The 272,231-nt window shown below is 42.9% G+C and overlaps 17 protein-coding genes, 7 long non-coding RNA genes and 6 other non-coding genes across 37 annotated transcripts; 16 read left to right on the top strand and 14 right to left on the bottom strand.

The window, feature by feature from the left end:
* Positions 1-4,704: 4,704 nt before the first annotated feature.
* Positions 4,705-6,473, bottom strand: LOC6501689 (geranylgeranyl transferase type-2 subunit alpha). Its single transcript, XM_001955732.4, has one exon. It carries the CDS (start codon positions 6,371-6,373, stop codon positions 4,847-4,849), a length of 1,527 nt encoding a protein of 508 aa, XP_001955768.1. The 5' UTR covers positions 6,374-6,473; the 3' UTR covers positions 4,705-4,846.
* A 17,062-nt stretch (positions 6,474-23,535) lies between these two features.
* Positions 23,536-24,168, top strand: LOC26514850. The gene is made up of 2 exons (XM_014911860.3): positions 23,536-23,653; positions 23,703-24,168. The coding sequence occupies exons 1-2, from the start codon at positions 23,630-23,632 to the stop codon at positions 24,024-24,026; spliced, it is 348 nt and encodes a 115-aa protein (XP_014767346.1). The 5' UTR covers positions 23,536-23,629; the 3' UTR covers positions 24,027-24,168.
* Positions 24,169-43,452: 19,284 nt separating this feature from the next.
* LOC6498872 (centrosomal and chromosomal factor) lies at positions 43,453-47,386 on the top strand. Its single transcript, XM_001955730.4, has one exon. The coding sequence runs from the start codon at positions 44,719-44,721 to the stop codon at positions 46,477-46,479; it is 1,761 nt and encodes a 586-aa protein (XP_001955766.1). The 5' UTR covers positions 43,453-44,718; the 3' UTR covers positions 46,480-47,386.
* A 16,302-nt stretch (positions 47,387-63,688) lies between these two features.
* Positions 63,689-65,099, bottom strand: LOC123258398. The gene is made up of 2 exons (XR_006506857.1): positions 64,651-65,099; positions 63,689-64,097 (listed from the first exon to the last, which is right to left on the bottom strand). It is a non-coding gene; the product is annotated as an uncharacterized LOC123258398 (long non-coding RNA).
* Positions 65,100-94,484: 29,385 nt separating this feature from the next.
* Positions 94,485-95,248, bottom strand: LOC116654540. The gene is made up of 4 exons (XR_006508056.1): positions 95,140-95,248; positions 94,908-95,072; positions 94,654-94,851; positions 94,485-94,601 (listed from the first exon to the last, which is right to left on the bottom strand). It is a non-coding gene; the product is annotated as an uncharacterized LOC116654540 (long non-coding RNA).
* A 60-nt stretch (positions 95,249-95,308) lies between these two features.
* Positions 95,309-95,888, top strand: LOC116654542. The gene is made up of 2 exons (XR_004309775.2): positions 95,309-95,444; positions 95,526-95,888. It is a non-coding gene; the product is annotated as an uncharacterized LOC116654542 (long non-coding RNA).
* On the bottom strand, positions 95,559-96,961 carry LOC123258397. The gene is made up of 2 exons (XR_006508057.1): positions 95,923-96,961; positions 95,559-95,823 (listed from the first exon to the last, which is right to left on the bottom strand). It is a non-coding gene; the product is annotated as an uncharacterized LOC123258397 (long non-coding RNA).
* An 8,662-nt stretch (positions 96,962-105,623) lies between these two features.
* LOC116654560 lies at positions 105,624-107,041 on the top strand. The gene is made up of 2 exons (XR_004309791.2): positions 105,624-106,631; positions 106,694-107,041. It is a non-coding gene; the product is annotated as an uncharacterized LOC116654560 (long non-coding RNA).
* Positions 107,042-109,923: 2,882 nt separating this feature from the next.
* LOC6498873 (mpv17-like protein) lies at positions 109,924-128,218 on the top strand. Of its 3 annotated transcripts, none has more exons than XM_044718383.1 (4): positions 109,924-109,978; positions 125,877-126,068; positions 126,145-126,352; positions 127,824-128,218. In XM_044718383.1, exons 2-4 carry the CDS (start codon positions 125,902-125,904, stop codon positions 128,043-128,045), a joined length of 597 nt encoding a protein of 198 aa, XP_044574318.1. In that variant the 5' UTR covers positions 109,924-109,978; positions 125,877-125,901; the 3' UTR covers positions 128,046-128,218. The 3 variants fall into 3 exon arrangements, with proteins under 3 accessions (XP_044574318.1, XP_032312221.1, XP_001955765.2); XM_032456330.2 differs by lacking the exon at positions 109,924-109,978 and adding an exon at positions 110,774-110,859 and having other exon boundaries at positions 125,889-126,068; positions 127,824-128,133; XM_001955729.4 differs by lacking the exon at positions 109,924-109,978 and adding an exon at positions 110,774-110,859 and having other exon boundaries at positions 127,824-128,133.
* Positions 117,705-118,488, bottom strand: LOC123258396. The gene is made up of 3 exons (XR_006508055.1): positions 118,387-118,488; positions 118,097-118,298; positions 117,705-118,036 (listed from the first exon to the last, which is right to left on the bottom strand). It is a non-coding gene; the product is annotated as an uncharacterized LOC123258396 (long non-coding RNA).
* A 127-nt stretch (positions 128,219-128,345) lies between the features above and the next one.
* On the top strand, positions 128,346-132,601 carry LOC6498874. The gene is made up of 2 exons (XM_032456329.2): positions 128,346-132,076; positions 132,140-132,601. Exons 1-2 carry the CDS (start codon positions 130,425-130,427, stop codon positions 132,354-132,356), a joined length of 1,869 nt encoding a protein of 622 aa, XP_032312220.1. The 5' UTR covers positions 128,346-130,424; the 3' UTR covers positions 132,357-132,601.
* Positions 132,602-140,909: 8,308 nt separating this feature from the next.
* Positions 140,910-141,664, top strand: LOC123258395. Its single transcript, XR_006508054.1, has 2 exons — positions 140,910-141,293; positions 141,364-141,664. It is a non-coding gene; the product is annotated as an uncharacterized LOC123258395 (long non-coding RNA).
* On the bottom strand, positions 141,488-144,442 carry LOC6501687. 2 transcript variants are annotated; one of them, XM_001955727.4, is made up of 6 exons: positions 144,346-144,442; positions 143,009-143,160; positions 142,843-142,932; positions 142,130-142,480; positions 141,813-142,060; positions 141,488-141,751 (listed from the first exon to the last, which is right to left on the bottom strand). In XM_001955727.4, the coding sequence occupies exons 2-6, from the start codon at positions 143,132-143,134 to the stop codon at positions 141,544-141,546; spliced, it is 1,023 nt and encodes a 340-aa protein (XP_001955763.3). In that variant the 5' UTR covers positions 143,135-143,160; positions 144,346-144,442; the 3' UTR covers positions 141,488-141,543. The 2 variants fall into 2 exon arrangements, with proteins under 2 accessions (XP_001955763.3, XP_032305351.1); XM_032449460.2 differs by having other exon boundaries at positions 141,488-141,748.
* On the top strand, positions 143,277-144,538 carry LOC26513765. Of its 3 annotated transcripts, XR_006508053.1 has the most exons (4): positions 143,431-143,448; positions 143,528-144,223; positions 144,284-144,349; positions 144,407-144,538. XR_006508053.1 is itself a non-coding variant. In XM_032449462.2 (3 exons), the coding sequence occupies exons 1-3, from the start codon at positions 143,323-143,325 to the stop codon at positions 144,410-144,412; spliced, it is 858 nt and encodes a 285-aa protein (XP_032305353.1). In that variant the 5' UTR covers positions 143,277-143,322. The 3 variants fall into 3 exon arrangements, 2 of the variants coding, with proteins under 2 accessions (XP_032305353.1, XP_032305354.1); XM_032449462.2 differs by lacking the exon at positions 143,431-143,448 and adding an exon at positions 143,277-143,355 and having other exon boundaries at positions 144,284-144,412; XM_032449463.2 differs by lacking the exon at positions 143,431-143,448.
* Positions 144,539-145,125: 587 nt separating this feature from the next.
* On the bottom strand, positions 145,126-148,185 carry LOC6501686. The gene is made up of 4 exons (XM_001955726.4): positions 147,870-148,185; positions 146,855-146,964; positions 145,436-145,850; positions 145,126-145,376 (listed from the first exon to the last, which is right to left on the bottom strand). The coding sequence occupies exons 1-4, from the start codon at positions 147,931-147,933 to the stop codon at positions 145,225-145,227; spliced, it is 741 nt and encodes a 246-aa protein (XP_001955762.1). The 5' UTR covers positions 147,934-148,185; the 3' UTR covers positions 145,126-145,224.
* A 2,944-nt stretch (positions 148,186-151,129) lies between these two features.
* On the top strand, positions 151,130-155,304 carry LOC6498875 (protein takeout). Its single transcript, XM_001955725.4, has 7 exons — positions 151,130-151,225; positions 151,621-151,699; positions 152,624-152,742; positions 152,808-152,929; positions 154,669-154,802; positions 154,863-155,015; positions 155,076-155,304. Exons 2-7 carry the CDS (start codon positions 151,633-151,635, stop codon positions 155,228-155,230), a joined length of 750 nt encoding a protein of 249 aa, XP_001955761.1. The 5' UTR covers positions 151,130-151,225; positions 151,621-151,632; the 3' UTR covers positions 155,231-155,304.
* A 1,430-nt stretch (positions 155,305-156,734) lies between these two features.
* LOC6498876 (protein takeout) lies at positions 156,735-158,491 on the top strand. Its single transcript, XM_001955724.3, has 3 exons — positions 156,735-156,894; positions 157,469-157,555; positions 157,618-158,491. Exons 2-3 carry the CDS (start codon positions 157,486-157,488, stop codon positions 158,286-158,288), a joined length of 741 nt encoding a protein of 246 aa, XP_001955760.1. The 5' UTR covers positions 156,735-156,894; positions 157,469-157,485; the 3' UTR covers positions 158,289-158,491.
* Positions 158,492-158,898: 407 nt separating this feature from the next.
* On the top strand, positions 158,899-162,727 carry LOC6498877 (ubiquitin-conjugating enzyme E2-17 kDa). The gene is made up of 3 exons (XM_001955723.4): positions 158,899-159,128; positions 160,724-161,009; positions 161,070-162,727. The coding sequence occupies exons 1-3, from the start codon at positions 159,085-159,087 to the stop codon at positions 161,193-161,195; spliced, it is 456 nt and encodes a 151-aa protein (XP_001955759.1). The 5' UTR covers positions 158,899-159,084; the 3' UTR covers positions 161,196-162,727.
* Positions 162,728-163,174: 447 nt separating this feature from the next.
* LOC6498878 (larval serum protein 1 beta chain) lies at positions 163,175-165,819 on the top strand. Its single transcript, XM_001955722.4, has 2 exons — positions 163,175-163,466; positions 163,539-165,819. The coding sequence occupies exons 1-2, from the start codon at positions 163,257-163,259 to the stop codon at positions 165,702-165,704; spliced, it is 2,376 nt and encodes a 791-aa protein (XP_001955758.2). The 5' UTR covers positions 163,175-163,256; the 3' UTR covers positions 165,705-165,819.
* A 131-nt stretch (positions 165,820-165,950) lies between these two features.
* On the top strand, positions 165,951-166,115 carry LOC6508061. Its single transcript, XR_045977.2, has one exon. It is a non-coding gene; the product is annotated as a U1 spliceosomal RNA (small nuclear RNA).
* Positions 166,116-167,350: 1,235 nt separating this feature from the next.
* On the top strand, positions 167,351-167,546 carry LOC6508068. Its single transcript, XR_045976.2, has one exon. It is a non-coding gene; the product is annotated as a U2 spliceosomal RNA (small nuclear RNA).
* Positions 167,547-169,326: 1,780 nt separating this feature from the next.
* Positions 169,327-169,522, bottom strand: LOC6508067. Its single transcript, XR_045975.2, has one exon. It is a non-coding gene; the product is annotated as a U2 spliceosomal RNA (small nuclear RNA).
* A 1,226-nt stretch (positions 169,523-170,748) lies between these two features.
* Positions 170,749-170,913, bottom strand: LOC6508060. Its single transcript, XR_045974.2, has one exon. It is a non-coding gene; the product is annotated as a U1 spliceosomal RNA (small nuclear RNA).
* A 131-nt stretch (positions 170,914-171,044) lies between these two features.
* On the bottom strand, positions 171,045-173,687 carry LOC6501685 (larval serum protein 1 beta chain). Its single transcript, XM_001955721.4, has 2 exons — positions 173,393-173,687; positions 171,045-173,325 (listed from the first exon to the last, which is right to left on the bottom strand). The coding sequence occupies exons 1-2, from the start codon at positions 173,600-173,602 to the stop codon at positions 171,160-171,162; spliced, it is 2,376 nt and encodes a 791-aa protein (XP_001955757.1). The 5' UTR covers positions 173,603-173,687; the 3' UTR covers positions 171,045-171,159.
* Positions 173,688-175,018: 1,331 nt separating this feature from the next.
* On the top strand, positions 175,019-175,214 carry LOC6508066. Its single transcript, XR_045973.2, has one exon. It is a non-coding gene; the product is annotated as a U2 spliceosomal RNA (small nuclear RNA).
* A 1,322-nt stretch (positions 175,215-176,536) lies between these two features.
* On the bottom strand, positions 176,537-176,701 carry LOC6508059. Its single transcript, XR_045972.2, has one exon. It is a non-coding gene; the product is annotated as a U1 spliceosomal RNA (small nuclear RNA).
* A 185-nt stretch (positions 176,702-176,886) lies between these two features.
* LOC6501683 (FERM, ARHGEF and pleckstrin domain-containing protein 1) lies at positions 176,887-202,721 on the bottom strand. 2 transcript variants are annotated; one of them, XM_032456328.2, is made up of 12 exons: positions 202,443-202,721; positions 196,954-197,186; positions 196,676-196,897; positions 196,367-196,610; positions 196,148-196,308; positions 196,016-196,090; positions 194,126-194,232; positions 193,761-193,876; positions 193,444-193,696; positions 178,161-179,435; positions 177,487-177,961; positions 176,887-177,422 (listed from the first exon to the last, which is right to left on the bottom strand). In XM_032456328.2, exons 1-12 carry the CDS (start codon positions 202,692-202,694, stop codon positions 177,344-177,346), a joined length of 3,492 nt encoding a protein of 1,163 aa, XP_032312219.1. In that variant the 5' UTR covers positions 202,695-202,721; the 3' UTR covers positions 176,887-177,343. The 2 variants fall into 2 exon arrangements, with proteins under 2 accessions (XP_032312219.1, XP_014767161.1); XM_014911675.3 differs by lacking the exons at positions 176,887-177,422; positions 177,487-177,961; positions 178,161-179,435 and adding exons at positions 179,667-187,070; positions 187,130-192,951.
* A 138-nt stretch (positions 202,722-202,859) lies between these two features.
* On the bottom strand, positions 202,860-216,797 carry LOC6501682 (replication factor C subunit 1). The gene is made up of 5 exons (XM_001955718.4): positions 216,661-216,797; positions 215,235-216,595; positions 214,335-215,177; positions 212,840-214,279; positions 202,860-203,168 (listed from the first exon to the last, which is right to left on the bottom strand). Exons 1-4 carry the CDS (start codon positions 216,667-216,669, stop codon positions 213,496-213,498), a joined length of 2,997 nt encoding a protein of 998 aa, XP_001955754.2. The 5' UTR covers positions 216,670-216,797; the 3' UTR covers positions 202,860-203,168; positions 212,840-213,495.
* Positions 216,798-236,108: 19,311 nt separating this feature from the next.
* On the top strand, positions 236,109-239,043 carry LOC6498879. Of its 2 annotated transcripts, none has more exons than XM_001955717.3 (2): positions 236,109-236,273; positions 236,322-239,043. In XM_001955717.3, exons 1-2 carry the CDS (start codon positions 236,124-236,126, stop codon positions 238,956-238,958), a joined length of 2,787 nt encoding a protein of 928 aa, XP_001955753.3. In that variant the 5' UTR covers positions 236,109-236,123; the 3' UTR covers positions 238,959-239,043. The 2 variants fall into 2 exon arrangements, with proteins under 2 accessions (XP_001955753.3, XP_032312217.1); XM_032456326.2 differs by having other exon boundaries at positions 236,230-236,273; positions 236,338-239,043.
* A 5,755-nt stretch (positions 239,044-244,798) lies between these two features.
* LOC6501680 (pair-rule protein odd-paired) lies at positions 244,799-261,873 on the bottom strand. The gene is made up of 3 exons (XM_001955715.4): positions 260,508-261,873; positions 246,549-246,718; positions 244,799-246,429 (listed from the first exon to the last, which is right to left on the bottom strand). Exons 1-3 carry the CDS (start codon positions 261,502-261,504, stop codon positions 245,695-245,697), a joined length of 1,902 nt encoding a protein of 633 aa, XP_001955751.1. The 5' UTR covers positions 261,505-261,873; the 3' UTR covers positions 244,799-245,694.
* Positions 261,874-272,231: the final 10,358 nt, after the last annotated feature.

Genomic DNA, 272,231 nt, shown 5'->3' with positions numbered 1-272,231 from the left:
AATTGAATTTCGCGACGGCGCCAGGTAAATGCAACCAGGTAGCATGTAACATGTATCCTCGCCCCCGCTACCATTACCGCGGCACCAGCCCTCTGGCCCAGCACTTCTGTGTTACGCGGTCAGAGCCATGTTGCGAAACGGGACATTTTAAACTTGATTTCTTATTTGGTTCATTCGTTTCCGCCAGGACAGCAAATGCCATCTATGGAGAGGGGGCAGAGGTTTGGGCTTTTGAATTTGGTTCTATTGGGGTTTGTTCTCAATGCGGTAGGATGGGATTTAATGGATAGGAATGAGAAGCTAAACGTAAATGTATACGTGAACTGTAACGCGAATATTTTTACAGGGGTTAGGATATCCTATGAGTTCAAGTACCTCGCCACAAATATTTCTACATGTTTTAATATATTCACATAGAACTCGATACGTTAATGTATTATTAAGTGGAATAATAGAAATAGAAATCTAAACATGCTTTTTTAATTTGATATTTCGTTTAAATAATATTTTAAGAATTTTGCCCATGCGAATGAATGGGTGTTTATTTCAATGACTTATTATTATATATTTCACTCATAATTCATATCAAATTTAATATCCAGCAAAGCATCCTCTCCGGGGTTAATCCAAGAAAAGCATTTTTAGTTACACTGGGTACCAGGTTAACCCACTCACATCCCCCAATGACCCACCCGCCTCATTTCTGCATGCAAAGTAAGTTCCAACATGGCGCCAACCGGAAGCTGCCGTCCGTCCAGCAATGGCCGACACGTAACCCGTTTCTATGGCACTTCCGCTTTACTGCACATTAATTGCAATTAAATTTGGCATTACTTCCCTCTCCACAGCCACCCGCATACGTTCCTCTCCATGTCCACATCTCTCCGCCGGTTCACGCAAATTTAATGATGGCTGGCTGCAATTTTTGCTGGTTGCATTTTCCTATTCTTTGCATAATTTAAAGTTGTTAGTGTTGGCTGCTTTGGCTGGTGCTTCTGCTTCTGTATTCTGGAAAAAAGGACCGCGTCGGGGATGGAGATGAGGATGGGGAGCCGGGTTAGGTGGGCAGGAGGGGACGTGACAAAAGGGCTTTCGCTGCAATGCCTCGGATATTGTTGTTTTCAATTAACTGCGCTTCTTGCTAAATGGCAAGCAAATTAATGTTTATAGTGTATAAATATGCAATTTATATGCGATACCACCCCCACGCCCTTCCCCATTGGGTTTCAGACTATGATGGCGCCATGTTTTGGTTGAATTGAGCGAAAATTGTAACAACTCATTTGAGTTAGAGCACAAACCACTGTGTTTAAGATCGCTCCTTGCCAAGTTAATAGGATTCCGTGTCGAATCGCGGATGCTAAATTTTGGCCTAAACATTTATGGCCCGCACCAGGACCGGGACCGGCAACAACTGGCGGAACAAAAGTCAAATGTCTTTGCCGCAGAGAAGTATCCTGCCAGGACATGGTGTCACCATCTTGCGGAGGGCATGCCCCATCTACCATGCACACTAAAATAAATCTACAGCTTTCTCATATATCTTATGTGTGTGATTATTTAAATTTAATTAGTTTCTTGAGAAAAATAAAAAGGTTTCGAAAATTAAAAGACATTTTTCACGCTCCGTTTAGAGCATTAATTTTAAATATAAATCTTAAGAGTTGAACTTTATCTTGCTGTGTTTTTCTTTTGTTGGTGTTGCTTTGGTGCCAAAACTTTAATTGCCTTTCGGGCCGAAAAACTTTGCAGATTCTGTGCTGCTATGCATTTTGTTAACATTTCCGGTGACTTCTCGCTGGTGACGTCCTGCCCCTCGGCTGGCAACTCCACCACCGGCACCCGAGTGGGATGTGCACATCCCAGGCGTTGTTGTCCCCGGTTTGTATGCCCTTTTAATTGCCCATTGAAAGTTGTTCACTTGTTAAAGTGAACTTTTGGCCTGCCAAGTTGCCGGAGTGAAGTGAAGCGTAAGCAAGAAGCGTGAAACTATGTGTTATGCAATTAAAAGTGCACGAGAGGAGGTGCGGGCTCCTCGCCAGTAAACCAATCGATGCGGATATTCAATTGCTCGACAGCAGGGCAATTTGGCGCAACTTACTTAAGGATCAGATGGTGTATTGAAAAACTTTACCAGAGGACACTGGAGTTAGTGGTCAGGACAACAAATGAACCTTCTATGTTCCCTATGTAATGAGCTTTCCATGCACAAGGGACACAATGCGAGACGAAGCCTTCAAGTTAACATTATGTGACAGCCGCAGACAGAAATCATTCCACGTCCTGTCAGACAGAGTGAAAATTATGTTGCATATGGCAATGGATGCAGTACACCAGGGGGATCTCCAACCGGGGCTCCTTTGTTTTCCCTCTGCTGGTGACTAGCAGGACAGAAAGTAGATATTTTTCTGATTTTCCACTTGCATTATCACGTCTAAAAACTGTCTACCATTGAAACATGTGTATTGTGTTCATTGTCTGGACTAACGGGCACTCTCCGGCCCGGACCCGGACCCGGTCCCAAACTTGTCTAGGCCAGGGGTGGCTGGATATTCAGGCAATATATAAACATAATTTAAGGCCAAAACAGGCGACAAGGACCCCACTATAGTTGCCATGGAGGAGCATATAAATAACAGCCATTGGGGCAGAAGCGAGAGACTCACATGACTTATTCCGAGATATGTGGCCGAAATCGGCATAGCTGGTTAGCCAAAGCAAACACCGAAATGGGCTAAGCAAATACAATTTTCAAGTCAATTTCAGGTGGGCAAAGGTGTGTTATTAGAGTGCAGCGAAGCCTGACAGCCTCTGGAAAGAAATGCACAAATTCCTGGTATTGATTCAGCACTCAACCACTGGTGCGTATAAAATTGCAATTTTGTCTTAAAACAAATGCTGGCCGAACAAAGGATTCCTTATTCTGGTCCTCATCAAGTTGCTATTTATTTTATGCCAAAAAGGCAAGCACATTGATCGGTATCACGTCTTCAGTTTGTGGTTAAATTGAAGGTGTAATAATTTCCGGATGAGCATAAAACAGGATGTGTGTTTACACAACTGTTGTACGAACAAAAGGAATTTCTTGGGGCAACTAACAAAAATTAGGTTGCATAAAATATCTTTTGTTGTTTTCTGAAAAATAAATGAAAATTTGAGAGCGGTAAAGGTACACAGAGCTATAATTAAGAGTTCTTAGTTGTCTGAATTTTGTGTTACATTTTGAAATGTAATATATGTCCTGAAACGACTTTTACATGTGAGTATATAGGAAACCACATTTCCATGACATCCGGCCGAGTCATCTGTCTATTAACCCCAAATTCACGTCAGCTTGCTTCCGTCCGCGTCCCCCGTTGACTTCTCTCGTTAATTAAGTTTGCGGCTCTGCGCGCCGAGATAAGATGCTGTGTTGCAAGCCCTTTCCCGCCTCTTTGGAATCCCGCCCATTTGTGCAATTGACTTAATAATTGGCCCAAACATTTTAATGAGCGGCAGCTTGTCAGCGTCACGTTTTCCGGAACGGCGCCACGGAACGAAATGCATCTGCCCATCCAGCCCGAGATCCAGAGAGTAAACTCAAAATATTTGCAAGAAATGGCATTGGCATAATTAAGATTATGTGGGGATAGGCGGAAGGGGTGGCCGGAAGGAGCCTGGCATCGGATGCAGTGTGACGCAGCTGAGTGAGGCGGAAATTTGAATGCCAAGGCGTTTGCTAATGTTAATATGATATGCAGAAGGATATATGGCTCCACCCAAGCTCCATTAAATTCCCATGCACAAACATTGCGCATACGACATGTGTGTCGGTGTGGCATGCCAGGTGACAGTTGCACCCCGACATCCACACCTCCTTCTGGGCGTCCTCCTCCTTTGTGGGTGTGTGTTTGTGCGTGTATTAACACCTCGTTGGGAATGGCATCTCCTAGGAGCTCCTCTCCAGGCACGTCTGGCGGCCTTTCACACGCCTGTCAAACGCTGCTCCACCTTGGCGATCCATTCGCCTCATCCTTCTCAACTCACCTCCCAAGGCACTGGACAAAACGGGACTAGCCGATAGATTTTTCTTCGTATTGTGGCAATGCCCCAATTATTGGCGTCATTAGAATATATCTTCCTGCCTAATTTATGGTTTTTATTGTTCTATAATTTCCTACATCAAAGTTCTTTTTTTCTGAGAGTGTAGCACACTTCGTGTGGCTTCGGCACGTAATGACATGCGGCTGACAATGTTGTGGACGCGGCATTGAGCGCCTGGCATCGCCATCGCCATCGCTGAGCATCTCCAGGGCCGTGCATAATTTATACAACCGCTGGAGCCGCCAAAAAACCGCAAATCTCGCAGCGCCTCGTTGCACACTCACACAGAAGGCGACAGCGGTGGCAACAGCATCACCACCAGCAACACCACGATTGCAACACAACGACAGCAGACGGAGGACGAAGGAGCAGGATAAGCTGCGACATCGGTGGATGCCTCAGAAATGTGGCAGCTTGAGGGACCGCTTAAAGTAGCTATTGGTTGCATATTGGTGGCGTGGCAACGACACATTGACGGTCTGCCCATTTGTAACGAGAAGCATTCGATAATGGATGGGCTGCGGGTTGTCATTGGTTTGGTCCCTTTTACTTTGCTTTGGGCCCTCTGCATTTGGATAAGAATTCAATTCAAATATTTGTGGATCATCGTCACATTTAAAGTTTCAGTTTCTCATTCAGCGTATGAATTTATTTGTAAGCGTAGTACAAGATGTACAAAATATATATACAAAACATATAAATAGGATTAGTGGCTAAATTGAATGATTGTTTCAGCTTCTTAAAGCATAAACCCTTTGCCCTCCTACAGTTCAAGGTCTCCGAAACTCTTGGGCAGCCTTTCTCCCAGCTCCTCCCTTAGTTTTGGCGACACTTTCAGTTCATCGGCAATGATCAGATACTGTCCCAACGGCAGCGATGCTAGTGACTTCTCCTCCGCCAGTTCGAACTTTGTGGGGAAGTCTGCAGCCTGCGGCCACTTGGCTAGCTCGGATTCCAGCACCCAGCGGGCAGCCAGGTCCTTGTAGTATCCCTCCCGCAGAGCATCAACCTTCTCCAGTTTGGTCAAGTGCGTGAGGCTCTGGTCGTGATTGGCGGAGACGTCGATGGCGCGCATTAGCAGAGCACTGGTCAGCAAAGTCCACTTGCTGTCGGGTTCGTATTCAAGAAGATCTAGACAGGATTGCAGTTGGGTCTGAAGCTCTGCCAGCAGTTCTTTGCTGCAACTAGCGACAGCGTGAGGTGGCACAAAGTAATAGAAACCATCGGAGTTTGGAATGGGGGAAAGATTCACTTCCTGATCAGCTAGCTTCAGGGTCAAGGATTTGGTTTTTGGGCAATCGAATGCTTGCTGTAACTTCCAGGCCGTCTTTCCACTGTCTACTGACTGCCAGTTTTGCAGTTGCCACTTTTCATCCCCGCTGACCAACTCAATTGGAAGCTTATTTAGTTCGGGATTGGGCTTGTCCAAGGCCAACACTGCGCCTTTGGCACCCAGGCGGAAGGCAGCAACCTTCGGAACCCTGTCCAGCTCAGCGCCACTGCCCAGCAACCAGCGCTGATAAAACCAGGCGCTGCTGTCATTGGGATCCGTGAAGGCAGCCGTCAGAACCATGTCCAGCTCCTGTTGCAGCTTCTCTTCGCTCATGGGTCTGTCCCGCCGCTCGTTGGGATAGAGTTCCGGCAGCAAGAGACTGCGATGGTGCCAGCTGGAATAGTTCGAGAAGTTCACCTTGATCTTTTCGGTGCAAAAGTCCAGTTCCTGGGCAGCGGGAACGGCAGCCTTTTCAGTCACATAGCGCCTGTAATCCCAGGTATGGAAGTTACGCTCGTCGAACTTGAGGTACTTATTGCACAGGAGGAGCTCCCGCTGCCAGTCGGCGCGGGGATTCTGCTCCAGTGTCCAGCAGCGATGGTGCCAGGCGTTGTACGACTTGGGGTTCACCATCAGGCACTGCTCGGTGAGATCCAGCTCGGTAGTGAACACTGCCTGGGATTTGTCCTCCGGCTGGGAGTCATTCTTTTCGGCAGCTCCCTCGGTGTTCTCCTCTTCTTTCGGGGTTTCCGCCTCCTTTTCCGCGGCCTCTGCCTTCAGTTTGGCCAGCTTGTCCAGGACGCACTCTCGACGAATGTTCCACAGAGTGCTCACGTCCGGATTACGCTGCAGGATCTGAACCGTGAGGGTCAGCATTTCGGAGTCCAGCTCGCCGGCCTCCCTTTTCTTTTGGATCCTGCCCATGGCGGCGCGATAGGCCCGGACTTTTAGAGCCTGCTCCTTCTTCTTCCGCTCCCGCTCCTCCTCGGTGGTGCGTACTTTTACTCGGCCGTGCATTGGATTTACTTGCAAACAATTAACTTGGAAGATAATCTCGAAAAAAGGAAATTAGTCAGCCAGAAACAGCTGATTAGAAATATATTTTCGTTGACCAACACTGAAGTTTCAGTTTGACTTTTAACATTGTAATTTTAAACATCCTGACTTGCGAACTCTCGTTAGGAAACTATTTTTAGAATTTCATTAAAGCTTGACACGTTTTTCGTCCCGGAACATAATTTAATTTGCAATTTGTATTTCTGCTCATTGTTTTCTTAGCAATTTAATTTAGTAACATGACTCAAAGAGGGCGCCACTTTGGCTATAAAAAGCAAGGGCAGCCCTCGTGTCAAATTTAGCCTAAACACAAACCATTCTTAGAAAACACAGATTTTCAAAAATATATTAAGATTAAGATTATTAAGATTTAAAAATTTAAAACTAAACAAACAATAACATTTTGTATTAAATTAATGTATATAAAAGGTCTAATGAAGCTTTTATCATTAGTGTAACATTAGAAATTTCCCAAATTTTTAAAGATTAATAATTTTATTTTCAGTTCAAGAATATAAGGTCTTTAAATTGATATTTATGTCCTGATTTATGTTCGTTGTCATTAAATGGATGGGATGTCCGTCACTTGGCATTAAAAATTCTGAATTGTGTCTCCTAAGTCGGGGAACTAATCCAATTTGGAAATGTCCAGCACAAATGAAAAAAGCCTGATTTCTAATATTTAATATGTACTTAAAAATTCCGAATGAAACGGGCGCTTTTGTTTGCTGGCCTGGTTTCCTATGACCCCTGCCCGGGATGCCTCAAAAATGGCTCAAACCAATCAACCCCGCCTGCCGAGAACCCCGACCCCGACCTTCACTTTAAATCGCCGCTTTTGTCTGGTGTTTGTCATAAAAATAGAAATCCCGCATCGCTGCTTCATTGCCAGGCCTTTGTTGTTCTCGCTGCTGCTACTTCAATTTACAGAAGTGAGTCGTGTGAGTGATGTGAGCATTTTCCACCTAAGCACCAGACAACCGCCCCTCCCCCACACCTCTGGGTGCTGGCTGTTGGCTGACCTGTTGGCCAGATTAGGCCCGACCCGCAACCACGAGGTTGCGAGGGTGAATCCGAGCCGGAGAACCCAAAGTAACCCAGAGGAACCCACATAACAGCCGCATTTGAGACGCGCAAAATCAGTCATAATATTTCAAATTTCATAAATTGATGCGTATCGCATTAGGAGCGACAGCAGGAGCCGCCGCAGACTAACGGCAAACGACGCCAGGACCTGTCCTGTCCACCCCGCGCCCTCCCAGGATGTTAAGCCACCCCCGGGGAATTGACTTTGATAAACGCGTTTCGGTCGGGGGGAGTGGCGGCACGCCCAGATTTCAACGCCCTGTGAAAATTTGGTGTTAAATAAAAAATGCGCTGAATTGAGAAAAATAAAAAGTTGTATTTCTTGTGTTTAGTTACATGGGGAGAAATAATCTTTTTTAGATTATTTTATTCATTTTGTTATAGTCCTTAATAAGCTACAAATGATTTATTTTATTTATGATTTTTGGCATCGCATTTTGTAGCAAGTATAAAAGAGATTTTTAATATTTTCAGGTAATATTTGAATTTGAATAAAGTTTTTTTATTTTTATAAATTTTTTATCAAATTAATCTCAATCCTTAATAATACCTACAATTTCTCTCAGTACTTCTTTGTAATAGTGGGTGGGCATATATATTTTCTTTGATTTTTCTGCCCGATTGATTTTCCCGCTCCAGGACATCGCCCTGCCGCCCTGCCTCCTCGCCGGTCGAGTCCTTTTCATTCGCACCTGCTGCTGTTCCTGCCGCCGCTCAAATTGTTCCCCGACGAGTTGGCCTGGCTCTTGTCTATCCCTTGAAGTCGAGAGTTTTGGCCATTTATGCCATATCCCTCCTTGGGCCCAGTCGTCGCTCCTTTCATTTTATTTCCTTTTTGCAGAGCCATAAAACAATAAAGGCGATTCTTGTATTTGTATTCCAGCTTCGAGTCACTCTCGCTGGTGAAATGCTTTTCTAATTAAATTTTATGACTTGCCTGATGGAGTTTTTGGTCCGCTCTTCGTGATTGCGATTGAACTATTGATTGGTCACGAACTGCTGATTGTCCCGCGGCGGCGGCAGGATAAGGACGGGAATAAATTCCGGGGGATGATCCTGCAAAGAAACTAACGGCTGCCCTTTAAATTACACATTATCAATGGATATTGAAATCTGAGATATAAGTTTAAATTTATGTGCATATCCAATCGACTGAGACTCGAATTAAATCCATAGATTTAGAGTAGAGTTTTTAATTTTATTTTTTGTGGAATATGGATTAGAGAATGTACAAAAAAATAATTTAATGGCCGATTGAATGGAAAGACTTTATATAAGAACTCTGAGATACATTCCTTAGATACTAACATTGGCCATTAATTGTTAATTTGGATACTGGATCTCATCCTTATTGAAACAACATCCCTAATATCCTCGCAATTACGCATTTAATAACAAACACAGATACCCGAGAAATCGAAACCTCATATTTAGGGGTGAATGGAAAGTCGTTCTTGAATTTCCCCCGAATTAATTTGTGTTTCTTGGAATGCCATTAACTTTGGCACTTTCATTTCCACGTGATGGCAAATTGCAAGTGTTGCCGTCGAGTTGGTAATCCAAGTAGATCGCAGTGAAATCTAGTGGTTTTCCTCATCCAGCTTCTCGTCTTGATTTTCCCCTTTAACTCACACTTGAAATAATAAGTTTTAGGTATACATTTTCATAAAAAATGTAAGGTTTTTTGTTTCTCTAAGGTCTTAAAATACCTTATTAAATTGGAGTAACCTTTTTCAAACTATTAGAAAAGAAATTCCATTTATTTTTTTGAAGTGCCTGTCATTGGACTTGGCATTCAGGCAAATTTCAGCGATTTCCTGAGCATTTCGCTGGCGCGCTGAAAATTGACACCTAATGCCCACGCAGGAGGAAAAACTCCCGCATTCAGTGGCCCATCCTCTTGAATGGAGTTTTCCCATCCCACCACCCAGCTCGTGCTCCTCGATAGCTGGCTGGCTGGATGTTGGCTAAGCGAATGCGCAAGCAATTGACGTAAATAAGAGGCAGCCTGGGCAACGTCAGCGCCACGATGACTACGCCTGTAACCGGAGATGGTGGAAGGATGAGTGCCGGCGGATGGGGTATAAGGGCATTTACATATATATATATATTATATATACATAACGTGCATATGCCTTGGCCACAGCTTGAGCTTTGAAATTGGAAAAAGTTATGCAAATCTGCTGACGACAGGACAGGAAACGAGCGCAATGCGAAGCACAAGAAGTGAATTAGTTTTTATTTTCTTGCTCCCTTTTCTTCAGCTCCGTTCTGCGAGCAATTTATGTGTGACCGTGAGCATGTCAGGGAGTGTGTGTGTGTGTGTGGGTGGGCAGGACCTGGGCAGGATCCTGTCTAACTGTCGATGCCAGTGTGTGCGCAATTATAATAATTGCAATAATAACAACAGCAGCAGCATCTAGCCAACTCTGGTGGCATGCAACGTGACAGTCGCCGCCGGGGGGCAGTGTCAGAAAATGGACCATGAGGATCTACACAGAGAAAAATCTATCAATTGTATTACAATTTACAACAGCTAAGTCTCTACATTTTTATAAGTGTTTTATAAATATATTTTTTTAAAATCATTTTTCATAGAGAGTTATTTTTAAAAAGGATCAAATTTTACTCGCAGTGCTACAGGAAGGATGTGCTCCGGCCAGCATCTGTGTGCGTAAATCGCTCCGTTGTTTACCGAGGGCATTAAAGGCTTTGCTGCCACACGGATCACAGCTCACAGCTAACGGCTCACACAACGTGCCTAAATAAATACCCAGGACGAGGAAGGACCGCCCGAAAGAATATCCAGCCCGCCTGATTCAGCCTGATTCAGTCTCTCCGGGCCCGAGACCCGGCCTGGCTTTAAATTCATCGTTCGGCGTTGTCCTAATTACAATTGCCATCGCCTGGATGGCTCTGACAGCACTTACCACCCCACAGGACGGCTCTTCTTAGCGTCCTTAATGCCAATTAAGCGTTTGCCAAACACCCTGCCGCTCCCCTCGCCCAGCTTCGCCCCTTGCCGCCTTCGCCGCCCTTTGTCAGGCGTGTCACCCTTCGGTATTTACATTCCGCTTTTGATATTTCGCATTTCATTGATTTTATTTTTAATATTTTTGATTCCCGCCGGATTACTGTTTGCCGAACTTCCACTTCTCCGGTTCGTGTGCGGATGTCCTTTAATCTGCAATCTGTGTCTATCCTCCCAGGGCTTCCCATTTCCGTTTCCAGCACAAATAGTTATTCTTAATTAGATTTTCCCAGCTTGTTTGGGTCAGTGGCGTTCTGTTGGCGTTGCCTTGGCGATCCCATTGTGGGATGACAGATGCGAGTCCTTATTTTGTAGGAAAGGATGCATGTAATTAGGATGGAGATTGGGTAACAGGGCAGAATGTTGCCGCAGCACGTGAATAGTCTTAACTCTAATTAAAATAGAGATTAAGACCTATATGAGAAGGTATTATTGTCAAGGGAAATGGGGGCTATCGGTGACAGTATAGTGGATTCTATTCAAAAAGTTTTTTTTGTGGGAAAAATTTGCACATAAAAACTTTTTTTAAATCAAAAAACACCGCATAAGTGGCAGGTAGCATCTGTTGCCTTTCAGCTTGAAATGTAGGATCGTTAGTTACCTCAACGTCCTGCTAATTGATACGGGCATCGAATTAATCGCAGTCTGGAGCTCCTGCTACTTAATTCCCGTACTTTATCTCGCTTCCTCCCTAACTTTCAGCTGCATCCATTGACTGATTAAACTCCTCGACAATGCCCTCCTGCCATCTGCAGCGCGATGGCAGCTCAACCCGGGGCGGCATATGCTGGAAACCCGAGACAAAAGCCCAGCCAAGTCAGCAGGCTCATGAAAAATATCGAAAATAAAACAAAAAAACAACGACACAACAAAAAATTGCACAAAAATGGAATGGAGAGAGGGAAAAAAGAAGAGATGCCATGCCGCCAGCCAAAGATCAAATGGCGCAAATCTCGTAGATACAAAGATACTTTTCGACTGCGGTTTTGTGGATTGCTGCGCTGGGCTTCAGCTGGATGGGATGCCTGATGCTCGAGTGCCTCGCTTGGTCTCTGATGAGGTGCAGGGTCGAGGGATCGGGGTTGGTGGCGCGGGGTCTGGGTAACTAACCGCAGCAAGGGGTCGGGCCAGCGGCAGCCAAGTTCAAATTTTTAACCGCACTGCGAACGGTATACGGCACATAATTTGAACTTAAAAGCTGCCCAACAACTGACTCGAGGGCTGGACGGGTAGAGGCAAGGGGTTGGCCTTTTGTATCTGCAATTTCTTTAACGCAAAGACGTAAAGAATAATAATAGTATGAAATTATAAATGGTTCGCTCTGGGTCGGGGTTTCTGATCCCCAGTCTTTTGGCCACATTCTGGAAACTGTCCCTGATGGCCCGCTCTCTCTGTGCCTGGTTTATTTCTTTTTGTTTGCTTTATGATATGGCTTTTCTGGCAACACGTTTTGGGTTTTCACTAAGTTTGCACTGAGATACATTTTTTGGAGCTTATTTGTTGTACCAATTAAACGAAATACAGGTTGGGCCAGCCATCTCATAAAGAAGTTGGGGATGAGGGTCTCCGAACATAACTCTGAATAGATGCTAAGGGGTTTGGGTGTTTTGAAAGCAAATAAAGGTGTCTGCTTTGAGGGGTTCTTTTTTGAAGTGTAATATCCATGCGGTTGTATTCTTCCCCCCTTCCCATACTTGGGAATGTCGATGATTATTATGTATGCTTAAATTCTATGCACGTACCGGCACTGAAGCTTATCTGTATCGAATATGATTAAGTGCGCTGCGCTGCCTCTCGACTCAAACCTTCAGCAGGAGAGTATGTAAGTTTTATGTTTTAAGTTAGAATGTTTTTGTTTTGAAATGGAAATAAAGGGAATTGGTGTGTGGGTGTGGTAAAAGAATGGAAATGAAAGAAAGAGAGGAAGAATGAATGTAAGTTAGGATTATGGGTTTTATAATTTGGTGAGGTTATTGAGAGGTTGGTTTATATTAGGAGATTATTATTGGATTATGGGGATTATGTGGATGAAGATGAGGATAATGATGGATTATGAATTATGAATGGTAGATAGAAGTTTGATTTGAGGTTGATAAGGATGGATGAATATGAAGGGAGTTGGAAGGGATGATGAAGAGGGAATGGGGATGGGGATGGGGAGGGTGTTGTATGGTTGGATTGAAGAGAGGGGGGAGGAAGGGGGGGGAAGAGGGGAGGGGTTGTTTGGGTTGTTATATATTTGGATTTGGGGGATGGGAGGGAGTTGATTTGGTTTATTAGGAAGTGTTGGGGTTTATGGGAGGTGTTGGGAAAAAATGGAAGGGATGGATGGATGGGATGGGTTTGAGTAGTATAAGGGGGGGGGAGGTTGGGTTTTGGGTTTGTGATTTGGGTTGGGTGGGTGGGGATGGGGGGTATGAAGAGGAGTGATGGGTTTTTGGTGTTGGGGTGGTGGGAGGGGTGTTTGGTGGTTGTGGTTTTGGGTTGGGTTTGTTTTATGTGGAGGGTTGGTGGTTGTGTTGGGGTGGGTGGTTAATAGGGGGAAATTGGTAATTGTAGTAATGAGGAATGGTGGATGTGGGGAGGTTGAATTTTGGTTTGAGGTGGAGGTGGTATTGGTTGTATAATGGTAGGGGGGATTGGGGATGGGGTTGGATGGTATGTTAGATGATGAGATATGAAGGAGATTGAGGTTGGTATGGGGTTGTGGAAATGGTTATGGGGATATATTGGTGGTTGAGATATTGGTGTGATGTGAGGATGGAGGATTTAATGTTTGAGTGGAAAAGTACGGATTGTTTGTGTAATTCATTGGTGGGGGTTGAAAAACATGGGGTTGGGCAGATTTGATTGTGTTGTGTGTATGGGTTCTCTAAATTTATGCGATCCGTTGTGGGCTGCATTCGATTTGAAATGCTTTCTGATTCGGGTGGGGTAAGCGGGAAAAGGGGCTCAAAAGCTGATATCGACCTGGTCGGGGGGAGTTCTCGGCGATCTTGGCCCTCGACAAGTCGAGAAGTCTCAAAGTCTCGAAGTCATTCCCAGCATGTGCAAATACGTTTCACTCTTATGGCGAAGCTTCCCATGATTTATTTGATTTATAGCAATTGCTTTTTATATTGCTTGTTGTTCAGCTTTTTTTTTTCCAGCAATTCAGATGCCGATTCCGATTCCAATTCCTTTGGCACTTGAGCTTCTTTTTTTCCAGATTTTTTGTGCGCCGCTCTTGAGAAGGCCGCATTAAAATTCAACTCGTACTCAAGTCGTGAAATGCTTAATACTTGAGATACTTTTGAGTTTCTTGTATTTGCATTTACATTTTGGGGACGCTCGAGCAATTTCCTAAAGGGTTCCCGTCATTCCATTAGGGGTTGTTCCTCTAGATCGGGAGTGCATATATTAAATTGCTTTCGGAGGGCGCATTAATGACGCCAGGGGATGGCCGTCGTGTTTGTCTGTCTGTCAGTTGGTCCGTCAACCTGTCATTAAGCAACCAGATACGGCTACAGATACAGATACAAATACACCGATGCACAAGGCACAAAGATACATCCACGACAGCCATCCGTCCATTCGTTTATCCTAACTGTGAAAAGGTGCAAACATCCTGCAGCGGCTGGGGATGAATGCAAAAAATTGCAAATAAACGGGAACTCTCGGGACCTCTTGGGATCCTAAGAAATTTCACACGATGCCGGGAGTCCTTGCGGACAAACAATGGCAGGAACGGTAAATGTGTGCCGAGCCAGATAAAAACCAGAGCCCTCGGATTCTCTGGCTGCTGTGCAAACAATTAAAGTTGAAGGCTGGGACTGAGGGGCGGACATTATTGCAAGGTGCAGGCCGTATCGTACCGTCTCGACGCCCAGGCACTTCCGCTGGAAACCCAACAGATACAGATACGCATATACCTACAGCTATAGCTACATCTACAGCTACAGGTTCTTGGGAAGAACTAAAAGATACAGAGGCGGGCGCTCAAGTGCCGAAAATAAAACGCAGCCCGAGATTCCTCCTTTGATGTGCGCACTGGAATATTATTATGATTGATGGGCGAGAAAGGAAAATGAAACCAGAACAGCAGGCGCACAAAAAACACAAAAACCAGAGCCAAGCCAAGGAAAACGAACAGATAGAACAACTTGGGCATCACATGTTATAAATTACGTTAACTCGAAATGAGGCTTCAAAATTAGTGGGGATGGATTTCAACTGTCGCCCGATGTGCATCCATATACACTCCTTTTCCTCAATATTCCTCCACTTTTTTGTGTTCTGTCCGACCCGTCATGCGTATAGAATTTCGTTTGATTGAGCGCTTAATCAAGCAAACATTAATGTGCACTTATTAATAATAAGTGTTCGGGCACCATTTTTCGTTCGTTTATCTGCTCAGTCGTGGCTGAATGAAGCCCGTGAATAAAGCCGATGGCTCGGTCATGGCCATAATGACTGGACGATGAAGGTCCCAGGATCGATCGACATGGGAAAAAATGCAGAGAATATAGCCGAAAGTTTAGCGATTAGAAGGGTAGAAGCATACAATATTATAATGATTGTATAAAGACTGAAAAATAATCAATCACAGAGCTATATTAAATAATAAACCCATATTTTTAATACTCTCCTACTTTAAGCGACCACCCATTGACATCACCCTGTAATCCCCATCATACAAGCAGCCTTGGATCATCGCTATGAAAGCCGAGTTATGTCATGCCCAACAGGAATCAACAATGGATTCTATATATACATAAATCTATAGATATGTATACTTGCCCCCCCAACCCTTTGGCAGTCAGAAAAAAAGTGATTCTCTGGTTTTTTTCTAAAAACTCCCATTGTGTGGCCCAAAGCTGATTGTTTCTTTCGCATTGTTGTTACTGCACTGGCAGCTTTTTTATTACTCGCATTATTATTTTGCGTATTATTAAAGCGCATGCATTCATTATCAATACAGAAGAATGTATCTGAATGATTTTGTTGTTTGGGCCTAAAAAACAGCCCGGCGGATGTCGAACACAGGGTCGGAATAAGGGGGGTACTTTTAAGCTTCTTTCTGTCTGAGCGAATCGAGCGACCTTTTTGCATTGCTGAACTGTATCTTTTTTTTTTTTTGCGTATCTTTCTGCAGGCCTACAAAAGACACAGAGTCCATTCTCAGACACTGCGCTCATAGAATTTGTATGAAATTTAAATACCTATTCAGCATTCAAAATGCGAAGCGACAGCGCAAAGACCTAAATACTTAAGTAGTTTCCGAGGGACTGACAAAGAGACTCGCTCAGATTCAGATACTTGTGCATGGGAGCGCTTATGGATACAAAGATGCACAGATACTTAGATGGCCGGGAGCACAAGGCGGCGCTTTCATATGCAGACACACGATTTCGTTAGTAACAGCAACAAAGTGGAGGAGGCCCCAGATACAGATACAGCTGCAGATACGGCCAGACAGATACGATACGAGTGCGCCACAGAGTGCGTGTGTGAGTGCGCCTCACGTAAGATTTAATCTTTATTGATTTATTTTGTTAGATTTTAATTTATGACACCGAAGTAGGCAATCATTTTTCTCTTGGCTATCCCTCTATAGGAAAAAAACACTTTGGCAGGGGATGTAGAGGGGATCGGACTGCCGGATTGGAGGACCCAGCAGTGGCCCAGCTGTGCCAGATTTTCCGAGATAGCATGTCTGTGTAATTTGCATTGTGGGTGGATTAATTAATCAAGACATTGTTGCCAGTGCCATGCAGCAGCTAATCAATTATGGATTTGTGTGATGGCATTAGAAATCGAGAGGATACCGACCAGGTAATCTATTTTCTACAAGACTGCTATTGTGGCTATAAGGGGGAGCAGGTTTCTTTCTATTTGATGGCTAACGTATTAGGCTCTTTTTATATTTTTTCTCATTACTATCTTCAAGATGGATTATGGGATTGCCATAAGTCTGAAAAGTATTTTTGGTTTTATTTAGAATTCTAATAAAGCACATGTTTCAATTTCCTGCCTAATGAGAACCCATCCACTTAGTCGGTCTGGAAAGTTTCCTCGCCGACTTCCTGCAGTTCATTCTACTCGTCGTACCTTTAACTTTGCCAAGTTGTCGGCTCATCCCCCGTCGTCATGGCTGACAACCCTTCTGGGTAACCTTTCATTATCCACAAAATCCCAGCAGAGAACTATTAATTCCTCCGTCCCGGCCCTCCCAGCCGGTTCGTGTTTGGTTCCTTCGGCCGAAGTTTAGACGGGCCAAAAAAAGGAAAATGAAACGCACACAGAAACGTTCGTGTAATTTACTTTCCAGTTAAGTTAAAAGTTTTCGCCGGAGCAGAAACCGTTAATCAAAATTAATTACACATAACCTCGCGCCAGTCTACACCGCCCTCCGCTAACCCCCCCCTCTGGAAAAACTGATGCCACGCCCACATGCGACATGCAAACGAAGACAAGAAAGGCCGAAACAGCAATTGTAATTTACTTTAATGAGCAGCATTTAGTCAGCCTACAAGTCCAGATGGCCAGGGTTGGAATCAATGGAGAGGCAGTAGGTCGGCGGGAGGGACAGGAATATATAGTACCATGATTGGATAGGATTGGAGTAAGAGGACCACGGACAGTGGACATATTGTAGATGGTCACTGCGCAGTTGTGTAATTAAAGTTCGCATGACCGGCAATTGCATTTTGAATTCGAAACGGGCCGATGGACGCGCAACGCACTATACCGCCCCCTGCCACATGCCACTTGCCACATTGCCCCATGCCGCATAGTCTCCTTCACCCCTATCCACATGAAGACATCAAGCAATCGCCCTTTCCCGGCGTGGCTTAAAATCTGCAGGCATATTGTTCGCCGTCTAAGTTCCCGTCCCAGTTGTTTGGTGTCTGTGTCGTCTGTTCTTGGCAAATTAATGACTGCCCCACGGAAAAATTGCAAGACCAGTATTGATTTTGTCTTTCCTATTGTTGGATCTTATTAGATTTTGTCGTTTTCCTTGGGGGACTCACTGAAAAGTTGGGGATGTTATTTTATTTCAGCAAGAATATCTATTCTTAATATCTATTCCTTAATCTTAAGGTTTTCTGACGGCAGCACTTTTTAACGGAAGCTCAGTAAGAGTTACTGGGTAATCTTTGAAGAACTAATTCATGATCTATACTAATTGTGATAACCCTTTTCAGATTTTCCTCAGTGCAGTCTTAATTTCTTTGTGGACCTCAGTGGTTGATTCAATCCTATTGATGTTTGGCTTCCGTCTAACAAAATGAGTCCGATTCCCCACGTCTGGCGGCTTTAAGTTTGTGTCTCGTCCGACTGCCATTTTCGTATGCATTGCGGGTATTTAAGTAGGCTGCTGGTAAGTGGACATTAGGGGCATTCTGCGGATGCTATGTAGGCATATGTGTTACCTTATATAGAGCAGCGACTTGATAGCCACTTGCCATTCTCCTCAAGTGGCAATCGAAGAGAAATCACCGAGAATTCTGCGGGCATGCTGAAAATAGCTATTGACGGATATCTGTTTGGGATCGGTCTTCACATAAAACTGTTCAACTTGTCTTGTTTATGGATAAAAAAAAAATAAATAGGCAGAAGATGTAGAACGTTCCGGTCTATCCAAAGATGATTTACGTGACGGCACCGATAGCATTTGCATGAGTTCGATTGAGATTTATAATGAGAAACCCTCGTTTTTACGCAGTAGGCTGTGCTTTCAATAAAAAATGAACTCTCGAATTAGTAGGCTTTGCCTTTGGTGGAGCCAAGCATTTTTAACCATATTCCACATTCCCATTCGGGGTCTTCATAAGGTTGGACTTGCTGGGGATCTAATAATAATACATTATTATTTAATTTGTTTTTCTGGGCTTTCATTCTTTGATTTAATTTAAATTTTACCTTGGTTTTCATTTGAAAATTTATTAACAAGGCAACACTCATTTAATTTTTTATTTTAACAAAGATCCGTGTTGGGTCTTATTTTCTCATATATTTAATTTTTATCTTTACCATTGTCGACACTTTACCTCATGGGACGTTGTGGAGGGACATAGACGTAGATTGGGTTCGAATTTATTAATTTTTTTATTTTTATAGAGTTTATTTTTCAATATATTTTTATTTTGGAAGTGAATGGTCTTTTGCTCATGCAATTGAGGCTGCTGCTGGTTAGGTTTTGTATATCTTTAAGATTTTTTAATCATTTTTTTTTTCATTTAAACATATGAACATTAGGCATGGATACTGCCACAGCTGATAATATAGCTGGTATTATAGTCTCTGGTTCTCATTTAATTTTAAAAATTTATAAATAAATAAATAAAAATAAATAAATAATAAATAAATTTATAAATAAATTTATAAATAAATATTTTATGATAGTGAAAACTTATTTATTTAAAAATATTTTTGTTGTTGATTAGATATTTATGGAGCTGATTAGATGTATTTATGGAAATACTTTTAATATTTTTATGGCGCATGAGATGAAATTGAGAATCTGCTCGTAGTTTCCTCAAATTGGGCGCGCTCAATTCATTTTTATTTTTTCCAGATATATATATTTCGTATCAATTTATTAAGGAAACTATTATGGAGATATTTTTTTGGAGAGTTATTTTATCATAAAGAATTTTTGTCTGTGTATGAGGCTTTATGAAAGCTAAAGAGATGGCAGCTAACAGCCAACATTGGATAAACAATGCCAGTTTCTGGTGCTGCTTATGCTTTTTTGGTTTGGATTTTGCTGCTGGCTGCGATGGTGATGGTGATGGCGATGGCGACTACATACATTCATAAGTGGTAATAATAATTCCGCTCAAGAGGCGTCGCCCGGCGTTTCATTTCAATGACACACAGGCCAACAACTGGTGCTTCTGCTGAAGATGATGACGGTGTGCCAGGAAGGGGGTAGGGCAATGGTTAAGGGGGTTGGAGCCGGGGCACAGACGTACAATGTAGACGATGACGCTGAGACTGCCGCCTGACGATGCCGCTGACGTGAATGGGAAAATGCTAAATGTGAGGTGCAGCCGCAGCCTCATCCAACCAGCAGAGCTAAATCCGTGTTTTTGTCATCGGACGACCCGCATCGTCAAAGCCGCACATTGTATGTGTGATCCGATATGAGCTGCTTGCCGAGGAGATAGCAGCACAATAGAAATGTAATCTAAATCCAACAGGGAACTCGGGTCTCTTTTGCATATTAACATAGGTGCTTAATCAGAACAAAAATGGTTCCATAATGGGAAATAATAAAATGGAAAAAATATTACGTATACGGTGAAAAACTAGTTACCAGTTATACTAGTTATAATAGGAGCCTGAAAACAGTATGACTTAAAAGCTAAATATAAAATATAATTTTTAATTACCTAAGAACTCATTATGATAAGTTAATGTGAACCTCTGCTCAGTGTATCCTGCACAAGGACAAAAAACAGGATACAACCCACCTCTTCCCCATATCGCTGCGATGGCTTAATATTGCGTACGCTCTGCTCGTCATTCATTCATTCATTGCCCCAACCGACTGTCTATCGGGGAACCCCTTGGCCCCCGCCCATGTGGCCCCCCTTAAAATCGCAGTGTCTGCTGGTGGCTCCTTTGATTGCATTGTCTCGTCATGGTCTCGAGTTCGAGTGGTTCCTGGCATCGTGTGTTTTTTTTATGCCCCACCCTTTTCTTTGGCTTTTTATAGTTCTCACTCACTCCATTGTGCCGGCATCCTCCTCGTGCATCACCCCACCTCAGCGTTTTTCTCGCTGCCGCTCACTTGACATACAATTATGTTGATGACATTGTTGTTTATATGCCGCTGATGCTTCTTCTCGTCGTTGCTGTTTATTTCCTTCAACTGCAGCATCAGCTATAGCCCCAGCACCACCAGCCCCGGCAGCCGCAACAACTACAATGCCGACAATTTTTATGGCCATTCTGAGGCTGCGGCATTCGAATAGGCCCATATATCTGCCGCTCTCTCTGGCGTATCTGGCATATCTCTATGGCCATAGCTGCATTATTGATGCGCCCAGTAAGGGGCAACAACCAAGCCTATATTCTAGGGTTCTAAATTCTAGCTCAGTAGTCACGAAATGACTCTCTTTAAAGGTTGTGAAGACCCATAGACGGACAATATGGACCCCACGATGGCTATATCTTTGCCAATTTCCATCCGATTCTTGAGCAGAATACCTTAAACGAGTCGTAAGTCGATTCTCTACCAATTTTTATCAAAATCTTGGGACAACATATTTTTTACATTTTTCATTAAATTTTCTGGGGAATCCCTTTCAAATATGGATATTGCATAGGATGGTCAATATGGCCCCCAGCGAAGGCTGTAACTTTGCCAATATTTATCCGATTCTTATGCGGAATATCTTAAACGATTTGTAGTTCGAATCTCTACCAGTTTTCATCAAAGAACAAAACATCTAAGAACAAAATATTTTTTATCAAATTTTCTACGGCATAACCTTCTATGGGAGGCACATTGCCTCCTTCCAAATGCCATAGTTCTGCCAATTAATATCCGATCAACGAAAGTGTACCATTTTGTGAACAGCGCCAAATCTTCATCAAAACATTTCTTTCATATCGTTAATCGTTCGTTTTTTTCTGGGGAAGCTGGGGGAAACTATTCTGTTCTATATGGCTTTACTGTCGGTCTAAAAAGTCTTCTAATGTTGTTTAAGCTGTTCAGTCATTATAAGGATTCCATTCCGGCCAGCGGATCGAATAGATTGGAAAAAAAATGTCAGTGGAAGATAGAAAGAGATCCCCGCCAATTAACAGGCTTCTCTGCTCACCGCAGATGACCCGCAGCAGCCACAGATTAGGCTTAATGAAGAAAAATGAATTGCATCGATGAGTCGACAGATTCAAGTTTCAGCTGGGGAAAGTTTCCTTGCCGGCAAAAGCTTTATCTAATAAATTTCCACCCAGCACGTAACACAAAATATGCGTGTAAATTTTATATATTGATTTATGGTGAGGCACGTTCACATGTGTATAGTATGTGGCATGAGGTGGGTGTGGGAGGAGGGTTTGTAAGTGTGCATGTGGAGGGAAAGCATTTGTATAAATACGCAAAATAATGGCATCTCCAATGTGCGAACTTCCTCTGACCATAAATCAAGATGAGCCCGGCCAAACAAAACGATTTTCGTGCCTCGTTCTGCCCTTCGCGAATATACGTAAAAGTATGTAATACGTTCGTATATATTTCAGCTAGCCCACCACCCTTTTGGCGAGAAAAGTTCTATTTGATTTCGTATTAGACGCAAAACTGCTGAGCTCACATAAATTCCGCTTTTAAACGAAAATTAGTGTGGGCGGAGACGGGTGGAACGAAATCAGCCCGAGAGATTAAAGTTGGCAACGTGCCGAAGTACGTGGCTGGGAAATCATTTTCCGGCGAACATTTTCTGCCATCTCAGCTCCGTTCTGGAGCTCTGGAGCTCAGGATCTCTAGAACAGTAGCAGGAACGTGAAAAGTTTTTTGAACCGAAAATTACTTGGGCAAATATTGCTTTGTTCAATCGCCGGCCGCAGCTTGGAAATTATGAAGGAAAACTTCCAGGCGGAGCAATTAGAAAAGTTTCCTTGGACAACTGTCTCAGATGGCTCAGGAAAAACTTCCTTGGCCGCACACACAAAATACAATACGAGCCAGTCTTGAGCAAGTCCTAGTAAAATGAGTATTTGGGGAAATTTTTTGAAATCTATTGTTCAATTGACTGGGTTACAATTTTAATGAATAGTTTCAAAGTTATATTTTTCAGGTACTGCTCTGTTGAACAGAATCGATTAAGAGTCTGGGCCTTTTCCATTAGTTTCCTTATCTAATTTCATACTAAGCTCGAGAAATTTCAACTCCCTTGAGTGTAAAATCAAAGATATGTGTCGGAATTGAAAAATCAATAGCGCACTCAAAGACAAAGAGCCAGCTTTATATCCAGCGAATCAAAACTAAATTTCCCTGGAAGACAACCCTTCCTTAAGGGCCTTCTGGGGCCCTGGGCTCTGAGAGCTATTCTGTTGACTTAACTGCTTAATGAGATTCCCTGTCAAGGTTGAGCGCATGCCCAACGCCCTTCCCGAAATCGTTTAATTGCACACGCGGCCCGTGAAGGCAAAACTGTCTACGGGTCCTATTTTCCAAGCAGGGAGTACCATACCTGCCTGCCAGCCCATTCCTTATCCCAAACATATGGCGTTTGAACTCTTCGAATTCATGGCAGCCCGGCGAGTGGCTCGTAAAAAATTATCTCTTGCATTGTTCCATGGCATGGCCGGGGGGTGCCCATAAAATCCCAGACCCGAACACCGAACACCGTTCACCCAATACCAAACACCAAACAACGAACGCCGAACCCAGCCCAAGTAACAACCAAAAAAAAAAAAAACAACCCAAGCGAACCGGCGACGTCGGCATAAATCACTAGGAACTTGTTAATTGTGAGCCTATTTATTAGATGCATTTGGTTTTTCGGGAAAATTGAGGTGGTAAGTGATAGGCAGACACATGCCGGCCGCTAAAAGGGGGAACACAGACATCGAACAGGTGACTTTGTGTGTGCCAGACTTCGGTTCGATAAGATATGTATACGGGACGGGACTCCGGGAAATCAAAGATGCCGTTTCAGAGAATTCATTTTCATTTGGACCCGTCCCCAATGAATACGAAAGCTTGCCCCACTCCCACTCAACACTTTCAGGCTGTCAAAATAATTAATTTAATTTCTGTCGGTTCCTTATTGGAAAATGCAATTCATTCTGATCATAAATACACAACAATTTAGTATTCAATTTAGTCACGTTCTTTTTGTGGGGAGTGCATTTTTTTATAGAATAAAGTCTATCAATAGAGCTAAGTATTTTTTGTACCATCATGGACTTTTGAATAAAAAAAGGTAATTAGAGATTCGACTCAGTGCAAACAACTTCAATGTGGTTCTGCGACTTGTGATCTCACTTAATCACTGATTTGCAACCGAAACTTGTTTAGCTCAGGTTCATTCTAACGAAATAATCAAAATATTTTGACGCTTGTCGGGTAGTTGCAATTGGAAGGCGTTACCCACAACATCATGTCTGCCAAGTTAATCGCATTGGTGAGTCCTAATGTCGTTACTGGATTTTTGGTAACTTGCCAATTCCCAGTGGATTTTGGTTCTTTGGATTAACTCCTTTGGGACGAAAACTGCTGCTGGAGAAGGATACCAGCTGGAAATCACTCATCCAGATGGATTGGCCTCGCGAAGGGAATCGACGACTGAGGATGGTGAGGGAAATCCACAGGTCGAAGGTGAAATCCAACAAAGGTTTCAGAGCCCGCATGCAGGCACGTTGGTTGTAATCTACAAATCTGGATCAAATGGGTATCGAACTCGGTATACCTATGAGGGAGATAGTCAAGGACCTAAAAACGGGACGTTCTCAATAAAACGAATCGGAGCAAACGCTCTGAAATCATCGGTTGGATGAGTGTAAGTCAATAAATTATGAAAATAATTAGCCCAACCTTGAAGATTGTTTTTGTGGGGCGTTGATGTTTTTGGTCGAAAACCGGATCTACTAAATTATTTTGAGACTTTGGTGAATAAGAATAAATGATGACTAAATCTTGCTTTCTAGTTGCCCTTATTAAAGCTTAGAATGATTTCATTATCTTCGTGACTGAATGTATACTCCCCAAAAAAAAAAATACCAATTTCCACAAAACACGATAGCACCGTTCCCTCCCATCTATTCATAGAACAATCTATCAGACAACAATCCAAACCATTTGAATCAACATAAGCGGTAACAAATATTTATGGGCAATGGAGCGAATGTTTCCATTTCGAAGCGCTTATTTATTTGTGAAACAACTTTTCCAGGCAAATACAGACCCCACATATCAAATAGTAAATGTATGTGCTTGCAAATACACAAAATTTCTGTTTCTGTTCAGTTCAGTTTTGTGTATTTCACATGAATGTGTTTTTCTGCCATGCCAGCTAGCATTTAATGTTTTTATTTGGTTTCATTAATGACAATTCTCTCTCGACGCCAATATTGACATGTTTTCTATCTGTCTCGTTTTTGGTGGCAAGTTGGGGGATGACAGACGATGGATTTTGGGGGAAAACTATGGCAATGCCATACAAGTCTTATGGTATACTATGCCTTCTTCTGTCATTCCGAAGGTTTCATGTTTCCAAGAAGGTTTTTAAATATCCTTGAATATCAGTTTTGAAAACAAGTACTTTTTTAAAAAGATAGTACCTTTTTTTTAACATATTTTAGTGAATAGTTTTCAAAATCGATTTTTCAAAACTATTGTCATTATGAAGAGAGTATGGCAATCTTCGATGTGTTCGACTGCCTCTGTTTCTGTTTCTGGTTCTTGTTATGTTTGCTTAGTTGGTTGACGATGATGATTGCCAACTGTCGACAAGGGCCGCTGTTGTTGTCTATTTATAAGAATTATATTTGCACTCTGCGGGCCCTGCTGTGCTCATTTGTGATGTGTTTTCAGCACACACAGATACGTAGATACGCACGCACGAGGCCCCAGACTTTCAGACCTCCAGACCTCCAGACCTCCAGCCCCCAGACACATATGCTGGGGGGCTTCAATTACTTTCATAAATTATCGATAATTGCCTAATGGGGTTATCACAAAACAAAGGCGCGGAACTATCTCCCAAGACAGACACACACTCAAACCGTAATGGAAGTGGGGATACCTTTTAGCTCAGGTGCATTGAGTGGGCAAACATCCATTTGAAATTCATAAGCTCATTAAATTTTCAGCAGCCAGCTCAGCATCGAGTAAGACGGCAATCAGCCAGCAGTCAGCAGTCAGCATTTTCCCAGACTGGGCAAATACAATTAAAATGCCATAAAGCAAATTAGCCAAGACAAACTTTTCATATTCCGCCGCGAGCTGTGCAAATTAGATGCGACAAGATGGGTGGATGGCCGAAAGCGGGGGGTTGGCTCAAATGAGCGGGAGAAGGCGGATTTGGGGGGCTGGGCCAACACTAAAACACATCCTGCGCCTTTCGTAATTGCCAGGCGGCGCACTCGTGCTGGCAACTTCAGCAAATTGTTGGCAATTATGTGGCACAAAGTAAAGTAAAACACAGCGACGGCAACAGAATGCGAAGAGCAGAAATCCGGGCAAAAATACATAAGCATTCGAAAGGGGGGGCCAGAGGGAATCTCTTTGATGGCCAGATTATCGCAGATTCTTGGGAGTCGACGGTGGGAATACTCGGTATAGAAATGTTTAATCATATCTGATCACTCCTCCGAAACTGAGGACTTTGAAGTTGCTTCATTAAGTTGAAGAAATTCAAAAGGGAAGAAAGGTTTTCAGATTAATTTAAAAAAAATTAATTAAACTTCAAGAAGTATCTAGTTTAAGGGTTGATAGATGTATATTTATATTAGTACACCCAATGAAATTTAAGCCTTAATATACTACTTTAATCAAACATCTTATCACTTCGTTTACATTTAAGCCAACTGCCTCTATTTTTTCATTGCTATCCGTAGAAATCTTCCTACAACTAAGGGGTATTGCCACAAAAAATCATACACAAAAATCTAAACTATGGGGTGACGTCCGTTTCACCAACTCAGTATACCCACCCCGGGCAGCGCAGTCCCCTCTCCTGGTTCGACAACCTGCTGGCAAGTGTATTAAATTATAATTATTTGTGCATGACAAAGGGTCATGAAACATGCCTAATGACACATTTGCCACAGACTCGAACAAAACGCGGGGCCGCCGACATTATGGTAACAACCACGCAGGACGGCTGTCGGGGCGGCAGGGTGGGGTCGTGACTTGATGGCCCAGGGGGCAGCCTATATGTGTCCCCCGGTTGCGAGGATAGCGACATGGCTCGTATGTACAATGTCTACGGTTACAATTAACCACGCTCGTTATGTTCGAGGCGTGCGGCAGCCGAAAAGAAATTAAACAAAATTGCTGCAAAACTGAAAATTTCCACTTGTAATGCAACACCACAAACAAATCAACGGTGGCATGAGGAACACACAATTTTTGTGGTGTCGAGTCCTGAAATACTCTGGAAATGGCAAAAGGAAACACATTTTTCAAACTGCTGTTGCAGACTTTTGTTATATACACTTTCTTTTAGATTTATGCCAAGGTTATGAATAGATTCTTAAGTAAGAGTATCTGGAAAGGTACAAGAATAGCCAAATCGAGACCAAGGATAAAGGCCGACCATGCAATACCATTCCACTCGCCATTCAACCCAGATCCCTGATCCGGAGACCCGCCATGTCAGCAGGTTTCGGACTAATGTCTATTAGGCATTTGCCTTCGCTAAAAGTTGGCTGTTTCCATGGGCCACCACCGGCTCTCCTGCCCCGCTCCTTTGACGGGGAAACTTTTTGGTTGCGGCACAGTGGAATGACCAAAGTTGAGGAGCCAAGGAGCGCGATAAGAGCTCTCGGGAATGTTTCATGTTTTTGCTAAGGGCCTGCAGATAAGATCCTTAATGGTGCTTGCCACATTTAGTTGGCTGCGCTGCTGGTGGAAACTGTTTGGCCTTAGTTTACTGACCATTTAAGAAGTGTTTAAGGAATGTTTCTGTCTGAAAATGCGCATATTTCAGTTTAAAGATTGCCATAATAATGGGTTTTCAGAGGAAATTATTTAAAAAGCTGTATTGTTTTAGTTCCCAGATATTGTGGCATTATTATTTGGTTTTTATTTTCTTGTTTAAGTTTAAACAAGTGATTTTCTGGAACATATGTATTTGATTTTGGATTTTTGGGGTTTTTCGGACTCGACAATTGCCAAAAAATGTGTTTTGGTAGTTATCTAATTGAATAGGGTGTTGACATTCCACTTCCATAGTTGTCATGGGGATATTTAATCACTTTCATTATATCCTTATATTTCAAATTATTCTTTGATGATACCCTGATTGGAAACCCAATTTAGGAACCTGTTTATCCGCCCGCAGCTGTCGTCCCGGCGTCTCACTTTCCCTTTTAGGCCTTCTCCTGCAATCAAACACCCAGGCAGTGGCAATATATCTTTTTCCCGCCAGGGGGATTACTATATCGTGTTCGATATTCCGTTCCGTTTCAAGCTCATCGCTGGGCATCTTCCACCACCGTGATTGTCTAAGGAAATTTGAGTCGTGGTCGTGTCGCATTTGGGTTTTCAACCGGCTCGAGCCCAGCTTGACTTCATCCTCTGCCACTCTGCCACTTCTGGGCCCTTCTCCTTTGAGCTCAACGTGTTGCAGGCAAACAAAACTTGGAAAAATAAAGAACGAACCAAAAAAAAAAAATAACAAAAACACGGCACATAAACTAGACAAACATCGATAAGAGCAAACGAAGGTCCATTCAAGTGGATAAGATGGGGGTTGGGGTGTACGACGTGCCTAGGAAAACAAAATTTACTAAACAAATACGTGCGTATGGAAATGTATTGGATGAGCACACGGGTAGGTCTATCTACGGTCTATGGACTTCGGACTTCAGGCTTGGGTGTCTGGCCCGGTGACCCTTCCCGCATCTATTTTGATTCCAGAGCAAAATTCGTAATTAAACGGAAACGCTTCAAAATTAGGCAAAAGGAGGAAGTGGTACAATGTAAATGAGCGTGAGAGAGAAGCCAGGGGGCAGCGAGCAGGAAGCGAATGATTCCCCGGAGATTATTCATTATTTTTACCAATAACACATATGTCGGCGTACCGTTGGCAATAACTGTGCCACACAGTGAACTCGCAATGGAAAAAAAAACTTCAAGGGACAGGAGTTTTAATGGCCAGAACGAGGTCCTATTGCATTCATGCTGATTTCCTTACAATATCCCATTCACACACCCTTAATTTAGAGACTCCAAGCATGGCTTCACTGTCCTGAATTATAGGCATAATATGACTTGGAGGATGATGGCCCATCCATATGCGTCAGGTTGTCGCTCTGGCGGCAATTGCTGCCAGCTGTGTTCATAATTTGATATGCGCCAAATTTGATTCGAGTTTTGCTCTCGACTCGCCCAGACGTCGCTTTAATTAGCTACAGTTGCTGACTTTTTAATGGACAGGCCGAGGAAGAGGGATGGCCCAAACAGGAAAGCAGCCTCAGGGAGTAGAAGGGGGTACCTGGGATGGCAATGGGAATGGCAATGGGCTCTTAGCTACGTTTTATGGCCTGCGTCTCCGATTCAGGTTCGGCCACGGACTTGGACTCTCGGACTCGGGCTGCTTATCAATTGCGCTTAAATCGCGCACATCAATTACGCGTCTGGCACGTTGCCCCGGCAGGCCTATCAATAAAATGTGCCGCGTTTCAGGTTACGTTTCTCTGTTTTCGAAGCGATTTAATTGAAATACAAGCCATCGGCGGACCGGCCAGCGAACATGGACAAGCCGCACTGGCGGCGGTGCAGCAGAAAATGGAAGGGACAGGTCCGACGTATTCGAATTAAGCCTAAGCCGTAGGAGTAGAGATCGCCGGCATGGAAATTAATACGACGACCATAATGCCCTTTCGCAAGAGATTAAAGTCACAACGAATTCGATTCCCGATCCCCTTGTGTCAGTGGAATTGGAGCTGAACTTGTGGAGATTATGTTTTGGGGCTAGACAAAGGCTTACCCTGGTTTCCTTTTCAGTCTCTTCGAAAAGTTAAAAGTGGGTTTCAGGCAATACATTTTAAGGGCTTACGGCTCTTACATAGTTACTCATTCAAGAGTAAAATCAATACTACTTTTTTTATATTCCAGTTTATATTCCACTCGAAATAGTGCCTCGTTCTGGAAAGCTATTTCAATACGTTTCTGTTGGATTAAGAATGTTTGAGTTATTTGAAATTTTGTCCTTGGAATTCCTGGGATAAGTCCATGCCTGAAAAATAATCTATTAATGCTCGCATTCACCCAGAAACTAAGTACTGAATATTGATGTTTCTTGCACGTACATACTTCCCTACCCTCCCATTTTCCATTTTCCGGCTCTTAGCCCCTCCCACCTTTGCCGCCCTCCGAATATTTCATTTTCCCCCTCAATTTTAGAGAGCTCTCACTCATTATTCGTTTTGTTATCGACTGCAGGAACGACGTGAAAGATTTACGCTTCAATTGGTTTTATTTAAGCGCAAAATGCAGGCCGCCCGACTGAACCAGTGAAAGAGACGGGACCAGGGGCTAACGAAAGAGACGGGTGAGAGCTTATGGAAATGAATTTTGGAAGCGATGCGCGCCAGTTGCATTGATTTACATGACAATTGCGAGGGTGAGGACCTGAGAAAATGCACAAGAGACTGTTGAAAATCTTGGGCATGGGGGATTCCTTATCGCCGTCACTTCCACTGCCACTTCCACTTCCACTGGCAACCAACCCCTTTGAATGATTTATAAAGCAGTGCTATGCGGAGACCAGGGCCCAGGAAACGGGCCCGATATCTTTATCTTGAACGTTGCTAAAAGCAAATCATAAGCGACTACATACGGAAGTCAAAGTTGTTTCACTTCACCAACCCCCCGGCACTTTTTACCCCTCACACGTGGAAAGTTGGCCCAAAAAGTTGGCAGCAACCCTTCGGACGGGCAACGGACGGAACTTCTGCCAAGCTGGCGGAATTTCCGCCTCCACTGAAGTAAATAATTTTCAGACTCCCCCTCGCGGTAAGGGAATCAAAAACGGCAAAAAAAAAATATATATATAAAAGTAAAGTAAGTTGTAATAATTTGCATTTGGCTGCCAAATGAATTTAGCCACTCAGCCGTGCTGGAGGGTGGTGCTTTGGCAGACAGATAACTTTTAGCTTCTCCTCAATTTCGGATAACTTTGGCCCGAGGGGAGAGCTCTCCAGTCAGCCAGTGAGCCCAACCAGTAAGGCAGTCAGTTTGTTAGTCTGTCAGCCACCTGCTGTTAACTCAAGTCGATTTTCCCATTTATTTCCAAGCCACTTCAGGCAAGGGGTGGCTTTAGCTTCGATTTTTATTCCGGAACAGTCTTTTCGAGGGCTTCCAGACACCGAAACTTGTCAGGTTTGCAATTTTTGCCAAAAATTACAACTTGCCAGACTAAACTCACTTAATTAGAGACCATGAGGGGTTAGCTAAGAAGTGTTACACATGCATGAAAGATCTAAAGACTTAAGGAGGCTGAAACATAAACTTTCAGGCAATTCAAATAGCAATTAGAGCCTTTCAAGGGGAAATATTTTAGAGCCAAGTATCAAGTATCATTATAAATTTCAAAGTGTTCGATAACAAAAACTTTTAATTTAAAGACTTAAATAGTTTCATCGACCTAGCAGGAGCCTGTGAAAAGGTTGCAATCCATTCACTTGTTAACGAAAGGCGCCCAAATAAGCCTCCGCTCGTGCATTTTGCAGTTTATGTGCCGACTGTTTTCGGCAACTGTTGCCTGACACCCTCAAACGTGGCCAACTAGGAGCGGAGCCTTTCAGCCAGAGGCATGGCTGGCATAAGAAGGTAAGAGGCAAAAGGTAAAAGGCTGCTGCCACACGTAAATATTCTATAAATTTTTATGCGCTGGCTGCCTGACTGGCCTGCTGTTCCCATAGTTGTAGCTGCGTGTTTTCCACCTGCCCCCTTGATGCCTTCCCGCCAGTCTGTCCGTCCCGTCCGCTTCCCTGTCCGTGAGTGTCCGTCGGTGTCCGTCGTATGTTGTATGGGCCATGTTCAATTGTCTACCGTCTGTTCAAATATTTTAAACGCCTGCCAATGGACGGGTTCGTGCCTCAGGAGGCCGGGGGTGCTGGGACTTTAGCCAACTTTCGTTCACGTAATTGCCATTCTCATTCGGTTTCAGTTGGGAGAGTAGTTTTTGCGGTAAACAAAAAATACTACAGAATGGGGATAGGGATGGGGATGGGATGAGGCATTCGTGTGGTGTAAACACCTTGTCTGGGCTCTGCCTTGGGGCAAACATTTCGTAATTTGGCTCTTCTGGGCTCCCGTTGCCGTGCCCGAAAAGTATAGATCCCGATGCTCAGGGTGCGCCCACAATGCCATGGCAATTAGGCACAAGAGCACGGCAATTTTGATAGCGTTTCTGCACTAACAAAAAGATTATAATAGAATTTAGGTTACATTTTGTAGTTTAGGTTTATTAGAACGGAGCATCTCGTACGACTTCTGGTTTTTTTTTCTTGAAATAGTATGGCGAGTCCTCGAAATACCCTTGTTTTCTTTCTGTGCATCATATCTCGATAGCACATGGGCATGGCCAAGTCGCTGGCGCTGCTGTTCTTACCAAACTGCCAGGAGATGAAAGGCAACATGACTCGGGGCCGGGTTCGGGTTAAAATTTCTTAGGTGCGTCTAATGAAAGATTCAAACAAATCGCAATGAACAACGATAGGCTGGAGATAGAGTGGAGTGGTGGAAGGTCGAGGAGAGAGGACGACGCGGGTGCAGCCCCAGATCAAAGACCTATCGATTGAAATTCTTGTAGGGAATTTTTGAAAATCAAATGTTTTTCAATTTCCTGTCCGCGTCGGCAAAGAGGCGATGCCCAAGCCTAATTCACTTTGATTAGGGAAGGCACGGTCGTGGAGTTTCGTTGGTTTCCGATGGTGATTCTTAATTAAAACGCAGAACCTTGAGGTAAATTGGCAAAAGATAATAATGAATGTGTTTTGTTATTCTTTAGTAATATTTTTCAATTTATTTGATGGCCACGAACAGTTTTCTTTATGGAAATATTTTGAGCTAAGCATCAAAGCTGAGAATTAATTGAAATAACCTAATGTAGGCTGGAAGCCAACTTTTTGGCAAACTTTTAGCTACTAATTATAAATGCCCGTTGCCAAAAAACAGCTTTGAACTTAGAGCCATTATTGCTACCCCGCCACCGCCATCGCCTCCCTAGAGTTTCGGCTTCCGCTTTATGTAAGTCTCGAAATTGCAGCAGTGGAAATGCATATTGCCATTGGCAACAGAAAGGCAAAGCCAGAAATTTAATTACTTTTTATTGCCAAGGGGCGGAGGCAGGCCAAAGCCAACCGACTTAACCAGAAAATGGGGATGAAGACAGTCTGTCAGGCCATTCAGGTTTCAGCCTCGGCCTCCGCCCCCAGCTCGTGGCCTCCCCCTCCAAGCCCAGCCGCCTTTCACTAAAAACTTTTGATTTGGTTTCGTGCATATTTAATAAGACGTCAGGACGTCCATGTCAAAGTTTCGTTTGCCCCTGCTGCCGTGTAATATAATAATACACACTCCAAATTAATATTAATTTTTGGGAGGACGGGAGTGCTTTGCCGGCGCTCCGATGGGGGTGGGTCTCTGCCCACAAAACTAAGACAGCAATTTATCGTAAGATAACGCCAAAGCCAGCCTGGATACAGGATACAGTTCTGGGCATGCTCCATTTACACCCGAATTTATGGCACGTGCCAGGACCGCCCACAAACGCCTGAAGGGGCGTCGGCCGAGGCTTTAATGAACAACTAGCGACGGGCGTGGAATTAGGCCTGAAGGCAATGATTTTTCGAGCCTTGTCTCCATCAGACACGCTCGTTTTTCGAGTCCATAGATCCCATTATAAAAATTAGCCATACCAGCCAGCGTGGATAAGGAAAACATTAAATTCGAGAATGATATAAACCTCTGAATATGAGTGCTCTGTTGAAGGTTCTTGCAAGGGAATTGCAACTTTTCACTTTTATTTGTGCATCCCTTGACAGTGTCCCCCTCCCATATGTACCTTCAGCCTGCATTTGTTTGAAATTCCACGACGCCCTGCACTTCTTTGGCATGGCTTTGTGGTTTTTGTCTAGAAAACGGCGACGTTTGTTTGTGACATGTTTGCCATTTCTTAGGCTTCCGCCGCTGCGGGTTCTTTATTCTTTATATGTTACGACTGCCCCTTTTAGTAGTTGCCCCTGGCACATTCTGTCCACTCCGGCCCAGTCACACAGATACTTGCAGCAAAGAGGCCAAGGAAGTGGGGCAGGGATACAGGGACACAGCGAGAAATAGGAGCATCTATACCCCCTCACATTATAGACAGACAATACAGACTTTTTTGCATTCTGCAATTTTTTCTCGGTGTTCTGAAAGAGAGGGAAGCTCACATGTGACCCAGGCGTACAATAGAACTTAAGTAGTGCCGGGATCGAATAGATATGGTAATACAATACACGAACGCAATAACAATAACGGCCAAAGCATCAGAAACGACACAAACAACGAGCCAACGCAGCTCGCCGAAATGGTGGGAAAAGACAACAATGGTGGTGCGGGACAACGAGGTGATAAACGCTCATAATGGGACAGATAGTTGTTGTGCGGATGGCATGGGGAACTTCTCACATATTTTTATGGCATCGTGACAATATCAACTGGCTTTCACACAAAAAACCTTCAAGCGACAGGCGTCGAAAACACAGCTCACATCCAAGAGTGTGTTCATCCAAGGATTAAAAGAGCGAATACTAAAATTATCCTACTGTTTGGCATCTAAGAGTGTAACCTTGTTTTCAAAAGTCCAAATGTCAATATTCGTTAGAAGTGCACTTTAAAAGTTTCATAACATACATCAGGGGGTTGGTTGTTCGATTGAGTAACCCCCACCCCACATTTGTGTGACAGGCCAGGCTCTGAACCATCCATCTGTGAACTAAGGAGTACCCATCGCCGAATTCTGTGTTAGCCCTCTGGGCACATTTTTTGGCACTTTCCGTTAGCAAGTTTTGCGTGTTATCAAACGATTTACAACCCACAAGTGCGACTGCATAAATTATCAATAAAAAAAAAAAAAAGAAGAAACGAAGGAAAAAACATGCATATAATAAAAGCCAGCAACCGCCAGCAAAAAATGCTAATGAGTCTTGCAACTCCCCTCGCTGCCCGGGGCAACTGCTCGAGCACTCCTCGCCCTGTTCCTGCCCCTGCCACTGCCACTGCCGCTGCCGGCTTGCGGTCTACAGCCCGGAGATCTGAAAGTGGCAGGAAGAGATGTAGGATGGAGGGGGGACAGTCGGCCCTGGCCAAGTCATTTCGTTTCGCTTGATTTTCAACAACTTCCTGGCAACAATATTTAACCTCCTCCGCTCCCTCAGCCCACACTGCCCGCCCTCTAACCCCGCCGACATCAGTCCTCAGACCGGCAATTAGCGACAGTTGCAGCAGCCACATTTGGAAGCACAGTTGCGACCAAAATAATAGCATTTGGATTCCAATTGATAGAAAGGGATATACATTTTTTAGTTCTTCAGTTTCCTTGTTTTCAATTCGCCAGATATTGCAGCCTGATATACAAAAAAAAAAAAAAACTTCCTAATTATTATTTCAATAGCAGGTGTAACTTGTGTATCTGTATCTACTCCTTGGCTGGCTGATTGTATCTTTGCGGTTGTTTTTCGCTTGAATGCGTTGGCCTCGTCCATCTCCAGCTTGTTCTCCTTCCATTTCTTTTTATGACAATTTGTGTTTGATAGTTTGTCGATTTCCCAGCCCCCCTTTCCCACTTCCCCCTTCCGTTTGTCATTGCATCGGTTAATTTGAAAACTGTCGATTTTCATTTATTCGCTTCCGGTCTGTCCTTGGCCCGGCAATTTTCGCTTTTTTCCCTTTTTCCAGTGGAGCGTGTCAGCTGGTCGAGGCCGCTCCGGTCCGGTCCGGTTCCGGAGAATAGTTGAGCTAGTTTCGGGGTACCGCCCAGAAATTATCCATGGAGTGCGCATAATCAAGCGGTAAACCAGCTCAAATGGATCGGTGTCTGGTGTCCTGAATGTCCTGGCGTACACATCCTTTGGGAAACCAGCGCAATAATAAAAATGAAAATAATTCACAACCCACCCCGGGCTCATCCGCATCCGCATCCGTTCGATTCGATTTCTGCTTTTTATGCTGAAAAAGCGTAATTAATGCGTTTTTCCCTCTCAACAATTCCCGTTCGGCTTTGTTTTTTGCCGTAGCCTTTTGTTGTTCATTCCTGTTTTGCGCTGAGCGTGCAAAAACGCAGAAACCAGCGCCTAAGGGGCAATAGAATCCAAGGGCGGCTAAGGGAGCGGGGCGTGGCAATGCCCAACAATGCCAAGAACACACTCAAGCACACAAAAAAAAAAAAAGAAAAATGGACCAGGGGGGTGCTGGATCACCGATGGTGGCGGGAAGGAAACTTTATCATTAAACATCCAAGAGTTACTTTTATGTTTTATTTCCGCTCGCAAAATGAAAAGCTTAAGGCTTCCCTGCTTTCGCACTTGAGCCGCAATATCGCACTCAAGGGCTTAATACGTAAATACACGCCGAGAAAAAGCATAGGGGAAGTGGTCGATGGAAAGGGCGAGGGCGGGGAGCGAAAGGATTGGGCGGTTAACCGGCCCGGACCTGGGAAAGGGTAGAAAGATAAATAGATGCAGGACAGCGGCAGCAGATGCGTGTGGAAATTATCGCTGCCATCGATTTGTTATTGGATCAGAGCAGGAAGTTAAAGGAGAGGGCACAGCATACACTTCTCAAAATTTTCTCACAAAAAGAGTTCAAATAATCACATCCTTTTGAAGGCTATTTTGTGGATAAAATGTCAATTTTTTTCAGTGTAAAATGGCACTCCAGCTGACGCCGACAGCGCTTCTCAGCCGTCAAAGGCGATTCAAGGCGTCTCAAGTGGCCGTGCAATGAGTTTTATTCCCATTTTCATTCGATTTCCATTCGTTTCGTTTCCACTCGATGCGATTGGATTCGATTTGGTTCACTTGGGATTGGGGTCTCGGTAACCGGAGGCCTCGGCCTCCTCACTCCTCCCCCTCCTGAAATCTCACCCTCCTTGTGACCGCTTCAATGTGCACCGGGAATGCGAGTCAGCGCCGAATTATATCCAATACATTGCTTGCCCCAAAAAAAAAACATAACGAAAGCTACCATTGATAACTCTGCCTATTATCAGTTACAGCTGTAAAAAGGCCTTTATCTCAAGGCATCCATTGTCAAATATCTTGGCCTAAAACCAAATAATATGTATTTCCAACTACTCCTACCAGTTTGTCATTAAAAAACCCTTAATCACCGCCAGTAACTTCCCTCACATCAGGCGGTTAGGATCTAATCGAATATAAAATTCCCATTTGAAGCCCGACGAACTGGAAGAAGCAAAGCCTTTTGGCCTAACCCGTCATTAGACCAGAAATCCCTAAAAGTAAAGCTTGGCCATCAGCGAGCAACTAGAAAAGTAAACGCTATTGGGCGCATGATTAATGGCAGCAAATTCATTTCCGCAGGAGGGACGGTGCGGACGGTGTGCTCCTTAGATACATGGATTCGGCATCTCGGATTCAGATACGGATGCGGGACGAGCGACTGGTGGCCGTATCTTTCGTGTATCTGCGGAGCGCACACTTCCTGGAAAACGCCTGCCAAACAAAATGTATCTGCAGGTACCAGTACCAGGCGGAACATTCCCATGTGTGTCTGTGTGTGATTTTGCAATTCTCCAGGCGCGCCATAAGCTGGAAATTACTGTAAATCAGCAAATCAGGTCATTAGATACATTAATCTCGACAGCATGGACAATTTATGCTAAATTATAGCGTGCCAGACGAAAACCAGGACCGGGACCGGGCGCTGCCACCAGACACATTTCATGCACGGCCTTAATCCCTTGGATACTTTGGCGAAACGAACACACCATCTGCGGGGTGTGGAACTTTGGGTCGGGTGTTCACTGAGCTTCTCCCCCGGGGGCAGGTGCGACCCTTATAACGAGCGTAGCAACAAGCTACTACAAAATAAGAACGAAAACAATTTGTTTAAATATATTTCGCCCGCATTAGCGGCAACTAAATATGGATGTGTAACACGAGGGCGACTGAAACAACCCCCATATGTCACCTGGAGTGACAGTCTTACCTCTGATCCGCTACACCTCCACTTCAGCCACTCCATCACCGTCGAGCCCTGTCACTATTAAATGCAATTTGAAACTGCAATCAAAATTAAGTGCAACGCAGCCGGGAAACTTTGGGCCGAACCCGGAGTATTAAATGTCTCCGAAATATGTCGCCAGGTGAAAGAAGTAAGGAAGCACAATCTGGCACAAGAAACGAGAAGGTGGAATTGCAAATACTCTGAAGAAATATGATATCTTAAATGCATGTGTGTCATTTCGTGCACTCTTTTCACAATAATTGGTATTGTGGGATTTAAGTCTAAGAGCTATATGTACATAGGTTTAAATTGGTTTTGCATAAAGGATTATGTTCATTTTTAATCCTTGGTGAGGCCTTGTTAAATGTTGAAATATAAGAGACAACCCTTTGCTTTTTTCTACCGGTTTTTATAAATTTTAGAATTTTTAATGCATTGAGCTAAGCCATCTGTCCCATATATAATCCCAAAAACCAGATTAATCCCATAAAGAAGGGGTTTTCAAATCCTCTTTCGGACAAGTCCACAAAAACTATTTATTCAAAGTTAGAATTATTTTATTTAAACTCAACCAACATTTTTTAGAAAAGAACTTACATTTTATTAATAATAGTCTTGAACCACTATCCAATATTAAAGCTAGACACATCCGCACGTACAATGTCCATTCTTCAAGCTTATCCAGATCAAACCACCCTCATTCTTTTATATCAGAACTAAAATACAAGCCCGTACGCCTTACCCTCACCTCAGACCAAGAGCATATAAATTGTTTACTAATTGGATCCGTGGAGTGCCTTTATAAGGCAATGCCTGATGTATACTTTGTGCTTTTTTCGCAATTTGCCGCCGCCAGCATATCCAAGTCGCTTCTTGGCTCCTCCCCTCCACCTTTATTTTTTCGTTTTTTTTTATCGCCTCGCCGTATAGAATATCGTAATTGTTGTAAACTGCTGGCAAGATTATATGAAACTCGCTTTCTGGGGAGTCAGGCTCGAGGATCTGTTATTATTTGGAAATTATTTTAAATATATGCGATGTGAGTGGCCCTAACTCACGGGGAAGCGGCGCTTGGGGCGCTCCGGTGTGAATTGTGGATTTTGTAGGTGTGGCTAGGAGCTGCAGGACCCGCACTCTTTTCACGACCAGCACAAACAATTGGGGCTCCATTTAACATTTAAATATAAAGGATATGGTATCTAGAGAGTATAGAAAAAATAGTATATCTTTAAGAACATAAATGTAGTCCAAAAACTTGGATATATCATTATGCCACCAATATCAAAAAACACAACCGTTATGAGTCACTAAAATATGCGAATATAATCTACAATTATTTCCCAGCCGACAAATTCGGGATCATTTTTTTTAATAACAAAATAACAGAAACCGAATGGATCAAATGTATGATACTTAAGTATGGAATTTCAGAAATTTCAAAGACATGGCCATAATTGCTTGCCAAAGTGGATGTGTTGCTATTGGTTTCTTATTGCGAAGCTTTTCGTTTTTGTGAACAACATTCCGTGATCCCAGTTCTCTGAAAGTATTTTTAGCGGAATTCGTTTAATAGGATTTCCAATAAAAAAAAAGAAAACATAAAAAAATTAACGGGAGACGTAGACAACCCTTCAAAACAATAAATAAAAACAGGAATGAAATATTCCACTGTCGTATAACTGCAATTTCTCAACCCCTGTTCCCAAACCCTTTTTTGGCCGTCCCTTCCGGCGACTTGGCCGGCAAATGAAGGTCAGCTTAATTATGCATTTGCCAGCTGACAGACAAGCCGAGATGAGGAAGGAGATGCGTCTCGTTTTGGGAGCCAAATGCCCGGCATTCCTGGCAATTAGTTGCATAATTTTGTACGTCAAAAAAAGGAGACGAGAAAAATAATTGAAATTGTTTATAACTCGATGGGCAATCGAAATTGAACGAGAGCGAAACAATGGAAATGAATAATTCCCAAAGGGCTATTAAAAACATGCCAAAGGAGCGAGAGCTACTACCAAAAGTGGCAACCAGCCGCTCGATGAATCAGTATGAGGAGGCCAGTTTCAGGGAAAATCAAAATGTATACAATACATTATGAAGCAACTATGGATCGCTTCTGCGAAAGCCAGCCAGCGCTCCAACGCTCCAGCGATACAAAGATACATTTTAAAATGTTAAATTGAAGAATCGAGCGGCCAAGGCGACGGGAGAAGCGGTACAGTGGAGACTGGCAGTAACCATAAAAAGGTATTTAGCAATTTAGATTCACTCGACGTGCACGCCGTCCATGTCCGACCATGGGCAACGTGCCCGCGATTCAAGACACTGTGTTCAGCTCCCGATCCCTCCCGGTCCCTCGCCCGCTTTGGCTCCTGCTCCTGCTCCTGCTGACACGGCTGTTGTTGTTGCGGATGGGGCTGTTGTACATATCTGCTCCCAGATGTTGTTGTAGTCGGCAGAGTATCGCACGCTCCGATCAAGCCGCTGATTGCAGCCGAAGGGGATGGGATCAGTGATGCCCACTGTGATCTAGGAAACATTCTATAAATCAGGGAATCAGAATAAATGTATTTTGAGATGACTATTATAGTGTTGGCAGAATTCATTTTAGGAACTATAATTATAGGACCTCGTCTAGTAACTAAGGACATGCCTTTTAAACCCCTTACTCTTTAAAAAACCTCTAAGCCCTTTAGATTTTGTGCAACCCTTATGGTTAAATTAAAACAAGATTCAGCTGAATAATGGCCAAGATACCTGCACTAAGCCAAAACAAAATGTAGAGGGGGCAACAAGGACTGCTTTGCTGGAAAAAAATGAATTGCTTAGCGCTTGCCCAAAATGGTCCATGGCATAAATTCCGAATGGGAAACGCATCAATCAACGGGCCAGGCACTCGCACTGGGAAGCCAGGCACTCTGGGCTGCAGAGCCCGGCAATGTTCGTGATGATATTGCCGGGGAGATTAGACGACGACAGCAGCAACAGCAACAGAAAAAGCAACAGAAACTCTGGCAATGGCAGCCAAAAATTAAATAAGAAAAGATAACAACTAGGCATGGCCCGAGAATACGTGGAACCGCAAACAGAATGGAAAGCGGAGCCATGCAGAGCGAAGCGGAGCGGAGCGGAGAAGCATGAGATTCGAGCCAAGAACAAATAGTCATCGTTGTCATGGGCAAGCGGATTAGCTTACCTTGCCTCTCCTTATGGCCTGCCCCGTACCCGTACCCGTACCCGTACCGTGCCACGTCTTACCTGCGCGAATGGACGACAACTGGACGTGGCAGCCGCTCCCCTGAGCCGGGCTAAAAATTTACGATTTTAGCACAGATTGTAAAGTAAATTTTCCTGTTTTTATTTCGAATTAACAAGCGGCCCAGACAAACAGACAAGCCAACTGCAACAGCAACAGCCCAAGAGGAGGCAAAAGAGCCAAGATTATTTCTACCTCGATGTCTGTGTACTCTGTATTAAATTTGGGATTGGTACAATAAATAAATCTATTTATAGAAATATTTTATACTAATTCTATTGGGATTTAGCTGAAGGAAATAAATTGCTCCAATATTATACTATGATATTCTAGGCTTAACTATGGAAGTACTTACTAAGTACTTACCAAAGAAAAAAGGTCCCGGAAGAATTTTTCAAAATCAACCATCCAACCAAGCTCAAAATGAATATACCCTTTAAGCTTGAACAAGTTCCTGGCATTAAAAACGAAAGTTTCGTGCGGACATCGAGGAATAGAAGGCAGCATAAAAAATCTTCTTAAGTAGAGGAAGCAGCAGAAGCCATGCAACTCGACCGGTTCCCCCTCTCACTCGCACACACACACACACACACAAACACACACCTCTCATCCCAGGCACATCGGTTACTTAATAATGCAAACAGGTTTCCTTTCCTCACGGCTTCACTGTACCAAACAGAACCAGTGAGGACTGTGACTTTAACAGGAGAAAGGCAGTTGAGTTATGAATTCGATATGCCAGGGCGAAGAAAGGAGCTGAGAAGGAGAAAAAAGCGAAGAAACGATGACAGAGATTAGAGGAACAGGAAATGTGGGCTGGATCGATTTAATGAGTGAATGCCAGAAATGCCGAAAACTGCAGATCAAAGGAATGGCCTGAGGGATCAAAAAAAGAATAAAGGCGACTGTTATCAGGAAACTACGTTTAAATGGAAATTGTACAAAATTATAGATTTCTTCTCTTCCGAAATTTGATATTCAAATCCGTTCTAAGCTGGGGTGTTTTAGGCGGGCTACTTGTCTAAAAAATAAAATTCTCGTTTTTCAAATTTTTTCTAGTCCTTAGGATATATTTTACCTCTCGTGTTAGTTGAATATTTCGTTAAAAGTAACAGGAAATGCGTTTCCCTCACTAAGCTGCCATGTTTGAAGAAATTTGCCCCGTAAAGTAGGCAATGATAATTTTTCATTGCTAATTAGCAACCACCCTTGTATCCTTGTTTCTAAAGACCTGAATTTTTTTGTTTTAGGGGAACTATTTAATACATTTTAAGGAAAACTATTACTAATACATATACTAATACTTAAATATAAACTTTTTACCATATAATACATGTTTAGTTTCTAATTAAAAGGAAATATACAAAATATTCGACTATTTTTTTTATTTTGTGAAATATTTTATTTAGAATTCTTAATTTGCCAATTTGGTAGACAATTACTGCTAGAGAACCCAAAGTGGATGAAGCCACTCTTGGAAAATTTTCCATAGCCTCTTTTTGTGTTTTTTTTTTTTGTTGCCTGATTATTCGAGCCATGGGTAAGGCGGCTGTTTTTCTAATTCGAGCAGTTTGGTAATTTCCAAATTGGAGGCCCGTAATCAAACTGTAATGCGGCCGACTCGTCATTAAGCACGCAAGCACCAGCAGCAACAACTACAACAGCAGTTGCAAACAAACATATGCTTGGCAGCTAAAAAAAAAAAAAAAAAAAATTGGAAAAGCTTCGGAAGAGAGGCAGCCAGACAGACGGCTCTCAGGAACGCACACAACCGAATATTGCAAGACACACGGACACGCTCCCCAAACAGCCCCAAAAACAGCTGATTCGTTATCAGCACTCCGCTGAATAGAGCCCCAAAGAGAGCGAGAGAGCACGACCAACAGCAGGCCCCACCAACAGCAACAATAATGAGGTGAGAGAAAAGACGCGGCGGCTGCTGCTATGGCAACGACCTTCCTTGTTTATTACAATGTGTGTAATTCTGTCTGCCTCGCGCTCTCTCGCTCGCACGCCCCCAGGTGGTGTGTGTGGAAGCGAGGCGGCTGCGAGTGCCCTTTCCCGACTTAAATTGCCAACTTTTTAGTGCAGAAATGTCTGCAATGCCTTTCCGTTTAATGTTGCTGTCTGTTTGCCTTTGTGTTTATTATGCTTTTTTTGGCTGCAGACGAGGCTCTCATTGCGCAGTTTTCTATTCAAAACTGGGGATGTTCAGGGCGTTGTATTTAAATAGTCCCGTAAAGGCATTTAATTTACTTTTCTCACCTTTCGCCGAACCATCTTCAGATTCGATGTTCCCTCCCGCCAATGGCCGTTGTCTAGAGAAACGGTTTGATAGATTTAGTACCTTTTGATTTTAGTGCAACTCAATTAGTTCCCAACTCGCTGTTAACCCCTTTAGGCCCCATCTGCCTTTACGAGCTGCCCATAAAGCTGCTCCATAAAAAATTAAAGCAGGGCAGCATACAATAAAATCGTATTACAAAATAATGCTCCCTCGCCTACTCGCTAGCTCGCTCTCTCGCTGCCTCTCTCTCTTGCTCTGCCGCTGTGGTTGTAAAGATGGCCGCCGCTGAATGTGTAAGCACGCACACCGACACACATTTTCATGGCGGAGAGAGCAAGTAAGAGAGCGGCCATATGCTGCCATTGAATGCAATTGGCTCTGCGGCAGCACGGCAACAATAACAAAGCGGGTCTGGCCTGTGTGTGTGTGAGTGTGTGTGCGTGAGGACCCATCAGCTGTGCGGAACAGCGGCAGCAGAGAACTGAGCCATTGAGTCGAAACCAGCCGACATTCACTTCTCAGAGCTCGACTTGAGTAGACGGAGCCTGGAGATATCGCGAAAAAATTAACAAATCACCAAGAACCAAGAACAAGAAGTGAAACAGACAGAAGTGCGTTTTGCCTCATAAAGTCGCATAAGCTGTTTGAAATTTTTTTGTGATAAAAACTGTGTGAAAAAAAAAAAAATAACAAAAATATATATTGAGCCGAAAAAGCCAAAGAACGCGACCGACAGAAACAAAAATAAAACGCGTCTAGCCGAACAGCTGTTCCGCATCTCCACGTCGCTCTCAAACGCCCACTCGGACTCGCGCGCGCACTCTCCACATTCAGCGGAGAAACGGAAACGGAGACGGCGACTCTCTCGACACTCTCCACCAGCGACCGAGGAATTCAGCCCCAGCCGAGCATTAACAGTTTCAAAATTTGAAATTTTGTTATCGCGCAAAACTGAAATCGCTGGTCACCGCGGACGGACGTGTGCGGACGGAACTCTCTGCTCTTGTCGTGCGAAGAACGGAATAGAAGGAATCGAACCTCATACCGATCGAAACTGAAAGGCAGAACCAGGCAGGAGTCGATGAAAGTTAGCTGTTGGCCAGCCAGCGAAAGCAAATGCGAATTAAACGGATCGCGGCTTAAAGACTGAAAAACACACACGTGGATTGTTCTCGTTCACACACCCTCTCACACCCAAAAAACACTCAGCCACTCTCACACAAAATAAAAAAAAAGAAACGGAAACGGCAGCTATAACTAAACTGTTCGCTGCATTTATAAAAACAAAGACTGATTAAAACGCTAAATATTTACAATAAACGAAACAAAGTTAAACACGCGAACAGCAAGCTAAAATATAATACGGGTTTAAAGCGAATTCCAAAGCAAAAACATATGGATTAAGGTTCCTCCTCTCAAGCAGTAAAGCTAAATCGAAAAAAAAGTTATAAAACTCACACACTCACGGATTACCTGCAGCAGCAATTTACCGTTAGCCGCTCTTTTTGGATTACCAGTGCCAAAAAAAAATAAATAAAAAATAAAAAGTAACAAAAATATAAAAATAAATTATAGAAACAAAACAGAAGAAAGAAAGAGAAAAAGTGAATTTGAAAATTTGTATTTTTTCGAAAGTGAGAAGCAAAACCCAACAAAAATGCAAAAATTCTAAACGAAGCGACAAAGCAACCAAAAGCGATTTCTGTGTTACATCGACAAGAAGCTTAAAAGCAGCTACTAGCACTCAGCAATGACGATGGCCGCTTGCTACGCCAACTACGACATGTCGTCCCTATCGCACGGCATGTCCGCCCTCACGGCTCTGCAGCAGCAGCAGCAGCAACAACAACAGCAGCAGCAGCAGCAGCAGCACAGCCAGGCGCAGCAGCAACAGCAACAGCAGCAGCAACAACACCATCACCAGCAGCAACAGCAGCAGCACATGTACCACGCTGCAGTGGCTGCCCACCAGCAGCAGTTGTTGCAACAGCAGCAGCAGCAGCAGCAACACCACCGCCAGCAGCAACATCACCAGCAGCAACAACAGCCCGCCTCCAACACTCGCCACAGCCATGCGGCGGCGGCCCAAACGCAGGTCGCCGCCGCGGTTGCCAGCAGCAGACAACAACAACAACAACAGCAGCAACAGCAACAGAGCGCCAATAGCAGCAGCAACAGCGGCAACACGGCGCCCGCCGCCTCACCACAGAAGGACTACAGCATCCCGTTGCACGTCGACTGCAGCGTGGAGTACGAGCTGCCCAACCAGCCAAAGCCGCCGGCGGGACAGCGCGTGGAGCCGCTGCTCATGATCCATCCGTGCTACTTCCGCAAGATGGAGTCGCAGCGGCGCAGTCCGTTTGTTAACAACATGCAGGCGACGGCCAGGGCGGTCAGCAGCAGCGCCCTGAGCAGCGGCGCCGCCCTGGGAGGAGGTGGCAGTGGAGCGGCGGTGGCCTCCGCCCCCAGCAGCAGCGCGGCAAGACGCGGCGCCCGCCAGACAGTCGCACAGCAGCAGCAGCAACACAGCCAGGCGCAACAGCGGCAGGTGTACCAGCAGCAACAGCAACAGCAGCAGCAAATGCGTCAGCAACACCAGCAAATGTCGCAGATGTCGCAGCAGGCACACTATCCTGTGCAACAGCAGCAGCAGCAGCAGTCAAGTCTGGAGCACGTGCGCCGCCAGCACAGCCACAGCCAGGCGCAGCAGCAGCATCAGCAGCAGCGCGCCAGCAGCAACCAAAGTCGCCAAAGCCAAAGCCAAAGTCAGAGCCATGCAGCCACCTCAGCGGCAGCAGCGGCCGCGGTCCAAGCCCAAGCCCAGGCCTCGATAGCCGCCGCGGCCGCCGGCCAATGGGACCAGCTAGCCGCGGCGCTGGCCGCCCGCACCGCCCTCACACCGCACCACATGTTGGCCGCCCACCCGCACCATCCTCCGGCCCAGTCGCTGTACGCCGCCAAGGGCAGCGGGGGCAACAGCAGCAGCAGTGCCGCCGCCTCCGGCAAGCGGGACGCCATGATCTCCGGCAGCAACTACGGACAGACGGCGGCCTCCGGCGGCAAGTTGCAAGCACAGCAGCAGCAACAGCAACAACAGCAGCAGCACTGCCTGCCGCCACCCTGGGAGGCGACGTCCATGCTGATGGATAGGTCGCCAATGGCCACAGTTCCTAGTAATTATCAGGCCGGCCCTGACACCAATCCCATGCGCCTGTACTCTGCCACGCCCGCGACAGGGGCGGCAGCGGGAGCGGCGGGTTCGTCGGCGGGCGGCGGTGGCGGAAGCGGCGGCGGAGCGACATCGGCAACGGACAAGCTGAGCGGCAAGTACAGGCAGTACTTGCGGTCGCAGCGGATGCATCCATATGCTTCGCTTAATCTGGCAGCCGCCGCCGCTGCCGCCGGCAACTTGGGGCAAACATCGTTTGTGCCCTTCAGCTCGGCGGCCACGGCGGTGGCGGCCACGCCCACATTCCAGCATCTGCCGCAGATCTCCTGCTACAATGTGTGATCATCCGCAGGACAAAGGCAACAGCAACATAAGCAGCAGCCGAAGCAGAAGCAGCCGCAACATCATCATCCGCAGCAGCAGCAACAGCAGCAACATGCAACATGCAACTGAGACAGGCGCCTACAAAGTACGCGTCGATGAAATAGCCGCCTCAAGGAATAACCAATAGATCCTCCCCCGTAAACAGTAATCCCCCAAATATATACGCCCCCTCAAAGCTTTTAGAATCAAAAAGAATAAGATGAAGAAGAAAAGTAAAAAGCAAGAATAATTAACATTAAAAATATTAAGAACGAATTAAAAATTGAATTCTGTTTAGCTGCTACGAGTAATTGTTGTCACGATGAGAGATGAACGAGAGAAGAGAAATGGAGCGATCTTTTTTTCTTTTTAGTAATGGTAGTAATTGATAAACGAAACAAAAACAAACAACAAAAAAATGCAAACTATTGTAGTGATATTTGTTATAAAATAATTTTAGTAATTAATTTAATTTAAATTAAACAACAAAAAACCAGAAAAAACAAACAAACAAACAAGAAAATGCAGAAGCTCTGTCTGTGTTACCAACCAACAAACAGAAGAAACAAGCAAACAAACAACATCAACATCAGTAATATAACATCCAACAAACAACAACCAACCAACCAACAACAACAACAACTGCTAAAAATTACACTTACGCATATTCTGAACAAAAAAAAAAAAGTAATTGAAAATCAACAAAATGTTATAACAAGCAAGCCATTATTGAAAGAATACAACAAATATGAAAAGTAAAAATTATTACCGATCGAATGAGAGAGAAAATAGAAATCAACATAAAACCAACACAAAAAAAACAAATATGAATAAAATTATTCAAAATTATGCAACGTAATTTGAAGCGAGATATGCAAAAAATTAAGTAAATTGTGTTTTCAATTCAAACTTTTAGAGAGAAAGAGAGATAGTCGGCCAGGGAGCGATAGGTACCAAGTCACTAGTTGAAGTGATTTGGTTGCCGTCGGCTTTTGTAAATTACTTTTCACACTTCCTTTCCTCTGCCTCTGCCTTTGGCTGTCTTCTTGTCCGCCGTAATTTGATTTTCAGCTTTGCTCTCTGCCCCCATCCTCCTGCCCAGCCCCTCCGCCTTCTACCTTCTGGCATTTCTTCCGTCTGCGGTGAGCTGTGATTGATTATTGTCATTGATGGAAGACCCGGACGGGGATGAAGAAGTGTCCGCACTCTATAGTGGTCCCTCGCTAATTTGAAACCATGGCTCGATTTTTGGGTAAAAATCAATTTACAGATAATTTCCAAGGAAAAGGGGTTGATTCTCCTGTTACCCAACCCTCTAATATAACATATTACGTATACGCACTGGTGGTTGAAATACTTATCACAGGCATTTCTTTTCAAAGCGATTTAGTTTATTATAGACCCGCTGTTTTTCAGCTTTTCCACATTAGAAGCATTTCTCAAACAAACAGAAACTGTAATACATTCATGACGAGTCGAATCCCCTTCAGGCGAATAGCTTGGGATTCTCTTTCTCCAGCTAACACTATAGGTAGACATACAACAGGCCCATTCTTTCCAACGGTATAATTCATTTGTTTTATCCATATGGCTCTAGTTGGTTGATTCCCCTGTTTACGGCTTCACATAATGCTTTGTTTGGAGGCCAGCTCACAGAAACGTCTAATGGTTCGGAGCTGAAGCCAGAGCTGGGCAGGAAACGCGAGATCTTATCGCTAGAAATTGTTTAGCCCGGCCGGCCTCAAGGTCCCTTGGGGAAATGTGTGTTTTCCATTATTGATTACAGACCGAGGCGGTTGGTTTCATGGGAACTGAGATTCCGGGAAGTAAATAAGCGATTAATTTATGCATAGACGAGAGATCCCCGCTGAGGATTCATCCCGGCAGCCCGCCAATTAATTAAACCAAAAAACAGGCAAAACTTTCGGAATTGAAATTAGCGACATCCGTTTGACACAGACCACAGAAACTGAGTCATCCCGAAACGAAGAGCCCCGCATGGGTCTGTCCTAAATCGAAACTAGTCCGCGTCCACAACCGCGATAAGTCCATAAAACGAGGAGTGACGAAAAGAGCACACATTGACAGGAACTGGTCCAGACCAGAGCTGACATTTGGCGATAAAGCTGAAAAACATTTCTGAAAAAATGCGGGAAGCTAAATATAGAATCGGAATGGAAAGCTTTATTGGACAATTATTAATTAAAATTTCAGTGATTGATGAGGATAGGTTTTAAGAATAGACTGCTCATAATTCACTTTAAAATAAGTGTAGCCCTGACAGATTTTGTGGTATTTTTAACAAGTTTTTAACTGGCATGCTCTAGATTTTGATTTAGAAAATGTCCCGACCTGTTGGAAAAATAGCCAATCGATCATCGCTTTCTGTAGAAAGCAGTCGAATCTCGTTCGGGCTCTAAACAAGGCAGCGGCAACAAATCCGCTCCGCTCGTTTCCTGAATGGTGCCCCTAATTCCGCCGCCGTCTGAATCACAGACTCCCTCCCGGTTCCGTACACGTTCCGTTTTAAGATACGATTGCCATCTATTCATTTATTCAATTCATATTAAATTGGCCGTAGATTACGGATGGAAAAATATTTCAATTGCCGCCGGCGGCGTTCACACAAGTGTAATTAAAATATACTACAGATCGCTTCTACAGCTGACAGCAGCGGTTGTTTGTTTTCATTTCGTTTGAGCAATCAACTATCAGCTGCTGGGCCCATTTGCATGCTAGTGAGTGATTGAGTGAGAGCTACGTCTGCCCCCCATTTCTGCCGCAGCCGGCATGCCCCGAACCGGCACTACGACGAGGTCATCGCCATTGTCGTCACTCATACGCCCCGTTTCCCCCCATGGGCAGGTGGCGGCGTGGTGCCCGTCTGGCATTACTAAGCTCAATTGAGGCTGCACTTTGGATTCACATTCGCATTTGATTTGATTACTGTTCCATGTGTGGGCATCTGAGATAATGTCCCTCAAGTGGCGTACTTGAATGCTTTCGCTTATTCGACATTTTTCGCCCCGTCTCGAATGAGCTCAGTGATGTTCGAGTGCTTAGTTTGAGGGCTGTGGGTCGTGATTATATTGTTTTTTTTCCTGGGAGTTTATCACAATAGCAGGATGAATGAAAATTATAATGAAGGCCCTATCGCAAATGAGTAATTGGTAGCTTGCCTTTCGAGTAAACATTTTACTTAAATTCTGGAATGGAGATGTATAAGTTTCAATTATCTATCCTGATTGAAAAATCCATTTGAATGCCAGTTTCAATAGCCCTATCCGATTAATAGCTCTGCCTCTTCATTTGGGCTGACTTCAGTGGAAGCCATATAGAGCGGGAGAGGTCAACTAAAAGGTTTTCGTCTCTAATTGACTTTATTTAGACGTGTTTTTCTGTCGTTTTGTGCCTTTGAGCGGAGAACAGCTGCCATTTAAAAGTCATCAACAGATAAATAAACCCAATAATGGCCAGTAAAGGCAAACAGAAAGCCAAGTGAAACAAAAACTGAACCAGCAACGGAAAAACATGCAAATAAAAGGCTTGAAAAAAAAACAGAAACACTCAAATGAAAGAGTGGGCACCGGGCACCGGGCAACGGGCAACCGACCCGGCATTCCGGCCCCAGTCCACAGTCCCCCAGCACCCAGGGGCGCTGAGTGGAACAGTTAGTTATTTTTACATTCAAGTCGGGAATGCACACACAAAAATAACGAAAATTGTTCAAAATGAAATGACGCAAAGCGCATTAAACAAAGTCCGCACTGGAGATAAAAAAGAGTAATACAAAGCCAAGTGGAAACGGCGACGGCAGTTGTCAAGCGCCAACGAAAAAAAATACAATTCAGGGCAAAAAAAAAACACAACAACACACACAACGTCGGAAGCTGTCTAACCAAACATTGTCTGTGTGGGCGGCTAGTGGGCGTGGCAGGAGCAGGGGCCCATGCCGAGGCCGAGGCTAACTTACCCAGTGCGGGCGGTGCCATGATGGGTAGGGGTGGGAGCGAGGACTTTCGCGTTGAGGTTGGTCATAAAGTTGATATTTACGAGTCGGAGGGGACTCCACTCCCAGCTCCCAGCTCCCAGACATCGGAGACACAAGCTCCGATTCAGACCGAGACTTTGGGCCTAGGCAACCGGTTTTGTTGTTGTCCGCGTCGTCATCATTTTTTGCCTCTTCGTTTTATTTTATTTTTTTTTTTTGGGTCAACTTCAATCTGCTGCCAAGCGCGCTACATCATTTCTGACATAATTAAAACATTTTTAGCATGCAAAAAAAAAAAAATAAAGATATAATCTAAAAAAAGAAACAAGGAGAAAAAAAATACGGAAAAAAAAAATTAATTTAAATATTTTCTAGGCTTTCGGCAATTATTATGCCATTTTGTAGACCCTCTTCGGCGCTCGGCCGATGATTGTTAAGAGCCATAAATTAAGTGCGTCTAAAAGTAAATAATTATTTATGCCAAATGATAAGTCAGAGCGAGAAGGCAGAGTCAGCGACAGATTTAATAAGCTTTAATTAAAAAATATAACAGATCAGATAAAACGAATGCAAATATATGTATTAAATTGTCGGGCAGTAGCTGTAACTAATTAGCATAATTTATATGCATGAATGCACTGGTTGGCTGGTGTTAGAGGGAGATGGCTGGCCAGCGGCTTTAAATAAATTACAAAATAAATTATTAATTAAAAAGGCAAATTGACGGCGCTTAATTGACCCTCTCACATTCCCATACCGCGTGCGGAAGATCAACCCAAATTATAAATATAACCTATTATTGTGTTCAACGATATGCAAAAGCCAAGCCCAAAAACAGCTTGCCAACTATAAATAATTAAGCTCGAATATAAATGGGGATTTCGTTTTTAGACCGGGCTTAGTGAGTAGATATTTGGCCGAATTGAGCTGAGTCAGCCACAGCGATACAGATGATGTCAAGAGCTATTTGTCATTGATTTCTAATTTCTCACTTAGACTTGGTGTTTGGGTGGGAACTAAATTCGAATTTCGAATGGCGAACGGCGAACGGGGAATGGCACTTTAATTGTAAAACTACTTTAGCCACTCTTTTGCGTAATTGTGAAAACTTTTGGCTGGCCCAAAAGTAGTTAACAAAGTCATTGCACAGCCAAAGTCAAATCACTTAAACCGCCTTTCAATTGGGCAAGACTGCTTGGGCCGAGAGACAGCTAGCTGGCGAGAGGGAAGGTCAAAATGCTTTCAAAAGGCCTATGAAAACGATAAAAACTCAACTTGAACTACAAACTTTAGACTTGGCCAAGCAACAAACATGACAACGTGTAAAACTAGTTAGCAAGCGCAAAAATATGTACACAAGCTAAAATATACTCACACGATGAAAAAAAAAAAAAACAATTAAAAGCCTTATCGCTTACAGCTGCCTAAGTGCATAGGGGGGTACAGTGCGGTTCGAGGCTATAACTCTAGGAGTCTAGACTATGCCATGCAAGTATAATAGTTTTAAAAAAGACATTCTTAACCGAGCTTAATGTTGCCACACACTTAACTTAAGTTGCCCATTTTACTCAACAACTAATTTTATTTTCTATTAACTTGGTATAATGGTTTTGAAAAGCACTGTATTGACATTAATTATGCCTCGGATACATAAGCATAAAAACATAAGGAAAATCATTAGGTAGAAACCACTAAAAAATAAAACAAAGAAACAAGTTGAATTTCGTGTCAGATGTTTTGAGGGGGAAATGATATAGTTACCGATATGGTGTACATAGAAAGAAGGGACGGTGAAGTTCAGATGAGGCAGATGAGGTTTGGACGAGAGTGTGAGCCTGTCTAGGCTAAGCAATTAAACTCCACTCGAAACTGGGCCGCGACTTGGCCGCAGACACGAACACGCCAAGATAGATGATAAACGTGTATTTCTATCATATGAATACAGATATATAGAGTTACAGTCTAGTACATAAACTTGCATTAGCCAACCGTATTGTGACTTACTACCAACAAACAAGCAGCCAGCTAAACAAATTAATATAGACTACGCCTGTGCCGCAACATAATCACTTTTTAGGCCATCAGCAAATTATATACCTACATATGTGTACCAAATATATATATATTCAAATCATCTGGTAGAGGGGAGGCTAGCTGCATACGACAAACAACAAAATAAAATCCAATTACTTATGAATGCGAAACGGAAAAATTTCCAGCAATTTAAACGCTAATTTAACAAAACTTATCGAGCGTGAAAAATGCTATGCAGATATGAATCTCCATATGAGCGTTACCATAAAATCGTATCAATTCTGCTGTGAACAAAATAAAATAACTAAATATTTCTCAATTATAAATTCCATTTTGCATTATTCCCAGCAAAATATCCGTTGCTCTGCTCTGGAAAGCCATTAAATGGGGTGAGGATAAGCCTAAAAATCAACTGCCAAGGCAAATGAAATTGTTTTGATTTCTGAACAGCCTCAAAAAGTCAGGTAAAATCAGAGAATTTGTTAAATTAGAGAACAATGTTGTGGCATTATGACCGGAATAATATATTTTCGATTTTCGCTTTGCGTGTGTAGATATTTAATGAGGAATTATATTATCATTTCCCCAATGTGTGCTGGTGTCCACCAAAACGCCCACACAAAAACTTAAACAATACATATATGTATTTCAATGTGATAGTAGTTTTATTCATAATTATTGTGCACCGACTTTAAATTATGTATGAATGCGAAACTACATAAACAACTAAACTACTTTTTTTGTACTATTTTAGCTGAAAACTTGCATTAATTATAACATTTTTTATATGCAACCACTACCATACAAAGTCCCTAATGGATATTGATATTTCTGTTCCGATTGAAGCCAAACAATTATCCTGTAAATTATTTATATCCCCTAAAAAATAACCCAAAAAAAAGAGTAATACAAAAAAAATTAATTTAATATTTATGACAATGTAAAGTGGTAGAAATGGAATAAATTTGTAGCATATTATGGATATAAAGGAATTACAAATACTATTGGGCTGCATGCGTAAGAAAAAAAACCCTAAGAAACACTGAACCGAACACAATAAAAATGCAAATTAATTGAATATTAATTTGAACAACTTGAATAAAGTCAAATTAGTTTTGCTTTCCAAGGGGGTTATAATTGTAATCAGGAGGTTGTGTCCAGGTATTCCCCTCAGCGAGTTTCATTTGCAGGCATTGTCTCCAGCAACCCACTGCATGAAATATCAGCTCACGTATTTGTCATTGTTCCCTTACAGCCCTCAAGCCCTCAAGCCCTTGCCGCCTGCCGCCTATCTCCTACCCCTTTCCGGGGGTATTTCTGCCAGACTATCAGCACTCACGGGGCTCATGTTTCATATGTGGATTTCCAGAGCTCATAATTCAAGCGAAGCAAAACTGAACTCAACGGTAGAGTGAAGTGCTTTTCGCAATCGACCAGAAAGGGGGCCCTGCGATGTTGCAACCAATGATCCTCCACAATGTCTCCCCAGATAATCTACAAGTTCCACCCCCACAACAGACGTCAATTGGTCTCTGGCAAGGCAATTAAAAACGCTTAAAAAAAAAAATAAATAACCTGCTACGCCCAAAAAATCAAATCGAAAACAGCCAAATATACATATGTATCTACGAGTGGAAAATAATTAAAATATTTCAAATAGTTGTGCGTGGCACGTCTTTTAATGAGCCCGAGAAATGAAAATGATTTTCCTTGAATTTTTCATTGAATTTCCGACGAATGAAATGAGTCCGACCGAAACCAAAGCAAACAGAAATAATAAACAAATGAATCCCAATCTGAATTGGAAACTGGCATTGAAAATTAAATGAAACAAAGTGCAAAAGTTAAATAAATTATAATTTATGTTTATTGAGCGATGTGTCAGTCGATTTTTGTTTCTTTTTATGGCCGAACGGCGGTGGCACCAACAACAAAAGTATCTGTATCCGTATCTGTAGCTGTGCCTATTCCGACCGATGTTGCTTTTGCTGTAAATGTGTCCATGAGGCTGAGGCATTTATGACTTGTCATATACATATTTGCCTTTTTTTGGGGCCACGCTGTGTCTGTGTAGGAAGCCATAAATTGTGGCATATACTTAGAGATACTTTCTCACATGTGTTTAGTTTAGTTTGCATCTGTATCTGTCCCTGTATCCGTATCTGCTGGATGCGCAGCTAGCGGGGGGCAGCTATGTAGCTGCAGTGCATTCGCTGGCAGCGTTGTTTGCTCATTGTTTTGCAATTGACAATAGCCGAATGCGAAGGAAGCCCTAGAGCCACAGATGAGTAATGATTGCAGGCTAGGCATTCCACTTAATAGCCGGCTCCTCTGCACCTTTTCCTGCTGCCTGCGGGCAGCTTAGAGATTCGAGACGATCCGATCCGATCCGATCCGAGCCTCACCAATCCTCCCATTCCCAAAACGCAGTCCCATCCCCAGCTAAGCCGCCTGTTGTGCGGGGCGAGGCATTAATATCCGAAAACGAAAACGAAAACCATATACCATATAGCTTATACAAAAAGTGCACCCAGTGCTCAGGCAATCTGTTGTATCTACGAGATACATTCACCGTGCGTTGGCCAGGCCCGGCTCGCTCACACCAAATTATACACATCGAAAGATTTATTACATCGCGACTGAATGGGCGACCCGTCAAATGAGTTTTTCAGCGTAATTACCGCGCGTCACAAAAATGTTTATATGGCCAAATTCGAATAGTAAAAAAAAATGGGAAAACGAAATAAAATTAAGCGCACTCGCACTACTCACACAGTGCCGACGGGCCATGTGGGCCCAAGCATTATTATTATTATTATTATTATTTGGCTTTTATGGCTGCATGAAGTTACAGGTATGGTGTTGTTGCTTTTGATTATCATGCGATAAGGCTGAGGGAGCGAAGGGAAATGGTAAAAGTATCTGTGGGGTCTGGGCCCAGACATTCTTCCTTTCGGCCGGCTATGCCCTTGTTTGCAATGTTAATTGCACTTTGGCAACGTTAATCATTTATGAATGGTTTTCCCGGCCAAGAAAACAGAGGGAAAAAAGAAATATAATAACGACTGCAGACGGAGACCGAAGAAATTAAGCCACCTTAATGACTACAAAAGGTGAGGAGAGACAGCCAGAAGTTAGATGGATTGCCAGGGACACCAACAAACCAACAAACAGAACATAATGAGATCGCGTAAATTGTTTATGCGTTAATTAAGATTTCTTTCAGCTCACCGGACAGACAGATGCGTAACGCTTCAGAGCCCCACAGCGCCGGATTTTGGTAATTAAGGCGCGGGGGTGGAGCACCGAATCGATTGCTGATTGACCGGACAAAGACCCCCATATGGCGTCGAGCTATAATGCGTCTATTGCCGGAGTGAGTCAGTGTACCAGATCCCCAGGTTCATCTTAGATATTGGGCAACTTTGCTTCTCGTGCTCCCTTTCGGTCTTTTCTTTCCAGAAACTTTCCCATCCTAAGCTGATAATCCGCTTTTAATGAATTTAATTTATTGCAGACAGCTATTATAAGATGATTTATATGTATAGCCGATGCTCGGGCATAAATTCACATCTAAGAAATTTCACGTCAACAATTTTTATGGCAATTCTCAGTCATTGACTGCCGCTTTTTATTATAGTTGCCATCGGGTTCGGGTTCGAATTGCTGGATTCTGCGCTAAAACTCTCCTCTCTCATAGGTAAAATTCCAGATTTTATGTCTTCATAAGCATTCGAGGTAAATCCCATTAAATTTAAGTAGAAAACTTAATATTTCACTTAAATAAACTTTTCATCTAGAACCCGTCTAATTGGTTAAATACATAGAAAAAATTTTAAGAGGCTCTCCTTAATTCCCCAGTTGATTGAATGGGTACACAAGTCTGTACTATACATACTTGTATAATTCCAAATAATCATCACCTATCTATTGGCGCTATTCTATAACTTGATATTCCGGTCAATAGATCTCGGAGCCAACTCGGATTTCCAGCATCCGACGACGATGGAAAAAATAAGAAGAAACGTTAATCAAATCAAGTTCGTTCGGCGTCAACAATTACAACACGATCCGGACAGCGATTCCGATCGCTATCGGATTAGCATCATCTTGTCACGATTCCCGGACCGGGGATCGCTTCGCTCGAATGCAAAACTCACACTTTCGAGTCGAATTCGAATTCCAAAATCGAGTCCAAAGCCAATTTCGTGTCAAACTCCGGGCCATGTGTCATTATTCGTGTGTGCTTGTGCTGGCTTTAATGGAACGTGTTTTTCTTGTAATCGTTAATCTGGCATTTGCACTTAATTAAAAACATTTTAGCTATTATTAACGGGGTTTGTTTTTATTATTTCTCGGCATAGCACAGAGTCTCGTCCGTCACATCGCTTGAATTTGTATTTGCTTATAGTTATGGCTATGGTCTTGCGTGACTTTGTACCCCCCAGGCTCTGTTTACGATATCCCGTCTCGTGTTTTTCCAGTTTCGATACGGCGACTGCAATTCGTTTGGATTTTTTATTTCAGTTGTTATTTCGAGAACTCGTTAATATCAATTTGCCTGAAATTGTTAATTGATTTTGCAATGAACAAATATTACGCCATTCCCCACTCCACACGGCCCATTGATGGGATCTCGATGTGTTCGCGTATCGCCTAAGTTCAATTTTTACTGCGCGATCTTTGATGGAAATTCTGTATAAATATGCAAATATTGCCCGTTTCGATTTGGGCCAATTAATTCGGCTTACTTAATTATTTACAGTCTTGCAAACACGGCCCAGTAAAAATTTTATCGCCTCCGTTGACTTTCACGAAATCAACGAAATTGCGCACGTCTCTGGATCACTTTGAATCGCTTAAGTGCGTTAATAAAATCGCGTGACGTTCGATCAGCACTCCCCGAGATATTGGAGCTTTGTCTAATGAATTTTACCAATACCTGGTAACCAAAAGAGCAGAAAAAAAAACAACTAATAAATAACTTGGCATTAGCACACACGTCACACGTCTACCCCCAAAACACACACAGAAAATGTGCCGAGTGAATGAATTTATAAATAAATATTTACCTGGCCCACAAGAGACCTCTTCAAAAGCTGGGGTTAGCTTATCTGGACGATAGCCGGAGGGCACGTGAAATATTATCGAGTGGGGCCTTGACGTGACTTGATGGGTTCACAAATGCCGAGCAGAGATGGTGTTCGAAAGAATTCGCAAATCGCGATAGGGGAACCTTGTGACATGATTGCAGAACGATTTGTTCTCTGTTCCCTGGAATACCAGATACAGATACACGAACTACCGAACTCTGTCCCCCCCAGTCACGTACGATCGATGGGGGAGGGGATGGTTTTGAATAAAATGCGAAGGATGGGCCTTAGAATGGTTTAGTTAAGACTTTTAATTTCTTTTCTAAGAACCCTAAGATGCATCTTTCCAGCTCGAGACTTGGTTTTGGCACCTTAACAAGCCCATTGTTAGCAAAGATATAATAAAAGATTGCCGACTCTTTAGAAAGAGGGCTCCGCATTGTTTCTTCCACTTTGTATAGTTTCGATATTTTTTATACACCAGCCAGCCATATACACCACTCCAAACTTATTACATCAAATTAAGACTGCGATTTTCTAAAGAATTAGCCCCTTTGTATCAGCGGTCTCTATGCCGGTGTGTGGGGTCTATATAATTAAATTATGAATGCTTTATGTGGCAAGTTTATTGTTTGGCTTTATCGCAGTGCCCCGCATAAAAAAGAGGCTTTTGTTTTGTTGTGTTCTTGAACGGACTGGCCCCCCCGCTACCCACTACCTTGGCCATTACTCGGCTGAAACTCGTTCGGCAAAAGCGAAAATACACAAATTTTAGACTTAATTTCGAAATGAATGAATCCAATCTATACCCGTACGCAAACACAACAATAAACCTCTAATGAATTCCAATGAACCAAAAATGAAAATATTTTTAGGAATTGCATTATCTCTCTCTAAAAAAACACAACAATATAATAAAATCGTAAAAATAATACGTTGAACTGAGGCCAAGCAAGCAAATGAATCGAATAGGTACATAAATAATTTATTAAATTACAAAAACGTTTTCAGAATTACTCGTTTCGGTCCAGACCCAGTCGGATTTCGGCCATAATGCCTTAAATTATGGCTTCATTGTTTGGTCCGCCGACTGCCCACAGTTGTACAAACCCCCACTGACTGTTGTTGTGTATAGGTTTGATCATAAAAGTATATACTTATTTATACAATTACAAGTTGTATGTTTTGGCTGGCAGGCGATAATCGGACGGCGAGGCAAAGTTTCCGTCGCATTTCGTTTGGTAATCTAATTTATGGCATTTTTCTAACGACTAATTGCGATTTCCGCCCAGCCTCAGATCCAGTCGAAGCTCCCAGAACTTCGTGCAATCAAATTACGCATGCCGAGCGTAAAGAAATCTATATATAATGCAAATTCCCAAGAACCAAAACGGCGTAAAATCATCAAGAGTCCAAGCAACCTTTTCCTGACTGACTCCGACTCCGGCTCTGACTGAGTGGATGACTTGACTGACTTGGCTGACTGGGGTCTTTTGTTATGCTAATTTGGCAGGCGAGCGTTTGTTTTAATTAAGTTTTCCAGTTGTCGCCGGCGTGCCCAGGCATACAAAGCGCTCCACTCAGACTCTGAGTCGCATTTGAAGTTGAAGTCAAAGCCTGAGACGGAGTCGCATCGATTTGAATTTCAAAAATGAATTTTCGTCATTTATTTGGGTATTGTTGCTTGTTTTTGTTTTTCGCCAGCCAGCCAGCCAGCCAGTGAGCCAGCCATCTCGCCAGTGGCTTTACTACCTTTTGGCCTAATCATTATGCGCGCGCCAGTTTCACATTGTGGGCCAATGGTTACATTTCGGGCCCAAAAAGCGGCCCAAAGTCAGTGAGTTTAATGTATGCATAATCATAATCATTAATAAAAACCATTTAATGTGGTCTGCCGCGGAGCCGGGACTTTTTTTTTGGCAGGGGCTAATTTTTGCGTTGGCCATAATAACTGCGTAATGGCTTTTGGGTTGTGGGCTTGGGACTCGAAAAAAGATGTTAAAGGATTGTCGCAACTTTAATTAACTGCAAAGATTTGATACTGATTTTTTCGTAATTTAAAAATTTAAATTGTATAACATGGCCCTATAATAAGACTTTAAGGCCAAAAACTTTAAGCTTCAAGAAGGGTCGTGGCCCAAAAAAAAACTGACCAGAGACCACCTTAAAGGGTATTCCATGTTTATGTTTTATAATACTCCAGTTTATTATCACATGTTTTTCCTGTGTTTTGCATTTAAAATAAGTGCCCATGGTGTTAAATGGGGTTTGGGCAGTTGGGGAGCCACCTGACCAAGCCCCCGACGGGAACCAGGCACTTGAGATATTCCTGGAACAAGGTTTCGCCGCCAACCAGCATGGTCATACCTACGTTGCGTTGTTATTGCGATCTGTTGTTGTGGTTCTTTAATTGATTTGCCACCCAATGAGCGGCTCGCAATTAACCCATGGCGGCCCCAACGGCCACTTCAAAGGTCTACCATCGTCCGCTGGGTGATTAAGCACAAAGGCCGGTCGATTTGGGAATTGAGCATTATGGATGGAGACAATGACAGCGAGGGGGGAATGGGTCGAGGGGACGAGGACTTTGACTTCGGGCGGTACTGGCACTGGCACTGATATCGATAGCAAAAGCCTCGATTGCAGCCACGATCAGACGACGATGGCTGGAGGCTACTTTGTTGCAGTTGCAGTTGCGGACCGGGGCTGGACTGGACAGATTGAGATCTCGTTTTATAAGCGATTATATATATTCCTGACTAATTAAAAGCAATGGAGGAATATTGAGATCATAAATTAAGCGACGCATTCATGGGTGCCTCAGTACCCAGTACCCAGCACCCAGCTCCGCTCCGATTAGATAGACCCTGCCCACACGGGGAATTTACAATTTGATCATGAGCTGGCCGCTCATTCAGCGCCACAGTTAGGCCCATAAATCTAGGCATTACCAGGCGAGCCAGTCAGCCCAGTCGGCCCAGTCTGCCAGTCCACCAGTCCGCCAGCGAAAAGTTAGGCAGTAAAATCCCAAATCCGTCTGACGTGGGACAAGCAAATACAATTAAGTCGGCCCCGTCAGCTCGTAAATCTGATACACCCCCAAACGACCACACCCCTCCGACACAGCCGTCCCGCTCAGCCTCCCGCCTGTCGAAATTATCAAATGAAAAGTATCTTAATTAATTACTGATTACTTGGGGAAAATATAAATAAAAAATAACAAGAATCAAGATTGAAAAGTCAGCTGCGAGTGGGTGTCGTGACAGTTAAAATACCCTTGAAGGGGAATATTTTTTCATTAGGTATAAAATGTATGATACTTTAGTAATTGCAATATATAAGTTATATGCTATAATTATAATCTAAATAAATCCTAATTTATGAGAGAGACTACCTTTGTTATTAATTTATGAAGTGAATAAAATGTGACTGTTTCTACGAACTTAATCTAAAAATAATGATTAAAGGGAATTTTATTTTAATTTATAATTGCTTAAAGTGTATGTAGTAATATAATTCTGAAACAGAGCTGGTTTTACAACTTTAGTGAGGTACTATAATGACAGAACAAAATAGCCCACCGGAGGTATCAAAGTTTCCACTATCTCGGCATGCTGACGCAGTCGTCTAAGTGAATGGCGACTTAGTCGAGTGGTTCGTAATATCGGTCAAAAGCCGCAATTGCGCTTAAGTGTGATTAAGCAGAGGAACTTGGCCCCGTCTCGGTGTCCCGCCCCCTTTACTCATTTATTATGCCTAGTAAAAGCGAGTATTTCCAGTCGCTTATCGGCTTCGTTTTTTGGGCTTTTTAACTCATTTATTTTACTTAGGAACGACAGCATTTCGGTTTCAATTTGGTGGCGTTCTGTTTGGGGCATTTCAATTTCAAGTGGATTGTTTAGGGATTTATGACGCTGATAACTGGTCAAGTGTTGCCGCCCCATCTACTCCCTCTCTTGCCCCATGCCGGGGAGTGGTAACTGGGACTTAAGCTTTTCAACTTTTTAACTGGGACTGTGGCACGTCACGGCTTGGATTGATTTGAAGGCGTGGGCTTGGAAAAATGAGCTTGGGCTGGGTGAGCCGTGGTCCAATACCACTCATTGTTTCTCCTGAGGAGACAAAACAATAGAAAGGAAATTCCCACACACATTTCCAAATGAACCTAATAAGGGCTTTCAGAAAGTTCTTCCATAAATTCTGACTTTACAAGAGAAATCGAATGCTCCTCCTCACAAATATTCCTTATTTGGAAGTCAACCTATAAGAAGATTACATTATTTATGCATTTCTTATTTTAGATTTTAAAAGTAGTGCCAAACAATGGCACTGAATCATTGTGATGGGCACTTCCCAAAATGGATTTTATAATTTTCGGGCTGCAATCAAAGGCTAAGAATTGCCAGCTAGAGTGTGTAGGTTTCGTGTGGGGAGAACTCTTCAGCTAAAGTACTACTTGAATTGGAGTGCTCCACTTTTAGCACTTCTCCGGGAACTGCCCAACAACCGTCCGTTCGGAACTCGAAAGAGTTCGTATACCTACAGGTTCTGGATCATAGGGGAACAAGTGTTCGGCCCCAATAAAATGATTCGGGAGAAGTTTGACACTCAGCAGTCTCATGGCCATAATCGTAATGTTTACAGCCCCACCTGGCAAGATGCCAGTTGGACCTGATTATGTTCGAGCTGCCATAAATTGTGGCAAGAGTAAAAGGAATACCCGCATATGGATTCGAAAGAACCGACTGGAACGGAGTCGAACCCTAGTCCCGACGATTACGCATCGAATTTGGAAAAAGGAAATCTATAAATGTTGTTTTTTGTATCGTCTGTCATATTTTGCGCCATGACTGATGATTTTACCAGACACTTGAGCGGCTATAATTGTTGGTGTTTTTTTCTACCACTTGAACACTTTTGTCAATATCATTTAGTGGGCATCGTAAAGATTGCAAAAGCCCACTTCAGACTGTGGAGAGCTATTGTGCCCTCATCTTGAGGTTTTTTTCGACGCTTTTGTTTTTTTCTTGTTTTTGGCCTTTTTTAAGGCCTTAATTTTTGTTTGTGGTTGTTGGTGCTTTAGCTCATTTCTGTGTTGCTGCCAGTCAAGTAGTCAATTTGTTTTGTGTTGAGTGTTTTATTAATTAAAGTGCTTAACTTACTATAGCCGTATCTTTGGGCTGTGGTTGTATCGTCGGTTGGTGCCTTTCATAAATCATGATTCCCGTCGCTGCTGCTAATTAAAAAATAAAACAATCAAGTAACTTTGGCGCGACATTTAAGCCCTTTTAATGAAAATTAATGCGGCTTAGTTTCAGGCCCCTGCACTCGGTCTTATGGGCGCCCCTTTCCTTCCGCTCTCTCCGGCTCCGGCTCCTTAGTCTTTTCAGCTGAAGGTCGCTCTCCATAAATAAAAGTTTCTGGGCCGTCGGCGACTTTGGCGAGCTTGGGGTCACGTCACGACGAACCGTAGACGAGCTGGCCTAATGATTTATGCAGGAACATAGCTCCCAGCAGGCTCAAATGCCACGCCCCCACCCCCCTACTCAACGTAACACCCCCTTCACCAGCCATTGACCACTCGAGCTATTTGCATTAAAATTTCATTCGAACTGCGCCTTGCTGCTGGCGCTTATCAGGCAGCGCCAGTTTTATATTCCACTTTTATGACACACTTTCCCAAGAGGCTGATAAGGGGTTTTTAGTTACTTCCCCTCTCCAGGGGGCAGGATATTTGGCAATGTTTATTTAAAGTCATAAACCGAAAGCCCGACTGAAAGCCTTAAATATTTTAATTACTTTTAATTTATGGCAGAATGTTTCCCCTGCCGGTTGAGTGACTCAATGGGCACACCTCTTACCTTCTCCTCTCACCTTGGCCCTTGCCATCTTGCCACCTTGTCCTCTTCCCCATTTCGGATACGAAATCGAGGCTACTCTATACTTTTCCTTTGTTTCCTGGCGGCACCGAAAACCATTAAGCCACTCGGCTGGAAATTGGCAACGAATCTCTTGGAAGTTGGACTTATTTTTTTTGTAGCTGGCGGCGCAAGTAGAGGCACTCTTTTAATTTTATTTTTTTTTTAATCAATAGTTTGCCGGTTCGAGGCGAACATGAATATTTATTAGGCTTCCTCGCTTATTTTTTCGGGGCGTTGTTCATTTTTATAAATCAAACGAATTGGAATTTATGAGATGCGCTAGAAATCACCGGGGAATAGCCCAGGTCCGAGGTTCGAGGTACGAGTCCCTCCTTTGGCCGTATCTCTCCTTTTCAATCCAGTTTAGTTCAGTTCGCCTCGGTTGTGGCCAGGAAATGCTTGTTAGCAGGTAAAATTGAATGTCAAATGGAATTACACAGCCAGGCAGTTGAAAGCAGAGAGAAGGAATTGCTAGGGAGTCCAATTTTCAATCTGGCCGAGGGTTTTAGGCCGTTCCGTTCGCTTCGCTATCGCTTCGAATAATGTATTTCTGGGCAGCTGCAAAAAATTGATTGGATTATCTTGAAATTCGGAAAGGTGCTCTGATAATTAAAGAAGATTTTAGATATTTCACACGATATAAAAAGGTTATTTTTTGGGTTTATAGTTGGCCTAAATTTAATTTGTTCTGATAGGGTTCGAGGGGTTTCTGGGTTCGAGGAAGTCATTGAGTAACTATCAATACCCAAAAAAAAACTTGACAAAAAATACTAGAGCTCTTAATATTTTTATGAAAGTTGTTGGTGGAAAACAGATTATTTTTCGCAGTGCAATTGGAGATGTCTGTGAAGTATGGACTGTTGCTCATTAGAGAGATGAGATGGGGCAAACTTTGCGTCAAGGGTTGCTTGAAGTCTTAGTCTCGGTCTCAGTGGGTTTAAGGTTTCGTTAAATGCAAAATAGTGTGACACATGCGGGCTGGCAAACTTTTCAGTTCCCAGAGGCGGTGGGGGGGTGGTGCTGGTGGCGGTCGGGTGGTGGGGTGATGGGGTGATGGCAAACAATGTGACCGCATTTTAGTCACAGTCACACTTGGGCAGGCAGACGTTACATTTAATTCAGAGATTTCCGAGCCGCGTGCTTCCACGTGAAGTGCAAACTGAAACCGAAAAGAAGGGGCGCCCAGAGGAGGCAGAAAAGACTCCTCCATAGTTGGATGCTGAATGTCGGTTGTTGGTTGTTGGCTGTGTGCACTGCACCGGGCATAATTGAGTTTGTTTCAAATGCTTTTTACGAAGCACGACCATCCAGAAGAAGCAACAACAAAAGCAAACAAACTTATAGCTTTTGCTGTTGGTGTTGCTGTTGCTGTTGCTGCTGGCATCTCTGGTCTTGTGGGTCGTTCGGTTGCCGCTTGTTGGCTCTGCTCTTGGCACTTTTCGACATCAGCAACGTTGTCGTTGTTGCCAGTCGCTGGTTGGCATCGGCAACGGAATCTTAATGAATTTTACGAATTTAACATGCTGTGCACTTCAAAAGGAACAAACACACACACTCACACACACTGATGTGAACATCCGTCCGCTCGAGAGGGGCTGGCAAGGGAGGAAGTTGGCAGCCGGGGCAGGGAAGCGGTGGGAGACACGCATGTCGCCGATAAGTGTGTTTGTCGTGCCATATATAAAATTATTACTTTCGACATGCAACTGCAACAACAGAAACCACCACGTCTTGGGCCTCGATTTTTCCCAACTCACGTCTCGCAAACTCACAACTCGCATCTCACATTTCTAGGCAGGAAGCCCAGAGCGGCTTTGCATCGAATGGATGCTGCCTGGTTGAGTGACAAATCCACAGATCATTTACAGGAGATCCCACAGATATGGGATAGTACACACTATTGAATGGATGCACTGGGAAAATATTTATGATGGGACATAAACTGCAAAGAACGGGTATAATAAATGGGCTTAAAGGCACTAAAGGTTAATCGACCTTTATGTCAATTTTCTTGGCATTCATAAAGCCTCTATGATTGCTGGTGTAACCTAATATTATTGAAATCATTTGCATTTCTAACAAACAATCACTGCCAAAGCTACTTTGATCAGTGCTGTGTTTGATGTCTCAGATCAACGCCCCAAGGCAACAGTCGTTTGCGATTCCCTGACCGAGCTCACCCCTCCAAACGCTGAAGGATGAAAATAGAAATAGAAAGGTCTAGCTAGCTAGCAATCACCTAAAATGTGGCTCAATATGCATTTGACAGTTGATTGATTCTAATTGAAGGCGGCAATTGAAGCCAGGCGAAGGTTGCTACCCGAGCAGCTCTTGTTGTCATTCTGTGATATCGGAAAGGCCTTTTGTGGCATTCAAAGTCCAAGAAATGGAAAGTAGTTCACTTTGATTTCGTTATGTTTTTGTTTTTTTGTGGAGTGATGACTTCAGTGCTGTTGACACCATTCGTTTATTTTGGCTTCGGTGAGTAAGGCCAACTCTCTACTTGAAATTCTGGACACTTGGGCCTAAAGTGCTTGAACAGTCAACATGGTTTCGGCCAGTCGGGCTTATCAATCATGCGATAGACACTGGGGGCATAACAATCGCATTAGTCGGTGGCATCTGGACACCGGCGGACAGTGGCAGCGGCAGCGGCAGCGGCAGCGGGAAACCGACCTTAGGCCGCAGGAAATACAATGCCGCATTACTAATAAAATAAACAGCAAATAAAGTTAATAGCATTAAAGAAAACCCGCTAATGAGCAAAGCCAATTAACGCTTGAATACAAATTTCAAAATCAACACACAAACACAAATACTGCTGCTGAAAAAAAAAACTTTTGCCAGAAATACTCGTAAATATATCGGAGAAGTCCACTTCCAACGGACCCATCCATTTTCAACTCAGAGTCCGAGTTTTCTTTATTCATATCCGACCGCAAATATTTGTGCCGCTAAACGTTAAATGGTATTATGATTGCCATTACTCTATAAGAAAGAGCTGTGATTTTTCCCAGAAGACCCAACTGTTGCACTATCATACAAAACTATCATTAGTCTCGTATTATTCAGCCAGGGTATTATAAACTTCGGCATCTTTGGCTACTCGTTTTTGAAATTTTTTTGTGTTTCTGTATTTTTGTAAATTGTTTGAGCATGACGAAGGTAATTGCTGAGGAAAACTAATGAAACGAACTCGCCTGAACTGGAATCATTATTATATATTTTTTTGCCCGCTGTGTTTCATTAATTTTCAGGCGTGTGCGACATTCCGCCGAGGAGGAAAGAAGGTCGGAGGGGAACTGGCATCTCTCCACTGATCGGCCATAATTTGTTGGACATGCATTTGTGACGGGGCTTTTATTATTTCATTTATATTTATTTTTAATGCACGCTAAATGAAATTAACAACTGCACTGCACTCTGTTGATAATTTTTATTAGCTACGCAGCACAAAGACCTTCCTAATTATAACCTGAAAATGTTTTATAATTGAGCTTCTGATTCAGAAAATAAAATAAAAAAAAAAAAACGATAAAATGTATAAAAAAAACAAGGTGCAAAATAAAAAAAAAAATAAACGCTGAAAAGGCAAAATTATTTAATTTTATGCTGAGCATAAATTTTCTGCAACGTCGCTTAATATGCCTTTTTGTTTTTATATTTTCTGCTAATTGCTTGGCGTTTTTGTTTTTCCCTTAGTTTCTTTTCTTGATAATCATAAAATATTTAATTATAAATCATTTGCGTTCGATTTTTTTGCCTTGCCGCCGTTTTGGAAGGTCTCGCACGCATGCCGAAGGTGAAACCCAATTCCGAACCCCAATCGGAATCCAATCCCCCCATTTCAGCCCCAAACTCGAACCCGTATCCGAATCTGAATCCGAATCGAAAGCTTACATTTCATTAAAAGCTGGCTTAAGCGCATTTAAATGTAAAATTATACAATTTTTTGTTTTACGATATGTATGCATATATGCAAATATTTTGAAAGTATTTTATTATTATCATTTTATTATTTTTTTTGTAAATCCACATGACTAAAGCTTAATTCAACTGATTGCTTTGGCTTTTCAGCACGAATTGAAATGTCCGGACATCGGACATTGCTGCATATTATATGCGTTTTATTTAATTTCCATGGACACACATTTTAAGCAATTTTTATTGATCACAAATTGGATTGTTGATTCCAGAGGAATGGCAACCGATGGAATATATTCAATTACGCATCATTTAACTAAATAGTCTGGAATAACTTTTTCTGACAGGCAATTATTTCAGTTATAGAATGTAAATTGAAATATTTCCTGTTTTTTTTTTTTTTTCAGAACAAAACTATTTGGTTCTTTCATAGTTCGCAATAACTTTCGGGGGGCATAACCTCAGATATTATTTTTCAGACACAACATTTGCCAGCCATTCTAATGCTCGCTGGGGGGTTTTGGCCCGGCTTTCTGGTATCCGCTGGCCGTGCTTTGTTTTTGTCTCTTGGCACTTGAAAATTATTTGTGGCGGCGGCGAATGGTGGTGCCTGTCCGAAATGTTGCGACTGCCGCCGTAGTCCTCTGTCCGTAGCCGCGGGCCAAACCGACGGACAAAGAAAGCGGGCTGCGTGTGGGCGGTAGTCGTGCATAGGACGACTATAGTGGTATATCTGTATCTGTATCCCCAATCGGTATCTGTATCTGCAGCTACATATACATGCTGCCGTGGCTATGGCCAAGCTGCGGATGGCAGCAGCCCACACGGACAGATCTCGTTTGTAGTTTAGCACAATTTCATTTCATCTTCGCTGCTGATAACTAAGCAGCCAAGTATTCGACGAGACAGGAACGTGGGCCGTGGTTTCTGTCTCTCTGTCTGTCGGATGTCGGATGTCGAATGCCGGAGCCCCTCCCTCGGCATCTGTGACAAATGCGTGCGAAAATAAATTCTCTTAAAGAATTGCCTTGTATTCGAACCGGACACACCCAGACATAGTCGCAGATGCAGATAAACACTGAGGAAAAGCAAATTATTTAAACTCGGGAATGATATAATTGATATATGGGCGGATTGTTCCTGTAATTTACGACCTAATACAGTGTCTAAGGTCAGAATAGATTCCCAGTTAATCAAGTATCATCTTTACTGAAATTTCAGAGCATTTTTTCACTGTGCAGATACAGATACAGATGAAAACCACTTTGCAGCAGGGTTAGTGGTTACTTTCTTGGACTCCGGCTATTTTAATTGCACTGCGCTTAATTTGTCATTAGCCTTTGACTTTGGTCTTGGACTCCGTGGAGGCAAAAAACAAAAAAGATGTCGAGTAAGGCAGCATAGCTGGAGTCATTCATCTTTCGCCGTTTATGTGTCCGAGGGTCGGCGGTCTCTTCTATTGTATCTGGCAGGCACTTTATCCAGCGGCGTTTTTGCACCAGTTCCTTTTCCAGTCCAGTATCTTGGCATTGTTCGATTTTAGCAGAGCAATTAGTCACGCCAAGTAAATGATTTCGCCGAGAAAAGTTATCCATTTCGGGTCGGCAGTTTCTGGCAGTTTCTGTTCAGCTAAGAGTAAAAAGCCCCCCTGCCAGACTGTATTGCAACTTTCACAAAACACTCAGTTCCCGGGCATCGTGGGGCTGCTTAGTTCTGCATGTGTATCTGGCAGATTCTTACTTGTAATGCGGATGTATTTATCACACGTCTGCTTGCTCGGCGGCGGCAGCGTACGAGAGTGGCAGAGTATCTGCAAGATACTTTAATCGCTAGCCGCCGCTCGCCGGCTCGCCATGAAAAACAATTTCAAACATTTTCGACAGTTGTTTTATTCCTTCTGCTTTCCGTGGCCGTGTGTATTTTGGTCAAAAGTTTTTCATGAGTAATTTTCAAAAGCCATAAAAATGCCGCAGACAAAGTCATTCCAAGATACGACGGGGAAGCGGAACCGACCAACAAAAAAACAACGCCAGTAGCTGCGGCAGATTTACCACAAAAGGCAGCAGGGACGGAAAGGAAAGAAATAAAATGCCATGCATCATTCCCGGCATCGCTTCGGTCCCAGTTCCCAGTTTCAGTTCGAGTTCCAGCATCAGCCTCAGTTTCAGTTTCAGTTTGAGTTTCTGTTTCAGCTGCGGCTACCTGGCAGAGACACAGGTGATTGATAATGCATCGTGGTTGTGAATCCGATGCAGCCTAAGCTCGAGACAAAGCCACTATCGCATCTGCGTATCTTTGTATCTGCGACACACTCTCTTTCATTGTTTTTGTTGTTATTGTTGTTGGCCTGCCTACCTGGGCATTTTCTCTGGCTGCGGAAAAATGGTTCGTGTGAAAACTACCTGATTTTCCGGCTCACTTGAGCATAGAGCCAGCCAGCACAGCACAGCACAGCACCCATTAGCCAGCATTCGGCATTCAATCAGCCGTGACCTATCTGCAGACTTCCTCAACAATTGCGGCCATTGTGCAAGAGTCCTTGTCCGCAATTGCTTGCCGGCTGTCGCAGTTATTCAAAGTTGCGGCCCTTTGTGCTGCCATCATATTTAAATTACTTTATTTCCACTTGGCATGCCCGAGTGCCCGGAGACCCGGAGCCCACAGACTCAGACCCATGCCTCTGCCCATGCCCATAACCAAACCTTCCACTCCACTTCAGACGGTTCCATGTTTTCCACTTCAGGCCCCTCAGTCTTCTTTCGGTTGAGTTCAGTTCATAAGCTCCGGGGCTCAAAATCAGGCCCAGCAGCACATTCGTTATGCACACACAATGAAGATATTTAAAACATAAAGCAGCTGATATATACGATCTTCGGCGGGGTCTGTGGATGCCAGTATGGCCCATTTTAGTTACACGCATAATTTTGTTAAATTCACATTTATTATAATAGCCGCATATCCGACCAAAGTCGTGCCATATATGTATGTTGGGGAGCAACAGTCGACTTCAGTAGAATAAATTCCGAAAGAATTCAAGGATTATAAAAATAACTCTCCCGACTAACCGGGGACCCTACCGACTAAGAGGCTTACTTATGGTCTAGCAAATTCCTTTTAGTGGCGGGAAATAAAAACTATAATCAATTATTGAAAGTGCTGCGATTTGTGCCACATTTCCACTAGTTATTAAGACAATAAAAAGGGAAAATTTGTATATAATTCATTATGTTACTATTCATTCGCTTGGCACTGTCCATACTTTATACACGTATATCCCACAAAACGCCCCAGTTGGTGTGATGAGCTTTTCGCATGAACCATTAAATTCTGTGTTTTGCGCTCTTCCTTTGGTTTCGCAATTTCCCCCCCTTATTTTGTTTATTTTTATTTTTATTTTTTTTTTTCAGATTTTCATTTGCCTGCGGAGAGCTGATGAATGACAAGCCATTGAGCGGCTGCCCCGCCACCCCTGGGCCCGATATTATGGCATATTTAATGTGCGAAATTAAGTGTTGTTATATCTATACGAATTATTTCATCAAAATTAAGTAGCACATAAATTATTTGTGCATGGCGTTGCTTAAGCGCTCTTCATTCTGGCCGTATCACGGAGTGTTTGTGTGTTCCATAGACGGGCATGGTGGTGTATGGTGTGTGGGCGGTCAAGGTCACTGTGTGGCAACAATCGACCAGCGTGGCGGCGGAAAATCTGGTCGAGATTAAGGGGCGGAGGTCACATCTCTCAGCTTCCCTCTAACGAACGAAAATTAAACCGCTAAGCCAGAGGAAACCGAGTCACGTGTTCGTGCTGCCCCGCACCACGATAATTGATAGCCTTAAGATGGCCCAGAGCTTAGCGTCACTCCAATGAGAAATGGCCCGGAGCGGCCACAAAACGTTCAGAAAATATACACCTTGGCTCCAAAGACAGAACCGAGAACTGAAAAATTTGCGAGATACTTGCAACAAGCAACATGCAGATGGAAAAGTATTTTCACGTAGAGGCCATGGGGATGGAGATTATGTTCAGGTCGGCTGGAGTGGCAAGCAATTTCATGAATTAAATAGATAGTCATTGTGTTCTTTGCCGAACGTGTCTCCAAAGCAGTATTTAATAATAGATGCCAAGATGGGTCTGAGGCTTAAAAAAAAGTATTCCTATTCCCACTTTAATTACATCACAAATGCTTCCAAGAACTCTTTTGAGAGATAACGTTTGTGGACTCTGTCCCTTTGAAATGGAAATTAGACGCTGCTGAATGAAACAAGAGATGAAGTCTCTAAGATCCAAGCGATTATAATCTCCTGCCCAAGGGTCAAAGAGTTGTACAATGGAAGAGATCCGAAAATATAAGCGGACCCCGAGCCGGTCACTGGGCAGCCTTGTTCCTCGGATTCATGGGTTAATAATAACATAGCCGACAGATTGCATGTTCGGAACCCATAATCCTCTTCACGGGGAAATATATGACGTGAGCGATAAGAACGAAATAATTTCGAGTGTTTTGTTGCTAAATCTATCAGAGAACGCCTAGGGCCGCGGCCATAAACTATAAATAAATAAAACACAGCCGCTGCCCAGGGGGAAGGGGTTGAGCCGAGAATGGTGCTGGGGCCGGACCGGACCGGCGAGCCCATTTTCTTTATCTACAACGACACAGAAACGTACTGGAATTATCAATTAAATGTGGCAAGCAAAGCCCAGCGCAGAGTGCAATGTCAATAAGCGTAATCGCTCGGAAATGAAAATAAATAAAAACACAAGAAAAAGGAAAAGCCATTGAAGATTAAGGAAATTCTTGGGTGCAGACTAATTGCCGTACAAAACACTTAATTGACCTTTGGCACCGGGGCCGGAATTTTAGCCGGAGCTGGCTGTAAAGTAAAATAAATTAATTATGCAGCCGGAGATGCAGCGACTGCAGTCTGCTTTAATGGATTTCACTTGGTCATTGCGTGCTTTTAATACTCTCTTTTTATGATGATTATTTTTTTAGGGCTTACTGGCGCTATACATCTATAGTACGGTCGGTATATGGTGTGGCAATATGGTGGGGGGAGTGGAGTATGTCATAAAGAAATTGCAAACGCTGACTACGGCAACTGGAGCAATGTCGTGACAGATAAGAAACCGCAAGCCGCAACCAAAGTGTCGTCTTTGGCTGTCTGCTCAGCCCCCTTTGGTCCGCCTTCCCCCGCCCGTAAATCGTCCGGACTATCCATCTGGATAACGTGACCAACATGTGCGTGCCAAAGAAGCGGAGAAGCAGCTCCAGTCGCCGACTGGCTCCAAATAAAGTGACTGCATTTGTGTCTATCGGAGTGCATGTATATGGCAGACTGTGGTTATGCCAACACTGAAAGAAAATCTCGACATAAATTTACCAAAGATGAAAGAAGTTAGACCTAATGTTGGAAGAAGCCGATGCTCATATACCCTTTTCCCATTCAATATTTTCAAAAATCGGTATAAGAATTTTAATTCCAGTTTTAATTATAGAAAATAGTAATCGAAAAACCAAAGAAGGCTAAAAAATATACCATTTCCATGGTGGACAAGCTTTAGCTACAATTATGTATAATTTCCAGAAATTTTTTTATTGCGTATACTTAATGCATAAATATTACGTATACGCCCCTTAATCGACAATAGGCTCACTAATGTGCTAATTCTTACTATCATAGCTCGGACAATTTTTGTCAGGCCAATGAATGATGTACTTTTCCGTTCTTGGCTCCTTAAATTCTATGAATCTGATTTAAGTCTAAGCTACCGAAAATTTTAACAATTTTTAAAAAATTTTTTAAATTATTATGAGTTTTTGAAAAACAAATTAATTTACCCTTATCTAAAGGGGTCTGAAACCCTGATTCATAAATGGTACTCCGTTTTTTAATTTGACGAATTATGACCAACAAAAATTAGCTGTGTAGAAAGAGTGTTTTAAGTTCGGATTTTGCTGGAAAACAATCAAGTGTGTCTCTACCATATGGGTCCAACTGAATAGCCAGAGTATGGAATATGGCATTCGTGCCTGTTTCGCACCGAAACTCAAATTCAAACTGAAAACCAGACTCACACCCAGACTCTGACTGTGAATTTGACTCGGAGAGTCCCCTCCTGGCTGAATTGACGGCTGCTGCACGCTCTTGTATAACCTTTTAATCCGTTTTGTAAGCAGAACGTAACGCACGTTCGCATAAAATGCAACAGCAACAAAGGCAGACAACAACCATTTGGGGGGCAGGCAGCGGAAACAAGCTGCACACAATGCATTCACAACCAAACCCAAACCCATTCCCATGTACATGGCTATCCCCATGCAACAGTGATGTCATATAGGACACTAGCTTTTGATTTAAAAACCAAGAATATTTTTTAAAAAATTTAAAATTCAGGCAAATATTTAAGATTCTTTCAGTTTTTTTTTTTTATATCCTGAAAATATATTTAGAAACTTAAACCGTTGGGCATCCCCTCCTTTTAGCCATTTGGACTAACAAATAAGCCGAAACAGTCAACTCTTTCAACTGCATTCACGACCAAAGTAGCATTCAGTGGCGATTTTCGAACCAATCCCAGATCAGACTCTGACCATTGTTATTCCCGGCCGCTTCATTTTTGCAAACGGTTTGCGGATAAATGGGCGGAATTGGTATAAATGATGGAATTACATTGTTTGAGGTCGCCACACCAGACTAAAAAGAAATGAGAATAGCGCTGACCATCCCAGCATGCAGTTGAATTTTCACCCAAAAATTGGTTTCACTGCCGGGGCTCTTGGCTAATTAATGTAACCCAGTTGAGTCGCTAAGCCAGCTCCAGTCCCCAGCCCAGCTCATAACTGCTCTATCAGCAGCGCAATCTGCCGACGTTTTTCCCCGATTCTTTCCAGTTATTTGCTCCACTTCTTTGCGGTGTGAGCCACAGGAAAAAGAGCCATAAAAACTGGAGCAAAACGACCGAGAATCGGAGACAATCGGAGAATCGGCATCGGAATCGGAGCTGCCGTTCAGTTCCCCTCCATCCGTTATGACCAAGTGTAATCTCGTGGAAATGTGGGCCCTCTCAAGGGCAGCGGAAAATACTTAAAATGAGGCAAACAATGGATCGATTTAGGGGCAATCGGCTGTAGATTGAGTTTGATTTAAGATGCGGCAGAAGTGGAAATACAAATGGTCTTGGCCAACAAAAGATCGCTGATGAGGTCTTTCTCAAAAGTGATTCCCATTCCCAAAGCGATAAGTGGATAGGAATGGTAGATGGTACTGTTTTTTTATTTAATTCTTTATGTAGACTGTGATATTGGTAAAATCCAAATCATTATTTCATTAATTTTCAATCAATGCAATGCTATCATCCCATATGAGTTTTAGTCCCGTCGGACAGCATCAATATTTAATTTATGCCGCCAATATTAATCAATTAGTGTGTGGACAGCAAACAGCACTTATGGTCGTCTGATTGGCAGTCCTTTACGAGGGCAGGGGTGCAGAAATATTTGTGGGGGAATCCACCCCCAGATTGTCAGGCTTCGACGCCCACTAAAGACCAAAGGGTCTGGCCCAATGAGTCCTGACCAAATGTCGCCCTCCATCTCGTTGACGTCGTTGTCGAGGCACAAAAGGCAACAAGCAAATCCAATAATACAATTTATTATCAATGCCAGGCCACGGAACCACCCCTGAAACAGGGTATGGGAGGAGACGGGCGCCGGGTGGCCGTGGGGGTGGCAGTGGCGTCATAAATAACGCCACAAAGCGGCAGCACCGAAGGATGAAAACGGCTGGAAAGGATCGTTCTTATACAACACACAGCAATCTCGTGCCGAAAGAAGGTCGGGGCGGGGGATGACTAGGCGGAATGTGCTTGGCACATGCAACATGGATGCCAAAACACAATACAATTAAAAGCTAATTAGGTTTTAATTAAGGCTTATTAATTAAATTATAACGCCAGGCGTAAATAATATGCAATTCGTTTTAATTAAAACGCTAGCTGGGGATGGTTGGCGGGGTCTGGGGGAGAAATGAAAATACGAAAAGCAAGATACCAAATACGAAAGCACCCAACGAATTGTATTTCTTGGATTAGTCGCAGTCAGCTGCATCTGACGGATGCAGATACGAATCGCGAGGCGGATTGTGCAAGCCGCCAAAAAAGTGGCACAAATGTCACGCAGCCAGGCCAGATACGGATACGCAGCCGCGGATACAAGTTCAGATAGTGCCACGGATATACTCAGAGGCGGTAGAGGCAAATGCAAATGCAAATACAAATACAGATACAAATAACGCAACGCAACTTATGGGCTGCCTTCTGGGACGTATCTGTATCTAGAGAAGATTACGTTAGCACAGTTGCCAGCCAGCCCAGTCAGCCCAGCCATCCCAGCCAGTTGCGGTTTTGGCGCAGTGCAAACAGAAATAAAATCCGACACAAGAAGGAAAAGCAAATAAAAAATAAATAACTTGTGCTAAAAAACAAACAGCGGCCACTCGCAGCTACACAGATACGGTTACCGTGATCCACAGGCCCCCTGCTCTTCGGATTTCATGGCGACGGGATGCCGTGTCCCGTGTCCGTGTCCGTGTATCTGTATCTCAGTATCTGTATATCTGTGTATCTGAAAGATACGCATAAGGCCGGCCGGCCGGCTGACTCGCTGACTGTCGTCGACCAGAGGCGCAGCAGAGACGACGGCTATTAAGGGGCGTTTCATTTTATGTTTCATTTGCGCCGACGTCGCTGATGACGACAAAATGATAATGACTACACCAACAGCAACAACAAAAGCCGCGATGACGGAGACGTAGCTTTATAAAAAAAATACCTACAAACATACGAATATATATGTGTATTCACTGCTACCTGTATGAATGAGTTGCACGAATGTGGGGCCGAGAGACGTCCGGGACGGGTTTTTGCTGCAATGAATGGCTGGTCTTCTGACTCCCCTTCTGGCCAACATACATATGTCGGTGTGAGCCAAGTTAGGCGCATGACTAACAGCGTTGGCTCGCTACAAAAGCACCAGCAACAACGGGGCCAGCAATAGCAACAACTATGACATCGTCAGCGCAGCTTGTCGTGTCATCGTTGTCGTTGTCGTGCAACTGTAAGCTAAAAAAAAATTATACAAAGCAAAAAAGGTTAAAAATAGTCATTCAGTATATTGACTTTGAGACACACTTATAAGATGACTCTAAAAACTACTATTTATTTTTAATATGTTTAAAAATTCTATGAAAGTATGTCACAAAAAAGCAATGTTGCTGAGAGTATGATTGTATTAAGTTGCAATATATGCCATATTTCATACAAAGTTATTCCATTTTCTCTCTTTTTAAGATCATATAAAACTAATATTGAATAGTTTTTAAAAAATATTAGACAATATCTCACTAAAATTCAAGTATTCCAGACTCTCAAGTACATTGCCAGCTGCCTTTTCTTCTCCGAAAAAAAAGAGTATCTAAAAACATTAGATCCCCTATATGTATAAATAATCTGATAAGACAAACGAGTTTGACGCTTCAAATAAATGTTTGCCAGCTCTTCAGTGCCTTCCGCTGCCATCCCCTCCACACCCCTCTTGTCAACCGTTTTGGCCTTTGTGCTCATGTTCGGATCCATCTCCATTTATGGTGGCACGCTCAATGCCCCGGCTTCCCATGTTGAACGGGCAGCTTTATCTAGTCGGTGGCATCTTGCGGATACGCTGCGGCGGTCGAAAGAGTATCTGTAGTTGCCAAATGGGAGCATGACTAAGGGAGGTGCCCTCGCATTTATTTGCAATTAATTTTATCTGAACGTCGGCAAAAAAGCAACCATCCCCGGACGACTGGAACGAGAACGCCTCCACATTGACACGTGCTATGGATGCCAATAGTCGACCAATAGTCGCAACTGCTGCCGATGATGATGATGACGATGGAAAAATGCCTAATGCTAGAGATAGTTTTCTGATTCTGATTCTGATTCTGGCAGGCCCATTAAACCAATAAAGCCAAGGCAGCCTCAAACTACATGGATAAGCCGATGGTTGGTGGATGTAGCTAATTTCATTTGACAATCGCTCAGTTTAGCTCGGCATGGGAAAATATACTTGTATGTAAGTGCAAAAACATGTTTCCCAGAACTTCAATAGGGTCGGGGGGAGGTGGCAGCTCCGAGTGGCATGGTGGCGATGATGTCGTTTTGTGGCTCTGATTATACGAGCCTGATAATCTAACGAATGCATTCAATGGACTCTGTCGGAGGTCGTTCTACCCCAAAAGTGGTTTCCTCCATCCACTCTCCCTGTCTCGAACATTAATGGACAGCAGGCGGGTAAACGCCCAACGGGGACTGAAAACTGGGGGCTGACATGAAGGGGGCATGGGTCGGAGATGGAGATGTAGATGGAGATGGGCGTACTCAGCAGTGGGGAATTTCAAATTAATAAAACTCAGGCCAGAGATACAAATGGGGTGGGAAAACGGTCTCATCCCAAAAGATTATTGAAGCAATGCAGATACAGCATGGTTTCCATAGATTTAATTTAAGGTCTCTACGCCAAAGGAGTGCCTAAACATTTAAACTATTAGACTGATATGTACATAAATTGCCATGTACATTTTATACATCAATAAAATCCCAAGAGCATAATATGAAATACTCCGACAATCAACATTAAAAATGATTGTAAATAATCGAATGAGCAGTTCAAAGCCAAGAGCTATAGTTCAAACAAGAAATATTTTATATGTGTTTGTGCTTCTCGGTATTTGCTGTGGCATTTAAAATGCGGAAAATCTTGAAATTACAAGCTGAGCAATTAACAAACACAGCGTATACGTGTTTCCTTAATTTCAGAAAACAGAATCCGAAAACAGAAAAATAAAGCCTTCGACTAAAAAGCCAGCAATAAACAAACAAAATTATGTTTTGTGTGGCGGAGCAGATACAACAAATGGCAAGCCAGAACTAAATGAGGCTCGACTGGGCCGTAGACAACAAAAGCAGTGAATGACTTGATATTTGGGGCCGAAAGCAAAATAACAACATAAAGTGAAACAATGACAGAGTAGCGGAGGAGTGGGGCCAAGAAGTTGGCATAATAATGGCATAAATAAGGCTCAGAGCTAATGATTGTTATAAAGCGATAAGGCCAGAAACGTGGAAAAGCCAAGGAGCCAAAACCAGGCCGGCAGAGGAAAAAAACCCAAAAATCAGTGAGCAAACAAAAATCGCACGGAAAAACTTGCCAATGATTGCCAGTGGGTGGGCGAAATGTCATGCCTGGCGATGGCCTGCCCTCCACCCGCCTGCGAATCAATAGAAATGGCCAACAATTCGGGGGCCCAATCATTTGCCATGGCCTGGCTCCTGGCGGCAGTTCGGCCGTGCCGCAGTTTTGATTAATGAACTTCAATTAAATGCCAAAAAATTCGTTGATGAGGCTCTGCCACTCACGGCGACCCTCCAGTCAGTACTCGTGGTGCTGGATTTGGGGAGTGGGCGGCTGGGGGCTCGAGTGGGTTCGTCAGTTAGATAGACGAGTGGAGCCGCTCTGTAAATGTTTGTTTAATTATGCCCATAAATAATCACGCCTGAGTATGTGCACGGGCATTAATTGGAACTGACTCCGACTCCGGCTGTGAATCTATATCCGTCTTTGTCCGCCCCCTGTCTGATGTTTGCCAGTGTACTCATAATAATCCGATTTTTGTTCGTTGTCTGCAGAGTGCAAGTCATTAAAATTGGTTGGAAATCGTTCGATTCATTCCCCCATGGGTACGATTGTGGTCCGGAAATGAATGGAACATAATTTTTCAGGGGTATACGATTATTTTGTAACAGGAATAATGCCAATAAGCATTCTTAATTTAAGAATAAATATGGGTTAGCTAATTAATACAAGGCCTTGGCTTCCAGACTGCAATTAATTATGTTGCATTAGCCAGGAAAATCATAAGCAAACATTGCTCATCTTACTTGATAATTTATGCAATCAAGTATTTCTACGTTTCAAAACTTTTCCCCTACTTTACTGGCTTACAGGTTTTGACTTTAATCCAGATATCATATAAAAAAACCTCTTGACGAGGTAAAGTACCGGTGACGAACCTGCATGCGAAACCCAAAATATCTGATATCAATTTTAGTGACGAAAATATGCTATATAGGTGTACAAAATTGCATATAAAAAATATTCTTGTTCGGCACGTGACTGATTTGTTTTTGTTTTTCTTGCACGTGCCGAACAAGAATATTTTTTATATGCAATTTTGTACACCTATATAGCATATTTTCGTCACTAAAATTGATATCAGATATTTTGGGTTTCGCATGCAGGTTCGTCACCGGTACTTTACCTCGTCAAGAGGTTTTTTTATATGATATCAGTTGTTTTTTTGTATATATTGATCTTCAATTATTTAAAACAGAACGCATAATATATAGAATATATGTATATGGAAGTAACCTCTGGACAGGCGATTCACATAGTTAGCAATACTTTAATTGTAAGGATAAACATCAAAACTCTTTTTTTCTTAACTCTATAGATTTTGACATTCAAGAAGGTGGAATAATTAAAAACCTTTCCAAAGACGTAAAGAATTTTTCGATAGCTTCAGTGGCTCTGAAGTTATACGTATTTTTAATTTACAAAGGTTTTGGAATTTGGTTAGTTTAAAAATTTTAATTAAAAATTTGCTCAAAAATGTATTTAAAATCCAAAATTGTTTCATAGTTGTGGGAAACCAAATTGTTTTAACAAATTAACAGATGAGAGGCCTATCCTTATGAGATTTCCACTATATAATAAATTATAAAAAAAAACTAGAAAGGAAAGCTAACTTCAAGCGGAGCCGAATTTGATATACCCTTGCAGTTAAGCAGAAGCTTATATTATTATTATATATATCGGATCCTATAGAGTTGTCCGATCCTTATGAGAATTTCACCATCAACAAAATTTCTAATAAAAATATTGTAAACAGTCCCAAGCATCTTTAAAAATAGAATGGTTGTGCCATTTCCGATCTTTCAGTTATATGGCAGGTATAGGATATAGTTGGCCGATTCTTATGAAACATAGGATTAGATTGCCCAAAACGGAAACCATAGATAGTCCCATCATTCTAGCTTCAAAAACAACAAAGTTAAGCCAATTATCCTAATAAAATTTTGCAAATCGGATAAGATTGTCCAAAATGCAATCTGTACTAAGTTCCATCCTTCTAACTTATAAAAAAAAAACCAAGTTATTGCATATCCGATCAATCATATAATAAACATGTCTTATATCTAAAATAAATGCGCAAAGATAAAAAATTAAAAAAAAACTGGAAATTTCGTTTTTCCAGTTTTTTTAGTTAAACCAATTGTTGAATGTAACAATTTATTTTGGGTGTGCGATATAAAATAATAAATATTAGAAAAGTATTGGCGGAGTTGGTTTGCCTGGTTTTTTTTTTAGCTTTTAATCCATGATTTGACCGAAACACGTAATTTAAGTAAATTTATATGCATTATATGCTCAGTGGGGGCATATGCATATAAAGCTTTCTACTCATAAAATTTTGCATTCTTCTTATTAACACATCAAAATTTGCCATCAAGCAACGAAGTTCGAGATTAGCCGAGTGGAGAGCGTTGTTGTTTCTAACACGGTAGGGCCTGAGCTCTAATCCTAGTTGAGGCAAAATGCTTATGTTGGTCATGCTTATGTTGTAAATGCTATGTCGGCCGTCTATATCCTATAGCTGTCATATAACTGATTGATCGGAAATGCCATAACTTCGTTGTTTTTTAAGACAGAGGGTTGGGACTTTCCACACATGTTATGTTTGACCAACATATCTAATGTGCAAAATTTCATAAGGATCGGCCGACTATATCCTTTAGCTGTCATACAACGATCGGAATTGGCAAACTTTGGTGTTTTTTAAGTAAGAAAGATGGGACTTGGTACAGATTACTCTTTGGGCAAAATAATTCAATATGTTCAATGTTGGTCAAATATAACATGTGTGGAAAGTGCCAACCCTCTATCTTAAAAAACCCCAAAGTTATGGCATTTCCGATCAATCAGCTATATGGCAGCTATAGGATATAGTCGACCGATCCCGGCCGTTCCGACATATATACTGCCTGCAAAGGAAAGAAGGATGTGTGCAAAGTTTCAACTCGATAGCTTTAAAACTGAGAGACTAGTTTGCGTAGAAACAGACAGACAGACAGACAGACAGACAGACAGACAGACAGACAGACAGACAGACAGACAGACGGACAGACGGACATGCTCATATCGACTCAGGAGGTGATCCTGATCAAGAATATATATACTTTATAGGGTCGGAGATGTCTCCTTCACTGCGTTGCACACTTTTGACCAAAATTATAATACCCTCTGCAAGGGTATAACAAGAAAGGAAAGCTAACTTCGGGCGGAGCCGAAGTTTATATACCCTTGCAGTTCAGTCGCAGTCCGATAGGTGGCGCCACGCATCTATATTATTAGATATACAGCGGATCGTATATAGTCGGCCGATCCTTATGAAATTTGGCATATCGAATTATTTTGACCAAAGAAGCATACATTGAAAATCCCATCCTTCTAACTTGAAAAACAACGAAGTTATGCCATTTCCGATCAATCAGTTATATGGCAGCTATAGGATATAGTCGACCGATCTTTATGAAATTTGGCAGATCGTATAAGTTGGACCAAATAAGAATCCATAGAAAGTCCCAACCTTCTAACTTGAAAAACAACGAAGTTATGCCATTTCCGATCAATCAGTTATATGGCAGCTATAGGATATAGTCGACCGATCCCGGCCGTTCCGACTTATGTACTACCTGCAAAGGAAAGAAGGGTGTGTGCAAAGTTTCAACTCGATAGCTTTAAAACTGAGAGACTAGTTTGCGTAGAAACAGACAGACAGACGGACAGACAGACAGACGGACAGACAGACAGACAGACGGACAGACGGACAGACGGACATGCTTATATCGACTCAGGAGGTGATCCTGATCAAGAATATATATACTTTATAGGGTCGGAGATGTCTCCTTCACTGCGTTGCACACTTTTGACCAAAATTATAATACCCTCTGCAAGGGTATAAAAATATAGACAAACAGACCCACTGGCTTCATTTTGAAAAAACTGTAAAAATCGAATTTCTTGAATAACTTCTGAAAGAAATGTCGGACCGGGTCGGTTGAAGTACCAATCTTCTGAGTCTTCTCATTAAGACATGAGACACTGAAACACAAAGCGGAATTACAACAAAAGTTGCCATCAAGCAACACAGTTCTAGGTTAGTCGAGTGGAGAGCGTCGTGGTTCCTAACACAGAGGGCCTGGGTTCGAGTCCAAGTTGAGTCAATGTTTACGTTTTGCTTTTCAAGCCCTTTTTTATTTGGATTTTATTTTTTAATAAATAAACTAAAATCTGAAAAGATATACATACTCCATATTTTTTAGGGTATTGACCAAATATAAGCAGACTCCAAAAAGCAAAGTTGCCAATCAAATACACACACATGTATAAGTAAATGCAAGCTTCACAAGAGGCTGGACAAAATGGGTAGCTGCACTTACAGGACTATATCTTGAGTTAACGGATTTTGCCAGATATAAGCGATATATCGAAAGTTGCGTCATCTCAAAAGCTATCTACACGTGCAATAAAAAAAAAGGATCAGTCGAGTCAATTTTGAAAAATAATTTTTTTTTAAAAAAAAAAAGTTTATTTTCAGTGTATTTTTGTTTTTTTACTATATAGACGTTTGGTCTCAAAGAAAGTGAAATTGATATTTAAAAAACCATTTCAACGGTGTAAAGCTTTTTTTAATATCTTTCTTAATTATAAAGTTATGAATTTTTTCATTAACAAAGTTTTTTTAATTTTTTGACGTAAGCTAAAGGTATTTCAAAAAGTTGTAGAACAATAGTTGCTCATATGATAGTAACAAACATTTTCCAATTTTTTTCAGGATTTTTAAGATAAAAATAGTGCAAACAGACAAACCGACAAACCGACGCAAACTGGCTTCATTTTGAAGAAGAAGAAAAAATCGAATTTTTTGAATAACTTCTGAATGAAATGTCGGATCGGGTCGATTGAGGTACCAATCGACGCGTATTTAGCTCTAGAATGCGAATATATAAAAATATTCTATCTGGGGACTAAAATGTGTCCACCAGCCCCACTTTAGTGATAAAATTTTTTTTTACTTTCACCCTAATTTCTCCCAAACCAAATAACTTTTGGAATATGTTTCGACAAAAATTATCTAATTGAAACAATACCTTTCGATTGGTATATCATTCATTTAGATCGGTTGCCTACAGAAAATTTTTAATTCTTCGGCTATATATAGAGTTTCCTCGCGCACGCCTAGGCATGCAGGTCGTCACCTCGTGGACTTCCGTCCACAGTGATAGAGCAGCTTTTTAGTCATTACTCGGAGCATTACTAATGCAATTCGCGGCAACATATGACGCCTCTAATTATACGATTTTGGCGCCTTATCTGAAAGCAAACACGACAAATGGGCGGCAGTGTGACGCGGTTGTACCATGAACAACATACCATATAGACGGGCCAACCAGACAATTTTCACCTCCACTTCACGACCAAATCGGGAGACAATTATCCGAAAGACGTTTTTGGCATGGCCCAGACCGAAGCGTCAGTTTCCATACGCCACCACTTGCAATGGCCAAAAATAATGCGAAACAGTTGAGACTATAAGACCCATATAAAAGGAAATAAAACTGCTGCCAACGAGCAATTAAGAGAGCCTGTCTCAGAGCCAAATATGAGGTTTGCTTAGCCGGCTTTTCGGCGGGGGCGGATCATTATAAAGCTGCAATTTGCGCCTGTGACTATAGTCGTCAGATAAGGCTGATGAGGGCAGCCAAGCAAATAAAGAAGTACACCTTAGAAAACGCTATTTCCTGGTCCAATCTAGGAGGTGAAGATATCTGAATTTTCAAAAATTTGTATGATATTTTTAAACTGTTATTAAACTAGCTAATACAGACTTCTTCTGCTCAAGATTATCTCGAAACTGGGATACAAATTTCTTTCTCTGTAGGCGCCATCGAGGGAGAGAGAAGAAGTATAGCAGAGCAGAGACAGAGACAGCTGTTGGTTTTTAGTGCCTTGGGCTTGGCTATGCTTACCTACTGCCAGGGGGCATTAAAGCCGTATAATATTTAATCCGTGTAATTAAGTCCAAGGAGAAAAAAGTATCAAGAGAGAACGGAGCAAATGCGAATGGGTGGTGTCTTCGTGTGCGTGTCCCGCCCCGGCTTTAGTCTTGGAACATAAAAATAAAAATACAGGTTGACTGGGCCTGCTGTTAATGCTGTTGTTGTTTTTAATTACCCTCACAAGCTGGCATACACAGGTACTGACACTTGCATACATGCACACATGTTGTATTGCCATTACTTTATGTTGTTTGCTGTCCATCTGTCCGTCAGTCCGCCAGTCCGCCAGTCCGCCAGTCCGCTTGTCCGCCCCATCCAACGCTGTCCATCCGTGTGGGTTTTCTGGGTCTTGTGAGTGACAAACACTTTGAGGTCACAGTGTGGCATTGCATTGGAAATGGTAAGAGGAAATGGGAAATGTCCAACCCAAACCGGGGTAAACAAACAGAACGAAAGCCGCTCGTTATAGTCCAGGTAACAGCGGTGCTTTGAAGGTCCTTTCCGCCAGATGGAATCTGGTAGATTGCGCAGCGAAGAATTCGAGACTAGGTCTGTGCCTAATGAGCTGATTAGGGTTTGATCTTATTGTCCTTGCGAGCGGACTGCGAATGGCGAGAGATCCTGCCGATAACTTGAGAACCTATCTGATAAATCCCTCTCGAAAACAATGGCACGGAAAGCTGAAGAGTGATGGATCTGCATAGAGTCTTTTCCTGAGAACTGTGAATTATAGGTGTCTTTTGTAACCTAGGATAACAACTGCTAGTTTCTGGTTTCCTTGTGTCATATTATATAAGGTTTCTTTGTGTGATATTGCAGCATCATGTTTAAATCCGAAGATTAAATATGATTCATTCTTCAACATTGGACATTCTTTACTGGCTTACTTTATAAAACCATTCTTTATTTTGAATATTTTATGGTGTTGCAAGTGTCTGCTTGAGCTGCACTCACCTGAACATGGTAATCATATTGCAACCACCGTGCATGAAACCGAAGCCCCATGTTAAAAGACATCTCAGCATCATCGGGCTGCGAGGCTGGAAATGGAGCTGTTGCCGGGCCTGGCACATTTAGCCAAGTGTATATGACTTTGCTATTTGGTGCGTGTAAGATTACACCACTCCCCTTGTACCCTGGCCCGACGGCACCACTCTGCCCGCCCCATCGACCGCACCCGACCCCCGCTCCCCAAACGCCCCTGGCAAAAACAGAGACGTGTCACTAAGCCGCACTTGTACGTCTGTACGTCGCTACATTTGTCGTCTAGTTGTGGTTGCGAGCGTTGTCAGCTTTCTACTCCGTGTTTGCAGCTTAATACCCATTACACCTTAATATTTCGTGCAAATGTCATAAAAAATTCACTTTAACTCTGAGCGCTTCGTGCTACCGAGCGCGTAATCCAATCCTCCAGTTTCAGAGTGCACTTGGGGAAAAACTAGCCCTCACTCTTGAACACTGTTGAATATTTCAGTTGCAGACGCTTCAAGTTTTTGACCCTCAAATTATACCTGAATAAGTCTTTTGAATTAATCATTTTTCCCACTGTATACTCCTAACCACAAAGTCCCCAAAAGCAAACGCTAAAGTGCTCAGGTGATACATAAACCAAAAAAAGAGGAAGGCCAAAAGCTGACAACGGCCTACCTGAACTGGGTCCACTTTTCTGTGGTGTGGTTCGATTATTATCAGTTTCTTAAAATATTAAATTGCTTAATGACCTCGTTTGGGTATTTGTGCCCCTGGCCAAATGGACACGTAAGCGCTAATCCAACCCCAACCCCAACCCCAAAAACCAAAAACAAGAATGAAAACGAACCCCCAGAGCCTGGGAATCGGGACGGCTGGCAATCCTCGTCGGTCGGTATCACCCTCGATAGGTCGATTGGATGACTGGATGACTGGCTGATTGACGTGTCCTGGACAGAATGACGCTTAATTACAAGGGGCAAGCTCCTGGCGGTCCTTGTAATTTTCATGCGCCGTTAAAATAGAAACTCATTTAACTTGTATACACGGACGACCACGGGCATCGACGAAGTTTCCCCCAAATGATTGTGCAAATTATAACAAATATAAAAGTCAGGCGGGCCGATCTGATAAATAATGCAAAAATAGCCAAATGGGGGGCGGTGGGCCAATAGGGCCGTCTGGGGCTCTGGCTTGGTGGGTTTATAATTGAAAGGCATTGCGGCTTTGTTGGGTTTCGGTGTAATTATATACATGACAGGGCTTGGATAATAAATGGCCTGATTACCTGTGACTAAGCCGCAGAACATTCTACCTTGTAGTTATTATTTGTTTTTTTAGTTATGGGGGCCTTTGATAGAGATGACTACTATGGTGGCTTTGTTTTAATGGGGATTCGAAAGCGCCAATTATGGGGGAGGCCACTGAGGTCAGAATCTGCTATTACGGGCCAATCATATATTTTTTATTACAAACTGTTATAAAGGAATATGTTAATAATGAATAAAGTGACCCAGAACTCGTGAGCTAAAAGTGTATGAGGTGTTTGAAGCAGAAGTGGGAATACAACCCTCCTCTTTGTATATTAATCATTTCAGTATTCACTAACAAGCTTGATTGACTTTTTATTAATCAGGGGTTTTTATTTGGCCAAAAGGAGTCAGTCAGCTATGGCCTAATGCCCCCCCTTATGCGCGATTTTCTTTGCCATCAAACAAAATATAAAACTCCCTACGGTCGCCCGGGTCATTATGCTTATCGCATACAATCTGCTTTTCTTTCGCTTCGATTCACAATCAACCCCGACCAAATGTCCCGGGAGGCATTCATAAGTAATCCATCAACTTCATGCATAAAATTGAATAGCAAAAATCGAACAAAACGCCCGCATATGTGACTCTGCGCCTGTGAGTCTGCGTCGCTCTGTGTTTGCATACAATTAGATACAAATCAGAATCAGCTGCCTCTGTCTGGCCACGCCCACCTTCCGTCGCCACCCACTCTCCTGTCCGGAACCCAAAAACAAATCGAACTCCGGGCCGGGCTGGGACGCTTATCGTTTGTCAAACGCTCCACTGACAAAAGACAAGAAAAGGGCTGAGCTGAAATCTTGTTCGCTTCCCTGCCCCATGGCTTACCCTTGTCTCCTCATCCTTCTTCTATATTGTTTGCCGTGATATCGTGAGCAAATAAAATTCCATTCTGCCATAACGGTAAAGTTAAAGTTCCTGTTTGCCAAAACCGCAAAAAAAAAGTTTTAAATTTCGAATTTTTGTTTGCATTTGGCAAACAGTTTGAACCCGATGCAGACCCCAATCTGAATGGGAAACCGTATCCGAATCTGAAAACCGCCAACTTCATTGCGTTTTTGTATCTTTATCTGGTGCTGCCCTCGCTGGCTGTGCATCGCATCCGCTTTTCGGCACAAGTCCTCCAACCACCCATCCACCACTCCACCACTCCACACCACCCACCGCCCAGTGGCATTGGCGCTTTAAAAAGTAAACAGAGGGTGGGGCTATTCCCTATATTTTTTTTTTTTTGTTGGATTGTGTGTGGGGCAACTGGCGAATTGTTTGTTCTGCACAGTGCCGTCGTTTTGTTTAAATAATGAGAAAGAAAAAAAAAAAGAATGGGAAAATATGCGAATGTTTTGCGCCGCCTTTAATGTAAAATTCAAATGTTTACTCAACGCGCGGGCTTCCTCAATGGAATGGGCTCGTGGGGCAGGGAACCACTAGGGGAGTGGGAGGACCAAACTTATACAAGCGAGCGGCATTTGCATGGCTTTCCTTGTTGCTGCTTGCCATAAGAAAGAAATTTAAATAAACCAAAAACATTGTTTGAGTAACGTGTTGAAAATAAACGAAGCCATTCATGGGCACCACCGAGAATTGCAAACAGAAGCGCAAACACACACAGTGCGACTCGTACAGTCCGACGTCCCTAATGCGGTCCGCCCCAAGTCATTCATTTTGGCAAAAATAAATTGATTTTCACATCTTCTAAACTATTTCAAAGTCTAGAGCTTTAAGCCAATTATTCTAGAATTTCCAGGGAGCGTAAAATAGAGTGACAAAATGACAGACCCTGGAGGCTCCACAAAATTCCATTTCTTCCATAAACATTATTGTTGTGGGTTCCAGCTAGAGAGGTATACCTGCATATGCAGATGTAGCTCATGCATGGCTCTAGATATGTGCATATAGGTACGTGTGTGCCCCGTCAGTTGGGCAATTCGCAGACTAAAAGCGAAACCCCTCAATCATGCTCAATCATCCATTGTGGCGCCTCTTTCGGGCCAAGTTGAAGTTGAAGTTGCGTTTCCTGTCGCGCAGAACTCACACTGCACTCCACACTCCACGCCGTGCTCCACGGCTCCATGGAGTACTCCACTATGTTCAACACAGTTCAAACGATATGAAATGAAACGAAATGAATGGCGACAAACTCGTAAGTGGCATGCATTCATTTCTGGGCACGAAACACGACCAGCAAACCAACCATCCAACAGCAACCAACAGAAGCAAAATCCCCATTCCCGTTCGATTCGCACCGAAATGGCGGTTTCTGGGGAAATCATTTTTGCCAAAAGTCTGGGGCCGCGGCACGTTTACTTTTTATTTCTTTGTACTTATGCGAATATTTGCTCGGGACCAACGAAAATATTTATTGAGCACGATTTTGAAATATGAACGTTTTTTACTCGCGAACCCGAGACACAGACCCCGACCAGCAAACACCGAAAAGCGCCTCAGGTTACGCAAGCAATTAGAAGGGACTTATTTGGGTCCGGGGAATCGGTCGGAAGGGGTTGTGTCACTCACTCATGGAAATAAAAATGAAAAGGGCAACCGCAGTTCTCCAAAAATCGGGGCTGTGTGCACCGGAGAGGAAGTAAGCCGGACTACTTTTAAAGGCGGGCTCAGGGGGTAGGGGCACGGGAACGGGAGCAGTGGCAGGAATACTCGATGCTATCAATGCAATCAACTGAACAAAGGACAAGGCCTCCGGCGACAGGATCAAGAGCCTGTAAGGGGGCTAACGACCCCTCTGGGGTAACATGACCCGGTTCAAAAGATGCCAGAAATTAATCTCAAAGCGACTCAATTCCTACTTTGCTAATGATGGGGGGTGGGAATCCTATCTTGAGTCTTAAAAAACTTAGAAGTTTGTGAATTTTTTATAGATATTGATAATCCCTGACTTGCTACCCAAATTAAATTCAACCCATTGGTCTGGAAACCTTTCTTGCAATTTTCCAATTACCTGACGGATGGTAATTGCTTTCGTCCAAATGCCAAGACCTTTTAATAACTCTGGCACTGGAAGTCCTGAGGTAGATTTTTTTTATGGCTATATCTTCTTCGGAACAAGCTAGGGCCCCACCCTTCCCTGGGTCCAACCCTCGCCATGGGGCCTTTACATGCAAACTGCACATAAAGCTCCGCCCCAGTCCGGGCCTGTCTATCTCGCAAGAACACGAGTCTATATAGAGTTGCGTGCATGTCTCGGGCCATCATGAAAGATATAGTCAGGCCCGACTTTGTTGCATATGAGTGGAGTATGTACATGTGTACCTGCGGCAAGAGGTATTCAACAACTCGTATGGGGCGCGGCCGCTGCCTCTCCAAATTCATTAAAAAAAGACTGATAATCAACAAATTTATAGGCGTATGCCAACACATCAGTGTCTCGGGCAAGGCGGGGTGGTAGGGAGATTGAGGTAAGGGGCACCCCGTCCCCTGGCTCCGGGCCCCGGGCCACGGGGCAGGTCTCTCGTGTAATTTGCGCACGCTTATCAAATTGTAAAATCAACTTTCAATTCGAGACAAGAGACTTGCCGCAACCCAAGACGTGAGCAATAACAAGCCAAGTGATATTTTATGTTCACCATAATAATTCTGATTATGGGAAATCGATAAAAATCAATTTGCAATTTGTAGACAGCGCCCTGACGATGGTCACACCCAGCCTCCTAGTCTCTGCTCCCAGTCCCCAAGCTGCATTCATTTTTCTCAGTGCCAATTAATCGAATCGATCAATGAAAAAGTCGTTTATTATTGAAGAAACTTTTAATTACACGCGCCTCGAATTAAATGCAATTATTTTGTAAATGAAAAATGTCCGATGATTAAGCCAATTTAACTAGTACCTCCGAACTAGTACCCCCCAAGAATCCCGCTCACCCACCTGGCGGAAAAACTAATTAGGTGGCGTGTGAACGGATACACCTGAGCTGATGTGGCTTTTGTCGATGGAGCCAGCGGCGAAAAAATCAATTTAAAAATGTCAAAGACGAACGCGCTCGGGACAGCACCACATCCACGTTCATGTCCGCAACCACCATCCCTGTGGGGCACCACCCTCTCGTCCTGTGCAGCAGACCGTGTGAAGTGACAAGGGCGACAAGAGGCAACGCCCCACAACACCCTCGGCACACAGCTCCCACCGATTTCCACTCACCTAAAGCAATTTGTATATTTTAATAGATGAAAGCCAGTTCGCCTTTGAGGGCGGTACACCGCCAAAGAGGCGATTCGATTCCCTGGCATTCTGGCAGGCGACCAACGAAAATCATTTTGGGTTCTGGGTTTTCGGTTCCCTTTAGTTCGGTTCTGGGCGAAAAGCTCTTAAAATGCTTTGAATTTAATTGAATTACCCGGTCGGCTCCTTGGTCTGCTCTGTTCTTCTGCCCGATTCGGCTTCAATTCAGCACAGAAATTTAGTTGGGGCCCCGTAAATGTTTCAATGCTGCATTTGTTTATTTGGCTTTTAGTTCGGAAATGTACGAACCGAGCCGGAGATACAACTTCTTGACATTCGATCGCACCGCGCATATGGGGCGCCTCGTTCTGGGGCGCTGCTCCTTCTGCCAGGCCACACAAAGTTGTCTGCCAGCCAGCTAGCTCGCACTGTTTGCATTTAATTTTGTGAAAACAAACAAACGAACACAATAAACTGCGGCTCTAAAGTTATGATGAGGGTCGTGAAAGGAAAATGTCTGTGTCCAAGGGGACGTCGAGTGATATAAGCGGGTAAATGGTAAATGGAATGAAATCACCATAAGATACAGGCGGCACTCAAATATAGCATTCACGAGCGGAATCGAAAGATGAGCCATTGTGCCTCCATTTAAAATCTATAATCTCTCTGGGTCACTTATGAGTGGTGTTGAATGTCTTGACAGTCAATGTGGGATGAACTGAAAACATCTTTTCAAATCTGTCTAATAAGGCCAGATTTCTGGGAAAAAGGAAGTCGTTTGAATAAACGGAAAACACCAACTATATTTAGTCACATGACTATTACATTTTTGAACGTAACACTCAGTGATTCAGTAGAACGTTCACGACTTTTGACATTACTCACAATCTAAATTACCTCCCAAAAATATGTTTATAGCCAGCATGAGTAACATAAGCCATAAAAAGCAATTAAAACTTTTACAAGCCCCGTAGATCTTTAGACTCTACAGTAAGGCCTAGGCTGATTCATAGAAGCAATTTTTTACGCCAGTTATCTTCTCCAGTCGATGTGGAACCCAATCCAGATCCAGACAATGAGCCTCCATAGAAACTGGCTCCGTTCTTAAACTAAAAGTTTATGGAATTATTTTGAAAAGTCATACGCATTGTTTGGGCAACAATTTATCACCGCCATAGACTCGTATCGAAGCCGGGCTTTTGTGCGGCAGCTCCTGAGCTGCGTTAAGGCAAACTCACCGAATATGGCATAAAAACCAAAGCCAGCAGCCGCTGCCACATCAATCACCGGCTGACAAGCCACCTAAATACAATATAAATATATTGTGCCGGCAGGGAGGCCATACCAGCCTCTGTCCGGACTCCGGAGTCGTTATAATCTCGGATAGGCTAACCCCGGCGACTTATCGCATATGTGCATTACATTAAGCTTAATTAGTATTTCAGAGAGCTGTCTGGCGGAGGAAGCCGCGACTAGTAGCTGCTACACATAAAAAAGTTTAAATAAGAAAGGGTTTTATCTTTCAACTTATCAGCAATCTCTAAAAATGGACCTAAATAAACCTAAATCATCTCCTTCATTAAAGCTTCTTAGTTTCTATCTATATTGCCAAGATAATCCTCAAGAAAATCAAAAGCCCTGTCATCTAAACTTCTGATATTCACTTAATAGATTTCTCTCAGTGTGAGTCGTAGAGAATTGGAGACTGTGGGAACCCTCGGACTCTGATTAATGAAGCGTTGTGTTCAACATTTTATGCATAAATTGCGGCACGTACAATAAATTACGCCAAATAATAAATTGTAAATTATGCAAAGCGAAATGAAACGTTTTCGAATATGTATGTACCATAAAGCGGATAAGGTCATCGGGGGGGTAGTATATATGAGGCTATGCTGCCATTTCATGCGAAAGAGATTTGCAAACCTGATTCACTTGAAGCCAAAGCAATATTGCACACAAGTTGATTCCCATTTGGAATTCCTTCGGCTTCGTTACAGCCAGCCAGAGACCCCAGATTCGAAATTCAAAATTCTAATGAAATCGTAATTTGCTCTTCTGAATTCTCGGATTGACCCAGCCAAGTGCGACCATCGACTCTGAAGACTTTTAAGAATTTCCATTGAATTATGGCAGCGACCTTTTTAGTTTCCTTTCATTTTCGTTCTCCCTTTGTTTTTCCCATTTTCACAGTGCTGGTGCCCTCTGTTTTTTCTTTTCCCTCGTGCAATTTATCGTAATGAGTTTTATTTTTATTGCATCAACGTGTCGAGTGTCTCCAAGTGCCAGATGAAAAGAGATCCGCAGATCCGGGGATCCAGTGGTCCGGGGGTGCAGCGGAATGAGTCACAGTCAGCAATTAATTTCCGAAGTGCCAGTCCAGTCCCAGTCGCTTTGATGAGGTTGAAAGTTGTTGATAATGAAGAAGATGCCGTCGCCCCTGCTGGATGTGCATTTTAATTAGAAATCATCCGAGAAGAGCCAGAAGAGGTCTCCCAGGTAAATGACATTAAAAATGCATGCAGCACAATTAGCAGATACTTACGAAACATTTCAAACTCACACTTCAATCTCACGGATTTGCAGCTGCGGGCATGATTCCGGGATACGATTTCAGGGGGCAATGGATGAGTAGAAGTGACTGCCACTACGAAAATGCCCGAAGGGAAAAATCATAGAAATTTAAATAAACATAGAGAAAAACCCCTATGGATTGGAGCACTTCTGGTATCCCACACCCACTCACTTCACTCATCACCTCGGAGGGAATGAGGAACTTTGCACTTTGTAAATTATCGAACGTGATGGGAGTTACGAGCTCCAAACACAACCCTAGCAATGAATAGCCGTTCGCAATGAGTTCACACCAGCCACCTCCATCCGGCACCCCCACACCCACCGTCCCAGTGGTTGTTTGTGAGTGTTGCAGATGCATGAAGCAATTTCGCAATGCAACATCGGTCGAGAATGAGTACGCGGGGCAGCATTTAAAGCGCTTTAATGCCGGCACTTAAGCACTGCCAGCCACCCCACATACGCAGTAGTCCCACCGCCGGGTCTCTCCCCAGGCCAGCCCTTTTTTTCAACAATGGCTCATTTGCAGACGCGTCGGCAACTAAAAACAATTTAACAGACACGCTAATATATGTACATCTTATGTGCGATGTTTTATCGCGTGTGGGGGTCTGTTTCAATGTGGGGCAATACATTGCTTCTCCGTCCGCTTGTCTGCCAGTCCGACGGTCCGCCTGTCCGCCTGTCCGTGTGCCCATTGGCCCGTTTGTCCGGATATCTGTGGGCAAGTGTGATTTACAATTTGCCCAATATACAATGGCAGAGAGCAGTCAAAGGCGGCGACGTCCGCGCGAGATCGTAAAAACCCCAAATATGTCGGGGGCATTATCTGCGGGCCTCTCCTTCGGCTGGCGGCCAGAACCACTTTCGTTAGCTCGTAAAACTGTCTATAAAACGCAATGATAATAAAAACCCAGCACGGACGACTCATTTACGTACTGTATGTGTTGCCGTTTTCATCCCAGTTTCTGAGTTTCAGAGTTTCAGTTTGAGTTTTGATGCTGATGCTGATGAGGGCTGAGACCTGATGCTCGTCGTCCTCCTCCTCGACGTCGTCCTTTAGTGGCACTTAGAGCTGGAGACTCGAGGTTGGAGGCTCCAGACTCGAGTTTGCTTGGAGACGGGCCAGCGTATCGCCTTTCACGATGCCTTTTGTAAATTGCTTTTTGAATTTCGTAAAAGCGCATACTCACACTGTGGAAAAAAAGTATGAAGACGGATGGAGGGGCATCTGGTATTGGGGAAGGGAATCTCATAAAAAGAGAAAAATCTTTTTAGGGTTTCTCTTGGCTGGACTCGTTTTTATTGTTGGCCCGTTTTGTTGTCACCAACTGTTCGGCATTTCTTGCCTTCAGATCCTTTGACATTTGAATAGTTCATTAATTTCGCAAAAGAAAGAAAAATGTGTATATAAAACACACTCACCTTGTCGCGTTGGAAACTTTGAAAGTCGCTTTTCTATGCTCGGTTTTCTTTTGTCCCCGGGGCGGCCTTTGTTGCTGTTCATCAATTTGAAAGGTAAGCCGGCAGCCTTGTTCTTCCAGTTTGGGAAAACCCAAACTCAAACCCAGTTCCAATCCCAATCCCCAGAAACAGTTTCAATTGAATTGTGCGTCGCGCCATAGACTGGAGTACTCATTCAGTCACTCAGTCGGTCATTCAGACGGAGGGACGTTGTGTCTTTTACACAGAAAAAAATATATAATTGGAATGGGAAATAAATTATGAAGGTATAAGCGAGATCCTTGTCAAACAGTAGATTTAATTTGGCATTTACCTTTACACTTTTTAAATAGATAATTTTTTTTTAGAGTGCATCCACTTTGGTAACTATTCACTCAACAATGGACTGGCCAACAGTTTTCGATCCGACCCGTTTGTTCGCCGCTCATTAGCATTTCTTTTTTGGACTGGCGAGCTGCTTTTCTTGCCAATTTCGGGCGACAGGAACTGGCCTTTCCGCCTCATCCCGAGCTTTAGCTAAATGAATCGGATTGGATATATGGCCATGATTGTTCAGACCCAATCTGCATTTGAATCTGTATCAATGTAGCTGTCCGACTAATTGTGAGGCTCAGACAGAGGACCGGAAATGATTTGCACACTCGTCTGAAAGATTGTATGTATAATGGCTCATTAGCAAAGATGGAATAAAGAAAGAGATCCACAGTGGATATCACGTGGCTATTTTTGGGGAGGGTGGGATACCTGATTGTATAAACCTTGTTATTAACTCTATTGTTGTCCGCAGATGGCTGAGCTATCTGACAATTTGCAAATTCCAAAGCATTCTGGGATCCTTCCACCTCGGATTCCAGCTTCTGGCGTAACTAATGCTCAGATTAATGCATTTCATACGAAAATATTTATCAGGCTTGTGCACATGTACAATGAGTGCTCTGTAGTTTATATTTCGCAGAAGCGGCAAACAAATTTTTTCTGTAGTAAGCCAGAAACAACTACAGCATGAACAAATTATACTCATTCGAGTAATCGGCCTTTCTGCACAACTAAGCAACCAGTTCGGAACAAAAACAAAACCGGAGAAGAGCAACACTGGGAGGTAAAAACAAAAAACACATTTTCGGGGCAGTCAGCTCGAATTCACTAACTAGGTTGGATTTCCTAGAACCCGATCCGAACGACAATAGACCACAGGCTTGTCCATGGCACGATAGGAGCTCTGCTCTCATATCTGTTACGACTTTACTGCTTTATTTTTTTTTTGAATGGGCAAGAACACACACAGGCATGGTCATCTACAACACCAAACACCGAACTCTTCTGTCCGTGGGGACCTTTGAGGCCCTCCGTTCCAATCTTCCATCTCATGTTGCCGGGGCCCAACAAAAATGATTATGTATTAATAAGTGTACGATATTCCGGCATAAGGAACAAAGCCCTGCCAAGACAAAGACAATGGATCGGGACCGGGAGGGTGAGCAGCGCCATAAAGAGCCAAAATGTAGTTAAAATAACATTTTTTGGGACGGAGGGGGCGTGGCTGTGCGTGAGTTTTGCCCATTGAAAGCCTACAATCCCCAATCCCCAGAGCCGTTGGTACTCCTCGGCCCATTTCGGGGGAATCTTCTGTGGTCTCGAACGATTCTGTTTGAACACCAAAACTGGGGAATGAATGAGTTTCGGTTCGGCCTCTGGTTCGGGGTCGGGGTCCGCTTCTGTTTCTTTTCTGGGTGCTGTCCTGGTTTTGGATTTGTTTCTGTAGCCGCATATCGCTTTGTTTCGCATTTTTAGTTTTAGTTGTTTTTAGTTATTTCTTTTTTAGCAGCTTTTTTTGTTTTGTCATGACCGAAAAACACACAAAAACCGCACTGATCTGGACAAAGTTTGCGAGGATTTGGAATGCCCTTTTCGGGGAACTTGGTGACTTACCTTGAATGTCTGATGATTGCTTAAAAATGTATGAAGGCTCTGGCCTAAACACAAGCCGTAGTTCCAATGTTTCTTCTCAGAAGTAATTCTGATTAGTAATCAAAATTCGTTTCATGTTCCAGTATTCTCAAGTAATTACAAACGAATTCAAAAATTAAAATAAATGACCTGAGATGTCCTCGTGCATTATTTCACTTCAATCAGAGAACATGATTTCCTGTCATTCGAAGCAAAACTTCATTTGAGGAAATCCCTGAAGATTCCCCGGAATAAACACTGTAAAGGGCATATCCAATTCGATGCCATGCCGGGGCCGGGCTATTCATCTTGTTTTCGACTTTATTGTTCTCAATGTTGACAAGAACGTACCGAGGATGAGAATGAGGATGAGGACAGGACGTGCTCGGGCTGCCGTTGGTGTTGTTATTGTTCGGGGGAAAAATGTTCCAAGTTTTCTTTGAACAATCCACTTTGAAGGCATAAATTATGCCTTCAGTTTTCACTGTGCATGAGTTGTTGGCTGTCAGCTGTCGCCTCGTCCTGGTCCCCCCGTCTCGTACCCTGTTCTCGTCCTCATCCGCATCATCGTCCTTCAGCCCGAGACCCTCCCTCCCAGATGTCCCTCCCCCTGTGCAGTCACAAAAGCTTAACTCGCCTTTTGTGCACAAAAACTTTCCGGGCCCTGCAGCCCTCGGCGCAAGAAAACAATCTTCAAGGGTTGTCTGACAGACTGGCAGACAGACAGACTGGTCGGGTCGGTTCCCGTCCCTCCTTCTCCACCTCTTTATTTATTTTTTTTGGGGCCTCGTTCTGTAATTAATTTGATATGCAACCAAGCGTTTTTGAAGTTTATATTGTTTGTCTTAGTCGAGGGCACTGCAAAAAATGTCGGACATACTGCATGCTCTGTGATTCATAAGTCAAAGGATAGATTTTCTCTCGGTGCACATCCCAGTGTGTGTTCGGGTCGCTCCAAAAGACCTCGACCCGGAGAACGGGTTGAAGTGGTGGCCGCCACTCGAATATTCTTCTATGGATGCGCTCGAGCACTTTCCTGGAGACAAAGGCAGCTGATATTCAACGCGTCTTCTGTCGTACAAAATTCATAAGTTTTGATTTATACATGCTTAACTATTTTCGTGACCCAGCCCCCCGGATCTCAGACAATAGTTTTTCCCTCCATTTCGTTCAGGCTTTTTTTTTTGTCAGGCAAGTTCGGATCGGATCGACTCAGTTGGGTTTCTGTTAGCTTGGGGTCCACCGGAACACTTGTGCTCTTTGTTGGGGCCCCCAGACTTTGATGAGGTTCGGTGTATTGAAACTGGAACTCGACATTGTTATGCATATTGTACAATTGTTATGTGAAATTTATATTATCCACACACAATACCTTCGATTGTCTGAGCTACTTCTTAGAATCGTAGTTTATGAGTATTTTTCATGACAGCAATTTTCAATTAAGGCCCTCCAACTGGATGGTCAAAAGGGGGGAATTCTATGGCTTCGTTTTTGGTATGAATGAGGTGGGTCTTGGGATCGAGAGGTGTGGCCGCCGCAGCCATTCAGTTGATTGAGTTGAAAACTATGCTGAGTGGAGGGGCGTTTGATTGATGCGAATTTTGATAGATTGAGTGGGAAAGTAGTTGGAACTTTTATTTTCCAAGAGCTTCAAGAAAATCAATGTAAGAGTCGGCGTTTTGCATAAAAAATTAAAAAAACTTGTGTACACATAACAGATGTCTTTTGTTATTTCATTCATTTCGCTCTTAAGCCAAAGCCACCCCATTAATATGCTTCAATGTCAAAAATGGCACCATGTTTCCTGCTAATGGAATTCCTGCTTAGTTTCATCATCATTTTTCTGAAATATTCATACGCCCCAAGTCTCCGTCACTTTGGTCGTGTCAAGAAAGACTTTGCCAAGTTTCCTGAGTTATGTACACACATGTGGCGGTGGCAGAACCCCAGGAACCCCAAGCCCAGAACCCGGGTCTTTGGTTCGTGCATCAGCAGCATTGTTGTCGCAAGTGTTTCATTTTTCTCATTTTAATACTTTTATTTTGAAGTTGTGCAAGCACAATCATCCGTGCCACATATGCAGCATATGTTATAACAATAATAGCGGCAACAGCAGCAACAACAAAAAGCAAATGTCTCTGGCACTTTTGTTAACTTGAACTAACACAAGCACTTGTACGCCGAACTAGAACGCCCACAGCTGTGGCGAAAATAGTAGAGGAAAGGTTGCCACTAAAATACAGAAAATTATGTATACGCCTAGGTGTCCAATTGTTCGACAAAGTGTGTTATGAGGAGGAGACAAGTAAGCCAATCTATTTAGCAAGCTATCTAATATCCTAGGGAACTGACCACAGCTGTAAGTGAAAATTCTATGCAGGGACCGACATTTGAGCATTAATATGTATGTAGTGCCTCATTTGTTTGAACGGGTGCCGGCAAATGACCTCGAGTTATACATATACATATAGAGCACTTGTTCGCGATTACACACGGACTTTGCTACATATTCCCAGTGCGGCAACTTTTCCAGACCGAGGCTCAGAGCTCTCGTCTGTGGATAGCAGCCAGTGTCTCGGCATTCGCCCATTGACACCCACATTTAGCACCACCCAACTTTAGTGGCGCCCAGTCGTCACCGTCACCCCTCACCCACTAGCGTCGAGCACCACCCAGCACCCGGCACACGGCCACCCACCGATGTCGTCGGGATGGCTCGGCTTAAGTTAATTACATGCCGGTCGACGCCTCGTTGCATAAATGTGTGACCCTCTTCTTCGAGCATCGGTCGCTCTCTTTCGTCCGACCAGCTGCTGTCTTGCTCTCGCCAGCCTTATCCGTGTCCAGCTGTGCGGCTTGGGCCATTTTACAACTGTTGGCAAACGACCTTCCCAAAATGCGGCTCATTGTTGCTGTTGCTGTTGCCGCTGCAGCCGTTTTCCTTTGTTTTCCCGCTGCTCCTGTGACACGCCTTTCGAATGCGCAGGTTCCTCGCATTCAGCGGAGAGTGTAGGAGAAAGCCGGAGAGAAAGCAGAGAAGTGCGCAGAATCTATCCCTCTCTCTCTGTTGCTCCGGCTTACCGACTTTACGCATTTCCCTCTGGTTGCCCACGGGAATCCCCGCTTCCAGTGAACCTGAAACAGACGGTCGCCTGTCTGCACTGGAAGCGAAAATGAGGAAAACTCCTGCAAGGCGTGGCGGTGGACGATGAGTGGTAGGGTGGTAGGATGATGGGGTGCCGGGGTGTGGAAAAGTGGGCAAGTGGTTGGGGCGGATGGGCGAATGGGGGGTGTCGGGTCTGGTCTGGCTCATGAAGTTACTCAGACATGCATAAAAATGCCGGTTTTATTATGTCGTTAGGTTCAATCGAGTGTCGGCGTGTGTGTGTCTGAACTCGCATCTGTATCTGTGCGGACTGGCTCGTATCTGTATCTGGGGAATACAGTGGCGGATGGTTCGTCTGGGTGTGCGAAAACTCCTTTAAAGGCTCAGTCAAACAAAAAGAGGATATTTATATATAAGAAAACAAACTGGGGAATAAGAAAAGCTTCTTTTTATTTCCTCTCCCGTTTTGGGAGGTAATTTGACTGAGTTTTCGGGGGAGTTGCGGGATGAGTGGATAGATAGTTGCTGGCGAACAGACGGGCTATCGTAAAATTCGTCCGGACCCAACCCTTTTTCGGCCATAAACGGGTTTTATGTAACATTCGCCCACGGCATACATAAAATGAAATATAAAAGTGTCTCTCGCCCTCCCAGTGCTCAGCTTTCTATGGTTTATTTGCTGGCCTGCATCCTTGGCCCCACAACCGAGATGACAGAGATGGAGATAAGTCCGACGAAAGAGAGGACCTGAGGTAGAACCATTTACAATATAGAGATCGTGGATGCGGCGGCTGTACACTTATGTACAATTTTGAAATATGCTTGTGACTAATTTAATTTATTTGCCATTGTTGTTCGTGAATTGTGGGATTTCCTTTTGCTTTTCTAGGTTTTCATTATTGCTCGAGGCCAGGGGCCAGGGGCTCGGAGCTCGGAACACGGAACTCGGAATTCCTCGCAGCACTTTGTTGTCGCTGCTGGTTCGGGAATTGCCCTGCCATTGATTTCATTTTTCTTTCCGTCTTTTTTATTGCCCTAACGAGCTACCAAAGAGCTCTCGGCCCACATGGATGATGGTGGGTGGGTGGATGTCGGGTGGCGTTTAGTGGAATGGCGCTGGATCTTCGCCCCGTAATATATTGGTATAATTTTGTCATAAAAATGAAAACTTTTACAATTAGGATTTTTGGCATTTTATTTATGAGCTCAAGCTTCACAGCTTACAGCTCGTGGGTTGTTTGTTCGCTTGGCAATTTGTTCAATTGCCGCACACACCCACCAAATGGGGTCTGACTCTCCAAGATATATATTCCATATATAATGCTTAAGTGGACCTTCGAGTGAATGCGATGCGCTCTGCTGAGCTGACTTGAAAATCTGCTGACTTTATGACGCAACGGAAATCTTGATAAATTGTCAAGCTGCATCGATGGCACTTTAGAGATATTTCAGAAAGGGGAAGTAATAATAATAAAAGAGACCTAACCCTTACTTTAATTAAGCCTTTAACATTGATATATAAACTCTAACCAAAGACTATTAAATTGAAATTTATTTTAAAACTATTATGTATATTATATTCATACCATCAAGATGAAAAAAACCAAAAATTGAAATTAAATTCAGAAATGGAATAACAAAAACCGCAATGGACATAAAAACATTCTGGCTAAATCATCCAGCTTCATCTACAAATGAAATTCCAACCAGGACCAGAAACTATTTTGCAAGCATTTCCCATTTATATAATTCAATTTGGTTTTATTGTTCATTGGATATTACAAAACATTTCCAAATGGCATTTATCAAATTTTGCAATCTCTGGCTTGTGGATTTGCGAGAGTGTTTGTGTCCCATTGATTTTGGCATTTTCCCCCACCAGTCACCATCCATTGCCTGCAGCCTCGGGATATCAACCCACTGTAACACCCACTCGACCTTCACAGCTTGTGCGGCCATAAGCGCCAAAATATATGGCCAATAATTTTGTGTGCATGCCAATGCCAAATATGCAAGCTGCACTACCAATACCAATAGCAATAGCATTGGCCAAAAAACAAGTTGCACTCTCCGACAAAGTCAAATCCAAAATCGTGGGCAACGGCCAGGCCAACATAATAAATTCAATTGAATTGGAGAGGGAGAAAATGGAGGGTGAAAAAAAGGATGTGAAACGGACATCGGGGAAATAAGAGATAAAATAAGTGAAATATAAAAATAAGAAAAACAGGAATGGAATACAATTTTTAATTCCGCTTCTCTGTGTCTGTTGACACAAACTAATTTATGGCATTTACAAGACAACAACAGCAACAGAAACAGCAACATTTTTGCACATCAACAATTTCCATTGCCTGCTGTGGCAAATTAGCCAGCAACAGCAAGTAATGCTATATTTTTTTTGTTGCCTTTTTTTCTTAAAAATATACTTTTTTTTCTACTGCGGCAGCCGCGTGTATAAATTTTGCAACAGCAGCAAGCTGCAGCAAAAAGGAAAGAAAAACGGCAAAAGATTTGCCTGCTGCTGCGACTCTTGCTGCGACTGCTGCTGCTGCTGCAGCATGTATCTGTCGCTTGTTTTCTGCTTAAATTATAGACATTTGACTTGGCTGTGACTACACAAACAACATTTGGCATGCAATTTTTCTTGCTAATTTGCATGACAGTCAGTGCTGGCTCTGGACTGGCGCATATTTTTCTCTCACAGCGCCTGGGAAGTTCTCGGCGACAACTTCCTTGCAAAGTCGGAAAGTCGGAGAGTCTGCAATATTTGTAATTAAGCAATTTATTTGCCGCCGCATGCTGTGGATGCTGCTGTTGCTGTTGCTCTGCTACAGTAGCAACATTTCCGCTCTGACTAAGCCAAATTAAAAAAAAACAAGAAAGGAAAGCTAACTTCGGGCGGAGCCGAAGTTTATATACCCTTGCAGTTCAGTCGCAGTCCGATAGGTGGCGCCACGCATCTATATTATTAGATATACAGCGGATCGTATATAGTCGGCCGATCCTTATGAAATTTGGCATATCGAATTATTTTGACCAAAGAAGCATACATTGAAAATCCCATCCTTCTAACTTGAAAAACAACGAAGTTATGCCATTTCCGATCAATCAGTTATATGGCAGCTATAGGATATAGTCGACCGATCTTTATGAAATTTGGCAGATCGTATAAGTTGGACCAAATAAGAATCCATAGAAAGTCCCAACCTTCTAACTTGAAAAACAACGAAGTTATGCCATTTCCGATCAATCAGTTATATGGCAGCTATAGGATATAGTCGACCGATCCCGGCCGTTCCGACTTATGTACTACCTGCAAAGGAAAGAAGGGTGTGTGCAAAGTTTCAACTCGATAGCTTTAAAACTGAGAGACTAGTTTGCGTAGAAACAGACAGACAGACGGACAGACAGACAGACGGACAGACAGACAGACGGACAGACGGACAGACGGACAGACGGACATGCTTATATCGACTCAGGAGGTGATCCTGATCAAGAATATATATACTTTATAGGGTCGGAGATGTCTCCTTCACTGCGTTGCACACTTTTGACCAAAATTATAATACCCTCTGCAAGGGTATAAAAACCTAAAAACTATTTTCAATTGATTGAAGTACATGGTACGAAAGGGATTTGAAAAGCGGATGTGACCATTTGGCTTGCTAACATGACAGCAATTAGTTACGAAATCTTCCCAGGAAAAGCCCTTCAGTTCGAACTTCTGCTAACAGGGCGTATGTGCAATGTTGTGAAAATGTATAAAAAATTGCTGAAATGAATGAAAAAATTGTTTCTTAAGATGGATTATCGGTTTTGAAACTATTCTACAGATATATATCTTAATATAGAATACTTCTTCTCCAAATAGCTTATTTTGAAATAACAATGGGTTATTGCTAATAATTTCTTGATTAAATAAATACATTTCAAACATATAAAAGCTTATAAATTCCATACATGTACATAGGGACATATACATGCATGTATTACATATATCTACCTATCTACATAAATATATAATATAATATATTAAGTCTTTCCATCCATTCGAAATTTGCATGCAAAAATGGGAAACATTTGATTGCCTACTTCTAGGGGCCGCAAGTGCTCATCTTGGACCAAGCCGTCTGGCTATTAAATATTTGAACTAGAAAAGTTTTCCTCTATGAGATGCTGCTCGTTGCAGTTGCACTTTCAACCCGCACAAACCCACACAGCTGCACAAAGGAAAAACGTATGAATACGAACGTGTGTGCATTTGTGGCAACTTCTTATGGACATTCCCATCATAATGTAGATGGGTTCTGGGTTCTGGGTTCTGGGCTCGGAATGGCGATGGCAATGGAGATGGGTTTGTTTGCCAAGACTTGGCAGTAACTTTGTCGTGGATGCAAGTTCCTTGGAGGCAAGCAGCCATGCAGCCATGTCCTTATTGAGCTGTTCGCCTGTGTGAGTGACAGAAATTCAGATTCCTCCGGCTCCAGTCAACATTCATGTCAATATTGATTTTTCATTGCTCTTGGTGGCGACAGGAGTAGTAGTAACAACAATAATAATAATAAAAAGCGTAGAGCAATATAATTGGAATTTGAAATTGGAAATTGGATATTTTCGCAACAAAAAGGAGAGCAGAAATGGTGAAGAAGTCGCACAGCAGCATATTTTATTCGATTATTTATTCAATGAGCGTCGCTCTGTTTGGATTTTATTGTGTCGACGGTTGGGGAATGGGAACATGTATGGCATACACGAGAGCACGAGTGTCCGCACAAAGGCCAATTCAATTTAAAGCACGGACAGAATGACGAACAGACTCGATGGTCTGATGGATAGATTGCCAGGCACTCAGAGAAATGATGTATCCTTTGGGTTCTAAGGATTCTTACAAAAATGATCTACTTAAGGCTTAGGTGGTTTTGAAGTAAGTAATTAAATGAGAAATCTTTAACCTTTTATGCGGAAAGTTGGATTTGATTCATTAGAACAGTAAATAATTTAGTGTTGCTCTAAATTGAAATAAAAAGTATTTCTTCCGGTGTCGAGATAGAGACACTGGCAAGAACTTTGACCAGACAAAACGCAAATAACTCAATTTAATTGCACGAAAAACTAAGCTGAAACTGAAACTAGCAGAGCAGCCAAGTCCCTGGCCAAGTTAGCGCTGCTCGTCGGCCAAGTAAAGCATGAAAATAAATTGGAAAAACATTTACCATCGCCTGATCGATGGCCACTGACGAGTGCCTGTCTCCGCTAGCCCAGTATTCCCCTATTCCCCCGGGCTGCCGCCACCCCTTTCCGGCCCCTTTATGCTGGAAATGGTCGAGTGACCAACTGGTTTGGTCTTTGAATGATTGCGAGTTGGACAAACATCAATAAGTGGCAGCAAAGCAACAAAAGCAGCAAAAGCAACGGCTGAAGCAGAAGCAGTGGAGTGTTTATATGGAAAATATAAATCAAATAATGGCGCAGACATTAACAAACAACGCATGTAGTGTGGCAGACATCGAGATGATTATCAGGTTTACAAAGGTTTCAATGTGTATTTAATTGCATTCACGTTAATTTCCCCTCAAAGGGCGGACGGTTCGAAGCGGGCTGCTAGGCCCATAAAATACAATTATTTATAAACAGGGAAACTATGTTAAAAGCGATTTAAAGACACTCGTAACTTTTATTGGAAAAGTGTCTCTAGGAAAACCATTAAGAACAATGTATATAATTATGGTTCTTAAGCCAGTCATGGGATTCAAGAGGACACTTAGGCCGATCAAATAATTGAATATACATTTTCTCCATAAAAAACCACTCAGGCCAGTTACAAAATGTTGTTGAAATTTACATTGATTTTGGGCGCAACTGTTTGGAGTGCACCTGGGATGTCCAGGAAAGGCTGCGCGTTGCATTGCGGCATAAAATGGCCAATAATTGGCCAATTGAATTGAGACACCGCAGACGAGGCATTGCATTGTGGCATGTGTAAGTAGGCTGCTTGGTACAACGTCTGCCCACACGGCAATAAGTAGTGACTATTGAGGGTATATAACTATATAGGTATGGAGCTATAGAGAGTGCATGTTCGATCGCTGGATCGGCGGATAGTCGGATAGTCGGAAAGGCGGAGCCTTAACGAGGTCGGAGCCATAGCAGCACGTAGCCATTACCCATTGCCCATATAGTTCGGTGGGGCATTCAGCATTACAGTCCAGCATTACAGCGAAACCTCGAAAACGAGACCGTAGCTAAATATCAAGTATACGGGCCGCTTATCGGCCTGTTGTTGCGGTAATTATAATGCGCCATAGTCACGCCAGACACGCTGCATAAATATTTAAATTAAATAATAACAAATGCTAGAAATAAATAAGCCGGGCAACTGTAAAAACAATACGTAATGGTGAGCAACAATGGCAAGCACGCCGTGCGGCGAAAATATTATATATTTACAATATTAACCAGTCTCGAATGCCAATTGACTAATGTTGCTGCGGGGAATTTGGAAACGAGTTGCTGTGCCGTGTCTGAATGGCTCCTTTGTTCTTTCCATCCTCCCGTGTTCGGGTAGATATGTTTGTAGCTTCGGGTGGGCCACACCCCACTTCGCATTTTATTTTAATTTCTGTCGAGGGCCCAGCTCGGGTTTCAAAAACCAATAATGCGGCTGCCATCAGCGACATCAACAACAGTAAAAGCGGCTGAAAACGGCAACAGCAACAGCAACATCAGCAGCAGCAACAGCAGCAACAAAGACGACGACGACAGCAACATGGCGCACAACAAGCAATAAAAATGGCATAAAATTCAAAATGAAAGCTAAACGCTGCTCGGCCCAACTTCTCCGCCATATATAACACATCCCCCGGTCCCCCCTTTTTCCACATTACAGCACTCCCCGCCCCGATATGCTGTGAGCTGCATAAAAATAAGTAATATCGTAAAAATTACAGGAAATAAAAATCGCAACGTAAATACGTGTAAGTGCGAGAGTCGGCCAACTTTCCCAGTTGCTGAAATTGGCAGTAAAATTATGACAAAAGAAGTAAAACCAGAAGGAAAAGGAGGGGGAAGGCTATCAGAAAGAGAGAAAAAATGTAACAGCCTTTTCGGGGAAGTTGGAGGAAAAACCCATTAAAGTTCAAGTTGGACATTACATGGCCATATTCTGGGCAAATGTTTTGGAAAATAAATAATTCCCAGTTGCCATAAATGTGCGTGTTTTGTTGGTTCGGGGTTGTTGTTTTCGGCATTTCCTCAACAACTTTCCGATAAAAACAAATGAGATAACTTTTAGGAGCAACTCAAGCAGAATACACAAGTCCAGCGAAGCGGGAAACGAGCGATATGAAAGTATTCTACAATCTTTCTTCGAGCATAATCCTGCAATTAGGTAACCTGTCTCTGCTCAATTGTATTAATCGGACTTAAACGAATTTTAGAGGCCCTCGTTTGCCTCGTATTATGAGATACTTTAATTGGCCAGCGACCAGGCAATGAAAATAGCCTCCAAATGGTCTTACAATCGTTCCGAAATCTTAGAAAATTTCAAAGCGAAAGGGACTGGGCCGGTGTGGTCTGCTTTAATAATGAAATGTACGTACGAGTGTAGCGCCAGTCTGGGCATTAACGAGCCTGGGCAGCAACAATTGCAGTTGCAACAACAACCAGCAATTGCTACAACTCTGCATGTTGTTCATGGATATTTCCTCTGCAACAACAATAGCAATATCAGCAGAAACAGCAACAGCAACATCAGCAATTGCAATTACTTATTGTGTGTAAGGCACCATAATCATTTCAAACGGCGAATTATGACAGCGAGGAGGGGCCCGCAACAACAGTTGCAATTGCATCTGCAACATAAGCGTACAGCAGGCAAATGAAATGAGCTTTTAATCAATTTCCGGTATTAAAGCCTAGCCAAACCATCAACGATCCAACCAACCAACCAACCAACCAGCCAGCCAGCCAACCCAACAAACCATCCAACCGTCCCACAGTTGTCTGCAATGTTGTTGTTCAATCGGGCCATTGTTGTTGCATTTAATTAACAAACAATTTATATTCATAAACCTCAATCGGTCACATGCAAATGCACATGCGACTGCCGCCGCTGCAAGCTGAAATGGTGCGGAGAGAGCTGGACAAAAATATTAAGTGGGGGGGATTTATGTATATCATAAAGTGGAGCTATGGGGCAACATATACTCTACCAGGGGACTCTTGAATATCATAGGACCTTTTTTACCATAGAAGGGGGATATTATATTCATCCGATTACATTTTAGACTTGGTGCTTTCAAAGGGGATAGTATACGATTTTTTTGAATAGGTCATCTGCCATTTGAACCATTTGAATTAGATACACATAGCCTTTAATGGGAAATAGTTCCATACTCCTAAGATTTAAATAATAATTATATTCAAAATTTAATAAAAAAAATAAGTCATTTAAAAATTCCCTTGAAATCGAATGTTATATTCCCAATCGTATCATCATTATATGAAATAATTGGGATGATTTTAAATTAAATTTTAATGGGAATAATGTTTTTGTGATTACAACACTGTGGTAGTCTCTTCAAATTATATGTTTTACAATTTCGAATGCCATAGGTCGAAAAATAAATATACATGTAGATGATTATAATATACACACGTCCACTTACGTAGGTGGCTGCTCTCCTTGGGCATGAGTGTAACTTGGCCTTTTGTGCAACGAAACGTGGCAGCGGAAAAGCGGAAAAGAGCATTCGCCACAACAAAAGCGCCCTGAATGCAGCAACAATATCAAGCTGATTGGGGGCGCCTCGTTTCCAGATTTCGGATTTGTGGCTGCCACGTGTTGCCAGCACAGCCACATGCTCGAATTGCAAGGGCAGGGCATTGTTGCCACAACGAATACCACATGGGATGAGTCGGTAGCTGCGGGTGGGCGGGTGTCTCTCTACGTCCCGACACCCAATTAACCCCTGGTCTGGACAAAGCGAAATGCTGTTCTAGCAGCTTAGCAAATCATTAATTAAATCTGGCCGAAAACAGAAACCAGACAAAGGCAGCAGAAATTATTATAATAAACAACGCATGGGAAATGAACGCAAAAAGCATTGCGGGTAGTCACACACTTCCCCATTTCGCCCCATTTGCCCCTGCACCATTCCCCCCGATCTAATTAGCATGCTGAAATGTGTTTGCTGGCAGACACCAACCGCTCAGAGGTCGCACCGAGGTCCGCGTCACATTGCCACATTTGGCGTGGAGAAATGAGCCATGGGGCAAGGGGAAAGCACATAAGTTGCAGCCAACAAGGGCAAGATACATTAAGGCGGAAGGTCGAATGGAATTGGGGGGAAAATAGTAAATGTATCTGCACAGAGAAGGAAAGAAAACGAGCTGGCGAATATAGATTTCCTTGAAACGTCAATACTTTAAGACTTACAAGAACTTGACTAAGTTTAGTAAATAGAGTTTATACATGAAAACATCGCTTTCTATAAAAGCTATTGATAACCTATCATTTTCTCATCTCTTTTTATTAATTAGAAAAATATATACAATTTGAGTTAACTCAACTATGAATGCAAATATGCTCGCAGCTGGCTTTTAACACAAAAGCGGGTAAACCCAACTGGCTGTGCGAGTGGAAATATAAATGATGATTATGTACGTCCGGTAATGTAAAGTACTCACCGCACGGAAAGCAGGCAACATTGTACGCCTGAAAATTGCACGAGAATAAATATAAATGTGAGTACTTATACATCATATTCTGCGGCAGATTCAGTCTAACCACAAACTCATTACGGGCCATTCTCCTCTTACTGCCGGCATTTTCGCCCATATTGTTGAGGCAGCGTTTTAATGGCAGACGAATATTTTGTATAATATAGACATTTTCTATGGCCCCGACTTGGCCGAAAGAGTGTAGAAGCGGTGGAGGAGTAGGAGGAGCAGCTGGAGACAAAGCCAGCGAGCTGAAAAGCTAAAAAGCGACCTGGCAGAAACCACAAAAACTTGCCTTTGGTTATTTTGTGTCTGGCATTGTCATTGCGGCTGATGCCGTTGATGTTGCTGTTGCTTTTGGTGTTGCTGTTGCTTCTGTCACGGCTGTTGTGCTGGCCAAAACGTGCAATTAAATGCTGTATAGAAGCCGCTGCCATAAGCCGTGCCTTCAGCCTTGCCATAGTGGAAGCCAACTTATTGGCAGTTGCTTGCCAAATGCAATGAATGAAAATTGCACAAAAAAAAAACACGAAAAAAGAGCGGTGGAGAGGCGGAGAGGCCAGAACACAATTACGGCCAGGCAAATTATTGATCGGCATCCGCAGAGATGCATTCACCGAGAGATATAAAGATACAGATGCACTGCCGAGTCGTCTCTTGCTGATGATGATTATGCTGGCTAGCTCCTAGCTGCTAGCCAGTGGGCACTGTGTACTGGGTACTGGCTTTTGGCCATCGGCTCTCTGAGCGTTTTCGGCTGCCATTGACATTGAAATCCGCAATCCGGCAAAATCGCAATCATTGCAATTAGTTTTTATTTCTGACCGGACCCATTCGCCTCGCGCTTCGTCGCGACCACTCTCGTACAAATTATTGCTAAGGATTCCGCAGGCCGAAATCATCGGGTAATGACAAATGCCACAAAGCTTATATAACGAATGCAGTTTTTCAAAAATTCCAATTACTGAGGGCCCAAGTGCGCGAATTGCAGTCGCTAATCGCGAATTGCTAATTGCCAGTCGAACAGTCGATTATTTATAACCGTACATTTGCAAAGTTCAAATGTGCGTTTTGTCGGAAGTAATTTGCTCACTTAACGCGTCTATAAATAGCCATTTTGCTATTCAAGCGACGACAATCGCCGAGTCGTCGGATCGCCGGCGTCAGAGTCAGCATCGAGTCGGCGGGGGCAAGGTGGCGTATACGTAATGGCCTGATATGAGCCCCCGGCGAGGACAGTCAGCGGCTCTGTGAATTTGGGTGGCTTGTGTGTGCATGACGCAGTGCTGTGCTGGCTGATGGTTTGTCATTCGCCAATCGCATCCCAAGTGGGTCACCACCGCCGCCGGAGAGGAACCTTGCCCCACATCGCCCCGTTGAACGTTCTCACTTCCGCTAATCTCGTGCAAACTGTGGCAAGCTGCAAATATGCAAGGCGGCCGCAATGTGCATGAATGTGGCATGAATAGCTGTGGGTCTTCTTGTGCTTAAAAGCTAATACACATGTCGGCACTTGGAGCACATTTCATGCAATTTCATTAAACCAAACATGGGGCACTTTTTCCTTCAAAAGCGAGAGTAACTCTTTCGCATGCCGTCTTTACGATTTTCCAGCCAAACTTTACGCAAAAGCCAACAACATTTGATAAAGAACAGGTTTACGCTGATTGCTTGTCTTTGGTTTTTGCCTCGTTTTTAGCGGCGGCTGCTTTTCAAAACTCTTTGGCGTGTTTGGAGTATGCGTAGGCAAACGAGCAGCAACCACCACGAGTCCCCGGAGCCGGCCAAGTTCCATTCCCAATCCCTGTCACATTAATCACGGCAACATTTGCCATGCAATTAAGCAAATGAAGCCTGCATTTAAGTGCTGACAATGATGATGATGGTGGGGACTTTGACTTCGACTTGGACTCGAATTGGGACTGGGAATATGAATGGGACATGGGACTGGGACTAGGTATGGAACTGGAACTGGAACTGGGACTGGGGAAACTCGGCGAAATCATTAGGCTAATGTGGTTAGTTCAACATCGATAAGTGAGTGTGCCCCGTGGGCAAGCGGCTGGCGATGTGACTATGCTTAATGCGCATTTAATACCCCTTTGAGTCATTAGAAATTCAATCAATTCGCTCAAAGTAATTGACCCCCTTTGCCGCTCAGAACAGCACAACGTAACGTAGCGCATTTTGTTTTGATTCGACACAGTCGTTTCTGACAATTCATCAAACCCGTATCACAATCGAAATGCAATTTACCGATTTTTGTGATGGCAAATTAAAAAAGGCAATCGCCAAATTACAATCACAATCGAATACACCACAATTCAATCAGTCAACGTCGGCCTGGCCCGGTCTGGCTTGGCCTTTTTCGTCAAATACCAAAATACTCAAGCGAGTGACAAAACCTGCCAACAGCCAGCCGTGAACAGCCGGTGTACGACGAGAAGTCAAAAATGTCAAAGCATTCCGGCGTAATTAAATTATAAAATAAATATTACATCCAGTTGTTGCTTTCTTTGCGCAACAACAACGATGCACTTTGGCTTTTTGAGTGAAAATCATTGAAAACTGCCAATCAGGCATGAGCAACGAAAAATTACTCATACGCCATGGTGTACAAACAAATCAAATTGACATTAAGCATTTAAATTTTAAATGCACATATATGATTTTAATAATAGTGTTTCTTTTAAAAATGTATTATAATTTTTTTAGTTTGCCTTTTAAAAAGCCCTGAGAATTAATTAATTACATTTTTTTAGCCTTGGCAAAAAAAAATATTACATACCATCTTTCAAAAAATTAAATTACTCAGTTTGTGTTTTTGTGTTCATAAAAGTCTAAAATACTTGCAAACTTATATTTGAAATAACCAAAGTAATATGTATTTTTATTTTTGTAATAAAACCCAGACTATGAGTGCCTAGGTAATTTTTTAAAATATTTTTAACGACGTATTTTGCCACAACCACGTAACTCAAAATCCATAATAATTCGAGAAGGGCGCTTCGAACAAAAAGCACACCCTCGTACATTTTCCGAATCACCTTCGATGGAAGTAATTCCTATTTTTCACTTTTCCGCCAACCCCTCCGGCACTGCCGCCCGTGGCCATGGTGATACCCTCCCATGCCAACGCCACTGTTCTCGGGTCGCCAATCACGTGTCGCAAACATGATTTATTTCGTCAATTTATGCCAAAAGTGTAAAACGATTTTCTACCGTGTGCCAAATGAAATATTATGACGTTCACTATCATTTACATGTGTTTCGCAGCCTCCCGGCGCGAGTGAGTGTGCGTGAGAGGGCGTGGCACTGCGTTTAGGAATGCGACAGTTGAATGACTGAGCCTGCCCGGTTCGGCTCCCCCTCCGGCTCTGTTTGCATGTGTTGGCATTTGCAATTTAGCAAAAAGGGAAATTACATTTAAATTGAATTGTAAACCGAATAAATTTCTGAGGGGTCAAAGGGGAAGGGCCGGATGGCGGGATGGCGGGATAGGTGGTGGGCTGGCCATTTTCTGTACATTTGAATTTTCCAGAAGTGTACAATATTACGATTGAATGGTGCGGCAATTCGAATGGCATTTCAGGAAGGCTTTCTCTATAATTTCATTTTGGTTGAGAAGCTATCAATCGCCGCCCAATCATGTCGGAATGTTAAATTCTATACATTTTGCACAAAACGAAAACGACTTCTGTCAATTAGTTAGTTGGCTTTCCCCAACACAATCATCAATTTCCGGTTATGTGAATATTCTACGATAAAAGTCAATCGGTATTAAATTATTTTGTTGATAGAAGATTGCATACTGCATTTATTTTTATAATGACAGAATCGAGCTAAAATCTAGGGAATAGGAGGAAATTTTAAATATATTTAGCATATGGAATTTACCTGACAACGCCGCCCGAAAGCAATAATACAATTATAGTGGGAGTGTCTGCGACGATTGAATTATAACCTTTCTATTTAATCCCATTGTTATTGAACTGTCGGGACTTTTTATTTGTTTCATTTAATTCCATGAATGCAACAATGTGAGTACAAATACGCAACGGATTGCACAACCGCAGAACGGAGACTAATTAAATTAATAGGAAACAAATGCATAATGAGCACAGGAGACCGCACAGCCCCATACCCACAGATACCCAGATCCCGACCCAGACCCAATCAGTCTGCGTCCATGTCAGCGAATGTTTCGCTATCTGCAGAGTCAATTAACGTTGTCCGAGCTGATGGTGATTTAAGTGCAATTAAAGTGCAAATTCTCAAATATTTTAGCAAGCAACTGCGCTCCAATGCGATATGCAAATTAAGCAAATGCCAACTAAGCGCAACGCTGGCTCACTATCTATGGCCAAGTACAGATACCCGTATCCGAAAGACACCAGATACCATACACCAGATACCAGCTACCAGATACCAGATACCACAAACCAGACATCAGCAATAGCAATAGCAGCAAGTTTTATCGCATGCGCATTTTCTTAGCCCACGACGCCGGCGACGGCGACGATAAATGCAAATCTTGACAGTTTTCTTTAAGACATTTTTATTTATTTTCGGTTGCAGTTTTTTTTCTGCCTGTGCACTCTTTTACGAACAAAGTTTCGTTCGCAGCTTTGGTTTTCATTGTCCGCCGGTCGTCGTCTGGTCTTGGCCATTGGAAGAGCACGTTTTGTACTACACATCCGCTGCCGAACGGATGGCTCCCAATTGCAGTTTCAGCCAGAAAGTGAACGAGTATCTGCCCACACCCCCTTCACCATTATGGCCATAGACTCTGGCAACTTTGTTGCAACTTCCACGGCGACTTGGTCCCAAATACTTTGGAAACAGCTAGCAGCTTAGGCAGAAAGTTAATTCCTAAAACAATGTTTCTTTATGCATTTCGAAAACCCAGATTAAAGAGTTTAATAATTACACAAAATGTCACGCTGAATAATATTTCAATAAATCACATACTAAGTCTTACCCTAAATACCAAGAAAACAAACAAATAAATTAAAAAATCCAGTATCTTATGAAAGATACGTAAACTACTAGCCAGATCTCGCTTTTAATCCATTGACTGAATTATCTGTGAGTAAGTCGGCCTCATGGGAGGTTCCCCACAAAGCTCATCTGCATTTTAAATTAAGGCTGAAATAATTCTCGGAATTAATTATGGCGGAATGTTTATTAATCCGTCAGATCCATTTCTCGGCAGATTGCAGTTTCCGGTTTCGGTTCATGTAGGACAGGGCCATTGGGTTTATCTCTCTCTCTCTGACTAGCCAATATTGTGCAATATCCAATCGCAATCTCAATATCGATTGCTACTTACCTTCTCATACATAATTCATTGTGCTAGAGCTATTCGTTTAATATGAAAACCAATTAATTAAACTCTCAACGGCAAGCGTCACGACTAAAAGCTTAGAAATTACTTAATAAATTACTTTCATTAAAGCCACAAAGGAAAAGCCGGCGGGAGGGGCGCCCATTTCCACCCATGACCAGCGCCCATCCGCCGACCCCTCTGAACTTCCATCGGACGACACCGTCAGGCGTTGATTTATATTAATCGACCCGCTTGCACTGCTCCAAGCATTATTTATTTGAGGCAAACAGCAAAAACAAAGCACCAGCAAAAAATATGCCAAGTAATAAATTGAATGAATCTACACATCACATGGGTCTGGGTAAACCTACGCGTATACTATATACATATATATATTCCACCGACAACAGACTTTGTGTTGTATTTGGTTGGGCACTTGAAAAGGAAAACGCAAAATATGCGCTAATTTTTTATTTAAATTGCGTATGCCAAACCAACGAATCGGAACTGGGTTCTTAGGATTGGGGAGTGTGGACTGGGACTGGGGACTGGGGGCCGAGAAAAAGAAAAGAGAAGAACCAATGTGCCACATGATTTATTGGCCAAAGAAAGCCCCAAGAAAATATTAGTATTTCTGCAGCTTAAGTGGGTAGAAGCTTCTCTAGTGGGTCACCGGAAAAACACTTGAAATCAGCTGTCCCAAAACAGTTCGGAAGGGAGGCAGATTGAGTTGGCCAAAAAAAACGAGCCAAGAAAATGCTGACTGCAAATTGCAGTTGCCAGCCGGACCCAGAAGAAATTGCCTCATGATTACGTCGACTGTCCGTCTGTCCGCCTGTCCCTCAGACCGTCCGTCTGTCGGACTGTTTGCCCGATTGTCGGTCTTGGTCCGTCACGTCCATGTCGTCTAGCTGTCTCTTCGGGTCTCTGAGGAAACACAAAAGTTTCCAAATTTCTGCGCTATAAGCACGTGCCCGACGCTTTGCCAAAATTTTCCCTCGGCCCGCCCATTTCTAGTCCCCCCCCCATTCGACATTCGCCTCATGTTAATTTTCTTCTCTTTGATTTTGCGTTTGCATTTCGGCTTGCCACTCGGGGTTTAATGTAATTCTTTAGCATTTGCCTTCGAAATGAGGTTAAGCTGGCACAGCGCTGAATGGCAAATCGCAAATGCTAACTGGCGGCATCCACAGTCACCGAAATGGGTCACCTCAAGCGAATTTTTCGAGGTGGTAGGTGGAATAGGTAGCAGACATTAAGATGTGCTCTGGGGCTTGCGAGGTAAAGTGGAAAACAAAGTGATTCTGGGAAAATGGAATATTAAGTTGACGGAGAAGAGCAATGCTCTTTAAAAGAAATCAAATTACAAGGACCTGTGGGGTAGAGCACTTCTTCTGTATGGAAACCCTTGAGTAGCCACCCCATCTCATTAAGGGGACCTCCTCAAAGCTCTTAAGATTAAGCTGGCTGATTGATGGGCAGTTAATAATATTGAATGACCCTAAATGCGCCACAAAGCGCCGAAGAAATACAATAATTGGGAGCGGAAACAGGCCAGGGGATCGGGTAACAAAACTGCGCCCATAAATGCACCGACTGCCCATACTTATAATTTAGCCGACCCAGCAAGCAGACAAAGTCCGAAAGCTGCGCGCCATCAATGTAATTACGAACACGGCACGCAGTCGGTCAGCCACTATGCAGGCATGCCCTTCCCCGTTCCGAGTTTCTCGGGTAATGGCTACACCTCAAATTGCACAGAGGAATAAAAAATATATGAAATCGAGCCCGGCCAGCGCCTAAGGTTTCCAGGCGAGAGATCAAAACGAAACAAGGAAACGATGACGTACCGAAAAAAAGACACGAACCTGAAAAACACAATAACCCCAAATGGTTAAAACGAAAAAAAAAGAAAATCAGACAAACAACCGAATTAACAGAACGCAGCAAAAAATTTTAGGGAGGGAGGAACATAATGCGAGTTTAAGTGCATGAAATTACAAACTGGCTGGAGAGTCTGCTCATGGATTGGATGGATGGTTGGTTATGAGCAGTGGCTCGCCAAGTGGGCAATAAGATTGCGTCACGAAAAGCTCAAGGTCCATAGGACCCCTTTTGGGAAACCACTCACTAAGCCACTGGTTAGGATGTTGTCTGGGGTTCGGGGTGTTAGGGGTTCCGAGGCTCGAGTCCCGAGGTCGGTGTTCAAAAAAGTGGCTGCACCCTTTCCTTTTCCTTTGTCCAAAATAATTTCGTGCGCCGGTTTAGTTTTGGTGACGAACTCAAATGAGGCGGGCATAGAAACGGTGCACTTAATGGGACATTGTAAATAATTGCGGAAGTTCAGCGTTCAGCGTTCAGCGGGCCTTCGCTTTGGACCGCCTGACATTTGAAACGCAGATGGTACGAAACTGAAAAACTTCGAACAGTATTGATACTTTATTGGGCTCGCCGTTGGTCGTTTGCTTATCTTGTAATTGTTGATTTAGTGTGTGCTCAATTTTTATTTCTGTGCGGTTCAGGTTCGATGGCAGCCCTGTAGTGCAGTGGGAAAGGTGCCAGGGGGCGGGGCAGATGGGTAGATGGATTGAAGGATAGAGGGGTGGCAAGGTGGCGGCTAAAAGCGAGGTTGGGGGGAGGTTTGTTTGCCCGCCTGGTTCATTGTTCGCTCATTGATATCGTGGTCGTTGTCGTTCCCGGCGCGTGACAAATGACTTTGACGTTGCATTCCGTATTTTCGTATATACAATACACTGTCACAAAAATTGGATGTTAAGGGAAAGGATACCAAACTAAAGTGATACAAAAATTACTCTAAACTCTACCCCTGCATAATAATGAGGTCTTCTTGTGGCAAGCACCCCTTCAATTTGTAACCAGACCAGCAGCGTATTATTTTCTCCTGTTGCAATCAGATTTCGGGATCTGGCTTGGGATTTTTGCTCAGTGGTCGGACGTAGTTTGTGAGCCGCATGTGGCTCTTGTTGTGTGTCAATGGGCGTCCGTGTCCGCGTCCTACGTTGCCATCAATCCAGGCAGGCCGTCGAGCGGGCGGTGAATCAACAAATTGAGCTGCTGCTGTTTATATAAAATATCTACATACTCGCATCTATCTATTGTTGTCGTTGCTGTGGCTGTGAATGTGGATTTCGAAGTGGATGTATGGCCTCAGCCCGAGTCACTCCCAGCGAACACTACGGCCATAATTGACAGTTGTGCCGGCATTTATTTATTTTTATTTTTATACCCTTGCAGAGGGTATTATAATTTTGGTCAAAAGTGTGCAACACAGTGAAGGAGACATCTCCGACCCTATAAAGTATATATATTCTTGATCAGGATCACCTCCTGAGTCGATATAAGCATGTCCGTCTGTCCGTCTGTCTGTCTGTCCGTCTGTCTGTCTGTCCGTCTGTCCGTCTGTCTGTCTGTCTGTCGGTTTCTACGCAAACTAGTCTCTCAGTTTTGGAGCTATCGAGTTGAAACTTTGCACACATCCGTTTTTTCTTTGCAGGTAGTATATAAGTCGGAACGGCCGGGATCGGCCGACTATATCCTATAGCTGCCATATAACTGATAGATCGGAAATGGTATAACTTTGGTGTTTTTTAAGTTAAAGGGTTGAGACTTTCCACACATGTTATATTTGACCAAAATATCTTGTGTACAAAATTTTATAAGGATCGGCCGACTATATCCTATAGCTGTCATAGAACGATCGGAATTGACATAACTTTGGTGTTTTTTAAGTTAGAAAGATGGGATTTGGTACAGATTATTCTTTTGGCAAAATAATTCGATATGCCAAATTTCATAAGGATCGGCCGACTATATACGATCCGCTATATATCTAATAATATAAAATGGGTGGCGCCACCTAGCGGACTGCGACTTAACTGCAAGGGTATTTAAACTTCGGCTCCGCCCGAAGTTAGCTTTCCTTTCTTGTTTTTTTATTTTTTATAGACAAAACACACTCGAACACACATGCAAACATTGGACAGTTGGGAGTGCACTGAACCGGGCGCTAAATTTGGGCACAGCTTTTTACTGTTTCTCAGGGTTCAATGTAACCCCACGGGGTTTCCACCTAAAGTAGGCGCTGCCACTCCATCCGGCTGAAGGACGGATAAGTGTGTGCCCTAACCTTCATGGCACTGAATGCGGAATGCGGAATTCAGGCTAATGTGGTTCGTGAAACCTCCATGAGTGTCTGACAGAACCCTCGCAGTCAGGGTCTCAAAGGAATTCGAGAAAGTAAAAAAAGAAAACCCCTTAACCCTTTGCTGCATTTGTTCAATTTTAAAGTTTACTTAAAATCACAAAACGAACTCCAATTCTATCTCTCCAAACTTGCATTTTCCCCAGTGGCCAAATGTCAATTTGGCGAAACTGTCAGGCCAAACTGTCTAGAAAAAAGAAGGGGAGGGAGATCGACAGAGTCGGCGAGTTACTAACTAAAGTGTCGTGCACGTTTGATGGCCAACTAATAACTGAGAGCTGCCGCCAATGTCGTGTCAGCTGCAATTGACACTTGTGCGTTGCCGGGACCATGGCCGGGGCCGATACAAGTATTTATGAACCCGCTGAACTCCAGCTTCCTAATTCGCTTCCTAATTTCAATGGTGGTTCTGGGCTCTGGCAATCTGTCGCCCATGCTGTCTGTCTTTCATTTTGCCAGCCTGCCAATGGCTGGATGTCTGGGTGACCCCGTGGAAGCAGTGATGCTCACTTTGGGATAAAGGAATTACTAGCTAGAAAAATAAGATAAGAGCCATACTTTAAAATAAGTGCTAAGCTTTTCAATCCAACCACTCATTATTTTTAAGTTTGGGAAGAAGACCCGTTTCTTTACAAAATAATTTTAGAAATTACATTTTCAAAATGCTATCATTTGTATCCCTGAATACCAAGGCTTAAGTCTTTATAAGTTGTTAAATACTTTTCCTAAATGTCTTTTTCTAAACTTCTTAAAAATACATTTGACATAGAACCTCTTTTATATCAAAAATTTAATTATATTTTAGTAAATACTAATTAGAATAATGTTTTGTCCCTCAGAGCTATATTTAGCTATAAAATAACCAAGTAGGCAATATCCTGGCTAAAATTCTTCCCACTCGTCCTGTTTCTTTTATGGGCTTCCTCGTTATTTCAGTTGACAATCAAATTCTAACGAAATTGGATTCCCTTGTTCTTCAGCACGGTCTGTTGGCTTCAAAACTCACCCTACACGACCGACCGCCTGCTTCGAGAAAAATAATAAAAAATTGGGAAATGAGAAAATCAAGCAAATTGCCTGCAATTGCAATTGTTTTTGCTCTTTGGCCAGCATGTGTGCTGCCCGTCCGCTATTGAGTTTTATGTTTTTTATTTATTATTTGCCATGGCCCCGCATTTTTAATGCGAAAATGATTTCATAAATTGTACGCTGTCGATGTTTATTTTTTGAAACTCTAGTTACCGTTGTGCCCAGAGGGAAACGAGTGTCTGCGTACTGATAAAAAATAAAAGAATGTGAAATAAAGAAAGAGATACGCACCCAGTTCCATTCTATTATTTCAGCTGGCAGACATTTCGACACTTGAAATTGAGCGCGTGTGATGTTTTCATTCTGTCAATAGGGAAGGGGTCGTAGGTGGGTTAAAAAACAGAGCTGCCTCAAAATATGAGAGGCCATAAAAAAGGAGCCGGGTAGCAAGGGATTGAGAAAGGGGACCGGGTAAAATTCGCACAACAGGAAGCTGTAATTGGCCCAGAAGCGCTTGTGCAAACAGCAAACAAAACAGAAAACCGGCAAACAGAAAACAGCGCCAATGTTGAAGGGGAGAGTCGAGTTGAGTTGCTGCTGTTGCTGCTTTATTGGAACGGCAGCTGTTGCCCGATAAGGTCGCACCCATATCCCTTTTTGCCCAGATCCAAAGACCCGTCACAATGCCAACTGATTGCCGTCTTGCGTGCTCGCCTTGTGTTCCCCCATCTAATTCCCACTCTCCACCCCGAGAGCCTTATTAATTATGACGGGACATGAATTGATAATGGCGGGAGTCCAGCCCCTTAGAGCCGCCGATGAGCAGCCATAGATAAGCCATCGCGGGTGCCCGGTGCCGGGTGCCGGGTGCCGGACTCCAGGGGGAGGTCTTGACTTCCTCGATGATTGCCCTTGATTGGGATCTGGATTGGGCTTGGAATCGGGAAAGGAATCGGCCGACTAATGGCGCCCATCCCAAATGAAGTGTAATTATGGGAGTTTACGAAACGCTTGTAAAACGCGCCAGGAGAGGAAGTTACCCGGGGTCCAGAAGCTCCAACTGAATTACAAAGAGCTGTCCAAGGGGCTTCTGAAGACGGTCTGGGTCATAAAGAGCGGATGGAGCTCTTCAAGATTGCCCACAATTACTTCAGTAAACAGCAGAAGTCTGGGGAATTATAAATTGTTATTATAAGAAGTAGTAAACGTAATTATAAGTTTTCCAAAGCGATGAAAAAACGTTGTAAAAATGTATACAATATAATAGTTTGCGAAAACATACAAGAAAAGTTGGTTTGGAATAAAATAATAATAATAAACCTCCCATACAGACAATAAAACAATAAAAGAATAAATTTGAAATGAGCTTGGTAAATAAAAGATTTAATTTGTGATCTATTCATACCTTTTTAAGATATGCTGGAGTTTTTTAAATTTTCAAAAGTGTTTTCACTAGAATTTTTAATTTCTTTCAAATATTAACTCGCCAAGCTTTCCCAAACATTTCCCATTAATATAATTAAAATTCGTGCCTGAAAAGTTTTTTAAATGAGCATGTTTAAAAATGCCGAAAACTTTTAATTGGCTTCGTTAAAATGGCTTTCCGTTTCGAATTCTGAATTTCCGCTTTGAAAAATCTTTCCTGCTGTCAAAAAATTAACAACTAACCCTCAGACACGAAACAAACTCACTAACGACTCAAAAAACGAGTGGGTAAAAAACGATCGTTGAACTCAATATTTATTTACTGTTATGGCATAGATTGCATGTGTTCTGCTGCCACGCCCCCCGGCACATCGCCCCTTTGTAGCACCAGTTTCAGATGCAGACACGTAAATATCATAAAGTTGTGTACAAATAAATCAAATCATGGTGCAGAGCACAGCGCTGAGAACAAACAGCCCGCACCGGGCGGGAAAAAAATACACATGTTTCAATATGTTCAAAAAACTATAACTCCCCCACCACTGACATCCCCCGGCCCCTTACTGAAATAGCCCGGCTATCAGTCAGCCAAAAGTTCAATAAACAAAATAGAGATAGAAGGGGCAGGGAGCCACCTAACAAATAACTTGAAATCAAATAAAATGCTCTCGTTGCCGAGTGCAATCAGAGCTCGCACCTTCAGATACAGATACATTTACGGGCGCGGATACAAATATACAGATACAATTAGCGTCGTCTCTTAGGCAATGCCCTTTGATGTGGGGTATTGTGACTTAACAACAACCACGGAGAAAACTAAGTGTGAAATAATAAATTTCATGTTTGATGTGAAGTGAGAAAGCTTCCCCTGCCTCTGAATTCAATTTAAAATCAGAGCTATACCGGAAAGTCAATCACATTTCCGATATCTTTCGTAAAGAGCACATAGTAAGCGACCTGGGGATCTGCTTCGGCGAAATGAAATGATTGCGATTCCCTAGGTGAGAACCGCAAACAGCTGCTCCGTTTTCTGTCTCCGGTCGGATGTTGCCAGTGGCAGTGGGCCCTGACATCGGGCCAATTCACTTGGCCCTCCTTCCAACGTGGCCGACATCAAAAGCCCCATCGAGTGGCGGCTGCCACTCTTAAAGAGTGCGAAATTAAAACAAAATGTTGCAAGATGCTGCGGGCTCTGGCTCTCTGCTCGCTGCTCGCTGCTCTCCACCTGCCCCGGTCTGCGCCTTCTTGCAACTTCCCAACTTGCAACTCCTCCGACTTCATCTCGGGCCGTTTGATTTCGTGCGGCTGATAAGCCGTGTTGGCCGGAGCTCTTCACATCATGCGTAAAACGGCGTCAAAATGCAAATGTTGCGCAGGAAACTGCGGGGCAAGTTTCCCTACTCGCTTCACCCTCCAACAGGCCGCAGCGTAAATAAACATTTTGCGCTTTAATTTATGTTGCAACGTTTGTTGCTGTGTACAGCATGGGGAGCACATTTTATTGCACATTTGCTTGGGGCCGCATTGCAAAATTTATCATCAACTGCGAACTAAATGGGCTAAATGGGGGCAGCATCACCGGCAACGCCATCAGCAACGGCCAAATAAGTTTTCTGCACACAAACTTTGTAAAATATTTCATCAAGAGGGCATACCGGAAACTAAATATTCTTATAACTTCCATGGGAAGAAATGTTAAGGGCAAACTTCATATTAAAGTTCAGCAAAGTCTAAAGGGCTTTAATTAAGTAATGAGGCGATTTACCTTCGATGCTATAATCGTTTCTAATGACTTTCTAATTTAATCGCCTTAAATATCATCAAACTCAAAGTCTTCCTCTTTGGAATCAAAATTCTACCAAGTTTCTAAACACAATTCCGATAAAATTAGTGATGATCCACATTTAAGGGGAATTAGAGCAATTGACAGGAATTAGCCGATGCCTGCCATTGAAGGCCAATAGAGTTGAAATTTTCCGAGTCACGTAACCAAAGGTTGTTAAACAATTTGCTAGTCCACCTGGTCTCTTTACCCTGCCGGCTGTCTACTGCAGACTGCACACTGCAAACTGCAACTTCAGCAAGCTGCACTCATTTCAAATTTAAATGAGAAAATAATGCAAATTAATGTGGAGGCAGCACTTTGTTACGGCAACGTACTGATAAACAACAACAGCAGAGCCCAGCACAGCCTGTTTGGACAGTTGCTGTTGGCACGACCCAACTACGGACAACCCTACAATGAATATATATATATATATTTGTACAAGTATATGGTGTGTATATTGTGAGATCCCTGGCATCCGAAACCTGCGAAAGCGGTACGTGGCTGTGGACAAGGACAACGTCGTGTACATGTTAATTACTTGTGAAAATATGCAACAGACGGCAGGCAGCTACAAGGGCCAGTTGCCATGAGGTAGAGTTTTCACACCAATCTAAATTGCCGGGTCGCCAGTCGCCTGTTTTTGGAACCAGGCACCGGGCACCCGGCTCCAGGATCGTATCGTTCCTTCTTTATGTGGCTGGTGACGAGTGCCCTTCAAAGTGAACCTGCCAACTGTTCGGTTTGCTTCCAGGTCCAAAGGGGCGGACTCTCCTGGGCCGCTTCCGTTTCTATTCCATTTCGAGGGGCATGCCACCGCTGGCGTGTGTGTGTGCAGGCATACTAATTACACAGGCAACACCTACACTTGGAAAAATGAACCACAACTGTAGGCTTTTATATAGAGATTGTAGCTATTTAAGGATAGGAAGATACATATTCTACATTTTATTTGTGTAAAAGATCTTTCACATAAGTTCTCATTCACATTTTTGAATAGATTTTTTTCCGGTGCATCACAAGCAGCAACACAAGTAGCAACTACACATACAACCCCGACGTGCCACATTGGACGTGGATCTTTAATCGCTCCCCTCGAAGCGACTTTTTTTGTGCGGCACACTCATTAAGCGAAACTGAAAACCAGAAACAACTTCAAATCACACATCATTTCTTTCTTCTTTCTCTTCCGCCCCTTTGGTGTATTTTGTTATTTTTTATTACATTTCGGGACTGCCGGGCTTGTATCTTTCGTTCGGGCCTAATTGCTTTTTATGACAGTCGAGTGAATATGATAAATCTTTTGCCGTGGCCCGACATTATTTCGACATTTGTTTGGCTAGAAACATTCTTGGCAATTAAATTTATGTTTGTATTTCGTTTGTACTTCGCTCCCTTCGGACTGCTTGACATGTGTTTGCCCGATATTGGACCCCCCGTAGCACCCTCATATCTTTATGCGTGTAACTCCTCCAGGGCCAACCAGCCCACCTCTTAACCAACCAACCCACTCCACCAGCTCATCCTTCCATTAACCAGAGAAGAGGCCGAAAAGTGTCAGCTGTGCAAGTGCCTTCCGTGCTTGACATTTATTTGCAATCGGTTTGCGGTTTTATTTTGCGTATAAAGAGGAAATTCCGTTCAAGTGGCTCACGAAGCGGGCTTTAGTGGGTTAATCTTTGCCGGGGACAGCTAGTGCCGTTGCACTTTCCCAACTGGGCCAAGTGCCAAGTTCATCAATGATTTTAAAGTGCCTTTGCCAAGTGTTGTTAATGATATGGCAAGATTGTGATCAAAATCTCACAAGTTCTTTTTCATACGTATATTAATATTAAACATTTCTCTTAGTATGAGATCATAACCTTCTCAGCTTCTTAGTCACTAGGATTAGTATAAGAAACCAGTAACTGGGTCAGATAGGCTGTCATATATGGCAAAGGTCTCTCTTTGGCTTGGCAAAAGTGAAATTATGAGCTAAAAATTTAGTAGTATGACGGCACAAGTCACGGGAAGACTTAAGCCATACCTGTACATTGTACATATATAGGCCTTTTGTATTGATCCGAAAATAAAACAACAATTTCTCTTCCAGCGCTTTTAACAGCGATTAGCATACGATGATGGCTGCCAATATGTTTCGTAATTTTGTGAATTTTACAAACAAACACAGAGTCATCCGGGGCATGATATCATATGGCACCCTCTGGCCCTGCGGCTCCCTCATCGAGCAGACCCTGATCGAGAGGCGGACATTCCAAACGTACGACTGGATGAAGTGTCTCAGGTGATATCGCATGCATCTCGACCGGCTCTTCGATTGCTAATTGGCCTTGGTGGCACTCTTTGATCTGGTGTTGCAGGTTCGGCATATTCGGCTTCTTTTTCATGGGGCCAACCATATACGCGTGGATCAGATTGGCGGGGATTATGTGGCCCCGGACGGACATTAAGTCTTCGATCTGCAAGGCTGTCACCGAGCAGGCCGCATACGATCCGATGGCCATTAGTTCGTTCCTCTTCTTCATGACCCTGATGGAGGGCAATAGCTACAAAGATGCCAGGCGAGAGGTAAAGTTGCCATTGAATATTATTTTCAAAAAAGAATTAGATTTTTTCCTCAGCAAGCATTCAATAAAAAACTTTTTATGAAACGCATAAAACTGTTTTCATGTTCATTACGCCATTGCCCCGTCAAGTATGCTATAAAAATTGTTCCCAAACTCGAAGGTATTTTGGAGTTTTTTTTATTTGGTTAGATAATCCATATATATGTATTATATTTTGGTTAGGCTTACATTGGATATACACTTCATGTGATGTTAAGGTACTTATTTGATGTACAGATTCTTCACTTAATAAATATAAAACAAAAAAAAATTTGGTTAGATTGTCAGTTTCTTTGTTTAAAACTTGGTTATGCAGTTTTAGTTTCCAAAAGGCTTCTTGCCACGATTTCGGTGTGTAGGGTAGTTGTTTGGAAATCCATTTTCTCACGACACATTCAGACAGCCGCGTCGCCGTCGCAGTATCTGTATCTTTGTATCTGTATCTCTGCTGCCGCGCATTTGTATCTGCGGCTGTAATGTAAGCATGCATAAATATCACCTGCCAGCCACCGACCACCTCCCCACCTCTACGTCTCCACATCTGCGACTGGCTCTCCTTTCCGAGTTGTCAACATTGATTTGTTGGCTCTCCGGCCATAGTTTGAGATACTTTGCTCCGTTCCCGAGTTCGGTTCGATGCCAGCCTGCTCCGGCCTTTGGCTGACTTCTATATCATTAGAAACCATTTATCTTGATAAATGTAAATGTTTTACCATATATTTGTGTCAAGCGTGCGTCGTCTCATTTGCTTTGCATACATTCCCCGGGAAGATCTATGACCGGACTTTGCCCGCCATAGTGATTGGCTAAGGTTTCGGCCATAAAAGAGTTATGTGTGATACTGATGAAGACCCTCGTCTGTTAATCTTTTGATCCTGGGCTAAATAGTCTCCAAACAAGTTCGCAGACAACAATTTCCTTCATTAGTGGAGTATTGGACCTTCAAGTCTAGATAAGTTCAGATTAACAAAAATTTCTACTCTAAATTGGGTTAAAATAAACAGTGAAGTCTTCGATTAGAAAAAGAATGTCAACTTTAGCACAAAAACTAGTCTTTTAATTATTAATTAACAGCGTCAGGGCCCATTTTTCACACCACCCATGCCCATAGATATCATTTACACATTTACACACGCCGAATTCGGGGAAAATGTTGGTAAAAGTGAAAATTTTCCTTGGCAGGCGATGCCTTTTAATTAACATTAACCGAAATGCCACGCCCAGTTCTAGCGCCCGCAGTGAAAAGTAGGGGATTTCGGCAGTAAATAAAATTTTAAAAGTCTCATTCTCGAACCACTGGCCGCCTGGCACTTAATTACAATTTTCCGCGCTGGCATTTTCCAACATTTTCCGACCCCCAGCCCCTCCAGCTATTATGTCACATTGCTCTCAACCGCCGCACCCCCTGCGATCTCTCTCCCTCTCGTTCCCAGGTCGCAGATAAATTCCTGGAGGCGTACAAGGTGGGTGTTATTTATTGGCCCTGCGTGCAGACGGTGAACTTTGCCTTCGTGCCGGCGCGCAACCAGGTCGTCTTCACCTCGTTCTTCAGCATGTGCTGGACCACGTTCCTGGCCTACATCAAGTTCCTGCAGATGCATCCCCACGTGGATGTGGACCACCACGAGATCGACATCCACTTCCTGGAGCCCTAGGTGCCTCCAGCTTTTGTGATTGCCCCCCAAAGACACGCCCTTCTTGTCAAGGTTATTAAAAGTCCTTTTTATTTTTATAAATATAAATAATTTATTTAAGTAAAACATGTTGTTTTTTGCTTGATGGATAGCTTTTTTCTGGGTTTGTTTAATGAAAGTGGACAAATTACAACTGCATATAATTAATCAAAATATGACTCTTATTTAAATGAAAAACAATACATTTTTAATAAATAAATAATACAAAAAACTCTAGACACCAACCTGGACACCAAATCCTAGTCTCGTGGCTAAGATCTATTACAAGATTATAATTAAAAAAAAAATAAATACTTAAATATATATTATATAACTTGTTATATGCAAATGAAAACAATAATAATATTTCTATAAATAAATTAGAAAAGAAAGAACTTCGCTCGTACATGGCAATGAACGTGATTTCAAAAACGATTTAAAGTTTATAAAAAATAAAATAAGTTACAAAAAAAGATTGATAAAATGAGGAAATATAAAAAATGTTGTTCGTATAGTAAATTGAATACCAGACGAATGAATCTACCTGGGAATTCTCAGACAGTCCTCAGAAGTTCAATAAATTCACAGACTACTTCTAAATACAAAATTTAGAAAGTGGAAAACTAAAGTGTATTAATAAGATGCCCGTCGTGCAATATGTTGCAAAATGTTGCTTAAATTTGACTTCAGTTGACCCGCATCAGCATTTATCAAAATTAATATTTATTATTTGCACGCCACTCTTTGGCTGGGGGAATTGGGTTCCATTAAAATGCATACGCAACATCTATGCATATTATATACACAAATGGTAATACATATATATTTGTATCTGATGTGGTCCGTTGAAGTGGAACTGGTTGGGAGCGGGTGTCGGAATGGGGGATAGGAGGGGCTAAGTGGTCGTGCTGAATGCGAGAGCTGAATGCATAAATAATGCCGATTTAGATTATTCTGAAACAGAAACATCATCGGCGTGCTGCGGTCTGCATTCGGATATTCTCATTCGGATTTGGACAAAAGTGCCACAGAACGCTGAACTGTGCGGAGCTCAGACAACGATGACGAGGCCATAATCAGGCGAATTAATATGGAAATTTATGCAGAGCGAAAAACGAAACCGCAAAAGTAAACGCAGAACACCGCTCGCCGACCAAAACCCAGACCGAAACTCAAACGCATGTGGGTTCTGTTATCAGTCCGGGAAAACGTGGCTCACTTCCTGGCCAAAAGTACTGGGTGGTATGCCGGGGGTGTTCCAGTTGTAATGCACATGAAAAAATAATGCGATCCATTGGATTCTTCCAAGTATTACTAACCAAAAAACACCTATCCTATGTCACAGGAAATCCCTACTTTTTTCTCAGTGTCCTCCTGTCTGAGCCGCAAAAAAAGAAACAATTGAAACACCAATCTCATTTAATTCTGCGTCGGCTGGCAGGCCAATTTCCTATCCCACCCCATGCTACCCCATTCCGCCCAGCACCCATTTCTCAGTGTCTTCCCTTGGTCTTTGCGTTGCTGTTGTTGCTGTTTTATAGCGCATTAATTTCGAAAGTAGCGCTACGTGTGCCAAAAATCATTAGCAACGGAATTACGCTCAATGAAATGCAGTCGGCGTCGACGGCAAACAAAAGCCAATGCCAGCCGAAGGGGGAGATAATAAAGCGTGGCCAGGCCAGGCCAGGCCGGTCGGTCCTCTGTCGATTTCGATGTCGATGTCGATGCCGGAAGAAGGGAACACCCGAGGGGGTAAGACCCATATAGCCATGGCAATGGCAAAATGTTACAGAACACAGGAGGGGATAGGGTAGTACCTGGTTGGTAAACTTCGGGAAAACTGCTTATAAATTTACCCTAACGACAAGTTAAATGCTGAATACGAAATGTTACAGGGAAGGGTTCCCATTCCAAGACCCTCGCAGACATGCGGCTACAACCCGAAGAATTTGCCGCCAAGATGAAGCCCAAATGGTCTCTAAGTGGAAGTTTGAAAAAGTATGTAAATTGTTCTGGAAAAAAACTGTCTACTATGAAATCTTGCATATAAATTAAAATTTGTGCCATTTCGTTTTATAAATATTACAGTATTTTGATGGGGATTTTTATCAAAAACGCGTTTGATTTAATCAGTTGCTAATTAGATTCTGTTTTTTCGGGATACTTCCACGAAACAGAAAATGGGGAAAGCTGTTCATTTAAATATGGTCAGAGTTAGTAGCTGGCAATCTTATCGGTGGGGAATAAACCATTATCAGATAAATGGCGGAACTAATTCGGTAAATGAAATTATGCAAATGCGTAGGCCATCAGTTCGATTGGAGCGTGACAGGTGCGAGTACGGAGTCAAAATAAATTAGCATGTTTAAGTCCAAGTCCTTCGATTTGGTAAACGAGGAGAAAACGAAAAAGCCAGAGCGGCTGTATCAGCCGCGTCGGATGCGCTGGCTAAAGTATATCATACTGCCAGCTATTTTCGCCTTCGCCGTCCTTCTCGTCCTGTGCAATGTCGACTTTTCCAACTGTGCCGAAGATATCGGCTCCAATGAAACATCAAAACAAAAGTGGATTACCTCGAATATTGATGGGCCGCCAGTTTACATCCAGGAAAAGGATCAGGATGGAGAACGGACCTCACTCTATGTTTCAAACTACAAGTTTGAAAACGAAACGCTGGATAGAAGCTTCCTTTCCGGCAGCTTCCGACTGAAGCAGTTGACCCTCGAGGAGTGCCGGCTGAGTCGCATACAAAATGGAGTATTTCAACAAAATAGTACCCACAATTTGCTGGTCCTGAAACTTTTAAATGTGCAATTGGAGAGCCTATCGCATTTATCCCTAAAAGGACTCCAAAGTCTTGAGGACTTTACCCTTACCAACGAGTATGACTCATTCCGAGCCCGTCGATTTCTCTCACCTGTTTCAAGCACTCTCGTCAATGCCAGTATCCACCAACAGTTCGGTGAAACAACCTACTCAGTAAGTGACTTTTTGGGAAACAAAATATACACTTCCCTTAAGTTATTGGATCTGAGTGGAACCAATTTGGGCGGAGAAATAAACGACGATTCGTTCGAGAACCTGGTTGCTCTGGAGCGTCTGATTCTTAAGAATTGTGGTCTGACCCAGGTGGATGCATTTCCCAGCCGTTTTCATTCCGTTCAATATTTAGACTTGAGTGGAAATATGTTCAAGGATCCGGGTGTGCGGATTGAAAGAATGATTTTAGAGATTGACGAAGAAGAAGAATTGGAAGGACGAATCATTACTATTCAAAATGCAACTGAAAGAAAGAACACCTTGAAAAGAGTTTTAAGGAATTACGCTCCAACTGTGGCGGGAATTCCAAGCACTACTTCAACACCCAATACCACACTCGAACCAACAACAGAACCTTTTTTTTCAACAGAACCTACCACAGATTTTGAATTATCGAGATGCAAACAGGAGCTTTGTCAAGAAATTATGTACAACAATGCAGATGGTGAGGCCAAAATACTACCCATAAATTATGACGCGATCATCAACTTTACGGACTATGCTGTCAATGCGGTAAAAGTGGATATCTCACAGGTGGCATGTTCGAAGTGGTCACTCATCTACTTCGACTCCAATTTGACGATTGTATACATAGCACAAACAGAATTTAGTTATCTGAGGGGTACCTACACTATAAAACTCACAGATGTGAGTTGCCAAATCCCCTATACTTACTGCCTTTTGCCGGATGATACGGAAACCTCTCCCTTAAACTGTCGGTCGCACAAGATCTCAATGGGATGTGAGCATAAAAATGTGTCCTGGATTAATAATCACATTGGACTGATGATCGGATTGGGTCTGGTGGCTGTTATAGTCGGGTGTCTCCTTGGAATGCTGATCATGTATGCAACACTTCACCAGAAACCCTCATTGCTGCGAGGCAGCAAGCACCTAATTCACGCTAACCAAGACTCCAAATCCATGTATCTCATACCGACAAAAGGAAAGGACGATCCATACAGCCACGTGGGGTAAGTAGCTCGACAAGAAGGTTTACAAAATCTTACATTTGTAACTTTTGTACATGCCTCTAGGAGTCGCCTCTCGATTGTAGACAACCACGAGTATATTGCCGCCTATCACCGATATCTGGAGCAAGCAAATATCCGGCAAACAGAATCCAATAGATACACCCGTCCGCCTCGGGAAAGGGCTCCATCCGTACCGCTCTGCGCTGAAACTCCTCCCGCCCTTCCGGCTAGGATCACCTACGAATACGAGAGCTTGGAGCTGTACGAGGAACTCCACTAAAGCGATTAGTTAAGTACTAAACGAGTACATTCTGTACTCCACCAAATGAGTACAAAACCCACTTATTATCTTGACTGTTATCCAGTTTGTTATCTAAAAGGCCCATTAAATAGCCATTTTGTAACCAAAATTTTGCACAGTTCTTGCTCTAACTTTGTTTCATATTTATTATTCTATTAAAGAAGCACTTCGATCCAAAGATGATGCGTTCGTTTAAATTTTAAAGTATTCCGGTATAGAAGCAGATGATATGATCACTTTAGTTTAGAGTTGCTTAGTAGAGAAACGACTATTCTAACATTAGTAATTATCAGGCACCAGGTGCCGGAAGCTATCTTTTATATTCTTTCAAATCTTCCATATAGTTTTTTCTTTTTTTTTTGTTCTGAAAAAAAGTAATCGAGGGGATGACTGTGTCATCAGGTTCTTACTTGTTTATTCCACTTTGCAACCACTGATGGCAAAGTCTCATCTCTTTGCAGTACGCAGGAGAAGTTTGCACAGTTCAATGCTTTTATTTAGCTTTAATGAGCCCCAGTTTTGCGACGACGGCGAAAGACACTTCATCTGAATGCGCCCCATTGTGGACACAGTTTTCAGAAAGGCATTTGCCCTTCCAAGGGATCCGGACTGTATCCGGAGATACAGTGCACAGTTTGTTGACTTGCCACATGCACAATAAAATATTTTTTGTAAGCACTTTTTATGGCTGACATATCTTTTAATATACGCATACACAAACGCCCCGGACACACCGACAGAGATATATTTTTTGCGAGCGTTTTTGCCAATTTATTTGTGCGCCCCTCTTTCCAGTTTGGCTTGTTTGGTGCCCTGCAGGCTGTCGCTGCCATAATTTCCCAGGCACATCCAAGCTGAAACAGTGAACGAGACGGAGCACCGTGGAGGGGAGGCGAGTGGATCGGGCAGAGGGTAGAGGGGACAGGACGCAGTCAAAGTCCGGCCAAGACTCGGCCATATGTTGCACACATTATGCTTACTTAACAATTAGAGACGCTCTTGTAATTCCACAAAATTGCTTTGTTCGCCTGGATTTTTTCGCTCCGAGGGAGGCTGCCGGCGTATAGAGGGAGGTGTCATGCGGGGTTGGGGGTTGCTCAGTGTGGGAGTGACGGGGCGGAAGGGTTGGGACGGAAGTGCCGCCGAGTGGCTTTTGTGTAGCTTCTGTGCCAGAGCGCTTTGGTCACTGAGCTGTGAATGGTTATGAGTCTTAAATCCAAGGAAAATGCTTTGATAGCCAGGCCGAGTGTGGGCGTGTGTGGGAATTAAAATGAGTTTAGGGTTGTTATTGAGGGGAAGGTAATTCCAAAGTGTATTCTATAGAATCCTGCTTGGAATGTTTTTCATATCTAGTCCTTTTAAGATAAATACATTCCTTTCATAAAGACCCCAACTAAAAGATGCATAGTTTAGCTGTTCTGGTGACTCGTAAGACGAGCAAGACTTCACAGAATATTAAATTCCTCTCCCAAAACTAATTAGGGCTATGTCAGATTGCTGATGAAGTAACCGAAAACTATTCCATCATGCGATGAGATCTCGAGAGCATTGCGCGATGTTCCCAGAAGATGGGAAACCCTACACAACATCTGTACAGTGTACACTTCACTGGTGACAGAAATAAGAGAGCGAGTTTTATTATTATCTCAAGTGCAAGTATGATAGGAGGGAAACCCTAGACGAGTGTCACGGCTGAGTGCATCTGGACAAACCCACATGGGGACCGATACCGGATCGATACTTGTCCGCGCGCACTCGTACTCGTATCTGTCGCGATTGATATTAATGATTTGCAGCAAATGCCATTAAGTTGTTTTGTACCTTTCCATCAGACTGAGAATGATGGCTCGGCGTGAAGGAACTGAAAGCTGAAAGACTGAAAGGCTGAAAGACTGAAAGCGAGAAACTGTCCGATTCCGATTCTGACTCTGAGATTGCATGGCCCGGAGCGGAGGCGTTGCTATCTACCCTCGAAAGCAGAGACCCAGAGAAACCCCATTGTTCTGGCTACGAAATCAAAGACCCTTTTGCCCGCTTCCCGGCTGATAACGGACACGAAGGAACGGCCTCGAAACGTGGCATTTGTTTAATGGATTAAAAATAATAGGTATGTGTTTCCAGCAAAAGGGAGAGGCGGGAAAAGCGGGTTCAGATAAAAATCGTAGCACGTTTTGTGTGCGCATCGAAAATGGAAAATGTAGAATGGAAAATGGAAAATGTGCCGCGGTGTGTCATAAATTAATTTTTATAAATTCTGCAGCTTGTCTGATTTTGTTACGGATTGATATCGGCTTAATGCTGGCACTGAAGAACTGACGATGAGACGGGGACGCAGATTAATAATAATAATGCCACACGGCTCTGATGGACAGACAAAGGATTTTCCCAGAACAAAGTGAGTGGACAGGATGCGAGAGCACTTTCATTTCGGTCCTTTAGGGGTTGGAAGCCTTTCATCTGTGTGGTCGCCTGCCAAAGAAGCTTTTAAAAAATTATGCAAAAATCATGATTAGGCAATTTCCCCGATGCTAGATGCTGAATTCAGGATGCCGGATGCTAGATGTTGGCTGCTGGATTGTGGATGCTGGCTGCCTGATGCTGAAATGGTCTGCGGTCCTGGTTTTGTCTCCCGGCTGCTAATTAGCCATTCATGGAGTGTAGTTAGCTTGCCTGGGGAATATTTAAACAGTTGGCTGGTTCCCAGTAAAACGGCAAAGCGGCAAAAGTTTAATTAGCCCGGGCGAATGGATGAGCCTTATGAATATGAAATCCGCACACAAATCTATTCAGCTGCGATCAGACATACTCGTATCCTTGAGACTTCAGTCGCATTTATGTTAAGTTGAGATGATTTGAGTTGCGTTCGCGTTTCGTCGAGCTGGGACTAATGAGCCCTACCAGAACTGCTGTCGAGCGAAACAAAAAAACAAAAACGGCATACAAATACACAAAATGTAGCAATTATGGGGCGGACCGGAGAAAAATTCACATTAATGACAAAAGCCAGCCAAGTACTCGGCGCATGAGGAGAGTCTGCTTAAGACCCGCAACAAACGAGGGGCACTTAAAAGATGAAACATAAAACGGAGCCCCAGAAGCCCATAAAAAACACATTGTGCTGGGGCCGCACTTGAAAGGCAACTGCTTACCCCACCGCCGACATTCTTTTTTTCTTACCTCCCTGGCACTGCAAAAAAATTAGATTTCGCCAGGGTTGTGGTTACATTTGTAATCCAAGAAGGACAGATTGGTAATAAGGTGGTTTCTATAGAGGAAAATACATAGAATAAGGCATAATTGATTTACAAGAAGTGGATGTTGAAATTGAGTTTTGAGCTTATAATCATAGATCATAAAATGCAAGTATATATCCATAAAAAGCTAAACCTAATCATCAAAGGCATTGTAAGAGAAGAGCCTCAGTTTCCTCAGTGTAGCCTCGTCATATGGGACAAAGAAACATTTGCTTTGTGCAACGTAAAGGGCTGCCATAAAATTGCAGCATAAAAATAAAAATTAAACCACTAAACGCAGACCAAACGCGACCGCCCGTCTTAAGTCCAGGCATCGTCCCTGACTTTTAAGTTCCCTTGGCATCGCCATCGTCTCCGCCTGCGACTTTTCATCCGCCTTCCCCGATTGATTTGACTTCATGAAACGACCCCAAGGGCAGGACCTCACGTTTAACGGAGATAAGGGTGTGCACCCTAATGATATTCAATAATAATACATGCGCATAAAAACCACTTGCGACCCACAGCCACCGCCACCGCTACCGCCCAAAGTCGTCAACATTTCAGACATGCTCCGGCTGTGCCTTCAGAATTTAATGTGCTTATAATACCGCCCGCTGGCTCCTTGCCATAAACAGATGCAGTCCTCACTCCCAGCTAAATCCCCACACCCATCCTCATCCTCATTCCATTCCCGATACCGATTCCAATTCGAATCGGATACGCCACACACGCAGGCAGCAGGCACACACACACACACCCCACGACATATTTTTAACAGCAAATGATGTCAATTTTCATGCCCGCCAAGGACAGGAGGACTGGACCTCCTATGTCCTCGGGAAAACTCTCCCCAGAAGGCTTCGGAAATGGCTTCGGATATGGCAGAGTAGCGCTTTGTTGTTCTATCGAAAATTGAACTTAATTGGTGCGTGAAGTGTGCACTGAGTGGATTTGATGGCAGCCAGGCAACTATTATAGTCGAGCTGCAAATTTGTCAGCACCCACTCCTCCGTTGCCTCTCCGATTCCAGCCTAAGCCCATTCCCAAGCCCATTCAACCTGGCCTCATTATAATTTGCCAGTCGACGAGCAGAGGCGGCTATGAAATTGGACAAGAGCCGCCGAATCCGAGGGCGGAATTTGAAGAAAAGTCCCGGAAGGAACCCTTTTTGTTGTGGGAATGAATTTAATATCTAACCTTGTTATGCTTCAAAAGGATCAATTTAAATTGAAAAAAGTATGCCCTTTTTTGACAGAGGGCCTGCATTTTAATTAACGTATGTTGAGTCACTTGATATAAAATACTTAGCATACCCCAAAGTATATTAAAAGAGGGTGCAATTCTTTTATCTTCAAGAGAATAATAAAGTAACCAGAAAAATGATTGGCAATAAAGTGGAAACAGAGACATAAAATATAACTTCTTAGAAGTCCTTTCTATCAGCAAAGTTATATAAGGTATAGCAGACAAAATAGAGAAAATTAATTGCCAGTAGAAGCCCCAATTAAAATTTAAAATCAAAGAAATGGTTGCTGGGATAGAAACATTGTAACCTAGAAGTGTCCAAGTCCCCCCCGGTGCTGATGCTGCAACAGAAGTTTTGGCAAGTAAGTATACATTTGATGCCACCAGAGCGTGGCTAATTGTTGTAATTGTTCCCCACATGTCTGATGTTTTATCGTCCGCCGCAATAGGGGAACTAAAATTTGTTGCCGGAGAAAGCATTCACAATCCTTTCGTCTGTAGGTGAGCACTGCTATCTGTGTAATCCCATCATGCCTGGCAATCAAATTAATTTGCCATGCCCCAGTTTGCCACGAAACGGCCGAACAACCCTCGTGGCAGGACGACTTTTAGACAGACAACTCGAGTTCTGGGACAGGAGGTAGGGGACAGGAGCCAGAGGCAGGAGACAGGAGGCAGGAGGCATGGCATCCAAGCTGATTAGCATAAATTCGTCTATGTCGTTGCTGGCAACGTTGTCGTCTTTTGTCAACGTGTCTGGCATGCCAAGTTGAAAAAGTTTGCCAGTTTCCCAGTAAGAAAATGGCTGAGGGCGGGTCTCCAAGAACCGGGAGCCGGAAAGGAAAAGGAGCAGGAGCAGTCACGGACTTCGGGCCACGGCCCTTGCCTGGGAAACATGTGTCACTGGGGCCTGTCTGCTTATTGCACGACTAATGTCACTTGCAGGCAGTCAACAAAAGGTAGCCAAGGCAAACTTCCAGGCACAAAAGCTATTTAGACTGCGAATGCAAGTGCTGGAATTTCCTCGGCTCAATGGGGATGCGAAATTATTTCCATGCCACCGACACGGCCGGGTGAAGGACGACAAGCCCACAGAAATAGACGAAGGACGACGGAGATCCTTGGCTATGTGAGCTTTGCTATGGAAAAAACAATTGAAAATTCTGGATTAAAAGCCTGTAACTTATAGTATAGTTCTAAAAAGCTTACATTGCTTGGAAAACACAGAAAGTAGTTGAGACTTTTAATTGAGAAATATTTTAGTTGAAAGTGATTTCTTTCAATGGAGAAGGTTACCCTTCTGAAATTCATTTCGCTTATTTATTTCCTGGCCCAGACAGCTGGCGATCCGTAACTGGATTACCGATGCGATTGTGGCGGATAACAGCGGGCTGCATAATCTCACGGCTTGCATCAATTTCTCATCTTCAAGGGCCTATTGTTGAGGTCTTTTTAGGGCTTTCGCCGTTCTAATTACCGCAACTTGTCTCCTGCCACAGCCCCAAGGAATTCCTCAAGTGCTGCTAAGCCGTCGACTTGTTTGTGTTGGCATTAACGTTGCGGGGCCTAAGTTCAGCGGCATTCCCGGCATCTGAGGAAGGAATACCCGGACTGTTGGGTACTAATCATATTTTAGTGCGGTCCAACTAAATGCGGACGGGTCTTTAAACGCCCGTTTTCCCGGCTATTGACACACACAACCCACACACACCCTACCAGCATAGACACACCGAAACTCACATGAACACACACTTAAGAGAAGAATTGTGGTAAGGACGCAGGTAGGACAGGGGTAGAGCAATTTACACCTCAGCTTTGTAAATTCACAAAGTATTGTAAAGGCAAACTGAGATGCTGGCAAGGGTCGACAAATGGATACCGTGCTACTCCAGATACTATACACTCGTTAATCCAGAAATAATATGATATCATTAACATTTTTTTTGAAAGTGTATAAGCCACCCCAGCACTTGATTAGTTCCGGAGCTATTGAAACCCCTTTTTACGAAATCCATCCCCTCCTAAAGCGCTTCAAATAAACAAAAACAGGGTATGCTTGAGGGGCCAAGAAGAGCAGCATGGCTCTAAAGACGTGTTAATGAAGCAGACATGCGGCCCAGAACCCGAAGAGCTGAATCGTGGTCCTCGTCATCGTCTTGGTTTTTTGGGCCGGCTATGTCGTCGGCGCTGAATGAATTTGTATAACTTGCAAATCATGTTGACTGACGAGGAACATCGTGATGTGCAGAGTGCGGAGACCTGTCCCAAGCTTGGGCATGGGCATGGGCTTGGGACCCCTCCGACGTTTACTTTGGCCGGGCAAAATTTGAAAAAGTGTTGAGCGTAGAGTACAAACACCCAATCATATTGTGCCATGCATATTATGAAAATACGTCGGGGGACGATCGAGGGCCAGAGAACGGTCGGGGGTTGTCTGTTCTACTAAATCAACATCATTAAGTTTTCTGTTTATAAAGAAAACACTCGAGCATCGTTTGCGAGCTCTTCTTTCCCCCAGAGTTCAATCTTCACCGAAGACTTCTTCGGTCTTCAGCTTATTGCTCTGCCATCGCCGAGTATTTACACAAAGCGAAGATGCGTGCCGTGTTATTTTAGGCTGGTTCCATCACGGCCAGCGAGAAGACTTCAAAAAGCGATACAGCCAAGTGCCAAACATAAATTAGTAATAGCCAGGTCGAGCAGAAAAGTCTCAGGAAAGTGAAGTGAAGTTTCCTGCATATTTGCCCAGCCATTTTACCAAAGTCCGCGATGCATTCGAAAAGGTCGGGGTTTCTAGAGTCAATCGCAGTTCCCGATCTCTCATATAATGTTTACTGCACTTAGAAAAGGTAATGAAACGAATTTAAAATTAAAAAAAAAATAGTCCCTACTATTAAAATTTCAAGGATCCTTTATAATGCTTAGAAAATAAAATGTTTGACATTATAGATATTCTACGTAGAGATCAATGGGTTCAATTTCTTGATCAGTAAATTAATCCATCATATCACTGAAAGTTGGAGTGATAATTAGAAATTAAATAAAACCATGCTATATGATCTGATTCCATTTTCGTCGGTGTATCTTTCGGCTGCCCCAGACATCCATTATGTGTGTCGAACGAGCGGTGCAACAAAATGCGAGGGAAAAATAAACAACAAAGTCACGAAATTGTTTATACAATAAATAAAATGCGAGAGTGTGTGGAGCGGTGGGTCTGCGCCCCGAACAGCAAAAGTATCTTAAAGATACAAACAAGATGCGAGCATTGGCGCACGCATGCCGAACATGCCATCTCCCAGGACGTTTCTGCATCGCTCAGATACTTAGCAATCGCTTGGTTAGATGCGCGTATCTCCACTTGTATGCGGCTCAAATTACAAGCGGGCAAATGTTTAAATACTTGAGTGCCGAACACATGAGCATATTAACTTTTACTCTGCTCCTCGGTCTGCACTGTTCGGAATTGTCAACACGACAATTCACTTAGATGTGCAGTTCCAACTGCTGCCACTTTCTGACACATTTCCCCGACTCCCCATTCCTCCGGCATGCTCAGGAGCAGATGCAGCCATGTCATTAGAATTCATCCGCTCCTTCTCGTCGCCCGATTTCTTGGCGCCCGGAGGAAAACAGACAAACTTACACAGCGAATTGTTACCGAATGCGGGAACGCCCAAAAGTTGGCAAACACCCGCTCGGTTCAGCCGTTATCTGCACTTGTGTGGCCAAAACTTGCACACTTTTATCTTCCGAGAGAAACTTCATATGAGAAACTATCCTTTGAATTGTCTCCCTTAACAGAGAAGTACCAAGATAGTATGTACATATCTGATGCAATAATAATGTCACACGTTTGAATTAGTTTCTGTGCTTTTCTATCTTTAATCCATCTTCCATCCCATTTATTCTATCGGTCTATTTTTATTAGCCTTTTTATTTGTCTATAAAATTATTTAACATCATACAATGAAAAACTTTTTTATGTTCAATAAATAATTTAATTTAAATAACTTGGTTACATTTATATTTAGTGAATATCTTTAGGCGTGTGGTAAAAAATATTTTCAGAAAGTTTTAAAGCCTTAAAATAGGCAATTTCTTTGGAAATATTTTGGAGTATCCGAAATGGAGGTATTCCGTAAACGGCATGCCTACTGATGGATGGCGACTGGAGCTTGTACTTTAATTCCTCTTCTTGATGACCAGCATTGCCAGGAACTTTCCTTAGCAATCCGGGAACATTTCGCGCTTGTAGTGGGTCATTGACTCCTTCTTGTAGAACGAGTTACTAGCTGCCAGAGTTCCGTTTAGCTTCACACCAAACAATAAAAAGGACAAAACCGACAACATGAAGACATCTTCCGTAACAGTAAACGAAACACGCGCCAGGAGCATCCAACATCCAACTCGGCGTATTACCCAGGACGAAAAAGTAATAAGTGTGTCTATTTGTTTGCAAATATTTCATTTCCCGTACCGTTTACTTTCTATCTCCCCTTTAGTTTCCTCTTACGGGGGCGGTCTACACCATATTTAGATGAAAAAAAAAACAAAATTCGAAAGGGGACGGTTGCGAAAAAAATAGACATCTAGTAGTCTACTAGATGTTTTGAAAACATCTAGTACTTCAAGTTGGAGTTTTGAGAATTTTATTAATCTACCTATTTTAGGGAATGATTATTTCAGATCCTGTTGGTACGCAAGTAATCCTCCTCCTCGTCGTCGTCGGCATCCTCTACCACACTGTACGAGCTCTTACCACCGCCTTCCTTGGCCAAATGCGTTTCAAAGAACTCCTCCACCGTGTCCGTGTTCCATTTGGGTCTTTTGGATGGTCTGGGGGCTTCTTCTTCATCCATCATCTGGTTGAATTCTTGTATCCATTTTCTACTGAAAGTACAATGTTAAATTTAAATAATAGTTTATTAATGAATATTAAAATAATACTTACTTTTTCTTTAATTCAAGGTTTATTAAATGGACCTTTACAGTGGTAAGAGATGCAATAAACTTAATTGCAATCTGTGGTTTTTTGAGGTCATTAATTTTGAAAAATCCTTCCTCCGCATCCGAGTGCAATTCATTGCACAGCTTCGCTCCCAATAGCTCAAAGCGGTTCGAGTTCAAGAAGAAAAGCTGCATATTCCATTGGGGGAATGCATTGAACAGTCGTTTGAGCATGCATTCTACGCTGAGAATCTGAAATTATAAATTTTTTTAATATATAATATGATATTTTTGCAATATATTATTATTTTTACTATTTACCTCATCAAAATATCTGTGCTGCAATTCTTCTGGCACAATTTTCTCCACAAGATCTTTTGTTTTCCCCAATAATTCCAAGAAGTTCGATTTGTTGAAATTTGGGACCATGAAGAGGTTATTGAATACTTCTTCAAAGTTATTATTCCTCTTCATGGTATTTGTAAAATGGTTTAGGTCGTAATTACCCATACTCTGGAGATAGCTAATAGCCGTCATATTCGCTGCACATTTATCAGCTATTGCACAAACCAATTTATGGTGCAACGATGGTTTTTTTAACAGAGTGTTGTGGACTATTTCCACACCTTCTTTTATTGATGCAGAGCCAAGTCGATTTACTCCTGTTGTCATCTGGAAATTACATTATTAATATTATTAAAAAAGGGTATAAAACAATGTATATAAACTATAAAACTTCGGCCGGAGCCGAAGCTTATGTTATTAGATATATATATTGGATCTTATATAGTCGGCCAACTGATCCTTACGAAATCGCAGATCGGCAGATCGAATTGTTTCGCCTTAAGAAGAATCCATAGAAAGTCCCATCCTTCTAGCTAAAAAAACAACAAAGTTATCCCATTTCCGATGAATCAGTTATATGGCAGCTATATAGTTGACCGATCCCGGCCGTTCCTCACTTTTGACCAAAATTATAATACCCTCTGCAAGGGTATAAAAGTATAGAACATAAAATAGATTTATTTACTTACAGCTTTTAGATATACAATTTGCAAGTCCCCTTTTAACGTGGAGAACGCAATCGAAAATATTTTCCATTTATACAACTCCTTTGGGGCATTCTGTAAAAAAATAATAATCAAGAAATATGTACATATGTAGGAAGAAGAAAGGAAACATTTTTCAAAAAGTACTTACTTGCATATCTTTAAGATGGAATTCGTCGAATGCAAAAAAAAAGGGCTCCGCCAAGTCTGCAAATAACTTGAAATTACTGGTGAACAGGCAATATCCCTGTTCCAGAATGTCTTCTTTATTTTTCATCCAGGCATCAAATGCATGGGTGAATCCTATTTGAAAATTATTCAATTCGCGTAAATAATTCATGTTGTTAGTGGTGAGAAATGTTGCAAATGATATTGCCACATAATTTTCGGTATCGCGTGTGGTAAGTTTCACCCACATGGTAAGTTTCGCAACAAGCAGCAGCGTCGTTTGAAGCAACAAATTTTATGATGTTTTCTCCGAAATCCGTGACAATTGGTGTAAGTTTATAATTTTAATTTACATTTCCGATATATATATATATCCGATCCGATATATATATGTATATAATAATATAAGCTGCCACTGCAAGGGTATGTACATATATCAACTTCGGCTCCCGAAGTTAGCTTTCCTCATTAGTATGATACATTTTTAAATTACATTTTTCAGAATTTCTACTTTATTTCTTCCAACGAGGAAATGTTAAAAACGATTCGTGAGGAAATCATTAAGAATGGGTCATCAAAAAACGTGCCCCGCCCCCCGGATTCCGCGGATGCATCGGCTCCAGAAGTGGCCAAAAAGAGGCAAGAAGTGGCCAAAAAGAGGCAAGAAGTGGCCAAAAATAGGCCAGAAGTTTCGCCGGAGAGGATCGCGGTAACTCCTCGGAGGTCGCCCAGTCCCCTTGGAGAATTAAGTAATGTAATGAGTCCTTTGCCGAATCTTCCGAGCCCCCCCCGTGCAGTGGAGGATAATTTAATTAATTTATCGGCCACGCCTCCTCGCAAAAGAAGGAGGTTCCACCCCACAATTTTTTGGAAGCCGGAATCGCACAAGGACGGCAGTGGTCGAGAGTGGACCACATTAAAATATCAATGCGAAATTTGTTTTAAAATTTGCCAAAAACCGAAGGCATATGAGAACCACATAATGTTGTGCAAAAATGATTGCAAAACAGTGGCTTGCAAGTGGTGCCCCTATGTCCAAAAGTCCTCCAATTTGGGAAATCACTGGAAGAGGTGCATGGGGGGGAAAAAATTGTATATCCCCATTGGGGAACAATTGAAGCAGCGGAAAATGTGGTCCGAAATGAAGGACACGTCGGGATCGAAATCGCAAGTGGAAAGTTCGTCTTCAATTCCATTGGTAAGTAATTTTTCGACATTCATATATGTATACATTTTAATTTATTTCTTTTATCAACAGATGAAGACTTTTGAAAAAATATTGCCCACGGAGAAGTTACTTCCTTTCGTGTTTTATTTTACCTCTGTAAGTTTAAAGCTGAATTATAATATTCGAAATGCTAATATAATTGATTTCTTCCAGCGCTGAAAACCCGATCCAGCTTTCACATAATCCTGCCCAGCTTCGACATTAATCTTGTCCAGCTTCGACATAATCTTGTCCAGCTTACAACAACTATTTTACAGAATTTCCCTGGTTATTATTATCTGCATATACATACATATATTATCTGTACATATATATATATATATATATATATTTTGATTTTCGTTTTAGTGTTGAAAATTTCTCAAATTAAGCTGTTGAAAGTGTTGAAAATTTCTCAAATTAAGCTGCTGGAAAAATAAATTTTTTTTTCATCCTACTTTTTCAATTGCAACGATTTTAATCTTTTGAAAAGAGTAGACACCCTGTGCCGTTGAAAACAAAACCACCACGTGATGGCGCCTCTACACTATTCCGGTGGCGCTTTGCCAAAGGCGGCCACTAGATGAAGCTGCAATTGGCGGTAAATTTAAAAACGAATATTTCTTATTACAAGTGTCCTCCTAATTTATATTTATATAAATTTTCCTATTAGTAGTATTGATCCCCCCTAAAATTACTTCTATAAAAACATGATTATTCCAGAGACTCAACAGAGACTTTATACAGAAATAAAAAAACAGTCACTTTTCTTAAAGGGAAAGTAAATATTTCATTTCTAGAAGTTTCCCTCTAGCAATTTCTTTTTTTCCTGTATCATCATCCATAGTGGTGTTATGACATTGAAATGTTCTCGAAATCAAAACGCAAAACGATAAATTTTTATCCACATAGCACTTTAATACTTGTATTAACGAAAACAATTAAATAGACCTTAAATTAGGCTTATTCACTAGCAACTGAGGAGTCTAAGCCTAATCGACGTAGAATTGCTCGATAGGAACGTTCTTGAGGAGCTGGTTGGCGAGTTTGCCGAACTCACTGGCCAACTTCTTCTGCAACTGGGCCTGCATGGCCTCCAGAACGATTTGTGAGTTTTCGCGCAGGAACAGATTCGTGGCCTCGACTGCAAAAAAAAATAAAGATTTATTATTTGTTCACAAATATTCAAAACAAGGAACTTACGCAGAATGCGATTGTTATTGAAGGCTCCTGAAATGCTCATTTTGACATCCTTCACATCCAGGACCAAACTGAGGCCATCGATGTGCAGGTAGTTTCCACCCTTGGCCGCGTGCACGGATGTCTTTCCGGTGAGGTCAGCGCTCACTCCTTCGAACACGGCATGGAAGTCTCCGCCCCCGGAAGCCGGCAGGATCAGAAGGACACCCGAACTGGTATACTTGGCCTCAATCTTCAGCTTGGGCATCACAATCTTGGCCTTGAAGGGCTCGCTACCTTCGCTCAGTTTCAAGGACTTGACCTGGAAGTTGCTGGCTCCAAAGGCCTCCATATTTTTAAGGGTAATCTTATAGCCCTGGGGTCCTTCGGTCAATTGCAGAGCCAGGGTGTCCATCTTGAAGGGTTCCACAGAGGGAAGCTGAAACAGAATAAAAGGATATATTTAGGTTTAAGTTTAAGGGGGCAGGATGGTTTGAGACTTCAAAAAAATTTTTTTTTCAGAAATTTTTTATATAATTACATTATCTTAGGAATATCCTGTGAAAGTTTCATGTCGATCGAACTAAAACTTGCTGAGATACCGATTTTCTAGTTTCTTTCTCTCCATATACTTTCCATTGCTTTTAAAACTTTAGACGCGTTATTCTCAAAACAACTTTTTCAAGGCGGTGCGTAACGTAACTCAAAAAGTAATGCTCGGATCTAAATAAAATTTTGCACACATCTTTAATACAATAAATACTTGCGGATGAACGAATGCTTTTTTTTTTTTAAATTTTATTTCACCATTTTTACGGGCAATAATGGGCGGGTTTTTATGTAAAAATGGTTCCTCCGACTTTACATCCGCGCCAAAAATTCAAAATCGCATATTTTTCAAAATGGTTTCGTTCATCCGCACAAGAAACTGATATTTTAAGTAAATCAATTCAATTTATGTATTTCCGATAACACTGTAAGGCCAGACTTTACGCACAGCAAGAGACCAATTTTTGGAAGCGACTCCGGCCGACTGCCCGTTACGGGATAAATTATAATTATTTCTTAAAAATAAAAATTCCTAGATACTCTCCAAATATAGCCATTAATTGTGTAAAAAAATTGAATTGATATATTTACTCAGACATAACAAAAAAAAATCGCAAAAAACTGCTATTTTTCAGCCTCTGAAAAATCCTGCCCCCTTAAAACAATATTTATTTTCCACCATCTAATTTCCCAAACTCTTGTACCACTGTTGGGATATTCGACTATTTCCGTAGCTTTCGCGCTGAAAACCACCATTATGCAAGTACGAAAGTCCCAGTGACTTCCATTTGATTTGCATCTTATGCAACTGCAACCCGTTTCCAACGAAAACGGGACAAGAAAGTCGAAAGGAAAGGTGCGAAAACTAATGGACCATATGGGAAGGTCACTCACCTGGATTGCAGGAATGCCTTCGGCCAGATAGGGCTTCAGGTGTTCAATGGCCCCAATAAAGCAGTCCACCAGCTTTGGGTCATCTCGACGGCACTGTTTGATATAGGCGGCTGCAAATAAATAAAAAATATTTATTATTTGTTAATCATCACTCATAAGTGCAAAAAAAATTGAAGATCAACAGAAACCGCAACTCTACCAGTTTTAATTCCTGTAAAGTTCATCGACTCTGCAGACGAGCTCGAAAATAAAAAAAAATAATAAGCTTGGACTTGGAATGGCCTCCAACCAGCCAGATCAAGATCGTGTTAATTAAATATGGATTTGGTTCAGAGTCTGCATTTTGATGGGCTTACATTCGGGCACTTGGCATGCGATGCGATGCGATGCGATGCGGAAGCGAATCTCTGTTGACATTCGTCGGAGCTTCAAGCCGGGGTTGTCCCCCTTTTGTGTTTTGCTTCAGTCATTTGTCAAACAAAACCGTGTCGCCGATCGCAATTAGCACTATGTTTCATATTTTTTTCGGCTTGATAAGTGGTCAGACTTAAGTATGTGGCGATAAACTTGACATTTGACATATTCCCCAAGATGTGAATGCATTCCTTCTACACAAAAAGTGTGAAAAGCTAATGAAAGTGCTAATTAGGTATTCACCGAACACCGCACCTTGGATGCTTTGAAAATTCTCATTTAGTTTGGCTCATTAAGTTACAATCGATCTTTCTAGTATAGAGTAGTTTTAAGGGTGAGATAAGCTGCCAAAACTTTTAGCTTGTTTACGTTAGAGATCAACAGTTCATCGCAGGTGATAAAATTTGTGAAAATATCAACAAATTAGATAACAAGTAACTCCAAAGGCGTGAAAATAATGCATATTGTATAATTACTTTCAGAAAACCCCTAGGAAACACCAAATTGATGTTGACAGTCAGTCATTTCTCAAAATTTTAAATATTTTATTTGGTAAAAGTTAAAAATAAGGCCCTAATCAAAATACTTTATAAACACTTACGAGTCTCAGCCTGAACCAACCAAAGGGTCTGCAGCACAAGAATAAGGCACACGGATCTCAGCATTGCGGCTATTTAATATCACAACTGAGCAGCTTAGTTAAAGGTTTTAAGCTTATAAGATTGTACCACACAACGAGGATGGGTATATATTTTTGTGGATTTTATTTGTGCACTTTGGAGTCTTGGTAGTTGGTCCAACGTCCGTTAACGCGAAGCTGAGAACGCAAACTGCGAGCCAGCCGCCGGTCGATCAGCGATTTTAAAGCCCCGTGGGGAAAATAAAACGAGATGCAAACCGGAGCTTAAGTCCCGACGCCAAAGTCGGCAGAGAACTTCAACTTAGCCGATCTGAGGGTATAGCTGATGGGTCGGAGTGGCTTAGTGACTGACTGACCGAATGCTCAGCTGACTTCTTGGCGTCTTCGGCTTCTTTGGTTTCTGTGGCTTCTGTGCAATATTTTGGCTTGTTTGCCCATTTTTCGAGTGCCATAAAAAGTAATAATTAAGCAATTCTATTTTCGCAATCACCTGCCTGCTGACTGCTGAGATGCAGTTTACTGCCTGCAACCTGCAACTGCAAGAATTGTCGGTCAGTGCATCTTCACACGTGGCCAACCTTCTATAAACTGACCACAGAAGAGCCCTGGCTACAAGTCGTAGTTGTGGTCAAAGGAGGATAATCATTAACCACCGAAAAAAACAATCTTTAATCTCGACTTATAATTATAAGTGACATCTTAGCAAGCTTAAGAGATGTCTTTAAAAGCAGCAATAAACAGTATAATTCGTACAGCTTCCTTTTATTCTGGGCATGATCGTCAACAACCTTGATACACTGAACAGAATCTGTATCTTCTTGGAAACGGCACAAGGTAAGCCGGCCAAGTAAACTCGTTACCTGTGGTAGCGGCAATATTGCCACCTCCATTGCGGCTCTAATTAAAAGTGTGTGAGTGTATGCGGCTCTTAATTGCCCATTAGAGTAAGATATAATACAATGTTTGCTTTTGAAGCAGGCTTAAATAGACAACATCTGAATAGAACTTCTGAATACTCTAGAGTAGATATTACATTCTTGTAATGGGTGCAAAAAATACAAACGAGTTAGATAATTTATGTAATGGTTGGCTTGGCATTTTAAAGGTGATTGCCGACAATCATGTGGCTACTGACTCATATTCACAATTACTAATTAAACGATTTAAATATTTGTTTATTATCACTCAATTACAACTGCATACTTGCCTTAGAGACACACTAACTTTTTCTCTGGAATCTCTGCAATCACTTCCTCACGCAGTGTGGCGAATGAATTATTCATGTATCGAACAGGTTGGGAGCAGAGATCTATAGTTATGGGAAGATTCCTGCTAGACCAGTATCTATAAAATTATATAATTGGCAGACGGTGAGTAAGCGAAAGTCAAGAAGACCTGACAACCGAATTAATAAATCTAATTAAAGGTCTAGGTGAGAACTTTCAGATTCTTTTTCGTAGAATATTGTGGGAAAACTAAAGTACTTACTCTTTGCCCTGTGAACGGAACGAACTGAACTCTTAAACTGTTTACAATGGCCCTGAACACGAACAAATAGAGTTTGGGGAAGTATCTGCGGCGAGCACTTATTTGTCATACAAAAGCCAAAGCCTCTTCGCCGATTCTAAAGGCTGTTGAAAGGCTGTCTGCCGCACAATGCGGGTAAATACGGTTTTAAATACATCTCATTTTCTATATGTATCTGCACAAAAGATCTACTGATAATAAAGGCAAATGCGTTGCGGAAAACATATTTCAAATCTTATTGTTTCATATCTGCAATCATTGTTTGTCTAATTCTAAGGAAAATGTGCAAGAGTTTACAGGTTGTTACCTAAGTTTAATGCCAAATAATAAATTACTCAAATGAATTTGAAAATATGCAAGTTTTGGCTATTAAATCAAATGGAATCTTTCTACGTATTTTCGGATAATTAAATTTACAAACACTGTGTCATGCTTAACGGGCAAAAATACGTACTTTTCCTAGAAAAATAAATCTTTTTGGCAAAACAAGTTCTACCAACCACCAACTCATAAAGTCGGATTAAGAACCACTTTCAATCTTAACTCAGACCTCATAATTTAATTTGCACTTAATCAAGCCATCCACTTCCCTGTGACCCAGTAATTTGTTGTTCCATCCGGATACTCAAACAATGTTGAAAGGGATTCACAACTGCATCCACCTTGACCTTGAGCCGAGTCAATGGCCAGATACACAGCCTCACAGATACACACTCACACCGATGCGCTTATTTTACATTCGAAAACCTCTTTAGACTCAAGATGCAGGCTAATTTCTCGTGGCATACTTTCAGGCATTCGACTAACAGTGATGGTGCAAAAAATTGATAATGGCATAGGGACTAATATTCAAAAGACTTCAATTGTAAAATGTATATTCATTATTAAGCTTTCAATGAAAAATAAATAATTTAAAATTTAATTGAGAAGAACTTATGAAATAGAAATTTTTATTTCATTCTTGATCATATGAATCGCCTCCCACAACACTTCCTCTTAAAAATGTACAATTTAAATGCAAAACGCACAATAGCCAATAAATGAAAATATTCTCGACAGCGGCGCATAAAGTTTCATGAAAAGTATCCAAGACAATTGCATATCATTTTGAGGGCTTGTCTTCAATTCATGAATGAGTTGTGAGTAACTCGTGAAATAAACATTTCTGATTTATTAGGGTTAACACTCTGGATGGTATGAAGTCCCTGTCTGTTTGCTTGTTTGGATGTGTGGCTGGATAATGACTGCCCATTATACCACTGCGTTCTAATGACAGGGCTTGACCTTTTGGCCAGAAGTGGATCCGAGCTAGAAAGGAATCTGCAACACAAAAAGGTGAGAACATAAGCAGAGCGACTAATCCCAGCTTGTAGGCTCTCGCTAATGATGCTTGGATGATTTAAGACTGTCTTATTACCAGGCTACAGTCTTGGCAGTGGGAGGCTGGTCCACAAGTCACAGACCCTTTAAACTTAACCTTCAGTGGACCCATCCCAATGCGTACTTATGATTGCACAGGAAGAAATACAATTATTTTATGATATTTATACTGTTATATGGATGGGTAATTGCAAAAATTTGCTCTCGGTGCAGCGACGACGACCTGTCTACTAAGTACACCCCGATTTCTGGGGTGTGGCAGAGGGGTCTTTTGTTCGTCTTTCTTTCTCTGGCTCTTTCGCTGCATTTTCGTTGGCGCTTTCGAGCCGACTTCTTGCTGGTTAAAATGGCTTGGACCAGGGCATGGCAAGCTCATTCCTCAGCCAAGTCGCGAGAAAGTTGGACGCAAAGTAAGCGCACCCGAAGAAAGCAGCAGAAGAAGACGGTGTACTCATAAGACCGACCGGGGACCGAAGACAATCCGATACTTTATTCAAGAACAAACAGTGAACTGGTTGGAGGTCTGGGCTGTAGTGACCCACTTCCATACTCCAAAACGAAAGAATTTCCGCTCCAAAGTGAAACCGGGCGCTGTATTTCGATTCCGAGTTCAAAATTCTTTCCCAACTGTTTTCGCTTTCGCTCGTAAAGACGGACCTGCTACGTCATCTAACTGAAATTAGCATATATCAATACGAACTGACCAACGGACGGAAGAGAGTCGGCCAAAACGTGCTAATCAATTACGAAACTAGCCAAAAGTGAAACACTAATCAATAATTTTGTTACTTGTACTTTCATGCAGACGAACCATAAAATGTCTCGAAAAATCGGATTCATTGTGCTGGTCGCCATGCTGGGACTCTCCATTGCCCAGGAGCAACGTAAGTAGTGATCAAACTATATAATCGCCAGACCGATTTGGCCATGGCTTTCTCGGCCACGGGTTACATCAAACGAAACCCGCACTTTCCAGCCAGTCCTTAGACACGTTCGCCGGCAAAACTGCCAAACGGCTAACCCATCAGACCAAGAGGGATAAGTGGCCCTCTAAATTGGCAGTAATTAATTGCCACCCCAAAGACGTGCCTCGGCAACAAGAAAGTCGGCTATTGTCACAACTGGCACTGAAATAGTTTCCAGAAAAGCCATATCGTAGGTTAATAGTTCAAGTTCTGCGGTTCTTTACTCGGTTTTTGCAATCAAAACTAAAGATTAATCAGAAAGCCGGGTATTAAACTTTTATTTTCCAAAAAAATTCCACTATGGGTACTAGAAAATCATCAATTCTGGCAAAGGCACGTTTTCAAGATATCTGTGCTTTGAACCCTTTTGAATTTATAGAAAAATTTGAATATTTTGGTTTAGAGGCATACACTTTCTTTGAAAAGGTTTTCAGAGTAATAAAAGTCTGCCAAAATGCAATGCTCAATCAAAAGTCTATCGCCTCATCCTCGCTTTTGTCAGATTTGTTAATTAACCCGGCAATAAACCTGTCACCGGTAGCAGGTATACGACTCATATGGCAGGCCGAACATGTTCACAGTGATTATCCGTTGAGAGATCTGCCAGGTAATTGTGAACTTGAACCTCACATCAACTCACGCATTCACCTGGGAATCGCAATCGCAATTAACCGGCGAGCGAATCTTCAACTTTATTGTGAGCCTTTGATTAATTCAGCAATGCACTTGCTACTGCACTGACAGACAATGCCTCCATGAATAGGCAAAACTCAACAATTAGGGAGCATTGCATGCAGTATTTGTCCCACACATTGTCTGACAAACTAAGGTGATCTCTTCCAGCCTACTACCTGCAACAGTGCCCCCGGGACGAGGCTCAGATCAACGAATGTTTGAAGGAAAGTGGCAACAAATTGGTCCATTACTTGCAAAAGGGAGTGCCTGAGTTGGATATTTATGAGGTGAGAGCAAAAGTTTATCTATTTTGAATACAAATATTTCATATATCCATGAATCTCATTTACAGATCGAACCCGTTCAGATCGACGAAATCGGCATTGTTCTGGGAAGTGGTCCCGATGGATATCGTGCCCTCTTCCGGAACATCCAGGCCTACGGTGTGAGCAACATCACTGTCACAAATGTCCGGTAAGTTAGAACTAATTGCGAGTTTAACGCTTTGCCTTTCCTTTGAGATTGTTTGAGTCGTTGAGTGTTTAGGTCACGTTGGCTTTGAACCGCATCTCACACTTAAAGTGTCCATACATCATGATTGGATGTGGGCTAGGAGTGGTGGACTACCTTGGGGCTGAAACGAGTTGTCCGAACAATTGGCGTATCATTGCAGTATTACTTTTTCATTGATCCTTCAATTTTCAGGGTCCATTAAAAAGGGAATCTTCATGTTTTGAATGCAGGTTTTTATCATATGCCTGGATTTCTTGAACAATCGATCTGTTCTGTAAAGATTTTGATGGCTAAACTCATAGTTCTTGGTATAAGGTTTATCATTCAAGTTTAATTTAATCAATTAATTAATTTTTTATTGATTTAAATGCCATTTAGAGCAATACATGTTCCCTATTTATCTGCACTTCTATGACCTTTACCATTGTTTTATTGACTGCTTAGTGAGTCAGTGAGTCAATCGGTGTGTCAACATTGTGGAAGATCGTTTAAGTGAGCTCAGTTTCCGATCGGTTGTAAAGGGGTTTGCCGTAGCCTCGGCTTTGGCCCAAAGCTCACTGTTTTGATTTACGACCGAAACGTTTTGCACACGCTCCGATCGATTGAGCAATAACCGATTTGCATTTCAATGGTTCGCCCATTCTAACCTGAACGTTTTACGAGTATGTTTGCCGAGTTTTATTTGCAATCTTGCGGGATTTTTATTGAATAATAATATAAGCGCGTAATGCCCCCAACTAGGTGTTTGCCCATTTCGTTGAAGAACTAATAATGGGGCTAGTCATAGACTTTTCAAGAAATTTATAAATAAAATACTGTGGTTTTCAGGAAATTTTTAATAGAATTTATTAAACTGTTTTACGAGAAATTTAGTCAAGTAGATATTCTTCGAATCACATCATCATATTCAGTTCCCTTTAATTCGATATTAAATATTAATTTCAAGAACAATTAATTTGAATGATCGCCTAAGCTTCTGTTTTTTATTGACACCTTATTTTCATGCCCCAGAAGCGATTGGTGTTGATGGCCACAGATCGGCTTTAACTGCACGATTATGCAACATCCAAAGCCAAGAACACTTTAAGTAAAGCTTTCCGGTATTTGGAACAACAGAAACGTCCAATGGCAACCGACTATAGACACTTGGCACTCAATTGGCGAAAAATAAAAGAAGCCAAGACAAGTGGCAACGACGGGCCCACAGATCGTTGACCAAGAAACGAGCCAGAAAAGTGTGCCACCTTTAGATTCTAGAAGTGGAGAGCAGTCTTTGGACCGGTTTTATCCATCGGTTTCGGTTTCACTTGTGCATTTACATTGCCAGAATGTGTCTAAAGGAAGTAATTCCATATAATTTAATTCAATAAAGTCTTAATTTTATGTTCGAAAGTATAGACAAGATACAAGAAACTTTAAGAACTTTTCATTGACATATCCTTTTTCAGTGTCCTTGATAATTGTGGGATAATTCCAAATGTCCAATGAAGGTCAACTAGTTCCAACTATACTCAAACTGTTCTCTTATTTTTATCAATTCTTTGATTTAAGAGACTTTCAATGTTAAACACATGGTATAATAAAGCGACTGCTCATCTTCAACTGAAATGAATGAAATGGCAGTTTCAGGCAAAACTCATTATCACTGTCATTGCCATTAGATGTGCGCATTAATATCTTTATCTCTGTGTCACCTGCAGCTCCGACTTGGACTCGCTTCAGTTCCAGCTGACGTGCGAGATTCCGCGAATTCGCGTCAAGGCTCAGTACAGGTCTACAGGTGTGCTGATCTTGGTGAAGGCCTCCGGTGCCGGCGACTACTGGGGAGAGTATGGTGGGTATTGTGGTGTAGTATCTCCTATACTGGCTAGACTAATAATCCTTGGTATTGCAGAGGGCGTCAAGGCCAAGATCTACTTCAAGGCACTGGCCAATGAGGGAGCTGATGGTCGCACCTACCTGACCACCGATTCCGTCAAAATGGACTTCAACGTTAAGGAAATCCAGATGGGAGTGGACAACATCGCCAATGGCAATTCTGTCATACGTAAGTACCATCAATAATTTTAATATACTTTATATTTCATACACTTTTCCCATCTCGCAGAGGCTGCCCTGAACCTCTTCATCAACTCAAACTCCCAGGAGTTGCTCAAGGAAATGAAGCCGGCGCTGAGAACCAAGCTCACCCTTGTTATTCGCAACTTCATGGATCGCATTTTCGCCAAAATCCCATTGGATGAATGGATCAACCTGAACTAGATTGTAGATGCCCTAATATAAGCCCTAATTTATTACAAAGAGTTCAAGCTAAATAAACTATTTAAATAATATCATTTATGGGTCTTACTTAATCCGGGAGCTTCGTAACTCCAGCAATACAGTTGAATATAATCCGATTTGAGCATTAGGCAACTGGAATCAGAGTTATCATTAGATGCACGTCAGGTCGGCATGCAAATTTAAGGTCTTAGACATCAGAATGAATGAAAAATGTGGGAAAGAATTCATAAATAACCGGACATAGGAAAACCTGCCAAGATATTTTATATTTTAATGCCTTTTTGGAAGCGAAACAGAAGCTTTATTGTGCTTGCTGTCGTAATTTCTATAATGGCATCATTTGAAATAATTTAACTTGTTTTAAAAAGATTTACATATCGTATACAACTATTCAATGAATCCCTAATGTGAGATTCACATTTTGATTAAGTTTATCAAGGGAGTCTTCCCTCCTAGAAGAAAAAGCACACACTTGGAAATTCCACAGATAAATAGAAGATTCTAAATAGGCTAGTCATCTTCTTACCACACTAGATTGGGTAACTAAACTGTGAATGGGTCATATTTAAGCGTACGACTCTCTGGGACAAGGTCTGGAAAACAATCTTTACTTTGTATCCGAATTGCGTGCACTCTGGCAATTTTCCGAAATCCATAATCAGCCGTCGCAACGAACCATAGCCAGTAAATGCCTTGATCCCGGGTCGTTTCAAGGCGGGGAAAGCTTTTCGCCATCGGACGGATCATATCATATTATACAACTCCCAGAGTTAGCAGATTGTCAACACACGACCCCCACCAAAGATGTTGGAGTGGCGTGATTGCGACAGGCACGACAGCGAATAGAACGATCTGCCCGGCCCCCATTCCATAATTTCCAGTAGCCTCTGCCCCCTACGCCACTGTTTTTGCTGCTCAAATGACAAACAATCTGACCCTTGACTTTTAACACAAGGAAGAACTTGTCAGATCTTTAGATAAAAATTAAATTTAATGTTGCTCAAAGTATGAGTTAAATGATCATAAAATAGCTTGCATATTTCTTCTAATTTTTGGTTTAAACATCAATATTTAAATAATGGGAAATTATCGGGGACTGGAACAATTTTACCATGGGGTTAGCTTCCGGCATGACCTGAAGTCTGCATTTTCCCCCAGCTAACTTGTAATTTTCCCCAACTATCTTCATGTGGGCTTTGGTGTCACTGAGATACATCTGTGTGGACGCAATCGCCACAGACTTCATTATTATTATTATTATTTAACAGCGACTGCTTAGTGTCGTTGGAGCCCTCTCTTTCTCGCTTTCAGGGGGCATCTGAGTCTAGTTGTCTAAGCGCTGCCAACATGCTTACCTGGTGATTTTCGTGGGTTAGGGGGTGTTCTACGAGTTCTAGCTCGTGTGCTTGACTCCGGCAGTTGACTGGCCCAAGCTCTCATGTAAATCGTAGCGTCATTTTTGCTATAAAACGCGCCGTTCTCAACAATTTTGCATTCAGTAAGATCCGTTGACGGTTACTAAAGCATCACCCCGGCTCAAACAGCAGCGAGAACGTTGAGCAGCCTTCGACACAAAAATATAATAAACCAGTGCCAAAACAAATAATTGCAATTTAAATTAAAGTTCTACAGTTCTAAATTGTGTAAGTTTATACGGTGAAAAAAGATCTGAGATGTATCCTTGAGAAAAAAGTAAAAACATTAAATATACTGTGAAAGTTCAAAAAAAAACCCAAGTCCTTCATCCTTATTTTAATAAGGAATAGTGATACCAGGACCTTCTACTGACTAACTTTGTACCCATAAAGTTAAATTTATGTTTTTATTTTAATAGCACGTTCCAACAGTGTTTGTTGACTTTATGGTCATTCATAAAAACGAAAAGTTTTACAATTATAATTGTACAGAGCTCCCGATCGAAATCAATTACATGCCTGCTAATAAAACGGGCTACAGATGACCGTAATCAGCCGGTTCGAAGACTCCTCCCACTTATTAGACTGCGTCGCAGCGAAATAATGACTATAATCAAAGCCCATTTGAGATGTTGTTGAAATTAGAGGGTGGTTCATTTTAGGGAGGTTTTCTAGACTTAGTGGTAGAGGTTAATGGACATATATTGCCATGACGCCAGTAGATATTATGGAACTAGGCTTTAACTGTTTTGGATTATAGTAATGAATTGTGTAATTTAATAAGCTAAATATATCTTTACAGAACTGACCGAAATCAATATGCAGTCCGCATACATAATAGCCGCTTTAACTATCTGCTTCCTGGGCTTCAGCTCGGCAGGCAATATGCGTAAGTTAAATATCATAAATGAGATATAGATATTTATTACTAAATATGTATTATCCAATTAGCTGACTACATTAAGGTGTGCCACCGAAATGAACCCGAGCTTGCTAAATGCCTAAAGACTAGTGTCCACAACTTGCGCCCTTATCTGGCTAAAGGCATCGCCGAACTGAATCTTCCTCCACTAGAGCCCCTTTATATTGGAGATCTTAATATCCTCGATGGATCCAACGGCCTCACGGTGCAGGCTAAGAAGCTGAATATTCTCGGTGCCTCCAACTTCGAAATCACCAGGCTGCGAGCTTCTATGGAAAAGCAGCGCTTCGATTTCGAACTTATCCTGCCCCATCTTCAAGGTGACGGTCAATACGAGCTCAACGGAAATATCCTGGCGCTGCCCCTTAAGGGTAGTGGTCCTTTCACAGGAAACTTTACCAACTTTGTCGCCTACGTGAGGATCCAGTACGATATCAAGAACGTGAACAACTTGGAATACCTGCACCTGAAGGAGTTCGCCTTGAAAATCCGCACTGGCAAGGGAAGCCTGAAATTGGAGAATCTTTTCAATGGAGATAAGGTTCTTGGGGATGTCATCAACGAGACCATCAACCAAAACTTTGAGGTCTTCACAAATGAGGTGATCGCCCCCATTGCCCGCGCTTTGGAGGAAAAATTCCGCGTCATAACGACAAAGATTCTGGAGAACTTCACCTACAGCGAGTTGTTCCCCCTCTAAGCCGGATTTTAACTTCAGCTTTAAATCAGCATGTGATACACTCCAATTGTTATAAATAGTCATAAAGTAATTCATAAACTTAAATTAAAAATTTTTGAAATTCTTAATCAACATAAGCTAATATTATAGATGATCTGAAAAACATAGTACCCTTAATAAAGTCGTGAAGAAGAAATATGTTATTGCATTAACCAATTACCTAATATTATACATTTTTTTTATTTACAAATTAATCAGATGCTTAACACATATTTCAAGCGAAATTCAAACTGTGCAAAAATTAGTTTTAAAAATAAACCAGTATACGAGTACCGCCAAACCCCAATTCAAAATTAGAAGTGTTGCAAAAAACCCAAATTTCGAAGTATAAAAACTGCGCCAGTTCTAGTGGCGCCCTTTACATCGATAGCACTATCGATTGAAAACAATCATTCGACTTGTGGAATAAAATGATACGATTTCATTAAGATATTTTTTATGCAAAACAAAAAAGTATGTTCTGTCGCGAAAATATACGCGAAACACATGAAATAAATTTTTACGTTTATGCATTTGCAACTAGATTCCGATAGATGGCGTAAATAATAGAGATGGGTTAACCACGCTTTTGAAGCGATAACGATAAATGTCTTACCCTGCGAATCATCCCTGGCGAAACATTTTCTTACGCTGCTGCCGAGTTTGCCCTCAATTATAAATAAAATTACAAAATTTCACTGTTTCCGTTGGTAAAATCTGCGCATCGCTCGGCCGTTCAAATTTACACTCGACACAAGTGGTAGTAACGTTGTAAAACATGTCAACACCCGCACGCAGACGTCTTATGAGAGATTTTAAAAGGTGAGAAATCGAGTCAAAACGGGGCGAAATAGAGGCCAAAAGCCAGGCGAAACTCGAAGTACACACATCGGGGGACTTCGCCTCGTCCTCCGCCCCCTATCAAGGGGACTCGAAACGTTGGAGAAACCTGGGGGCCGCCTCTGCCCAATACATATGAGCAAATATACAGGCAGCCCCCCATACGGACCACGTCTATATGTAGTGGAAAAGTTTGCGCAGCCAAAATGTGCCAGTGTGTATGGTGTATGGTGTATGTGTTTGTGTATGAGTGGTTGATTTTCGCTGCTTTTTACTTTTTTTTGATATACAACAAAAAAAAAAAAACAACAACAATGGTGCTGGTTGTCTTTGACACTTGACTTTGATGTGGTTTGGTTAGTGGACGAGGAAAGCAAGAAAAACAAAAGAGAAGAGAAAAAAGGAAAATTCGAAAATTCAATCTGCGCAAACAAAACAAATTCCGTCCGTCTTCCGTTGTGGCGAATTGCGTCGCAGACATCGAAGCATTAACAACAATAACAATAAACGGCTGACCGAGAGCGAAATTTTTGTTGTTTTTGGTTGAGTCAGAATAGCAGCCAACAGCCAGCAGCTGCAGAATCGCTCGCATCCTGGTCAAATGCCCCCATCTCGCTCCCACCCTCGCCCCCACTTAACCTTGTTGACTCACGCGAGAGAGACAGAGCTCCCCATTTGGAATTTCGTTGGATTTCGGAATTTTCATCATTTTGCGATTTTCGATCGCTAGCTAGCACGAGATTGCAAGCTGCACGGCAATTGTGTTTTCAAGTTGGCGGTGTGCAAGTGGGAGGCGAAATGTCAAGGCTGCGCCAAGGCTATGTACGTGGGCGGGATGAATACTTCCTACCCCAATGCAATAACTGCACCCTTGCACCACCATAGCTCGTTATCACGACCCTCTATCCCGCCCCATTCTGCAAAGTTGTTTAATCGATGATGATTTCACTTGGATTTGGCCCACACGTATCGATTGAAGCGGGCTGAAGGGCGCGGTTAAACGGGTTAGAACGCTCCCGCCTGCTTGTTGCGCTGACCTACATTTCCAGCATAATCCCGTTCGGATACCGTGCCAATTGGCAGTTCCAGAGAACTTTCCATTTTAATGCCAGCTAGATGTAAACAAAACTTGTTAGGCTTTCTAAATAGTTTATGAAGTCAATAATAATAAGACTTTCTGCGTTTCTAATTATGAATATTACTATTATATAACGTACGATTTTAATTTATTTTTCCTTAAAACATTTTGTTTTGAAATTTCGACACTTGCCGGTTGCCCCCCTTATCGCTTTTAACGGAAGCTTTGATTAGAAATTATATAAAAAAAGAGTTATCATTATTTTAAAAAATACATACTTAAACCTTATATGTAATTCGAAATACTCTTTGTCAATGAGCTCCGTGACTAATAAGTGTTATTCAGACGAATATGAAATAATATTTTGTTTGAGTCATTAATAAAATTACCTAAAATGGTTATTCCTAGTAACATATCAAAACTGGAATTAAGTTTAGAGTTATGGATTAAAAGAAAATTCTACTATTTTTATGCTTTTTTTTTTTTTGTGTATTTTTAGACTTCAGGAGGATCCACCAACGGGTGTCTCGGGTGCCCCAACAGATAATAATATTATGATATGGAATGCTGTGATTTTTGGTCCACACGATACACCATTTGAGGACGGAACCTTTAAGTTAACCATAGAATTTACGGAAGAGTATCCCAACAAACCGCCAACAGTTCGATTCGTATCGAAAGTATTTCATCCCAATGTGTATGCAGATGGTGGCATATGCTTGGACATATTGCAGAATCGCTGGAGTCCCACATATGATGTGTCAGCCATACTTACATCTATACAGGTATGCTATAGTCCATATTGATGATAGAAATATTGTAATCTTTTGGTTTTCTATCCAAAGTCACTGCTGAGCGATCCCAATCCCAACTCACCGGCTAACTCCACCGCCGCCCAGCTATATAAAGAGAATCGCCGTGAATACGAGAAGCGTGTGAAAGCCTGCGTGGAGCAGAGTTTCATCGATTAGCCATGCGCCCACTCTAGGAACAGCAACAGCAACAGCACCAGCAAAAGCGGGAGCCACAATAGTAGCAGAAGCTGCGTGGGCAGATGCAGCTTAAAACATCAGCAAACTACAGCAACAAAAATATGCAATACCATAAAGAAGTTTAAATTAAATAATAACAGAAATATTTATGATAATTGTAATGCTATAAAATTGTAACAGCGCCAATGGCACGGCACATCAGCATATATAGACCCTCACCCGCTCGCAAAAAACCAGCGCACACCCACTTACACAGGGCAATTTTTAGTTATATTTGTTTGGCCTATAGTTCCGTCTTGTCCTTGAACCCATATCCCCGATATAGAGACGAAAGTTATGCAAGAATCGCGGTAATCCACTGTAGAAGTAGCCCCTAGGTTAGGCGGCAGTCAGAAGTCTCTCATAAGCTAACAACTCAAATGTTATAATTCGTAAAGGAGCGGCAAAAAAAAAATTTATTAATATTAATAATAAAAAAAAAAAAATTATAAAATCAACGTCAAACAATTGCAAAACCCAAAATAGTTTCATTTTAGATGTGCGCAAAGCAACTATCCTTAAAACTATACCAAAAACATACAAAAAACAAAACGAATATTTGTAGTAATTTTATCGTAGCAGAAATGCACAGTTGATTGGCAATGTTTGATCCGCCCGAAATCCCAGTGTCAAAGATAACTACCCAACCTCCCCCGCAAACACATAACATACACATGCTACCTAGATCGATTCATAAGTTTATTGGCCACAAATTGTGAACTACTAGAAATTGAGAATTAAATGTTAGTTGTTAGCAATATAAACCAATCTAAACATGGTATGTGAGAAGAATTCTCCACGTTGGGAATACTAAATGTATAGCTCCGTAGCGTCCAGTGACGCTCTCTTTCTCTTTTTGCTAGCCTGCCCAAAGCGGCCTTAGTCTCAGTTTTTCTCAAGCTCCATGATTTGGTCCCTTCTGGTTTTGGTCTGAAACCCACGCAATCGAAGAAAGTACGGGACTTTCTTAAGTGTATAGTTGGCTGGAACACCTCATAAACTGCCATTTGCCACGCTTTGTACATGTACTCTCTAGGTTCCACTGTGTCTTGGCTGCGGCAATTGATTTAGTTAGTTATTAAGCGTTTACAATCGAGTCTTGATCATGTTTTCTGTTGAATGCGAATTGCTGTTCCTTTTGCTATGAACCCTCCACTTTTTGGCACTTTGTGTTGGAAGCGACGAATGAAGATGCGATCGATGGTGATGCTCTGAGCATCATGTTAATCTTATATACGAATAATCTATCATATAGCAGCCTATTGTTTATTTAATTATGAACCAATTCAAGCAGAAGATGGAAGTAATCCCAAAAAACACCCTCAGCAAAAAAGATAAAAACTGGAAGAGCAAGTGACGATTAAGCAACAATTACAATTATGTGGAATTTCAAATTACCTTACTGTAATTAACATTATTATAATTAATAAAGTATAAGATTTCAAATATCAATAAATGAAAATACCACAATATTTCTTTGCTTTTTACTTTAAAAATTTTTCCTTTAATGAAATCCCACGAAATAGATTTCAATCAAAGATATATGTTCAAATATTTATTATATTTTATCGATGGTATTGCTAGGCTAAGTTAGGTTAGGCTAAACCAAAAATCACCGAATTTTACTAGTTTTATGGACCCGGATTTTTTTGTATTACTTTTTTATGATTGCAACTGCAGATCCCACTTGACAACAAGCGTGTCTTAATTCGGGACTCGATAAGTACGGACCAAGACAGATAAGCGGAGCTCTGACGACAGATGCGCAGCAAAAACATTGGCAGATGGTGCGACTAGCACCTGAGATACACCCGTGACCCTCAACCTGCGCCCCAACTGCACCATGGTATCACCACTGGATCCGAGCTCCAAGTTATTCCTCGGAGGGTATAAAGCCGCTCCGTCGGACGTGGAAAAGCAACAGTCTTTAGGCATTGGATCCACTGGGTGCATCTGATCCGGAGCAGTTGGAAGTCTAGAGTCCTAGAAGAAGTAGTCACCATGAAAGTTGCCATCGTATTGCTGGCCTGTTTGGGCCTGGTCGCCGCGACCAGTGTCTACAAGAAGCACGAGGTTAAGATCGCTGACAAGACCTTCCTTGAGAAGCAGAAGTTTCTTTTCGAGATTGTCTACCGTCTTGAGGATCCTCTGATGTTCGAAGACTACATTAAGATGGGAAGCTCTCTTTTCATTGAAAAGTCCTACTACACGGTGAGGGGAATTGGAATCTTACATAAAAATTGTTCTTCAAAAGTTCCAAAAATAATATAATTTCGATTGCAGACCTTCGACAAGTACATGGAGATCTTCTACGACGCCTACAAGGTTGGCGCCCTTCTCCCCAAGGGTGAATTCTTTGGCGCTTTGGTGAAGACCCACGCCAAGCAGGCACGTGGCCTGTTCAACTTCTTCTACTATGCCAAGGACTGGGAGACCTTCATGCACAACGTGGCCTGGGCCCGTATGCACGTCAACGAGGGCATGTTCGTCTACGCCTTGACCCTGGCCGTGATCCACCGCGAGGACTTCCACGGATTGATGCTGCCATCGATCTACGAGATCTTCCCTCAGTTCTTCTTCAACAGCAAGTTCGTGTACGAGGCCGAGAAGTTCGACTACGAGATGTGGATGAAGATGACCATGTACGAGAAGGAGTACATGGACGTCTACTACAAGAACCATGCCCACGGCTATGGCTACGGAAACATGTACCAGAGCGGCGACTACATGTACATGAAGGACTTCAAGATGTGGCAGTGGTGGAAACTGATGGGTCTGGGAGAGCACTGGTACAGCGAGGACAAGTACATCCTGCGCGAAAACATCTACGAATTCAACCAGGACAGCAAGTGGCTCTCGATGATGAAGGACGTCAAGGTCTGGTGGGTGCCCGTCGACTACACCCGCGACCTCAACATGTACAATGAGGAATCGAAGCTCTCCTACTTCACTGAGGACCTTGGCTGGAATTCCTATTGGTACTACCTCAACATGGACTACTCCTTCTTCCTGGACGGAACCACTTTCGACCTGAAGAACGACCGTCGCGGGGAGTGGTGGCTGTACAACGTGCACCAGCTGCTGAGCCGTTACTACATGGAGCGTCTGTCCCACGGATTCGGCGCCATCCCCGAATTCTCCTGGTACCACCAAATCGAAATGGGCTACGATCCTCAGATGATCTACTACAACGGCATCGGCTACAGCTACCGCAAGAACTACTACGAGATGGAGACCTACGGAAACTTCGAGATGCTCGACAAAATCACCAGCTTCATGAAGCGCATCCAGACAATCGTCGACATGGGCTACTACAAGACCATGGACGGCCACATGATTGACCTGCGCAAACCCGAGTCGATCGAGTACATCGGAAACATGATGCAGGGCAACGTGGATGCCATGGACAAGATGTTCTTCCAGTTCTGGTACATGCTCGCCCATATGTACTTCGCCGATGTCGACTTCCACCAGATGGAGGTCTACCCCAACGTCATGCTCAACTTCGAGACCATGATGCGCGACCCCATGTACTACATGTTCTACAAGTCGATCGTCCAGGTCTACTTCCAGTTCATGCACTACCTGCCCAAGTACACCAAGGAGCAGCTCTTGATGCCTGGAGTGTCCATGAAGCACGTGGAAGTGAGCGAGCTGACCACCTACTTCGATCTGGTGGACTTTGACGTGACCAACATGCTCAACGACAAGATGGTCTTCCACGATGGCAAGTTCGTGTGGGACAAGTCTCTGTATGCCCGTCAGATGCGTCTGAACCACAAGCCCTTCACCTACACTTACACCATCGAGTCCGACAAGGTCGAGAAGGTGGTTGTGCGTGCCTTCTTGGGACCCAAATTTGATGAGTTCGGCAAGATGATCTCCTTGGCAGAGAACCGCATGAACTTCATGGAAATCGACGAATTCTTCTATGAGCTGAAGGCTGGCACCAACTTGATCAAGCGCAACTCCAACGAATTCTACTGGACCGTCAAGGACCGCACCACCTACACCGAACTGTACTACTATCTGATGATGGCCTTCGACGGCAAGTACGACTTCCCTCTGGACATCAGTGAGCCCCACTGCGGCTTCCCCGACCGCCTCGTTCTGCCCATGGGCTGGAAGAAGGGAATGCCCATGCAGATGTTCTTCATGGTGATGCCGTACTCCGCCCCCACCCACGAACAGTTCTCGACCTTCGACTACACCTACTCCTGTGGCATCGGATCGGGAGCCCGCTTCGTCGATAACATGCCTTTCGGCTATCCCTTCGACCGCGAGATCGACGAATACGAGTTCTTCGTTCCCAACATGTACTTCAAGGATGTGAAGATCTACCACGCCGACACCATGGAGCCTTACTACAAGTACAAGGGCTACTCCAACTACGGACACTTCGACTACACCTTCTTCAGCGATTACTACACCAAGTACTTCAAGTACTAGGTCTCCTTGATGCCCGAAAAAAAGACTGTCACGGTACGAACCCCTTGGAGTGGAAGCATTTATGAATTTTAGTTTTAAGCTGAGCAAAAAGTAAAATAAACTTTCTAAAATCCAAGGAATTGTATCTCATGAATTTTTGAAGGATTCGGCAATTGGAAAAAACATTTCAAACAAGCATACGATAAAAATTCCAAACTGGTTCTGTCTACAGATACAGGAAGACCCTTGTCGAGAGCCAGAGAAAGCATACTTACCTGGCGTAGAGGTTAACCGTGATCACGAAGGCGGTTCCTCCGGAGTGAGACCTGGCCATTGCACCTCGGTTGGGTTGACCTCTGCGATTATTCCTAATGTGAATAACTCGTGCGTGTAATTTTTGGTAGCCGGGAATGGCGTTCGCGCCGTCCCGACATAAGAAATACATTTAAAATCTACAACTTACATATATATAAACATTTTCAAATTTAATTCCAAGGCAAAAACCATACTGAGTGAACTTGGTTCAAAATACAATCTGTATTGATATTGATTGATGCGAGAATATCGTACTTTGTTTCTATAGAATGGGTTTTTTATCCTCGAGGCTTATTTAAATTTGAGGTATACGAAAAATAAGGAAGTTCGACAGGAAATTAAATATATATATGCCATTTGCAAACATGTATAGCTATGAAATTATAATTATAACACAGATATTTGTATTCATTTCAATCGAAATCTTTCCTAAACAAGAAAGGAAAACTAACTTCGGGCGGAACCGAAGTTGATATACCCTTGCAGTTGTGCCATTTCGGATCGTTCAGTTATATGGCGGCTATTGGATATAGTTGGCCGATCCCTATGAAATTTGTCAAATAAGATTATTTTGCCCAAAATAGAATCCGTACCAAGTCCCATCTTTCTAACTTAAAAAACATCAAAGTTATGCCAATTCCGATCGATCTATGACAGCTATAGGATATAGTCGGCTGATCCTTATGAAATTTGGTAGACAAGATATTTTGGCCAAATATAAAATGTGTGGAAAGTCTCACCCTCCAACTTAAAAAACACCAATGTTATGGCATTTCCGATCAATCAGTTATATGGCAGCTATAGGATATAGTCGACCGATCCCGGCTTATCCGTTCCGACTTATATACTACCTGCAAGGAAAAAAAGGATGTGTGCAAAGTTTCAACTCGATAGCTCCAAAACTGAGAGACTAGTTTGCGTAGAAACAGACAGACAGACAGACAGACGGACAGACGGACATGCTCATATCGACTCAGGAGGTGATCCTGATAAAGAATATATATACTTTATAGGGTCGGAGATTTCTCCTTCACTGTGTTGCACACTTTTGACCAAAATTATAATACCCTCTGCAAGGGTATAAAAAGGTGTGTCCTTTAATAGTTAAATATTCAAATTTCAATATTTGGGTGCAGCAACCGCTAAATAAACCTATTTTCACTTTACGAAGGATGTAAACCCAAAATCCACTGGTATAAAATATATACAGGAAAGGTCTAGTGTAGGGTAGGTAGGACCTTTGAATAAACCCCTAAGACACTTACCCCTAAATAGACTCATTTGTACCTTGTAATTCCCAATCGGTTCAAGAAGTAAGAGTATTGAGTGGTTACTTTCTGCCAGTCTCAGGTATCGCTTCTCGGCCTTATGGCTAAGATCAAAGTGTAGTATCTGTTCTTATCAGCTTAACATCTGATAGTTCCTCCATTGGAGGACAACAAATGTTAAACTGATTTTTGGAATCTGACGGAGTGCTAGGAGCTTGCTCCACCTCTGTCGCGGGTTGGCCCGGTATTGCAGTACCGCCGGGATTTCGGCCCACCTAATACATAAATTGTCACTAAACTAAAATACTCTAAAACAATATGTTTTTCAATATAAAAATATTTTCATGTTTAGATGGATAACTAAAACTTCATGTAATATTTATGTAACGCTATAAAATATAAATACAATCATCAATAAATGACTCTCAGACGTAGACTTAGGCGGGAGATATAGGATATGGTCTACCGATTACGATTCCAACTTAAAGGCGTGCTAAGAACAATAGGATAAGTCGAGCTCGATGTAAGGGAGCTATTCATTGCGCTGCACACAGTTTTTGACCAAAATATAAATTGGTTGATGTAGAACCGATCTTTAAATCGTTTAAGGTATTCCGCTACATATCGGATCCAAATTGGCCTAGATACAGCCTTCGATGGGGGCCATATTGTTCTGCCATGCATTTTTCACAACTTGAAGGGGATCCCAATTTTACAAAAAACCCAAAAAAAATTCGTGCTTAGATTTTGATGCAGAATGCTGAGTTGATAGCTTTAAAACGTAAAGAATAGATTGCGTACATATGTATATACATATGTATATATCCAGGAGATCATCCTAATCAATAATATTCTCCCTTTATAGGGTTGAAGATGTCTCCATTACTATTGCACTGTTTTTGCCAAAATCGAACACCCTCTGCCAGGGTATAATAATAGTAAATAAAGAAGGGAACAAATTACCTGAAATGATATATCTGAAAATATGATTCTAAAATAAATATATGTTAATATCTAACGATGCCATTTTTAAGGTTGAAAAATCTGGCTAAAACCTCCTTAAATTATTGCACTTATTGTATAAATTGTATACGGATTGTATACGGAATAACCGCGTAAAAATATGACCCGTAGAAAGTGCGAATCCACTTTTTATAATTCCAAACACGAAGTTTGTGGGACGAAGTTTGAACATAAAGAAAGGATGTGTGAAAACGTGCAAAAACTTTAAAACTAATCAAAACTTTGCATAGGAAACGACAAGAGATAGTCGCGAAATAGGTGATTTAGATCGAGAATCTATACATTTTATAGGGGCGAAGAAAGTCTCCATGACTACTGTACTGTTGTTGCACCCTTTTGAGCAAATAAGCTCTGAAAGTATAAAAATCTTAGCAATCTGGATTAGAGGTAAAACTCAATTTGTATAACAATTTCTTCCGCGACGAGTCTCCTCTAAAACCGGATGCTAATTCTTTAAACTCTCTTTTTGTTGTGGTCATTGGTAAATTCTTTCCTTGCAAAATTAAACAAAAATAGGAAAAATAGTGCCTTTCGTCCATCACAGGCTTTTTTCTGGTTTTCGATGACCAGGCACCAGGAACATGATAAACAACAATTATAAAATATATTTTGTCAGTACATTATAATGGAAGAAAATAGATCTGTCTCCAAATCGTTAAATATGAAAAATATATATTGTATATTCCTCATGCGTATGATACTTTTTTTCCAACGATAAATATGGCATTAGCTGGAGGTGGCCTCCCTCTCATGTTGCTGTCGAAAGACAACATTAGTAAAATTTCTTAAAAGGACAAATAAGTTAACGTGGCTGGCCAAAAGTTGCCACACAAGTTAAAAATGTTACAGGATATTTTCAAACGTTGGTTAAGTTGCAAGGCCTCTTCCATTTTTCTGGCAAACATTCAATAAAATTGTTAGTTTATGAAAAACACTCGAACAAGTTCTATGACATAAGAATAACACATCGTACAAGAAGTGTGAGGCCGTGAGTGTCCCCTCTTGATAGGAGAATTTAATCTAGTGACAATTTATTAATCAGTTGGGCCGAAATCCCGGCGGTACTGCAATACCGGGCCAACCCGCGACAGAGGTGGAGCAAGCTCCTAGCACTCCGTCAGATTCCAAAAATCAGTTTAACATTTGTTGTCCTCCAATGGAGGAACTATCAGATGTTAAGCTGATAAGAACAGATACTACACTTTGATCTTAGCCATAAGGCCGAGAAGCGATACCTGAGACTGGCAGAAAGTAACCACTCAATACTCTTACTTCTTGAATCGATTGGGAATTACAAGGTACAAATGAGTCTATTTAGGGGTAAGTGTCTTAGGGGTTTATTCAAAGGTCCTACCTACCCTACACTAGACCTTTCCTGTATATATTTTATACCAGTGGATTTTGGGTTTACATCCTTCGTAAAGTGAAAATAGGTTTATTTAGCGGTTGCTGCACCCAAATATTGAAATTTGAATATTTAACTATTAAAGGACACACCTTTTTATACCCTTGCAGAGGGTATTATAATTTTGGTCAAAAGTGTGCAACACAGTGAAGGAGAAATCTCCGACCCTATAAAGTATATATATTCTTTATCAGGATCACCTCCTGAGTCGATATGAGCATGTCCGTCTGTCCGTCGTCTGTCTGTTTCTACGCAAACTAGTCTCTCAGTTTTGGAGCTATCGAGTTGAAACTTTGCACACATCCTTTTTTTCCTTGCAGGTAGTATATAAGTCGGAACGGATAAGCCGGGATCGGTCGACTATATCCTATAGCTGCCATATAACTGATTGATCGGAAATGCCATAACATTGGTGTTTTTTAAGTTGGAGGGTGAGACTTTCCACACATTTTATATTTGGCCAAAATATCTTGTCTACCAAATTTCATAAGGATCAGCCGACTATATCCTATAGCTGTCATAGATCGATCGGAATTGGCATAACTTTGATGTTTTTTAAGTTAGAAAGATGGGACTTGGTACGGATTCTATTTTGGGCAAAATAATCTTATTTGACAAATTTCATAGGGATCGGCCAACTATATCCAATAGCCGCCATATAACTGAACGATCCGAAATGGCACAACTGCAAGGGTATATCAACTTCGGTTCCGCCCGAAGTTAGTTTTCCTTTCTTGTTTAGGAAAGATTTCGATTGAAATGAATACAAATATCTGTGTTATAATTATAATTTCATAGCTATACATGTTTGCAAATGGCATATATATATTTAATTTCCTGTCGAACTTCCTTATTTTTCGTATACCTCAAATTTAAATAAGCCTCGAGGATAAAAAACCCATTCTATAGAAACAAAGTACGATATTCTCGCATCAATCAATATCAATACAGATTGTATTTTGAACCAAGTTCACTCAGTATGGTTTTTGCCTTGGAATTAAATTTGAAAATGTTTATATATATGTAAGTTGTAGATTTTAAATGTATTTCTTATGTCGGGACGGCGCGAACGCCATTCCCGGCTACCAAAAATTACACGCACGAGTTATTCACATTAGGAATAATCGCAGAGGTCAACCCAACCGAGGTGCAATGGCCAGGTCTCACTCCGGAGGAACCGCCTTCGTGATCACGGTTAACCTCTACGCCAGGTAAGTATGCTTTCTCTGGCTCTCGACAAGGGTCTTCCTGTATCTGTAGACAGAACCAGTTTGGAATTTTTATCGTATGCTTGTTTGAAATGTTTTTTCCAATTGCCGAATCCTTCAAAAATTCATGAGATACAATTCCTTGGATTTTAGAAAGTTTATTTTACTTTTTGCTCAGCTTAAAACTAAAATTCATAAATGCTTCCACTCCAAGGGGTTCGTACCGTGACAGTCTTTTTTTCGGGCATCAAGGAGACCTAGTACTTGAAGTACTTGGTGTAGTAATCGCTGAAGAAGGTGTAGTCGAAGTGTCCGTAGTTGGAGTAGCCCTTGTACTTGTAGTAAGGCTCCATGGTGTCGGCGTGGTAGATCTTCACATCCTTGAAGTACATGTTGGGAACGAAGAACTCGTATTCGTCGATCTCGCGGTCGAAGGGATAGCCGAAAGGCATGTTATCGACGAAGCGGGCTCCCGATCCGATGCCACAGGAGTAGGTGTAGTCGAAGGTCGAGAACTGTTCGTGGGTGGGGGCGGAGTACGGCATCACCATGAAGAACATCTGCATGGGCATTCCCTTCTTCCAGCCCATGGGCAGAACGAGGCGGTCGGGGAAGCCGCAGTGGGGCTCACTGATGTCCAGAGGGAAGTCGTACTTGCCGTCGAAGGCCATCATCAGATAGTAGTACAGTTCGGTGTAGGTGGTGCGGTCCTTGACGGTCCAGTAGAATTCGTTGGAGTTGCGCTTGATCATGTTGGTGCCAGCCTTCAGCTCGTAGAAGAATTCGTCGATTTCCATGAAGTTCATGCGGTTCTCTGTCAGGGAGATCATCTTGCCGAACTCATCAAATTTGGGTCCCAAGAAGGCACGCACAACCACCTTCTCGACCTTGTCGGACTCGATGGTGTAAGTGTAGGTGAAGGGCTTGTGGTTCAGACGCATCTGACGGGCATACAGAGACTTGTCCCACACGAACTTGCCATCGTGGAAGACCATCTTGTCGTTGAGCATGTTGGTCACGTCAAAGTCCACCAGATCGAAGTAGGTGGTCAGCTCGCTCACTTCCACGTGCTTCATGGACACTCCAGGCATCAAGAGCTGCTCCTTGGTGTACTTGGGCAGGTAGTGCATGAACTGGAAGTAGACCTGGACGATCGACTTGTAGAACATGTAGTACATGGGGTCGCGCATCATGGTCTCGAAGTTGAGCATGACGTTGGGGTAGACCTCCATCTGGTGGAAGTCGACATCGGCGAAGTACATATGGGCGAGCATGTACCAGAACTGGAAGAACATCTTGTCCATGGCATCCACGTTGCCCTGCATCATGTTTCCGATGTACTCGATCGACTCGGGTTTGCGCAGGTCAATCATGTGGCCGTCCATGGTCTTGTAGTAGCCCATGTCGACGATTGTCTGGATGCGCTTCATGAAGCTGGTGATTTTGTCGAGCATCTCGAAGTTTCCGTAGGTCTCCATCTCGTAGTAGTTCTTGCGGTAGCTGTAGCCGATGCCGTTGTAGTAGATCATCTGAGGATCGTAGCCCATTTCGATTTGGTGGTACCAGGAGAATTCGGGGATGGCGCCGAATCCGTGGGACAGACGCTCCATGTAGTAACGGCTCAGCAGCTGGTGCACGTTGTACAGCCACCACTCTCCGCGACGGTCGTTCTTCAGGTCGAAAGTGGTTCCGTCCAGGAAGAAGGAGTAGTCCATGTTGAGGTAGTACCAATAGGAATTCCAGCCAAGGTCCTCAGTGAAGTAGGAGAGCTTCGATTCCTCATTGTACATGTTGAGGTCGCGGGTGTAGTCGACGGGCATCCACCAGACCTTGACGTCCTTCATCATCGAGAGCCACTTGCTGTCCTGGTTGAATTCGTAGATGTTTTCGCGCAGGATGTACTTGTCCTCGCTGTACCAGTGCTCTCCCAGACCCATCAGTTTCCACCACTGCCACATCTTGAAGTCCTTCATGTACATGTAGTCGCCGCTCTGGTACATGTTACCGTAGCCATAGCCGTGGGCATGGTTCTTGTAGTAGACGTCCATGTACTCCTTCTCGTACATGGTCATCTTCATCCACATCTCGTAGTCGAACTTCTCGGCCTCGTACACGAACTTGCTGTTGAAGAAGAACTGAGGGAAGATCTCGTAGATCGATGGCAGCATCAATCCGTGGAAGTCCTCGCGGTGGATCACGGCCAGGGTCAAGGCGTAGACGAACATGCCCTCGTTGACGTGCATACGGGCCCAGGCCACGTTGTGCATGAAGGTCTCCCAGTCCTTGGCATAGTAGAAGAAGTTGAACAGGCCGCGGGCCTGCTTGGCGTGCGACATCACTGCAGCTCCAAAGAATTCACCCTTGGGGAGAAGGGCGTGAACCTTGTAGGCCTCGAAGAAGGCCTTCATGTACTTATCGAAGTGCTGATATACGGAAAGTATTATATATCTGTAATAAAGTGTGGCTATAAATGGATTTCAAAAAGCTTACCGTGTAGTTAGGCTCTTTAAAATCGAAGGCCTTTCCCAACTTAATATACTCCTCGAACATCAGAGGATCCTCAACACGGTAGACAATCTCGAAAAGAAACTTCTGCATGCCAAGGAACGACTTGTCAGCGATCTTAACCTCGTGCTGCTTGTGGAAACTGGCCGCAGCGACCAGGCCTAGACAGGCCAGCAATGCGATGGCAACCTTCATGTTGACTACTTCTTCAAGGACTCTAGACTTCCAACTGCTCCGGATCAGATGCGCCCAGTGGATCCAATGCCTAAAGACTGTTGCTTTTCCACCGGCGACGGAGCGGCTTTATACCCTCCGAGGAATAACTTGGAGCTCGGATCCAGTGGTGATACCATGGTGCAGTTGGGGCGCAGGTTGAGGGTCACGGGTGTATCTTAGGTGCCTATCGCACCATCTGCCACTGTTTTGGCGGCCCATCTGGCGTCAGCATTCCTTATCTTTGGCATGGTCTTTACTTATCGAGTCCAAATTTTTAATGCGCTTGTCGTCAAGTGCCTAATGCAATTGCAATCTAGAAAATAATTAAATTGGGTCAAGCAACAACAAATCCGGGTCCAGACATCGAAATCAATTGCGGTGAATTTAATCATTGCTAGTCTATTTCAAACATTGTATTTCAAACATTTTGTTTGAAGAGTATTTTAATACATATACCAACAAAATATTTATCGCCTAAATGGTCGATTCATGTAAACTCTAGATTCAAATTGACGGAATTTTCCTGCTATAATTGTTGAGTTTAATCCATTCATTTCCGCTCTGTGCTTATTGAAAGCTCCGAATAATAAAATAATATTTAAATATATTAATAATATTATTAAATAATTAGATTATATGCTAAGATATATTACGAAACACAGCTCTTTCGCGCCAACTCATTTATATACACATTTGAGCCTTAATTTGCTTTTAGTTTTTATATTAGGCATTTAAAATGTTATTAAATATGCATTAAATAGAGTTTTCTTAAAATTTATAAATTAAACTTTGTATAATTATTATTTGAATACATTAATGTAACTTTTTTGCATTATTTATAAAAGAACCAATTAAATCTGAGTAAATCATATTCCATATTCAGACAGCAACAAGTCTTAAGAAACTAAATAAGATATAAGGACCAAAAATAAAAATAAATTTTCAATCTCTAAATGTTTATTATTTTATGTACTTAAATAAGTAGTATAATTAATTAACATAAGAGCTTATTCAGTTTCATTAGACGAAGTCTTTTGCCAAACTGTATCTGTATTATTAATACAGATAACACAGCCGATCAATGCGAAATGTTTATATTCATAAAAGCTATTTGTTTTCAGAATGATTGTAATTTCAATTTCTCATAAATCTTAAATTTAAAAATAAAGCAAAAGAATTAAATATAAACATCACAACATGCCTTCGCACGGATTAACTCAGTGCACTCTCTCTTTCCTTCCTTCTTTTCTTCCCTTCCACCTCCTATCGCACGAATGAGCTGAACCCCCAAAGTATGCTACACGCATAGAATACTTTTCGTTCGCGTGGAATTGTAATTCGCAACCGGTTTTAGTCGCGCGTGCATGAAGTGGCTACTGTTGCCCTGCTTCAAGTATCGCTTCTCGGCCTTATGGCTAAGATCAAAGTGTAGTATCTGTTCTTATCAGCTTAACATCTGATAGTTCCTCCATTGGAGGACAACAAATGTTAAACTGATTTTTGGAATCTGACGGAGTGCTAGGAGCTTGCTCCACCTCTGTCGCGGGTTGGCCCGGTATTGCAGTACCGCCGGGATTTCGGCCCAACTAATAAATAAATTGTCCACTAGAAATAAAGCAGGAAGGGAAATTTGCTTAAAACGTATGGAGTGGTTTTACCGCCTCAATTTACGTTTCCTAAATTTCGGTTTCGCTTGTGTGCGTTGTTTATTTTTCGCTGTTCACAACGAAAAGTGTGTTTTAATTATTCATTTAGACCGGACGACACCAAATTGGCTTGCGCAGGCAGTGTGCCGGCTGTTATAGCTGCTACCCGGTGGACCCCAGGACTAGAAATGTCTGATCTGAGCACACGTGGGAGAGAGACCGACAAACGTCGGTTGAACAACAAATCTTTAAGGAAACGGAAACAGCTTCATAGATAACCGCCACGTTTTTAACCATGGTTAAAATTTAGTTTAATAATGTAGCAGGATGTAGTAAAAGTAGTTAAATATCATACAGGCCGACAACCACTCATAATTTCAATTGCTTTCCATAACTAGGGCGCCTCCCGTGACTCACATTTCAGCCGCGTGTGAAAGCAATGGGAAACTACCAAACTACCAAATCATTACTAAACTAAAACAGAAGTGTTAGACCGCGCGATGGAAACTGTTTAGGGCGCGGCCTGAGTCATTTTATTTTACTCATACCATAAACCTGGGCCTCCCCTGAACCAGGACGTTTCACACGCGCGTTATGGAAAGCAATTATGGAACTATCAAAAATAATATTTACTAAAACAACAACGGGGTACACGGGTATTGTTGATGGAACTGTTGGGAAAGGCAACACATAAGTGTTGTCCGGACGAGTCTTTACTACCATTTTTAAATACTTCATTTTAGTACCAGAACACACACGTAGAACCAGCGTGTGTAATGGGAGAAGCCAGCATACGGCTGCCCTCATCTTGATAAATATTTATAAAATAGGGGTCGTAATAAATATTTATAAAATAGGAACTAAATCAGAAGCACGCACGAGTTAGTGCTGGTGGCCTCCCTACAAATGCAATCCAGCTGTCTTCCCCGCATGACCTCAAGACTCTAGCCCAGCCACTTCTATAGAAATTGCCTCTAGGGAAATGTGACACGCACGCCAAAATGTCACTATATGTATTTCAAATATATGGCAATCCTTTAGATACTGGTACAAGCGCGTTTGCAACGCAATTCTTAAGTGCATGGAGTAAAAAAGCATCACAGCCACAATCTTCCAAGAAACCCCACACCACCGCGGTAAATACACGTTCCGAACGATTTGTCCGGTGAAACGCGTATGCAGCGCATCAACGAACGAAATCGTCACCTAGTTTTCAAAGGTTGTTTTTATTCTCCCATTCGTTCTGTATATAAAATTTATTATTCATGTCGGGACGGCGCGAACGCCATTCCCGGCTACCAAAAATTACACGCACGAGTTATTCACATTAGGAATAATCGCAGAGGTCAACTCAGCCGAAGTGCAATGGCCAAGTCTCACTCCGGAGGAACCGCCTTCGTGATCACGGTTAACCTCTACGCCAGGTAAGTATGCTTTCCCCGGCTCACTACAGGGGTTACCATCAGCCCGAGGGCAGAACCAGTTGGGAATTATAGTGGCACTGCGGTGCAACGGCAGCCACCCCCGTAAGTATGCTATGAAATAGAGCTAGAAGGGTGAGTTTTTTTTCGCACGCTTTCGTGTTCCCCTCGCCTGTTGCAATAATAAATGGCTGTTTATCCGTTACAATATTTTTATTAGTTTTTAAATTTGTTAAAATCTATTAAAGTTAATGACTTACTCTTAAGATTAAATGAATCTATAAATTACGTATGAAAATATAATTTTGATACCGCCATTGCCAATACATTTGCTTTTCAAAATCGAAAGACACAAATACACAAATAATTTCCAAAATAAACACAACAGTAAGAAGACAAAATACAAGTTATTTACACGGATCGTACAGCTACTTTTGAAGGATAAAATAAGAATTGAATAGTAGAGTTGAGGATAGAGTAAGCATACATATATAAAATGGAAATATGTATTTGTGGTGTATACGTTGTATAAAAATAGAATACTAAAGGGCGTCTCTATGCGTGTCTGGTTGCTCGAGTGATCCCTCCGTGGAATTGCACAAGAATTATGTGGGGTATCAATGCCTTTTTGCCGGGGACTCATACATTCCATTTTAGTTGCCCAAAGCAGCATGGCTGTGGATGTTCTTAAAGTCCTGGGTTTGGGTGGTGCTGCGCAAGACCTCCAGCCATCTATTAAAAATAAAACCAAGTGAGTTTAAATAACTTCTTAGCATTTTGACAAACTCAATCTTACCTGTTGTAGGTGTGAGCGCTTTCTGCCCGGAAGAAGTATACATGGTTCTTGAAGGAGAGCTTGAAGACGAACTCCTTCTGTACGGCATCCAGGTGGCCAGGAGGTCCAACCGTATAGCCCAGCAGTGGAAGGCTGGCCAGTGCAAATTCGTCCTGGTAGCTCTTGTAGAAGTACAGACAGAAAGAGGTAAACACCACCCATAGTTTCTGCCAGCCGGAGCTGTTCTTGAATTTACGCAGCAAATAGCCAGATAGCTGGTGCTCGGCGGCTATCAGGTGGTCGCCCAATCCAACGGTGGCCCCACGATGCCAGCAAACGTGCAGGGCGGTGTTGCTGCGAGACGGCTGTGTCTTCTGCTGCTGTTGGAGCTGAATTTGTTGCGGAGTTAGGGGGCCGCCGCCGTTCACGCTGCTGTTCAGGCTGCTGTTGTTGCCGTTGGTCAGGCCGAACAGATCCAGACCCTCCTCTGATGAGCCTGCCAATGGATGAACAAAATATTAGTGGATGTACTCTGAGGTGGAAAATGGTTCTTTGGATTCGGGAGACACTATATTGCTTACAAGGGCGTGCAGTATGCTTTTCTTGGCAGCCGAAAGTGTGAAGAAAATAATTGGTACGTTAAAAAAAAAACCCAAGAAATTTCAGAATCCAGTTACCAGAATCTCAATACTTACTGCAATTCTTGAGCGTCGTCAACTGGAGCTGCATGTTGGGCGGCCGGTTCTTGATGTCCACCGCCGCCTTGGACAGTTCAGCCAGCCAGAGGGTCTTCTCGGCGGTGGTGCCCGCACTCACCGTAATGGCGCACTGGCCTCCAAAGATCGAGAAGGTGTTGTGCTCGGCATTTTCGGTAAGGAGCGAACGTACGGGAACGTGGCCAAGGATGCGGAAACTCTGATCCAGCGGCGACTTGGAACCGTATAGTAGGAGGTCCGAGAACAGGAAAAACATGCGCTGCTGCAAGCCGCGTTTCGAGTGCTTCAGCAGGCAGCCCTGGCGAATGAGCCGGCGATGGGGCTGGACAAGCTGCTCGAAGCTAATGTCGCGCTGCAACTCGCACAGCTCCACAAAGTTGGCAGAGTCTGCCAGATGAGCTCGGATCTGCTTGGTGCTGCGGACCATGAGGTGGTGCACCGCCTGACAGTCGGCATAGTCGATGTGCTCCTCGCCGTAGTAGTCACAGAGCCTCTCCAACAGCAGCTGGTAGTGCAACAGGCGGTTAAGGGGCTTTAGCAGGAGTTCACCCACTGGAAGGTAGCACACTTTCTGCTGTTCAAACTCCTTGTAGAGCTGGCGGAAACGCTCGTCGCCCTCGTACATGTCGTTCAGGCAGTGCAGGATGTCCAGATGCGTCTGCACGTACTCGTCATAGATGGGCAGGGCTGCCATATGCTTCATCATGACATCGCCGATGCGATGGGCGTCGTGTCCGCCGCGACCCTCCCACAATACCATACGGTGCTCGATGTCGCGCAGGAAGAGATTGTGGTGCTGGGCCAGCGAGTCGAGCAGCTCGAAAAGCGGCTGCAGTTGCTCCACATCCTCCAGACTCAGGACCTGACGGAACGCAGTGTTTAGCACATCCAGGTCCTTCTTATAGGTGCGCTCCGTCATCAAGAGCTCCTTGGCCAGGAAGTAGCTGGGCTCGGTGGGCCACTTCCGCTTCTTCACCTCTGCTTCGATGTCGAGCTGGGTGGTCATCGGGTGGCCATGTGCATTGCCATTTCCATTGTGTCCATTCTGGTGCGCTGCGGTGGCCACGCCAGTGGCCAGTTCTTGGCGTTTCGCGTGCTGGATCTCCGCCTGGATAACGTCGTAGGTGCCGGCCTCGGAGCGGGAAAGAGAGGAGGACTTATCGGAACCCAGGGTGAGGTCGTAGCGTGACGGGGGAGTGGTGATCTCACCGCGCCTGTCCAGCGACATGTTTCCATTGATGCCATGGTAAACATCTGAAATGTCAACAAAAATAAAAAAAAATCCAAAATTATAAAAATAAATAAGAAAACAATATTTAAAAATGGAAAAAAGTATACGAAACATATTCCTTTTTGAAATAATAACCTAATAATAACCTAAACTAATATGTAATAATAAACTTGAAATTAATATTAGTTTAACTCTAAAAAAAGTAAGTTAATATTCAAAAAAGAATTTATTTTGATATTAAAACTCTTTAATACTTGATTAATGAAGTTTTATTTATTTAGTTTCGTTTCTATATAATTATAATTTAATGCTCGTTAAATCGATTGCTCGTGTACATTCCATTTTTTGTATTTTTTTTATAGACTTCGGTCACTTTTCTGTTTTTAATATTTTTTAACTTGTGAGAAAAAGATATCTGTTAAAAATAAACTTTATTTCATTATTCGTTTGTGTTGGAAAGAAATACGTGACCTTTTTAGTTCCTTTGTGTCTTAACTTGTTTTAAAATTCAGCTAGTAATTTTGTGATTCGTGTTTTCTAAGTAAATTCCATTTTAATTTTAAAGAAACTTTTAGTTTTGCACTCGAGGGGTTCTTTATGGAAATAAATCACACTAAAAACTATCCTTTCCTTAACTTGCCTAACTAAAATACCGGATCCATCGAATAAAAAATAATATTTTGATTAACTTATTTCCAAGGGTACACAACAACCAATTTTCCATTTGAATCTTAGCTTAAATAATACACATATTTTGATTCAAATACTTTTGATCTGGATTAAATTACCGAAATTATTGTACGCTCTTCCATCCTTACATTGCCTAATACTCTTTTAGTTACTCATTCTTTTAGATTTTCTAACAACATTTAAATACTTTTCCATTTATCGTAAACTTAAAGACCAAACAAATATCCACCATCCCATGGAGGGAAGGATGACTTTCCAATTGGATATAAAACTTAACAGGGTCTCGATTAATTCCTTTTGCTTTTTCATTAAAATTACTCACTACATACATACATATGTTAATACTTTCGGTATAAGTTTTTCCATATTCGGCTCTTGAATTTTGGCACATTCATGTACTAAGTAGAACTAATGGCTAAGACAACATTTGATCGCCTATGAGATTCGTAAGTAATTTTTAAATATTTAATTGGCGTCTAAAACATTTGGCATAAAAATTAAAAACCTATATAGCCCGAGGGCTACATAAAATACATATATATGGCTAGAAAATCGCTTTGTGGCATGGAGTAAATGCTTCAATATACTGTGATTATACAGAGTCCTGGTTGGGAACATTAAAGAGTGAGGATCTGAGGTGAGGAACTCCAAATGCATTTGGCTAAGCATTTGGTTTCAAAGCAATTGGCTGATTTGTCGCTTCATCAACTGAGATTACTGGACTTAGATCGTAGGTGTATAGTGGTTCCGCAACTAGTAATGGGCCGCATATTCCTATGTAGTAGGTAGGTATGCCTGGCGTTGGCACTTGGATTGGAACTCAGTTGGATAGGACAACCAATACTGACCTAACACAGAACATAGGTGTGCAGAGTTCTTCTTGGCAACTTGAATGAATCGTGTAATATATCCATGTAATAACTGTAATCTTAAACATTATGCCTCGATTCGTGTCGTGTATTAGCTAAATAACAATTAAACATTTGTATTCATGTATCTGGTATTCCATTATTCGATGATTAAACAGTGCATTAAAATTTGTTCAACTCGTTTAACGTTTCCGCTCAATATTCCCCATATATATATATATATAATTTCTTGAATGTTGAATCTATAACATTATCATATATATGTAGACGGTGCTCTTAGGCAAACCAATCTACTCCGACCTATACCGACATCAGTTGCCATCTCGATTATTTAAGGTATTTGATTTGTTAGGTTTTTAAATGTTTGATTAAAATTTGTTTATCTGAATTTGATTTGATTTTCTAACGCTTCAAGGAGAGTTTTAATTGTCTATAGTGTTCCTTATTTTTTGTTTTTTTTTTTTGTATGCAGCTTGTAAGATTCGTGGGTCTCCCATTTCGGATTTGTTCTTTGTCGTAAATCAGTCTCAATTACAAATAAGTTGGTTATAAGTACTTTGGATCGTGTGTAAAAGTCGTAGAGTTGTTCTAAAAATTTCCAAGGCAACGGAACAAATCAAAAGGCTGCATTCGATAAGCGCATACAAAGGGTACTTGGGTCTAACATCCTTTGTTCTCCGGAGGATGTACATGCTCTTACTGGTCGCTCAGATCATCCGAGTCGTGGAACTTGGGCGGTGGATCCACGCGGATGTCCAGACCGCAGGCATATCGCTCATACTCAATGGGTTCCGTTTCGTAGTCAGACAGGAAGTCTGGATAGGGCAGCTGCTGTCGAGATTGGGCGCTCGTTCCTGCTGCAGGTCCTCCTCCTCCTCCTCCACCTGCCGCCCCTCCGCCCGCTGCCTGCTGATCGTGGCCACTTCCTCTGGCCGCTCCACGGCGTATGGTGCCCGACCCAGCTGCTCCGGCTCCTCCTCCGAAGCCGCTGCAGCTGTCCTCACTGGAATTGGCCATCTCATCGGAGAGCCCTCCACCCCGGGTTTCGTACTCGCTCTCCTCGGGATTGCAGTAGTTACGTCCATGATAGGGCTGCACTGGAACGACTCCTGCCGAAGTTCCTGCCGCCATGGAGTCTTCCCGCTTCAACTGACGCTTTTTGGTGCGCGCCGGCTTCACCGGCTGTCCAGTGGCCGGCGGCATGGGATGGTTGGCCGCAGCTGGAACCTGGACGACGATAGGACGATCCATGGCAAGGGCCTGGTGGTACATGGGCTTGGTGATGTGACCTAGACGGTCGTACCTCGGGAATCCCATCTCGTCCACGTTGTCGCTCATGTCCAGGCTCTCGAACTTGCCACTGTACTGCGGATAGTCGTCGTACTCATCCGTTTGCTCCTGATCCCGCTCCAGCTCCTCGTCGAATTCCAAATACTGGTCATCCCGCTGGCAGGACGAATACTCCGAGCTCCCAGAATCCACCTCCGGCACGTAGCCCTCCGAGCACTCGGAACTCTCCGCCTGCTCTAGCAGGGCAGCCGCCGTCAGATTGGCCCTCATCCGTTTGGCGGGCAACTGGCGCTTCTTGCGATAGCCCCTGCTCCGCATCTTCGCCTCCTGGCCGCGCACATCCAGCGAACTGTCCGTGTCGTTACCGCTGGGCGGACTCTTCAGGGCTGTGGCAACAGCTCCGGCACACAGCTGACTTGCCACCTTCCTCGGCGGCTTCTGTATCAACTGGTTCGGTGGCGACTCTGAGCTGAGACTGCTGGAATAGTATGGGGAGCAGCGAACCAGTTTGTCCGCCCGCTGAGGCATTTGCGGGGAATTGGGCTCTGTGCTCTCGCTGTTCAGCGTGTTGGTTGTGGTGGTGGTGTTCGTGGCCGAGGATGTGGAGTGCGCATCCCGTTCTTCGTCGATCCGCATCGGCAGCTCCTGGGAGGACTGTTGCGACTTGCTGAGCATGTGCTCGTGGAAGGAGCTTGACTGTCGCAGCTGCTTGCTGGTGGTTTTGAACTCGCGGATCTGCGTCTTGGACATCGTCCTGTCGTCGTAGCTGTGGTGCTTGGCCAGCGGCTTGGGCGGCGGAGCAACCACTTCCCCGGGTAGGTCGCTGGGCGTTACAATGGGTGGTATAGTGGGCACAGGTGGTGGCGGAGGCTTCACCACAGCTTGGGGTGGAGCAGGAGCTGTCCCTTTAGCTTTACCTTGTTCTTCAGCTTCAGCAGCAGCGGCTGCCTCCTCCGCGAAGCCCGGCTGCTTCATTTTGTTCAGCAAAGCTTGCATAATGGGTCTGGTAACCGATGGCTTGGGGGCCACAGGTGGTTGGGGGGCCTTCGCCTTCTGACGCACCTGCTGCGGCTGCTGGGCTTGCATCTGCTTTGCTGCTGGCTGTGGTGCTGGAGCTGTCGATGATGTGGCTCCATGGAGCGGCACAAACTCCTGGCTCTGATAGCGCTCAGTCAGTTTCTCGGTGTGGGCATACAAGCGCTCCACAAACGGAGACTCTGACTCCGAGCAGATTTCCTGGCTCTGGTACAGCTTGGACATCATCTCCAGGGAACGGCGTTTCCGGGCGGCGGCACTGGTCTCTGGGCCCTGGGTGGTGTCCACCTGTTCCTGGCTGGATCTTCCTTGATTGCCATTGCTTCCACTTCGCCGATGCACCTGGGGCAGGGAACAGCGCTTCTCCTCACTCGGAGAATTGAGGCTAGTCTTGGATCCCACTCGAGATTGCTTGAGAGGCATATACTCTCCAGGAGCCACGCCCACGAGGGTGCGACTGCTGGAGGTGGACCACTCGCTGATGGTCTGAGCCATCTCTGTGAGACTCAGAGTGGTGTCGTCGCTTCGCGTGGCGGAAGTGGTCTCGCTCAGCTTATCCGTGTCCGAGTTGGAGAGCATGTCGTACCGCAGTCCGTCAGATGAGCCGTTGTCGCCACTAAACTTGTGGGAGAAGCTACTGCCGCCGCTGCCCTCGTTCAGGCTCTCCGCCGACTTGTTGATGGAACTGATGCTCGACTTGGTCTGATTTGATTTCTCGCTTTTGGCGCACGATTGTGTGGAAACCGCTGAAAGGCTATCAGAGCCGGAGAGATTGGCGTACTGCCTGACCGTATTCGTTCCGGTGGACCACTCTGAGATGCTCAGACCTATTGACGTGTCTTCGGAGTGCGAGCTGTGGGTACACTTCCTTTGGGCCAGCCCGCCCATGCGCACGGTGCCGTCAATGTCGGTTCCCATGGAGCTGGTTTCCTCCTCGGAGTGACTGGAGTGACTACACTTCTTGCAGCCTCCGGCAGCTCCTCCACCGCTGCTTAGCCGCGATTCGTAGTTCCTGCGCACCGTGGTCTGGTCGTAGGTTCCACTGCCCGACAGAATGTCGTCGATGGAAGTATCGGAGTTGTTGGAGCCACGAGACAGCTTTCGGAGCTGGGCATCCGGGGATAGCTGCACCTTGATGGTTCCCGGCATGAAAACATCGTCGCTGGAGAACATCTCCTCCTCCGAAAGAGGACTGCGGGGAGCGGGAGATCTAGTGGGTTGGGCCATGATTACTTCGGGGCTGGAGTTCTTGCGCTGCGCCCGAGCAGTGGCCTGAGTGGAGGAGGTGGTGCAGGACACATTCAGCGATGACGACAAGCAGGAAGCTGCGCTCAGAGTGGAGCTGAGGCAGCTGACCGGATCTGGCTGCAGTTGCTCGCTGCCAAAGTCCTTATCTTCGAAGGCGGCGGACATCAGGTAGGCAGTGTCCTCATAGGGAAGCACTCTGGCGACGTCTGGCGGTCCCATTGCCATCTCCTCGTCCAGAACCACCTGATCGGCGCTCTGGGCTTCGCTGGCGTAGTAGGTTTCGATGCTCTCCACGATGACGGGTGCTCCAACGGCGCTGGAAGGAGGCGAAGGCCAGTCTATCGACTCCTGCGACTGCTGGAACGCCAAGCTGGCTTTCCAGCAGAAGGATTTCGGCACTGGCTTATCCAGATCTGGCATACCATACAGGGCGTCGGCCGGTTTTATGGGAACATGGTCGAACGGAATCTCTGGTAGTGGCCAGTCCTCAGAATCCTGGCTGCCGGCATTCGAAAGGCACATGAGAGTGTGCCTGTCCGCATCTTCCCCTGTGTGCTCATCCACATGGGTCACAGAGAAGCGTCCGGTGACCATGGTGGGAGATTTTGGGTCGTTGGCGCTGCCAAAGCTGGAGAGACGATCGCCAGTTGCTGAATCGCAGGGAATTTCCGGCATTTCGGCTGAGGTGCGCCGATCGGCATCCGAAATATACGCCAAGTTCGTGTTGCTCCGCGAATCGGAACTCAAGCTGGGCTGATGATCCGTGGAGCCTATGGACTCGTCCCGCATGCTCACCGAGTGAGTGGAGGCCTTGCTCATGTCGTCCTCCATGCTAGACTTCTCCGAGGCTGTGCTTCGCTCCGAGATCCTGGATAGGGTCCTGCCCAAGGTGAAGCCCGTGCTGTACCCTATGATGTCCGTGGGATTCACACCAATTCCACTCAAGTTGCTCGTCATTGCCGGGTAGCCAAATGTGGCCGGGAAGTCATTCAATTCGTCCTGATAGCTGGTGTCGCTGGCATCCTTTTGCTCATCTGGGGAGACCTCCTTCACGTCACTATCCGACGAATCGCGCAAGGGATTTTGTGCATCATACCGCTCGTAGCCCCCGTCTGTCTCCAAATGGTGCCAGGGATCGTCGGTGCTGGAACTGTTGGAGCTCTCAATTGGAAACGGTCGCCAGGTGCTCTGCTGCTCCTTCTGGGCCAGATCACCTCGCCTCTGGGCAGCCCCTAACGATCCAGAACTGCTTTCCGTCTCAAAGGAGCCTCGCGATTCCACGCTCAACGATCCTTTTGAGTCGAAGCTGGACTTGGACTCCTGGGAACTGCGATCGCTGCCCGATTTCCCTGGTTCGGCTCGGGTCACCGACAGCTTCTTGCCCGCATTGGCTCTAGCTGGCTTTTCAATCCTGGGCGGTTTCCGGGAACCCCCCGAACTCGACTCGCTGTCCTCTGTCCGTATAGTGCCGCGCTCCAAAATCTTTGAAATGCGCTCCTCAATCGGATCCAGATAAGACTCGGTGCTGGTGCCCAGATCTATGGGACTCTGTTTCTCCAATGTCGGTGTGCTTGGCTTCCTGCCCAACATCGTTGTCTTTGGCTCGTTGGTGGGCGTCTGTTCATTGGAGCCCGTAGGCGAGATATCCTCTTTTCCGACATCCAAACGAAGCATTCGGAGCTTCAACTCATGGCACTGGCGCGCCTCTTCGTTGCCAAACTCCTGGGAGATGCCGAGGGGTCGGGCAATGGAGCAGCTGACACTGGACTCCTCCTCTACCGAGCTTTTTTCCTTGCCCACCGACAGGCTGGAATCTTGTTGCCTCTGAGGGCTGGTATCCTTCTCTCCACTGGTCCAGGAATCTGAGCTCTTGGACCGATCGCTTTGCTTGTCCAAGCTGTGCTTCTTTTTGGAGCTGTCCGAGGTGTATTTCTCGAAAGTCTCCAAAATGGACTTTTCGATCTGAGGACTGGCATTTGGTGGAGTTACCAGAATATTGAGGTCAGAGGTAGGCGTGGCGCAGTTGGAGTACTCAAGGGGGTTGGCATCTTCCAGGGTGGCCTGAGTCTCTAGAATATTTCGATCCGGTTCCAGAGTACGCGGCTCATTTTCAGAAGTATCCGATCCGATGAACTCATCGCACTCCACCGTCATCCAGGAGCCGGTCTCATCGCTGCGGCTGCGGTCCAAGCTCAGCCGGTTTGTATCCTGCCTGCCAACCCTAAGATGTCGCCTCTCGAGCGAATTATCGTCCTCCTCGATGGAGGGTTCCTCGCATTCAATGGTCGGCACTCGGTGAGGATAGCCCTCAGCTCCTCCTGTAGACCCAGGAATGGGTGATTTACTGGCCGGCGAGTGACTGTTGTCGGCGGAGACGAAAGAGTCCAGGCTCTCAGCGGTGGAAGCTTTTCGGCTGATGCCGCCCTCGCTGTCGCGGGCATCCTCGGAGGGCAATGAGCGCTTCAATATCTCCAGGGAGCGGCGTTCCATAATCACCGCCTGCATGTCAATGTCCTCCTGAAGGGGCTGCGGAAAAAAAAGCGGTTAGTCAAATTAGATCAATGGAATTAGAATGCGTTTATTACCTCTTGAATTTGGTATTGATGGGCGAACATCCGACGATCTCCGACAGCACTTCTAGCCGCTGGAGCTGGCTTCTCCTCGCTCTTCTTAGCCGCCTCGGCTGCCTGTCTTTTGTCGTCCAGGCTTCGGGCTTTGGCGTCCCCACCAAGATAGTGATGCTCGCCTGGTTTCTCTAGGCTGCTGGACTTTCCATCGATTTTCTTGTGGACAACGCTTCCTTCGATCCTCTGCTTGACTTCCTGGGCCTTGGCGATTTTTTTCGGCGACTTGATCAGCATGTCCTCGAGTGCCTCTGACTTTTCAGAGTCCTCAAAGGACTTGTTACGATCCTCAAAGCTGCGGTTTGCCTTGTCAAGCTTGTCGGGGCTGCGTCCCTCATCAAAGCTGCGGCTGAATTTCACCAACGAGTTGTCCAGCTTTCTGGGGCTCTTGGCAATAAGGACGTGATCCTCTGCCTTGGACTTGAACTCGGTTTCAATGATTATTTTATCGCCGTCTGTTTTCACGAGAATCTTGTCCTCGGGAGCGGGGAAAGCCGGCATGGTGTCCTTCACAGGGCTCAGCATAGTGATGGTCTGCTTCATGGCCGACTCGTACAGCTTCTGCTGGCGCTCCTTTCGCTTGGCTATGTCCGCCTCGGTCTCCTCCTGCGATTTGCTCTTGTCCTTGCTCAGACGACGCATTTCGATGGAGCGAGGGCGTTCCTTTGGACTCGACTTCTTGCTGCCCCTTCCATCCCTGGCCTTGATATCATCTGCACTGGTGCGTCGCGACTCTGGACGACTTCGAGACACTTTTCCCTTGAAAGGCTCCGAAGTCTTCAGCTTCCCCTTGCCAGTACTTTCGATGCTGCTGGCCCGCGACACGCCCGGAGAAGTCTTACGGGAGCTGTTGGCTGAACTGTAAGGTGACCAGTCCGTGAACCGATATTTGGGTATATTCAGAATCAGATGGTCTCCGCTTCTCAGCTTCATCTTGGACTTCTTCTTATCCTTGATCTTGACGCCTTGCAGTGCGATCTTCTCGATGTACTTCAGCTGGTTGAGCAGCTCCGCCTCCTCGCTGTCGATGGTCACAGCGCTGATCAGCGAATCCCTGCCATTGGTTTGGTTACTACCCTGCGTGGGAATGGACCCAGCGCACGAGTGAACGCTGTCGGCAGCGTCGTCATCCGGGGCAGCAGATTGATTTCCCCTCTCCAAGGATTTTTCTTCGAGAATCTCCGCCTCTTCTTCAAAGCCCACAGTGTCGTCCTTTGAGGAGAATGCGTTCATGGGTGGTAGGCGATGCAGGGAAATAACCGGAGTGTCCAGACTCTTTGTGCGGCGCTCCGTGGTCGGAGATTGTTGCTGGGTGGCCTTCTGGCGTTGCAGCGAGACAGATCCCTCTGAGAGATTCAGCCGAGCATGGGCAAACAGGATGGGAGCGTGTCCTTTGGAACGCATAACGATCGATGAGTCGATGATCTCCTCAATTAGCTTCACCTTGGACTTGGCTCCGCTGGCCGTCTGCTTTTTGAGAGTGTAATCGATGTCGGAGCCGGTGATCTTCTCCTCGTGGCAAGTCTCGTAAATGTCGTCGTTGCTGCGGAAGAACTCGGCGTGCTCCAAAATGGGCGAGGGAATGTTCTCGTTCCTTTGATAATCATTAGTACACTCATCCATTCGACCGCGCATTGGAACATGCGGCTCGTCCTCCGACGATGGTATGGAAATGGATCGCTCCGAAATACGCCGCAGTTCCGTAGCATTTGCGTACTGCGGGTCCAGCTTTTGAGGATGATAGCGACTCTCCAACTCGGCCAGTCGTCTGCACTGAGGCGGAGATCCCTCGATTTCCGTGGAACTCATTGTCTGCCCACGGCCCCAGGCTGCTGAAATGAGACGGCTCTGCTCAATACGCAGGATCGATTCGATTTCCTTGCGTGACTGCGGAGGCGAGAATTCCAAACGATCGGGGATAGCCTCCGCTGATCCAAACACGTCGTCCGAATCGAGGCTCTCGTCATCGGACGAGAACGAAGTAATGCGAGTCTTGCCCTTCTTTGACTTTCCGGTGGATTTGGTTTTTGGAATGACCCGAGGTTTGTTGGCTTTTCGCGCGTTTAATTGCAACTCCTTGCGAAGGCTCTGAATGAGCTCCATCTGCTTCTGTTCCAGCTTCTGCTGCTGCATGCTTTCCGTACGCGAACTAGTCGCCGAATCACTTTCGATCTGGCTCAGTTTCTTGTTCAGCTTCTCCAGGGTGCAGGCGTCCATCTGCTTGGTTATGTCCCTCTTGGGCGACGACAGCTGAATGATTGGTATCGTCTTGTCGATCTCCAGGGTGATGGGATCGACTTTGGAAAGATCAATGTTCTGGGTGAACAGAAACTCCTTCGTTTCTGCAGGAAGCAGGCTGTCCAGGATGTCGGGAAGAAAATCAGAAGCACCAGCTCCTGGTAGTGTCACACTGGCCTTGGGAGATTTGGGCGATTTTGGCGACTTGGGGGACTTTGGCGACTTGGGAGATTTCGGAGACTTGGGCTTGTTATGTTTTTTCTCGCTGGGCGAGGGTGCCGTGCCGTTCATGATGTGTCTCTTGTGAAGGACATAGGGAATGTCCTCTTTGAGAACTTTGGTGAAACGCCTTTCATAATCCCTGAAGAAGCTCTTGGGTAGCTCGAACCCAGTCTTTGGAAGTTCCTGAGCTAACTGAGCAGAGGAAGCACCGTCGTAGCACTTGGGAATCTCAAAGTTGCCATGAGCCTTGCAAAGTGGAGGAGCACTTGGAATCTGCTTGTACATGTAGTCCTCGTCGCTGGAGTTTGAATCAGCAGGTGTGAGATCTATGGACTTCTGATGCATGAGTACGTGGCGCCGGGAATTGCTCCCCAAGCGGGCGCGATTGGCCAGCGAGTTGGGGTCACTCTTGGTGCGCTCCACGGTGGCATGGGAAGAGTAACTCATCGGCACCATAATCGGATTATACTCTTCGAAGTGGGTCTTGGCTATAAGCTCCTCCTTGCGTGTGATTTTCTGGTGAGCCATCAGACGTGCCTGCTGCTTCTCGAACTCAGATACAAGCTCCGGCGTGAGTGGATACTCTGGACTCTGCTTGCTCTTCTCGTCCTTCTGCTGCTGGCCTTCCCATTGTTTCGTATACTTTTGGATGCACTCGATGCGATCCTGGTCAAAGCTGAAGATGTTTTCGCTGTCCGATCGGCGACGGAAAGCAGAGATCTTGCAGGATTGCGAATTTCCCCGTTTCATGGGAGCCATTTTATCCAGAGAGTCACCAGTTTGAATGTCCTTCTCCCGGCAACGTTTTCCCGACGCAGGAGTCGACACAGACTCCGGCGACTTGCTGCCAAAGGACTTGGCGTTCCGTTCGATTTCAACATTTTGCAGACTGATGGAGTGGACCTTGGAGGTCTTGTGCGTCTTGTTGCTAGGGAAAGTGGAATAGGTGTCCCTGCTGTCATAGAAGGAGCTGTTTGCCGTGGAACTATGTGTGTCCGAGAGAAGGCAATCGTGGCTCTTGACCTTGGGCCGCGAATAAAGTCCTTCGGGTGGTGGCTCCACACCTGTTTCCACCGCGTCGTAATAGTCGCTCTTCGACTCCTGACTGGATTGGGCGAACTTCTCGTAGAGCTCCTTTTTGGTAAACTGTTTTACCTTCTTGCCGGTGGTGGTGGGCATCTCGTAGTTTCTGCCGAAGCAGTCGCCCACCAGCGACTCCTTCGAATCCTGGCTAGAGGCCACTGAGGTCTTGCTCTTTGTGGTCTCCCTTGACTTTTTACTGTCCGTGTGGTAGAGGCTGTCGCGGGACTTCTTGCTGGAGTCCGAACTCCGTGAAATCTTTGTCTCGAACATCTCGCTCTGGCTCTCCTGGCTGGAGGTTCGTGTTAAGGCCAGAGTCTCTTGTATCTTCTTGTAGAAATTGCCATCCGACTTCACCGAAAGCTTCTCGCGTGGTAGATAGCGCGGATCCTCGGCGTCCCAGATCTCGTTCATGATGTCGGCCGCCGACTTTGATTTGACATCGATGGCGGAGCGGTACTTCGGCTGTTGCTGTCCTTCGGAGACAGACTCATCGTCACTGGGTATATAATTGCCCGAGTCCAGCGAGCAAGAGCGCATGTGGTCCTCAGACCGATGGCGCCCGCCAAAGAAGTCAATGTCGTACTTCTCAAGGAGCTCGTAGCTGTCCTGGGAGATGTCATCTTGCGAACCGGAATAGTCCAAGTGATGGCCATGCTGACGCTTGTGCTCCTGGGTGTTGTAGGTACTGCCCGGATAGCTGGAGGAGTACACCTTGCTCTGTGGAAGTGGAGAGAAGTCCTGGTGGGCATCGATCGAGTGGTTCTTGGTCACATATAGAGAGTGTCGGGAATCGTCATAGCGGGTGACCGGCGAGTCGATGCGGTTCGAGGAGAGGAACTCCTTGTCGAAAGCTGTCATCGGCTTGGGCAGCTCCCGATCGTAGTAGGTACTGCTGTATCGCTCGAACAGATCCTTGCACGAACTACTCTTCAGCCAGGACTCTCGCTCCACCTGATCGTAGATGTTTTCGCCATCCTCGCCCTCATCTTCCTCCTCTTCATCGTCCATGTAATGGGCAGCTGCCTCTTCTGGTTTCACAAACTGGGTTGTGGAGTAGAGACCACCCGGAGTCAAGTGATAATCGAGTTTCTCAGAGGAAGAGGATTGGCGTACCGGTGGTAAGTTGCCCACCGAGTGATGGGTAATGTAGTGACTGTCATACGAGTCCACAGAATCCACGCCAGAGAGCTCCGAGTTCCGAGGTAGCGAGTGAGTATGCCGGGAGCTTTGAGAGTCCACGGATGGGGTCAGGTAATTTTCCGATTGGGCCAACTTCACTCGCTCCCCTTGGCCGTATCGTTTCGTGCCGAAGCCGGTGCCAAAGTAGGACGAGGACGATGATTCCGAAGGATGATTGAGATCGTTGTGGTACTGGTAGCTGCCACTGTTGTAGCTCCTCTCCTGGACAGCGGCTGCGTAGGCAGAAGTGCTGGGCTGTTGCAAGAGCGGCACGTGGCTGAGGCCCATCTGCTTGGCTCTGGTGTACTGGAGAATGGATTGGTCGATGAACTCGTCGCTGAAGTGCTTCTCGCGCGTCTTGGACTTGGCTTTGCGGTTGACCGTGGCGTAAATATCGTTGCGTTCGTTAAGATTCAAGTGCTCACTGTTTGAGATTTTGTGCTCCTGGTGGGCGGAGCTGTGAAAGTCCGGGTACTTGTAGTGGCCCATGTCGTTGATGTCGGTGTAGATGATGTTGTCCGTCTCCGTTTCGGTCGAGTTGGCATTGGCGTTGTTCAGCATGCACTGCTTAGACATCGAATAGTTCGTACTGCTATAATGGACTGGGGTGACAGTTTGCGACTGGGACTCCTGTGACCGAAGCTGCTGACGATGGGCACTGGCCAAGACCGAGCCCGATGCCAAGCCCGAGACCGATGCTCCCGCCACTGAGGCTGCCACCATAGTCTCCCGATTGGTGGTAGATGCCGTCAAGTCCGAATCCGCTTCCTCCTCGACCAATTCCTCCTCCTCCTCCTCCCCCATAGGCTCCCCCTCCTCCTCCGTGTCCGCAGGGCCCGGCTCCTCCTCCTCCAATTCCATGGAGCTGTTGAGATCCACCGAACGAACCGGTGTGTGTGTGCTGAGCATAGTGCTGATGATGTTGTTGTTGGTGTGGGTGTTGCTGCTGCTGTGCGTGTTGATGCTGATGAGCTGCGGCGACGCAGGGGCATACGCTTGGGATCCCACTGAGACTCGACGAGGGGTGCTGCTGCTGTACAAGTGGGACAAGTGGCTCAGACCTGGACGCGTCGGAGGGAATAACAATTCGATTTTAGCAACTGAAGGCCTACAGTAATATGTTTCTCGAAACGCAAACGGGAACGGAAATTGAAACGGAAACGGAACCAAACCGAAATCATATCGACAACTTATCAGATCACAAACCAAACTCTGAACACTGGAACTAGAAATCATTGCATTAAGAAACACCCACTCTAAATGGGTTTTGAAATTAAAGCTACGATTAAATTATACATAAAACGGTAATAAAATGATTTAAGGTCTAAATTATAGACACTATAAGGTAAACTTAACTTTTAACTTAAGTAGTATTAACATAATCACTTTAACTAAATTATAACTATTCTATTTATCACAAAACAAATTCTATTCCTCTTTGAATAATTTCGTTAAAAAAGTATGAATAAAACTGAGAATAAAAATCTCATAAAAACATAGAATAAATTTAAGAAGGATATGATAGTCCAGTTGAAGGATCCTGAGTGACTCACCTAAATTGTGATCGCCTGGATGCACACGAGCCTGATCGGGAGCGCGCTGCTGGTGGAGGCTGTTGCTGTGACTGGGCGAAGTCCACGACTGCGGACCCTGTGGTGAAAGTGAGCGGTTCGAATTCATTTGGTCCATAGCCGCTGCCGAGTGGTGTTGCCGTTCCGCCGCCGAGCATGCCGCTTCCTCCGGGGAGGTTGGCGAGTCCGGTGCATAGTTCTTCGTCTGATAGATCTCCACCTGGGCTGCTGTGACCTGGAATTGGTTATGGGGAAGTAATTAATGTGGCTCTCATACTAATTGAGAATGGATAACTCACTTGAGAACGCATGTGGTCGGTAGGATTGTCGCGTCGGCGATCCAAGGTATCCGCTGCCTTCTTCGTCAGAGAAGGGGTCATCGAGTCGCTGCATTGATTGCGATAGTCCCATGCCGCTGTAGCAGGTGTAGCAGAAATGAAAATAAAAAATTACAAATCAAATCGCATACGCTAGAGAATAACTTGACTCGACTAGATATTCATTCATTCATTCATCAATTATCATCAATCATCATCATCAGCTAGCTAAACCGAAAACAGCCGACAAATGAAGCTCCAAACTCAAAAATCAAATTAAGACAAACCAAATGAAATCGAATCGAATACACATATTCTTCAAAACGAGTAACGAAATAAATACAAACCAGTGTCAATTGGGAGTAGGGGATTGGCTGAAATGCTGGAATTCACATACGTATGCGATTGACTTCGGCTACTAGCATTCAGTGGCCCTTGCCGGAATGACTGAGACCTGCAGCAAAAGAAAAGACAAGAGGATACCACGTTTTATATTTTCACATGCTCAGTTTTTTTTTTTTTGCGGTTTTAGTTTTTTTTTTAATTTTAAATTTTTTTCTCATTTTCTCTTAGGTTTTAGTTTAGAGTTTGCTTTAGGGTTTCATTTAGTTTAGTTTAGAGTTTAGTTTGTTTAGCACACAGTTTAGTGGAAAGGCTTCCATTTTGATATTTAGAGAGCATTGCTTAAAGTAGCGAAGACATTTCAGTTGAAAGTATAACTAACGGAAAAGGAACTTAGGTCTTAAGAGTTGGTTAGTATACAACTATGATAGAAAGTATAATACAGAACACAAAAAATATTCAATATCATAGGCAACTACGGGGCACGGTTCTATCGGTTCTACTTAAACGACACCAAGTCATAATCAGCTCAAATATTGAGCAATATTTATTTACAAATATTATATATATGAGTTTTGGGATTTCCCCATGAAGTTCTCGTACAAAACATCACAAACAAGATAGCTCAAGCTCTGTTTGGGGGTTTACTTTTGGGGGGGGCACACGACTAAGTAACTACACATTTAGTGGGAGCAGTGGGGGGAAGGTGTTTAAAACATGATTAGCTGGCTTACCATCGGTTACTAGGGAACTAAGGTGACACACACAAACGTATGACAAAAGCAGCGGAGGATAGTTACTCGTTTATGATTATTTGAAAAGAAAAGTTGTGGGTGAAAGGCAAACTATGAATGACTCTTCCCCCAACTCGATGATTCGCAATGAGGGTCAGAGTGGGTTCGGGAGGTGGCTTGGATGAATGGTAATCAGAATCAAATCAGAATGCTAACGAGAAGGTGAACATATAAGGGTTTGCCAATTTAATTAATGTTTTATTTAGGTTCTCTAAGTGGTTAGTAATGATTGTCTAGGTTAGAGATCTCACTCATGGATACATATGCACTCACGGGTACTGGTACTGGTTAGTGAAAAATAACTTAGAAATGGAATCAAAAATGTAATTATTAAAAACTAAGTTGAACTGAAATATGGTTGTAATTGAAATGCTTGTCATTCTTTGCTGTACATTTGGCTAGATTTTGGTTTTTGTTTTTGGGGTTTTCTTTATATTTTTTATTGGACGTTTTCTTTTTTAAGTTTTTGTGCTACATAAGTTTTTGAAGTTTTTTCTGTTTATACCAATTGGTTTTTAAAATCCTCTTTTCTTTTCTAAGGCGCTTCGTTTCGACCTAGTCAAGGTATTTTCATAATGTGTTTCATTTTTGGGAATTTGTTGTGGGTGGTTGGGTAAAAAAAAAAAATACAAAACACTTATCTTTCTTTTCGAAAAATAACAAAAAACCAAAGCCATAATACAAATGTGTCGGAAAAAGTGTAAAGAAACAACAAACGAACGAGTCGAGTTAAATGAGAACGAAGTCTTGATGATTTGGCAATGTAGGCTGATGATAAGTATAATATTTTTATTGGCTTAAAAATGTAAATATATATAGAAGTATGTAGATATTATTTTTATAAAATGCTCTTAAGAAAACTGTATAAATTTTGATTTTGATTTGTATTTTTTTTTTGAGAAATATAAGCTGTAAAAGCCAAAGCTTCGTTAAATTCTTTCTCAACAATAAAAGCAAAACAAAACATTTGAAAGAACACACGCAACTTTACCAGAATAACTTCAACTGGATTTGAAAAAAAAGAGTACGAAAACTGGTAAAGCTTCGCTTTTAAGGCTGGTTAAAAAAAGTTTGAAAGTCTTAGCCTAAATCGTGGCTTACCTTTGGAAGTTCTGCCTCTTTACATAATTCTCGCGTACAAATTCAATAATTTGCTTTTGCGTTTTGCCGCTGTATCTGTTGGGGAAATAAAAATATAAATATCGAGGACTAAAATGGAATCAGAAAGTTTACCGGAACGAGCTGCCACGGGAAAGCACGCGGGTCTTGCGACGCGGCGTATTTTGCACAGCCGTACAGCGGAAGAAGCCGTGATTCTCGACGCACTTCTTCCAAAAGTTCTTGCACTCGTTGCGGCCTTCGAAGAAGAATTCCACAGTGTCCTTGTAGTAGCCCTAAAATATCGATTCACATTAATATCTGATGTACTCAGACTTTGTAATATCCACTTACGTAACCCTCGGGGTGCAGCTTGACCAGAAAGCGTTTGCGCTTGAAGGATATCTTGCGTATCTTGGCCCAGGAGAAGGTGTTGATGCGCGTTATGTTCTGGAAGACTGTGATGCCCATGTGGGCGACTGCCAGGTTGAGGGGAACCCCCTCCACGTCCTTGGCGGGATGCATTTTCATGCCATAAAGCTCACATCGCCTGGCCGTCTCTAGCAGATTAAGATCCGCCTCCGCCGGCGACTGACCACTATAAAAGAGGACACAATTTTTCGCTTTTGAGACTGTAACAATGGGATAATGCGGTTTACTTACACGTGCTTCTTGTGGTTCTCCATTATCTTGCGCTGCATGGTGGCGTCCTGATGGGGCACAAAGCGGTACGACGACAGATACGTGTGGTCGGGATAGTCCTCGGGCACAAAGTCCCCGCACGATGCCTGTACAATGTAGCTGGCCATTAGAGCCGCCGTATTGTCGTTGCACTGCAGGCTGCCGGTGGCCAGGTCTCGTTTGATTTGCAGGCAGAATAGATACCTAAGAAATTCGATTTGTAACTAATGCATTTATGCCAATTAGTGCTAATGCCTTACCTGGTGTACTCCTCCTCCAGCTGGGCTGGATCCGGGGTGTAGAATTTAATGCAGAATCGCAGCACTGGATCGATGAGCGACAGGCCCACCTGACGGTTCATTGGCTTCTCCAGATCCAGCCAGTATTTGGTATGAGTGGACACCTCCTGGTACTCCAATCCGAAGTAGTCCGCCTCGAGTAGATTCAGTTGGCGGCACACTTGCTCGAACAGGACTCGGCCCAATGCCTTTGCCTGAAAGAATAGATGATTCTCCCGTAAATATAGGCTCAAAATTAATAATAATTAACTGCTTAGCTTTAAAAATCATTAGCCAAAATGGCGTCAAGATGCCGTTCAAGGTTAAATCAGTAATTAAATGGCTGCTTTCCCTCAAAGTAAACCCAATCAATTTCAGGCCAAATTGGCGCAACCGCATAATGAAAGAGGACTTATGGGGGCAGAAGGAAAATGAGTTTTCCCAGTTCCCAGTTCCCGGAGCAAACTGGAGAATGGGCGGGCGGGCTCAAGATGTTCGCACTCGTTAAGCTTGTTAAAATCTAATCTGGCATGCAGTTTGTGGCTCATCCCAGATGACGCCAGACGCCAAATGGTGGGTGTTGCGTCTGATTGCATTTGAATAAATTTCAATTGAGTTGACGCCTGCTTTTCCCCTTTTTCAACTTTCAGTCCATCTAAACTGGGCCATTTTGTCTCGGGCGGCAATTAAGTTATATAAAAGATGGGTCTCCGCAGCAAAGTGAGCAAAAATAAAAGGAAATTTACAGAGACATGGACGGAATGAAATTAGAAGGTTACACTTTGAATTCATTCTATTCTTTCTCTATTCCCTATTAAAAAAATAATGAAATCATCTCCCTAATCGCTTTAGACAAAGCTCCTTAAATGCATTTGCCTAATTGCTTTTATCGATTAGCAAATTAGCAAGCCAACTCCCAAAAAGCTATTAATTTCGAAACCTTGGAATCGCACCTATTAGGATTCCAATTTCAATTTGCAAGCCCCGCAAGGAGGTGTGATGTCTGGCATATATTAATTCGGGATCAGAGTACAATCCAGGGCATATGCCACGACATTTGGCACATAAAGGGATTCGACTGGCAATCAAACAGAGTGCTTTGTCAGGACCAATTTGGCTACCAGGCCCACAAAAGCAGGCAACAATCTATCAGAGTGTGAAATGTTCTGCAAGGCGTGCCAAAATGTTATTAAACGAGTGAGTGTGTGTGTGTTCGATATTTGAATATTTTATGTCCTAAATTGTATAAAAGCCTATATCGAAAAGGCAACAAATTCGCTGGCCAACATCCAAAATGCTTTTGCGGCTTTTTAGCGCATAAATCGAATGGAGTAGAATCGGGTGTGGCTGGTCAGCATATTAAATGGAGAAACAAATGATAAAATCAAGGTCTATGTGCCATTTTCTCAGTTTCCGTTTTAAATTTGATATCTCGGCATAAATAAACTGTTTAAACAACCAGAGTAAACAAATAAAATTGAAATCTTCGACCTGTTTTATATTTTACGCTCTTTAAGCTTATTCGTCCTATTTCTTTTTTTGAGAACTTGAGACTCTTATTGAGCTTATATTTTCTAAAAATAAATTTCCATTTAATGGAATTTGAGTTATTTGTGATCACAGGATTTTGAATACTTGGCTATCCTTGGGTTAGTTATGGAACAGTTTAATTTTAAATACATTTGAATTTCAAACTAAGTGGCTTAAAATCTAAAACCTCAAAACCAACGCCGTGTCCTGGCCAACACCATAAATAAATATTTATATTATTTTCGCCTTTGAATCAGCTCCATAAGCCTGTGAATAGTTTGTGAGGTTTTTGTTAGGTTATTTATGGCACTTTTCACTTTTCCCAGCTAAAATGTTATTTGCACAAGTTTGAAACAATTGTTGCCCTCGTTTCAGGATATTTTAATTAATTTGGCCAACAAGAGCAGAATGCAGAAGCCGAGGATGAATGTGTGCCGAGAGTTCTCCAGAGAATCCCTGCTTTCGTCTCCTCCCCAGCGACTGCAGTGCCATTGTTTGCTTTTTATTTCCAGCCAGGAGGAGCCACAATGAGGCAGCAGCCACGCCCAAGCTGTGACATTTTCCTAACCAACACACGCAAATATACTTGTAGTGGCCATTCATTGGGAATGGCTTGCTGCTCCCAGAGCCATTTATCTTTTTAGGCCAATTCTCTGATCTTCTCCAACTACAAAACAAACCAATTAACTTTGGCGACTTTTGCATGGGGGCCAAAACGGAAATGGGAGACCGACAGAAAGCTTTTCAATACAAACAACCCTTTTACGCCACTTTCCCAGCCCCCACATAGGAAAGTTGGCCATCAATTGTTGGTTGTTCAATTTGTCGCTACCGAGAGTCAAAAGCGGGACAAGAACTATTGGCAACTGCAGGTGCCATCTCAACACTTGCGGAAAAAAGGACAACAAGGAGAAGATTTAATTGCTTTCAAATTCATTTTCTCAATTTTTTATTGGTTAAAAAACAACTGGAAAAGTGAACTTTTTTCAGTGTATCAAGGAGGTGGCAATAGGTCGGGGCAAGGTGAACGAGGCACCCCTCATATCGTTCCACTTGCATTGTCCTTGTCTATTGAAAAGCCCTCGTAACCCCATTGATGCTGCTGCCAAATCTGCGGGCTACCCTACCCGCCATGGAAAACTACTGCGAAACTTTGGCCAAAAAAGTTTCCAGTTTCACAAAAGAGACCATTATAAGTGAGGTTTTCAAGAAAATATGTTCAAAACGAAATAATAGTCTTAAACTTTTGGTGAGAAATGGTAGTGGGAAGAAAACACTCAGGTTTTTAATGGAGCTAGTATTACAAAAAGAAAACTTAAAGGTCTTAGAAAGAGCTTCCATTTCTAGGACTCTTACATTTTTAACCAGAAATCCATAAAATAACTCTATTATAACGCCCATGAATACTTTTGATTGATATTATATTGATTTTCCTGACTATCATTGTTTGTTTTCCCCAAAAAATATCCCACACAACCTTCAAAATACGCGAATTGCGATGGCTTGCGTCACACGTTTATGGACTTCTCGAATGGCTTTCCATTATTCTGCATTATCAGCAAAATTGCCACACTACAGAGAGATAAGCTTTTAACACTGTTTTGCGCTCAACGGCAAATAAAATTTGGCAAACAACCGAATGCTTTTCTAATGCGTCTGTAGAAACTTTTTAAATGGAAAAACCAAGTACAAGATGGGAGATATTCTGTGGTGCAGTGGGGCCACCTGCCCCTGCTTCACATTCCACACGCTCCTGCTTGGGCACAAAAAATATTTCAATTCAGGCATTTCGGCAGCAGAGATGGTAAAATCTCGCTTTGAGTGGGTATTTGTGAGATTTTCCTGGAAATACCAGTCGCCTGGCCAGACCACAACCCACCAGTGCCACGTCTTTATCGTTCGCTCTCGTGCCATTCCGCATCCTCATATACAACCACATTATCGTTTACCAGCCACAAAGTCCATTACAAGCCTTGATTAATAATGCAGTTGACCGACCATGCAACAATATTTCCAGCTAAGGGCCATCCATATACATGCATGAGGGCCCAGAAACCCCCCACTTGCCGGAGAAACAGTGTTCATGTTTGCGGAATCACTGTGGAAGGGATGGGTGACGGGGGCCCACCTCAAGGCTTCTATTTTTGAAAAAATGCAACCATGTCACTATATTGTGTGTTACGTATACGCAGTGGTAGACCAGAATTTCCGTGCACAGCGAAAATGTAACTCGATTGAATTTTTAATGCGGACAGAGAACTGTAGTTACATTCGTCTATACCCTGATAAAAAGCCAGAAGTCCAGAAGTATTCTGGCAAAAATGGAAAACCAGCTCAGAAGAGAATAAAATGCCATAGAAAAGAATGCAGACAACGAATGTTTGAATCTAGCATAAAAATAGTTTCCGAGTCGAGCACTTTGCAACATTTAGTAAGCTGGGGCATCGCCTCAAGTGCAACTGGTTTATGAAAAGGTTAGGCCAGAATGCCCTACGACAACTGAAACTACAACGGAAACCATCCAACCCCCCGATCCTAACCAAATAAACCACAAGCCACCCGCTTCGCTGCCGAAACCCGAACAGAAAACCACCCAAACAATGGCAACCATTTTGCTGTTGCCCTGAAACATTTCCACTTCCCGCTGGCTCTACTCCTCTGCCAGTTTGTTGAAGCCTTTAAAATGTGTCTAGGCTTTAGTAGGAGATTGGGTTAGCACTTGAAAAAAAAATACAATAATATTTAAAATAGAAATAACTAATAGAATTTGAGATTTGTTTTAAAAATAACTAAGCTTGAGAAGCAAAAAATGGTTTCACTTTTTATCATTCTTAGCTTTTGAAGTCTCATAAATTCCGAAAAGTGTATCCTTTTGGGCGTGGCCACTTCAACTGCGAAACAAAAATGCCTAAGCCTTTCACTAGGCCGGGCTAATGGAGCCAGGAAGTGGCGCAAGAACAACAGCCACATGAAGAGCAAACTACGACAAAATCCATTAACCAACACAAAGTGGCTGACAACTGGGAAAAGGAGTACTAGAACGAGTACGTGAAAGGCAGTTGTTAAACAAGGAGCAGGCCACAAGGCATCAGCAAAAAGGAGCTCTGTTTGAGTATTTTTTGGGAGGCATTCATCCAACTGGCAATTCGGCTTGCATTAATGCGATTTGTGGTCAACAATCAGACATGTGCAGCCCGAGCAGACGACAACAGTTCGTAGACCCCAAATGAACTTCTGGCCAAAAAAAAAAAAGTCGGGCAGCCCAGCATCGGGCCAAATCTATGCCAAGTTGTTTGAGTTTTCCGTGTTCTGTGGGGCGAGGGCATGGAGCGGATGTACTGCATCTGCACTGTAACAAGCAGTGCCTGTGCCTGCTGCCTCTCAGCCCACGTTTCCTGCCTCTTCTGTTGATTTCTGCTCCTTCGCGCTTGTTTGCCACGGAAAATAAAACGAAACGAACTTTTCGTTAGCTGGCCCGATGCCAGCACAGTGGCAAAGAGCCACGCCCACCGAAAACCTAAGGCCTCTTGTCGCATAAATCCCAGTTGCAGCTATCCCCCCCCCATTTATCTTTCCAGCTTCTTGTCTTTTTTTTTCCATCCTCTAGAGACTTTCGAGTCCACATTTAATTAAAAGTAGATTCTCATATATTTTTCCATTTGCACGTGAAATTGTTTGTTGCAGGGCAGTGCCCTGCTTTTTTATTCCGTTCTCTGCATATAGAGATGCATTTATGGAATTTCCATTTAACGGATGACTTCCGTTTCGGCAGGTGCTTCCTGACAGAGATATTCCTTAAATGGGAGAAGGCAGGGGGACTGTTGTGGGGTCTATCCCGTAGTACTTATCCCTAATTATTTAATATTTATTTAATTATAAATAGTATTAGTTACTATATCTGATTTAAACTTTCTGTTGCCTAGTTTATGGGGCCATCTTACCTGAACTTGAAACATGGTCACTGTGTCGTCCAGCATTTGGATGCGGACCGTCAGCTTTTTGCCACCGCGGTGTCTGGGCGTCGAAGGAGTTCCATCCACACCGGAGGGTGTGCTCAGGGAGTGCGTCATCCGTCCACCGGGCAGACCACCACCACCGCCGCTGGCCAGGTCATAGTGACGACCACCTCCACCGCCTCCGCCACCGCCACCGGCGGCGGACCGCGAGGCAGTGCCCATGTCGGCCAGAGACATTTTGTAGACGAGTATCTTGGTTACCTCCGGGTCGTAGTTCTTTCAGGATCTGTCATAGATCGTGACAATTGGTTACTAATTGCTTGGAGTCTTGCAGCTCTGTTGTCTTCGTTGAGGTTTGCTCTTAAATGCGATAACTTGGAATGGTACTGGGTTCGTTTCGTATTTTTGTCTCGTTAATTGAATTTTCCAGCTGTCTCTGTTTATTTTCCTCTACTGCCGGCTCGGGGCTTAATTCAATTTCAATTCGTTGCCGGAGAAGAACAATAACGAAAAGAAATGGGAAGCTGCTTCACCGCACATGTGTTTCACATTCGCCTCGTTCTAAGTTTCTAGAGCTGGATATTGGAGATTTCTGGCATATTTTATTGGCTCGCTTGTGAAACTGGCTGTCCACGATAACACTTACAACACGCATGTGTGCCACTTGGTTTCCTCATCGTTGTAGTTCCTCTGGTTTTGGTATCGTCTTGCCTAAAAAAAAAACACAACAACAAGAGAAGCATGTTAGACATTATAAGAAATTAAAAGTTGGGTAATTGGTTGAGAGATAATGGCTTAAAAAAGAGTTCAATAATCGAACTATACTCCCATTTCTAGGGAACTCGTTCGGTCTAGTTCTATTAATCATTCCGCAATTAGCAGAGGCAAATGGCTCACAGACATGCATTCCTAGCCACATGCTAATCATTTGTGTTATTTATGACGAAACGTGACTTGTGCGAATCGGGGGAACTAAACAGAACCACTGTCTCAGTTTTATGGACTTGTCACATGCATATGAGAAAGAGCTGCTGCACAGATAAGGCTATTGTTCCGGAAAGTAGAGCTCATGAATGGATGGGATATGGGATGATGGGCCGAAAAGTCTGCGGTTCATTGAAGGCCGTCAAGTTTGGTTATCAGCCCGGGCCTTCAAAGTGTCTCTTTCTCAACCTGACTATGCATACATGATACTCCTCGAATCGCATCGTAAATTCACACATTTCACGCCCCATTCAACCTCATGGATGGAGCCGGGCCCGGCATCCTGTATCTGTATCTTGCAAATTGACAGCCAGCCGGCCACGTTCGCATTCAAATTTACGAGCCAAGACATAAATAAATGCTTCTGAGTAAGGGGCCGAGTGGAAAGGCGGTTTCTTCATAATTTTCCCATATTTTATTATTATTTTGTGCCTCTCTTTTAAGGCCTGCCCACAGCATAATTGGCGCCAAACTTTTCCTCCACTCTTGTCTATTTCTATGTAGGTTTGATGGCTTCAACTTTAGCTTTGGCTTCGAGCTTTGGAGCATTATTTGTGTTTTCTTGGTGTCTTGGTGTGCTGCAAGCGTGGGCCAGACACGTGGGTAGGCTTTTCGGGGCCCGTCAAACTTGATCGGCCAAGACAAGCGGCAGCCTAGGCTGCCCAGGCAGCCAAGAGGTTGTTCTATTTGATTTGCCGCCTTTCTCCTTCTCCCTCCCCCCATCAAGCATATCTTCTGTTTATGCCCCGTGGGTCGATTTTGATAAGCTTATTTATTTTCACAGGTGCCTCACTAATTTCTTCTTTCTTGTTCCCGGGTTTTAAATAATTTCCAGTCATTTATTTGGGTCATTGTTTGGCTTTTATGTGTTTTTAATTTTTCATGGCTCGGCTTACGAAGAGGAAAATAGAGATTATCGCCCACATGCATCTCAACTTGGACTGTCTTTCTGGTCAGTTATCTTGTGTGGCATCTGCTCTATAATTCAAATGGGCTTTATACAAAATGCAATATTATTGTTTGTCCAATAAACACAGTCATTACTATTTAGATTTTACAATTCAATCAATAGAAGCTTCTACAAACTAAGCAGTTGCTCCCAATCCGATGAGACCCACTTTCTGTGATCCTAATTCCAAAAAGCCCCTATAAGGACTTAGATCGGACGAGCTCACGATATTAATGATGTTTTTGCAGTTTATGGGAGTTGCTTCTGGGGCTCTACTGACTGGTAATTGAATGGGGATGAAGTACCGCTAGTGCCAAGTTTGGTTCTGGCCAGCAAGTAGCCGTTTATTCGAGCCATAACTCCCAGGCTTTATTGGCTGCATAGCTCTCCGCATTCCGAGGCTCAAATTGGCGAATGATGTGTCCCATCTGCAGTGAGCCTGCCTGTTTTAATCACAGCCATCCATCCAAACTTGAGAAGCCAGTGAGGAGTTTGTTGTTTGTCAAGTAAAGTTTAACAAGTTTTCCCCCCAGAATCGTTGAGGTCTCTGCATCTGTAACTATGCAAGAGAGCTATTCTGTATGCTATTCGGTATGTGTGACCCACAAAAAGTTGTGTGCTCGTAACCCATCAAAGTTTTATGACTCTCATATGCTGGGGAGTGACATAAACTCATGGTTTATTAATTAAGTTTCGCATCCCATTCTAGGTGTGCTGGAAAAGGTCAGGAATGGGGCGTGGTTGTAGCTTGAAACTTTTTGAAATAAGATACAGAAAGAGCTTTACTCTATTTTCCTTTTCAATTGGTTTTCTTTTCTTTTTCCCATCAATTATAATTAATATTCTTCATTTTATTTATCAACCATGTCAGCTAGCAATTCATGAAATCTGAATCGATCTATCCAGTAAAAAAAAAAGGCATCTCTCCCAGTGGCATCTCAATTAAAATGTATCTTCAGCATCTTTCATAATTCAGTCGGCGACTGCTCCCCTATAAGAAAGATGAATCACTTTGGGATTTCTTCAGAAAACAAGGCACACCAATGCGGAGCAGGCCAAAGCCCCAGAAACAACAATTGAAGTTGAATGTTTGTATAGGGCCAGGCCAAGGAAAGAAAAATTAAAACTTCAACGAAAAAATCGTTTTTTTTGTACATCCCACATGGTGTATGGTGCATGGCTTTCTCCTCCTACTCTACCATATACCATATACTGGTTTAAAAATAAAATGCACAAACACACAGTTTGATGTGTGTGCGTATAAAAGGATGCACTCCGGTCGTCTGTCAGTCAGGCTGACTTCTTGTTGTTGCCACTGCCACAGCAAGTCATTGCGTTTCAAAGTCAACTCTTTTTAGGAGTCGCCGGCACACAGCCTTTAGTGCAGTTCATTAAAATATTTATTTAAAGTCAAACCCTCCCCCGGCCTCACATGCCACAACCATGGGCAGTTGCTCTTTTATATGACTCGGCTCTTTGTTTATCATTTCATTATATACGACTATACTTTATGATGTACACACACCCAGGAGCAGGAGCTGGGCTGGTGGCACATGTGTGTGGCAAAATTTTTGCCTGACCCAGCCCTTCCACGTCTCGTTTTGTACTTGTCAGCAGATAATATTCTACAGAAGCCTCAGAATCTCTTAATTGCTATCTGCACTACTTGGGGGAATGGGTCTCCCATTGAAACCTTTGTTCTCTGTAAGAGACTTAATGATCTTTATTATAATTATTTCAAGGCATAAATTAGAACGTTAGAACTGCTAGCATACTCTCATATATACTCTATATCAAATGTATATCTATTATATCAAAGGTTGATAAATATTTTCACATGATACCTTGCCTCGAAGCTTATAATAAATTATTTGCTAATATGAAACTCGATCCACGCACTCAGGGCAACTATGATTAGGAAAAAACTTCACAACAAACCGCAATCAAAAAGCTGAAAGTATCTGAAACTGAATGCGTGTGTGGGGAAATCAATTAGTATTGTCAAAGGTAGCTTCAAGATACATAGATACACCCATGCACTGGCACTGGCACTGGCACTGGCACTGGCACAGTACACAGTACGATGTGGAAAATAAAACGCGTTGACAAACAAACCAAGTGACAGCTGGACAACACTTTGACTGAACAAACAAGTGGCTATGGGTATTGATTAGACAGCAACTTTTGTACTGCCCCTCAGGCACTAATCCCCCCTGAAAATTACTATAAAAAATATAGTGAAAAGTGTAGGCAATATCTTAAGATATATAGGGCTAGACTAGAGACACATTAAGGGACAATCGAAGCTTGTCAATAGTCTAAAATAAAAAGGGTAAAGATCCTCATATCTCCTTTAAATCCAAAGTCAGAGTCAAAGTCCTCTCCGTACAGCTTAGCCAGAGGTGACTGTATCCATACTTAAACACTTGAGCTTCAAATTTATATGCAACTCATGGCTAGGTAGGATTTTATGCCACTCCAAACGGAAATGGAAATCGTTTTATGCTTTGACCAAAACCAGAAAACCTGCTATCGAGTGTAAATCACTGCCGAGAGACAAAAAACCCAATTAACCCACTGAAAATCAAAAGGAAACAATGGCCAAGGAACGACCACCCCCAAAAGCCTGCCTGCCCCCTGTCATTTGCTGCCACCCCCCCTTATTTTCCTGCTAACATGCAACGCAGTTGAAAGAAGCACCAGAAAGCCAACAAAGCGTATTGAGATCGCAAATAAAATATGTATAGGCCGAGAGTTGGCTGGCAACTTAATTTAGCCGGGCCCATTGGGGCTGTCGGCAAACTCGCCAGTGTGTTCTATCTCTGTGTATCTCACAGATACGCCGTGAACAGAACAGCGACATTTAGTCAGTCCGTCTGTCCGCCGGCCACTGTCCAATGTTGACCCATTTCATCTGCACGATTAACTCGTTCGTTCTCTTTTGGTCAACAAGCCAAGTCGAGTTTTATTTCAGCCTCTATTTTTGTGTTTGCACTCTGCATCCGTGTCTTGGCTTCGGCATTTGCCATATGTATATAAATATATATATACTATAGATATATATATGTTTGTATTTATGTACTTGTGTACTCATGGCAAACACGCGACGCCTTGTAAAAGCCAAATAGTAGAAAGCATCAAGGCACGAATTTCAATTAAAGATATATGGACATGATTATTGGGAAAATAAGAGACATCAGACAACTGCAAGACTGCGTTTTCTAAAATAGTTTTAACTTTTGTGATAATTAATAATAATTTAATAATTCTAAAGATTGTAAAACACGTAAGTTCTATTAATGTATCACATTTCTGACAATGTATCTTTGAGATTAGGTTAGAAGAATGTGAAATGTTTATATATTTAACTTTCTATCAAGAACTTGAGAAGACTTTCATGTAAGTCAAAACACTTTTTAATCACTATTAAATATCAAAAATAAAGTAATTAGTTGTAAAAAGAAGAAAGATTTTAGGTAATAGTATAAATAGAAAAAAAACATTTCGAAAATAATAAAAATAAGTTATAGAAAAAGTATTAATAAATAAAGTAGAGACACGGGGTTTCCTAAAATGTTTCAATCATTTATAATAAATATTTATGAAAAATTCTAAAATTAAAATTCCAAAGATGCCAATTCTATTTATGTTTTAAGTTTCTGACTAATTTGGGAAAAGATTAGAAAAAACAAGAAAGGAAAGCTAACTTCGGGCGGAGCCGAAGTTTATATACCCTTGCAGTTCAGTCGCAGTCCGATAGGTGGCGCCACGCATCTATATTATTAGATATACAGCGGATCGTATATAGTCGGCCGATCCTTATGAAATTTGGCATATCGAATTATTTTGACCAAAGAAGCATACATTGAAAATCCCATCCTTCTAACTTGAAAAACAACGAAGTTATGCCATTTCCGATCAATCAGTTATATGGCAGCTATAGGATATAGTCGACCGATCTTTATGAAATTTGGCAGATCGTATAAGTTGGACCAAATAAGAATCCATAGAAAGTCCCAACCTTCTAACTTGAAAAACAACGAAGTTATGCCATTTCCGATCAATCAGTTATATGGCAGCTATAGGATATAGTCGACCGATCCCGGCCGTTCCGACTTATGTACTACCTGCAAAGGAAAGAAGGGTGTGTGCAAAGTTTCAACTCGATAGCTTTAAAACTGAGAGACTAGTTTGCGTAGAAACAGACAGACAGACGGACAGACAGACAGACGGACAGACAGACAGACGGACAGACGGACAGACGGACAGACGGACATGCTTATATCGACTCAGGAGGTGATCCTGATCAAGAATATATATACTTTATAGGGTCGGAGATGTCTCCTTCACTGCGTTGCACACTTTTGACCAAAATTATAATACCCTCTGCAAGGGTATAATAAGAGATTTTAAGATCAACATGAACAATGAATTTTTGAAAAAAAAGTAATATAAATATTACGATATGATGTAAAAATCCATACTTATTAGAGACAAGGTTAAAATAAACACAACTTGATCTTTGATCTTTGACTTTTCGTTCATAATTTGAAGAGATTTTCGGTTCAATTTAAAAAAATGATGATGTCAGAAGAGCGTTAGATGGTAGAGAAAATAAAATAAATAATTTTTGGTAATTGTAGAAACTATAGAATAAAGCTTCAAGGGAAGATAATAATAGACTAATATCAAGCACTTTAAAGACTGGGGTTTCACTCAAATCTTAAAGTTTTGATGAAGAATATTTCTAAAAAATTATATAACATGATAGGAACTTATTCGAGGCAAGGTTAGAAGAAGTATCTACTACTTATATGATTTGTAAGTACATATGTGGTGATCTGTAACGCACAATTTTAAACCGAAGATCTCAGGTTCAAAACCCCACAAATGATGATGTCAGAGGAGAGGTAGAGTTGCCAAAAAAAAAGGTAAAATAATCGTAAATAAATGAAAACTTTAACAAAGGGAGGAAAAAATGTAGTCGTGCCGCTGGAGCCAACAGCTATGCTAACAAACGGGTATTTTTAACAGCTTCGGCTTCATTCGGTTCAGTCAAGTGTGTTGTCGTCGCTGGTTTATCGCTCCCTCCCAACACCCCCTATATCCCCCACTCTCGCACACTCGCACACACGCACACTGTTCCACTGATAACGAGGCATGTAAGTTGGAAATACAGTGAAGCATAAGGCTATATAACAATTTAATTTTAAAATTAAATAAATATTAAAAATGAATATAATTTAAAAATAGATTTTAAGTGTTAAGAAGTAGTTTTAATTTTTTTTTTTAATTTTTATATAGTTTGAAACGCAAGAACCTCTTATCTATTGAGGCAAGACTGTGACAAGAACCACCCTAGGGCCTAGAGTGACCCTCTTTGCTCATCGTTTATCTATTTGATTGCTGACTGTTGCTGCTGCCGCTGCTGCAGTCTATAGGTTAGATACATAGATACATAGATACATATATAATAGATAGTGGGTCCGTTATGTGAGCCATGTAACTGTATCACATGTGAGTGTGTTTTATCATCGATCTGTTGCCACTTATCGATACTTTCCTGTTTTCCTTTCTTTTCGCAGGCCAAGATTGTGGACAAGTCGTGTCATTATTCAAATACAGATATGAGAACCGAAGTACGAAAATGCGATGGTCGCATAAGATAAGGGGGTAGCTCACTGAACCCACTACCAGTATCTTAACAATTCGTTCCTTTTGCGTGAAATAAAAGTGAAAATCTATTGAAGAATACACTCTGGCACGCAGGAACTGAGCCAGAGGCAGCGAAATGGAAGTGTGGGAGGTGTAAACTGGGGGTGTTTGGGTGGCGAGTCAAACAAATGCAATGACCTGAATTCGGAGCGTTTTGTGCAGAGAAATGTGAAAAAAGGGCGACAAGTACAGCTGTGAAAAAAAAAATAGCACCACCACCAGACAAAATTTTTCAATTGCCATCATAATCATATTTTTAACTTTAGGAAATCGATTTATACTTTTTTCAAAATCGAAGACCCTCAAGATAATAGAAATTAACGAAAAAACATAAGTTTTTTAGATGTTCTTAAGTTATTTAACAAAATTTATTAAAGTCTATAAAATTAAACGAAAAAAATAATAGCACCACTTTTCAAAAATGGATTTTAAATGCTAATAATGACTAATTCGTTAGAGATTCATTAGTAATCAATATTGATATATTAAAAATATATCTATATGCGTTGATTAGTATTTGGTAGCGCATCCTTTGTTGGCTAAAACAGCTGCACAACGTCTTGGCATTGAATCTACTAAGTCCTGGCAGCGTTTTTTGGGTATATTAGTCCAGGACTCCTTAATAACACCCCAAAGGCAATCGATAGTCGTTGGTTTGCTATCAGCAACTGCCTTCTTAACGTCGGACCACAGATTTTCAATTGGATTTAGATCCGGCGACTGCGCAGGCCACTCCAAAACTTGTACAGCATTGTTGAGGAACCACTCCTTTGCCTTTTTGCTTGTGTGTTTTGGGTCATTATCCTGCTGGAAGACCCAAATAAGAGGCATATCATCTTCTGCGAAGGGTAACATTACAGATTGCAAAATATCCACATAGACGTGTTGATCCATTATAGATTTTATCCAGTGTATAGGACCTACTCCATTATATGAAAAGCACGCCCATACCATGACGCAGCATCCTCCATGCTTTATAGTCTTTGTGGTGTACTGGGGCTTGTATTCTGAATTCTTCGGACGTCTGACATACGCTCGGGATCCTTTACCACCATACATGACCACCTTGCTCTCATCGGACCATAAAATATTCCTCCATTGCTGGGGGGTCCAATTTTTGTGCTCCTTAGCAAACTTAATACGGTTAGCAATATGCCTGGCATTTAAAAGTGGGACTTTTCTTGGGCTGCAGGCTTTCAGATTATGTTGCCTGAGATATGTGCGCACTGTTTGATCCGTTGCAGCAATATTCAGGTCCTTTTTTAGATCTGTAGCAGGCTTGAAAGGTTCCCTTTTGCTATGGCGAACCAACCTTTTGACCTCTAGAGGGGTCATAGAAGGCTTCCTACCGCGTGTTTCCTGGTTTTTCTTATAGGTTATGGCGTTCCTTATCATTTTATTTGAACATCCAACAAGTCGACCCACTTCTCGAAAGGATTTTCCATCCTTGATCAACTTTTTGATCAGGTCACGCTTTTCATCCGTGCAGTGTTTTCCACGACCCATTTGAATTTTTTTTTTTAATTGAAATAATTAAATTGAAGACAAATTTGTAAAACACGTGCTTTAAGTCGCTGAAATGTTACCATTTCTTTGTGAATTCTTTAGAGATGGAAAGTGGTGCTATTTTTATTTTCGTTTCTTTTGCGATCTTTTTTAGTAAAATATTAAAAAAAAATATTAAAACAATATTAAAACTATAACTCTTTTTTTGTTTAGTAAGAATATCATTCTACATAAAAAAATTTTATTTGAATAAATTGGTAACATTATTACTATTTTTTTTAAAGCCCAATCGAAGTGTGATGTAGTGGTGCTATTTTTTTTTTCGCAACTGTATATGATGAGGACTAAAGGCAAGATGTGAACCGGAAAACACAAGAATTTTCCTTTAGGTTTCTATCATCCGGAAAATGAAAACAAAAACATACATAGCTTTTGCTCTTCTAAGAAAAGAGAGTTTATATAATTTTTTAATTCATAATTGAAGTACTGTTCTCAAATTTCATTCATAAAAGCCTTTTAAACAGTCCATTATTTTCGCTTATTTTCGTTTTAATCTCTTATTCACAACACGTCACCCCCTCTCTCTCGTTTATGGCTGTATTTAAGCCAAGCTCTCCCAATGTTGAAAAGGTAAACATGTGTTGCCAAAACATAAAGCACAGGCCCGAATCCAAAACGAATGAGAAAAAAAAAATGTTACAAGGCGCGGCACCTTTCGACGCAGGCGACAAGTGTTTACGAAAATCGCAGGCCCCAGCTACCACCACCCATCTCCCAAGCTCCCCAGCTCCCCAGCTGCGCACGTATGCGTTAGGCTGAGAGGCTGTGTGTCCTTGTGCCTCGCACAACGGGTCTTTGAGGGCGTGGAGCGAATGGTACGGCGTGGGGGCGTTGGGGCGTTCGGGCCTGGCCAAGGGCCACCCGTTTTACTGTTGTCGAAGTCTACTTGCCTCACTCTCTTCTCCTGGCTCTCTGGTCGGTGTGTGTGTGTGTGTGTGTGATGGAATTTACGTGCTTATTGAATTTTCAGCGCAGCTATAGCGAGTTGCGCAAAAACAAAAGCCAGTCCCCGAGCTTGTTGTAGCTTTGAACTATAATTAATTTGGATTTAATTAAAAGCGGGCCAGCAGCAGCAGTAGCAGAAGCCAGGAATTTCGAATCACCACTTGAGAGCGTTTTATCTGTCAAGCTGCGCCCTTCGCACACGGATACGGATACAGATACATACGCACACACAGATACACTCAGAACGCCCAACTCCGGATCTGGTGTGGTGCGAAAAATTTCACAACTGCCGATGTAATTGGCAATATAAGCACTTGAAACCCGATTATGGTGCGGTCTTTTGTTCTCAATCGGTGCTGGCGGACCTCTCGCACATCATTTCCACAGTTTTCCACGGAAAAACGCGCCGAGCAAGACGATTTCACTGCATTTTCCACTGCTCAAGTTTGTCCGCGTCCGCACCGACAATCACGCACGTCCGAACAGTGGGGAATTTTTTTTTATTTTGAATTTTCCTTTGGGGTTCTTGGAGCCATGGACTATCCGAATAGATGTGGAGATACTGTATCGCCAAGATATTGAAGTTTTCCCTAACTGGTCACACTGAAAATTAACAAGGTGGCCACTCTTTTGCGAACCGGCAAGAAATTCACGAACCGGGCGGTAATTTAAATAATTTTTAGGAATGCCATTTATGTTTTTAAACAAATGTGTTTTTAATTTCAAAAAAATGTATTGATATACAATAGAAATTTTAACAATAATAACTAAATGCCAGAAACTTTCGGAATAATTTTCATTTCATTCTTAATTTCCACTTAATAAACAATTCATGTGGGACGTGCTATAAAAAAATAGAAAAAAATTCATTTTTAAGAACTATTTTTTAGCCTTTGCTTTGGGCTTTGCTGCTGTCGATGAAGCAGCTTTTTTTGAACCACCTGCCGCCTTGGATGTGCTGGCAGCTGGCTTCTTTTTGGCCTTTATCAAGCCATCTAGCTCCAGGTTGTCCTTGTCTTCGTCGTCCTCGGAAACGGCTCCACCACCACCACCCTCTTCCTCGCCCTCTTCGAGACCGGGGTAATCCTCATCTCCGCCAGCAGCCTCCGCCTTTTTCTTCTTTATGCCGGCCTGAGCCGAGTAGGAGTAGGCCATCACCTCCTTGTTGTATAAGCGCGTCAGAGCAGCCTTCACACGCCCATCCACTGAATCGAACAGCGACTTCTTGCCTGGCCAGGTTGTAAGCTCGATCAGAGAGTCCAGGTCCTCGCGCAGCAGATGGTAATCTTTCATAACGTCGAGGGCAGAGGACACGCCTTCGTTGCCCTCCTTTGCAAGTGGACGCACAATATTGTCCAGCAGGAAGGGAGCGTAGTCCAATCGAACAGAGAGTCTGGAGCCTGAGGTGCAGGACCTCGTGTGATCATGCAACTCCTGTGCCAGTCTAGCACGCTTTCCGGCCCTCGAGTTTTTTCCCAGCCAGCCGGGGAAGTTGATTTGTCCGGTGAAGTAGCCGCACATGTGCTCACCAGGCAGCACAGAGCTAAAAAAGGCCTGTGTTGGCAGTAGACTCCAGGCGTTATTCGAGCGGATTTTCTTGTCAATCAGGTCGCCAAGACTAAGGGCATCTGCCGTGGCAGCCACTTTGGCGAGCACATCCTTCCTAAAATTATACAAAAGGTTCAATAAAATATAACTTATTCTATCGATTATCTTACTTATTTCCTTGGGGAGTGACCTGGAGGTAGTTTTGCTGAACGAATAGAGGAGCCAGACTGTAGTCGTGGAAGAACAAATCAGACTTGTCGGCTAGAGACATGTGCTTGTGTTCCTCGGCCGTAAACACTTTGCGTACGACCTCCCAAGGTCCTAGCTTGAGATCCTTGGTGGCCACTTGTTGTCCTGCCTTACCCACAGAGTCCTCCTTGGCGCTGAGCAGGGAGATGTGATTGATCGATTGCCGGATGTCGTTGTTGGTGGCTGCAATGATTTCCTCTACCTTTGCCGGCGAAATCTTGACCTTCTCTTTGAAGCAAATACTCATTATCTTGCCCTTGATCTGCTCGAGGCGAGGTCGTTGGAATCGCAAGTCGTAGCAATAGTTGACCAGAGAACGTATCTTCGGATGGTTGCGATCGTTACACATACAGATGATGGGAATGGAGCTATCCTTGATCAGAGCAATCAGCTCTTGCATGCCGCCACGATCTTCATTTCCAGCCATTCCGTCGACCTCGTCCATTAGCAGCACGTGCTTTCGTGACACTGCCTGGCCCTGGCCATTAAAGTAACCAGCCAGGGATTTGTTGCCCAGTAGGGTAGAAACCTCTTCCTTCAGTAAGCGTTTGCTTCGCGTATCCGACGCATTAAACTCCACAGCGTCGAAACCGAGCTCTTTGGCTACCAAAGTAGCAGTTGTGGTCTTACCGATTCCAGGTGGTCCGGAGAGTAATGCTGCTTTGAAGTAGCTGCCATCATCGTTTTTAGCATAGGGATTTGGTCGCTGAGGCTTCTTTTTCCCATCGTGGTTCACATACCACTTGGAAAGCCAGTTCATCAGTCTAGAAAAGAAAGTAATTGAGTTAGAGATGGAATGCCTTACGAGAGCATCTACTTACTTAGTGACGTTGCTGGCGGCCCCCGCCTGTCCCACAATCTCCTTGATATTCGTAGGCTTATGCTTGTCCACCCAGGCCATGCCGAGCAGGTCCTGTGGAGCAGGGTCTGCGGCTACGTTTACAGAAACTTTTTGCTCTTGGGAGCTAGGCTCCTTTTTCACCTTCAAGGTTACGGCCGGAACGGGCTCCTCATGCTTCGTCTTCTTCGCCTTTGGTGAAACATGTTCCTCTTTAATTTTATGCTTCGCGGTCTCCTTTTCCTCCTTTACTTTGGATTTAGTAGATGGCTTCTCTTCCTTTAAACTAGAGTTTCCATTTTCCCTCTTTACGTCCCTGGAGCTCTGCTCCTTTTTGGGAGTCTTTTTCTCCTCTTTCACAGGATGGGATAGTCCTGACTTCTCCCTTATAAGATCGAACAGACCATCCTCACTAAGAATGGGGATGTTAAGCTCTTCGGCTACAGCCAGTTTTTTGGGACCTGCCTCTTCGCCCACAACCAGATACTGCAGCTTCTTGCCCACGACAGTCATTACTCGACCACCATACTCCTTGATAACCGACTCTGCTTCCTCGCGCTCCATAGACTCTAAAACTCCGGTGACTAAAAACGTAATTCCGCTCAGGCAATTGGGCGTTCCCTTAGGGATTTCCTTGCTGCCTGGATTCAAGCAACTGCTGCGGTTCTTGTACTTCTGGTAAAGCACGGCGGTCATGCGTTTCCGCTCGTGGCGCTCCTCATCTGTGAGGACGCTTGTCTCTAAATCTGCATGTGGTTTTTCCTTCTTCGCTCGTGGAGTGGAGGACTTGGATTTGGACTCCTTGACGGCCGGAGCATCTGGGCTGGACTTCTTGGCTTTTTTGGGAGTAGGCGACTTTGGTGGCCGAGCAGATTCCTTTTTGGCCGGATGACGTTCTTCCTCCGCTCGTAAACTCTCCTCCATATCCACTTCCATGAGACTCTTGTCTATGTCTTCGTTCTCGAATTCCAGAACTGCCTTGGTCTTCGGCTTGGGCACAATCACGCGCTTGGTTTCGCCACCGAAAAGCTCTGTGGGATCCACGGACTTCTTTAGTTTTGTGAGCGAAGGTTTCTTGCCATTTGAGTGGCTTGATTTCTTCTTTTTCGCATCCGGCTCTGGGGTGGCTTCAATCTTTTCATCTTCGCTGGACAAAGCCTTGGAGGTCTTTCGCCTTTTAGTGTCGTGGGGATTGTGGAAGACTGACTGTGGTTCATCCTCATCACTGGAGATTATCAAAGCCTTTCTGCGTTTTGGCGCCTTTGACGGCGTCTCCTCGTTCCCATTGTCATCCTTGACTTCTTTGGCTTTGCTTGGAATGCGCTTGAAGAAACTGTCGATGCCCTGGAATGGTTGTTTGTGTTAAATAGGGTTTCATCTTTACCCCTGACCAACTGTCACCAACATACTCGCTGCATTATTTGCTAAATTTTAATGTTTTTATGGAACTCAATTTCGTGTATGATGTTGAACATATATCAAAATATCGATATGTCAATCATCATAGCGATATTTTTGTAGTTGAATAATATTTGCCCTATTTTATGATTATTTTACATTCTTCTGATTATTAAACTTAGATGTGTATTTAAGTGGGTGTAAATGGTTAAGTGGTGTAACTTAAGTGGGAAAATAGAATATAAATTATAGATCCTTATTTAAAATGAGAAGTCTGGCATCTTTGGCTTAACATTGCGTTAACAGCACACTGTTAAGAAATGGACTGTTATAAGATATGTGCCATAGCAATCAGCAATTTAGAGCCAACAAATTTCGAATTTGAAATTCAAATATGGGCTCAAAATATATGTCTAATCTTCTGGATAATATAATAATAATATCTGGATAATATAATAAATGGACTGTTATAAGATATGTGCCATAGCAATCAGCAATTTAGAGCCAACAAATTTCGAATTTGAAATTCAAATATGGGCTCAAAATATATGTTTAATCTTTGCCTATATTTAAATTTCTAATTTAAATATCAGCTCTCCTTAATTGTTTTTCAGTTCAGTTATTTGATAATAGGATTATTTGGAAACTATTTTGAAATAGGCAGGAAACAAAAGCCTTAAGCTTAATCGTTGCAACAAATTGTTAAATTTGCATTGAAAGCCGAAACGAATCCGTGTCATTTGACATATGCTCCATCAATCTTCCGCTAATGTAATGCAATCTAATCAAATCAAATCGCAATCACATCATCACCGCCACTTTACACCGCCCTGATGACGAATCCCCGCGGCACTCTCTGGCCCGAGAAGCGCGGCAAAAGCTGTTTAGTTGCATTTACAGGGCATTAGGCCGTCTTCCCCCGATTTTGCCCTTTGGTAGCCTGGTAGCTGTCAACCCCCTTCGGCTAGCCGATTACACGTGCAATTAAGGGTTGCGGATACGGCGGCTGACGCGCCACCCCAACAGCCACCCACAAGGCACGGCCTGCCACTTGGCTGCGACCTTGCTTGCGGCCTGTTGCACGTGCTAAACACCGTCGAATGTCACCCTTGGGGCCGATTTGAACGATCACCGCTTAACACCGATTTTGATTAAATTCAACATAAACAAAACAGGCGCGAAGGGAGCGAAGATTACACAGCTCTTGGTGGATGATGTTTTTCTAAATTAATAACAGTTTTGTTTTTCTGATAAGTTTCAAACAAATAAAAAAGGTTTAGTGACTAATTTGTTATTAAACCCACTTTTTTTTTTTTTTGAAAATTAATTCGGAATATGTGCATTGTTTTTTGAAAGTTTTGAAAATTAATTCCAAAAGGCTTAATACGACATATTGCAAAACAAAATACAAATATATAGTCCCTATATACTATAAATTTGAATATTTTGTGAAATATTTAATAGGCTCTAAAAAAATAGGCTATATTTACAAAAATTTATTAATGATCAGTACTTCAGGATGTTCCAAATATTTTACCCTCAAAAAGAGAATACATTATTTTTGAAATATAAAAACTAAAAACTTTAATTTTATCCCTAAGCTCAACAAGTGAAATTTATTTACTGGAAAACACCAAAAAGAATCAGGAAAAATTTCAACTCTGTTGGGGAGAAAAGTCAGTGGATTGTTTGGAATTATATAAAGGGTTGTTGGTGTGACTTTCCATGACCAAGTGACTGACTGACTGGCTGGATGCTGGATGCTGGAGCAGCACATGGCAAGGTTCCCACCCAAAAGAAAACAGATGGCTTTGAATATAAATTGACCTCGGGTGGATTCCCTTTGGCAGGACGTTAAATTATGCGTCGAAAGTCGCCAGTCGCCAGTGGCAAGTCGCAAGTAAATAAATACAAATCGGAGGGTGGCCAGGACCGCCTCCTTTCACACGGATTTATTACATTTGCATTTGATTTTTCCGATTATGTGACATTTTCCTGCCAACTCATGATGGGGTGAATGTTAGGGGATAGAGAGAGCGAGGGGGTTTGCTCGAAACACTAATTCGAAAATGGCGTGTGATGGAAAACACTTGTTCTCCCTTGCGGGCGGCGGTCAGGCTGTCTCATTTATCGATCATTAGCGCCGGCTAATCCCCCCACCCCCTCCCTCTCTGGCCACGTTTAATCGTGATTAATTATTTTGACGCATTATTTTGATTCGATATTTATCAAAATGTCGCAAAATAGTGCTTAGCCTTTTATTATGTTTGCTTAACTGATTAATCTTTGGGCCGGGTTCATGTTAATGTAGTTGACTTATTTTGGCCGCCTTTCACTCCCTTGTTTGGTGGGAGAATTAGCTTTTTTTCGGTTGTTGGTTTTTGGCTTATATGCAAATTAACCCGACTTGGGCTTAGCCAATGAAAAATTGGCATTTCCTTTGGGTTAAGAGTGTTACGAAATACATTAACCAAATTAATTTAATTCCTTAGTTTGGTATTTTAATTTTTTATTTTTTTTACCAATTTGATGTGCCTAGACTTGGCCATATCCAGCATTATTTTTCCAAGCCCAAGACAAGAGCCCTAAAAGGTTAATTACCAACATACCAGATGCTGAACCAAGCCCACAACCCAAACGAAACCCCACACGGAGCCTGAAACAAGTTTCCCATGGGCAGAAATTAATAAAATTTGCAATTTACAATTTGGAAGCGACTTATATATCAGTGGGAAAACATGGCGCAATGTGTGCGGAGAAAACATGTTCAACAGTTAATAAAACAAATAATTGCATCGTGTGTGCAATAAAAAGAAGGTTAAACGTGGCCCAAGTCGCGGCCATAGAAGCCGCCTAGACGATGGTTTTGGGGCAAAAGGCGGGGCATCTGGGGCGCAGGGGACAGCGGACTGGGGACCGACCCAGAGACAACAACTAATCATCCGGGAGCGGGTGCAGGAGCCGGAGCAGACCTCGACGTAGACGTCGCGCCAATTGGAATTGCAAATCTTCAGGGAGTGGGAGTGAGAGCGATACACGTGTTCCACCAAAAGAAGGAGAAGTACAGACATGGAGGAGCTTTAACAAGGATGTTGGGGCGTCAGGAGCGGTTTTATTCGATTTTTCTCTATTTTATTAGACCAAATTCTGGGAGTTTCAAGTTATATATCATGGGAGACCCGATATATTTTGATCTCCCGAGGACCTTCTTCAGTGCACTTATTCCCTAAATAATAAAATTTCTTATCCACCTAAACTCTTAACTGCTTAGAAGAGAATCTCCGAAAATTTTTAGAATCTATGGTCCCTGGGACTAAAAATAAGGGACTGCCTAGAACGCTCCTGGTCCTTTATATACATACATTTACTGTATATGGTGGACATACATACCAACCAACATATTGCCCACACATTGGTCTCCCGTCTAAGACAAAATGGTGGAGTCATGGCTGGGAATCGAGGCGGAGGTGGGGATTGAGAATGGGAATGACGAGAGAAGCAGGACACACAGGTTCATTCTCCCATAAATACGCTCAGCGGGTGTTAAATATTTTGTACGACTTCTGCAAGTCCTCGACATCGACTGCGACTTCGACTTCGAACTCAAACTGAAGACCCAAGACCAGACTTGGCCAAAAGACAGTCCAGGGCCCAGACACTGCTTGGCTATCTCTTAAACAAACGCACAACTTTTGGCCCAAACGCCTTTGTTCATCAATTAAGCTGTCTGTCCGATGTCCTCTGGCCCCCGGATCCTCCTTCACATCCTCCCCAGGCCAGCCCCCAAAGTGCACATACACGAAAGAGAAGGCGCTATGCCATGAGAAAGAGATGGGTGGTGGATGGAGGGCAGATGGAGTTGGAGACACATGCTATGGCTTGTAAATTGTGCGTCGGTCAGAAATTGAAATATGGCGTCGCAACGCAGGCAAATTGAAATCAATGAAAATGCTGTATTCCTTGAATCTGGCATATTGTTGGGATTCAAGGAGTTTGAGAGTAGAAATTTAAGCGAATTTAAGGCTTAAAGAGTAAAAACTTATAAAGTTTTGCAATGATAGCTTAAATATTTCGGAAATACAGGGGTAACTTAATGAAAGAAACATTTCTTAGAGATAAATTGACACCAAGACCTTTATATTATTTAAAGAGATAATATTATCTATGATAAAAAAAAGAACTTAAAAAATATTAATCCAATAGTTATTACCCCAGTCCTTCTTTCTTAATTAAGGGATATTAACTTAAAGTTACATTAAAGTAATCTAAAATATAATACTACCATTACACCCTTTAAGCACTTATTCCTTATTTTTAATAATTACAATCTCTTGGATTTTTATGGAATACTTTTATCTTGAAGACATTTACGATCAGAATATATCGGATTACCACATTGAGACTTGCCACCGAAGTGTTCTAAGCCGATTTTCCTCACGGCGCCTCAACTTGATGGAATCTCCCGGGTTGTTGGCACCCTCTCTCTAGCCATCTCCCTGGGCCTCCGAAATTGTTTATAGATATATTTTAAATGCCGATAAAAGCACATGTACGACAAGCAGCCAAACAAGAGACCGAACATGCCATCATTACCACCAACCGATCTGAACTAAACTGAACAGAACTGTGCCGTCGAGCCGAGAACTGAGCTTAAGATCCGACACAGCGCCATGTTTGATGATTAAATCTCGAAAATGTTAATGATGCCGAAAGCGGAGGCAGCCGTAAAAGACCCTCAAGATCGAGATGGAACCAAAACTCAGACATGGAAATTAGCTGACGATTGCCATGGCCAGGAGATTCGATCGTTAAACGAACGCCAAGGATCACCATCGCCATCGCCATCGCCATCTGTATGGGGATCGGTTTTCATTTGACGCGCTCCGATCTGGCGGCATTTTGATATTGATTAACCAACTGAACCCTCGATCCCTCCCTCTCCGCCACGTCCCACGATCCATCCGATCAAAATACCTATTAGCAATTAAAAGACGTCGACAAGAAGAAAAAAAAAAACGAAAAAGAACTTATGACAAGTTGAGAAAGTCGAGTCTAGGTACCGTTGCTCCTTCCTTCGGATCGCCTCCATATGAAGTTGAAAATTATGGGACATTAATTGACTGTAGGTTAACAACCAACAAAATCTGAAAGAGGGACTGGGAAAAAAAAAATTATGAAAAATATTATTGCATTGTCTGGTCGAGAGGTGCAAAGGGGTTTTCTTTATGGGGTCCCTCTTTCTGTATCTTCCCCGTTTTGGGTTCTTTTATGTAACTGGTTTTATGTAACTTGTCTTTAGCCCTTTGTGATTGCCGGGGATTCTTGATTCGAATGGCATTGTGCCGAGCCTTTTGATTATGGTGTTTATATCTTTGAATTTCTTTGAAGATCTTCACATTTGGTACTCCTCAATTGCAATCATATTTGCCAAAAAAAATTTAAGATTATGTTTTTGTGACTATTTTTATGCATTCCGGATCTTTTCTCAGTTCTTTCTTGAACAGAAACATTTTTTTAAGCATTCTTGGTCCGGGGCTGTCCAATTTTGTGAAGATTAATTGAACAATCAATTTAAATTTTTATAGGTTTTCAACTTTTCATATCTCTTACACGACTTTTTGTGTTTTTTTTTTAGTCTCTTTCCATATCTTTCGGGTTATTGTTTGGTTATAAATTCGATTTCTTTGTGGCGTTCGAAGAGGACTTTAATTCTCGGATTCCCTCCTCGGTTCTGATCAGTTTAATATTATGAAATAGTAGCATTAATGAAAGATAAACGTTGTGTGGATTTTTGACATTTTATTTAGAAATCTCTCGAGTTGTGTTCAAAGAAGCATATTTAATGTACTAGCACTCCTTATAAATATTTTGATGTCTAACCATTAAATAGCCATAAATGCGATCACAAAAAACTTATTACTTTCATCGCAAACATTAAACGGAGAACAAATTTTACGACAGCGGAAATTAGCTCAGAGTTTGTCGGCGATTTTCTATAATTTATTTATTTGGTTTTACGGCTAGGAAATGGCTAGTAATTGAGTCAGGATTTCCATTAATTTGCAATTATTTTAATTCTTCCCCCCATGGGGCGGATCTATAAATATTTTTATGCCTCGTTGCACGATTGGCGCCATTTTTGAGAAATTTTAATGAAATTATAAATTCGATCGTATATATGACTGACTTTTATTCGATCTCTAATGTTATTTTCGATCGGTTTATATCCCCCCAATGGCGGACGGTCAGTGATAATGACACCTACGGATTTTTTAGTGCATCATACCTGTGAGTTTTCCTGGCCCAGCCTTTCCATTATTTTCATTTCCATTTCATTTTAATTTATGTGCATTTTAAATGCCAGTGATTCTGTTTCTATGGCGCATGCGCTTCGGTTCTCGATCAGACAATAGTTTTTCGATCCCTCTCGACTATATAAGCAAACATCGTTTTTATAGTTTACACCCATCAAAGATTTTATGGGTTAGTTGACGTTGCTCTGGGCCGCATCTTCTGTTCTCGGCCAAGCCGTGACAGATTTTGTTACAACATTCGGCTGCGATTAGATTTTTGGATATCTTTAAAGGCGGGATCTCTATTCGATCAAATAAAAATTTAAAATTGATTTCAATCAGTTCCACAGATCCTTTTCAAAAACTTTACGAAAATATTATACAAAGTATAGAAGTTGTATTATTAGTAAGTAATTGAAAGAAAGTTTTCTGCAATGTTCATTTACTCTGACCCAAAAGTTTTGACCCAAAATAACTCTTATTTTCCATTTAATTGGCCATGCAAGTAATAGAAAATACCTTTCTCAAAAGTCTATGCAAATTTCACTCTGTACACCACCAAAAATGAACAGCCTGGAGAACAAAAAGTGAACCGAAAACTTTTACATTTCAATTTTCCACACTGTCACCCCGGCGAGGAAGTCGGACTCTAATGCCCAACTAATTAATGAAAGTAAATTAATTTATACGTAAATTGTTTTGTTTAGAAACGGTCTGCCCCTTGTGCCTTAATTCCCCAGTTCCTCGCTTTTAGGGGCAAGAGTTTTATCAATGGCTTTGCCAGACGCTTTTTGAATGCCTAATGAGGCAAATGGTGGAAATTGGAAGTTTTCTACTTGTCTTCTCGGCTCGGGGCTCACTTGACTTGACTCGACTTAATTCGCTGGGTAATTGTTGATTTGGTTTCGTTCGGGTTCCTTAATAGAACGTGGGAGATTTTCCCGCTTATCACTCTTAAAGTTTTGTTAGTACCATTACTATAAAAATGTGAAGTATTGGAGTGGAAAGGTATTCAGGGTACTTATAGGTAAAATTTAGAAAGAAAACTTGGGGTAATTTTTGTCTAATCAGTAACATAGAATGGCCCTTAAATAGAAATGTCTCCCTTACCAGATAACAATATGCCAAATCTCACTATCATTTCGAGCTCCTCTGACATTAAACAAATGTAGTAATTGATGTTCAATTACGTTTATGGGAAATTCAATTAACTTGGTTTGCGGTGAAAGTCATGACAAATGCTGTCATGCTCCTTCTGGCGTGGCTTATAATGACCAGACATAACAAGAGGCTAAAGCAATTATTTGCATAGCCCCCAAAATCGGCAGACAATGAGCGCAAATTGCAGCCTTGCGAACAAAGACTAGAAATTTTGGTGGTTTGGCTGTGGGTGTCCTGCAATCTAGGGAGGGCGTTCAAAAGCATAATGAGCAAAGTGTTCACCTGACCCATGCTCACTGTACCGCGTGGCTGGGCTTTACTGTCCCTGTTGCCTTGGCCCACTCGTTTGTGCATTCATTTATTCAATTGTGGCCACTTGTTAGGACAAAAGCCTTTTGACTTCCACGGTACATACAATGAGCAGCGCATTTCGCTCTACACTCTACAAAACTAGTTCTAGTTTGTTGCAAAAATTGGTTATTATAAGTAGATAACCCCCATTCCGGAAAAACTATATTCCAACCTTACACATTTTTTCTAGAGTGTATGCCTTCCTTTAGGAACATTAACTTGTTTGTTTGCCGTTGATTGTCGTCATCATCCTTATCATCAGCATCTGGGCTGTCCTTCTCCCCTGATTTGTACAATATTTCTGATGGAAAAAGGTCGGGTGGCGTCCTGACGGACTGGCGCTGTCAGGCTGATTGAAATTGAAATCCTTGCGACGCGGGTGCGAGCGGGTGGCCAGATCCCGCCCCGACTAGTGCCTTGCCGTTGACACTCCGTCTTTTGTGCTCCAGATCCAGATCCCCAAATGAATGCGAAACGTTTCCTACGATTCCTCCAACTTGTCGCCATGATTGCACATAATTGGGTCACATGCTTGTCACAAAAACACAACCCCTCATCCCTCACTTTTCCTGGTAATGTAAAAGATTTTTCATTAAAATTGTCAGATTTTCTTTTATTTTGGTTGGCCCATAGCTCCCTTAAATTGCTTTCTTGTATGGCAGCGAAAGCAACCTTTTTTGTTAATATTTTTTAAGACTTTTTTTCGAGATACCCTAACCGAGGGACCAAGGATATAGATAATCTCGTGCTGTATAACAATTGTATTGATATCCTTTTGGCATTAGTTGCCTATGTATATTTATTATAATATAAATCATAAAAATTTTACTTTCCAAAGTATAGATTTTAGCACTCATTTGGCAAATGTAACATACTCCTTAAAGTTAGTGTATACATATACCCTCTGGTTTGTCCTTAGTCCTACGTTTTTTTTTCTTCCCTCCATTTCATGCTTTTGATTGCGTACACAATTTTTTGCCGATTTTTATTATGTGGCTCGTCGTTTATTTTGCAGTGCATAATTTATGCCTGCATATCCCGCTCCCACTCCCAATATTTTTCCTTTTATCTCGCTCGATTCTCTGATGTCGTCTGGTGGCGTCGCCATTTTTTGCCCCCTCGACTTCCTGGCCCCAGATTCCCCCAGCAGCCTCTCCATTCAGTGACCAATTCTCGATTTCGGTTTTGGTTCTTTTCTGGCTACTGGACCTGGTTCGCTTCTTCGCTTCTTCGCTTGTCCACTTGTCCTCTTGTCCTCTTGTCCTGTCGTCCTCTTGGCGGAAATGTATTTACACCAAAACGTCCGTAAAATGGCGGCCATAAAATAAAGTTTTAACGGATGTTTACGCAATGCGCATGAATTGTCCAATATTGACAAGAGACAAGATGGCAAACGATTGGTCGGAGGAGCCCAAGAACGAGCCCCATGGCCGAAGGGGGAAGCTATTGAAATTTTAATGGCCTGGGCCAGTGCTTGTGACGTCTTGAATGGCTATAAGGATGGGAACTTGCAACAGAGAGGGGAACTTCTTAAATGTGGTATTTAAAAAGCAGGAATAAATAATAATTAGGGGTCATATTTGATAAGCTATTTAAATAACTATTCTTTGCTTTAGGAAGAGCCCTTCTTAGAGTATTACCCCTTTTAATTTGGCTTTAAGAACCCTGACCTTACTCCTTTACCTTTGAACACCCATACCGAAGACCTAAAACCACAATCGCTGGTTTCAACTGCAATGTTCTGTAATTTGAGAACAACCCGCATCCGAACTTAGTCCACCCACTGGAGGGTTAATCATTGACATGTTGGAAATGACAACATAATTATGGACCCACCAGACAAAGGAAAATGGGGCACGCCCACATAGTTATGACATTGACAGGACCAGCTATCTGTCCCACCCATCTCTCCAGCACGCTTGTCCCGGCTCCTCAAATGCAAAATGTATATATGAATATATATTTAAACGAGGGTAGCAAATAGGAAAATCTCAACGAGATGTCGATGCCAATTTTCTCCAGCGACCCCTGAGCGAAAAGAAACTTTACGCACAATAAATTTTTTCATTCGTTGTCATTAAATCATTTCGCAAGGACCCCGAAAAAAAATTGGGAAAAAAGCAAGACGGAGAAAAAGGAAATAAATTGAGGAAGCTGAAAGGAGCCAAGGATAATGACAAGCAACATGCTGCAAATGTCAGGGCAGACAGGAAAACGGAAACGTATTGGCGCAGTGGAGTTCGCAATGGCTGCCAGACAAAGTGCTAGAGGACTGAGAATAGGTCTGAGACTTAGAAGACAATTTTTGTTAAGATTTTGTAAAACTAGATACATAAAATAAATAAGCAAAATACACAATTAAATGGTTAGAATCGTATATAATATGTATGTATATATATTATATTACATACCATTTCCAATTCTTTTCTTTAAGTATCTAAAAGTTACCCATATCCTGTATCCCTTCCTTACTGCGGAAACGGATGTGGGAATGGACAATTTCAAATCGTCTGCCAAAAGTAGATATATGCACGAAAAACCGAATAAAGGCGTCTTTTGAAAAATGCGACAAACGCCCATAAAAATCATAAATTATGCAAAATATATTTGATTAAAATTCATTTACTGCCAAGAAGTAAAGCTACAGGACGAATGATAAATGCCAGACTAGAAAATCAAAGCAAATCACTTGCAGTTGCCGAAGAGCCAAAGCCAAAAAATGTTTAATAATGAAAATCCCCAAAGCACGCCCAGAACTCAAATGCAGGACTCCGTACACGTGTCCGGAGTTGTCCTTGCGTACGCCACACTTCATAAATTTTCCTACTCCGGCGGTGGGTGGAGGTGGATGTGGATGTGGAGGTGGCTGGCAAACATTTACAGTTACAGTTATGATTGCCCGAAAGTCAACTGGGGGAACGAGGCGTCGGCGGATGTCCGCCCATCCACCCATCCATCCATTCACCCCTCCAGCCCATCGGTCGATCCAACCCTCCGCCCATCCGGAAGCTAAGCCTCGCAAAAAGAAAACCGCAGCAAAGTAAACACACGAAGGACGAAGGCAGAAGACTTCCCTTCGACGGTTGAATGCCTTTCTGACTCTCGAACAAACAAAAGGACGCATATGCACTATGAAAAAATATGGCAGATATAATATTTAAACCTCTCTCTTATAAGAAATGAAATGAACAAAAAATATCCTATTTTTCCTGTGTAAAAATCACCCCCTTTGAGAAATAGGAAAATACGTAGACACATCGTGGGCCCATTGGCTGGAATCCTGGAATCCTGCGCCGCAATCAAATCATCTGCCAAGTTTATGATTTATTTAACTTTTTTAATTGACTTTTTCCGAGAGCTGGCTGCCGTTCCCGTTGTCGTTGTCGTTGTCTCCCCCCCCGAAAAATGTTACTGCGTGTGAAAGGATAATGGCGGGTCTTCAAACTAGGAAACATCACTTGCAGTCGGTTTCTGTTTCTGTGTTGATGTTGCTCGAAGGAAATGCGTCATATAGACGGATGCGGATGTGTACGTGAATGCCAATACGGATGAGGATGAGGCTGCGGATGTGGGTGTGTGTGAGCCGGCGTGTGCGAGGAGGCGGGAAAGTTGGGTAGTGGGTTTGTTGCAAATCCGGTTGAGTCTATTTATTTGAATGCCTATTTTTATGCTCATCCGGCTGGCGTTCACTTTCTTTACAGCCCACAAAAAAAAGGATATAAAATAAAATTAAACGAGGCAAATGATTTTGATTTATGTCATGGTAATTGCCTAGGGAAAAGGTAGCTTAATGGAAATGGAAATGGCTAATGAATAAATTTTAAATTATAGAAACTAACAAGAATTGTCATAAGCCTTTAAAAGAACTAAAAGTTCGAGACTTTTTTGAAACTCACATCCCACACAGAGATCCAGAATCCCCATCGGTCACCGTGAAAACGAACTAATTTGACAGCCAACTAGCGCCAGTACCAACATATTTTTATGCCCAAAAATGGCAGGGAATACAATGGAAAAGGAATCGTATGCCCCAAGCTCACTTGTCAGTTTTTTGTCCCGGCCCAACTTTCAATTTCTTCAAGCCAGAAACCACACACATACGTCTCAAATCAGAATCCCACCATCCAGAATACCAGCCTGGGGCTGGCAGACTCAAAATATAATTTATGAGCTAACCGAAAAAAGCATAACTGGCCATTTGATGTATACATTTTGAGCGTAGCGAAGACACAAAAATGATTTTGATGGACACTTAACAAAACGACACCAACTGTCCGAGGTCCTGGCTCCCAGAAATTTTCAGGTGGGGCCTGTACCTCCACAGAACCAAAGATGTTCCCTTCCTTGAGATGCTAAAGAAATAAAAAAATACAAAACAAAAAAAATATAACCTGGGCGAAAAATACGACATATTTCATATTTTATTTATTATTTAGAAAGGGTATGCTGCATAAATCAAAAGCGAAATGAGTACGACATAACAACACCAAAAACCTCAAAGTCCAGACCCAGATGGGGGATGGAGATGAGGTTCGAGGAGTCTGAGGTTTCGGAGCTGGAGGAGATCGCAGTCGTCGATGTTGTCCAATGCAGCCCGGCCAGCCACCAACTGAAACAACCAAACTGCCAACCAGCATATGAAATAATATCAAAATAAAACCAAACTCAAACTCAAGCTCAAGCCGATGCTGAAACGCGAAAAAGTTCCCACATGTTCACAATTTTGTATACATTACGTTTATGGGTATTTGGGGGAAACGAGTTGGAAGCCAATAAAAAAAAAGTCCAACAAAAACAATCAACACAAAACCCACAGATTTTAAAGTAAGGCATAAAATATCATTCATTCAAAATAATGCAATTTCAGAGGCTGGATCATTGGTGGAAGATGGGACATCAGATAGAAATATACTCCCAAAGAATCTTTATTGTAAGTTCTTTTACATCTTTTAATAAACAATATAATTCAATACATTATCTAAGCAGTAAGTAATTTATATTGTATATTATATAATAGATAATATATTTAGTAAGAGGTTTGAAAGATTTGACTACAATTTTAAGAAGTAATCCTCTTAAACCTCTTGAAGAACTTTTGTAAGGATATTAATAGAAAAGTTATAAAATTACTAAAATATCTAAAATTATTATATTTGTTTCAGTGTATCCTTGTGACATGAAAGGGTAACCACAACAAAAACAACACTATGTTATGTGTTTGGTATTTTTGCGTCACGCGTTGTTCCACCTTGTTGCTGGAAGGACGCAGCCGATGGCGACGGCGAAGGCGGGAAGCAATCGATTCGCGGATTGAGGATTGCGCCTGCGCACACGCCTGAATGCCAAATGCGGGATTTCTTAGGTCCGGCAGAGGGGCGGTGGTGCTATGGGGGGCGGGACCATATCAGTGAAATGATCACAATCTCAACACAAAATTTGTGTTTGGCGCAGACATTTTTTTACTGTGCTGGGGACCCGCGAAGATAACCGAAAGATGATGAAGATGAAGCAGCAGCAAATCTGCAAAAAGTCCAGGGAATGTACGAACCCCCCTCGCCTGTCTGGGCTAAGTCCCGGGCCTCGCCTGGCCCGGCCAGGTTCCTTTTGGCCAGATCCTCGGCCAACGTCGTGTTGTCATAATGAATGGTGCAGCTTAAGTCATTTCATTTTGGAGCTGGTCGTCCAGGCTGCTGCGTTTTTTATAGTGCTGCTGGCGCCATGAAATATTAAATTACGAGCTGCTGTTTGCGATCACCCCGTCATTCCCTTCCCCCTTCCCCCTAACCACCGCTCCTGCCACCAGCGCCCTTTCCTCATTAGGCGCGGAGACATTCCACATACGCCGTGTGTGTTTTGGCTTCGTTTGGCCGAGGAACGAACGAAATTAATAACTAAAACGTTGCAGCCCCATAAAAAAAAAGGGAAGCAACCGAAATCGATCCACGAATCGGGATAAATTGAAATTCCAACTTGCAGGATTAATAAGTTAATTTCTGCAAACGCTCCTCCTCATTGGCTCACATATTGAAATGTTTTGCATAATTACAGAGAGCTCTTCACCCGTTTATATTGGCCCGTTTATGACTTTGGCTAATTTCATATGTCGATGAGGGCAGCCGAGGTGGGGAGGGGCTACTTTTACGATGCGGCCTGCCATTAAAAAGGTTAAAGTTGAGGCTTAGTCGCTTAATGACTATTCCGGGGCCACTTGGGGCTCATGTTAATTTTTCGGACATTTATGGCTGTGGGTTGACACATGCTTGCGGGAATCCTTGCGACGGTTAATGGGGTGCTGAGTTTATAGAAAATCTTAGAAGGATTGTGGGTGGATTTGAGGCATTTATATGGCAGGGGCTAGGTAGTTGTAAGACTAATAAAAATTATCCTTTAATGATATTAATAAAAGCTTAATGGTGAAGGTCTTAAGCTGTAAACTTTTAAGTTCATATTAGTTGTGTACTTAAGAGACAATTTATTTTATTTATACTGCCTTTTGCGACTGCATTTGCCACAATTTCGACCAGAACTTTGACTCGCATGGCCAGTAAATTTGGTCGAAATCAAATAACGATAAAAAATCACACGAATATTAATTCGCGGAACTGCAGAAAGACCTTTAGCCAAAAGGCAGGCGAAAGCCAAAGGCAATGCCAGCCAAAACTGTTAAGGAAATTTATAGTTGCGGTCTAGGAGGAGAGACCGCAATCGCTAGAGTCCCAGTTCCAGTTTAAGTTTAGGCTTTTAGCCGCGCTTCTCCTTGCCATTCCACAGCTGGTCGTGTGAGAATGTTTGGGGCACATGTGCCCCAGTCGTCGTCCGAGTCCGCGTCCTCATCCTCGTCCTCGTCCTCGCCATCATTCTGTTCCTTGTCCTGATCTCGGACTCAACCCCGGGATCAACTGCAAAAAGCCAAAAAGAAAAAAAAAGGAGAAATACATTTAAAAGAATCCAATTCAACTACTGGCCAAGTCCGAAGCTCGCCAGTCTAATGCCAGTGCCAAAGTCTTTGTTTCTGCCTGCCCTCTCCGCTTTTATGCGATCCACTTCCAAGGAAGTGGCAGCTTAGGCCCGACGATGAAAATATTTATACATATATATAAGTATTTGAGCTCGGACTTATCGCCAAACAAGATCAATAAGCACGATATCAATATACTCTTGGTGTTGTTTCAGCTTTCGAACAGAAAAAAGGAACAAGGCTGGTCGGTTTGATATTCGGACATATTTTCAGTGGGGCAACGGAGGGTTAAACAGGCCGTTTGATAAATGTGGGTGAGGATGTAAAAAATTAAAATAATTCATAAATGTTTAAGGAGAAACTATTGTTCTGATGATAATAAAAAAAATTTTTGCCAGAGATCTGGTTCTTATAAAACAATTAAAAAAGATATATATTTGGAATAAAAATATATATTTTTTTATAAAGCTCTTACTCACCTTCTGAAAGACTTCAAAAATAAGAAAAGCAACCACCTTTGGTGAGGACTAATCGGCCAACAATTCGGGTTCAGAATGCCCCTCTGTCTGGCAGAATTTGTCTCGCTTGTCAAACTCATTGGACAGATTTAATTTCTGAATATATCATTATAATTTTTGGGCTATTTTTAGGAGGTTTGCAGCCAAATAAAAAAAAGTGTGGAATGGCCATAAGTTCCACCGAATCCAGATGATGGCTGAGGACGATCGGATTGGATGGTTCGGTTACTTAGATTGCTTCGGTTACTACATCGAGCCCAGGGCCAGTATCTTTTTGTGTTTACTTCTGCTGTTTGTTTGTTTACCTTTGTGGCATTTGCATATTTTGAATGTTCGCGGGCGACTTGTGGCACGTTTTATAGCAATTCGAGTGGTGAGGCAGGGAGGGGAAACCCCTCCTGAAAGGAAACTTTATCGATGATGGTGTGGGCGAGTCATGCGGCTGGCTGGGTCTCTCAGCGACGACCTTTTCATAGTTCTCCATGTCCATGGTTGTTCGTTCTCCGACTCTCGGCTGTTGTCAAACAATTGTCACAACGTGTCGGCATTCACACGAACTTTATGTTTTATCCAACACCTCGGCACAAATCTCTCAAGGGTTAAAGTTTGCCAAAAGTATCCAGTGCCCCGTGGAATTCCCCCCCTCGATGGTGTGGGGGTGGGTGATCCCATCCACTGTGGTGATCTGTTGCCCTACCGCATTGCACTGACTGGTTCATCAATAACATACGAAAGAACCGCCTCTGGCGGTGTTCCATCAAAAGTTGCCTGAAATTGTACAAAAACCAACACTCCAACTGAAGGGTCCTTCAATTCTTGGCTAATAATAATGAGCGGAACCACAGCGGTTCGATTGTTCTGGCTCCGCCATCCCCTCCACCGTCGCCCAAATATGTATTTATTATATTTATGGCACAATTTTGCTTTTCAAACAAAACAAAAAAAAAACCACATTAAAAAACCAACAAAGCCCGGGGTGAACAAAAAGAAACACTTGTGCGTTGGTCCTCTCAACTGACAGGCGGAATATCTTTTTTCTCGCGATCGATCGCAGAAACGATGGCAACGAAATCGATGGATCGATCGATGGATTGGCTCCCTTGCTGAATAGATCACTCAACCGTAATGAATTACACGGTGCGACAGTGAAAAAACACTTGAGAAACGAGATAGTGTAGGTTGTTAATCTGGTCGAAGAGAACTCAAAAATATTTTTTTTATATTTTAGGAACCCTCCAATTTTTTTTTATTTAAAAAAAAACCGTTTTTCGGGACTTTTTTGCGCTTAAAAATTCCTGAACGCGTTTTTTTCAACCGATTTCAAAATTTTCGGTGTTTTTCAATAGTTAAATGTTGTAGCTTTTGAAAAAAAAATATATCTTCGATTTTGTTGAACAAAAAGGACAAAATTTTTACACCTGAAACTAAAGTTTTCGACTTTTATTCGTGTTTTTCGGATTTTGATGCCAGTTTTTCGGTAAAACTTACTAAAATTCTGTCATGTTTGCCACATATCAATGTTGTCTCATTCATTCTGAATAAAACGAGACAAATTTCATCAAAAAATAATGAAAATTGGTGAAGTTATAACGCTTTTCCCAAAAAAAGTCAACTCAACCTAGCGGGCGCTTCGGAGGAACAATGTGTATAAAAATAAGAGTATATTGCTTTCTTCTGACAAAAAGTTTGTCATTTATGCCACATATTAATATTGTCTCAATAATACTGAATAGAACGAGACAAATTTTATTAAAAAATAATGAAAATTGGTGAAGTTATAACGCTTTTCCCAAAAAAAGTCAATTCAACCTTGCGTGCGCTCCGGAGTACCTGTGTGTATAAGTCAGGAATATGCTCTTCTTCTTATAGTGCTCCCATGGTTTTATTGACTTTTTTTGGGAAAAGCGTTATAACTTCAACAATTTGTATTATTTTTTAATGAAATTTGTCTCGTTCTATTCAGTATTATTGAGACAATATTAATATGTGGCATAAATGACAAACTTTTTGTCAGAACAAAGCAATATACTCTTATTCTTATACACATTGTTACTCCGGAGCGCTCGCTAGGTTGAATTGACTTTTTTTGGGAAAGGCGTTATAACTTTACCAATTTTAATTATTTTTTGATGAAATTTGTCTCGTTTTATTCAGAATGAATGAGACAACATTGATATGTGGCAAACATGACAGAATTTTAGTTAGTTTTACCGAAAAACTGGCATCAAAATCCGAAAAACACGAATAAAAGTCGAAAACTTTAGTTTCAGGTGTAAAAATTTTGTCCTTTTTGTTCAACAAAATCGAAGATATATTTTTTTTTCAAAAGCTACAACATTTAACTATTGAAAAACACCGAAAATTTTGAAATCGGTTGAAAAAAACGCGTTCAGGAATTTTTAAGCGCAAAAAAGTCCCGAAAAACGGTTTTTTTTAAATAAAAAAAAATTGGAGGGTTCCAAAAATATAAAAAAATATTTTTGAGTTCTCTTCGACCAGATTAACAACCTACACTATCTCGTTTCCCAAGTGTATTTCGTTTTTTTTTTTTTGTCGCACAGTGTTATTGATGGACTGATCGTCCGACCGTCAGCCGGACCGATCGAAGGGTATGAAAAAAATCACACACTCTCTAAAAAAAAAAGAATAACTGAAGCCAAAGAGATGAAATGTAATCAGAGCTCTGGAGAGCTTTGACTTAATGTGGCAGTTCAACCAGATCGATATGTCCATACAACCGAATCGATCGTTTCGCTCAAGTTTTGTGACTTTGTCAAGTCCTCCTCCTCGGTCCGGTGCTTTTGCTCCTTTATTTGTGATATATTGTTTCGGTAGCAGTTTGTTAAACGTGATCAATTTTTAATTACCCATCATCGTCATCATCATCATTGAGGTCCAATCGAAGGCATCCATCGATTGTCGTATCAATCGCACCGCACAGAATGTAACTCGGACGTTTGTCGCATGTCATTCGAACGATTTATGCCCCAAGCGAGCGACTTTAATAAATGTGTCTTTTGCCGCATTTGGGCTCCAGTTCCCCCATCCAGCTTCCCCACTCTGCCCCATACCATTGCCACTGATTGAGGCGACTTTGTCACCGATGATGTGGCGCCGATCTCCGCGTCCAAGTCATCCAAGTCCCAGTTACCATTTAGAGCGTGTGTGCGCAAAATGCTTAATTAGTTTTTGTCTAATTAACACTTGCAACATGGCGAAAGCGACTGGAGTCGTGTGCCACCAAAGGCGTGAAGATCAAAAGGTAGACATGGACTACTTCAAGGATCTGAATCCCTGGGGAATCATTTTGCCTGCGGTGGACCATAAAATGCGATGTTTTTGAAACTAAGTTATAAGCTGAATAAGTCCTAAAATTCCTCACGATATTCTTCAATTAATCCCTTTGCCATTCAAAGGTCAACAAATAATTTATTATCAAATAGTCCCTGCATTCTTTCATCCTTTTAATTTTAAACTCTGGCTCGGCTGGACCAACAACATAATTTCTTTGTCTGCATACGCCCATTTTGCCACCAGGCTTCCACTGAATTTTTGCTAAACTTGTGGCATTCAGGGCTTCATGTGGCAAAGGTTCCTGGTTCCTGGTCAGAACACTGGTTCTTGAAGCCCTTAGGCTTTGCAGAAATTGCGGTGAACGCCCACAGCACGCGCCGTCCAAACAAAAAAAAGGGAAAACAAAACCAAGGAGGTGATGTCGGGAATCCGAGAGGCAAGAACCTAATATAAGCAGCCAAGCTGGCTACCAAAACTCCAGTGAAAATATTTGCCACTTGAGTTTCGTTGCGGCTCCCCCACTCTTCCCCCAAGACCCTCCAGCTCTTGGCCACTTGGAGGCTCTTGGCGCGCAAGTTTATTTATTTTCGAACGGGGCGCAGAGCAACAAATTAAAAAGTAATTCTCGGGCGCAGCATAATTAGCTGCTAAGTGACACTAATGGGTCCGCAGTTGCACTGCCCCCAAAAATCCGCCCCATTCTGGCCGCTGCACTTTTCCAGCTTCTATGCCACGTTGTGTGTGGGCAATGGGAGTCTCTACTCGAGCTGGTGAGTGAGTCTTCGTTGGTTTAGCTAATTGAGTTTTGGTTTTTTTCCCTCTCTTGTTTTTTGGGCATCCATTCCACATGGCCACTTGGCTCCCTTGCGGCTGCCAAGTTGGTTTGGCCCGGAAAATTGATGGGCGCGCTGAAAGCAAAGGTCTTCGCAGTGATGAAATCCGAACAGCTCTGGCAGTTGATCGGGGGCTGCCGTGCCATTTGTGTCAGGCAAAAGTCAGTTTGTTTCCCACATTTCCCCTACAGCTACACCCGACAAGATTCTGAAATGGTAAGTGCCCCTCAGCCGACAACCTGTATGTCTAATCTCTGATTGCAGGACACATCCCGTGAAGGTATGCAGAACCTAGGCTCCAACAGGTCTTCAAGGGGACCAAGCATTGGCTCAGTGGAGGATGGCAGCTCTGGTGGAGATCTGAGCAGAGTTCCCTCGAAACATAGCAGGAGTCAGGCGGCCAAAAGCAAGAGCTTACAGGGGTCGGAACTTAATGTGATCTCCCATTTCCTCAAGGATCGAGATGCGGCCGCCTGTTCCAACACTACAGAGAGGGCCAGAGAGCCCAGGGATAAAGTCTCAAAAAGGAGTTTCTTCTGCAAGGCCGAGGCTCAAAGTAAACATTCCAGGGAAGCCTTTTCTTCTTCAGAAGAAGTGAATAGGCAGGAGGATATCTCCGAGGACAGGCAATCCGACCCGATGTCGGATGAGGCCGAAGTGCTCCAGTGCCGTTCCCATCCAAGTCAACGATCCACCGACTGCTCCAAGAGCTTTAGTCAAATATACAGTGAAATCTACGAAGAATCCAAGGAGCGTGAGAAGAAGGCTGAGCGGGCTTGTCGGAACTACCATATAAACAAATCTAAACTGCACAGAAATCACGACAGATCGGATTCTGGCAGCGCGGTATGCGAGGGGGAGGAGTACAGCCTGGGCTCCGAGTACTCCAGTTATTCGGCCAAAAGGTCCCGGGACTATGAATCTCAATCATTGGAAGAACTTGATTTTAAGAGCTTTGTGAGGGATCAACAGCGCAGCATCGTAGGCTACCAGGACCATGAATCCTTGCGCAGTGAAAGGAGCTCTTTTAAGAGACTGATTGCCAGCGAGGAGGAAGGATGGGAGGAATCCATCCATGAGGATAATGCCATGGAAATAGATGTTCGTTCAAGAGTAACTTCTTCTCGGAGAGTGTCCAGACATTCAAGAGACTCTAAGAGATCTATAAAGGTAACCCAGGGCTCTGAAAACGCAAAGCAAGGCAGAGTTTCGAAGAGATCTAGTTCTCGCAAGTCCGACCATAAGTATATCGAGAAGTATCTACAAAGATCATCTTCCAGGCAAAAATTGACTTCAGAGCGCGGAAAAAGTTCTGGTTATGGCAGATCTAAGAGAGTAAACTCGGTTAGCTTCCGTCCAGAAGGGTCTGAGGGAATCGAGTATGAAGACTACAAAAGTCAACGCTCTGCGACAAGTACCTCTTTACGATCCGGAGGCGAAAAAGATTATCTTCCGAGTGGCAGCACACGCCATCGTCATCATCATCAGTATCGTCGCCAGCGAGGTGAGCCGAAGACATATCAAGATCGTGGAAATAGTCCCATTAACATCAAGACATCGCGACATTCTTCCGAAGTGCAGGAACCTCAGGAAGACTTTGAATCCGAGGAAGCGCACGAGAGTTCCATAGGTAGATTTAGCAATTCGGTGGGAGTCCAGTGCCCCAGCGAGGACGAAGAAGAAGCTCCCTATACTGAGGGACTAGACAGTAATTTTTCCGAACAGCAAGAAAATCTAGAGGGAATGGAAAGTAATTTTTCCGAACAGCAAGAAAATCTAGATGGAATAGAAAGTAGTTTTTCCCAACAGCAAGGACATCTAGAGGGAGCGGAAAGTATTATTTCCAAACCGCATGAAAATCTTGAGGAAAAGTCCACCTGGTGTAGAAAGGAAAAGCAAGATTCTATAATTTCCGAGGTAGTCACGCGAATGTTTAATGAAGAGTTAACTCTGCGGAAATATAATTTGTTGGACATTTTAGCCCAACATGAAGTAGTTCCAATGCCCAATAAAACGGAGGATTATACGTTCGCTGGTGAGAAAGAGTTGAAAGATGACTATGACGAAAATATAAGCGCTTATGAAGGGGCCTCGCAGAATCAAGAAAATTCTGTTTATTCTGAAAGGGCCTCAAATAATCCCAGGTATTCGGTATATTCTGAAAGTGCCTCACAGAATCCCCCATATTCCGAATATTCCGAAGGGGCCTCTCTGAATCCCCCTTATTCGGAATATTCCGAAGAGGCCTCACAAAATCCCACAAATTTTGTTTATTCCGAATGTGATCAGATGGTTACTACTGAAGAAAATGTGGCAATTCCACAATCAGTAGAGAAACCAGAGCCAAAAAATGCCTTTAATCTAAGGATCTACGATGCTGATGAAGCTCTGATGGTAATGCCTGAGAACTTCGAAGGAGATGCAATCATTTTGGATGAGGAAGCTGACTTTTTGGACATATCGCTCACCGATGACGAAGAGAAGATCAAGGCCAAGCTGATGGCGGCAGCCCTGACCACCAAAAGAACCAGTAGCTCCAGCAGTCCTACCAGCAGTAGTCCCAAGACCAGTGCCATCTCCAGTCCCAATTCCAGCCATCCAAGCATTTATAGTTACCGGCCCAGTGTCATCTTTAGTCGCCGGTCGGAAGTGGATGAGGATGATCCACCTCCACGGCCCGATGATCGCATCGCTCTTCTGGCCGAGCAAACGCTTAGGCACTGCTCCCGGAATTATACGAACTGGCTGCCTCTGGAGGTAAGGGCGGTGCCCAATACACTGTCTTTGGAGGAATGGGACGACACTACGATGCGACTTAGCGCTGACCGCCAGTCCCTGTCCGAGGAGTTTCACAAAAAGTTACACCGCCAGCTGAAAGTTGTTGTCGAGAGCTTTCAATGAATTGTTTTGGGTGTATATATTTTTTATTAGCAATTATGTGATATTGAATAAACCTCGTAATTTGTTACGAAACATGATTATTTTATTACTGTATTACAAACCCTTGATTTGACTGGGAACCGATCAAGAAATCTCTAAAGGTTGTATTAGATATAGCCCCGAAAGGGGCCGTTTTTTTTAGAACTTTAAAGCTTACCTTTAAGCTTTGAACCATTGAATCTACCAAAGACGAATCTTTCCAAGAAGAATTGGGAAACAACCATGGCTTGACAATACGACCTCCAGCGAAGGTTACATCTCGGCCAACTTCCATCCTTAAACGATTTGTGAATTGATTCTCCACCATTCTGATTCAAAATCTAAGAATGGAATATTTTTTTAATATTTTGTTAAATTTTCTGAGGGATCCCCTGTGAGTTTTGGAAAATCGCATGGCAGGACAATACTTCGGCTCCTCCCGCCGCTTTAACTTTCTTTTCTTGTTTTGACTTATTTCTGAAGAACAGATCTGAAATCAACTTGAAAAAAAGAAAAGAAACATAAGCCATGAACAATTTTCCCGGGGGACTATGGGCAAGGTGCTTGGTTTGAATTTAGTTCACCGACTTGGTTGGGTTATGGAAACTAAGTACTTGAAACTTTCAGCGACCTGGATGGGCCGCCTGGCAGTCTGCTGGTTCTCCTTGTTCTCCTCGACTGTGTCTTCGTTCAGGGTCCTCTGCCGAGGTGCATAAATCAACTTTAGTGCTGGCCAAGTATCTTGCTGAAGGGCGCAGTTGTCGAGTGGGAGACGAGAGTGAAACCCCCGACCCCAATTTGGAGCATAATTAGTCCATGGCTACTGTTAGTCTAGGTGGTGCACTTGCTGCCACGCCCCGCTGCCTCCCGGTGGCCATTCATTTTCCTGACACATACTAAATATGCTGGAGTTGTTTACATGATCGATCAGGGCCCGGGTCCCTGGCCTATGCTCGCCTTCATGATCGAGATGTTGGGGATGTTCTGGATGCTGGGGATGCTCGGGATGCATCTAATTGCTAACCAAACACACAACTGCAGCCGAGGAGATCGCGCAAATATTGTTTTAAGGCCTATCAACATATTTCACCTGCCTAATGCCTAATGCCTAATGCCTGATCCGAATAAGTTTCGACTTGTTTTTGGGGCGATGTTTCTGTATTAATTCCCTACTTTTCTCTTGTAATGATGTGTGTCTGGATATGTTTATAATTTACGATACAATCCGTTCAGTTCAAGGGACAGGGATTTGAAAACTTTCTATAGATAAGATATCCAATTAATTTCCACTAAGCGTTATCCAATCAAAGAGTCATATGTTGTCCAAATCTCTATTTCCCACACAAGTAATTGCAATGTGCCCACAATGACTTTTGTGGTCATCAGGTGAACGCACACGGGGCATAATTTAGACAATTCCCTTCATTTATTGTGAAAAATGCACTCAATTTATATGACTTGATTATTTTGCCTTCCTTTTTTGCCCAGACTCTGTCGAATGGCAGTGTTTGCTTAAGTCGCCGCCTGCCGCACAGATCCATGACACTGCCATGGCTAAAAAGACATGGCCAGGGACATGGTCTAAACAAGGTTGCGACAACAACACCCAGATCTGGACGGTGATGGTGGATGGTTCATGGAGGATGGGGGATGGGGGATGGGGGATGCCGGGGTATGAACCGCTCGAGGCGCACCCCACGCCAATTTATTAAAGCCAACACCAGAAAAATGCTGGAAGACGGACCGAGATTCTCTACGGATCGACGGTTATCCTGGTTTAGGGGCCTATTCGGTTATGAAAAATTGCACGACGCTGCAAAGGCGCATATGCAAAATGCATAATTCATTTAACATTTTGTAAATCATTTGTTTGAATAGCACGATGACGATGATGCGCGGCTAGCTCCCATAGCTCCGGCTCCCACAGCCCCCCAGCCACTTTTTCCCTTCGATTGCCCAATGGATGGCCAGCTTCAATGCAACAACCTGCCGCAGCTGAGACTCCTTTTGGCCAACAGTTAAGCTATTCGTCTGCCCTGACAAATCGAGAGTTGGACTGGACCAGGATCGAGCTGGGATTGGGTACGAGGCGGGGTGCAGGCGAGAGTTGCAGTCCCGATGCCGATGCAACAACACAATGGCCATGACGGTGCGCAAATATAATTTCACAACTGTCTGCACATGCTCCAAACGAAACGAGACACACCATAAAGGTGAATCTACACTGGGAGAAAAAATATATAGTTACAGAATACAATTAATTGATTTTTAGTAGGAGGTTTCAATATTACAAGTCATAGTTGACTTAGTAGTAGATCACAGTAACCCTTACTCTTAAATAAATTCTAAACAACATACATACAATTTTTATATTTCCATAAAATGGTCTTAAAAATCAATATATAATGTCAAAATATTAAAAGTTTCTCTCAGTGCCACTCCAAGACGAAAGCAACAGTGTCCAAGACTTGGAATGAGCTCAGCCATAAGTCACTAAGCCGCAACGACTTTTCAGCTGGGGATAAGCCTTTTTATTATTATTTGTATTTGCCTCATCTTTTTACCTTTTGATTCTTGTGAAATTTGCATGCATTCGGATGATTCCGATACCAATTCCAGCCCGATCCCGATCCCGATCCGGCTCCCAGACCAATCGCAATTCCAAGTCCGATCCCGATCCGAATCCGAATCCTCCTCCAACCGAGCTAATTTCGTTTTGTGTGCGAATATTGAAAAATTACAAAAGTTTTGATGCGAGTGGGGGTGTAGGGAGTAGGCAGTTGCAGAAAAGGGATATATCTGGTTTTTATTTTTATTTTTTTTTTGTGGTCCATTGAGATTTCTTGGGAACCCAGTTTTGTTGTGGCCTGGCACCGTCTGTAATTTTAATGATCCTCCACTGACATCGTAACTCAATAAGCCTCGCCAGACAGACAGTCTGGGATCAGAGCGGATCGCCAGATCTGTTCGGATCGACTGGCTTTCCCAGCCAGCAATTTATCATCTTTGGTTGCACTTCGAAAAGTAATTAAGGTTTCTCCCAAGTTGCGTGTGGTCGGGGGGTTGGGGCATTTTCTTGGGGTGTGTTCCCAGCGAAAACTATTGTAACTCGAGTGTGGCGTTAAATTTTTGATTAAAAAACTATTAGCCAAGTGTAAAAGTTATCGTTAATTTGTTGGTCGAGTGTGTGTGGTGGTGCCAATGCGTCTGGGCCAGATCCAAGCTGTTCCAACACCTTTATTTATCGATTTTTTTATATTTTCGGACTAGATTATTAAAGTCTTTTGTATTCTTTGGGCGCGGCGATCAAAGTGTTAATATTAATGGAGTTTTTTGTATTGTATTTTACGATTAAGTGTATAGCGAATAAAATTTTTGACAAAGCAGAGTAATAGCGCTATAAAATGATTTAGGATATAAGCAAAAAATAGGCTGGAGCATAAAGGATTTATACTCTTTGAAATAATATTGGCCTGGTTTTAAAAAAAGACTGTGCTAATTGGTCCTTAAATGTAATTAAATTCAATTATTAAAGACTTAATTTATGTTGCTTAATGACCAATTTAGTTAGTTATAGTTTTGACAGACTCCTATAAAATTAATTCCATTATAAATTGGCAACCACAAAAAAGGGAATCAACCACAAAAACCGCAACCGTAACAGGCGAAAAAAAATTAAACCACACAAAATATTAAACATACAATAGTGTTTATAAATCAGTTTAGAAATCACAACAAGTATAAATTAATTGATGTAATTTAAATGTCGGGCCATATTTGAGCCCACAAACCGAAACTGCATTGTGAGAGGCATGAATGTATGAATGTTAGTTGGTTCGTTGGATCAATTTAAGCGCCCGGGGGCCCTGTCACTCGTTGGGTCTCTGCCTGCCTATTTCCCAGTTGGCTGCAGTTACCCTCACCTCCTCCCCAGCAGGCTGACTATGGCCTATGGCCACCTCTCGCCACCCCACCCACTCCCATTGCCATTCACCTACCTTGTCTATGAGTCGCAGTCGACGGCAGTTTCCGTCGTCAATTTATAAACGCGTTCAGCTTAAATTGCAACAAATAGTCGCTTATTGAAACTTAAATTGTGCCGACACAGAAAGTGAACGAGCTGGGGGAACAGTTGCCCAGTTGTGCGACAGGGAGGGCCCCAACTCGGCCAGAAAGAGACGGGGCCAGAGAGCAATGGTCGGTGTAGGTTTTGGGTTTTGTGTCAACAAGTTTTTCTTTCTCGCTTTTGGCCATTTTATTTTTGGTTTTGTATTTATTTTTTTTTTTTTTAGGTTTGGTTTTTGTTTTGTGTCAGTTGTTGACGTTGTTTGGCTGTTGTGTGGTCGTGGCTTGATTTGTTTAAAGGTTTCTGGTTCTGGACTTCGGTCATGGGAACGGAGCTGGCTGATGTTTTGATGTGTTTTTGGGATAAGGCACTATTGGGGGATCTTTAACTATTTGTGGAATTTGAAATTCTAGCACAAATTGATTAAAAAATTATAATTATTTCTTACCTATCCGACATGTGCAACTTTTGACATTGGCAATTAACTCGGGCTGCCATTTCTTCCAGTCAAAAGAAAAATATCTTATATGGGACCCGCTTGTTCTGGCCGTAAACGTAAGCCAACCGAAATCAAAGCAAGGCAAACTCGTTTTATGGCCAACATTAGCCAGCGGAATCCAGATACAGCATTTAATTGCACGCCACAACAGTTTTCTGGCTGATTTCTTCCTTTAATTTCAATTCCACACACAGGTAAACCACAGGTAAGACCTCAGTCTTGACGGGCAGGGCTACGGGATTACTAAGGGGCTTTGGGGGCTGTGGGGCTTTGGGGGCTTAGAGGAGTTGTTCGTAGAAAGCCGCAACAGGCAGAGCAAATTTTGTCGACAGCCGGCTGCGGCAATATAATTTCTTTCGATTAATCCAATCGATTTCTATTCAATAAATCAAAATATGAATTCGTTATGGCCCCGGTCCCGACCCCCTCTCTTGGCTAGCCTAGACCCAGGCTGTATGTGTCCGTTTGAGGCACGTAACAAATTGTCGGGTTAATTAAAAAAACATAAATCGTTTGATTCTTTTTTTTCCACACTCACTCCCAGTCCACCATCCCCTTGAGTCTTCTGCTAAATAACCGTGGCAGGTATTTGACGGCCCTTTCATCAACTGGTATTCCCAAACAAAGAAATTTCGTAAAATAAATCACATACACACTTTTCGCCAGAAAATAATTTCACTTTAGACACTTCTTCTCAGGGCTAATCTTTTGTTTATAATTTATTTTGGCAGCCCTCTGTTCATCGCTCTGGGCCCGTAAGTTGTTGGCTATTAAGACATTTTGATGACTTTTCGCCTCTGGAAACTTGATATGCGTCCCCCTCGCATACCACACCATAAAAAAATTCTTTTTTTTTTTTTGGCAACGTCCGCCAAACCAATCAAAACAAATTAACAAACATTTTCAATAAATATTCATGACGGAATTCCGTCAAATAAAAATGTGCAGCAGAGCTGGGGTAAAAAATGCGTTTAATTAACAGATCAGAAAAATTTGCAAATTTCATTTGCATATTCATTTAATCGGAACGAGTGGAATGGACTAAAAAAGCTTGTGGGAACCATATCGATTTTTTTAGAAATCAGATCAAGGTTTCGAATTAAATTCCAAACGAACGAGGAAATCGAATTAAACATCAAAAAAGGTTACGCAGTTTCGAATATGTAATTTGATAGCTTCTATTGATTTAATAAAAGACTTTTCCACATTTTTAGTTAATAGTTATTCACCCCCTTTTTAAAATGAAAAATCTTTCAATTATAGTTTTCTCTTTTTATTTTTCTTGAAGTTTTTTTGTGGGTTTTCTGGGTGTTTGTTTTTTATGACAACTCTTTAATTGTATTCTGCATACTTAAGCTTGAAGAAATCTAAGGCCGAAAATGTATGTACGTATATGCGATGCACTTTCCAATCCCCTTTCGATGTTGGACTCTTTTTTTTACAGTGTAGTTAGCAGTTTTTTTTTGTACTAGAAAGCTTTAGGTCTGGGAACGGGGCGGTAATGAGGGGTGACAGCAGCTTTGACAAAAAATTAGCTAAATCTTATCAGTTAAATAGTAAATATGCTTAAGTATTTTTTTAAATTTAAAGTTAAGAGTACGATTTATACATTTATGCGGTATTTAACTCATATTTTATACATTTACACTTAATGGATTTTTTATCATTTTTAGTTTGTTTTGTTTTTCAACTAGAAAACTACGTTTAAGTTTACATAACATTAAATAGCAAAAAATTAGGCGATTTCTTGTCATAATTTCATATCTTTTTGTGTGTGTGTTGTTTTTTTTTTATATATTAATATTTAAAATACAATAATAATCATATTCAAAGACGATTCAAAATTTTTAAATATAAGGAGTTCGATTTATCTTGTCGATTTTTTTTTTAACAGCAATTTTTCAATTATCAGGTAAAAAGTTTAAAGTATTTTCCTCAACTTTCAGAAATATTTGGTTTTCACATTGCGCCACAAGGGCCAAGTTCTGCAGCCGCTGGCAGCAGATCCAGTCCAGGGAGCCCTCCTCCAGAGGGCCCTGTGGGGTGCCCACCGTCAGCGGTGGTGGTACCGCCTCAAGTGCGGACGGCGGCGGTGGCGGGGGCGGAGGCGGTGGTGGCGGCGGTGGTTCCTCAGGCCACCAGTTCTCCCACTCTCAATACGCCGTCGCCGCGCCAGGATGCATCAGATGGTGATGATGGTGGTGGTGTCCGAAGTGGTTCAGCGGGTTCATCGCGTCGGCGGTGCCACTGGGAGCCGCTGTATGGTACCAGTCGCTGGGAGGGTGGTGCTGGGCAGCCGGGTGGTACAGCAAGTGGTGGTTGTGGTGCAGCATCGAAGCGGAGGCGGCCGCTGCTCCTGGTGAAGCTGCCGCAGCCACTGCCGCTGCCTGATGGTGATGATGGTGGGGGTGGTGGTGGTGCGATGGTGGCGGTCCCAGGGGCGGGGGTAGATAGGCGGAGGCGGAAGCGGCCATCAGTTGCAGAGCTGGCGACGACTTGGAGTCACTTTGATGGGACACCAATTGCTGTGACTGCTGCTGTTGTTGCTGCTGCTGATGTTGCTGCTGTTGTTGTTGCTGCTGCTGCTGCTGCTGTTGCTGCAACAGGTGGGAGGCACTACTGCTGGTGGTGCTGCTGCTGCCGCTGCTCGAGGCTCCCAGGTGGACACTGTGCATGGGATTCGGTTCTGATTTGATGGAGTGGGGCGAGGACTTGATGCCGCTGCCGCCGCTCAGGCTGCTGACGCCACTGCTGCTGCCGGCGCTACCGTCCAGTCGGGTGGAGGGCGGTGTCTGGGCCCCGCCAGTGATTATGCTCGAGCTGGAGCTCTCCTCGCCCTCGCTGTCATAGCCGAGTTCTGGACTCTTTTCGTCAATGTTGCCATGCACCTGGAGAAAAGAATTTACAAAATAATAGATATTAGAAGGTGTCTTAGTATTTTTAAATAAAATAATAAATTTTTATAATTTTAATTAATTTTAAATGATTATTTTGAAGCTCAACTCACCTTCATGTGCTTGCGCAGAGAGGAGGGGTGTGTGTAGGACTTATCACAGCCATTAATCCGACAATTGTAGGGTTTGTCCGACGTGTGCACATGGGAGTGCTTCTTTCGGTCCGAGGAGTTGGCGAATCGCCGATCGCAGCCCTCGTGCTCGCACTTGAACGGTTTCTCGCCTGAAAGTAGGCAAGAAAAACACAAAATAAGTCTCAATAAATAAATAAATAAGAAATGAGGAGTTCCCTTCTTATGTGTATACACTAAAATGTTGAGTATGTGTGGCAATAAATTTCACTATTTATGGGACACGCATTAAATAAATAATAGCACCAGCCAGCAGAGACGATGACCATTTATGGGCTCACAATTTTTTTTATGAACTGCCCTGCCCGCGGACACACAATTTAATAAAGGTGGGAAAACTCGTGTGTCCAATATTTTTATAGGGAAAACAATAACAAAACAACAAGATATACAACTGGAAGGAAACAAAAAAATCATATAAATTATGCGGGATCAAGACACCCATTGTTCCAACGAGATCCACAGAGAGAGACCCTTCGACCCGAATACGATTTTCACCTGTGCCGATGTCGATTGTCCTTTTTGTTATTTGTCGCTCTGTCTGTCCGTCTCTGGCGATGAACAAGAACAATAGCGGCAAGGGTAAAGGGAAAAGGTCACAAGGTTAACGTTTATTATATGATTCGTGTGTGCAACACCTTTTTTTCTGCTCTCTATCAAAAAATCGAGGCATAAAACAGTTTAGTTCGAAATACGAAGTGATATTTTATAGCTTATTAGAAAATTATCTTTTTCGGATGATGGTGGGAAGAGGGCAGGTCTCTGGAAATCCTAACGAGAGTCCTAAACAGATAAAATCAGGGTTCAACATAAATAATAATTTTGATTTGAACAACCTAACCTATAATTTGGCAATAGATTAAATAGGGTATACTTTTTATAAATTGGGGAGTTAGTTGTATTTAAATATTAAAATCTGTTTGATTGTTTAGTTGAGCTATCAATTTCAATCACTTGACGCATTAGCATTCAAAGCACCATAAACAAACTCAATAAAACGTGTATAGAAGCAGGGCGGACTAAGCCCATTTAGCATATGGCATTTATGTCGCAGATAAGCGGCCATTACATGCACCACAAGCTTTATGACAATTGCAGCTAAGCGGCTCAGAGCCCCCCAATCTCGGATCAGAGACCTCCCTCCTTCACCGAAGTCTTCTGTCCTGGAGAGTAGCCCACGCGGGGTACGATGACGATGACAATAATCGAACATTTTCACACCTCGAGCTTAAAGCGAACAAACCCATCAGAGGGACAGGGTGTGTGAGTGTGTGTCGTGGGTTAAAGAAAAGCTGCACAGCTGGGTTGCAGGTGGGGTATTTTTTGTGTTATTTTGGTGGGGGGGCAGAGGTCGGTGGGGCTGGGCTTTTGTGCGTCTGTGCCTTATAAAAAGACATCCAGCGGTGACTTCGAGTCCAGCTCAACAAGTTTTCTGCTGGCTTTTTTCTCTCTCTGTTGCTCTGTCGCTCTGTATGTAATTTAATACTAATTTATGTGCTTTATTATCCAAATTTGAATAAAGTTTTTATTTTTTGATGCGTAATAAGTCACAGAGCTGAGAGAATCGACAAGCCGAAATCTGACAAAATGCTGTTCAATTCGAATGGCGTGTCGCATTGTGATTGTTGTTGTAGTTTCTATTAATTTGTCAAAATTTAAAACTCATAAATATGCATTACAATGGTAACATCGTAGGGTATGGCTGGAACTCAATTATTTTGACAGGTAGTCTGGAGGCCCCAGGGCAGAACAAGCGATTCAAATGCAGTTCGATGCGCTACGGATTTATTTATTTATTTCCCATTTTTCTTTGGAGGGGACAATGTCAAGTGTCGGCTTTACCTTTGACTTAGACTGAGTGTTTTTTGATTGACTTGAAATATATTTTTGGCGCCAGGAAAGTTTAAATATTACGTAACCAGTTTTTATTCCAAAAAATAAACGTTCTTAAAATTTTCCTTTGTTTTGTTAACACTCAGTTATCAAGGGAATGTGGAAAATGGTATCTTAAAAACACTAATTAGTCATAAATAGGATAGCCAGCTGACTTTGTTCCGCCGACAACCCGCTGGGCGAGTATCCGTGCTATCAGTCTTATCACCTTCGTTTCGGAGAAACCAGCGGTGTCCCTATCCTAACCGTAGCCGCCAGAGATATGTATGCATGTTCCATGGTACGTGTATCCACACACATATCCATCTCCCGGTGCGCTGCGGTCTAAACTCAGCAGGGGAGACGGCAGAAAGCGAGCGATGCGATGTGATGCGAGGCGAAGCGGCACGCGCTGCGGCCGAGGACATTAAAGGGTTCGCGTCCCGGCTAACTGCAGCCAGGATACGCATAATTTTCACATTTCCAAGCCGAAATTCTGGCTGGCATTAAAATTGAAATTTAAATATGTTTTATTGCTTTAAGTTTCGGGAGTCCAAGTCCGAATGACAGTGGAGGGAGTATCCTATGAAAGAGACCGAAACCAAAAAAATCGTCGCCCATTTATAAAATGTCAATTTCAGTCGAGGACGTTTTTCGGCAACTCCTTCCGACGAACCGGAATAAGGAAGCCCGACATGAAAGGCATCCTTGGCACACACCCTTTTTATATTTGGGGGCTGGCAAGGCGCCATAAGTACAGGCGGCCCAGTCCCCTGCCCAGTAAATCCCATTTAGGCTGTGCGAATCGACAAACTTATTTAAATATTTCAATAAAGTAAATCCAACGGCAAAGCCTCTGCCTCTCTGCGTATATTTTATATATATTTGTTTGGGGGTTTGGGGCGTAACTGTGAAATAGGCCGTCTGCCTTGTGATTTGCATATTTAGCGTGAGTTTATACTTTTCCTCTTCCCTTTTTTGGGAGGCGGAAAGCCCCCGAAATGGTTAATTTCCTAAAAAAAAATCGCTTCTCGAGCGCGGAACGATTGGAAATGGAACGGCCGCCTGTCATGGCGGTTTTGTGTACAGCTGCAAAGTTGTTGTTGTTGTTTCTTATTTGGGGTGGTTCTTATTTTTTGGGGTTGCTCTGTAATCTCCTCTCTGGATCCTTGTGTGTGTGTGTGTGTGAGTGTGTCAGTGTCTGTGCGTGGGTTCACCCAAGAAAGTTTTACATGCTTTCTCTATATATATGTATATATATATTAATATATACGTATATCCGTTACTATATGTGCGGCTTTGTTTGTTGTTATATATGGCACATGTTTCGGCTTTTATGTAACTGCTGCAAAGCTTGCTGTCATTTGCAGACGAGTGCCGAGCCGACGGCCTTTCCTCCCCCCTGCTTTTTTCCGCCCTTCCATTTTCCCCGTCTGAAATTGTTTTTGTTGCGGCTATTATGGGGCGTTGTTTCTTTTTTTGCTCCGGGGGTTGGGGACTTTTGGGGGCGCCCCGAACGATGTTCTGATGTTTTTGGGCGTAGTCAGGCCACAAAAAAATAAAGAATTGCTAAATGTCTAGTAAGTGTTTTCTTGAGGCCTGGCAAATACGTTTGAATATTTTGGATAAATGTATATTATTTTGAGGGGGTGGCAGGGTAAACAATATGCTAAAATTCTAAAGATATTAGAGATATTTATTAGAAGGAAAGTAAAATATAAAGAACATGCCATATTCAAGTCTCCTTTGGGAATATAAATACCCGCTTTGAGGAAGCAACAGGAGAACGACAGCCACCGCCTCTTCCCCTGCATCCCCCATATAGTATCCTGTCTCTGGTCGTGATCGGTGCTAACCAAGCGATGCAAATTAAGCATCATTGACAGTCGCTGATTAATTGAAGTGAATCAGGTTTTTAATTTTCAGCAACAAACAACAGAGAAGATATTAAAAATACAAAATGCAACACAAATAAAACATTTTTTTAGCTGCCGTCGAGACTGCCAGAGTGACAGTTGCTTATTAAAAGCATTTCGAAATGGAATTAATTTAAAAAGGAAAAAAAAAAACGCGACCAGAACAAAAAAACACGCAACAAAAAATGGAAAGCCGTCAGCTAACAGAGGCAGCTAACAGAGCGTTAACAGAGAGTTAACAGAGATCCAATCCGTATACGCCTCGTTGGCTTAATTGCTGCTAAATAATTGCCCTGGTAAATATTTATTGCCTGCTTATAAGGACCGCTCAGCACTCGTCCTCAAATCGGAACAAAGGACATATTCCGGATTTTTATTTTTCTTATTTCCCTCTCGCTCGCCTTTACGTAAGGGCGAGCCAAATGATAGCAAGGGATGAGCATCATCATCGCTCATGTGTCAACAACATGCAATGCGATATGATTATTATTATCTAACAATACAATAACAAAACTGCTACTTTTTGCCTGCCTGCCTGCCAGCCTTTCCTTCGTCCTGTCCCTAGTGCTATCCCTATCTGAATGTAGCCATCCCGCTTACCCCCACACGTATTATCCGTCTGGGTTGTTGACATTCTTCGGATTTGAGAATCCTGAGCTCATTGTGTATCTGTATCTGTTTGTTTGTTTGCTATACATTTTTTCCGCTGCTGTCGCTTCTTCATTTTTTCCCCCCCAGCCATGGTGCCCTTTGTTCCTACGGTTAAAGCCGGAAAAAGCCAAACCCCGATTTCCTGGCGGTTTACATTTCAATGGGCAATTTTCCCTCGCTCTTTTTTTCCAAGGATTTGTTAGGGGGCAGTGACTGTTGATGACAGAAATATTGTTCGGTTTAAGATTCCAAAACAGGAGTGAGATGTCCTGGTTGGGCAGGTGATTTTTAAGGAGTACCAGACACGATCTAAATCATTAAATAATTACATAATATAAATAATAGTCCCCAGTTTCTCTTTCACACATCCTAGGGAGCTGTAGTTTCCCATACACTCCACGATTTGAATATTTATAACAATTGCCTGCTTTTGATGACCAAATTAATGGCAAACCATTCCGCTCCATTCCATAATAATAATAATAATAAAATCATAATTTAAGTGCAATGAATGCCGCTTGTCAACGGCCGAATGCAAAATCCTCGAGCTCATCATTATTATCATTCATGGGGAGGATGTTGCACCCCTAGACCAGAGACGTTACCTATGGGTCTGCCGCACAGTCGGCCCATTGTTTATTTGTTTGACAAAAACCATCGTTGAGTGAATTCGTTCATGATTTATGATTTCTGCATCCCTCCCTAACGACGCTGCTGATGCTGCTGATGATTATGATGATGGTGACCCCATCCACTATCTTTTTTTTTGGCTAAGCAGCGTCGGTCCTCTCGTAATTTTCGCTATTTGTTTGCAGCTTTGCCTTTGCTGTCAAGTGATACGTTAATAATTGACACTGGGGTCAGTAGCCGGTCTCTTGGTTTCTGGATTTTCCCTCCAGGCCTCGGCCTGTGTGTGTGTGTGGTTTATGGTAGTCACAGCCACAGATACTTTTGGAAAATTGTTTCTAAACAAAAACACATCAAATTTTACACATCGTTGGTGGCTAGCGGCTAATGAGAAAATGAAGATAATTTCTGTTTAGGACAGAATATCGTGGCTATGAATTATTTCCTTATGAGAAGACAAATCCTAAAATTGAATTTTAAAATACAATTTTCATATCCCTACACTTTCATAAGCTAGCTTACAAATTTCACAATCCATAAAGTTTTTTCCTTATGCCAACACAAAATTTCATGATCGAGTCAAAATTTGTTTTTTTGCGGTAACACACAAGGTTGCCAGCCACAGATGCCGGGTCTGTATGTCTTTTTCTTAGTCAGCCAAGCTGTGACTGGTGTCTGGAAAAGTTTTTCTTGCTGCCTTCAGCCGAATATGCAATTTGAATGCATTAAATGCAAGGCAGCACTCTCATGTAGGTTCAGATACATACGCATAACCATAGTATTTGCATATATGTGAGTATTAGTGTGTGTTTGAGGCGTTAGTTGCATAGCAAACTTGTCGAAAATTTGTTCCTCGGCTAAAAAAAACAAAAAAATGATAAAACAAAACCAGCAGAAGGAGAGACCAAAGTCAGAGCCAGACGAGCCGGCCCATGTTTGGTCTTGTACTCGTGTACAGCAAGGCTGTTGCTGTCATTGTTTTACTAATAGCTCTGCTAGTTGTCTATCTATGGGCTGGATTTATACACAAAAGTGTGTAAGCCTGGTCCGGGTGGGTGTGTTTCGCAGACGGAATGGCAAAAAGACTTTACAACAAGCTGTTGGACAAAACATATTCCGGTATGGATGAGAGGTTATGCAAAAGTAGGGTTAGGAATATGTGGAATGGAACGCAGTGTGACCAATGGATAACGAAATTGTCGCTTTTAATAGCTGCTAAGGCCAATTTTACGCTTTTTTTCGGCCCAGTTAATTGATTAGTTCAGTGTGTCGGCCAAGGTAGACCCTCCACCCCAGATCCACGGCTTAAAATGCACTCGAATGACAACCAGAGCGTAGACAATAAGTAAAAGTAACACTAAGCCCATTGTGTGAGCCCAAAATGCATACAAACAAGGCCAACATTGGCAGCGATGGAGAGGGGGAATGGTAACTGAAGTCGGACCCAAGTTGACAAAGACGGAGTTCGGGGCCAGGATTAGCTCTGAAGAAGCAGCTGATGTCTCTACCTCGTCGTGAATGAACTGCTTACGTGAGGGAAATATGTCTGCGAAAAAAAAAAAAAAATGAAAACCGAGCAGAAAGAAAGCAGAAGGAAATGCTCTTACTGGAGTGGATGTGGATGTGGAAGTAGAGGGCTGAAAATCCACAACAAAAGCAAAAACCGAAGCAAAAGGGCGGCAGGCTCAACACCATCAAAGAGTGAAGAGGTGTTGCTTTGTCTGGGCTCGGTCACGGATCGGTGTCTATATCTGTTTTGGTATCTCGGTATCTCGGCCTGATTTTTTGCTCTTTAACGCTCTTTAAGATCATAATCTCCCCAGCCCACTCGCCCGTCCCTTTATCTCCGTTTCTGTTTGTTTATTTTTTCAAGTTCCATCAAGTAGAAAATCTCTTCGGCTGTTTGTCAGAAATTAAAATGTCATCAAGATTGTCATCGTTCGGTTATGCGATGTGACATCTCCGGCAACCGAAGGAGGCTGGATCTAAAAATTCGGGGTTCGATTTCGATTTCGACTTCGTCTTCGGTTGGTTTCCTTATCTCAAATGGCTTGTTCAAGTTTAAATGTTGTCAGTTCTAACAAGATTCGCTTCGATGATAAAACCAATCAATGACATCAGGCGAGAAATATTTTGTGGGATAGGGACTTATGGAATTTGCTGGGAATAAGAATATTAAGTGGAATACACTCTCAATACTTTCGTCCTGACTTGAATTTAATTTTTGGAAGCCAGCTTTTCGTATCATATTTTGTGACACCTTTCTGCTGTACCCTTTTTCGCACTCCAACACCTTTCAGAAAGTATCTCTTATCGATACACTGCCTAATGAACACATCAAAACATCAACTAAAATTGCATTTATGTTCGCAGCACTCGAGTAACAAAAAACACACACATACATATTTGGTGGCAAACCAATTGATCTGAATATCGAAAATCGAGGGGAAAGTATCACATCGCAGTGGCCTATATCCCGGTGGCTTACACTCGGCTGAATCCTGGACAGAAATTTGATCATGCTGAGAATAGAGTGCAGATCGCCAGACTGTTAGACTGCCAGACCGCGTGTGTGTATCCGAAAGATACACTTTTCACGGTAGCCGTCGGCAATGCGTCATAGAACTCGACATTATTCCGGTATTGCGTTGGCGGGGGTTGTGGATAATTTTAGGCAAAAACTTGACTGCCTGTCGCGCCTTTTGACAACAGTGTCACACAATATTTGTTTAAGTTTTGTTTCTAATTACAATTGACAATGTTTTTACAATAAATTGCGTGCCAGTCGCGGCTGTGGCTACAATTTGGGTTAAACAATCACATTTTATGCCCCAAGTAATCGACTCGCAGGCGTTCGTGTGTTACAAATTCGACTAAACGAATGGGTCACATCTAAGCCAAGTTGACAAGGCAATCGTTTGCTTTTTAAGCGGAAATTAATATCTATTTGTTTATTTTATTATATTTAACATTTATAGAATTCCATAAATGTATTTGATTTTTTTCAATGAATGCCTGAAACTAGCCTTTCTCGGCATTCCAAGCAATCTTAACTCATGGATTTCATCTCATGGAGAGATACATTTGTATTTCTGATTCTGTTCTGTTGCCCGGCTGTCTGTGGGTCTCTCCCTTCTTTATTTTTTGACTTTTTTTTTTTTTTTTGGCTGTTTAACATTTTTGCCCATATGAATAATGATTTCATTTTTCCCATCAGCTAATTTATACAAGTGGGGCAATGCGCGCGGGGCCCTTGGCGCGATTTAGAGGATTAGTCAGGCCTTACTTTTCCATAATTCTCGAAAAGCAGAAACCCAAGTCGCAATCGCGGTTGCGGTCACAGTCCCGATTCCAAGTCCAACTCGACTCCAAGCTGGATAGCTTCCTCTACCTGTGCCCCAGCTCGCCGCCAAGTTGTGGCCGTGTGCAGATATAAAAAATATGCAAGATGACAGTTTAATTTTATGGTTTGTCTGCTGCTGATCAGTTCTTTATGCGTTGAAATTTTATTCTTATTCCAGATCCTCATGGACTCTTTGTCTCTTTTTTTTTTTTTGGAGTGGTCTTGTCGGGGATCCGAAGGAGGAATGCGAATGGAGTCTGGTACGTGGCTACTTTTCGCTCCTTTTGGGTGAGGAATTTAATTAATTTGAGCGCAACTTCTAATGACAAAGTGGGCGTGACCAAGGCTTAGGAATTGGAACGAAAAAAAAAAAAACTTGCCATGCCATTCCACAAAACGAAAATTAACCAAAAAACTCAAGACTCAAGAAATTTATCAAAAATAAGCCTCATTTATTAACTAGCCTGGGGTAAGCAGCTTATGTCCATCCAGGCATGGCACTACACCATCCGAGGGTTAGCACTTCCATTCAAATATTATGCAACAGCCCAACAAAATGGCTACTTAACTAATAGATTCAAATGGAAGAGCAAAACAATGACAATGGCCAAAAGGGTTGGGAGGACAAACCCCTGCCGAGTTTACAGCTCGCGCTTTATTTTTGTTTTTTTTTTTGTTGGTGTCTCTGGGTTTTTTGGTAAATGAAATTATAATTCCTTCTCGCACATATGCAGGCCGGCAAGCAGGGGTTAAGGTAGATAAAATATATAGAGAATTGTTTTGACATTTCGGGAAATATGCATGAGGCCAAGGGGGAGGAATGCAGAGCAACCCCCTCCCTGTTCATGAGCGGAACGGGTGGATCGATGGGCATTGTTAGTTACTTTTTAAGGAGTTCCATAAACGGGGGTTGTCACTAATTAGAATGGGTGCAAGCGCTATATTATAATGATAACGATGGAAAGGATAAAATGGGTGCTCAGGACCCATTGTGTTCCACTCTCATGTAATTGAAAACCATTTTAAGTTCTGCCCTAAGTTCCCCATAAATATCTTGAGTCGAAAGAAACTTTAATTTTATTTCCCGTCTAGTCGATAAATTGTGGAACTTGGCTTACATTCAGCTGTCAAGGAAATTTATATACTTTTTACTTTTTTCCACATAAATCAGCAAACCGAAGAGAGACGCAAACTTTTTGGCTTGTCAAAGTTTTTTAGCAGATTGCGATCGTATGTCATGTTTGGTATTTGACACTTTCAATTGAGCGAAACGAATGCAGGAGTCCTTCCACAGGACTTGGCACGGGGGGGTCCTGCTAATTAAATGACGAATTTCCCTCGATGGCAGCCATGGCGAGCCTTAAAATGCATTTGTCATTGGGCAGCCCCGAAAACTTGTCCTAGGGAGCGTAACTAATTGATTTTCAGTTTGTTAGACAGCGGGAGTGAGGCTGAGAGGGAGGTGATCCTGGCCAGGTAGTGAAGTTTGGGTAATCAGTTCGAGCACATCGCAGGTTTTTTCCACCTCGCAGGCCTCATCCGCCTCGCCTCCCGCCTCCCGCCTCGCCGCCGCTTCCTCCTCATCTTCTGGCCATTGTTCTGACAAACAGTCAAATTCTGGGAAGCCAAAAACACACAGTTTATGCGCAAAAATAAAAAGTGATTTTGTCTCTCGCCCTCGCCTGAATACGTATCTGTATCTGTATCTGCTGGCAGTATCCGTATCTTTACTCGTTTGGTGTGTATTTTTTTGTGAAAACCGTTGAACCCGCAATAAAGTCATCAATCATTGACATTTGCCAGCGCTTCGGTTTTGTTGGATTTCGTATTTTGAAAAATTATTTCATTGGCGCCGAGCGTACAGAACCAAATTGCAATGCAAATCATTATGTATTTTTTTATTTATAATTATTCCGAGACAGGTAAGCCATCTCAGGTAAACATTCAATTGAATTTAGAAAAAACAAATAAAAGTTCTCAGACTCCAAAAACAATCCCCGTTTGTAAAGCGTTTATAAAAGTGTAAATAATTGCATAATACACTTCGTCATGAAAGGAGCAAGGAGCCAGGAGTGTAGCGTACAAGTCCATAAAAGACTCATTAAAAAAACACTTGCACTCAATTAAATCGAGTCGAGAGCCGGAGCCGGAGCCGGAGCCAGAGCCGGGGATCAGAATGTGAGGGGGCTAATCAAACAAGGGTCGACTGCCACCAGGACAATGTTGGATGCTAAACTTTGGCCCCGCAGCATAATTGCACAACAACAAGGCGCCTGGGAAAACGAGTGCCTGCACTTAGGATAGAAAAAAAAGAGGGGGTCGGCCGGGAGGAGGCACTGATGCCAGTGGCAACTTAATGAGCTTGAAAGGAGTGCTACTGCTGCTGAATGGAGGGAATAAAAACTAACCACAAAGTTGTGTTGAATGCTCTTGCTGCAGTCGGATCCTGTGGTCTCCGTTGTAGGTGTTAATGAATAAAGTTGTTTGTGGTCCGGTCCAGGGGGAGCCTGGACTGAACGAGAAAGAATCGTGCAAAAAAATAAAAAAGTATGAATGTATGCGAGTGGACAAAAACCGCACACACAATGACAAACGCCATCTATCCGGACTTGCAGACATGGATCCAAACAGCAAGGTGTCACAGACACCACAGAGCAAGCAAACAATTTTTTTTTTTTTTAGGAGATAAAGGATGTGTTCTGGGCTGGTCTTGGACTTGGAAGAAGGGAAAAAGTTACCTCTAATACTATTTATATGACTTGTTCTTTCATATTTTGTAAACTTCCATTTTCAAACAATTACTCAAGCAGATGATAAGCCTTTCTCTTTTCATTTATTATGATTTTTATATTGTGCTTTTCGATTATAAATCAGTTGAGCTTAAAGCCAACACCTTTGACTGAAATTAATCAGAAATAAATGGAATTTTTATATTTGTTTTGTCCGAGAGGTTTAACAGCGCAATTTATGTGGTGGCCTGGCATGATCTATGCCTGTTTGCATGTGAGATGTTGAAGTTTTATGTGGCAGAACCCGAGAGCTTAACGCAAATTAATGACTTTGATTTTTGTGGCTGTTGAACTTGTTCCATTGAGGTTTATGGCTGAGCATGTAGGACTCATTAGAAGCGCCCAAACAGAGTCGAGCCATTAAAATCAATTAACCAGAGGGAAAGGCCGCATGGAAAACAAACATAAAATGCAAAAAACACATAACACAAAGTTGCCAGCCCATAGAATTGTTCATAATTGCTTTAAAATTACGCCACTCGATTTAATAAAGCCCCCAAAACATACAGAACAATAAACGGGGCCATAATGAAAATGCCGACACCGACACAGCATCAATGGATCTCAGGGTCTATGGGCTATGGTCTATGGATGGTGTGCTGGTCGAAGCATTATCCTTGTTTGGCACCATCCTTCGTTTATTAAAACTGCGTCCAGGACAAAGGAAAACGGAGTATAGCAAAGCTAGACAGCAGCAACAGCAACAGCAGCAATACAGCCCCAACAGCAACATCCCCGCAACAAGAGCCAGCCGTCCAACAAAATTCTGAAATATCCAGAAAATGGCGCTTTTTATATTGCTGGGCATATTTTACACATTTTGTTTTGCTTTAATTTTGGCTTTCCATATTTTTTTTTCTTTGCTTCTTTGTTCTCCGTGCTTTACGCGTGGGCTTTAACAAGTTTTCCCATCATATTTTTCTTTTGGAGGATTATTTAGCTTTATATTTTTATAAATTGAATTAAAATACGATCTTTCTCCGATTGGCGGGGTGCTTCGTTATAAAAAAGAGCTATCGTAATTTTAAAGCTAATGCCGCTCCAAACAGACCAAATAAATCTTTCATAGAAATTCATAAAACACAAAATTAGCCGTCGATTTGGACAACAAAAAAGCAATTTTTCTAAATTGTTTGCTCGAACAAAACAGAAATTTCCTTTTGCCCACTCATCGAAAGGTAATTAAAATGTTTTCATTTTGATTTCTGAATCAGACGCGGCAGACGCCGCCATATTGTATTCGATTTTTGGAACAATCATGTGGCATTATAATGATCTCCATGGGTCTCTCTATGATGATCATTTTTTGACTAATTTCATATTTCTTCCACTCCCGCTACCCCGCCATGATGCTGCAGAATGATGTCTTTGATTTGTTTCTCTGGCCATGATTGGTCACCTAGGGCCGAAAACATACTGATTGACTTTCAAGTGGCCGACACACAACTTCATTAGAGTTCCGATCGGGGCCTTTAACCTTTTGTGGGTATAGAGTACTTGAACTCTGTACTCTGTACCGCAACTCCCTCTCAGTTTCCCCTCAGTGCATAAATCAAAAATTCAATCAGCATCGTTGCTTGGGTTAAATGTCCCTTAGCTGCTGGTGTTTGTTTTTATTGCAGTGACACCAACACTAACACCAACACCCAAACAAACACACACTCGCACACACACTCATATGTGTTGACACGTGTCACAACTTCCGTTTGCAATCGCTCGGAAATGCTTCTTCGTCGAAGCATTCCTCCTCCTGGCCTGGCCCCGGCCCCGGCCCGGCTCTCAAAAACCCATCGAAATGCCATCGAAAATTTGGGGTAACACTCTCTCAGGTCTGCCCTGAATGTTTTGCACACATTCCACTCCTCTAGTTTTATTTTATTTATTCTTGGTGTTTGGCTGGTGTTTCTGCTCTGCTCTGCTATCCATGGTACATTAAGTCCCTGATTTAGATTATGCAAAGGTTATTTATGATCTGGTTACCACTCGCCAGTTGGGGAGATGGCAGTGGGCCGAACCTGATAAGTGGGTGAGTGGGAACTTAGCAGGACAGCCAAGTACGTGTTTATGGATCCCAGCGATATAGATCGATCTAAAGTGGTGCCATTAGAACAGCGAGAGCTGACTGGATGGGGTCAATATACCAAACTAAGCACAAAACTTACAATTTATTTTAAATATTCTACCAAATACAGAACACAGAATGGGTTTTAGGAATTTTTGCCATTTTTCTTATCCCAGATCATATCTTGGTTCGGCCAAAAAGCTAAAGTCAAGAGTGGTTCACAGGCTTAGGAAAATATTGTGGATCGGGAAAGTCGAAGTCAAGCTGCAGTCAGAGGAATTATCCTTACTGTGAGGGCAGGACAGGGCTTAGGGATATGATTTTCGGGTTTACAGGTGTCATAAACAGGAGGCTCGCAGCGTCCGGTGGCGGGTTAAGCCAGGTAGTGGGCGTTGCACCGACTTTTGCCGTCGGCAACACGCCCACCTCGACCACGTCCGGGATTTACCCGTCAAAGGGTCAAAGGGTTAAACCCGCCGGCAAGGTGAAATTGTGTATGATTTTTGGAAGCTACTATCATATTTTCTTAGTGTATTATTGAAAAGGTGCACTTTCTTGGGAGCCCCTCTTACTCATCACCTTCTTCCATAACAGAAACCCAATTCTTTTCAATCAACTTACCGGTGTGGGTTCGCTTGTGAATCTTGAGATTCTCACTGCGGGCAAACACCTTGCCGCAGCCAGGATGCGGGCAGGCGAACGGCTTCTCGCCGGTGTGGACGCGGATGTGGTTGACCAGCTTGTACTTGGCCTTGAAGGGACGGCCGTTGCGCGAACATCCGATCCAGAAGCAGGCGTGGGTGGTGCACTCCGGCCCACCGACATGCTCCACCGTCAGATGGGTGACGATCTCGTGCATGGAGTGGAACACCTTGTTGCAGGTCTTCCGCCCGCCAGCCTGCACCAGGCCGGGCTGGTCGGGATCTATCCAGAGGCACTGCATCTCCTGCTTGATACTGGAGGCGGATGATGCCGGCTGGTGACGCATATAGCGCAGAAAGGCTCCGGGTCCGGCCGGATGCATGGCGGACATGGCATGGTGGGCTGGATGATGGACAGCCGGATGGTGGACGGCCGCCGACGGAAAGTTGCTATGATGATTGTACGGATGGCCGGCGTAGGCGTCCGCCATGCCCATCCGCATCTGGTGCTGGTGATGGTGGGCAGCTGCCGCCGCATGATGATGGCTGTGGAACGGGTGCTGCCCGAAGCCGGAGCTCAGCTCCGCGGCCGCCGCCTGGGCGGGAAAGCTGGAGAACAGCATGGAATCTGCCGCTGAGGAGGCCTGCCCGGCACTGCCGGTTACTCCGTAGTCGGTATCCCGCCTGCCCAGCAGAAAGTCCCGGGAGGCATAGCTGTTGAAGTGCCCATATCCGGAATTTTGATAAGCGGCTGCCGTGGCTGCCGCAGAGTCCGCACTGCCCTCCAGTTGCTGCTGCTGTTGTTGTTGCTGCTGTTGTTGCTGTTGTTGCTGCTGCTGTTGGGCGGTCATGTCGAGTTGCTGCTGCTGCTGTTGTTGCTGGGAGCTGGTGGCGCTGGAGGTGGTGTTGGGCGACATGCGGAGCCCGTAGCTGGCCAGATGGTGCTGGGCCGGCTCAATGAAGGCGTTCATCATCATGGTCACAGATAGTTTATGTTTCTAATTTTTATTCAAATCTTAAAGAGTATGTTTTAGTTTCAGTTTTCGTTGCACTAGGCCAGAAAGCCCATCACTCCACACTGAGGTCACGTCACCAGGCTTTCGTATTACCAACTTATTATATTTCGTTAGATCGCAATATGTTTGGCTTTTTGCTATTTTGAAATGCTTTTAAGTTATAATAGTAGATGTAGTATCACTCGCGCGCGTGTTTCCACAAAGTTAGAGCGTTTCGCTAGCGGTCGAAATCGCGCGCAGCAAGACTTGACGTTTCAAGATGCGCAGCAGGACTGAAATGCCAGCAGCGGCTCCTGAAATTCTTACTCGCTGCAGCACGCAGCTGTGCGTGGCGGTGTGATCAGGTAAGAAACAAAGATGGCTAGCGGCCAAATCGAAAGCCATGCCTCAAACCCCTAAGAGCAAGCAGGCTAGCTATATTCCAGTCCAATGGTGAATAACGGTTAGTGTGGTGTATTTCCGGAAACCACCACTCAGTTGGATAGGCTTACAACACTGGTGCAAACGAGATGGCCTGAAGAAAATGGCCGACCTGCTCATTTTTTATCCAGAGGATAGAAGAGTCCGACAACACAGGATGGAATCCAATTGGAATCGATGATACCCATATGGCCGGCTCGTTCTATTGAAAAACCCAAACTGGTTTTTCGGAAATTAACACCCACTGTGGTTGGCCGGTGGGTGGTGGGTGGCGTTTTCGCAGCATGCGCCTGTGCATGGGGCCCATAAGCCGATTGGACCGCCGGGCGACCAATTGAAACCTCGCGGGATGCATTTCTTCCCATCGCCTCGCGACTTTCAGTTTATTTTTCATTGTCACTACGGCTGAAATGTTTTTCATTATTTTTAGACCACTACTAGCTGGCCCCATTGCTACTACATAGTGTAGTGTAGTGTATTGCCTGCCCCAGCTGTCAGTTTATCAAATTAGTTGTTTATTTTATTGATTTTAATGATATTAAGCACATTCCGTTCTCGGACATCTCGGAGATTTCTCGCCGCTTTGTTTAGATTGCGCAATGAAGACATACATTTTCATTAGCCGACCCCTTGTTTTTCATTTACTAATTTATGGAATTTTAAATAAGCAGCATGCGAAACAATCCGAAACTTTTGGATCGATTCGATTTGATTGGATTCTGTTGAGTGTTAAGTGGTTTTAATTGGGTTTTCGGTCGATCTGTGAAGTGATCATTTCGCTCCCCTCGAATTCGGAAAGGTACTCAGTTGTTTAAACTTTAAATAAATACAATTTGATATTTTAAGGTGTTGGTACAAACCAAATCATATCTTCAATGACGTCCGCAAACTAATATTTGGGGTATATATGATAAATCTTCAAAACACAATAAATAAACTGAAAAATTTCACATTATTTCTATCACAATTTGAAGAACATCAAAGCCTTTGTTATAATTTTGTCCAGTTTGAGCCGAAAACTTTATAGTTTCTTCTGATTATAGAACCCCAATCTTGGGGCAATTAAAACATGGCGTTAATTGTGACATTAAATGTCAGTGACCAAACGTTTCGGCTATTAAAACGTCAAAACAACTCCGCGGCAATTGGCAATCGACAATCATCGAAGTGCCAGGACCGACCCCAATACCATATTTGGGATCGGTTAAGACCATAAAACTTGAAAAAATTGCACCAAACTGGCGAGGCCCCCATCCCGCAGAGCATCCAAACAACAAAATGTCATTCGAAATGAAGCCATTGCTCCACATTGGGCTATATAAAGCTTAATTTTTTTTATGGAGAAAGGGGAAGAATGTGGCGGACAGGGGCGTGTGAGGTGGTGCCGCAGTCTTCGCCCCATGATGATGAAGATGGAGACGTGGATGGAGTTTGACTGAAGTGGATTTCTAGCACATTGCCATAGAACCACTCCCATAAATAATGCATTTCGAGCCACTTGAAAATGGAAGCGCAAAATGCAATAAACTCTGTACTAACAGAATAACAACGACTTGCCAGAACAACAATAATCAGAAGCCAAAGAAAACAACAAAAAATTACAAACATAAAGTCTAAAAATTAAGAACAACAAGGTATCAGAACCAGGTGGTTTGATTTTTCAGAACTTAAGAGCTAGCAAAAGAACTATGATAGAAAATTAAAAAAAAAAGAGGGATTAATACTAAAGATACATTAAAATAACAAAGGAGATTATCCCCATTTTCTTACATTGGTAATTAATTAGTGAAAAAATTCAGTATATATTACTTATAAATTACTACCATTAAACCAAAACATTTTGAATGTATATCGTGATATTTATTGTTTATTTTCCACTATTTGATACTCCAAATCTTACTACAATCCCCAGCTATTTTGCAAGTCTGTGCTTAATTATTTTGTCCACAACAAAGTGGGTGAACAGTGGGCGTTGACTTGCCAAATGGCCAAGATTCCATGTCATGAAAGCGAGCCAAAATCACATCCAAACCGTAACCCGGCGTGGACGCCTTTGGCACATGCCGCGATCACAGCGGTGAGCACTGTACAGGTCCCTCTGCCTGGGGTTCACTCGAGTCTCAAGACTGAAGTGTTCCAAAGTGAATGCAAAGACAGTGAGAACTCTTGCAGAGAAAAGGAGAAAGAGCTGGGAAGAGAGTGTTAAAGAAGTGAAGTGGGAGCGTGGGAGTTTTTCATTCAACTGGTTTTCCTCAGGTTTCTGGCATTTTCCATTCCATTCCGAAATGGTTTTGATGGATGTGAAGGTATCATTGGAAAATGGGGGAAAAGTACAGAAAATGGATTCCAAATATCAACAATCTGAGAGAAATTAAGACGTATAATCTATAATTGAATAAGTACTAATAATTTGCACAACCTAATCCACCCACTGCCCATTGCACAACCAAACCCATCAGGTAGAAAAATGTAAAAACTGAAATTTCGCAAAACCCGCAAAAAATATTACGAATTTGCATTGTCGGTGGAGGGGCGTGATAAACTGCAGAAATCGCAGGAAGGTAGTACAAGGATTAACCATTGCCATAGGAAACATAGCTTAGGAAAGTCAATTTTTTTATGACCATGCCATGAAGATACCGGAACAAGGCACCATAAACAGCACACACACGGCGCAGATAGAGGAAAAAATAAAATTTGGGAAAATTATATGCCTCATAAAGATTTATCTGGAGAGCGGACGAAACAGTTTTGCTTCGGAGGAATCATAAAAAATAAAAATGCGTGACAGGAGGAGTACGAAACCGAAGGATACGGCTAGGACATGCCTCCTGACATGACAAGGTCATGTCAACCATAAATATTTACATGTCATAAACATCAAGGTGAGGTGAGGAGAACCAGGATCAGCTCACATCCTTTTTCCGCAATGCGTTTTCCATTGAACAGCAAAAAAAAAAAACAAAGACAAACGGAAACCTATCGGCCTTGAGCCGAATTTTATTGCCAACATTGGCAGTTAGGCTGTTTGGCAGGTAAGTCCCTTGGCCAAGTCAAGCAGTCAGTCAACTTTCTAGCTCGGACACTCGGATACCCTTTGTGATTTATGAGCTGTTAGCCAGGATGGGCAGGATTTTCATTTGAATTGTGACTGCGACTGCGATTGTCTCTGTTTGCTTCGAGGTTTTCTCGGACATCGGGCATTTTTCGCCAGCATAAATTATGCCGTTGCCCGAGTCAAGTTGTTATTGTGGGCGTTGTTCACTGGGCCGCACAAACACCTCATCTTACCTGCCCAGAGACACGGATACGGGCTCGAATTCCAACTCCCATCCCATCCCATCCCATCCCAATCTGCATGTAGGTAAGGGCGTTACAGTTTCTCCAGCCTTAACTCTTTTGAGCCAATTATGTTGACCACTTCTGGTTAAATAGTTTAGTTTTCATTAGGGCTCATGCCCTGACTTTGTTTAAAAAAGCGGAGTAAAAGGATTAGAGTATTTGGGAAAACTGTTTTCAAGGTGAGATATATTTTTATGCCTGTAAATTCTGTTTAATTTCTATGTTTTTAGTGAGATCTAGGTTTTTGTAACTTCTTTTAAGGAATTTTTGTACTTCTAAACAATAAAAAATATATTAACTGATTTTTAAGAACAGTTTTCTGTACTCAAGGCTATAAAAATCCATAAAATAAGAAGTTTTTTGCCTTCTATATTTCATTTTCCGCATTTAATTATTTAATTCCAGCCCTTTCTTTTCCCATTTTATAACTACATTATAATTTATGTGAGTACAAGCTTGTGATTGCAACAAACTCTTTTTATTTCCACTGCTTTTTGTGGGTTGGCTAGTCGGCACTTTTAATTAATCGTTAATTATGGCTCATGGAAAAAAGGGCGCTACGGAGAGTGGCGCTTATCACGCCCCCTCTGCCGCCTCCCCAAGTTCAGCTCCGGCGGCGTCGACGCCATCCCCCATCAGCACCAGCCCCCGCCCCCGCTGAGTTTAGTTACATGTACACAGAAGCGTTAATTAAATTTCTGCTGGCCTTTTGGCTCTCCTTGCCAACATCTCCATGGCCGGGCCAGGCCAGGAAGGAGAGAAGAGAAGAGATGCCTGGCAATGGCGTAGTAAATAAATATTCATTTAATTTATGGTTTTAATTTTTATGACTACACAACTTCGGGGCAGACAATTTAGTAGTTTGGCGGAGCGTGGATGGAAATTTAATAACTTTGTTTATGCGCACACTAAATCATAACTAATGAGCGCCAAAAGAGCCATGAGCCATGAGCCAGGAGCCAAGAGCTGGAGACAGAGCCAGAGCCAGAGCTAGAGCCGGACTTGGCCAAATAAGATCGCAACTGGATCTGGAAACGGGCAGTAGGGGCTCATGGCATGCAGCTGCCTCAATGACAAGCCAAAACTATTTGATAGCACAAGCCACTAATTTGAGTTGAACACCTACAAGGACACAACAACGGAATACGTTTGAATAGGGACCGTTTTGAAAATTTGAGGGACCACCAGCTGATTTGGACGAAGGCAAATTGCATCCTCGCTGCGGGATGTGCCCAGGAAACCCCGGTGAAAAGGTCCTTTGACACGGGCCCGAAGGACAATCGGTAAGCGAGATGCTTTACAAATCGTCCAGCTCGTTTTCAAACTCTAAAAGGACTTCCACATTGTTGTTGTCCATGCTGACAGGCGTATCATGCGTAATGATGGCCCCCCCAAAAAAAATTCTCCCAAAAAATATTGATTTGTTTAAATAATTCTATAGTATTTTTTTTTCTGCTTTCATTTCCGCCGCTGGCTAGGAGTTTTCCCCGCAAAGTTAAAACCTATCTCCGATTTCCCATCTCCCGTATCAGATTATTAGCCCGAAGATCTGGTTCTGTCGGCTAAAGACAAAAGTTATCTCCTTTCGTTTATCAAATGAGCTCCCAGCCCACGACAAACAAAATGTCAAGAGCACACATTTACATATTCCCTCAAAGAGCCCTCAGAGCCCTCAAAAAGGGTTATGATAAATGTTACGATCGATTAATAATTGTTAACTAAGCCAAAACGATGAGCATCCCCAGACGAGACAGGCCCAAGATCAGACCGCCACAAAATGGAGAATTAATCGAAGGTGTAGGACGAGAGCCACTAGTGAGGGAGAAACTAAGCGAAATGTGTATACTCTTAAATGGAAAATATATTATTAAAATCGATCTAATAACTATAGCAGCTATAGTTAAAAGGAAGCATTTTTTAAAGTAAACTATTGTGACTTCAGTTTGGTTCTCAATCTTTTATAATATCTACCAGTTTTTCAATAAAATTAGAACCATCTTAGACCAATATCTTGAAGAGTATCTGTCTTTAGATATTCCCCCATTCTCGACTAATAAAATTGTTAGACAGATAAACTGATATTGATATTTTGTTCGTTTTCGTTATGCAGTTATGGCTCTTGCCCGGCCGCGAGACATAATTTGTAATCAATAAAATGAAATTAAGCTCGTCTCCAGGTGACGCCCGGCGATGAGCTCTTTGTGATAGCGGCAGACATCGAATCTGAGACTGAGACCCCATCAAATCCCATACAATGCCATGCCGTCCAAACAAACAAACGAGCCAGGGAGGAGATCAACCACAATCAGCGGCAAGTGTAAACACGTGGAATTGTTGACATGCGGGAAAGGCAAGGCATGGAACCCTCAAAGGAACTCTCGTGAAGGTCTCTCGGGGCGTTCATCCTGCGGCACACGCAGTAGGTGGCTCAAACCAATCCGACCAACTGCCCAGCTGACCTGGTCTCCGGGTTCCTGGCCCTCTCGAAAATCCAACTAATTAAGTTTTAACGGCACTTGCTAAACATTCGGGCTGTTTTGGCCCGGTGACCGCCCTCCCGGTTAGATCCTTTGCGTGTTCAAAGGGGCGTGTGCGAAAGGACTCTCGGCCAGCAGTGTCCCTTGTTTGATTTTAAAATAGGATTAAATTGATTTCTCGCTACTCCACAAAACAGTTATCTACCTGTCTCTGGAAAGAAAGTAACTTACACCAGAAGGTGAGATGAGGTCAGCAGTTTTGGGCCATGAATGATGATTGGCCAATGTCGGATGGTTGTTGAAGATTGAAATGTTCCTTGAAATTGTTTGGTTTTGGGACAGAGACACCTGACAAGGATACTTATCCTGTCAATGTAATGGTTTAGTGTTTACTTCTTTATTTTCTTTGTAAATTTCATGGTATTCTTGAAATTTTTGCACAATCTTAGTTTTAAAAATTACTTATAAAGTCAAGATTTAAAAGTTAAGCTTTAAGAAAAGTACTTGAAAAGCAACTGAAAATGAAATTAAATAAATGATTTTCTGCCTAGTAGCAGAAAAATCCTATCCCACGTCACAATCAGTTTCATCAACTTTTGATAACTCTCATAAAATCATCCCAAGCTTCAGTCATTCGAGTTCAGACCTAGACCTGAATCTGAGATCCCAGATCTCAGATCCTTTGCCAACCCTCTTTTGGTGGACTTTTAGTCATTTTTACTTCATTGCATAAATATTTATGCGCTTTTGAAAACGCTCAACATCTTGGCAGGCCTGAAGTTGCTGGCAAATATTTGAAAAAATACAATGGAAAAGGAACCGAATGGCAATGTGTCAATGGAGCTGGCAAGGACCCTCATTAGTGCAGGGCAGAGAAAAAGAACAAGGACCGAAAAGTTCTCTTGAAGAAAAGCCGAACAAAGAACTTGAGTCCTCCACTCCCCGTAACGCCCATTCGGAGGGGCGTGTCGACTGACTGAACAATTACGGAAGGAAGGAAATGGACGGGGTGGATCCGACCGGAGTCGCTAGAATCATTTTCGGTGGTAGCTAAAGGCAAAAGGCAAAGTCCAAAGGACATTCTGTGGGCCAAGGAACTGGGAATCGATGCTGACATTTACTTGACTTTAAATGCGCGAATTGTAAAATTCTGGAAATCTGATACGCCCGGAAGTTGGACAATTGGCCCGACTCTATAATTTTAGTTCTCCTCCCTAAGTCGAAATCTTGGAACTCCTACTTCTTGGGACCCGAGGAAGGTGTGCAATTATAGTTTGCGTTGCCGTTTTGACTTTCGAGCCAACTTCGTCGACTGCATCCCGAAAAGCGCGCCAGAAACTTTCTCACGCTCCATTTGACGGAACATCCTTGCCCTGAGGTTGAGGTTTCCCTCCGAATTTATTCCCTTAGTCCCGGTAATTACATGAATATAGAACGAACTCAGAGTTTTTTTTGGCAGCTTTTTATTTTTGGTTAGTTGGAAATGCGCAATGCGCATTCGGTTGCACATTTCTGGTCGAGGATTTGCATTGAAAAGTGTTCAAGTGGAAGCCATTAGGCGTTTCTACTTGCCTTTGACTAAAATCTCTCTGCCCTTAAGTGGCTTTTGCCTTTAACACTTTCCGGTCGAGTGTTGGCCCTTAACTGCCGGAATGAAAAGGAGTTACAGTTCCTCAAGTTGTTGACTCCTTGAGAGTGAAGTAAAGTGCCTGCTTCTGAGGCTAATGTAGTCGAAGATTGTCCTCGCTAGTTGAAGGACAAGGACACAGCTGCCTTTCTGAGAACATACATTTTCACAACTTAACAGTCTATCCTCGTAGTGGCTGGAGGATTCAATTCCAACTTAATTCTCATTGATTAAACCAACATCCCAACTAATTGACTTTCCATAATGCGACAGAAGCTGAAAAACAAACAGATAAAGCCAAACAGAGAAGAGCCTCAAAATCAAAGGGAAGTACAAAGCCCAAAGGCAAACATACTGATTCGGAACGAATCCCCAATCCGATTGGACTAAGCCCGGCAGGACATCCGTGTCGCTTAATTGTTAGACACTTTATTGGATTTTAAAAAGGACTCCGTTTCCATCGTCATGCCAACTACATCGACAAAAACAGCCATGGCTGGGTAAGGAGTAATTAAATTTCCCGTGGAGCCGAATTGGATCAAAGCAATGACGATACGATGACGCACTTCGTAAAAGGGGGAATGAAACCGAATGAACTTGATTGAATTAAGATCCTTATAGTAACAGAATGCACTATCAACTTTTTTTGGTATGTATTTTCCAACAGAAAATAAAATACTTTATTTAATTTATTTATATTCTTACATACAATCTAGTCCCTTGGTTGAAATCTTTACAAGTCTCTTTAGATTTTGTAAAATATATAATTCTTTCAGTGCAAGGATATGCCAACTTAAATGCCGCCAATGATGATGCTGACGCCTATATCCTGGTGGGGAGTCCTGGACCCCAATGCCGCCATCCCCATCGATTCCTTTGGACCTGAACCAACCAATTGCCAAGCTGCATGAACCTTTCGGATCGGCTTCGTTCTGCAGCCTCGGCAGTCACACGACAGGATATGCGATGCCTTCGTTGCTCCTGCTCCCCCGTGGCGTCTCTCAATGCGGCGTTAAAATTTTGGGGGAGTATCAATTTCGATTCATTGCCATTTTAGTCGTTGTCGCTATCCCCAAACGAGAGGGTGGATTTGCACCCTCTTTCTGTGTAAACGTAAATTGTTGTTCTTTTGCACTTAAGTGCCACTGCTCTCGCCCACATCCGCCCTTCTAGTCCTTCCATTCGAAAAAGGTCAATTTTTGGGGTTCGTTCAGCGTTTCCTCGTACTCTTGTCGCGGGAAACAATAAAAATCATTCAAGAGCATATGGCACTTGGCTGACGCCCTCACATCCACGCCCCTCACTCCCACTTGGCTAATAGCTTTGCGCCACTTTTGTGGTTGGGGCAATTAAGTGACACGACCCGATAACACAATGATTACACATATGACACAATATGATTATACGATTTTATTATTAATTTATGACGAGGCGGTGGGAGCAGTTGCAACCTAATATCGGTATTGTTAGTTTTTGATAAATGGCTAATACATAGATGATTGGGAATGAGTCATAAAATGTCTGTAATAGCGCATAAAAGGAAGAGGAAATAACTTTAGTTAATAGTTCTAAGCAAAATTGTATAAATAATGATATAAACAAAAATATATTGACACTGAAAAATAGTTTCTACAAATATACTTCTAGAATAGGAATGTTAATGATTTAGTTCTGATTCCTTTACTCCATTGAATTCCAGTGAATTATGTTCTTTATAACGATTACAAATATGAAGCTAAGCTGACCTCAAAAAATTGATCACCCTCGAATGCCAAAAAACAATTATCCCGGACAATACAAAAAGACATTCCGCCTCCGATGCCTCCACACAATAAACATAATGGTGAACAGGTGTTTGTTTAGTTTCACACAATTCCTGATAAATGTTGGCCCGATCCCCGGACCAACCATGCCATCAAAGATCGTGGATGGCCAACAAAAACAAACATTTTTCAAAACGCCGTCCAAGTGGCAGTCAGTCAGAAAGGGAGACCTTCTTGACTTTCGGCCAGAAGTGATGTCTGCTAATTAATTTGGTCCAAAGGAGCGCAGAGTTGGTCGAATCGCCGGCAAGGGCTGCCTTTCTGGCCCTCTCCGGTGTGTGCACGTTTCTTGTTTGCCTTGTTAAATGGTGGGCAATATTTTAAACTTAATTAATCAAGCGAAACCCTCTGCCACGCCCCTAGGCCTCAGTGGCTGATGGATGTTAAGAGATGTTCGAAAAAGAGGCTGAAAGCGCTAAACGGAGGCGGACAGTTGGCCGAGCACTTAGTGGCTTTATTAAGCTAAGGAACAGCCCTCCCATTAGTGTTGCCACGATTTTACACTTATTAACAAAATAAACATGATGTCTTAAAGGACTTTGAAGTGTTTGTTACTCAGAAATCTGATTATGATTAATCTTTTGACAAAGAAAGAAAATATAACGACTAATTTTGACACCAGAGGCTATTATTACCTGAAATTCCTTAATTCTATCACTATATTAAATCGAAATTAAACAGCTAACCAATTTATTGTTTCGAAAACCTCTCTCTTATCTAATTACAACTCTGTTATCGGATAATTGCTGCCCACATGAGTGCCCTCCAGAACGCTGTAAGCCCATTAAAAATAAAATGTTGACAAGATAAGGCGACAAATTACCTGAACGTGAGTGAGAGGGGATGTGGTGGCAAGTAGCATAAAAGGTTAGGGGGAGGGAGGTTCCGGTGCTACTTCCATTTCCAGTTTGAGTTTTTGGGCATCGGTTCGGGCACATTTGTAATGCGACACCTTCGTGTGAAAATTTATGGCCCTCAGTTTTTGGATGCAACTCTACC

Source organism: Drosophila ananassae, chromosome 2L (assembly GCF_017639315.1).
Source record: "Drosophila ananassae strain 14024-0371.13 chromosome 2L, ASM1763931v2, whole genome shotgun sequence".
Lineage (NCBI taxonomy): Eukaryota > Metazoa > Arthropoda > Insecta > Diptera > Drosophilidae > Drosophila > Drosophila ananassae.
This window is presented reverse-complemented; position numbering and strand designations above follow the sequence as displayed.

Excerpts from the sequence above, each read along its gene's own strand:
- LOC6498877 (XM_001955723.4), top strand. The coding sequence starts at position 159,085 with ATGTCAACACCCGCACGCAGACGTCTTATGAGAGATTTTAAAAG. Across the intron at positions 159,129-160,723 it reads CTTATGAGAGATTTTAAAAG|ACTTCAGGAGGATCCACCAA; the intron begins GTGAGAAATCGA and ends GTGTATTTTTAG. Across the intron at positions 161,010-161,069 it reads CCATACTTACATCTATACAG|TCACTGCTGAGCGATCCCAA; the intron begins GTATGCTATAGT and ends TTCTATCCAAAG.
- LOC6501683 (XM_014911675.3), bottom strand. The coding sequence starts at position 202,694 with ATGTCTCTGGCCGACATGGGCACTGCCTCGCGGTCCGCCGCCGGTGGC. Across the intron at positions 196,611-196,675 it reads GAGAACCACAAGAAGCACGT|TGGTCAGTCGCCGGCGGAGG; the intron begins GTAAGTAAACCG and ends CCTCTTTTATAG. Across the intron at positions 194,233-196,015 it reads AAGAGGCAGAACTTCCAAAG|GTCTCAGTCATTCCGGCAAG; the intron begins GTAAGCCACGAT and ends CTTTTGCTGCAG.
- LOC6498879 (XM_001955717.3), top strand. The coding sequence starts at position 236,124 with ATGGGCGCGCTGAAAGCAAAGGTCTTCGCAGTGATGAAATCCGAACAG. Across the intron at positions 236,274-236,321 it reads CCCGACAAGATTCTGAAATG|GACACATCCCGTGAAGGTAT; the intron begins GTAAGTGCCCCT and ends CTCTGATTGCAG.
- LOC6498873 (XM_044718383.1), top strand. The coding sequence starts at position 125,902 with ATGATGGCTGCCAATATGTTTCGTAATTTTGTGAATTTTACAAACAAA. Across the intron at positions 126,069-126,144 it reads GACTGGATGAAGTGTCTCAG|GTTCGGCATATTCGGCTTCT; the intron begins GTGATATCGCAT and ends CTGGTGTTGCAG. Across the intron at positions 126,353-127,823 it reads ACAAAGATGCCAGGCGAGAG|GTCGCAGATAAATTCCTGGA; the intron begins GTAAAGTTGCCA and ends TCTCGTTCCCAG.
- LOC6501689 (XM_001955732.4), bottom strand. The coding sequence starts at position 6,373 with ATGCACGGCCGAGTAAAAGTACGCACCACCGAGGAGGAGCGGGAGCGG.
- LOC26513765 (XM_032449462.2), top strand. The coding sequence starts at position 143,323 with ATGATGTTTTCTCCGAAATCCGTGACAATTGGT. Across the intron at positions 143,356-143,527 it reads CGAAATCCGTGACAATTGGT|AATTTCTACTTTATTTCTTC; the intron begins GTAAGTTTATAA and ends TACATTTTTCAG. Across the intron at positions 144,224-144,283 it reads GTTCGTCTTCAATTCCATTG|ATGAAGACTTTTGAAAAAAT; the intron begins GTAAGTAATTTT and ends TTTTATCAACAG.
- LOC6498878 (XM_001955722.4), top strand. The coding sequence starts at position 163,257 with ATGAAAGTTGCCATCGTATTGCTGGCCTGTTTGGGCCTGGTCGCCGCG. Across the intron at positions 163,467-163,538 it reads TTGAAAAGTCCTACTACACG|ACCTTCGACAAGTACATGGA; the intron begins GTGAGGGGAATT and ends TTTCGATTGCAG.
- LOC6501687 (XM_001955727.4), bottom strand. The coding sequence starts at position 143,134 with ATGAAAAATAAAGAAGACATTCTGGAACAGGGATATTGCCTGTTCACC. Across the intron at positions 142,481-142,842 it reads AAATTGTATATCTAAAAGCT|ATGACAACAGGAGTAAATCG; the intron begins GTAAGTAAATAA and ends TGTAATTTCCAG. Across the intron at positions 141,752-141,812 it reads AACCTTGAATTAAAGAAAAA|TAGAAAATGGATACAAGAAT; the intron begins GTAAGTATTATT and ends TTGTACTTTCAG.
- LOC6501686 (XM_001955726.4), bottom strand. The coding sequence starts at position 147,933 with ATGCTGAGATCCGTGTGCCTTATTCTTGTGCTGCAGACCCTTTGGTTG. Across the intron at positions 146,965-147,869 it reads GTTGGTTCAGGCTGAGACTC|CCGCCTATATCAAACAGTGC; the intron begins GTAAGTGTTTAT and ends ATTTATTTGCAG. Across the intron at positions 145,377-145,435 it reads CAATAACAATCGCATTCTGC|TCGAGGCCACGAATCTGTTC; the intron begins GTAAGTTCCTTG and ends TTTTTTTTGCAG.
- LOC6498874 (XM_032456329.2), top strand. The coding sequence starts at position 130,425 with ATGTTTAAGTCCAAGTCCTTCGATTTGGTAAACGAGGAGAAAACGAAA. Across the intron at positions 132,077-132,139 it reads GATCCATACAGCCACGTGGG|GAGTCGCCTCTCGATTGTAG; the intron begins GTAAGTAGCTCG and ends ACATGCCTCTAG.
- LOC6501682 (XM_001955718.4), bottom strand. Across the intron at positions 215,178-215,234 it reads GCCGCCAGCAACGTCACTAA|ACTGATGAACTGGCTTTCCA; the intron begins GTAAGTAGATGC and ends TTTCTTTTCTAG. Across the intron at positions 214,280-214,334 it reads GTCACTCCCCAAGGAAATAA|GAAGGATGTGCTCGCCAAAG; the intron begins GTAAGATAATCG and ends GTATAATTTTAG.
- LOC6498872 (XM_001955730.4), top strand. The coding sequence starts at position 44,719 with ATGACGATGGCCGCTTGCTACGCCAACTACGACATGTCGTCCCTATCG.
- LOC26514850 (XM_014911860.3), top strand. The coding sequence starts at position 23,630 with ATGTCTGCCAAGTTAATCGCATTG. Across the intron at positions 23,654-23,702 it reads CTGCCAAGTTAATCGCATTG|TGGATTTTGGTTCTTTGGAT; the intron begins GTGAGTCCTAAT and ends GCCAATTCCCAG.
- LOC6498876 (XM_001955724.3), top strand. The coding sequence starts at position 157,486 with ATGCAGTCCGCATACATAATAGCCGCTTTAACTATCTGCTTCCTGGGC. Across the intron at positions 157,556-157,617 it reads CAGCTCGGCAGGCAATATGC|CTGACTACATTAAGGTGTGC; the intron begins GTAAGTTAAATA and ends TTATCCAATTAG.
- LOC6501685 (XM_001955721.4), bottom strand. The coding sequence starts at position 173,602 with ATGAAGGTTGCCATCGCATTGCTGGCCTGTCTAGGCCTGGTCGCTGCG. Across the intron at positions 173,326-173,392 it reads TTAAAGAGCCTAACTACACG|CACTTCGATAAGTACATGAA; the intron begins GTAAGCTTTTTG and ends TCCGTATATCAG.
- LOC6498875 (XM_001955725.4), top strand. The coding sequence starts at position 151,633 with ATGTCTCGAAAAATCGGATTCATTGTGCTGGTCGCCATGCTGGGACTC. Across the intron at positions 151,700-152,623 it reads CTCCATTGCCCAGGAGCAAC|CCTACTACCTGCAACAGTGC; the intron begins GTAAGTAGTGAT and ends GATCTCTTCCAG. Across the intron at positions 155,016-155,075 it reads CAATGGCAATTCTGTCATAC|AGGCTGCCCTGAACCTCTTC; the intron begins GTAAGTACCATC and ends CCCATCTCGCAG.
- LOC6501680 (XM_001955715.4), bottom strand. The coding sequence starts at position 261,504 with ATGATGATGAACGCCTTCATTGAGCCGGCCCAGCACCATCTGGCCAGC. Across the intron at positions 246,719-260,507 it reads TCACAAGCGAACCCACACCG|GCGAGAAACCGTTCAAGTGC; the intron begins GTAAGTTGATTG and ends GCCTACTTTCAG. Across the intron at positions 246,430-246,548 it reads CTCTGCGCAAGCACATGAAG|GTGCATGGCAACATTGACGA; the intron begins GTGAGTTGAGCT and ends TCTTTTCTCCAG.